Source organism: Pempheris klunzingeri, chromosome 14 (genome assembly GCF_042242105.1).
Source record: "Pempheris klunzingeri isolate RE-2024b chromosome 14, fPemKlu1.hap1, whole genome shotgun sequence".
Taxonomy (NCBI): domain Eukaryota; kingdom Metazoa; phylum Chordata; class Actinopteri; order Acropomatiformes; family Pempheridae; genus Pempheris; species Pempheris klunzingeri.
The window spans coordinates 11,963,252-12,242,369 of record NC_092025.1 but is presented as its reverse complement, the minus strand read 5'-3'; the positions used below and the strand labels follow the sequence as shown (position 1 = coordinate 12,242,369).

At 41.3% G+C, this 279,118-nt stretch overlaps 25 protein-coding genes and 1 non-coding gene across 32 annotated transcripts in view; 17 read left to right on the top strand and 9 right to left on the bottom strand.

Moving 5' to 3' along the window:
• The window catches only part of slc25a1a (solute carrier family 25 member 1a), a 3,642-nt gene extending 1,538 nt beyond the window's left edge, over nucleotides 1-2,104 (bottom strand). Inside the window, exons 1-6 of the mRNA XM_070843801.1 lie at nucleotides 1,867-2,104; nucleotides 1,237-1,344; nucleotides 1,031-1,130; nucleotides 440-578; nucleotides 259-343; nucleotides 67-171 (exon numbers count right to left, since the gene is read on the bottom strand). Coding sequence (XP_070699902.1) covers nucleotides 67-171; nucleotides 259-343; nucleotides 440-578; nucleotides 1,031-1,130; nucleotides 1,237-1,344; nucleotides 1,867-2,104 — 775 coding nt within the window. The remainder of the gene's footprint in view (nucleotides 1-66; nucleotides 172-258; nucleotides 344-439; nucleotides 579-1,030; nucleotides 1,131-1,236; nucleotides 1,345-1,866) is intronic.
• A 51,510-nt stretch (nucleotides 2,105-53,614) lies between these two features.
• LOC139212873 (multidrug and toxin extrusion protein 1-like) lies at nucleotides 53,615-63,555 on the top strand. The gene is made up of 16 exons (XM_070843431.1): nucleotides 53,615-53,800; nucleotides 54,803-54,904; nucleotides 55,067-55,135; nucleotides 55,258-55,406; nucleotides 55,541-55,583; nucleotides 55,717-55,761; nucleotides 55,913-56,010; nucleotides 56,199-56,296; nucleotides 60,475-60,656; nucleotides 60,835-60,943; nucleotides 61,206-61,281; nucleotides 61,549-61,618; nucleotides 61,708-61,840; nucleotides 61,938-62,032; nucleotides 62,240-62,303; nucleotides 62,410-63,555. The coding sequence occupies exons 1-16, from the start codon at nucleotides 53,615-53,617 to the stop codon at nucleotides 62,643-62,645; spliced, it is 1,755 nt and encodes a 584-aa protein (XP_070699532.1). The 3' UTR covers nucleotides 62,646-63,555.
• Nucleotides 63,556-67,048: 3,493 nt separating this feature from the next.
• On the bottom strand, nucleotides 67,049-77,606 carry slc47a1 (solute carrier family 47 member 1). The gene is made up of 17 exons (XM_070843368.1): nucleotides 77,394-77,606; nucleotides 76,876-76,977; nucleotides 75,588-75,656; nucleotides 75,327-75,475; nucleotides 74,735-74,777; nucleotides 74,246-74,290; nucleotides 73,091-73,188; nucleotides 72,342-72,439; nucleotides 72,146-72,259; nucleotides 71,557-71,624; nucleotides 70,829-70,937; nucleotides 70,388-70,463; nucleotides 70,234-70,303; nucleotides 69,967-70,099; nucleotides 68,800-68,894; nucleotides 68,253-68,357; nucleotides 67,049-68,129 (listed from the first exon to the last, which is right to left on the bottom strand). Exons 1-17 carry the CDS (start codon nucleotides 77,604-77,606, stop codon nucleotides 67,755-67,757), a joined length of 1,962 nt encoding a protein of 653 aa, XP_070699469.1. The 3' UTR covers nucleotides 67,049-67,754.
• A 5,783-nt stretch (nucleotides 77,607-83,389) lies between these two features.
• Nucleotides 83,390-86,302, top strand: tmigd1 (transmembrane and immunoglobulin domain containing 1). The gene is made up of 6 exons (XM_070843613.1): nucleotides 83,390-83,493; nucleotides 84,529-84,613; nucleotides 84,758-85,048; nucleotides 85,517-85,804; nucleotides 85,939-86,039; nucleotides 86,131-86,302. Exons 2-6 carry the CDS (start codon nucleotides 84,550-84,552, stop codon nucleotides 86,140-86,142), a joined length of 756 nt encoding a protein of 251 aa, XP_070699714.1. The 5' UTR covers nucleotides 83,390-83,493; nucleotides 84,529-84,549; the 3' UTR covers nucleotides 86,143-86,302.
• A 5,151-nt stretch (nucleotides 86,303-91,453) lies between these two features.
• LOC139213444 (protein PIMREG-like) lies at nucleotides 91,454-95,847 on the top strand. The gene is made up of 5 exons (XM_070844138.1): nucleotides 91,454-91,535; nucleotides 92,466-92,789; nucleotides 92,901-93,208; nucleotides 93,334-93,429; nucleotides 94,850-95,847. The coding sequence occupies exons 2-5, from the start codon at nucleotides 92,481-92,483 to the stop codon at nucleotides 95,007-95,009; spliced, it is 873 nt and encodes a 290-aa protein (XP_070700239.1). The 5' UTR covers nucleotides 91,454-91,535; nucleotides 92,466-92,480; the 3' UTR covers nucleotides 95,010-95,847.
• Nucleotides 95,848-96,942: 1,095 nt separating this feature from the next.
• cct8 (chaperonin containing TCP1, subunit 8 (theta)) lies at nucleotides 96,943-103,595 on the top strand. Of its 3 annotated transcripts, none has more exons than XM_070843664.1 (16): nucleotides 96,943-97,096; nucleotides 97,616-97,706; nucleotides 97,824-97,903; nucleotides 98,006-98,155; nucleotides 98,361-98,541; nucleotides 98,662-98,723; nucleotides 98,802-98,939; nucleotides 99,476-99,654; nucleotides 99,811-99,877; nucleotides 99,959-100,046; nucleotides 100,157-100,272; nucleotides 100,605-100,676; nucleotides 100,817-100,981; nucleotides 101,434-101,553; nucleotides 102,069-102,198; nucleotides 103,309-103,595. In XM_070843664.1, the coding sequence occupies exons 1-15, from the start codon at nucleotides 97,037-97,039 to the stop codon at nucleotides 102,174-102,176; spliced, it is 1,677 nt and encodes a 558-aa protein (XP_070699765.1). In that variant the 5' UTR covers nucleotides 96,943-97,036; the 3' UTR covers nucleotides 102,177-102,198; nucleotides 103,309-103,595. The 3 variants fall into 3 exon arrangements, with proteins under 3 accessions (XP_070699765.1, XP_070699764.1, XP_070699766.1); XM_070843663.1 differs by having other exon boundaries at nucleotides 102,069-102,202; XM_070843665.1 differs by lacking the exon at nucleotides 102,069-102,198.
• A 782-nt stretch (nucleotides 103,596-104,377) lies between these two features.
• rskrb (ribosomal protein S6 kinase related b) lies at nucleotides 104,378-113,060 on the top strand. The gene is made up of 13 exons (XM_070843856.1): nucleotides 104,378-104,452; nucleotides 106,329-106,619; nucleotides 106,754-106,837; nucleotides 107,266-107,334; nucleotides 108,058-108,127; nucleotides 108,888-108,995; nucleotides 109,296-109,336; nucleotides 110,174-110,201; nucleotides 110,459-110,548; nucleotides 110,779-110,867; nucleotides 111,105-111,215; nucleotides 111,356-111,469; nucleotides 111,585-113,060. Exons 1-13 carry the CDS (start codon nucleotides 104,423-104,425, stop codon nucleotides 111,819-111,821), a joined length of 1,362 nt encoding a protein of 453 aa, XP_070699957.1. The 5' UTR covers nucleotides 104,378-104,422; the 3' UTR covers nucleotides 111,822-113,060.
• Nucleotides 113,061-114,476: 1,416 nt separating this feature from the next.
• On the top strand, nucleotides 114,477-124,919 carry aldocb (aldolase C, fructose-bisphosphate, b). The gene is made up of 9 exons (XM_070843280.1): nucleotides 114,477-114,570; nucleotides 120,548-120,664; nucleotides 121,208-121,419; nucleotides 121,959-122,013; nucleotides 122,111-122,271; nucleotides 122,374-122,457; nucleotides 122,580-122,754; nucleotides 123,506-123,705; nucleotides 123,801-124,919. The coding sequence occupies exons 2-9, from the start codon at nucleotides 120,553-120,555 to the stop codon at nucleotides 123,891-123,893; spliced, it is 1,092 nt and encodes a 363-aa protein (XP_070699381.1). The 5' UTR covers nucleotides 114,477-114,570; nucleotides 120,548-120,552; the 3' UTR covers nucleotides 123,894-124,919.
• Nucleotides 124,920-127,038: 2,119 nt separating this feature from the next.
• Nucleotides 127,039-131,999, top strand: pigs (phosphatidylinositol glycan anchor biosynthesis, class S). The gene is made up of 12 exons (XM_070843596.1): nucleotides 127,039-127,069; nucleotides 128,019-128,158; nucleotides 128,279-128,390; nucleotides 128,473-128,562; nucleotides 128,676-128,767; nucleotides 129,131-129,371; nucleotides 129,477-129,619; nucleotides 129,714-129,828; nucleotides 129,915-130,060; nucleotides 130,222-130,322; nucleotides 130,405-130,615; nucleotides 131,414-131,999. Exons 1-12 carry the CDS (start codon nucleotides 127,051-127,053, stop codon nucleotides 131,690-131,692), a joined length of 1,689 nt encoding a protein of 562 aa, XP_070699697.1. The 5' UTR covers nucleotides 127,039-127,050; the 3' UTR covers nucleotides 131,693-131,999.
• Nucleotides 132,000-132,549: 550 nt separating this feature from the next.
• On the top strand, nucleotides 132,550-136,420 carry LOC139212785 (serine/arginine-rich splicing factor 1). Of its 2 annotated transcripts, XR_011585410.1 has the most exons (5): nucleotides 132,550-133,004; nucleotides 133,967-134,169; nucleotides 134,251-134,423; nucleotides 134,854-135,524; nucleotides 135,860-136,420. XR_011585410.1 is itself a non-coding variant. In XM_070843318.1 (4 exons), exons 1-4 carry the CDS (start codon nucleotides 132,811-132,813, stop codon nucleotides 135,052-135,054), a joined length of 771 nt encoding a protein of 256 aa, XP_070699419.1. In that variant the 5' UTR covers nucleotides 132,550-132,810; the 3' UTR covers nucleotides 135,055-136,420. The 2 variants fall into 2 exon arrangements, 1 of the variants encoding a protein (XP_070699419.1); XM_070843318.1 differs by having other exon boundaries at nucleotides 134,854-136,420.
• A 2,208-nt stretch (nucleotides 136,421-138,628) lies between these two features.
• LOC139212787 (dynein light chain 2, cytoplasmic-like) lies at nucleotides 138,629-140,773 on the top strand. The gene is made up of 3 exons (XM_070843319.1): nucleotides 138,629-138,715; nucleotides 139,447-139,597; nucleotides 139,705-140,773. The coding sequence occupies exons 2-3, from the start codon at nucleotides 139,466-139,468 to the stop codon at nucleotides 139,840-139,842; spliced, it is 270 nt and encodes an 89-aa protein (XP_070699420.1). The 5' UTR covers nucleotides 138,629-138,715; nucleotides 139,447-139,465; the 3' UTR covers nucleotides 139,843-140,773.
• A 614-nt stretch (nucleotides 140,774-141,387) lies between these two features.
• On the top strand, nucleotides 141,388-149,592 carry heatr6 (HEAT repeat containing 6). Of its 2 annotated transcripts, XR_011585437.1 has the most exons (21): nucleotides 141,388-141,684; nucleotides 142,006-142,113; nucleotides 142,208-142,348; nucleotides 142,435-142,550; nucleotides 143,539-143,653; nucleotides 143,733-143,834; nucleotides 143,955-144,119; nucleotides 144,231-144,481; nucleotides 144,687-144,861; nucleotides 144,943-145,149; nucleotides 145,282-145,381; nucleotides 145,467-145,855; nucleotides 145,944-146,066; nucleotides 146,212-146,298; nucleotides 146,684-146,818; nucleotides 146,898-147,020; nucleotides 147,126-147,250; nucleotides 147,400-147,496; nucleotides 147,621-147,825; nucleotides 148,315-149,013; nucleotides 149,056-149,592. XR_011585437.1 is itself a non-coding variant. In XM_070844230.1 (20 exons), exons 1-20 carry the CDS (start codon nucleotides 141,388-141,390, stop codon nucleotides 148,887-148,889), a joined length of 3,636 nt encoding a protein of 1,211 aa, XP_070700331.1. In that variant the 3' UTR covers nucleotides 148,890-149,592. The 2 variants fall into 2 exon arrangements, 1 of the variants encoding a protein (XP_070700331.1); XM_070844230.1 differs by having other exon boundaries at nucleotides 148,315-149,592.
• An 853-nt stretch (nucleotides 149,593-150,445) lies between these two features.
• On the top strand, nucleotides 150,446-156,912 carry ddx52 (DEAD (Asp-Glu-Ala-Asp) box polypeptide 52). 2 transcript variants are annotated; one of them, XM_070843509.1, is made up of 15 exons: nucleotides 150,446-150,558; nucleotides 150,775-151,036; nucleotides 151,441-151,553; nucleotides 151,706-151,891; nucleotides 151,996-152,139; nucleotides 152,403-152,514; nucleotides 152,613-152,685; nucleotides 152,814-153,017; nucleotides 153,108-153,198; nucleotides 153,435-153,557; nucleotides 153,659-153,809; nucleotides 154,132-154,207; nucleotides 155,537-155,608; nucleotides 155,739-156,050; nucleotides 156,695-156,912. In XM_070843509.1, the coding sequence occupies exons 1-15, from the start codon at nucleotides 150,472-150,474 to the stop codon at nucleotides 156,729-156,731; spliced, it is 2,043 nt and encodes a 680-aa protein (XP_070699610.1). In that variant the 5' UTR covers nucleotides 150,446-150,471; the 3' UTR covers nucleotides 156,732-156,912. The 2 variants fall into 2 exon arrangements, with proteins under 2 accessions (XP_070699610.1, XP_070699611.1); XM_070843510.1 differs by having other exon boundaries at nucleotides 155,739-156,059.
• A 3,593-nt stretch (nucleotides 156,913-160,505) lies between these two features.
• On the top strand, nucleotides 160,506-162,799 carry rpl23a (ribosomal protein L23a). Its single transcript, XM_070843237.1, has 5 exons — nucleotides 160,506-160,575; nucleotides 161,604-161,784; nucleotides 161,989-162,165; nucleotides 162,445-162,514; nucleotides 162,731-162,799. The coding sequence occupies exons 1-5, from the start codon at nucleotides 160,506-160,508 to the stop codon at nucleotides 162,743-162,745; spliced, it is 513 nt and encodes a 170-aa protein (XP_070699338.1). The 3' UTR covers nucleotides 162,746-162,799.
• Nucleotides 161,834-161,905, top strand: LOC139213573 (small nucleolar RNA Z17). Its single transcript, XR_011585439.1, has one exon. It is a non-coding gene; the product is annotated as a small nucleolar RNA Z17 (small nucleolar RNA).
• A 37-nt stretch (nucleotides 162,800-162,836) lies between the features above and the next one.
• birc2 (baculoviral IAP repeat containing 2) lies at nucleotides 162,837-170,078 on the bottom strand. Its single transcript, XM_070843235.1, has 13 exons — nucleotides 169,972-170,078; nucleotides 167,749-168,668; nucleotides 167,340-167,620; nucleotides 166,864-167,166; nucleotides 166,489-166,777; nucleotides 165,821-165,920; nucleotides 165,649-165,727; nucleotides 165,505-165,553; nucleotides 165,154-165,396; nucleotides 164,925-165,023; nucleotides 164,595-164,750; nucleotides 164,409-164,450; nucleotides 162,837-164,289 (listed from the first exon to the last, which is right to left on the bottom strand). Exons 2-13 carry the CDS (start codon nucleotides 167,840-167,842, stop codon nucleotides 164,096-164,098), a joined length of 1,929 nt encoding a protein of 642 aa, XP_070699336.1. The 5' UTR covers nucleotides 167,843-168,668; nucleotides 169,972-170,078; the 3' UTR covers nucleotides 162,837-164,095.
• Nucleotides 170,079-171,707: 1,629 nt separating this feature from the next.
• Nucleotides 171,708-182,719, bottom strand: LOC139212945 (transcriptional coactivator YAP1-like). Of its 2 annotated transcripts, XM_070843524.1 has the most exons (9): nucleotides 182,429-182,719; nucleotides 181,866-182,097; nucleotides 179,941-180,140; nucleotides 178,990-179,138; nucleotides 176,973-177,074; nucleotides 176,637-176,743; nucleotides 176,341-176,459; nucleotides 175,858-175,958; nucleotides 171,708-175,273 (listed from the first exon to the last, which is right to left on the bottom strand). In XM_070843524.1, the coding sequence occupies exons 2-9, from the start codon at nucleotides 182,067-182,069 to the stop codon at nucleotides 175,095-175,097; spliced, it is 1,161 nt and encodes a 386-aa protein (XP_070699625.1). In that variant the 5' UTR covers nucleotides 182,070-182,097; nucleotides 182,429-182,719; the 3' UTR covers nucleotides 171,708-175,094. The 2 variants fall into 2 exon arrangements, with proteins under 2 accessions (XP_070699625.1, XP_070699626.1); XM_070843525.1 differs by lacking the exon at nucleotides 176,973-177,074.
• Nucleotides 182,720-187,170: 4,451 nt separating this feature from the next.
• Nucleotides 187,171-191,928, top strand: angptl5 (angiopoietin-like 5). The gene is made up of 8 exons (XM_070844161.1): nucleotides 187,171-187,227; nucleotides 188,237-188,408; nucleotides 188,597-188,700; nucleotides 188,791-188,884; nucleotides 190,004-190,107; nucleotides 190,189-190,309; nucleotides 191,247-191,432; nucleotides 191,540-191,928. Exons 1-8 carry the CDS (start codon nucleotides 187,171-187,173, stop codon nucleotides 191,857-191,859), a joined length of 1,158 nt encoding a protein of 385 aa, XP_070700262.1. The 3' UTR covers nucleotides 191,860-191,928.
• A 3,805-nt stretch (nucleotides 191,929-195,733) lies between these two features.
• Nucleotides 195,734-206,204, top strand: trpc6a (transient receptor potential cation channel, subfamily C, member 6a). Its single transcript, XM_070843134.1, has 14 exons — nucleotides 195,734-195,987; nucleotides 197,006-197,334; nucleotides 198,298-198,430; nucleotides 199,429-199,729; nucleotides 200,331-200,516; nucleotides 201,164-201,328; nucleotides 201,421-201,664; nucleotides 201,739-201,966; nucleotides 202,544-202,808; nucleotides 203,873-204,068; nucleotides 205,102-205,302; nucleotides 205,508-205,564; nucleotides 205,730-205,805; nucleotides 205,927-206,204. The coding sequence occupies exons 1-14, from the start codon at nucleotides 195,848-195,850 to the stop codon at nucleotides 206,052-206,054; spliced, it is 2,649 nt and encodes an 882-aa protein (XP_070699235.1). The 5' UTR covers nucleotides 195,734-195,847; the 3' UTR covers nucleotides 206,055-206,204.
• Nucleotides 206,205-206,372: 168 nt separating this feature from the next.
• On the bottom strand, nucleotides 206,373-222,717 carry arhgap42a (Rho GTPase activating protein 42a). Its single transcript, XM_070843133.1, has 24 exons — nucleotides 222,512-222,717; nucleotides 219,569-219,664; nucleotides 219,413-219,474; nucleotides 216,625-216,696; nucleotides 215,170-215,271; nucleotides 214,975-215,085; nucleotides 214,243-214,347; nucleotides 213,855-213,984; nucleotides 213,636-213,736; nucleotides 213,258-213,367; nucleotides 213,091-213,169; nucleotides 212,871-212,910; nucleotides 212,693-212,755; nucleotides 212,512-212,586; nucleotides 212,140-212,224; nucleotides 212,005-212,063; nucleotides 211,752-211,857; nucleotides 210,704-210,863; nucleotides 210,464-210,614; nucleotides 208,521-209,246; nucleotides 208,257-208,419; nucleotides 207,805-207,873; nucleotides 207,619-207,698; nucleotides 206,373-207,179 (listed from the first exon to the last, which is right to left on the bottom strand). The coding sequence occupies exons 1-24, from the start codon at nucleotides 222,663-222,665 to the stop codon at nucleotides 207,091-207,093; spliced, it is 2,988 nt and encodes a 995-aa protein (XP_070699234.1). The 5' UTR covers nucleotides 222,666-222,717; the 3' UTR covers nucleotides 206,373-207,090.
• Nucleotides 222,718-227,366: 4,649 nt separating this feature from the next.
• Nucleotides 227,367-228,759, bottom strand: snrnp35 (small nuclear ribonucleoprotein 35 (U11/U12)). Its single transcript, XM_070843870.1, has one exon. It carries the CDS (start codon nucleotides 228,723-228,725, stop codon nucleotides 227,898-227,900), a length of 828 nt encoding a protein of 275 aa, XP_070699971.1. The 5' UTR covers nucleotides 228,726-228,759; the 3' UTR covers nucleotides 227,367-227,897.
• A 793-nt stretch (nucleotides 228,760-229,552) lies between these two features.
• On the bottom strand, nucleotides 229,553-233,245 carry bud13 (BUD13 homolog). Its single transcript, XM_070843590.1, has 10 exons — nucleotides 233,102-233,245; nucleotides 232,865-232,952; nucleotides 232,459-232,543; nucleotides 232,050-232,376; nucleotides 231,513-231,814; nucleotides 231,304-231,412; nucleotides 230,973-231,111; nucleotides 230,326-230,507; nucleotides 230,166-230,247; nucleotides 229,553-229,962 (listed from the first exon to the last, which is right to left on the bottom strand). The coding sequence occupies exons 1-10, from the start codon at nucleotides 233,242-233,244 to the stop codon at nucleotides 229,869-229,871; spliced, it is 1,551 nt and encodes a 516-aa protein (XP_070699691.1). The 5' UTR covers nucleotide 233,245; the 3' UTR covers nucleotides 229,553-229,868.
• Nucleotides 233,246-235,891: 2,646 nt separating this feature from the next.
• Nucleotides 235,892-237,716, bottom strand: LOC139213517 (uncharacterized). The gene is made up of 4 exons (XM_070844227.1): nucleotides 237,629-237,716; nucleotides 236,923-236,980; nucleotides 236,464-236,793; nucleotides 235,892-236,306 (listed from the first exon to the last, which is right to left on the bottom strand). The coding sequence occupies exons 2-4, from the start codon at nucleotides 236,957-236,959 to the stop codon at nucleotides 236,209-236,211; spliced, it is 465 nt and encodes a 154-aa protein (XP_070700328.1). The 5' UTR covers nucleotides 236,960-236,980; nucleotides 237,629-237,716; the 3' UTR covers nucleotides 235,892-236,208.
• Nucleotides 237,717-241,813: 4,097 nt separating this feature from the next.
• nectin1a (nectin cell adhesion molecule 1a) lies at nucleotides 241,814-259,462 on the top strand. The gene is made up of 10 exons (XM_070844040.1): nucleotides 241,814-241,887; nucleotides 251,194-251,306; nucleotides 252,977-253,235; nucleotides 254,065-254,182; nucleotides 254,326-254,507; nucleotides 254,612-254,729; nucleotides 255,243-255,394; nucleotides 255,509-255,641; nucleotides 255,733-255,796; nucleotides 259,142-259,462. Exons 1-10 carry the CDS (start codon nucleotides 241,836-241,838, stop codon nucleotides 259,460-259,462), a joined length of 1,512 nt encoding a protein of 503 aa, XP_070700141.1. The 5' UTR covers nucleotides 241,814-241,835.
• Nucleotides 259,463-263,392: 3,930 nt separating this feature from the next.
• Nucleotides 263,393-273,011, top strand: LOC139213499 (V-set and immunoglobulin domain-containing protein 10-like 2). Its single transcript, XM_070844209.1, has 12 exons — nucleotides 263,393-263,462; nucleotides 264,367-264,720; nucleotides 265,620-265,895; nucleotides 267,059-267,334; nucleotides 268,292-268,564; nucleotides 268,643-268,900; nucleotides 268,983-269,273; nucleotides 269,602-269,952; nucleotides 271,112-271,234; nucleotides 271,328-271,352; nucleotides 271,468-271,563; nucleotides 272,671-273,011. The coding sequence occupies exons 1-12, from the start codon at nucleotides 263,393-263,395 to the stop codon at nucleotides 272,813-272,815; spliced, it is 2,538 nt and encodes an 845-aa protein (XP_070700310.1). The 3' UTR covers nucleotides 272,816-273,011.
• Nucleotides 273,012-273,169: 158 nt separating this feature from the next.
• chek1 (checkpoint kinase 1) lies at nucleotides 273,170-278,484 on the bottom strand. Its single transcript, XM_070843746.1, has 14 exons — nucleotides 278,384-278,484; nucleotides 278,081-278,146; nucleotides 277,311-277,425; nucleotides 277,074-277,182; nucleotides 276,207-276,271; nucleotides 276,054-276,123; nucleotides 275,771-275,959; nucleotides 275,531-275,635; nucleotides 275,359-275,442; nucleotides 275,188-275,266; nucleotides 274,925-275,093; nucleotides 274,590-274,721; nucleotides 274,318-274,419; nucleotides 273,170-273,628 (listed from the first exon to the last, which is right to left on the bottom strand). Exons 2-14 carry the CDS (start codon nucleotides 278,143-278,145, stop codon nucleotides 273,545-273,547), a joined length of 1,368 nt encoding a protein of 455 aa, XP_070699847.1. The 5' UTR covers nucleotide 278,146; nucleotides 278,384-278,484; the 3' UTR covers nucleotides 273,170-273,544.
• Nucleotides 278,485-279,118: the final 634 nt, after the last annotated feature.

The following is a 279,118-nucleotide window of genomic DNA, read 5'->3' as shown; positions in this document are numbered from 1 at the left end:
AGTCAGTTGGACGTAAAACAGACGGGGACATTGGATTTAGTTTTTGCAGTAAGTAGGCTTTCTCACCTTTGTACCAATTGCGCAGCGAGTTCATCACATAGAATCGGATCGCCTGGTTGGTTCCTTGTTTCAGCACAGTCGCTGTCAGACCTTGATACGTCCCCCTCACTCCTAAATGAGTCGGAGATTAAGCTTCACTATGGAGCACTAAACACATACGCATGCTGGTCCTATCATTGACCCATGCTGCTCTCTTACCCTGTTCTCTGATGATCTCACTGACTCCGTGAAAGAAGCCTCTGTAGCGAGGTCTGAGGGAACACTGGTCATGGATCATCTTCACCTGGAGGACAAATCAAGAGCCATTTCATCAGTCCATTGTTCATTCAGATCACTGCTGATTAAAACAGATGTGGAGGGGGCATGTGGCCCTACAGACCTTCAGTGTCTCCATGGGGCAGACGACCACGATGGCCTCTGCTATACCGGCTCCTAAACCGCACACGAGGCTCCGCGTGTTGTCTAGCCGACCTGTGGCGTCTCGCATTGGGTTGCTGAGCATCTCAAACGTGCCGAACCTGTGAAAGACGTGAAGGTGATACGTTTAAGAATAACCGTGGGGGGATTTCACTGTAATTCAAACAAAATTATCAATCATTTGATGGTTTCAGTATCTCAAATACGAGAATTAGCTGCTTTTTCTTGCCTTAATGTTCTAGTAAATTTACCATCTTTAAGGTTTGGATGGTTGGTTGGACAAAACAATTTATTTGAAAATCATCTCCAGATTCATCCAGAATGAAAATAACCATTAGTTTCAGCCCTGTATATGTGGCTGCCTATAAGCACCAAGAAATGCTGTGACACTGTTTTGACATAACCGCAAAATTAATTTAACAGTTTACAGCCCTGCTGATCTGTGGTGCTGTAAACCAACTGCGCTTCTCTGTCACAGCTCCAATTGGTTTCTTACGCTAAGACATGTGTGTTTACATAAAATCTATGAAGTATATTATGTGTGCATCTTCACCTCACTGCAGACTTGGGTATTGATCCATAGAGCAGGGAGCTGAGACCTCGATACAACCCTCTGAGCCCGTGATCCTGCACAGTCAACTTCACACAGTCACCTGCACACACATATACACACACACAGAGCATCCAGGAGTAACCCAGCAGAAGACCAGCGCACAAACCTGCAGTCAGTCAGCAGTCACACATGTCCCAGTGACCTACCGATCCCTCTGTATCGTGGCGGGTTGGCTCTCTCGTCTAGCTGCAGCTGGGTCTTGACATACTCTGTGGGGAAGGTGATACAAATTTCGATTCCTCCTGCAATGCCACCTGTGAGGAGCAAGAGAGGAGACAGACGCTGCTGTCGGGATTTGTAGGCTCGCTGTGCAGAAATGTTCTTGAATATTCTGAGAGCAAACTGAGAGGAACTTGCCAGCATTTCTACTTCAGTATAAAACAGACGAGATGAATTAACTGCACAGTGGTGATCATTCCTGGCGTAATGTGATTAGATGACACAGCAGTGCCTGCATTGTGCTAGAAAGAACAGCTGAGGGCTATTCAGTGTCCACCTGCCTCTATTCAACGCACAGCGTTACAATTCAGCATCTTCACACATGTTTTTTACAATAATTAATAAAATATGAGCGCTATAAGAAATAAAACACAGAGAAGACACGCAGCTACATCATCCAACTGCTGTAGCATCACTGCTGGCCCAGTGCGTTTTGACCCAGTTCTGCACGGATGGCCTTAATGGGCGACAGATTGAGATTAGGCTGCGCTGTAAGCAATAGGCGACTATGAGGAGAGAGATACACGGGGATGAAAATTTGCGTTGCAAGACTCAACCTGCAAGGATGGCCTTTCCGGGATGCGTGATTTTCCGCCCTCCGACCGCAGCGGCCGCCAGGTTTCTCCTCGCCGCGTACGACCGCTGGTGGGCCGGCAGAGAGCCCAGCCCCGCGGCGGCGGCCAGGCGCCGGGGTGGAGGCTGGTGATGGGGAGCCGAGCTCGGGCATCCTCTCCTGACACCGCAGCTCTCGCACGGCCCCTCGCAGACAGAAAACGGCTTCAGCAGTGAGGACATCTCGGTGGTCTGGGCTGGCGGTGGCGGTCTCCCAGTGGTGGGGATGGTCCCACTCAGACAATGTCACACCACAACAACACGGGCAGGCGCTCCACAGTGACGGCTGAGGGGAGCATCGATATTCAAATAGCGGTCAGGTGATGGGGCAGGCCATTGGCTCACCATGCTGCCTAATGCCATTACTCATGTCACGTGACTGTGCATGACTTTTGTCCACCAATAACGTGGAGGATGCTGTGTTACTGGTGCGCTCAGGCTAATTTCTAGTCTGAATCTGCCAGCTGCTGTGATAATCCACAACATTCAACACCAGTATTATTCAATATTATGTCATTAAAAAAACAAAACAAAACCCAGATAGATAGATAGATAGATAGATAGATAGATAGATAGATAGATAGATAGATAGATAGATAGATAGATAGATAGATGGATAGATAGATAATCAGTATAATAAGTCACATACATAAGAAAAATTATACTTTTTTAAGTAATAAAAGCGACAAACTAAATACAGAGAATGAACTGAAACTAGGATATTATATGATGAATATAATGCTATGAATGCTTAATGTTTGGAATGAAATTGACACCGCCCTTCCCCAGGTGTGATGGTGTGTCTTCTTCAAGCTCTGGTCCTCTACCAGGAGCCTGGGAGTTTGAGGCTTATGCGCAGTATCTTGTACTGTATGCGTATATATATATATATATATATATATATATATATATATATATATATATGCACAGGTGTGTATAATGTGTGTGCAAGCATAAAAGAAAGGGAAATTTATACTAACACTCAGAGCTGTAGACCAATAATAGCAATAATCAGAAGAAAACAAATGAATACAATTAAAACTGTACAACAGACCTCACCTCCCTGTCATTGTGTCATAATGCAATCAAGACTTTAGTATATTGCTGTTGCTCTTGCCTGTTAATCCTTGTTCCCATAAATAGTACTCCCGCCATGCCTGAGCACACACACACACACACACACACACACACACACACACACACACACACTGCCTCCCCGATCACCCTTTACAATGAAACTAGGTCAGTGTTTCTACACATGCCCACCACCCCCCAGAGAAAAGCATAGACTGGAACAGAGTCAGTCAGTGTAAAACTTCAAACTAAAATGACCAATTGTTGTCCATTTGGTTAATTCATTTGTAAAAGAGATGCAGTTCATGCTTTACTCTTGTCTACTGCCACATTTGCATCTCTTCAGTGACCAAACAAAGCGGTAGAGTGCAGCTAAAAATGAATGTATGTGCACATTCAGGCAGTATTGATGTGTTTTCTCACACTGATCTTGTTGAGTAAGCTGCTTTGTGTCAGTCTGACGTTCAGCAGCCTGTCTGTAGTGCTGACCATTAAGAAAGCCCAGATGCTCAGGTCGGACAAGATGAAGGCTTACCTGCAACACACTCACACCGTTTTAATATGTTTGCTGCCGTGTTCTTTGATCCAAACATCATTTTTAATTCAATATAACAACACCTCAAAATGTACTGAATATATAAATGTATCACCTGTCTGCCTATTTACAGTAAAGATAACAAATAGTGATTAAACGCTGTTGTTGAATCCAGTGTATGCAGTGCATCAGTGAGGCAACAATAAACATACTGTCCAAGACTCATAATTGTGGCTAATGTAGAAACGTCTTAAATCACGTCAATCTTAACTCCCGCTCCATTTACTAGCTTTTACCAGAGCTTTCAGCTGTGTCTTAGCTTGTTAGTGAGATGCAGTTGAAACCTCTGGAAAGGGCTACTGTTTCCATGTTCAGGAATTTAATTGAATGATAAAAACATGTTCTATGGATTACTGGTTTGGAGTAATCAAACAGTGATGTGTATCTATTTTAAAGAGTCACAGTCATGATGGCAGTGTTGTGGGGCTGTGACCTCGGCATAGTGGAGCATCAAGCTAAAAGCTCATTTCAGCACGCTAGCATGCTCACAATAACGTGCTGATGTTAAGCATATGTGCAAATATTCAAAGTAGCAGTAAACACAAAGTACAGTTGAGGCTCATGAGATTGTCATTAAGTTTTGGAGGTATTTGGTATTAAACCAAAATAAGACCAGGCGAAATTTTTACCTAGATGAAAAACTGAATCAATTGAATTGATTCTGAAGGGGACATGAATTTGTGTATATCCATCCAATATTTGTTTCACTCAAAACCATAAATGTGAATCTGACAGAGGCAACAGAGGAACAACACGTGATGCCACTTTATCCAATAGAAGTTGAGATATTCCACAGGATAAATGGAAATGTTGAGGAAGGATATCTGAACCAAATCTCGTAACAGTCCACCCAATACGTGTCTTGACTTGTTACTTAAACATGAATGTCAACTAGGCACTAGAGGAAAAGTCAGGAGGACATGAGCATCTGTACCAAATTTCACCTAAATCCATCCTACAGTTGTCAACACATGCCAAGACAAGAGCCAGAAATGACAACCTGCTGGGGGTGTCAGGGGTGTCAAAGCATCCCCAAAGTCTGTAGGATTCATCCTCTGAGGACCAGGCATGTCTGTTTGAAATTCCATGGGAATGCATTCAATAGTTGTTTAGATATTTCAGTCTGAACCAAAGTGGCCTACCAACACTGCCGACCTTACAGCCATGCTGCTTGCTTTACTGAAGCTCAAAGATCGCTATCTCTTCTCAGACATAATCACATGTCTGCTCATGACTACACACACACCTTTTAGCGAATAGCTTCCTGGACAACAGCTTTTAGCTTCTTTTCTCCAAACATTAGCAAATCACACCAAAATGGCCTAAACTGACACATTTCACATCTCTGGGTGAACATTGAGTTTAACACCATCTCGCTACACTTTGCTCTCTGTAATGCTGCCTGCTCAGCACCCCGACATGCAGACTGTGTTTGTACCGAGGCAGCATGTCACTAAGGAGAGATGTTGCGCTCCAGTTTACATCGGGGGACTAGAAGGCGGTCATGGTGTATTTTTTCAGGGGAATCTCAGGCAGCAGTACCCTTGCAAGCCACTTAGCAAGAAAGACTTGGCCCACCGTAAGCTTGACTTTCAGGTCAGGGAAGCTCGATGGCAAAGCTGCCCATGAGCCACCACACACCATCTTGATAGAGAAGATGAAGCAGGGACAGAAATGAACAAAGGAAACCTGAGGGGCTTTCATTTTTACCTGTGGTATTTTATTTTTTCCTCACTTTTTGCTATTTGAGTGTGTGCTCACACTCAGGACTTTTACACTAATCTCAGAGCATCAACACCATTTTATCTCGCCAAGAGCAACATTTCACTTGGTGGAGAATTTGGCAGAATAATTACATGATCTTGACTGTGCAGGTGTGTGCTGACATCTATCAATTTTCACTAGGGATAGTCCACTGTACCAAAGGCTACTATATCCCACTTGGCAGTTCAGCAAGTGATGTTAATCTGTTTATGTCCTGCTTACCTGTCGATGGGGTTCATTCAAAGAGCAGTGCAGTGAAAATGTTTGAGAGGAGTTCTGCCTCCATCCTCGTCCTCTGTGTCTGTGCTGTGGAGCAGCTCATCTGACAGACAGGAGTAACTCTGGGTCAGGTCTGTGAGGCCTTGCAGGTCGCGCATGTTGTGCGGCATGCTGGAGTGAAGGTGGGCTCCAGAAAAGACTCCCTTCAAGACCTAAGAGGAGATAGAGTACCAGGTTTGGACCCTAGGGGAATCAGAAACAGATCAAAGTTGGTTCATGGATGATACAAAATTAAAAAATTCAACTGGCTTCTTTGGACAGTGGCTCTTCTCTGAGCTCTCTCCGGATGTCCAAGCTCCTTTCTCTATCGCTAATCTAGGCCTATACAAACACTTGTTATTAATAAGGTTAATTGGTGAACTTATCTGCAGCAGGGCTGTTGCATCTTGATGGTCGGTGGGTTTGCTGTCTATCAGTAAGCTTTTCTCGATAATGTAACATGCTGTAAATTATAAATGAGCTGTCAATGGCGCTGTCACTCACCAGTGGGGGGACCCCTACGGCAAAAAGCTGATTCAGTCTGTGAAAATGATGGTTCAGCAGTTCATGCTGAGGATTCAGTGTTTCAGATTTCATTCTTTCACATACTGAACACCTCTAATACTGGCTCTCAAATGATCATCTGACTTATCTTTTCATTGCCGCTTTTGTGAAGCACATGTGGCAGGGACACGTGCTGGTACTTGGTCTTTGGACTGGCGTTGTACTCACATGATGCATGTAGTTTCACATCCCTGCCAGAGAAACAGAGGTGAGCTTTGAGTCCCTCCTGCTGAGGAAGAGCATCAGGCAGTTTACTGAGGAGTACACAAGACCAGAAGTAAAGAAGGTCCGGTCGAACTTCAGTCTCATGAGGGAGAAGGACTCTAGCGATGCCTTCACTTTGTGGAGACGAAGTTGTGTTCGAATGGGGCGTTACAGTCTAAGAGTAGGTTACAGTCTAAGGGACAAAAATAAGATCTGGCCTGGGTGGGCCTTCAGGACAGACACTAAACAACAGAAAACAGGAAGTAATAAAACCAAAGAAAGGAGAGGACGAGAGTTGGGGAACCTGGGACAATAATAAATGAAATAAGAAAAACAAATTTAGTCATCATCAAGTAGAAGAGTGACACTATTGAGATGAAGAGCTGTTTTTAAACACTGATTAACTGGTTAACGTTTAAAAATGCAGACATCATGGATTTACTAGTAGATTACCAACATTTATAGCTGCATTTTTACCTCAAACAAAAGAGGAGCACCTGTCAATGGGGTTTTTCTCAGCCTGCCAATACCAAATGTGTTCTTATGGCTCATAATTAATGTATAGAACATTTGTAAATAACTTATCAGCTATTACTAAAGCTATTAGTTACATTTTATAAGGGATCGTTATTAGAAAATGGTATCTAAATGCAATAGATAAGATAGAATACAGTACATGGTGGTATAGAATAAAAGAAAGAAAAAGTTCACAATTTTTATTTTATTTTATTTTATTTTAGACCTACAGTACATCCTTCACGAACAAATAATACTTTTTATACACTTGCACATACTGTTTATTTGTATTCACACATCATTAAAAATATCACAGAACTTAAACATAAACTCAAAATGAAATGAGGAATGAGCGTGGCTAAGCTTTGGTGTAAACAGACTGTTGTTTACTAGCAGAAACAGATGTCGGACGTAACATTTTGGTGCAAAGTATTTCCTGAGAGCATTAATACAGAAAGTAGACAGCAAGCAACATTTTGATGACTCCATTCATTTCTTTGAGTTCCTCAGCCCCTCAAACAGAAGACACTTAGCCTGTGCAGGGAGAAAGAAAACAGTCAGAGACTCTGTAGTAAACAAAGTGACATAAGCTGTCTTATGTTTGGTGGAAACTGTGAGCTTGTGTTTCTATTTCGGTCTGTGTGTGTTTACAAGTGTCTGTGCCAACCTCATGCCAGCGCAGTGTGTCAGGGGGCAGCCCCAGATGGCAGTGGGGACAGGTGTGCGTCTGATCGGGCACTTCCTGGTTTCTTTGCCCCCAGCAGGGCCCCTCGCTGCCCCACAGCGGGCGACACGTGGAGTGGGACGACCAAGCTACTCCAAAGTGAGGCCGAGGGTCTGTCTGGTAGCTCATTTTCTGACCACTAGAGGGAAGTGGTGTCGAAGGATCTGAGTCCTCCTGCAGCACAGCAGCAGGGGAGAGTTGTGTTTGCGTGACGGGAGGATGGGCAGCATATTTTAAAACTCAGTTTTGAGATGTGGTGTGAGTTTTTAACAGCAAAGAGGCAGAATGGTGCGAGGACTAAACCTGCAGCTGCCCCACAGACACTGAATGAATGAACTGATTTTAATGAGATATACTGAACTGAACTAAGTCACTGGAGTATGTCAAGCACATACTCCTCCTATGAACCCACAGTCTCACTACCATAATTTAATCTCAGTGGAGTAACTCCATCATGAATGAGTCAGATTCCTCTTTTTGTACCCACTGATTTTTTTAAATTACTAAACAGCTTGATGAAGAGTAGAAGATGGTTCGGGAAATTAGACGACTTCTATCATATGACCATCAAATGGCATGTTCTAATGGGACAACAACCTTTGATAGATGGTGCCAAAGGAAAGATGATCATGATGAAATTTCATCTGGTCCTCTGTAAAGTCACTCCTTCCATTACAAAAGTCACTGACTATTGAAACAATTCTTGTTGAAGTGTATTCATGGAACTTTTGTTTGCAACAGCTCTGTAAGATGTATGCATAGATACATAAATGTGTGTGTGTGTGTGTGTGTGTGTGTGTGTGTGTGTGTGTGTGTGTGTGTACTGTATATATACATATACACACACACACATATATACATGCAAATGTGGCACATATATATATGTGTGTGTGTGTTTTCTTTTTGTTTTTTAGAGTAAAGAGGTAATCAGTTAAGTTTTTGTTTGTGGAATGAAGTTAGAAAAAAATTAGTCCTCACAAAAAGAAACAGATGTCTAAGAGAAATAATGTGATTAGTCAGAAATGTTGAAACCTGTTTAGGAGTTTCAGGACGATATTCTGAGTCAAGAGACCTCAGGCAGTACCAGCAGGGTCCAGACGGGCGGTCTGTGAAGACACAAACACTGAAGTACTACACCTGCATCAATTGTGGCCCCACAGGTCCCATATGATGGTCTTCTGTCTGTCTTTGTGTGTGTGTGTGTGTGTGTGTGTGCAAGACTCACTCTGTGTGTGAGAGGTGTGAAATGACACTGAAGGGGGGGTCAGCTCTTCCTCTGTTGGCAGGGGGGACAATGGGAGGCAGTCAGCATCATCCTGTGTGTTTGTGGCTATCAGAGTCTCCAGTGGTAAGGTCTCTGCGTCACTGATACATAGATCCTCCACAGCCTTCATCAGTCACACCAACCAAGGCACACACCAAAATCTTGAGCAAAAATTAGTGTGGATGCTCCCCAGTTACTATTTACTTTGAGTCAAACTACCTGTAAACATGCAGTATATATATGATATGAGGTCCTACCTGAGTGGGCTCCACCTCTCCATCACAGGCTCCACTGTCAGTCTGGTGGTCCTTCTCCTCCTCCTCCTCCTCCTCCTCCTCTGGCTCCTGGAGATTTTGGGGCTCGTCACTCGCCTCACTGGAGTTCTGAGTCGGCGTCTCAATCTGGGTAGAAGTCGTCCCACTGAGGTTTGAGAGAGAAGCAGCAGAATTAAAAAACATGCCCTCCTAACCGCCCGACTAGAAGGTTATCAGCCAATCAATCTTCAGCTGATTACACCGACTAGGCCTCTACTGTTACACTCGAGACGAGCACCTGATTCGGCGTAGACATTCAGCCTCTCCTTGCCTTACCTTTGAGTGCTCTCTCCCTGTTCCTCCCTCTCTCCCTCCATCGCTGCTCATGTGTCTCCCTCCCAGGGTGCCTGATGTGTTATTTCCTCCCAATCCCACGGTTCTTTGACTTTTCCCTCTCTTCCTCTGGCCCTGTCTTTCCTCCCCTCTGTCTGCCTCTCTACCCTCTCCCCTCCCTCTCTGTGTGTGAAACGGAAACTCCAGGCTTTCAATATTTGATGTGTCTGAATAGCTCACAAGCAGGTTTCTGTAAAGAGTAATCAGGTGAGGGCTCTGATGTCTCTGTGGTGGAGTCTGTTTTGACACAAGCAGGCCCACTGAGACCGAGTCCATACAGTGTTCCCACAGGATCCAGGGGATATACTGTCTATTAGATGCTATTACTATTACTTCACCCAGCACCTACAAACAGTGTACAGATATTTGTTTTTTCTGTGTGTGTCTGTCTGTCTGTGTGTGTGTGCGTGTGTGTGTGTGTGTTTGTATGTGTGTATGAGGGTGTTTGTATGTATTTGTATATTCACTTTTCTCAGGCATTGCTCTCTGTTGTAATGCTTAGGTATTTTTATGTAATTATTTAAACTATATTATCATTATCATCATTATTATTGCTACTATCATCATTATTATTATTATCAATTAATTAGTTTAATTTCTCCTCTATTTGTGGTGTTTTCAGCAGGTGGCATTATTATTCTGTTCCTTTATGTTTGAAATTCTAAAATCTCACTTAAAATTCACAATGAACGACGTCAATTACCATCTGATCTGTTTTGAATATTTTGTGTGAAGAACGGTTTCTAACCAGTGGCTGGTTTAGAGCTGAACGGGTCGATTAACTGATTTGCTGAAAACTGTTTTGAAAACTGACAAACAATTTCTTTCAGTTTTGTTGCAAAATTTCAAAATGTTCACCAGTTCCATCTTCTCTTTCTGCTTTTCTTTGTCGTAAGGTATCCTAAGATAGATAGATTGATAGATAGATATGGTTTGTGTGTAGTAGTGTGTGTTATTCTGTGCATTGTGTGTATCCAGGACTGCCATCTTGTGCACACCACAGCAACATGACTGACTTGTAAGTGACTCATTTGTCCAGTAGATGGAGGAAGAGCATTTGCTTTGTGCCTCATCAAACTGACGTGGACAAATGACTAAAGCAACCATCACTACTCCAAACAATTTCTCTCTTTCTTTCTGTTCCACTCTCTTTTGTCCATTTTGTCCAGCGATTGTTTCATTTTGTCTCCCCCAGTCCAGGAGCATCTCTTGCATGAGCAGCATCTCTATTTAGCTCTCCGTTCCCATGGGTTAACTTCTCCAGTCACATGAGGTTTTTTTTACAATACAAACTCCACAGATTCCTGTCAGATAAGATAGGCAGCACATTGAATCAATAAATGCTATTTTCAAGCACAATTATCAACTAATTATGTGACTTGGGTTTTAACTTCAGGGTCGTTTTGAATTGCTGTGGAATGTGTGGGCGCGTGTGCACATGTTTTTTTGTGTGTGTGTGTGTGTGTGTGTGTGTGTGTGTGTGTGTGTGTACATGTCTGGTGCGTGTGCACTGTGTGTGTTAGCGCCCTCACCGTTGTGTGTGTCTGTGCACGTCTTCCTGTAACTGCACGGCAGGTAAGGAGTAATTTGAGTGTTTTTCCTGTATATGTGTGCTTTTTGTGGGAGGAGGGAGACAGGAACATAAGTGGCGATGAGTCACCAGTCTTTTGTGACAGTGGTGCAGAGAGAGTGCTTTTCACCCATTTCTCTCCCTTGGGGCTTGCATACAAAACAAGAAATGGAGAGAGGATAAAGAAGAAAAGGAGAGGACGATTTGGTGTTAGGGAGCATTAAGGAGGAGTGGGGGGCATGGATAATTGAAGGGAAAAAGGGAGAAGATGGGAATGATGGCAGAGAGTGGTATAAAGGAAAGGGAAGATGAGATGAAAGGAGAGAGCAAGTAGATAAGGGTTGCAGGGATCATAAACAAAGGATGCGGTTTCAAGGGAGAGGCCTTCGCAGCTGTGCCTCTGTCATCCTAATGGCTGGTGAAAGCATAGTTGATGAGGCATATTATGTGGCTGTGATTATGTTCAACAATGGTAGTTTAACAGACAACAAAATTAACAATCACAGGGAGGAGAAAGGTGCAATGACAAGGTTCAGATTTAATTTGAAAAGCTACTTGAGGTCAGGCAGTGCATCATCTTGGAAAGTTCAAACATCTCGACTCTTCGAGCAGCTTTCATAGTGACGGAGGTGTCTAAAGGAGATGTATGATAATCACCTATAGTCATTTGTGTTTCAGCAACTTACTTACTAAACACATTAGCGTCATGTACAGATCTGTGGCTTTGCTTTGCAGTTTTGATAGCATTAACCCTAATCCTATATTTTGGCCAAGAGGTATCAATTGGTGGGTGTTTTTCTTGGATATGTTCAAAGTTTAGGTTTCTCCTCTCACATCAGCTTTTATATCCTCAGGTCCTGAAAAGCTGACCAGATTTCAAAATAGGAAAACCACAAGTTGCAAGCTGCTCAGTAATGTTAGACAATTCAATCAAATTGGAGAGAGCGACTAAACCTCTGTATCAATTTAGAATGTGGGAATCAAATTTCATACTTAAGCAAATCACAAGATATAAATTGATAAGTGCAACATCCATTGAACTTCCTCTGCAATCAAAAATTGCAAACAAAATTGCTTGTTGTCTGATTTTTTTCACAGATTTTCAGAGACTGACTTGTCAAATAAATGTCGGACAGTTCTCAGACGTGGAAATCAGACTTTTTGAAAGCAGCGTGGCAACATCGGACAAAAACACGTCAAAATCAGGTAAAATCATATAAACGTGCGGCAAACATCAAAAAAGATGTTGAATGAATGGATGCGATGCTGAAACTATCCAACAGGGGTATGATGGCGGTGTGCAGCATGCAGCGTACACACAGTTTTCAACTTTTTATTTAATCTCAGTTTAACTTGAATCATCTCAAAATCTTTTTTTTATTTCTACTTTATTGTATCAACACATATCGCTGATATATTTCCTTACTTATTCTTTATTTAAACATCTTAACATCATTTTTGACCTTTTTTACTTTTTGTTCAACATGTCTTTCTTTTGAGAAAGCCCTGGCCAGAATAGCAGCATAATTATGCGTCACAGCCCACCAGAGCCGACACACACAGAATGAATGAGGATAAAGAAAGAGCAAATCCATCAAACCAGGACCTAAAAATATTGAACAAAAACCATAAACAAGATACTCCTAGTTGCCATGCAACCTAAAATGACCCATTTTTGTATCAGTGTTTTCAATGGTGATTTGGTCTTATTTCTGTGCCATGTGTATACACATCCATTGCACCAACTCTTGCGAAACCAAAACTGTGTAAACATCTGCATTACTACTGAGTAAACTAGTGTGAACTCCCCGCTTTATTTCTGCAGCTGTGAATAGTATATTCTGTTTAGCTAGTTTGCATGTGATCAAATTGTGCTGACATTTTAAGTTACAGTTGCGGTCTTCTCTGAGCTTTGTGGTCATTACTTAATCTGGTATTAATTCAATATTCATATTACTAATGGCTGACATTATTTCCCGCGTTGCTGCTTCTGTAAATGCATGGGCTTCTTGGGGCCATTAATGATGAATTGCTGTGCTGTCAGACTCTTTTGTGCCAGGAGCTGGATGTATACCAAATTTTGTGCCTGTGAGAGTTGGAGCCTTTTGAAAAATTCAAATTGCATTTTAATTACACACCCACCAGGCAAAATATAGACGATTACTATAAGGACGTAATATGATCTAAAGCTTGACACACAATTATCCCATTGTGCCGGAAATTGTTAAATCTCAATGTTTTGGTATATCGCTAAAATATGACTGTGGGAATGTAAATAGGAGAATCTACAATAGATAGATAGATAGTTCACTGCTTAGCAACAAGGTGTAAAAAAGGACATAAGCAACAGTGTGTGAGCATCCTCTGCGTGGACCTCATGTATTAGCTGAGCCGCCCTATAAGAGACGATACACTATATGTAATTTTCATCATAGGTACACTTCAACTATGAGAGACAGAATGGGGGGAAAGAATCCAGGAAATCACATTGTAGGATTTTTAATGAATTAATTGGTAAATTCCTCGGTAAAATAAGTATTTGGTCACCTACAAACAAGCAAGATTTCTGGCTCTCACAGACCTGTAACTTCTTCTTTAAGAGGCTCCTCTGTCCTCCACTCGTTACCTGTATTAATGGCACCTGTTTGAACTCGTTATTAGTATAAAAGACACCTGTCCACAACCTCAAACAGTCACACTCCAAACTCCACTATGGCCAAGACCAAAGAGCTGTCAAAGGACACCAGAAACAAAATTGTAGACCTGCACCAGGCTGGGAAGACTGAATCTGCAATAGGTAAGCAGCTTGGTGTGAAGAAATCAACTGTGGGAGCAATTATTAGAAAATGGAAGACATACAAGACCACTGATAATCTCCCTCGATCTGGGGCGGCACGCAAGATCTCACCCCGTGGGGTCAAAATAATCACAAGAACGGTGAGCAGAAATCCCAGAACCACACAGGGGGACCTAGTGAATGACCTGCAGAGAGCTGGGACCAAAGTAACAAAGGCTACCATCAGTAACACACTACGCCGCCAGGGACTCAAATCCTGCAGTGCCAGACGTGTCCCCCTGCTTAAGCCAGTATATGTCCAGGCCCGTCTGAAGTTTGCTAGAGAGCATTTGGATGATCCAGAAGAGGATTGTGAGAATGTCATATGGTCAGATGAAACCAAAATAGAACTTTTTGGTAAAAACTCAACTTGTCATGTTTGGAGGAGAAAGAATGCTGAGTTCCATCCAAAGAACACCATACCTACTGTGAAGCATGGGGGTGGAAACATCATGCTTGGGGGCTGTTTTTCTGCAAAAGGGCCAGGACGACTGATCCGTGTAAAGGAAAGAATGAATGGGGCCATGTATCGTGAGATTTTGAGTGAAAACCTCCACACCGCCCGGGCAACGAAGGAGCGGCTTCGTAAGAAGCATTTCAAGGTCCTGGAGTGGCCTAGCCAGTCTCCAGATCTCAACCCCATAGAAAATCTTTGGAGGGAGTTGAAAGTCCGTGTTGCCCAGCGACAGCCCCAAAACATCACTGCTCTAGAGGAGATCTGCATGGAGGAATGGGCCAAAATACCAGCAACAGTGTGTGAAAACCTTGTGAAGACTTACAGAAAACATTTGACCTCTGTCCTTGCCAACAAAGGGTATATAACAAAGTATTGAGATGAGCTTTTGTTATTGACCAAATACTTATTTTCCACCATAATTTGCAAATAAATTCTTTAAAAATCAGACAATGCGATTTTCTGGATTTTTTTTTTTTTTTTTTTTTTTTTTTTTTTCTCATTCTGTCTCTGTCTCAGTGTACCTATGATGAAAATTACAGGCCTCTCATCTTTTTAAGTGGGAGAACTTGCACAATTGGTGGCTGACTAAATACTTTTTTGCCCCACTGTACTAATTCACTATATTGTATTGCACAGACTTTACACAGTTTTATCGTGTATTAGCCATTATAGTAATGCAGGCTAAAGTTGTGCATGTAGCACATTACCATCAATAACTCATCAACCCATCGGTTTTGAGACATTATTAGGTTATAAAACAACTGAGAGCAGATGAGAAGATTAGCTGCCTTCATCAGGTTAAATTAAGTTCCTTCTTATTAATATATCTCCCTTTTACACCAAAGTTTACCTGTGTAATTTGATAATATTATGCACTGATGTTTAGAAAATGCCAAAACTGTCTCTTGAATAGCTCATTTTCAGTCTGAATGGAGAGGGACTTTTTTTTTAATAGTCTGTCTCTTCATTATGACAATACAATTCAGTCCCAAAGCCTCCCGTTGGTGTTCGCTATGACAGAAATCATCTGGTGGACAGCCGGGATCATGGGCCGGGGTTGACCCCAGTTGCTATGGATGACATCATGTTTCTGAATTAATTTACTCTCTACTGATGTCCACAGTGGTTGGTTGTCAAAAGTGACCTGCCTGTGTCAGTGAATGTGAAATAAAATATTCATGAATACACAGGTGCGTGAAAAAGAACTAGGCTGAATTAGATTAGTTTAGATCTTAAAAATAAATGTATTAAATTTGGAAAATTAAACTAAGCTGAATTACAGATGTATTCAAATGTGAATTAAAAACTTTTATTTGAAAGATATATTAAAATAACATTGAATACACAATTGATAATAAAAATTAATATTATAAAAATGAAACACGAACTTAACCTTGGATCCTTTGTGAAGATTTGTTGTTAGAGGACTCAGTCACCTCTGAATGAGAGCAGCGGAGTCTCTAGTGTCCAAAAATGCAAAATGATTTTGTCAGCTCAAAGATAGTACAGGTTAGTGATACCTGAGATAAAAGTGAGTTCTGTTGTGATGTTACTGATGGAGGCAACTCAACATCCAGCCAAACCTAGAAATTTATTTTGAATGATACCAAATGTAATCTATAATCAGTATTTTTATATTAACAATAATCACGTGGTTATATGTACGTGAAAAGGCTTGTTCTTTTTTTTTTTTTTTTAATCTACACGTTCCTCTTGCTTGTTAACACTGGTGCCTACATTACCCACAATGCAACTTGACTGCAGACGGTTCAATCAGTCTCAGGTGATTCAGGTGAGTAATGCTAGCTGCAGCTATGGCAGCTTCGTGCTGCTAGCGTCTAAAAGAAATGAGGAGCGAGCTACAGAGGTCTGGTAAGTTCACTTTCTAACTCCGCACTCCAGATGTGTGTTTGTTTTTTGTAGTTCTTGTAGTCTTCAGCCCCAAATGATGCGTGACATCGCTTGAGGAGATTTATAGCTTTATACAAGTTTTTTCACAAATGCTTAAACATGGTGAAGTTCCACTTCAAGAGAAATAAAGTGGGGAAACAAGGAGTTAAATAAATGATTATTTAATCATTTAATCATTATTCTAAACTAGGATAATTACCCACTGACACTATATGAGACTGATTTTGATCTTCTCATCTAACTATCTGCAAACATCCAGACTAATACTTTGGCTATGTTGTCATATTATTACATTACTGGACATATAGGGTCACTTCTTCAGTTGTCAGCGGCTCATGTTGTCACAGTTGACGCTGGTTTGGTCTTCTTTGTCCCAGCAGCACAGCCTGCTGAAGGCCAGCATCCCTGTTTTCACTGTCGCCACAACAAGCACATTCATTCTTACATTGCCAGTCAGTGGAAATATCCAGCTGGGATATCTACAGAAGGTACAAGCTATAATTAAAAATATGAATCCATAACATGGTGTCCAAGAATCACTTAACAAGACAAGATAAAGCCATGAAAGGTACTGGTGAGCAAGCTGGCGAGATAACATGCGATTAGACCATATTGACAGTCTGCTAATCACTGTCAGTGTTTGTACCACTGACGGCATACATAAGGTTTGTTTTGATGCCAAACAAGCAGCAGCCAGAGGCACTTCAAGGAATTATAGCAGAAGGGCATATTGCCCATGTGAAGTGAGAGTGTGGAGGAGGTGTGGAAACAAGATATGGTAAAAACTATCTACCAAACACCTTTCCACCGGCTGATTGGCTGGCTCCAGGCAGGAGCAAACATGACTCAATCTTTATCTTGAATGCCAGCAGCTAAATTACTATACAGCTCAAAGAGAATGTGCAGTAATTGTGTGTGTGTGTGTGTCTGTGTGTTTGGGAGTGTGTGGTCCTGCGCAGTAAAGTGTACAGATTGATGACTCATCCACCAATCATGTGACTCATCAATCACTGCAGTTACCATTTCCCTCCCTCCCCTCTGAATTTTTCTGTTCTTCAGTTATTCCTCCCCTTTTCATTTGCATTCTTGCTGTTTTTCCCATGTTCATTTTGATTTTCTGTGGTCAAAATAAACTCCCTCTATAGGTTTTCTCTATTCATTTCTTGCCATTCTGATTCAACTGTGACATAAACTATGAGTCGTGCTGATGCTAAACTCCTTGTCTTCCTGTTAAGTGTGTTTTGTTTTGTTTCATTACTCAAGAATCAAGTCTTGTTGCTATATTTGTTGCTTTACAAGTACAACATAGCACTCGCCAAAAAGCCATTAAAAAACTGAACTTTAATAAAATAATTGCTTTTATTTTTTATCATATAGCAAAACTAGTAATCATCATGCTGTTATTTACACATTGCACGGGCATATTTATTTCACACTGTACATCTTACAATGCTAAAGGTGACATCAACAACAACACTCTCCTTTTACAAGACAGATGGCTTCACTGTGGACACAGTGGCCCTCTTCCTTTTGAGATTTCTTTTTTTTTTATGTTCACAGTTTATTCAGAGAAAACAACCACCTTGAATTCCCCATACTGTTTTATTTTTTCTCTTTTTTTGTTCTTTTTTTTGTTCATTTTTTAAGATGCAAGTAGAAAGACGTGCATTTAACGGTTTAAGCACAATCCCTGACTCCCCGGCCTGAAACCTTTCAATGAATTTCTTCTGAAAATGAACAAAATGCTTGTAGCCTCTTGGTGGAACTTGGTTTATAAAGGCTGCAGAACAGATAGTGTGATTTCAAGTATTTTTTTTTGGAAAAGAAAAGAAAAATAGAGATAATGGATATTACGCAAGGAAAATGTGTGTGGGTGGGGGGATGAATGAAATTGAATTGGAGATGAACAATGGGGGAAAATATGAAGGACTCCTGTAAGGTCAAGGAGTACTGAGTGGTGATGGTGATTATGGTGGATCTGCCATAAATATGTTGACACAATAACTTCTGGATCCCAAGATGATTGAAAACCCTTCGTCCACCAGGTTGGAAGTGTTTAGTGTTTAAGTTTGTGCTTTTGGAGTCCACAGGGTTTCCACATTGGGACCGGTTGCGATGATAATAGCATGTAATATGTATGTATATTTCCCTTATAGAACCATGGTGCTTGTAAGGCAAAAATCTGAATCTTGAGTTTGAACTGAGTTTGAAACTGAAATGTGTGTATTTGGCACCTTGCAAATTGCAGCTTCTTAAAGTTGATCCAATCGAGAATAAGAAAGGCAACTACACACATCAAATACAACAAAAATATTCTGTCAACATTTGACAATAGCAGTGTCCAGTTTTTTTGTTTTTTTTTTATATATTCATGTAGCTAAGAAGTCATTGAACTACTTTAGTTTTGTAATATGACATACAGAATATAAAACAAAAGATACAAAGTGATGTTGTAAACATGGTTCTCTTACAATGGGCACATCTGCTTGTGAATGTGTCAAACGTGATTATATGTAGGTGTGCTGATGTGTTTGTGTGTGTGTGTGTGTGTGTGTGTGTGTGTGTGTCCTCTAGAAAACTCTGAATAATGCAAGAGCATCAGAGATTGACCTGAATGGAGGCAGACATACACCATGGTATGTCCTGTTTCAAAATGTAAACTGAGCAAGAGGCTGAACATGGTTACAGGGAGCTTAAACTGGGACCCCTTCATCCTCTCCCTGACTGAGAAAATCAACAAAAATACAGTGATTAAAACAACATAAATCTAACTTTTCACTTCTTGACCCTTCAATTTCCATCAGGCTCAAAACACATATCTCCTCTGAGTCTTTTTTTTTTCACCTCTCTTTTAGCTTTACTCCAGCTAATGTATATCTATCCCACCTCTGTCAGTCCTTCTGATCTGACAAATGTTCAAAAAGTCTCTCAATACATTCTGCGTTTCATGTAGATCCTCTCAATAAAGTTTTCCAGCTCCTCCTCACTGTCCAGCTGAGGCACCAGCCCGTCTTCCTCATAGTCATCTCCCGGTGTGAGTTGTTGATAGTAGTATGGGGGTCGCCTGCCTCTCCTGGGCGTGGTTATTGGTTTGGGCGGAGGTAGGGGTTGGTAGGTCCGTGGGTGAGGAAGGATATAGTTAGAGATATAAGGGGCGAGAGGCAGGCGTGGCGGTGGCTGCTGCCTCCAGCCTTGTCCACGGTTCTTACCCCCAGCCCTGTGCCTGCGCCTTGGGGCCTGGAGGTCAAGTTCCTGGGGGCCGAACGGCTGGTCTCTGGAGGGCGGGGGCTTGCCATAATATTGTGCTTTGGGATATGGGAAATAAACAGGGTAGTATGCTCGATATGGCTTCTGGTAGTAAGGATAGGAGGGGAAGGCTAAAAACTGTTTCTGGGGTTTATACCAGTAGTCAAGCTGCTTCTGAGGCTTATACCAATAGTCCTGCTTGTATGACTTGACTTTGTCCTTGTGCCATTTCTTGTTGGACTTGTTGTACCTATAAGGGGCTTTCTTGGGGTTTTTTGAGGCTGTGTAGTGGTAGACCGGCGGAGCAGCCAGAGGAGGAGGTACCAGAGGCCTGAAGCGAGGGGCGACAGGATTGCTGTTGATTGGCAGCTGTTGCAGCTCTTTTCTTTTCTTCTTCTTCTCCTCCACGTCGCTAATGATCTCAATCACATCATCAGCAGGCAGGTGCAGCTTGCTGCTGATCTCAATCAGCCTGTCGATCATTTGCTGGTCCAGGTCGTCTTCATCAGGGATGACCTCCTCCGAGCGTTTGTCCTCGGCGGTGTTGCCGGCAGCCCCCATGCTGCTCTTCTGCCGGGGCTTCATGTACGACTGCTGCTTCCTCCCCATGTACTGCAGCAGCATGTCAGAGGCGATGTCTGCCAGCCTCTGCTCCTCCTCTCTGGCTCGCTCCGCCTCCTCCTGCTGCCGGAGCACCTCCTGTTTCTCTGCACGCGCTCTCGCCTCCTCTTCCATGTGGGAGAGGCTCTCCTCTTCTTCTTCAACCTCCTCCTCCAGCTCCTCTCCCTCATCCTCAAAGTCATCCATGAAATTGCCCCCCTTGACGGGTCGATTGCCCAACTGGTTTTCCTCCCAGTGCAGCTTCTTTCCGGCTCGTGCTAGCTGAGTGTTGTACGCCTTGTAGCCCTTCAGAGGAGGCAGAATTTCATTATCTTGGAGACCCAAGTCAATGTTTTGGAAGTAGCCTCTTATTTTGCGTTGTAGAGAGGAGTCGTCTCCCTGTGAGGTGGAACTTGGACTGGCCTTGTTTAAGAAACTTTCCAAATCATTTCCCTCCTGCCCCTCATCTTCCTCTTTCACTCCCTCCTCACTTGCACGTCCCACATCGTCCACGGACCACGCCTGATCCTGCTCTGACCTTGTGTTTTTATCCTCCTCATCCCTTTCCTTTAAGTCATCACCCTGAGCAGCTGTCAAATGGCCTACAATTAGCTGTTCAATAGCCTTATCAGCCCCTTGCCCCTCCTCCTCCTCCTCCTCCTCCTCCAGCCCCCTTCCTCCCTCTGTCTCCCCTGTTCTCCTTATCTCACCACCCTCCAAGCCTTCAATGGAGGGCAGCTCCTTACTCTGATCCTCTTCCCACTCTCTGTTTCTGCTTGCCTGGATTTCACTCTCCCCCGGGTGGTCCAGGGCCTCCAAAAGAACAGCGAGCACCTGCGCAGGGTCCGTCACTTTATCTGATTGGTTATCTTGACCCGGGCCCCGGCCCCGGTCTAGCGACACGTTGTCAGGGCTGGAGAGGCTCTGGGGTGGGGGTGAGAGAAAGGGGGCGAGGTTGTCCTCTTTAAGGTCTGTCCGGGTGCGCCCCTCCACCCCTCCCTCCCCCCCCTCACCCCACGCAGGGGCGGTGCCAGCCAGCTGTGGAGTGACAATGAGCAGGACCAATAGGATGAGGTGGGCTGTGGAAGGGGCGTGATGACAGGTCATGACCATGCAGAACTGGCAGGAGGGAGGTTAAGCACCTGGAGAAGAAAGGAGGAAGGCAGAGAGAGAAGGACAAAAGACACATGAGAATTGATTCACACATCTTTTTTTTTTTCTAGTTTGTTTTTCCTCTGGACTCATGTTTACATGGAATTTCAATGGCAATATGAGCACATCTGGACCACTTAAATAATATACAGCTGTTTCGTGAAAGGACAGATCTAACATATACATATATACATAACATATATCTGGTATGAAATACTTCACTGGCTTTGGGATTAGAGCACACATACCCAGGCCAAAGCAAAAAAAAAAAGAAATCATTTAGTATTTATTAATATATCTTTGCACCATGGAGCCCCCATACAAAAGCAATTAACACAGTGTGCAGTTTTGAATTGAACAAACGCTTGAGAACAAAGCAGGCAGTCAAACGCAGTCTGCTGAGCCAAATCCGACAAAGAAAGTTGCAGGCTTTCTCATGTCTGACGTTTGGGAAAAAAAAATTATTCTAGATGTTTTTGATGGAAAATCAAATTCTGCGTTATAACATTCCTTATTAGGTCGTTTTATTTTAGCCATGTCTGTGTAACATGTATAAAAAGGTCTGATCTGACGGTATAAACCAGTCGTGATTCCATGGATATTTAACTGCCTGTGTCTTTCAAGAGGAAGGTGGTAATTTGCATACAGAAATTGAACCTAAACGTGAGCCTTTTTTTCCTCTGTAGTCATGCGTAAACCCGGTCATTATCTCTCCGCCGCGCCGCTGAATTGATGTTGGCTCTGAATTTACTGCCTCCTCGTCAGATTTAACCGAGAAAACTGTCACAACGGTGAACAAATGTACATTAACGAATTGAATTTTCAATTGGAATTTCGGATATTTTAGAAAGAAAATGTCTCACCTCTTCCTCCAAGCCGACCCAACCGGAACGCACGCACTTGCCATTTTATGCGCAAAACGTCTGTTTCTTTTTAAAAAATACAGAAAATACACATTGATCCGAGCGCTGTCTGCGTATTGGCTCTGATTTTTGTGTTCCATGCGTCAAAGCGATGTAGCCAGGACACTGGTTTAAGGACGGCACGCACGGGGAAGTCATGCGTAAAGCTGGTGGCTACGGTTGAGTTATTTAACCCTACGGTCCCTGAGTGGTCCATCCAAATTGTGCATGAGCTGGATGATACATTTTAAGGGGGATAAAGCCTTTTTGCACAAGGAACGGGTGGAGCAGTCAGTAGGAAAAGCGGCTTTTGTCCTTGTGTGGTGTGAGCATGTTTCTCCTCAGTGGCAGTGGTGGAATGCAGACGAGCACAAATTTGGGCTGCACGCGGTGTAGAGCAGCCCAAATTTTTAACTGTTTCCATTTTTATAAACCGGATCAACAAGGTGGGAAACGAAACAAATCCACTTCGCACGGTAACTGATCTGTAGGAGATGCGGTTTCGACTCTAATTTAATTAGGGTTTAATAATTGAATTTTTTTTCTTCAAATCTTGCTGTGGCTTTTAAATCCTTAAAAAATGGCCACGATTTTTGTTAAATTCACATTTGAACAATATCCGAAGATTTGCAGGAGCTCTTGAGCAGCAGTTGCACACCAAAATAAATCTGAGACATAAACGTCCTCACATTGTGGTGCCTTATTTCTCCCCTCACCCACCCCCACCCCCAAATGACTGGAAAATAAGAGATTCCATTATTTTTTTGCTATTGCAATTATTGATCATTATTATTATACACAGGCCTATATTCGTTTAAAAAAAATAGGTTTGTTAATAAATGCGCAAATTTCTCAATTTAATAAAAAATAAGTAATATGGTTCTCAAAATAGTGCCTATTTTCCTGAAGTTACAAAATGTATTCAATTTACTTAGGAAAAAAAAAAAAATATATATATATATATATATCCAATAGAAACAGTCGCAGTGCTTCTACTTTACAATTAGAGACCAACAGCTGCAGCACAGAGATGAACTCTTCTGATAAAGTTGGAATTCTTTAAGACACATTTCCCTCTTTTACAAATAAAAATCCCAACAGAATAATGACTTATGTGAATCACAGTAGAATAAAAAAACGTCCTGAGCTATCTGGTTAGTGTGGATGGTGAATGGTACAGAAGGAGATTTCGTTTCACTTACCTGGAGTCCCGCTGGGGGGTGGGGAAGTGGTGAAACTCACAACGCGGGTAAAGCCAAGATTATTTCATGAATAGTGGATCACCTGAGAGAATTTCTGTTGTTTTTCCCCCCGTTTCTCTTCAGCCTGTGACCGACATCAAGAAAAAAAAAACCTCAAACAACCTGGCGGCTCTTTATTTAGTTGCGTGGTGTGTTTGTATGGCAGCAGCACTGGTGCTAATGTACAATTGAGTGAATGTTTTCAGCCCCACGGTCAGCGCAACTTTATTGTATATACCCTCACTAAACCACGTGACACACACCCCGCACCCCCCCTCCCTCACCCCCCCAGCTGCAGGCAGTGCTGACGTCACTCCCATTGATAAGAATGTCGGTGTGGAGATGGCACTGTGAGTCTAGGCTGGCCCCAGCTGATGAATGAACGGAAATGGCATGAATGAAATAGTACTTTTCCTCAATGAAAAGAGAAAATTGTAGAGATAGAGCTGGTATGCAGCCATTTTCCTTCTCACATATTAAAGGTTAGTGTGTTGCTTCTTCCTTCCCTTGTTCCTTCCTTCCTCTGCTCCGGCTTGTTTCAGATTCAGGAGATGGGGAAAAAGACAAAAAAAAAAAAAAAAATAGAGTGACCTCGTTCACAGGCTATCAATTAGGGTCATTTAGTGACACGCTCCAAGGAATCAATGACTTGCATCTGCAGCTTCAGACAACAAAGTGGCGTGCACTCCAGAGGCCGATCTCTCTTGCTGCTTGGTTGTTAGGCTTAACACTGGTAGGTTAGTCTGAGGTGGCCCTGATCCTCTGTGGCTGCACGGCTCACGGGCCCCGGGAGCAGCCGTGCTTTGCTGCTCAATTTCTGCTCAATTTCCAGGGATTGCACAATTTTCCACCCGCTGTCTCATATCATTTCTGGCTGCTCTCCATCTGTCAGCAGAACACTGTGCTCTTAACGTGGCCTCTCGTAACCATTCTTTGTCACATAACAGACACAAGTGAATAACCATTTGTACCCAAATCGGTGACACTTCATAATATAGCTGCAAAACGCATGCTTAAGTAATGCACAATGACTGAAAGCATGAATAAAAGCAGCATGTATCACAAATCCCTGTTGCTCACCATTCAGAAATGATCAAGCCACTATGAGTTTATGTCATTAGTTAATGCTTAATGGATCATTAATCAATGAGTATTCATTTGTATGCTGTTGTATAGCTTCATATTAGCTAGAATCCAGTTGGAAGAGAGAATCTCAGATATGCATTTGATCATCCTCACTAAAAGCAGAGCACTCCCATTTCTCATAAAAACACGAGGCTGTTCTATGGCAGTCAGCTGCAGACATCTACGGTGGTTTGCTGCATGATCCAAAGGTCTTTATCACATTTAGATGTTACAGTAGGGGTGGCACATGAGGCTTTCTTTTTTTTGAAATGATGCTATTTTGTTGAGGTGGAGTAGCACAGAAGGACTGGACTGGAACGAGGCAAATCCGGGGAGAATGGACTGTTTGAGCATACGTGAACAGTTTACAGTGTAATGAGGTGAGAAAGAAAGTGGGTATTAATGTTGTGTCAGGGAACTGACGGTGACTCAACATCACCAGAGGTGTTGACCGGCTACTGAGATTATGGTGCAACATGTAGAAGATTACATATGATTACCAGTTTGATTAAATGGCTTCATATTTCTATGAACGCTGGTACTGTGGCAAGATCAAATGCACAAGTCTGAAATACCATTTTCTGACTTCTGGCTAATTTGTAGGGCACATGTGTGAAGTAACTGTGGGTTAATATTCATTGATTGATGATAATTTAAGTGTTACATAAACTCATAGTAAGTCAATGATTCCTAAAAGTGTCCAACAGGAATTCACGATGCATTCTGCATTAATTCATGAGTCATTAAAACATCAGGACGCACACATTAGTTACGCATTTCTTAAGCACGCCATTCCTACCCTTATCATAAAGTGTTCCCCACAGATCAATGCATGTGCACTCATGCTATACTGGGCTACTGCAAAAACACTTTTCTTAGTGATTAGCTTTATGCTCTCTTACCCTAATTCTGATTATTATCAATACCAAGGCGGGAAAAATTCAGCAGCTTTGCTCAAAAGTAGCGGTGCGGAATTGACATAAGTCTGCCCGAAGGTTTTAAACCTCACTAGTCCTGCTTGAGACAGGATAAGAATCAAAGGCTTGCTGAAGTAAACAACTCTGGGTTGCAGAGGGATGCTTTGATTACATGGCCCACTCATGTGAGTTCGCCTCTGTTCTTTTTTTCGACTTTCTTTCTGCTCTATTCATCATAAAAATAAAAACAACTTTTTGCTTCTACGGTCAACCAGTTATTCCTGAGGTGTGCTGTAATGGAGCATTTTGTACATTATGGTTCAAGGGCAAGTACGTACACAGTTATGCCTGATAGTCAGCTTTCATGCTGTGCTGAAGTTAGAGGAAGACACTGCGCTGTCATTACTGGCATTCGTGCTCTGGATAATGTAGAAACAAGTTGATTCACAATGTTAAAGCCAAGCTCATTTCCATACACTTCATTTGTCAGTGCCAAGCCTCCGCTCTGGCCTTGTGTGCCACTAAATTCAGCTGTCAGTCCTCATACGGGTTAGTTTCTCGCTGCATCGAGGCTTTTATTTCCAGGTGTGCGTGTGTGTGTACACACGTTTATGGATGTGCTTTCTTTGTATGTGTGTGTGCGGCAACGTGTGTTACTGCCTGCACTGTACGTTCAGTTAACCACCGACAGGGATTCTATATTATCACTGATGTTCTAAGGTTAATTGGATATTAGCTGCAGACGTCAGAGTCACATGGGGCCAGCTTTATTAAGCGATTATTGTGTGGCCTGATTGAAAATGTCACGCTCTACTGATGTGAATGTTAGATTTTTGATACCTCTTATCCGATAAGAGAAATATAATGTGCGGACGACGGAAATATCATCTCGAAGTCTTTGATGTTTCATTTTAAAGAGACTTTTAAGCTTATCAAAGACACGGAAATAAACATACAGAAACTCATAGTGACACCGCAGCAATGATCAAGTCCTGTATGGAAGACTGGCAAAGAAACATGCTCAGTCTCTACCTGTAAACAAAAATGGAGCTCTTAAGGTGGCGTTTGACTTGGTCTGTGTGCACGCGAATATGTGTTTTGTGTTAGCAGACAAGATATGACCACATCAAATGAAGTTGTAATTTGTTACGATGGCTTGAGGCACCACATAACCTCTGTTTGATTAGATTTTGTGCAAGGGACTGTTTGCTGCAGAATGCGGAGTGTTTGCAAAGGCAGTCATGTCATTGTGTGTGCGTGTGTGTGTCTTTGTTGAAATGCTTGATGGCAGCAGCAGGCTCGGAGAGGTAAGCATGGAGCCGGAGGGCAGATGCTGATATAACGGTCTGGCATTATCAACTGCCACTCAGCATTAGTTGGCCCCTTACCCTCACTCCATGTCCGCACCCCCGCACTGACTCACACTCTGCCGCCTGCTTGGCCACTCACATAGATTAACACTGGTACACCGTGCTTGCATTTAATGGAATACACACACTGCAGAGCACACACACACACACACACACACACCTCACAGTAATAGTTCCATTTCTCCCTCTGTTGTGCGCTCCGTCTCTCTTTCTCTCTCACACACACATGCGGAGACAAACACCCATCCCCTCTCTCCCCCCCTCTCCCTCTCTTACTTTAATGTACATTACAGACAAATGAACCTTTGGTGGAGGTTGGGGCATGCTGTCACTGATGGTGCACTGTACAAACTGCTAAGACAAGGGGCGATGACTATGTATGGATGGCCATTAGATTAACTTTCTCTTTTTCACTGTATTGTATTGGACTGAGGAGCTGCAGGGTCATCAGGCGGAGCTGAAAAATCGACATGCTTAAAACAAGGGGAGATAGAGAATGATGAATTCCCTGGTTTTTGCTGACATTTTGGCCACAATTATGGTAATGCAGCCTGGGCTTTTGGCGAGTGTGCTTCCCTCACACAGAAAAGGGTCTCTACCTGGAAGTGATAAAATAGGCCGCATGATTAACAGAAGCTTTTGCGCCCACGCCACTTTGTCAGGGGAGGGAAGGACAAGTAATTGCACCGTAAGGTTCCTACAACACAATGCATAGCGGGGACTTGATGATGTGTGGAGGACCCTGGTGCCCACACTATAATGTACAGTTTCATCTGGGTTTTTATTCTTTTCATACATGCTTTTCAAAAGTAAAGAATTTGCCACAAGCTGCGTTAACCTGGATTAATGTCTGACATGCATGCCGTGTGTTTCAAGCCTATTTGTCAGTTTTCAGGTACAGATATTGGAAGAATAGCCGTCAGTTTCAGTGGCAGTTTTGCACAAAAGGCCATTTGCAACACCAGAGCTCAGTCACTCGCTCTCTCTCAGTCTCAGGTCGCTCTGTGTGATTCAAATGTTTGTTCATGTCAGAAGGTGCAACACACTGTTACATGACAACATCTGCTCTACTTAGCGAGACTTGTTTGCCAGTGGTATGTTGTACTGTTACATTGGGGTTTTACAGCTGAACAGCTAGACAGTGGCGCGGTCGAACAGGGTGACAACAGCGAGATTTTTTAAAACTAGCGTCTAACTGACTACCCTCAAAAGCCCTCGGTTTTATTTCATAAAGAAAGGTGATCATTTTGTAACCTCAGCTTACTATGTAAGTGAAAAATTAGCATTAAATCACTCCTATGTCTGGTCTATTCACCGGCATACTGCAGGTGTAATATCACCGTACTAAAACGAATGATACAACATTTAGCCATTATGTGTGTTTAGCCATTATTAACATATATAAGACTGGTATTAAAATGTTCCTCTTTAATATGGTAATTAATCAAGGTGGCATTAGAAACAGCTGAAGATTAAAGCAGGAAAACACAGTATGTGGTGTGGACAGAAACTGTAAAAACTACACAGGCGTTTGACACCAACAATATGCCAGTGTCTCAGTTATGTTTCACCTATGCAGACACAGCAGCCAATATGACACGTTTGGTCTCTTTGTTCAGTGCGGCTTGTAAAATATTAATACATGCTGGAAAAAGACAGTTTCACAGTTAAAACTGGACCAAATGTAAACAGAGTGCAGAATATTTTCAGGAAGTTGCACGTACACCTTGTACGGTGTCACAGTGATGTGAAAATAAAACAGAAACTGAGCCGAAAACGGAATAAATCAATAAAATTCAAAGATTTTGTGGCTTATACATGAATGAGAAAATAAAAGGTGTCAGACGTAGGTGCCTCCATCCTCTCAGCTCCCTTAAATCCTTTTCCAGCGCTGCAAAGAATTATGCCTCTCTGTTCTCGTTGTACTGCGCTGTGAACGAACACCATCCCCTCATAAGTAATCCGTGATGGGTCACACCTCCACGTTGATGAATATGGTGTTAAAAGTAATACTTGAATATATAAGCCAATACAGATGATGTGAGAAAATAAGCTCTGAACAGCCGATGAATGGCAAATGTCTCACACATAAATTAGGCCTATGAGAAGAGTTATGGTGTGACTCGGTGGACCCCTCTGGAAGTGGATTCTGTGTGAATAATGTGTGCGCATTGTGGTGATTGTTGTCCTACTCTCTCATTGTCTGCTACTCAGAAATTATTTACCCCCCCCTAAAATATTAGCGGTAAAATGTGCATTGCAACCTTTGAGAAACTGGTGGCGTCAGTGACGGATGGTGTAGGAGGCCAGAAGCAGGCAATGAATTTGAGGTTGATGAGGCGACTCATATCAGAGCGTGCGACATCAGCGCTCGCCATCAATCTCTTCCCCTCTCCCCTGTAGACATCTGGCACATGCACCAGCAAACACACTATTGAAAGTGAATTGAACCCAACCCTTACAAAAACACACACACATACATACACACACGGTTTCAGAGGCAACGCTGCACATTCAAGGCCTCAAGGCAAGACACTCGGCCTGCAGCCAGCTGCCTCTAATGTACTACAGTAAAACCTAGCATGAGACTTTATTGGAATATTAGCTTGCATCTACATCATTTGTAATCGCTGCACTAGAGAGCGCAGATGGCAAATCCTCGGCCTGAAGATGTAATGGCAGGGAAACCACACTTTTGCAGACCGTCCCTATTATATGTGCCAAAATTTCAAAACACATGCACTACATTTATTACCTGATCAAAAACTTAGATTGTATAACAACTATGTTGAGATATCTTATCTCAAGGGTGCAGAGTAGATGACTTTAAGTGTTTTTTTTTAATATGTAAATATTTTGAAAGTTCATGCTTTTATTGTGATCGCCTGTGGACTGTAGGCATAGCTGCTGATTTTATCACTGTTTAGATACAGTATTTCTTAGTTTTCACACTTTTTTTTTTTCTCCAAGATGTATTGTCCTGACCATAAACTATAACTACTCCTCTACTCTGCATTCATGAGAAATAGGCTGTCTGCTATTCAGCTGGAGAAACGCAAGCAATGGACATGGGTCCAAATTTGTGATTTTTGGTTCCACTCACCATGTCTTTGTAAGACTCGGAAAAGGTGAGCGGATGGTTTCTACATGTGTGGTTCCCACCGTGAAGCATGGAAGAGGAGGTGTGATGGTGTTGGAGGAGCTTTGCTGGTGATTTATTCAAAATTCAAGGCCCACTTAATCAGCATGGCTACTACAGCATTCTGCACAGCATGCCATCCCAGCTGGTTTGTGCTTAGTGGGACTATCATTTGGTTTTCAACAGGACAATGAGCCCAAACACACCTTCAGACTGTGTAAGAGCTATTTGACCAAGATGGAGACTGATGGAGTCTGCGTCAGATGACCTGACCTCCACAATTGCCCAACCTAAACCTAGTTGAGATGGTTTTTGATGGAAAATTAGCCAATAAGTGCTCAGCAACTTTGGGAACTCCTTCAAGCCTGTTGGAAAACTATTCCAGGTGACGACCTGATGAAGTCGCAGAAATGCCAAGAGTGTGCAAAGCTGTCTTCGAAAAAAAAAGGTGGCTGCTCAGAAGAATCTAAAATATAAAACATATTCTGGTTTGGTTTTTTAGTTTTCTACATAATTCCACGTGTTTCTTCATAGTTTTGATGTCTTCAATATTAATCTACAGTGTAGAAATTAATAAAAACCATTGAATGAGAAGGTGTGTCCAAACTTTTGACTGGTATTGTATGTCACACAAGTAAAACATTTATTTTATTTTTTTTTTTTAAATTGACAATGTACCATACATTCATTGTACCCGACATACCTAAACATTCATCTTCATCTAGTATTAACTCATTTCACCAGGCGTCTGTAGTGTTACTGTAATGAAATTAACCGTGGAGGATTTGCATGGAAACCCTCTCTCCATTCCGTCACAAAGCTCCTCTGTAGGTAGGTGATTGGGAAGAGCCTGTATATCTTCAATAATAATTTATCAGGAGAAATGAGCCTTTTTATGAGCAAAGATTTAACAGGCTCACCCTAAAATGTTTTCGCACTAGTCTCTTTAGCAGAGGGTTTCAGCAGCCCCAGGGTCAACAAGTTTGAGGCTGTAAAATAAAGAAAACTGCTCTTTTGTTGATTAATTTCTGACAGGGCGGCAGAAGCATGAGCAGCGACTGGCTCAGCTTTTGATGATGATCTTTGATGATGAACTCTAAGCTTCTCTGCGTGTGTGTTGCCTGACTCCTCGCTGCATGTGCTGTACTGTAGGGCTAATGCAAACAGGAACACGCTACACACAGGCTAAAGCTTGAGGCAGACAAACAGAAGGAAAGATGAGTCCTCCAAAACTCCTTGTTGAAATGAAAATTGTTATCGGTTATCAGCGCTCCACCCGACTGGAAGGGAAGTAATTTGAAAGCTGTTTGAAATGCAGTAATTTGCCGGTGTGACTCATCGCCGATACCTACAGCGACAAAACCTCTGATCCTCCAAAGGAAGAGGGTAGCACAACTCTCCGTGTGTGTATGTGTGTAATACACCAACAAGCTGGTGTTTGAGGTTTATAGATAGAAAGCTATAGGAGGATATGTAGCTTCAATCATATAATTAAGGATGTACATTTAAACATTTTCCGCTTCGCTTCCCGCTCCAAGTTTCATTTACTAACTGTTAATTAGTATAATTAAAATATGTTTAACTAGGTCTTCTTTTAAAATTGATTACACACACGTGAGCTATAGTGGCTGTAGCTGTAAATTGGAACACGACCTCTTTTACTGCTCAGCCAGTCAACAGATGTTTCTATTGATAGATATCATGTGCAGATTTATTGACATCCCATAAAATGGGAAAAGACGTTTGCTGTGGGTTTAATAGGACTCAGCAGGCTCAGATACAAAATAAACTACCTACAGTTTGATTTCAGACAGGAAGCCGGAGTCCAGTTAATACAATTTTGATGACAACCTGATGGTATCGCTGCAAAACAGGACACACTCACTTGAGGTGTCAGGGTGAGGGAAATTATCATGATTAATGCAGGGTTACGACTAGGCAGGAATGTAATCAGTCTCTCACTTGTTAATCATTGTCTTTCCCTGATTAATTTTGGCTCAAGATTTAAAATAAGATATCAAGCTTCATTGTGTTGGGCAAAGACCTTAAAGAAGACTTTCCATCATGAATTCACTTAAAAATCAATCCGTCAAATGTTAAGCTGTAACTCTATGAGGCAGAGATATGACACCCAGAGTTAGCAATTCATACTAAATTGTACAATAATAATACAATAATTGCATTATCTACATTCAAAGGGTCGTTGAAGGTCTTAACAGGGTTAAAATAACAATAAGACAACACAGAAGACAAATAATGGAAATTCTTATTAATTTTGTATATTGTGTTAACTCACAGGACATGTTCTACCTTTCTGCACGACCAAAACATGATATCCCTGATTGGCTTTGTTCAATGTCATTGTCAACTGCAAGTTCAGATGAAAACACTGGACCGTGAAACCATGCCAACTACAGGACAGCCAACCAAAGTTTTGGACATGTTTGGTCGCTAGATTGTTGACTCCTCTCAACTTAATGTCAAACAACAACCACAGAAATTTGAGCTGTGTTAAAGAAGGTACATGGTGCACGGCAGTGTCTGGAAGAATGCTATCTCAAATTTCCAAACATTTGATAATCTGCGAAATTATGACTCGTCTGGCAAGGCTCTTAAAAACGTGCATGACATGTACAGTTCATGAATATTTTAAAAATCATTTTTAAAATTCAATTTCTACCCAATAATAACGAGCTTGTGAAATCCCAAATTTGGCATGAAAAGTCAATAATAATAACGACAATAAACAAGTGTAAATCTTTTGAGCGCAGGTGTATATGTATGTATATTGCTTTTTAATCTGATGTCTTCCCTGACAGTGTTAATCACATTAAATTGTGTAGTAGTCTAATCCTCACATCCTACACATTTGTTTGTTTTTTAATCACAGAATTAAGAAGAGTTGGACACCTTCACTATTAGGAACGTGATCTTGTTCAGCCCCTTGCACTGCGGTATAGCAGGGCTGTTTTTGGTCCGAATCCCCACTTGGAGTTATCTGTACTTTGAATGTGAAGCTGAGGCCAGGAGAACATTAGCTTAGTACAAAGACTTGGCTTCTGGCCACGAAAATAGTCCAGCAGATAACACCCTGTAAAACCACAAGATGCTGATGCTTGATTTTTTTTGTGGGTCAAACAAGTGAAGTTTTAATTTATAGTGTTTAGAGCATTTTCGTGCGTTTGCAGTTGTTTACCCTGTGGCACTAGTCTTTGTGCTGCTGCTGGCAGTCACTTAACAGAATTTGAAGCATTCACTGGTTTTCTTATTCTTTGAATTTTTTCCTAGGTGCAAGTGAAGTTCACGCATGGTCTTGTAGTACGAGCTGGTCTGCCTTTCTCATTAGTAAGAAAAACCTACAAATTTGACCTGAAATTATAGCGCTAATGATGAAATGTAACGAACCATGGATGTACTCATTTCGACTGATTTCATTTTATTTTACTTTTCCAAACCTTAACTGAAGTAATTTTGTTGTCTAATCTTATCCGCAGATCATGTGGGCGTGAACTGTGGACTCCAATTGTCCCTTTCAATAATCCAGGTAACAACGTTATGTTTGTCAGTAAATGCTAATTAGGAAAGCAAATTAGTTGTATACAAATATAATTTCTAGGAGACAGGGTTGCAAGGACACACGCTTTCTAATGTACAGGTAGTATTCACCCAGTGGAAACAAGCTATTTACAACAAATGTGTCTGGTTGCAACAACTTGGAACAGAAAAAAGAGATTTAGGAGAACATGAAAAAGTTCTTGTATGCGGCCCGTTGAGATGGACCTGTCCTATTGAACATAACCTGTGGAGCCTGTGATATTTTTTTCTGTAAACCCTGAGCCTATAAATGCAAAAGGATTCAGGCAGTAAGAGACTGAATAAAAGCTTAAATCCATCCAGCTCTGTATTCACAAAATCCTTTTTCCGGATAGCAGCATACAATGAATTTTCCCATTTCTTTATCTGTCACTTCTGTTAATCCAGACAGTGATCTCCCTGAGACAAAGCTGTGTTTTCTATATGTAACTGAATGTCATAAACACTTCTCTAGTCTCCTCTATCATTTCAACTCATCACCTCCTGTATTACTGCCGCATGCATTGTTTAATTTCTGTTTGCCCTCTTTTCTCTATCTCTCCTCTATATGTTCTGTTTCCAGGCATGAGCATGCTTATCTCTGTGTGTCTGCTGGTGTGCTTGAGAAAGAACAAGAGACAGCATAGACGAAAGAGAAAAGGCAAATAAGAAAAGGAGGACAGCCTAAGCACGAATATATGGGAGAATTTCCAACCCCTATTTAGTACATTATTTTTATTGTTGAATAAAAATGGTGTCTTTTTTTTTTCTCACATGGGTAATTTACCTTTTAAAGTTAACTTTTAATTGTAAGCTCAATGCAAAAACTTGAATGAATCTCCATCTGTTATAAATAAACCAAAGAGCCTCATCACTTGTTACTAAGAGCACCGGCCAAAACCCGGCATAATAGGAAGACTCCATTGTTGTAATGAAGGACAAAACCATTGTTCCGAAATTGTATGTGGACATTGTGTACACATAGATTCCCCTGCCTTTGTTTCTGTAATAGACTGTGGAGAAATAGTTACATAATACTAAAATTGGGCAGACGGGAAACAAAAAAAGAAATTAAATGCATGACTAGTGGGATTCCTGGCCACACTCACAAAGTGCATGATAAAGGTAAAGCAGATGCAGAATCATCACTCAGAAGTTTCCCTTTCTTTGTTTGTTTCTTTTTAAAGTTAAAAAAAAAAGAATACTGGACTTGGTGTGAAAGGTTGATAAGTGTTACGGACTGTACATGTGTTTGGGACTTGGCTTGAAAAGTGTCTTCGGTCAACTGTCTTGGTCACCAACTTGAGGCATTCAAGCACCTCTGTGATGTATTTAGTGCTCTGTTCATACAGAGAGGGAGTCGGATAGTGTAATTGAAACATTTTATCTTGAGCCTGTCCTCATCTGGACGAATGTCTTGCTGATAAACTGGTACACATAAGATTTTTTATTGGCCCCTACGGACAGAACAAGTCTCCTTCGAAGTAAAATCGCTTTCGAATTATCAGTGCGACCAGTAGGCAAAATCTGTTTTTTGAATGTTTGACTTGGTTGCTCTTTATTTTAGAGAACATTTTCTACTAATTTCTTGAATGTTTCTTGAAAAGAACTAATTTCATGCCAAAACTGCAAGTAAAATACATACAGAGTTCTGAGATGGCTAATTGAGTGATTTAAACCCAAGTAAGTATTCATTCATTAATTGCTGACAAGGGGAAACTTTATTCTTCATATATGCTAAATTGTATATTTGTATGTTCAGCTGACTTGTGTCTTAGTTCAGTTTCTAGTTTCAGTTTATGATTTTATTATTTTATTATTTTATTATATTTACTTTTTGTGCTGAGTGCTCTAACACTGCTGTCTATCCATCTACATAAGCGTTGTTAGTCCCTGATTTTTTTTTTTTTTAGTCACCATTGGAGTTATTGTACTTGGCCTCTAAAGTACTGTATAGAGCAGTGTGATCATTCATTAGCTTCAATCATACACTTGTTACCAGAAATACTGATGACTGTGGGGGTTTAGCTTAAGAACAAAAGAGGGAACGGGCTGCGCATTGCTTTTTCATTAATCTTTTTTAAATCCTTTAGGAAGCTACCAGACAGACAGTAGCTGTACTAGCTTGTTAACTGAAATTGCAATAATTATTATAATATCAAACTTTATTTATATAGTATCTTTTGAAACATTAGTCACGTTTCCATCCAGAAGTATTGCATTGCTAAAGGTTGGAAACAACGAAATTCAGATAACTTCCTCAATTCTGGGGAAAAAAAAAAAAAAAGTTTTCACGTCCACTTGTTTATACCTTTTTTGAAAGATGGAAACACCGTTGTTGACTTAGCAAACACTTAACTCGCATGACTGATCGACTGTCTCCGCTGTCAGCGTCTTGGCCCATGCATTGGCATCATAACATTTCTTTGTGTTCACCTCTGGGCAACATGGCCATCTGGGACAAGTCAGTCAGTGGGGACTGTCAAAAAGATTATTGTCTGTCTTTTCACTCTCTGACTGAAGTGAATAGATGGAAAAACAGCTAATGTTACAAAGCACTTAATGTAGTGTGTGTACGCTGTGTGGTTTTAGCCTGAAACAAGAAGCTTAAAAACTGGCTTAAAATTGTAAAATGTTCCTTTAGCAACACAGTGTGGGTTGATTAAATATTAATTCTGACTTATTGACATTAGCAGCATATAAGCTAAAGACAAAATATAGCCTATTTCAAGTAAATGTTAGCATTACATCAACGTTGACAGCTCCAAGATATTACAACGTTAGCTAGAGTAATGCTAAATTATTTGTGAAGGTGCTGGCCTGATTTTGTCCCTTTTCCCACTTCTATTGTAATATTTGTATGGAAAGTTTTGCAAAGCATTTAATAAAGATGTATTCTAGCATGAGTTAAGTAACAAAACAGCAATCAATGCCTCAATATGAGCCAGTGGTAACTTTGTGATGATCTCTTGTAATGATCTATGTGCCTGAGGCTCTCTTTCAGCTTTGTTCTCAACAATCGACAACAATTGTGCAAGATTTGCTATTCAGAGTCTAATTTATTTCAGATCAAGCTGCATGCAGAAAACAAGACCATAATTACTAAAAGTTAGAAAGCCAATTGAAACTGTGGCATATGGTGCGCAGAAATCGGAAACTTAGTGAGGTATTTTTCTGTTATATGAATGAAACCGCAGACGTTACAGTCAGGGCATTTATGTTTCCTCATTTTGTGAATGAAAACTGAATTCAGAAGTGCTCTTTGGGCTATTTTTGGAGACATCAACCACCGCTTGTGTAAAGACTGGTAAGTCTCTTTATTATCTGCTTAATTTATACAGCTTCATAAAGTAAAGCGGTTCTGGGTTCTTTTTTTACATTTACATTGAATGTGTTCAGTTAGTGTTGGTTGGTTGATAGGTTGCTTTTCCTTCAAGTTGTCCCTGTGACGTGGTTGTGTGTGGATTCAGTGTTTGTGGTGATTTAAAGACATGGGGCATTATGTCATGGAAGTGACTTAAACATTTACACAGCGGCAGCTCGAAGGCAATTTCAGAACAATCTTGTTCACGATGTGGGGAAAGATGTGTTGGCCTTTTTCCACAGCAGATATGTTGACGTAAAAGCACAGATGTTGGCATTAATAACAGATCTGTTCAATTCACAGTGCACAGTGTGACTGTGATGCAGCATGCTCAATACCAAGACCCTGAAACTGAAGTAGCTAAATGGAACTCAGCCATCATTAATATTATTATTTTATAAGGACGTTATAATTATTTACACCTGCGCTTTTCCTACAGTGATGTCTCAAAATATCCTCTGTGGAAAAAGGCCCATCTGGGATCTGGACACATTTTCTGGGCCTTATGAGTTTATTATCTTTCTCTAATTTGGCTTTTACAATTAAAAGAAGAAGGTAAAACAGAATCTATACGTCCATGAGGCTCATTGTTTGTCTCAGGAAAGATTGGTTCTTAGTTGGGATTTTAATAGTTTTCTTAAACAAACGTGGATAAGACAAGCTTATTTACTGATTGATTTCTCTTGTTGTTTTTGGACGTTCACCAAATGTTTTTAACGTAAAGATGGAAACAGGCCTTGAGGGACACTAATCAAATTATGCATTACAAAAAGTAGCAACAGTTTAGTTATTTGCTGTAGGAACAGCAAGCAACAAAATTAACCATTTACATGAAGGTTCAGTTTGTATTTCCTGTGTTTACAATTCACAAAAAACTGGAAAACTTGATGCATCAATAAAAGGAAAATGCAACGGAAAGCACGTCGATTTTCTGTTATTTCGGTTAAAATACAGCAACCACTGACTTACAGACATTAATTTATTACATTGTTTGTGTTTTAGTTTCAAATAAAGTACTAAATATAAATGACATTAAATCTTTTTTATTCATTCTGTTTGTTCTAGCTCACTGATGATGGTCAACAGAGGATTGTAAAGCCCATAGAAACATCAGCGGTCACCATGAGCAACAGCTACCACCAGGGGCGAAGAGGCAAGAGGAGTCAAGGACCACAAAGGGCACCGGCCGCTGCTCAGCTGCAGCCATGATCTGGAGTGAAGGGAGGTAGGAGAGGCGTTATTACAATGAACAAACTGGCACACAAGCAAACAAGCTCAATCAAGACGAATGCATACAGTCCAACAAGGTTGAATGAGCTGAATTTCTAAAGTGGCCAAATTTCTAAAGCCAGAATTTGAAGGCATTTGCTGACTTTGCTTCACTAATCCCAGTATGGAGACTACTTCAAAAATATTTAACACAAGGACAATAAGAAAAGGTTGTGCAGGCTGCAGGTTTAATTTTGACCGCAGGTGGATAAGTAGCTTTCATCGTGTGGAACGTAATGAGATCTGCTAACATACCGTCATACCTGCCATGTATTTGGTACCAATGGAAGAACAGGATGCAGAGAGTGGACCTTATCCAGGCCAGTTTTATTGTTTTTAAGAATATGGGAAGCTTGGAAACCGTTTTCTTGGCTTCTCTTATTGTAAATATAGGTTGGACTTACTAATACTAATACTTGCTTTGATGTGTGCACAAAATATGATAACATAACATTTTTCATGGCGTTTTGTGCTCATTTTTGGCCATTTTAGCCTTTATTGACAGGAGGGGGATGGGAACAACATGCAGCAAAGGCCCTCGGCTGGAATCAAGCTGGGGATGTGTCCTTAATCCACAAGGCTTCCCAAACTGCTGTACCTCCCCTTAATCATGACACAAAGGCGACAATAACAGGTTGACAGACAAAACCTGTGTCCACGTAATCCGACAACATACAGCAAAGTGGATGTTTGACTGTATTTAGGAGTAGAAGGTTTAGTTCTTTGTTCGGTTTCACAGCAGTTTAACCAACGCTTCAGTCTGGAAACAGAGCACACTTCAAATAGAGATTGTCTGCTATATTAACAAGGAGAATAAGAGGTTAAAGTGGAGATGACTCAGATCCACGGGATCCTTAACAAAGCCTCAGAGCAAGCAGAATCCTTCCTTTGGGAATGAAAGGCTACATTTCTCAGATAGTCTTTATTATGGAATTCAAATCTACTCATGAGACATTTCATACCTGCAAGTCTTTCTTTTCCACACACATATCCGAAGTACATCACTTTGCTTGTGTTGCTACTCTGACAAGCATAGGCAGAGAGATATATTCAGAAATTAGGCTATGTGTGCTAGAGGCAATCATTTAAATCCCACACTCAGATATTATCACCAACCAACAGTGTTTGCTAGACATAATTCGAGCTCAACTTTCATGGGCGATTAAAAGTCTGTATTCTTCAAAGTCTGCTTCAGGCAACACCCAAATTCAAGCAATGAATATTTGAAATGTTTGAAATAAATGTGGGATACTCCAGTGGAGTACTATCTAGTGCCATAACGTTGAGTCACTCGCCCACTGCAAGGTTTGGGTTTTGAATTGTCAGTGCTGACGTAAGAGTTGTGTTGTGTTCCCTGCATATGTATGCGACTGCTGTCCCTCCTGTTAATCACAAACTTTAAAATCGACACGGAAAAGTTTCAGCTGCAGAGTGAAGAGGTGGCACACAGCTTATTTTGAAGCAGGGCATTGCTGTCATCAAGTGAACTGCTCCGGAGCCACGTTTATACACTGTTCTGTATTAGAGCAGTGGGATATTTTGGATCTTTTTTTTTTCTTTCTTTTTCTTTTTTTTTTTTTACCATAAAGGCTATTCTAAATAAAGATTCTTATGTTAAATCGGAATATGGCTTTATCAGGAACGTCCAGGATGTACACACGATTAATGTGCCCATGTTGGAACGAGATGATGAATAATTTTGAACACTTTGGGAAACCCTTGTACAATCATGTCGTGTTGCTTTGTTAATGAACACACAGCTTACGGCATCTGTGAGCAGAATACCTTGAATTATCACTGTCAGCTCAGAGGATAATAGCGCATGATCCCCTCTGTCAAACCGAAACAACTAACGCCGAATACAAAAACTATTGCACTCAGAATGTAATATTTCATCAGACAGCTTTGCTACATATTCGTGAAGGCTCTCCCAGGGATAAAACATCTATCAGGAACAGAAGCATATTGGCATACATCCGCTTAGCCACATGTTTTGTGTAACTAATTGGATAACCACACCAAGTAAAGCACGAAATTGCCTTTTTTTTTATCCCTCCTGCAGCAGTGGATGCAACCCTCTCTGCAGGGCGTTGGTGGGGCACAGAGGCACACACATTTATGAGTCATACATTTAATATGCTCTCCCTTCCTACTCATATCATAAACACTCAGAGAGATGGAAATGAAACATCCCCTTTTTCCTCCTTAACCACGTTGGAGACTTCGTCAGACAGTCGAGAGAGATCCTCTCCTCTCCGTCCTTTGAGTGTTTCTCATACTTACTCTCCGGTGCCCCCTGACTCCTCGTCTCTTACCCGATCTGACACTCAGAAATGTGGCTTTGACTCCCCTTGTCCTAGTTTTTAAAAAATCTTAGCTGTGTGTGCGCACTGTGTCAGTGTGTATGCTTGTGCGTGTGTTTGGCTGAGAAGATAAGAGATTAGCATGAGTCAGATAATGATTCAGGACGCCAGGTGGCAAATGCCTCAAATCACGCTCTCCCTCTCTCTCTCTTGTTTCCTCTCACTTGTCCAGTGCTGCTCTTTCGCTCCCCGTCCTCTCCCACCGTCCCCACTCTTTTCTCCTCACCATTTGAGCCCGTCTCTCATGTCTCCCCACAACTCCCTGTTTCTCTTTCTCCTCGCGATGTCGCCTTCTGTTCCCCGTCTGCCTGCAACTGTGGCAAACTTAATAACCCACCGGTTCATGGGTGGGCGTGGAGAGGTTAACAGGGGCGATAAAGAGGGGTAAGACAGATCGAGTGAAGAGGGAAGGTGGCGGGGGTGTAGTAGAGAGAGCGATGGCCAGATGTGGCGAGATAAACGGGAGCGTGTCGGATTGAGGTGGAAATTGAGCACGAATCTCAAGGAGTGTATAGGGAAAAAGCGGCTGCTCGCATCGTGCGCGTGATGGTGGGTAATTTAGAAAGAGTGGGACATAGGAATGTGTAGTGAGAGGCAGAGAGGGTTATAGAGAGCTGTGTAGAGGTGGATGGAGGCAGGGATAGAGAGATAGAAGGAGGGGTGGTGATCCTGGGGGTCTGATGACTCATGGCTGTGCTGCGGTTTGTGCGTCACTGGCGCTGGCTGGAGGAGGAGATAGTGGAGAGGTCTACGCATTTAATTACAGCCTTCCAATTTAGACACACTGTACACACACGCACCTACACACACACTCGCACAAAATAATATCACAAATAATAGTCTTACAAGTACACTAATTTGTAACACGCACACAAGTATGCAGACACGCACGGAGGTAGACGCACGGCGTGAGCACCCAGAGATGTTCACAGCATCTTCGGCAGACTTACAAAATGAATGTAAATGTGTTTTTTTTTTTTTTTTGTTTTTTTTTTCTATGTTCCTGTTTTTCATCACGGGTATTGAGCTGAAAGGATTGTGGTCACGAGCGTGTTGAGCATGCACGCTCACCGTGTGCAGCCATCCCATCCCAGACAGACCTTGAGGCACAAAACTTATCAAGCCCCAAAAAATTCCAAAATACCAAATCGTATCCTTTGAGCAATTGCACCACACGGCTTGTGACTGGAATATGAAATAGAGAGACAGACATACAGAGGGACGTGCTTTGATGACGCAGTAAGGCAAACTCTTCTCAGATAGTGCTGCACGCTTGATAGTTTTCAACCATACAATCCGCACTGCGTGATGTTCGAGTCATCCTGCTGGTTAAAGGTCATCCTTGTAAGAGCAGGATTTCTGCATCACCTGTCATGTATTTTGCTGATTATTTATGGCTGTATGGTTTTAAAGACGACATGCGAGGCTTGTGATTTTAAAACACCACATCCGAGTGATCTTCACCGGCTTAGACTGTGGAAATTGTTGCAAAATTATCTTCATAATATCACACGCTTTACATGACACTTGCTGTTTCTCTGCTGCTTTTGCAGTTCTGTTAAGTTTATTTAAAAAGCACTTCTAACGCCTGCACTTACTCAAAGTGCTTGACAGGAAATAAAGGACACTTGCAAAACGAAATAAGAGTCAGGAATAGAATAAACACATCGTGAAGGCCAGGTGGCACAGCTCTTGAAAACAAGCACAAAAGGAAAGTGGGGCGGCTGATGTTGGTTGCATACATTTCCTTTGAATAGATATATTTTAATATATTGTTTATTTACAGCGTGACTCTGGGCTACATGTAAATAAAAAGATATTAGCATTACAGGCATCCAATACAATAGACTTTTATTTTTATTCTAAAGCAAATGAGCTAACTTTCAAATACAATATGTATTTACAATATTTAAAACTGTGTTTGTCTCTGACAGCGATTCAGAAGAATTAAATGTGATTAAATACATATTTTGGCTGATTAGTTATGACTTTTGCATGATCCTTATTATCCAAAAGCATCCAGTTTCGCTTGTGAAGGAAATTTTATCCTGCTTATAACTAATTTTAAAGTTTTATTTGGTGTAAGTGATTATTTTGTGTAACAAATATAAACTTGAATATGAGAAATATTTTTTAAAAATATCAAAACGTGCATCTACACAGACCTGAAAATGCAACAATACACAGGTATTATTTTTGTTTTATCCTATATGCTATTACTTCAGCTATCATTTTCAGGTTTCTATTTACTTGAAGTATATTTGACAGAATAAAAATGCCATTTTATATTGTGTTATAGTTTATTATATAGGGAAATTGCAGGGTAATTTGATTTAGAATAATATAGACATGAAAATAAAAGATCTTCTGAATACAGGACGTACTAAGAACATATATCAAACAAATGAAATACTTGATGTGATCTTACACACATTGGTTTCACTCATTCTCATTTAATCTCAAATATTTAAATTTAAGTGATCCACAGCATTCTCTTCAGAAGCCCTTTCGCCACCTTTCTTTTAATTTCTCTTTGTTTGACTTCCCTTTCCCGTCCAAACACATTACCCTCCTTGTGTGCCAATTATCCCCTAAGAGGCTGCAAGCCTCATTCTTAAACAATAGGAGCAATCAGTTGCCCTCTCTCCCTCTCCCCCTCTGTGCGCCCCTTTACTCCTCTCTCTTTTCCAGCACAGAGTGCAAAGGGAGGATAATTTTTCCAAACAACAGCATTGGGAGGAAAATGGCAGAGGGAGGAGAAAGGAGAGGAGAAGAGATTTAAAAAATGACAGTGGGGCCACTGATTGGCCAGGTCATGTTGGTTCAAAGAGTCTAGAGGCACATCTGACAATACAACACTGCATGCAGATGTTTGCTGTCTTAAGCCGAGACGGGCAAATGCAGAGCTGCTCTATAACCCTTGACTCAGATCCTGTAAACCCTAAAACACACAAAACACAACCACACTGCCTGTGGCACTTGCATCTACTAAAATTATCCTGCAACAAAGAAGCTCACTGAGATCACTGCATTTTTGAAAAAATGTATCACAGACTACATTTACACAATCAAACATGCACATGTATTTCTCTGACAAATACTGAAGCAAAAGCCAAATGTCATTCATAGCTGATATCAAAATGTCTCCATGTCTCCAATAATGTGGTTTTAGTTCAAACGTGGCTCGTTTTGTGTTGCTCAAGAAGAAATTAAAATTGTTTGTTTATTATAGCGTAATTTAATAAACCTTCAAAATAAAATAATCACATTTTTGATTAAAACTTAAGAAAACAAGAATGCATGCATCATTTATGTGGATATGTAAAATAAAAAAGCAATACACATTTATAACACACATAATTTAAGCTAATTTGTGTTTTTTTTTTTTTTTTTAATGAATTCAGGGGTGTTTTTCCGGCAGTTTTCCAGGTCTTTCAATTTAACGCCAATTTCCCCTCTCATTCATGTCTGCTATCATGAGTCGTCAGTGGCTTCGTCCCTGGGGAGGGAAATCCCAGCTGTCACTAAATAACTTTTCAGATCACACCAATAAAGCTAATGTCCACGGACACTAAAGGCTGTGGAGTCCATTTAACAGTTGCTTAACGCTTGAGCACACAAGTGACACACACACCCACACACACACACATGCATGTGCACACACACACAAGCACAGGCTGTTGTGGATTACTCTAACCAGGCTAATGATCTCCTCAATGGGACAACTGGGACTCTTCTGAGATCGTCTTCAGCCTGAGGCCCCACAGGGACCAGGAGAGGGCTCAGGGGTAATTACAATGTAAATACTGTGTGTGTGTGTGTGTGTGTGTGTGTATGTGTGTGCTGCCTGCATGTGCATGTCCAAGATTAGGTTAATCTACAATCTACAATCAAGCAAGGTTTGATTATGTTGAATTTAACACCAACAGAGTATCTAATTATTGGCAGTTGTTTAGACAGAAAATTAGTCATTTGATGTATGTTAACAGATATAACTGTGCTATTTGTGCACATGTGCTTAGACAGTATGCTGTAAATCTGTCCTAAACATGTTGGACACATACATATAATGAAATGAATAACTTAATGTGAAATAATACCGCAATATATTACATTTAAAATATAAATGTTAAAATTAATTATTAATTTCATGCTGTCTTGCTGCAAATTCTTCAAATTAATTTGTCTGGACAACATAGTGTGCATGTTTTGGCAAATCTGAAGTGTCCGATGACATTTAGCAAAGCTTATCGTGTTGTCAGTTTGTTAGCTCTTAAATGATTTTTACAGTTCAAGTTATGGTTCAGCTCTGAGAGAGAATACACATTTGAAATGAAGTTAAACATTAAAAACGCTGACTGTGACACTGGATGCAGATGACAGGAGAGCAGTAGACAAGAAATGGAGGAGAGGCTAATTGAGAGGGAGCGAGGGATGGGGCAAATGGATGTGTGATTGATGTGAGTTTGACGCTGGGAGAAAAAGAGAGGGAGAGAAGGGGGGGGCAGAAAATTAGGTGGCAGGCACAAATTGATCCTCACCTTTTTTTGTGTTTGTCATTCTGCCTTTGTTTCGGCTCATGGCCCCTCATCATCACCCCCATCATCATCATCATCATCATTATTACCCCCCCCCCCATCTCTCCCCCTCTCTTTCTTTCTCGGTCTGTCACCAGCCCCTCTTCCCGCCCCTCTCTGTGACGCTCGCCATGCCAATCAGATCGTAACATGACATTATGGCTCATTATACCTGGGCTGGGTGAACGGTCTGCTGCTGGTGGCCAGCCTTCCCAGGTACAATGCAGCACACAAAACAGAAAGACGGCTATGAAATGTCCTCAAAATGTAAATGTTGTGCTTCTTTGTCTCTTTATTCGTTGCATCTCATTTCCGCGGCGTCCAGACAGAATTGTATGAGACACGGCATTATGTAATCAAGGGATGCGAGCTTGAAACGCCTAAAGAAAGAAACTGATGGAAGGAGATAGAAAGAGAAAAATAGAAGCAAAAGGAGGGAGTGAGAAAATGAGAATCATAGGAGAGGGAAAGGTAGAAAGAGAGCCATGAACGCTCAAGTAGCAGAAAAACATTGTGGTCATCTGCAGTGCGATGAGTCACCTGTAGGCAATACACACACACACACACAGACACACACACACACACACACACACGCACGCACAAACTCAAAAGAGACAGGCTTTGCAATCACAGCCCACAGCTGTGTAGTTACAATGCCATACTGTCTCATAAACTGCATTCACTGAATGTGTCGCATTGTCACATCTGAAACACAATCTTCTGCTGAATGCACAAGTGAAAATATAAAAAAAAAGAAAAAAAAGATGGAATTTAAGAATCAAAAGAAACGACAAAATGATGATTTGACCTTTTAAAGCTTTCCTGGTGAATTCAAGACATCAACCTGATGATTAACATAAACGGTCGAACAAAATGTTAATGAAAGACAGAAATTAGTCTTTAAGATGGTTTGCTGCCAGCGTGATGTTGCTGCTCTCGCAATTAGTTAAAATAAAATCTGTGGATTAAATCGACCATCTGCATCCTGTATACTTATTTCCTTCTGCTACCCTTCTGCTCTGCCTCCGCTAGGTCGGGCTTGACTAAGGCTGCGTCAAATGTGCTGTGATCAACGTGACTAAGTCATTTATTTTTCACACACAACCAAACACACCATAACCATAACACAGACACACCAGATATATACTACAGAACATTATTAAGAATGTAACTAATGGCTATTGTCATTATTAATTAATCTGCTAAATCACTTTCTTGATTAATCATAATTAATTGCTTGGACTGAAAAACATCCAAAAACAGTGAAAAATGTCCACCACCTCATCAAATGTCTTTTTCAAAAATAAGCACTTTACTATAATGTAAAACAAATCCTCACATTTGAGGACCAAGAACCATGAAATATTTGGAATGTTTCAACTCAAATCACATCTGATGTAAATCGCATTAGCAACTGCCTTTTGATGTATAAGGACAAAAGAATGCATAAAAAAAGTAAATGTAATTCACATGGTTCTTCAGGATGAAAATGAAGTGAAATTGCTATGAAAATATGTTTATTCACCACACCATAACTTACCACACTGTAATGCTCAACTAATGTAAATTGTCTTGCGTAACGTTGTAAATCAAAAAATACATGCTTTTGTTTTTGTTACTGGCAAGCTTGTTTACAAGAGAAACCAGAAAGGAAGAAACAGACCTCGCGTCAGATTTTTTTTATCGTCAATAATAGAATTTAATGTGCGTGAATGTGTTGATTTTCTTAATTTCAGCTTCTGACATTCAAGGACAATCTGTATGTTAAGCTGACTCATTATTCAGCGGCTGTCAGACGGCGCAAGGTTACTATAAAACAAAAATAGGCCATTTATACTGCAGCCTGACAGAAAATTAGGTGAGCTTTCAACAGCAACTTTAGCTCCAAAATAGCCCGTCCATCACTGAGAGGTAACATTATGTTGTTATTTGAATGGGAAATACCAGACCATTGATATCTGTAGCAGAGTGAGACCTGATGGCTGAGCGGGTCACACAGAGACCAACATAAGGTTTCTTTTCCCCTCTCAGTCCAACAGTGAGGATGAATAGATGGGAAATAAGAAGCTGATCTTGTCATCATCTATCTATTTTATTGTTCAGTGTTTTATGCTACCTTCCCTCCCCCCACGGTCAGCTTCATCTCTGTTCTGTGTATAGCTTTTGGTTTCCTAACAGCAGTAAAAGCCTAAGATCTCTCTCTGGACACGTTTGTACAAATGATTCTGAAGAGCTCTCTTCATGGAAACGGGCAACTTTTTAAACATTTACACGAAGCATTTTCACCAAGTGACTTATGCAACTTTCAGGAGACTGAAAACAGATTTACAGTGTGGCTATTGGCTTTTTTTTTAACGCTGTTGCCATGGCAACACTGTCAATGAAGAACATATCGATAATTAATATAGTAATATTTTGCAAGTTACTGAGTTTGACACTTTATATTGTTGAGAAAGCAATAGGAGACGAGTGGAAACGGGTCTCTTTGTTGTCAATATTTGACCTGGTCACGACCAGTTTTTTTTTTTTTATACTCTGCGGTTGTGACCTTTAACTGTAGAGTCTGACCACATATTTGGCCAAACTCTGTTCAAACACGATGTGTAACACATGGACAAACAGCTACACTGGACCAAATCCGGCCCTGGCACGAACATCACTTTGTAAATGCTGAAAAGATTCATCACTCTCTCTCATGTTTCACCCAAAACTAAATCAGTAGTTTTTGAAGGAGGTGAAACAGTGTAAAGAAATCACCCTGCTGTATGTCGAACAGCATTCCCCCTCCTGCCAATGTCATTGTGCGGGAACAACAAGATTTAAAGCAATATGAAATATTCTATAGTTTCTTAGAGCGTCTGCTTGTTTTATAAACGATCTGATTACACCTTCAGAGATTTGAAACATCATGCAATCTGCAGAAACGGCTGAAGAAAAGGATCGAAGTGTACGTCCAAAAAAATGATTCACCTTCTTGAATGAATTGCACTGTATGTATGTTTGTGCGTCAACACATCTCACAGGGCTAACTTTCTAAAAAGAACAAGAGGTCTGGATCCCCACAAGCATCTGAAGAATGAATGTGATTGTAAAACCCATCTTACAAACCCTGTTCAACGTAAGAAAAGCATTAGAAGCTCTGAGGAGTAATTGTTTAATTTCTAAAATGTATATTTAAAAAAAAAAAAACATTCTTGAGCACGGAGCTTCGAGAAGGACACACATGGAGCAATGAGGGAGGAAGGGAGCCAGATCACCCTCACATCTCAAATGTGGAAATTAAACATGGCAGCAGCAAAATATGATTCTAGTTGTTAAACCGTATAGGTTGAATGGAGGTAACCATTCATTATGCACCTCTAAAAGCATTCTTATCTTTCCTCATTATCCTCCCAGCCTTTTATTGGTGTAGATGCACGTTTGAGTTGTAAGTGTACATGTTTACAGTTCACATTTTACAAGGTGAGAGGTTGTGCACATGCTATGGTGGCCACGAGGCTGAATCACAGATCACTTTACTATATAGACTGTGTTTAGGTACAAAAACCGCTGGGTTATTTTGAGCCACTTGTCATGGCAAGCAAGGATCAATTTAAAGAGCCGAGGGACACTCAGAGCGTCACAAGCTGCTGGTGTGTTTTAGGCACAATGCGCCGTAGGTGAGGCCAGGTGCCGCTCTCCTCCTGCGACTCTCATGTCAGATAGTACATCTCTCGCTTCACTTCCTCTGACGAGGACAAAAAAAAAAAAAAAAAGCACCAGAGGAGAGAGCTGATAGTGAGAGGAACAGGTTGCCTTCTCTCCAAGGTCAACCGGCTGCCACAGTCAATGAGCCTCTTCAGTCTATGAGTCAACAAAGCACAGGATCACTTCCAAGCATGAATGTGTCATATATAATAAAGCCCTCCGACCTCATCACGTGCAAAAACGACCAGTCATACATAATCACCCCAGGAGCTTAATGGGAGGCTTTTGATTGAGTCATGCAAGATGTCCTCAAAAACCTGTTTACTTCTGATCTCTTCCAGGTTTTTTTCCTGCTCTTGTCTTTGTGAGCGGTACCTAAGACACCCTTTGGCGCTGTCTGTTTGTGTTTACCCCTGCGAACAAACCCGCAGCTTCATCAAGGGTGCTATGGAAAGGACGGTGTGTCATGAGGGACCGAGCAGCACGGTGCCGCATTGTTTTAGAGGCTGGATGAGTCACGGACGACAAATCAGGGTTGGTGGCATTTGAGAAGGCTCGTCCATTGCATGAGGACAGCACTGTTAAATCAACAGTGGAATCATAATGATGCCTGTTTTAGCAGGGCAGACAAGGAATTGATTGAGGTATAATGTAGCCTAAATACCAGAGACACTCGACAGTTACATGTTATGATTGTAGTTCGTTTCTGAAGGAGAAGAAAACCCCGTGCTTTGCGGTTTCTGTCAACCTTTCCTCACGAAAATGAAGTTATAATTCTCAAAACATCAGACCATATTTATAGCACCTCATACACAATGTGAGTGCAGCATCGCTATGACTATTTCAAGTAATTTCTATATGACTCACCAAAGAAATTCAAAAGCTCATACATCATCAAAAGCATCAAAAGAGCAGACAGCAAATTTTCATCTGCTTTAGTCATGGCTGAATTACTTTTCATCTATATCGTCATTTTTCCGTGAGATGAGTCCACGCTTCAATTATTTGTTCCTTTGACAAAGTCTGAAATTCAAATGAAGCGCTTGACATCGTGTAGATTTAAAGTGAAAATGTGGTCCAAAATATGTGAGACAAACCTCTCCCACCCCGCCCCGCCCACCATCTCATTCACGTTTTACCACATTTCAAAATAATGCTTCTCAGTAGGGTTCAGCTTTCTCTGAGTGGCTGCCTTTGATTTTTTTTTTTTTTTTTTCCAGTCTGCACTGATAAAAGCAAAATTACACAAGACTGCTCACACACAATAGGGGAAGCTATAAATGCATTCATTTTGTTTTTGACTTTCAGCACACATCTCCTGCATCTGTCCCGTATGCGAATGTCAAGTGTATGCAGGTGACAGGCTCCGAGCATAATCCGTTTTCCTGCCCGCTCCCCTTTTTCTCTGTTTCCACCTCTGTCTCTCTTTGTGTCTCGCTCGCTCCCTCTGACCACCCTCACACACACTGCCAACGTGAGATAGCCATGTCTGTGTGTCCAGTGCAGTGTGTCATGGGTGATAATGTGTGACGTATGCGTCACGTGCCAGTGGTTTTAGGGTTCCACTAGAAGCTACTTATTACTGTTATCATTTTCAGGCATCATCATTATCAGCTGGAGCAGACGCAACGGGTCCCTCTGCGTCATTGTTCCCTCCAAAACCCCTAAAGCTTTCGCCGCCGAAGCTACCCACAACGTAAGCAACAAAGGAGGGAAGAGAACACGTCGAAAATCACTCTGGCACTCTTTCAACGTCCCTCCCCTCATCCACGGCCTGCAACCCCCCTCCTCTGTATACCCTCTGCACTCTGTCTCCCTTTTTTTTGCCTCTCTATCAAATGTTCACTTCTTTTGTCTCATCCACTCTTTCTTGTTCCATTGCACTCTATCTTTCTGCGTGACACGCTCTGCCCTCATCCGCTCTCTCTGGCCGCCATTATCTAAACCACCCATCTCCTCATCTTTCCTTCAATTCCCATCTCTCGTAGTCAGGAAAAAAATTTCACAAGCTACACACACTGATGATGTACACCCCAACACACACACACACACACATAGTGACATGTGCAAATACTCTTACCCCTCCCAAAACCCTCTTCCATGCATACACTCCCACCCCCCCCACCACCACCTTCTACTCTCTCCAAACCCCTACCCCCCACCCTAATCCTAATCACACCACCACCACCGTCATCAGCCCTTATCTCACTCTACCAAATCTGCTGTGACTCAAAACAATTTCCTCTCATTTGCGATTTTACTGCCCGCCCCCACCTCCTACACCTCCATCAACCCACCTACCCCCTCCAATAAACCCTCTCCACCTCCTCAATACCCCATCGCTAACCATCAGGCGCAAACCCCACCCAAATGCACACAAACACAAACACATATACAAATTCACTCACGTACACACACTCTGACCGGCCGCCATTAAGAATGACGGCTCATCGTGTGTAAGCGGTGACTTGCCACTGTCATCCAGTGGATCCCGAGAAGAACTGCAGTGTGACGTCACGGCGGACGCCAGCCCCGCTGGTTGGTGGAACATATTTACGTGTGTGTGTGTGTGATTCTGTGCGTGTGGTTGGGATGGGAGAGTCGGAGGAATACAATTTGGTGGGTGGGTGGACCCGGTGGGCCTTGCTGCATCACTGAACCAGGAAAATGAATGAGAGCCTACACTAGGTGTCACCCCCTTCCTCTGCCGTCGGCCTCCACTAATTTCCCTTTCTGTTTTCTGTTCTTCTCTCCTTTTGGCCCCCGAGGCACAAAAAGCAGTTGAAATTGCAAAAATTAACTGAGTGTTTGACAATATGTTCGACAACAGGGCAGCTTGACGGTGTTTAATGGCTTGAATCAGCTGAAGGAGAAATAAATGTTTATATCATTTGATTAAATGATTGGAAATCCATTCAAAGTTGAGTGGAGGAGCCTGATGTGCCAGAAATTTTGAGCGCGTGAATTTCAACAAGAGCAAAACAGCACCACCCAATGGGAGGTTCTCACAGCCACAACCAGAGAGAGGTAGTGACACCTCACTGAGAGGTGTTACTATGGGAGGAAGAATATACTACACGATGAGATGACAGGATACAAGCATGCGTGCTCTTTTAAAGTGATAGTTGCTTCAGTGCCTCTAAGGGAGAAACACAACACCAATTCTGTCTGTATCACTGCACTCATGAAAAGGTTTGACAGCTTTATAGCAAGAGAGTTACCTTGTTCTCATTTTTTTTTTATTGCAGATAATGTGTAGTTTGTACTGCTGATGGAAATTCAGATATTTCCTCTGGCTTTTAGTGGTTATTTAAATGAAATCTAAAACTAGGAATATGCTGAAACAGATGTTTCTCCGACACATTATAACGTTGGGCCTATAAGGCAATAAGTGTTCTTAATGAAATACAAAAATTACGTTGTAAGTGTTCACATGATTGCATTAATTAATTGTTTCAGCTCAATGATATGTGATTGAATATGTTATTCAATATTATGTAGAAGCAGGTATCTATGGAGTCATCCAGCTGTGGTGTATTATGATCAAGCTGCATGATCCACATGTAGTAAAGGTGAAGGGTAAAAAATATGAATCTAGTTAAATAAGGGTTCATTGTGTTTATTGTCTTGCCATCAACTCTCAGAAATGCAATCAACTGTTTCCTCCTTTGTTAATTCTTTACTTGCAACCTGCACTAACTGACTTTGTTAGCAGATCGGTGACAGTGGAACTAAGGTGTGAACACCACATTGACATAGCAATAGTTCTAGTAGTTATGCATTTACTATACAGATTAATGTTCACTTTCTTTGAGCTCTGTGTTTGGTCTCTACCAACTGACAAGTGACAAGTATCTGTCTCTTTGGCTGCTAAATACTCCACTAAGTTCACCAGCTGGCAGCTAACTGTGTCTATCTGCTGTTTGATGCGGAGCAGGTAACACACTGCTGGCTTTTAGAGGTTTTTTTGCTCAAAACAGGTGCAGCTGAAAACCACGAGCACAGTGAGAGTGAACTAAAACAGTACATTTATGGGCTGGACTGTTAAACAAAGAGCTGAAACCTATTATAAAGGTCTGCGGGGAGCTGCAGTTCCAGGTGCTAATTCTCTGTACAATGAGTAACCCCTTTCCCTCTGTCACATAGTTTTCACATTGTGGTTTGATACATTTTAATGTTAGCATTCATTTTAACCCTCAGTTCATATCTTGTGGCAAAGCTCATTTGATCATTCACCTTACCATTTAACTTCAAAGCAGTGGGAGATTCTCAAAAGAAGTGTTGCAGAGTAGACTTTCATATCTCAAAATTCAAAAAACCTTAAACAGTAACGTCCCTAAACTCCCCTGCTGTCCCCTAGCAGCCTTGTTGTCCATGTACAGCATGTTAGATTTATGCATGTGTGTTCACACTTTGACCAAAAGTATTAAATTCCTTTAAACTTTGGCAAAAGAGTCAAGATCCATGACTCGACAGCAGCAAAGAGAAAAACAACCAGCTTCATTTTGGCAGCGTTTTAAGTTTCCTGAAGGAGTGCACATCTTGTAGATGGGTCGGGGGTGGAGAGATCTGACTTGTAGCAATGCCCCAGCATACTGTGTATATACCCACTCTCACAGACAGAGATCAAGGTGGGCAGACATTGCCTTGGTTATTGATTAATCCCAGGTAATTGGTTATTGATTATACCCAGCCCTTTTGTCTTTGTCTGAAGGGAATTGTACTGTACGAACATCATTCAGTTTGGGATTGAGTTCTGTTTTCTGCCAAATCTCATTTTCAGTATGGAAGATTTAGCTACAAAAACCGCATGTAGAGGAGTAAATGGACAGTTCAAAACAGTCGAATCACCTCCTGCTGCTCACAGTATTGACTCATGCTGCGGATCCTGCCTGAAAAGCATCACGCGCTGGGTGCCTGTGGACTACAAGATTGAAACAGTTCAGTTTTTAAAACTGGCAGGACCTGTGGTAAGTTTGGATGCAACAACTGAGAAAAAGGCCAATTTGAGTCAAAGATACTAAGTCTGTGACAATATTCAGAATGACTGAGTGTAAATCATTAAATACAAGAACATCTGTAACATCTGTTAGGATTGCATATTGTTAAAAGTTGCTTGTAAGTTGCTTAAATTGCAACATTTTTCACATGAGAATTGTGGTATACCAGCAGTTCTTTTGAATTTGCCACCTGCTTTTATTGTAACAGTAAGATAACTTTGATAACTTCAAACTATTGAGACAAATTAGAAAAATAATTGCCTGATAGTGATAAAAGTATGGCCATGATATGTAGCTTGATACGTAGCATTTTAACTGGCCTAAATAACGGTGTTTTAGGCATCACTAGTTCAAGTACCAGACAAACAGTGTGATATGTTGTAAGTCTTTGTATAGGTGATATGCACGTCCTAGTAAAGCTGTAAAGTTATAGACATGCTGAACAATCTCGAAAATGATCTCAAATTCATAGATATACGTGTGTGTGAGTGTATGTATGTATTTAACAGCAACATTGTCAATATTCAATAGAAATAAGGTGCATTTTCAAGTGTCTCTTTAACATAGAAAAAATAGAAAAACAGAAAAATAGTTTAGCAGTTCAGAGAGCCCGACATGTCCATCCACTTTTCACTGGCTCCTATTCACTGCACAAACCCAGAACTAGATAGACGAGGACATTTAGTTTCCCTTTGTGGAAAACTTTTGATGCCGAAGTCTGTCAAAGACCTACACCGGCAACCACTAGAACTATTTTCTAACGAAGACATTTAGAAACACAAATGAGCTGCAGCTAAACCAAAGCATAACACGTCTGCCAGCTGCCAGAGCAAATAAGAACTTTTCCTTTCCTTGAGGCCCTTAACTCGATAACCTGCTGTATGTGCTGCATGTGGGGTTCAGTATTTCATTAATGTTTTCATTTATGTTTTTATGGTTATGAAAACGAGCAAGCGTGATTTTGTTTTTCAGTTCATTTCACAGTTGATGAGCTTCCTGATCGGCTTCGTCAGCATGGTGTTCTGCGGTCACCTGGGGAAGACGGAGCTGGCAGGGGTGGCATTAGCGATAGCAGTGGGTTTCGTTTCTGTTTTTATTGCCATTCTGCTCTCAGGCATCGCTGCTCATTCTGTTATATCGGTGCTTTTGAATTTAGCCATTCATTTCATTGATTCATGAATCTGTTTTTCTTTTCTTTCTTGGCTGCTGTTTTAATAATATTTAATTTCAATATAGGTTGTAAATGTCACAGGGATTTCCATTGGCTATGGTTTGGCTTCAGCATGTGATACTCTCATATCTCAGGTATTCAATTCAACTTATTTATATTTTCAAATTTGTTTTCCTGTGTTACCCATGTGCCCTTTTCTCTTGCACATGAGCAAGTATTCTTTTATTTTCCTGTTTTTCTGGCCCCTCACTTGCAGACTTATGGGAGTGGTAATCTAAAACGTGTAGGAGTGATACTCCAAAGGGGAATTTTGATTCTGCTGCTAGCCTGTTTCCCCTGTTGGGCCGTCCTCATTAACACCCAGCCCATTCTGCTGGCTCTTAAGCAGGACACAGAGGTCTCCAGGTGATTACACCTGGAATGCATTTGCACAAAATGTTATTGTAGTATGGCGTTATATGACATTAAATACACAATTGTGAATCAAGTTATTCAATATGATTTGTTGTTTACGATATTTCCTTTTTTCTGCGATACAGATTCTCCCAGCTGTATGTGAAGATATTCATGCCAGCTCTGCCTGTGAGTTCAGCTTCCTCCGCGTTTTTGCAAAATGTTTTTTGTATCTCAACCCCTACACGCTGTATTGAATGGTTGTTGTGTTGCATTATTGATCTAATTAACCCCATTCATCGCCTCTTGTTGAATTCTGCAGGCTGCCTTCATGTACCAGCTGCAAGGGAGGTATCTTCAGAATCAGGTGCATTTAATAGCTGAAAGACCACTGGTGTGAAACAGAATAATAACTGAAAGTTTGTCGGTAATGAGATAATTTCATAGGAACTTGTACTGTGAGAAAGTAACAAGCAGCAGGTGCACTGATGCGTTGAAATGTCTGCTTTTGATCACAGGGCATCATGTGGCCCCAGGTGATGTCTGGAGTTGTGGGGAACGTTTTAAATACAATAATCAACTACATTTTCCTCAATATTCTGGATCTGGGGGTCGCGTGAGTACACCCACCATACCCGTAATAGTGTACTCATTAACTGAGTCATAGTCTTTAATATTTTAAATTAATTAAATTGATCACAGTATCACTGGTTAACTGGAGGCTGAGGACTTGAGGACTGGCAATGATTACATGCTTTGTTTTTCTATTTTTTCTGTTGTTTAATCGTCTGGACACCACTAAAGTGGATCTGCAGCTGCCAATGTCATCTCACAGTATTCCCTGGCTGTGTTCTTGTTTGTGTACATGTGCTCCAGGGGACTGCACAAAGCCACATGGGACGGTAAGTTTAGGGGATTAGAATACTGTAGAGAGAGCTTTTCAGTTGACATCTACATCCTGATGATTTCTTGAAAGATTTCTGAAAATAACTTTGTAATTTGGTGCAAACTATCAGTAAAACAGAAATGTATAAAGTTCTGAGACTGTTATTTTAGTTGGCTTAGTCAAATAAATATATGTACCATAGTAAGAAAGTAAATATATATTCATAAAATGTTGTTTTTGTATTATTATATATTGTGTTATTCTACATATATTGAATTGTTCACTTGCCTGATGATAAATTTCACATTTTTATATTTTCAGCTTTTTAGGCTCAGATGACCTGTGCACTTACAAAAAGACTCTAGATTATGCTTTCTTAGAAATGTATTGTATTAATTGAACATTATCTCTAGTTTATCTTTAATTAGTGTTAAATTACATAGTTCGATCAAGATAACTTTGTAGAAAGTAATTAAGAATTACAGAACTGTAAAACAAAGCATTACTGTTTTGGCATAATTTAACCATGACGCTAATAGAACATTTTCTGTTCTCTGAGTTCACTCTTACGTTGATAATCTGTCACACAGTTTTAACATCACACTACTGGATGACAATTTTAGTGTTGCATTGTACGGATGACACTATAGAAGTCTCAGTGAAATGGCACTGTACCATGGCTGTGTGCGGTCTTAATGAACGGACTGTGTGGGGGTGATACCACCTTATCATGGACAACAGTGGACAAGAGAACACCAACACATGGCTAACTAACACCAACAAGAATACTATGAAACATGTGGGCCATGAAGATCACCAGCTGCCTCCTTCCTTCCCTGGAGGAACTCTACAGTTTTCATTGCCTCAGGAGGGCACAGCACATCCTCAGGGATCCAACCCATCCTGGCAATTAATTTTTTCAACTGTTACCCTTTGACAGATGTTTCAGGACATTAAAGACCAGAACAAACAGACTAGACTTTCTATGCAAGAGCCATAATTGCACTAAATACTGTATGACTGGAATCTTGTGCAATGACGTGTTGTTTGGTCGTGGATGATTTTTCTGTTTTACATTGCACTTTAGTGTACTTAGACACTTTTTATTCTGCACTCTGTTTTTTAGCTATTTATTACACTACATTCGAGTGTGCTTCTTTTATACTTTTTATGGCACCTAAGGAGGAATGCACATTTCAATTTCGTTGTACCTGTTACAATGACAATAAAGACATTCAGTCATTCATTCATCTGTTTGGAAGTGGAGCTCCCGGCACAAAGCCTGAGAATAGATATTTTCCCTGAGAAAGTGGAGGACAAGTGATTGACAATAGATTTGCAACGCAATTGGCTGGCCGGCGTGACCATCCAGACAGAGCATCTAATCAACCCCTGCGCTTAGCAGGACACAGCCATGGAGAGCTGCAAAAGGAAGAGATAGCGACAAACCTGCCCAGCAACAAAGTTTCCGACTTGAGAACAGATTTGCACCACTGCTTCAAGGACTTGGATAACCTCTCACCCTCACACAGCAGGGTATGGACTGAGCACCATTGTGAAACACCAACCAAAAGTGCTTTACTCATCTCTTGAACACACATTCCTTGAATACTGAGGTGTTTGCCAGGCTTCTACCACTGGCCAGAGGAGCTGAGACATCGTGTCCAACATTCAATGCACTTTATTGACAATTTTATCTTTTTCAGGGAACAGAGCCATCTTTTTGTGGACAGATGGAATTGACCTCAATAAGTCACAAATAATAAAAAAAAAAAAAAGTATTTTATTTTACCATCATTTGTCTGATCCCTCTGCCAGGGACAGGAGACAAGAGGAATCACAACAACAACAACAACAACAAGACATAACAGAACATCCAGTAACCTTGAAAGAGATCTACCTCAGCCCAGCCTGAAGACAGTTTACAGTGAAGAATTAGGGACATCAGAGCCAAGAGAGTGTCCACCCTCCCATCTACCACCTATGAGGATTCAACGTACTGAACTCCATCCTGCTTTCCCTCCACTCTGGTCACCCTCTCTACTTCCTCCGTCCTCCTGGAGTTTACTAATCAGATATAAAGGGCTGGTCATTGCTAGGACCTAACTTACACCCCTGCCCCTTCCTCCACCAAACTCCTATTTTTTTCTCCCCTACAGGTAACTCCCTCTCAGCCACCTCCACTATTGGCTTTAAATCCATAAACAGCTTTGACACATGTCTCAGTAACCATGCCAACCTAATCCTTTTATTCTTTCAACTGGACTCGATAATAACAGCAGTGCACAAGTTCTCATTGACTCAGCCACACCGAACTTTAATTTTAAGAACACTTCTTGACCTGAAAGGAAACACAGTGGTGTTGCTGTTATATTTAAATACTTTCAATCTCAATGCCAACAGTTATCATGTGGTGATTTTGCCTCCTTTGAATATATCTGAGCTCTGCTGAAAGGCGCACCAAAAATCCTGCTTTTTACAATTTACAGACCTCCAAGGTCCTCTGCATATTTTGTTGACAACTTCACTGAAGTGCCTTCTGTATTCTCAATGGATTTTGACTGATTTTATTATTCACATTGATAACCCCACAAAAAAAAAAGGAATTCTGTGGTCTATTTGAACTTTTGATTAGTTGAAGTACGTCAAAGGGCCTACACACAGTCAAGGACACTCACTGGTTTCGGTGATGGTGTTGATGTTTCTATCGTTGTTGTCATGGGCTCAGGCTTTTCTGAGTATTTGTTTTTTCTATGATATGTCAGTTTCTTCTGATACCCGAACCTTTGAATGGAAACTTCTTCCATGACAATCAGCTTAACATCAGACCCTGTTGATTCGCTCTTTGATCATTTTGATTGTAAAACTAAATGTTTTTGACACCATTGCACCTGAAAAGGTAAAGCTGTCTATGCCAAACAGAAAGCACTGTGGAAAACGCCCCAGGTGAGAATGCAGGAACGCTGAGTGAAAATGGAGAAAAGTAATCTTTGGGTTCACAACAACACCTTTAAAGCGAGGCTTCATATAGACAATTCTGAGATGACGCTAGGCCTTGTTCATCACTGTCGAGAAGCCAACTAATTCCCGAACATGTTAAGCACCTAATTTCCAATTATTATTTGGAAACTAGGAGGAAATAATAAACATTATTGCTCAGCTTGATTCCACAGCTTTTAACATTAAAACCCAAAGTAGAAATCCTGTTTTTTAATAGATTCAGACCTGAGCTTCAGCAGCCACATCAAGGCAATAACTAAATTAGTATTTTATCATCTCAAACAAATAGCAGAATATAGAGAGTGCAGACCTCTACCAAGGCCAATTGTACAGGTCCACTAGTTATTGTTTATTTGTGAGTTGGACCCGGATCCACTCCAAAGTTTAAGAGTTGTTCCTTGTTCAAGTTTCGTGCCTGTAGTTTTCCGTAATCCTGCTGACGGTCAAATGAACAAACAGATAAAAAACACTGAAAACATAAACTCCTTGGAGGAGGTAATTAGAGGTCTAATGTCCAGACAAGATTTACAGAACAGTCATGTCTTCATTTCCAGCAGAGCACTCCATTGTAACGCTCTCTTGTCTGGTCTTCCCAAAAGACCCTTAGAAAACTTCAGCTCATTCAGGATGCTGCAGCCAGAAAACTGAGCACATTACTCCTGTTCTTAAGTCTTTACACTGGCTTCCACTTACTTATAGAATTGATTATAGAATAAAGTGCTACTGCTAGTTTATTCTGTAAATCACTCCGTAATCTCAGGCCAAAATACATTTTTGATCTCCTGGAAAAATATAAACACCCTTAGATTCTCAGAAAGCAGTCATCTGGGATACGGGGAAGCTGCTTTTCGTTACTGTGCTGCATACAGATGGAACCAACGTCCTGGTGATCCAAACTTTAACCACTTAATTAATATCTCTTATGTTGTCCCGTGACTTTGATTTATTGGTCTCTTTACGGCACTTTTACATCCTCTGTTGTAAATTTAATTTTATTCTATTTGATCTCTGCTTTTATCGGTTCTTATTGTTAATTGATTTGAATGTCGTTGTAATGCTCTAATTGCCTATGTGTAAAGCACATTGAATTGCCTTTGTGTTTGAAACGTGTCATATAAATAAAGCCGCCTTGCCTTAATGGGTATAATTACATTAAACTAAATCCATCGTGCCTCCTGTTATCTCCTACTGTAGGTTGGTCAACCGAGTGCCTGCAGGAATGGGGTCCTTTCCTCCACCTGGCCGTCCCCAGCATGCTGATGCATTGCCTGGAGTGGTGGCTGTACGAGATTGCTGCGTTCCTGGCAGGCATCATCAGTGAGGTTGAACTGGGAGCTCAGTCTATAGTTTATGAACTGGCTTCTATTGTTTACATGGTAACTCCTTTTCATTGCTTTTTTCTCGTAGTTAGGATTTCTCCTCTGCTCTAAATAACTTGGGCCTTTCTGTGGTACATTTTGGATTGATGGGATAATATACCACAGTTTATATTAATTGTATTTGTCTGGATACATGTATGGTTTTATGGCAATACCTAAGAAACCTTTCCCACAGTTTCCGATGGGTTTCTCGGTCGCTGCCTGCGTTCGGGTTGGAAATGCTCTTGGTGCTGGAAACACAGATCAAGCCAAGCTGTCCAGCAAGGTCTCCCTCATCTGGACAGGTATGACTTCAATATGTAGCCTGATAAATATCCACCACAGTGTGTCAAGTTATGTTGCACAGGAGCTCCTCTGATCTCTGAAAGTTTTTTCACCGTCAAGTGCCATGTTTGTCCATTTAAACTTGCCGCCAAAAACCATTTTTGTGAGCCCTCTGTTCTCCCTGTTACTTGTAAATTTAAAACATATGCTAATCCATGTTAGGTTTGTATATATTTACCACTTTTACTGAATAACCTGCTGTGTTTCTTATGCCCAATCTAGTGTGTGCCTCGTGTTTCACTGGAGCTTTTCTTGGTGTTTCTAAGGATGTGATTGGTTACATTTTCACCACAGAGAAGTGAGCACAAATTGACACCAGATTTAACATACATTGGTTTGTTTTCTTACCTCAGACACAATAGCTAACAGGCAGACCCTGGTACAGAAAGCTCACATTCATTATGTATTAACCATAGAGATCTCTGACCCTTGACAGCAAAGTAAGCTCAGGTTTTTGCTTTTTGCAGTTGCTTCATCTAAACAATTACACAGTATAATCAACTGTGCTCTCAACTGTATTTATTAGAATTTCATTTTCAGATCTGTATTTGCTTTTTGCTTTTAGAGACATTGTTCAGAGGGTGGCTGATGTCTTGAAGCTGTATGCTTTTACACATATTGCTGACTCCCTTGCGGTGAGAAGTCTTTTTATCCTTCCTGCAGAGCAAAATAAACCTGACTTGACAGCACCGATTTGAGATTTCTACTTGTTTTACCTCTACAGGGTGTGATGGGAGGTATTGTCAGGGGCACAGGGAAGCAAAAGATTGGGGCTGTTTGTAACTTGGTGGGTTTCTACTTCATCGGGTTCCCAATTGGAGTGTCTTTGATGTTTCCTGTCAAAATGGGCATTGTAGGTGCGGACAAATGCAATATATTTACAGTAAGTGACAATCTAACCATATTGCCACTCACTCAAACTAATAAACTACTGTCCTTCCATCTCTGTTGCAGGGTTGTGGTCTGGGTTTTTAATCTGTGTTTTGATACAGTCCACATTTTTTGTAGTTTTCCTGTGTAAACTAAACTGGAAGAAAGCCACTGAAGAGGTGAGTAACTACTTGTGTTGTAACAGAAATATTAACTGCAATTCAGTTAATACTGTGCCATTGCTACTTTAGGTAAAACTATGATAAACTTAATCAGTATTAATTCAACAATGTGACTGCATGTGATGCTATCATTGTAGTGTGTTTTCCTGGCGCTTTTAAACGTGAACAAAATGTGATTTAGTTGTTTTAAATACTGCTAAACAGGCGCTGGCAAGAGCAGGAGTCAGTGTTACAGAGAGTACCAAGGCCTTTGGGATAGAAAACAAGGGTAAACACAAGTTATTTTACCTTCAGCAGCATACGGACATCTTCTATTCTGGGAACTATTGCTAAACTAATGCTCACCATGTAGTAAAAAACTCTCTCCCTCACAGCCCTGGACTCTGATGAGAAACTGGCCCACATGAAAAGCAGTCGGTCCAGTTCTTTGAGTCCAGCAGAGGGGAAGCTGGAAGCACTCGGCGCAGGTCAGCAGACATCAGATGACGCCGCCCTGTCAGTCAGGCAGCTGGTGTTACGACGCGGCCTCAGTGTGCTGCTCATGTTCGTCATCCTAGCTGCTGGAGTCTTCATCAGTGAGATGCTCACCAGAATGCTCGAAATAGACTAGTGACCATTATTAGACCATGTGTGCAGCACGAAACGAAGATGAAAAACGAAGTCTGCTTTTGGTGCATCTTCATGTTTGGCAGTAAAACATGTCACATAGACACAATATGTCCACACACAATGAGTAGACACCTACAGTTAACAGAAAAATGTTAAGTGATTAGGACGACAGAGAAGAAGTAGCTTCCATCTCACATCAGTCCATAAATTGACAAATTTTCATTTCATACTCCTAACCACACTAATACCTCACCATTTTGTTGCACACTGATGGTGGAGAAATAGTTGCATTTTACTGACAATACTGTCAGTTACTGTTCTGAAATTGCATTTAATAAGTTGACTTTTTACACCAAAACTAGAGCTCAGATCCACTTTGATTATGACTGTATTTCCTGTCATTACTGCATACGGAATTGTCTTTTTTCTAATGCTTCGTGTCTTTCATCTATTTAATAGATCAAACACTGTCACTTTTGGAGATGCTACGTTAAGTATGTACTGTCTCCTTTATATAGAAACATACTATTTAAGATGAACTCCAGTCAAGACACTGACGAAATATATGTTCTCATTACGAAATATATAATCTGAATGGATGCCACAAATAGAAATAGCATTATTAAATGCTATATTTATGCAACAGCGCATCCGTGGATGTGTGCTTTCATCATCAAAGACAGAAAAGCTGCTCTTTTTCTTTGGTTTATTTTTCAGCCCTTTGATCTGTCTTGCCAAATTTGATGATAATGAAAGGTCTGTACACTCACACTGCAACATGCGGGCTGGATGAAGACATGTCAAACTGAGCAAATCAACCACCTGTTCAGTCTGTGCAGCAGCAGATTACTAGCTAGCTCGGGCTTCACAGTAATAGCCTGCTCACAAATAAAGAAACAGCAAACAATTAACCATGTGCAATTTTCTGAAATACATACATGCGTGGTGCTTCTCTGCAGATCTCTTTAAAACAATGCATCAACCTTTTGGGAAATACACCTATTTTCTGTCTGGCGTACACGATTGATACACTCATGTCTGTCTGAAAGGTTACAGAAGCAACAGCCTTGCTCTGTACTTAGATAACAAAATCCACGTGTCAGCACTTCTAGAGCTCACTAAGTAACACATTATGTCTCATTTCTTTGATCTGTATTGGTAGACAGGTTTCACTAATGTTTGACAGAGTGAGGCTAGCTGTTTCCCTCCAGTTCCAGTCTTTGTGCTAAGCTAAGTTAACTGGACTTGAGACTGGAATCGATCTTCTCATCTATTTTTATGCTAGAAAGCAAATAAGTGTATTTCCCAAAACATCCAACAATGTCTGTTTCTGTTTAAGTTAAGTTGCAGGGTACAGACTAACCACTGCATATTCTGGTTTATTAATTTCAGTGGGTGATAACTTCAAAACTACAGCTATCCTTGATTCTCTGCTCTGGCCAGTGACCCACGAGCCGCTGCACTCTCCAAAACTGACATCAGCACTGGTTTGCAACAGATTGATGTTTGCGACATTCACTTAAAAACTTGCATATTAATTAATCGTTATTCAACATGTAAATCAGGCTTGATTCATACATGGTTACATCGTTGTCTGAGCTTCAGTCTTGCTCATCAGTGGAGACATTGTCACAGGCTCCTCACAGAGACTGTAATCTTGGCCCGCTCACCTCCAGAGACTGCAATCAGTAACATGCTGTGGCATCATTAACAAGTGAACATTTGCCATCAGTATTGTCAGACCAGAACTTGTGATACAGTAGCTTAAGGAATCTCATATTAACTTCTTGGTTGTGTCACCATGAAGCACAATGATGTTCCTGGGATTCACTTACATGAAGTCAGTAATACTGCATAATATTATCAGTGCAGTCCAGAGCTAATAATTGCTGCATATGCACAAATACTAATATACATTATGTGAGGCATTATGTGCTTTGCAGTCTTAAGAATTATAATAGATTATGTTGAGGAACAACAGCTTTGATTTTTGACAGTGTGTACCTTTTTGTGTCTTTTTACCATTTTGACGGTCTTTTGGTGGCAACTTTGTCTCAGGTTTGCACTACTATATATTACTACTCTTAGTACAGTATATGTATAGTAGTATATGTTATGTAACAGAAATTGATGATTGCTTCTTCCTCTGCCTTTCACCAAACACTGAAGTACAGAGTATGATTCTATTACGGCCAAGTGCTGTGCTAAAGGGCAGAGGCCATGTTTGCCCATAAACAAGAGTGGCTAAATCATTGTTTTACCATGAATCAATTGTTAAACAAGGCCAGTTTTTGTTGCATGTGATAACTAAACTTAACCTCTCTTGAGAGAATTTTAACATCATAAGTAGCCTATTTGTCCCAACTCATTGAACCACATCCTCTTTAAAAGATCCAAATACCGTTTCTCAAAGTATCTACGGTTAGCATCTAAAAAATAAAAGCCACAATTTATGATGTAACACCTCAAAAATTGATGGTTTCATTTCCGATTCAGATTTCAGAGAGGTCAATCTACAGACTAAGATATTTTGTAACCTGGCATCTCCCAATGGTTAAAACAGATGTTGTCTAGCTAACCTTTGGAAAGAATAACATATATACATAAATCAAGGCAACAAGAATTCGAAAAGATTTGGGGACCCTTTATTGACTTTACTAAGGACTTTGATGTTTCTGATGACTTGACTAATTTTTGAATCCCTTGCAACCATGTACTGTATCTAGAGATGACCATCTCCTAAATCCAAAAAGAGAAGCTATGTTCTTGAAAGGCCCTGTTTTATGTGTTGTCTCGGTTTATTCTACTTCTGTATTGCTTTTCTTTTTCTATTTGTTTTCTATGTTTGTGTAAAACGTGATACTAAACTGCTTCGTAAGAACGAGTATAATTGAAAAATTGTATCACTTTGAAAGAAAAAAATTAGAAAATTAAAGAAAAATAATAAAATGTTTATGGAAAAAAAAAAAGGATATTTTGTACATCAGGTCTGGGCAGCTTCAGCTTCCCCTATCATCGGTGGTCGAGGAGTTCAAGGTGGCAAAGTGCAGGGCAGTGACTCCAGAGATGACAAAGTCAGTGGCGCAGGGATAACAACGAGGTCAGGACGGAAGTGGGCAGCCGACACATCTGTGTCTCTGACACAGAGTATCCTGGATCTAAAGGACATTATCGGCAATCCCTGTACAGGCAGACAGGGACTTGGAACCACCCATTTTCAACAGTGGGGGAAGGCAAACCCAAAGCAGAGGAGAGAGTTGATCCAAGCTGAGGTCCGGAACTTGGAGGAGGAACAGCGCTGGTCCAGAGCTGTGGAACTTGGAGTTCAAGGTGCCTGGACAAAATGGAACCTACCTCAACGGAAGATCACGTGGCATGAATTGTGGAGACTGGAGCCCTTCCGCATCTCTTTCCTGCTCCGATCAGTGTACGATACTCTGCCAACACCGACCAATTTGCACAGGTGGGGCTTGAGGGAGGAGCCTCTGTGCAAATTATGTGGAGAGAGAGGCACACTGGCGCATACACTGGCGGGATGCAAGACAGCCCTCAGCCAGGGGCACTACAGGTGGCGCCACGACAAGGTCCTTAGAGTGCTCGCTGATATATTGGAGCAGGAGAGAACAAAAAAGCAGAAGATCCATGTAAGACTAGGTCCATCGATCCAGTTCGTCAGGGCAGGGGAGAAGCCATCCTCCTCTGAGAGGACAAAAAAGAGCCTCCTACAAACAGCACCATCATGGGAGATGAGGGTGGACTTGGGGAGAAAGCTGATTTTCCCCGCGGTCATCCAAACATCCTTAAGGCCAGATGTGGTCATATTGTCCCAGGAGAAGAAGAAGATCATCTTGATTGAGCTGACGGTCCCGTGGGAGGACGGATATGAGGAGGCCTATGAGAGGAAAGCCACCAAGTACCAGGACTTGGTCAACCAGTGCCGGGACAAAGGTTGGCAGGCCTGGTTATTCCCAGTGGAGGTAGGCTGCAGAGGTTTCCCAGCACAGTCCATGTGGAAGATGCTCACAGCACTGGGAATGGCAGGAGGAGAGCGAAAGAGAGCTGTACGCAGGTTGGGGGAAGCAGCAGAGAGAGCCTCTTGTTGGCTTTGGAATAGACAGGAGGAGTTGAGCTGGAGGCCAGGAGAAGATGGGTAGTGACTGGCCATCACTGCCGACCCGCCGACCAGAAGGCGTTGTGGTTCAGATTCCAAGCGCCTAATGAAAGTCGGTCGCCACCTGACGACATCTTCTTCTGGCTGAAAGCCACAGTCATGGTAGCATGACTGAAGAGGAGCGCATCCTAGTGATGTATGCAAATAGTTATCTTTTGGAGCCCATTATACATGAGCTTTGGTTAGTTTCATTGTTATACACTTTAAAAGTATTTTTTATTGATGTGCTGTCATATGGCAGTACATTATATCATTGGCCATAGATCTACAGTACAAAGCAGCTAGCTTGTTATTTAAGAGTCACCTCTGTCTTGAGGAATACCAGGGCAGAGTGGCAGTGAAACAGGATGACAACGCCGTAATGTAAAGCTTGCTCATATAGTTATACTGTGTATTACATATTTACATGTATACATGCAAATTTAGATATTTACAGTCAAGCGTAAAAGTTAAAACACAAAAAATTATTCAAGGTAGGTATGATAGAAAATATATGTCACAGTGCAATATGTAAATCAACACAAGAATAAAAAATTGGTAAAATCAAAAGCGATCTGTGGAAGAACATCTGCTCCTTGATGCCTACGTGGTCTTTTAGTGAGGGATTTATAATGTGTCTTGTAGTCCCAGTTGAGCATCTCAGGCAGAACAGGTTAAAACACAATCTTTGTAATAAGACCTTTGTTCATCCCACCAGCCTCATCTGATATTGGCTTCCAGCGTTCAGTGGATTTGCTCAGCAGTGCAGTGAGACATTTTTTACACTAAACAAGACAGAACCGGTATCTGATTTCACTCTGTAGTTTTACAAAATAACATCACAGGCCTATGAGTAGGCCGTGAAACCTAAGACAGGAATTCAACACTTTTCTCTCTCGTAAATCTAAATTGTCAATTTGTGAGAAGTGGGTTCAGCCACATGGAGAGGCCAGAGAAAGCTTAGAGGTTTGGGGTCAGGTCCAGTGGAGCCAGTGGTGTAGGAGTGGAGTCATTAGACCAGTGCAGGGTAAAGTTGGCCATACCCTTGACAGAGGGCTCCGGTATGGGGAACGCAATGTGAAAAACGACACCTATGGCCAAAATGAGACCTGAACCCAAGAAGACCAGTCCCCGACGCAAAATCAGCTGAGTGACAGAAAGCAACGCATGAGGTTTGGTTTTCGAAGTATTTTTCCTCTGCTCAGCCTCCACCTCGGTCCCTCCTGCATTTGTGTTGCTACCCTCAGCCTCATGAACCGCTTTCAGCTCCTGATCCTGTGTGTTTACAGGACTGTAGCCATCTTCTTCAGGGACCACTTCACCATCCAGCGGGGCCTTCAGGGAGCAAAGATGCTGCTGTTAATCAGTTTGTGAGTAGCTCAAGTATGTCTGACACAAGCAAAGAAGTGAGAACGCCCTGCTTACCTGCACACCAGCATAATGTACACATGCACTTACTGTGTTAGGACAGCCAGAGATGTCAGGCACCATCGCTTCATTCAGCATGGTACTAGTGCGACGCTTTGGTAATAATACCACTTTCTTTCCAGCTCGCAGTTGAGCCTGAAAACATCAAAATAAATATTTTTATTCCCTCAAAATTTCCCACAATTACAAAACATATATATATTTCTACTTTCTTGCAAAGTCATTTTATTAAAATGTAATTTTTTGTGGAATGTCTGAATGTGCACATGTGTGTACGACGTTCAGCTCTAACATTTATGCTTTTCTGTGTTTTGTGAATGAGTTTAGAGAGATGCAGCTATGCAAAAGAAAAAGAGCCATGACACAACAAAATTTAAGAGGCTGCCAAAATTCAATCGGTTGCTGGGATGCCAGAATTTACAATGAAACTGCCAACAGATGGAGCTCCGTTACAACAAAATATGTCCCTAATAGCAAGTTTCTTTTGATAATCCCAATTACATTCCCGTCCTCAATCCTCTTTGGACAGGTTTGAATGCTGCCTTGCATCATTTAAAGAAAGATAAGAGCATCCTACCTTCTGTGTGGCTTTCTTCCAGTTGAGTTTGAAGATTAAGAAAAGGAAGAAAACCGTCTCTAAGACAACACATATAAAGAGACCCAGCCAAAAGCCTAATGAGAGAGACACAAATACACACATAGATTACAGTGTGCTCACTTCATACATGCTAGGAAAAAAATGAGGTGACAAGAAAAACAAATGATATACAGTGCCTAATATTTAGGACAAAAAGATTACGGTAAAGGTGTGTTGTGCGCTGAGCTACATGCTAACATATTCACAACATGCCTTAGCAGGTAATGTTTGCATGTTCACCATGTTAATTTAGTGTGTTAGCATGCTGGCATGTTGCTAATCAGTATTGACCACAAAGTTCACCTGAGGCTGATGGGAATGCCATTTGTTTATTTCATAAACCAAAGTACTGGACAAGTTGAAAAATTGACCTGAGGAGATGGGGGTAAGATGAAAAGTCAGGGTATCACCAAAGTTATTAATGGTAAATGGTAAATGGTCTGTATTTGTATAGCGCCTTTCTAGTTATTTCAACTACTCAAAGCGCTTTCCATGACATCCTCATTCACCCATTCACACATCAATCATACAGGAGAAATGTAATTTGGAGGAGACTATTCTTTCATACTCATTCACACTCTGAAGCCATGCTTCAGGAGCAAGTTGGGGTTCAGTGTCTTGCTCAAGGACACTTCGACATGTTGACCCATAGGAGCTGGGGATCGAACCCCCGACCTTCTGATTGAGGGACGACCCACTCTACCACTGAGCCACAGCCGCAGAAAAAAAAAAAAAAACATTAAGTTCCTCATGATTAACCAGTGGAAATGTAGATACAAGCAAGAAGATGCACACCTCACAAGGTGTGTAAACTTGTGTGTGTATGTGTGTGCACATTTATCAGTGCACACACACTTTGAGTGGACCACAACTATTCACTCTGGCAGGGGGTTCACATGCACATCCATGGCTTTAGGGGTAGTACTGTGGTGGTTTAGCAGAGGAGTTTTCTTTCATTCATTAAAATCACTGTAATCAAAGGTATCGGAAGTATCTGATAACAATGAACTGTCTTGAACTTGTCTACAGAAATCAGAGGCTCGTTGGAATTATTTCTTTTTGTGTTTGCAGAAGCGTACAGAGATAAAAATGGGAAGAGAGCTCTACCTAATAATCTGAGCTGGGCAGCAAACATCAGTGCTATCCCCACTGGCAGACCGATGCAGTAGTAACACACCAGGTTGGACAAGGCGGCAATTTTCTGCATCCCAGATCCTATAAGAATCCCTGAGCAGACACACTGACAACACACACAGATTGAAACAAGGGGAAAAAAAGGCTGATTCAAGAAGCAAACAGCTTTATGCACTATTCAACACAAGAGCTCAGTGTAAAACAAGACAAGAACATTTGTTCTGTTCTGTTGTAACGTACCAGAATTGCGTCAAAGAATTGTAGAAATACGTAGACATTGAAGTTCTCTGAGACAAGCGCCACAATTTTACTGCAGACAGTAGAAGAAGAATCATTAAAAACACAGTTGCTTTTACATGGTGCAAGAATGAACGTGTGTGGGTCTGAAACTCACTCATCAGAGGTAAATATGTAGCCAATGACGGACTTAGAGCCAGCAATGACAATACCCTGGAGCACAGCAAGCGTTCCTATCACAAAGACAAGGTTGACAGGTTGTATGTTCTACGACTGTAATGCAAGCCGTTCACTGAGATTCATGCAAATATCAAAATCACTGGAAATTAAAAGCTGCACGACTCTAACATGAGCAAAATACAAAACAAACACCAAGCGCTTTAAGTAAGCTGTGGTGCTCCTATCCTTACCCAGAGATTAATTTATTGATCACACCTACGTCTAATGTGTCCATTTATACTGTATTAGTAGAAATTAATACACCTGCCAACCACTCAGAATCAGTCATTTTTAGTGGGCATGGTTTATATTATTATTATTATGTTAATAACGCATGTTTGTGTTTACAAATTCATGCCTATGTGACCTCATATAGTACCTGATAGAATCAGCGATACTTTGCAGGTGACCATGGCCCTGGCAGTGTTCCCGGCCCCCAGAGCATTCCCAACACGCACACAGGCAGCTGCATGGACACCCAGATGGAACTGCAAGGACCCCATATGACTTTTTACTGTCAGTTACAAACAGTTACATGGCTGACTTAAAGGAATAGTTTGGGAAATGTGCTTATTCACTATCTAGAGTTAGTAACAATAACAATGCAGTGCTGGAGGAGGGAGGCGGTTATAGCCTATCTTAGCATAAAGACTTGAAGTAGGAGGAAATAGTTAGACCAGCACCTCTAACACCCACAGATTAGTTATCTCATTTATAAAATCTGTACACTAACAGAAATGTAAAAACACATTTTCTGCAGCTAAGTGAAAACAAGACAAGTCAGTGGCCACCCATAAAACTGCAAATTGTCTTTTTTTCATTTTTAAATGCAAGAAATGAGATTCATGTTCATTTGTGAGCTCTATGGAGATGTTGGCGGTCATAGTTTTGAACCTTGGAGAGACTTAGATGACCTGTTTCCACCTGTTTCCAGTCTTACTGCTAAACTAAGCTAATCTCCTCCTGGATCTAGGTCCTTACTTAACAAACAGACCTAAAGGTGATATCGATTTTCTTCTCTGAAATGACTATTTCTCATTTCTCAACTGTTGAATTATTGTTATTTAATACATAATGGTTCAAAATGAACACATGGATGATCCATACCATATATGTTATGGCTCCTATTTCCAACAACACATGCTGGGCAGCAAGATCCAGCTCGCCAAGCACACCTGATATGAAAAAGGTTAGATTCAGACTTTTAGAAAGACTTTCTCATCATGTCTAGAAGGGACATTAAGAAACTTTGCACAAATGTTTGACCAAACACAGAAAGTAAACAGACTGAGGCACAAGAATGAGGCCAGATTGTTTACATGGCCCACATATGGCACTATTAGATTTTTCTTGTATTTTTTTATTAATTCGTTCACTGATGGTGGAGAAGTATCCACATCCAATAACAGAATTTAATGGCAAAATAAGGTGAATCTATGATGTCAAGTTACTGTGGATGGAGGATGCCGTGTGTTACAGCCTTACAAAGAAAACTAATTTTTACTTTGTGTACTTTGTTTTAAATGGCTTGGTTTGTGATTTGAGTTCTTCAATTTTAATTAACTTTAATTTTTTACCAACACACAAAATTTTGGGACTATCATTCTTTGATGCTTTTTCCCCAAGATTCCCTCGAATGCTGCTTTAAAGAAAGGAGCAAAAGAACAACAAAACGACCAAAGCAAACGACACTGACCGCCAAGGAAACCCCCAACCTCCCAGATCCACCACTCAAAGTAGACCATGAAAGCGCTGGGAACAGCCAGCTTCATATAGGAGCCCCATTCCTGTAGACAGTCAGTGGACCAGCCTGCAGAAAGTGGACAACAGTTTCCAGAAATGCTGTTATGGTCATTTAGTGATTAATATTCACATTTGTGTGTACAACTCACCTCCCCACGTCTGCTGATGGAGCTTCTTCCATCTGATGTAGCCATACAACAGCAGGCAAATGGTGATCTGAGAGAGGCTGTTAGCAACTGCTGATCCACTGTAAACACACATGATAGAACAACTTTTATATTGGGGGGGATGTATAGTGACCGTCCACATTTAGTGTGACTCCATCCCGCTCTAGGCAAGGCTGCACACTGAGGAGTCATAGGAGGTCAGCACTGAGACAGTTTACATTGTGGTCTGAACGCACTTGATGTCTAAGAGTCTGACAATAAACCTTGGAAATTTGCAGGAGTCCATGCTTGATATGGGATTAAGTCAACTGCCTGTTGAATCAAATGTTTATCCAGCTGGACCAGGATCAACTGCTCTCTCTTCTTTCTCTGCCCTATACTGCCTCCCTCTCTAAATACAAGTACAAAAACAATAAACATCAGTGTACTGCTCACTGTGTTTTAACAAAAAACATGTCATTCTTCTTAGAAAGATTAAAATGCATAATGAGTTTTCTGACCTCCTGTCCTCTTCTTTCCAAACTCCTGGCTATGCATCAGCCCCCAGCCCTCTCCTATTTGGACAACAGTGAAGTGATCAGAAGAGCGAAAGAGAGTTTCTCTGCTTTAAATTCTAGAGGCTTAACTGGTATATTTTACTGGTCATGGTCGCTTGAAGCCTGATGCCACGTCAAGCAGCACTAAGTCCATCAAACATTAAAAGGAAATTAGAAGCAGCGTGAAAGACTTACACGACCCCCAACTCGAGGCTGAAGATCAAGACATAGTTGGTGCCCAAATTTATAATGTTTGCCACTGCTGCTGTATACATCTGAGGCAGAATGATCCCCTGACAGACAAAAAAAAGGACACAATCAGCGATCCAATCTATAGAGCTAATATTCAGACTGCAGGAGTATATTTTATGCAGGTTTAAAACAAATTCAGGAACAACACAGCACTTCATTGATAACAACACTAAGAGTCAGGAGCCATGCTAGCAGCTTGGTGCTATTGTACTTGGCACTGCAGTGCTTTGAGCTAAACATCTGCATGCTAACAAGCAATGCTAATACGCTGATGTTAAACAGGTATAAATCTTACCATGTCACTGTCTTAGTTTAGCATGTCAGCAAGTACAGCCGAGGCTGATGGGCTGTCTTTAGTTTTGCAGGTATTTGGTCATAAACCAAAGTCTTGGATGAACTGACATTTTGAGCTGATGGCTGATTTAGACTGAGGAAGGCATGGATGTCTAAACCATCAACATCGAAAGGTCATTTTTTCGGGACCTTTGCCCGAAACGTTTTGGTGTAGCTCTAAAAATATATTTTGAATGTGACCATATGTGATGCTCAACAGAAACATATCGTGTGTGAATGTGTGTGTGTGTGTGTGTTTGTGTGTGATGACGTGATGGTCTGATGGTCAGCGCTGAGTGACTCCACTTGCAGCGGGAAGAGATAAGAAGAAATGGCTGAGCATACAAAAGAACAACTCAAACTTTTTGGATTTTTCAAAAGTGAAGGAAAGGTAAGAAGTTAGCCTTTGTAGTAACTTTTCAATAGTTGGTTGAAACTACCTGTTTATAAGTACAGAGACAGCAGCAGCAGAGGTGAACAGTGTATGCGCTGCACTGCATGAATTGTATCTGAAAATTAATATTCCAATAAACTAATTTTAACATAAGTACATTTAACTTTTTCCAGTTCACATCAATAAATGTTTAAAGTCCTCTGCTTCTGCTGAATAATGATAATACAAATTTCTAACAACTACTAATATTTTTAATACGATACTTAATAATTAACCTGATAAGTAAAAACAGTTTTTGAGGCTCATTTGAGACAAGACACCCACTGAAAATAAGTGCAGGAGATGGCACACGTTTCTTCTCATAAACTTACTTGGTTTTGTAGGTAGGCAACTTGCAGCTGGTGCAGGAACATGGCCTGTAACAGGGAGAGAAAAAGTGGATTTTCTAAAGAGTAACACTGGTAGACCTCATTTTGTGCACTGAAAATGGATGGAACATTGCGAGTACTGTCGGAACAATTGATTAAAGCGAATTCATGAAACAGAAAAGTAATTAAGTTTCATTAATAGTCTGCTATTATTTTGTGTGTCTGCATTTTATTTTATTTTTTTATTTTACTGTTCTCAAGATATTTCCTGTTGGCTGCCTCACATCCCTCAAGCATCATTAAAAAAGCTGATACTTATACTTAATTTGCATTTCTTGGTTTATACAGAGTCTACAGTATGTCTTAATGTGCCAATGCTGTAGCTCAAGTAGTTGCAGAATATTGCATGATACGCCATGTACTGAATTAGGCAGTAACATTTTTATTTCCCCTATTTTTTCTCTGGGGAGTGTTTCAGTTCAGCACACTCACTGGAACAGCTGGTAGAAAAGCCATCGCATAGAGGTGGGCAATTCTGAAAGGGAGGCAAACAGAGTAATATTCATTTAACAGAACAAACACCCACAATAATGCAGTTTCTAAGCAGATATGCCTCTTTTTCTTGCCTCTCTTTTTGCCTATAGAAGCAATATCCAAAACATGTGTCTGTTCACATAAAATTTCTGCTTTGTTGCTTAAGTTCCTAAATTCCTAAATAAAATAACAGGAATCTAATTATAATATTCTGCATTTAGGTGGAGTCACATGTCCAGGTGCATAAAGCTGCATGCATGACATTCACATAGCATGCACTTTATTTTTTGGGATTACACAAATATCTACAAAAATGTGCATACAAAGCTGAACTTACCTAGCCTATATAAGATACATGTATACACACTAACCTGAAATGATACATGGATAATAAAGGCAACAGTATTGCTGATAAGAATAACAACCATGGCACTAAAGATTAAGATATGGGTCTTGTTTTTTTCCTTAAACAACATTTTAACAGTACAGTGCATCAATGCAGAACAAACACAAGGTATTAATGCATCCTTGTCATAAACTATGAATTTACCTCGCCACCTCATCTTCTTGTCGCAAAAGGAGCAGTATGTTGTACGAGTTGATGAGAAGACCCCAACAGGGCAAACACAACAGCAGCAGGATCAAGGAACTCCTTTGGAGAATGACTCCAACACGTTTCATGTTCTTACTGCCGAATGTCTGCAAAACACAAGCGAGAAAAAAAGTGAGCGGAATGTGATGTTAAAGACTGAACATTTAAATCTTTTTTTTTGTAGACAACAATAGGACATAGGTAATGTGGTCTGCTCACCTGAGAAATGAGTGTGTCACAAGCCACAGCAACGCCATAGCCTGTTGAAGTTATGCCCACGTTAATGGTCTGAGAAGTGGAACAAAAACTGCAGGTTAGACTTTAATTATAAAATGCTTTTTCCTTATTCCCCTTTTTTGTTTATGTCTATAACTATAGTATTGAGTATGTACTCTGGACACCCAGCATCCCTACACCTGAGCAACAAACTGCAGTTCAATAGTTCCTGGAAACTCCTCGGTAGAAAATGATTGATTCCAGGAAAAGCAGTCCAGCAGGCACTGTGTGCTCACACATATGAATACTGTAGGCCAGGTGGAGGAAAGGTGGCCATGGCTGAGCTACAGGTACTCCATTAAAGATGTGTGTGGAGAAAACACTTCAGAGGGAGAAAACAGTAAAGCCTGCTGTGTCTCAAGCAAAGTAAGACAGTATCCTGGCAGGAGGAAGTTTCACAATAGGGAAACATGATCAGACGGTAAAATCTATGGTGCGCTGCTATTTACATAAAATCTAACCTAAGAAGCAGGAAGGGACCCTTCCCTGTAAGATTTTACCCACTCTGAGATGTAATGATGGCAAATGGCAGAGATTTGTCTGATCAAAGTGTTATGTTAATTACTTCTTGGCTGTAACTATATTTGGTATTTTAACACAAACTTGACGGCATAAAACAGATTAGGTGCACAGGGCACTTCAAGTGGCTTATTCAATCTAGTGCCACTGTTTCCTGCCTCAGTTCATTATGATCTCACAAGTGTGTGTGGACGCCCTGCACCAGGCTTTCTTTGTAATCTCTCCAAAATGAAGATAGAGGGATGTACTCTGAGTATTATCCTGTACCCACATAAACTGGAGATATGAAACTGAAGATAGTTCAGTTGGATGCATTCACCCAAGAAATTAATCATTTGTAGCCCAGTTTGTATATTGTGGCTTGCTATGTGAAAAGTTGAGCTAGCCACACAGGATTTGCCCAACTGATTGTCCAACAGCTCTTTACAGTTTCAGCAGTGTTTTCCATGTTGGTTCTTTAGGTGACATGATAGGTGTTGATGTGGATTTGTTTTTCTTTGCCCTTTTGTAATGTAATGTCAGAATATTGATAAATCCCTTTGGTATTTGCAAGTACACAATTACTTAAATACTCGAATTGTTTGTAGTAGAGAAAATTACTGTTGTAGTAAAAGCAGTAGGAGCAGTAGTAGGACAGTAAACTCGTAGTAGTTGTACTACTTAAGTCGCACGAAGTAAAATTAATTAGTCTATAAAGTAGTACAGGTCGTACCGCTGAAGCCAACGCGTATCCAGCCAGTTCTGAGTTGCCAATGTGACCACAGAATATAGTGATAACAAACGGCATGAGGAAGTACAGTATCCGAGACAGCAGCTGTAGAAACAAACAAAGAGATTTGACTAATTTCCAAACAGGCCACCATTAATCAGGTGAAACTGATGCAGTAAATCAAATCAATGCTGTTAACTGGGTTCAGAAAGCTTAGAGGGCAGTGTTTTGAAATCAGGTTTGGTCTAACATACAGTATAGGCACCATTTTATGTAATCTTTTACTGGATATATATATATATACATATGTGTGTGTATGTATATATATATATATATATATATATATATATATATATATATATATATATATATATATATCAGAGCTAGTAACTAATTGCACTGTTTGATTGTAATTCAACAGTAACTCTGCAACAAAGGAATACAGTAACCAAATGTATTACAGCACTTTATGAATAGCATACCAATCCCCCCACCCACCACTTCAACTTTCCCCTACTCACCAGTGGGCCTGTGAGCCGTAAGACGTGGTAAAGTTCTTCTCTGTAGACCAGTGGTAGCCAGTGTCTAATGCATGCACAGCGAAACAGTTTGGAGCTGACCACCGCCACTGATTCATCGCCCTCAACCCCTGACTCCTTGGCAACAGAAATCCCAGCAACTGGCCCTGCACCCGGCGATGGGTGTGCAGGTTCTGGGGAACCCAGCTTCTCCATTCAAAGACAGAAAAATAAGAGAGAAGGGAAAGAGAAGGGAGAAAAGCTAAGGGGTGAAGGAGGGAGGGAGGGAGGGAAGGAGGGAGTGGAGGGAGGGAGGGAGTGGAGAAAGAGAGAGCAAGGGTAAGAGGGGCAGGTTTTAGAAACAAGTTAGTCAGGTTCTTCATTAACTTTTGCTGTTTGGAGATGAGAGAATAAATGAAGGAGAGAGGCAAAAGACAGAGGAACGGACAATGACAGTGTAAAAGAACAAAAAGACTTTTGATAAGTGTTTCTGGCTGGAAGGAGGGAGGAAATACAGTGTGTATGAGTGTTTGTACTGTACTGAGTGAATGATGTTTGATTAACATATTTAGGTGTGTACATGTGTGTGTGTGTGTGTGTGTGTGTGTGTGTGTGTGTTTGTGTGGTCTTACAGGGCTCAGTAGTAATCTGATGAGGAATTCCTGTTTGAACGGTGTACACAGAGAGCTCTGATGGCAAAAGCTCTGCAGCCTTTGATTAATTACTTACAGGGCATCCATGCTGTTTGTGTTTACGCATGTGCGTGTGTGTCCACATGTATTGGCCAGTGATCTTATCTGCCTCTGAGTGTACTTCGACCATTGACTTTATCCTTGGGGTTGCACTCCTCGTGCAGTTATCACATAAACAAACATGGTCACCCATGCACACAAAGCTGCACTCGTCCATGTTTTCCTCACAGAGCTCTTTAACTTCAACATTCATTCACCAGCATCTGCAGACACAGCGTGCAGTGAGAAAGAGGAGATCTTTGCATGTGCCTATCAAGTATATAGGCCACTAGCTCATCAGTTGTACAATGTCACATTAAGAGCACATTCTGTTGTAATTGCTGCTAGCCTTTGATCTTTTGATCTGACTTTACATTTAAGAGCCGCTATAAGAAGCTGTAACTGAATATTACGTGCAGATTATAAAAGGTCCAAAGCTTATAATGCATGAAATTCACTTGGGAGGTGTTACTAATACAGTTGGCACTTTCTATGCTCAGTCAAAATCACAGGAGGAAGTACAAGAAGACTGAAAAAAGAGTGAGCAGATACAGGCCGGCCATTTTAAGAAGCTTATGTGAGCTGACAGGACAGAGGGAAATCAAAATCTTCTACAAAAGTAGTGGCGGCACTAATGATAACAAGGTGCGATATATCTACTGCTCTGTAATCCTTCTCACCTTTATTGAAATGTAGAGTTACAAAAACCATCCAATCTTTACTTTGTATTTAAATCCATTTTACTGCAAATGCACCAGTGAATAAATTAGAGATCTCATATGAGGAGAGATCCACCATATTAACATTTGTTCATAAATTACTCTTTTGAATGTGGTGCATTGAAATTCTGCTGGCAACATTTCTTGCAAAAATATCAGATAAAAAAAAACAAAACATCATACAACTTTGTCGCACAAACACAAACAACACAAGAAGATAACAAACAACTCTAATCTAAGAAAGGAAGGATTTCACAGAAATACACTGAAAGCCTCAAACATGAATGACATTGTGTGTTAAAATGGTAATCTGTATGTCTCATGTAAGCCTGCAGCTGAAGAGACCTTTTTCAGTTGGTTAGTGCCTCACTCTAGTGGGGAAGAGAGGCCTATGAAATCATGCACACACACACACACACACACATATAAATATGCACATTTGTCCACATCCTTAAGAGCATAGTCTCCTGGTCGCTGTGTTCCCCCTTCGAGTGTGTCTGTAGTGTTCTGCTTGTTTGTTTTTTAAATCTGATCTGACTCCGTCTTGTCTCACCTTGACAGTTGAATGATTGACAGTTCGATACGAGATGATTTATTTGGTTTAATCATTCTCAAATACTGCCTTTCAAACGCAGAGAGTCATAACTGCAGAAGTTGTAAATGTGAGGAAAAGTGGATTATAGGTTTAAGGGCGGTTATCAGATATACAAGTTGTAAAATCTTAATTTCATGTCCTTTTAGACTGATTTTTAATTACCTTCACATAAAACCGAAAAAGACGTTTGGATAATGCACTTCATGTTTGAAAAATGGAAAAATGTTTGAAAATGTTTTATTTATTTATTTATTTATCTATTGTATCTCTATTATGATTCATTTTTTCACTATTGGGTCATAGTTCATGTAAAACAAATACAAATACAAACATTTTTTTAACTGGATCAGGAAAAAGTGAGTAAATAAGCCAGACCAGCCCCTAGTTATGCTGCTATAGGCTCAGACTGCCGGGGGACTCCTATGGTGCACTGAGCTCCTCTATTCTCTATCCTCCTCTTCCTCTCCATCATTGTGTCTCATGTCAGCCAAATGTCTGCCTCTAACTTGCTATCTTCCCCGGAGCCTTTCTGTGCTTTCTCATCTCTCAGGTTCCTGTGGATCCTGGTCCTGGTCCTGCTGATGTGGTTCTCTGGTTCATGAATCACTGCTGCGGATCGTCAGCCACTCGTCATGTTTTTCAATAATATCATACTGCTAATCTGTTAGTCACATTCCTATTGTTAGTGCTATAGTCACTGCTAGTACGTTGGTTGCTGTTTGTGTTGTCTCTCTCTCTCTCTCTCTCTGTCCAACCTGCACCCAACGCGGACCCCTACAGAAGCCGCCCACATTGAGCCTGGGTCAGTTCGAGGTTTCTTCCCGTTAAAGGGGAGTTTTTCCTGCCACTGTTGCTCAATATAATATAATATCTGATGCTGCTCATGTGGGAATTCTTGAATCCTTAATTTTGAATTCATGAATCGTTGGGTCTCTCTCTAATTAAAGAGTTTGGTCTAGACCTGCTCTTCATGTAAAGCGTCTTGACATAACGCTGTTGTGAATTGGCGCTATATAAATAAAGATTGATTGATTGATTGATTGATTGATTGATTGACACTCAAAGACATAACGGCCAGCATGCCACTGGTCTTGCAAAAAGGGCACTAATCAAATCAGAGGCTGAAATGGCAGACGCTGGCGCACCACATGGGGTCTGTGCTCATACTTGGTCTTATATAATAAAGTGTAACTGTGAATTTATTTGTGTCATTTTGGCATCATTAGTTCATAACGGACAACAGTTCAAATCTTGCGCATTGAATTGTCATTAACTATCAATGTCAGACTTATTCTGGGGCTTTTACTTTGTAAATTTAGCCTGTTGCCCCATTGATTTGGACTTTGTACATTTTGTTTGGTTTAAGATGGTCTAAATAGATAATTACATCCTAAAGAACGCTGAAATGGCTGCATACTACTTTTTCTTGTTGTCTTTCAGGAAAACAAGTGTTAGCTCAAGGTAACCTGTACAGTTTGAAAATATATCTATTTATCTACACATCCGCCAAAGCTGCAGAATCAGGCAACTTATGGAGTAAACCTAGATTTGATAGCGCAATCCAAAGTACCATTTTTTAAATTAAATACAATATGTAATATTTACCAAGGGCTTTGCTTCTGTGAATTACTGCCTGAAATTCTATTATTAATATTATTGCTGATAAAATACCACTTAAACTGACATATGACAAAGCAAGAGTGGAACAATAGTGGTATAGACATTGAATCTACTTAAACAGAGGTGATAAGTAGTTTATAAACCAAATGCAGCATCAGTGTATCATAATCAGCAGGTGCTTACCTCTAAGAAGCGACATGTGCCACTAGTGCAACAAGCAATTTCTCCATGATATCAGCAAGACAAGACAAAAACAGCAAAACAGAACATAGGACTTACATTCATCGGGTGGCTGGAAGCTAGAGTCCAAACAAACAATACAGTTGCTCCATGGCTGCTGGGTATGTAAAAAAAACCAACTGTTTGCAAACCAGTCAGGTATGTAAATCAGTTACTGCAGGTGGAGTGCAGTCACTACAGTTTGGTTTTTACCTGCAGTTTGTAGTTAGTGTGCAACAATATATACATTTCTGTGACTGAATTTATTAGTATTGTAAAACAGTCCATTTTGACTTACTGTGTTGTTATTGCATTTTGGCTTTGTAGAGCAGAGCATCATCATGATTGTCTATATGCTTCACAATGGAAATTAAATGAAATAGATCTTTGAATTGAAGCTGATGAATGGGTCAATTTTGTTTTCTGTATTTAGAAGACACTACTGTTACCACAACTGATCTAAATAGTTCTTCCACCACTGATACCACCACCTCACTGCATTGAATAAATATGGAAGTGGAGTCCTATATTAAAAGTACAAAATTATCATCAGGAAAATGTACCTAAAGTTGTAGCACAGGGCTTCTGCATATAAATGAGCATCCATTCCATCGAAATCTCGCCAAACAAGTTCATGCAATGCTGATGAAGCCTATCAACACCAGGTAAATCTCTCTGTACTCGCAGTATATTGGAGTTTTTCAAATCTGGCATCTGTGCCAACATGCCCGCTCTGTCTGACCAGCAGTGATGCATTTTTCTTCTTCCAGCAATCATTTGTTTCCCAGAGCTAAAGGCCGCACAACTGCAACTGTAGCAACAGACTACAGCACAACACCGCAGGGTATGGCAGGACAACTTAAGAGCCATCTAAGAAAAGTTTCTGATGCTCCAGATAAGAAAGAAACTCAAAATAAATGAAATAAATCAAAATAAAAGCATGCGTCACGTTTGTGTAATTACATACTCACGGTCACAGGGGGGAGACACAAGTTTTTTTTCGCTGGAGTTTTGATCTAGGCTTTAAGTAAAAGTACTCACTTTGTCTTTCCCGATGAGGAATCATTGCATATCTTTATTAATTTTTATTAATGCATGATGCTATTGCAACATAAAAGTAACATTTTATTGTTGTAACTAATTTCAACTTTGTACTCTATAACAACCCCTCATATCTTATAAGATGATCTTGTGGTGAAGGCCTAATATTCAGAGGGACTACAGATAAATGTTGTGGTGTAAAAGCATAAATCAATATATTTTGATGAGTTCTGCTCTGGAGTAAATGTAGGTGACACATCACATCACTGGTGTCACAGTCTGTGCAGTAGAGAATTTGTCAAAGAAGAGACAGATGGATGCTCACTGGTGATTAAAGTGCAAACTGGTATTTACCAGCTTTATTATCGGCTTATGACAAAGACATGGTTTACTACCTGTTTTTATATGTATACACACATTACTTTCCCCCCTCGTTGCTGTCAATCATCTGACATTAACAAGAAGACAGGGATGAGTGTACAAGGAAATAGCTCCCCTAAACCTCACTGCCACACCCATGTCTTCCTCAGCCAGGGACATCAACATAGCCTCTCAGATTAGGAAATTAAGAAAATAAGAAAAAATAAAAGAAAATAATGTAAGAAATATAGATAATGTTCTTATGATGTTTATTATGAAGTACCATGACATAAAAATGCAATAGGATAAGGCTTTTATACAAAAGGTAACAGGCAGAGAAACAAAGTTATTTTCCATTTTGTTGTGACTATTATGGGTTTTAGAACTAACTGCTGGCTTCCACAGTCACTTACTTGTTTCATTGTATGCATTAGCGAATTGCATTTTCAATGTGTAAAAACAATTAACTATTAAAAGCAAATATGAAAAGAACCTGTAAAATGTGCATTTTGATCCTTACACCCACACCCAAGACATTTTAGTGCCATTGCAATGACTGTAGCCAATAAAACATTTCCTTGTGATTGCACATTGTGAGTATGCAACAATAAAAATGGGGGTGGGAGGACTGAAAGGGTGGTCACAGGGACAGGACTGATGAGAAACTCATTTAGAGACAGTGAAGGGAGTCATAAAAAGTGTCTTCATCTGAACGTGAAGCATTTAAGAGCCTCTGACGAGTTGATCAGACCTCCACATCCTCATGTTCAAACAAAAGGGACACACAGAGGGAAGAAAGAGGAAATAATCACTGTCAAGTAAGTACCTCTCAGTCATCTCAGGATGCAAAACTTTTTACGTTTGAGTACACAACTTTACAACCGATCATGGATTTCATTGAGTACAGTTTTTAGTGTATTTCATGAGTGGAGTTTATTCTACAAGTATAGATCCGTATGTGCGCAGGCTTTTATGGAAGAACTCAAATTAGGAAATTAAAACTGAAGTAAACGATGATTTTTCTTTCATGCTCTGACACACACAGTCACCGAGTAGAACAGCACCAAAATGCTTGAGTGTAATTTTCGAAAGCATGTAAATGATCTACACTCTCCTCTGCTAAAATCAATGAGATGGCAGCTTTTTTATGTTTTACAACAAATGTCTGTCACACAGCATTTTACATTCTTAAACTGATGCCTAAAACATTTATCACTTGTGCGCAAAATTTGAGACGAGACGAATATTTTGATACCTCATGTGACGTTATTTATCCACTGCTTAATCATCTTGGCCTACATAATGTCAAACGTTGCATATTCTTTATACAGCAGAGGACTAATATCCATTTTTTTGTTTGTGTGTTACATTTCTAAACCTGTTAAATAATTTTAATTGTTTCAGGTCTATTAGAAGGACACAGGGGAGGAAACTTTGAATGACTGAAAGAGAGAAAGGAAATTGTAAATGAGTACTGAGGGTAAAAACACAAATGATCAACGTGTTAGGAACTATTTCTTTGTACTACGGATGATTGGTAGCCTAACAAGGTCGAGGAAAACCAAGACCAAGTCCAGTTTATTTGTATAGCTCATTTCAACAACAAGGCAATTCTTTATATAAAACATAAAATGCGTTTAGAAGCAAAAAAGCGGCAACATAAAAGCACAATGTAAAAGACATACAAACAGGATTTAACGAATGCAAACCAGTTTCAGAGTCTGTCACTGCAACACATCTGGAGCAACAGCTTTACATTTCTGTGTTTTGAAAAGTGCAAAAGTTTTGATGAATTTAGATTAAATGAGAGTTTTAAGTAAACTCTGTATGAATGCTCTTTCCTTTACCTTCAGGTTTATCTAACGACGAGTAAAATGAAGTTAATGACTGCATCGCCTCTTTTCCATTTGTTCTTGTGCTGTGCAACACAGACATTAGGTAAGTGAGTGTGGTCACCAGCAATTTAACTGATTTGTCTCTTTCAGTTGAATTATTTGAATATATGTTTCTCACAATAAGCTTTCACTGCCTCGCGCTGCCATCCCTCAAAGTTTCAACTTTCTCCCCCTTTCCTTTCCTAAGGTGTCCAAATCCAGTCCGTCCCAGACATCAACGGTGAAGGTGTTATACACACAGAGCTGACGAAGATTGTGTCTTTGGTTTGTCAGTCTGATGGCGGCTCTGAGGCTGAGGCTGAGGAAGAGTTGGTCTGGCTGAGGAATGACGCGGCTGTCAGTCTGAAGGAAGGAAATAAGAACGGTCGCAGCACAGTGTGCGTTACACCCATCATCCATGAAGACAACGGTGCTAATTTCACCTGCCACCTGCGCAAAAATGCCACAGCTAGTGCCTCGGTAACTCTGAATGTCACATGTGAGTCCCTTCAAATAAATGTCAGGATGATGTTTATAATTATAGCCTACGAGTAGGTTGGCAATGTCGGTCAGTCTGTCAGTCCACCGCTTTAGTCCACTCTGTAATTTCTGTTAGATGGACTGCCATCAAATTTTGCACATTCATGGTCTCCAGAGGATGAACCCTAATGACTTTGGTGATCCCCTGACTTTTCCTATACAGCACCATGATGTTAACATTTGTGGTTTTGAGTACAATATCTTGACAATTATTGGATGGATTGTCAGAAATGTTGTACAGACATTCAAGTTTCCCACCGGAAGAATTGTAATTCATAATCCGATAATGATTAATCACTTAACTGTTATCACTTTGGTGCACTCAAATATCTGCTTTCATCGAAATTTGTGCAGCTATTTGAAAAAACAAAAATTTGAATTTGTTAGAATTGAGCATTAATATTTCCCCTGTGATGTTGCTCTACAGATCCCCCACAGCTCACTGGGTCAGAGAACGTTACAGTAGAAGAGGAGGCTGTGCTAGTCCTGCGGTGTGATATCTGGGCCAATCCACCAGTCTCATCCCTGACTTGGACACTAAACGGAAGTAAAGTGGATCTGTTAGCAGGGGCCTTCACTGTGACAAATGACGGCTTCACTAGCCAGCTGTCCGCCGAGCGCGTGGAGAAAAGCTTGCATGAAGGGACGTATCAGTGCTCAGCTGACTCTCCCATCTATGGAGGACACAGGAAGCTCTTCCATGTCACAGTGACAGGCAAGTTTATACAACATTTCATTATTGAATAATTAAATAGTCTTACTTGATATGTTTTTGCTCTTGTTTCACCAGCACATGAAATGGTGAAAGTAAAAAAGTGGTTTGATCATTTTCCTCCCCCTCATCTGTAGCGAAGACCATGAAGTTGATGATGCCCATCATAGCTGGGCTGGTGGTGGTGGTCCTTACTGCACTTCTTGCCGTTGCTTCACGGTGGAAAAAAATTGCAACGGTAACACACGATACTCATTTAAATACAGCACGAAGACTAACCTTACTCACTGCAAACTGAACCTCCTAATGCTTAATTTCTCTTCTGACAGTGCTGCAAGTAGGATGTTCCCAAAACAACCGAGCTTCTCTACTTTCACTGAATGAGAGAAGCCATGAAGACATCAAGACTTTTGTGCTCAGGATTACCATTACCCATTTACATAGCGTAGTTCATAATTTTATCATATTGTCCTTTCTTTAAGGAACAGTTCGACGTTTTTGGAGATCGATGACCAATGCTGATCTCATATTTCTCTGTTAAATATAAAAGTACAGCACAATCAGCAGCTAGTTAGCTTAGCTTAGCACAAAGACTGGAATCAAAGGGAAACAGGTAGCCTGGCTATGTCCAAAGGTAACCACAATGTCCGGATTTTTATGTCACCAACATATAACATGTTAGTTAGTGAGCTTAGGAGGTGCTATTAGGTGGATTTTGTTACCTTTTCTCCCTGTTTCCAGACTTTATGCTGCTGGCTGCAGCTTCATATTTACATGACAGACAGAAATATGTGAGAATGGTATTAATCCTCTCATCTTACTCCCATGCACATCTTTCCCCTAATGCACTTTAAAATCTGACAAAATGTAGTACGCTATGTACCGTTTTAGCTGTTTATCATTTATTTAGCCGCTGATTATGACAGGAAGATCTGAGATGTTTGCAACATGACCCTGAGATCATCCTTCTTACCTTTCATAGTGTGATGTCCTCTGACCCTGTGATGAAACACATGCTTTTAAGACTGCATTGCCTTTATTCTTGTTGATATCTTTGCAATAAAAGAGCCTGTGTTTCCTCACCAAACCTGAAAGCTCACCAACATTTTGGGGACACCAGTTTTCTGGGAAATGAAAAACTGGATGCCTCAAGTTCAGCTGTATGTATGTTTGGTTTGATGTTTAGATTAGGTTTATACAGTCAATAGAGCTCCTTTTTCCGACATATGGCATATTGCAATTGTTAGCAAATACAATTTTCATTTGAAACATCCAGGGTTTTTATGATTAAATGTTAAATCATGTTAAAATATGATTTGTAATACATGTTTTATACAGTGGCAATTTTACAGACATATTTGACACTATTTTTCTTATTGCTACTTCAATATAAATGCATATAGTATGCCCAGTTATGTGGCCACTTAGCTGGCTAAAACAATGTAGTGTTGTTTGAAGTTAAAAGAAAAATACTGTTATAATGCAAAAGTACATTTTTGCTTTTAGACCTCCCAGGTTCCAGAAACGTATGTCAAACTGTTAAAACAACAGAATAAACTAAAGTGTGTTAAAAATAAAGTGTGTCTAGAAATTTTTTTATCAAAGGACTGATTCAAAACTAGCATTTCAACATTTGCACTGAACTTTAACTCTTGACCCAACAAAACAATCAAAGCTAGTTAAAATCTTGTTACACATTTACTCACACATTGCCTGTTCATGAGGGTCAAGGTCTAGGTCTCTGTGTTCTTACCAATAAAAAGACTTCACATAAAATGAGGATGGAAGCATGTTTGACAAAATTGCGCAAGTGTGAGATCAGCAAAGTCAAGTGGTTATTAAATATAAAGTACAGGAACATGCACATATAAACTCCAGGTGGAGTGCCGTGCCGTGATGCTGATGCTCACGTTGCCAAGGAAAAATCTCCATCTGGGTGGTGGGTGGTGCCCTTACTTCAGGTTAGAGCAACAAAATGTGTGTGTGCACTGTCAAATTGTCAATTGACTTATTAGGTCCTGATTTGGTTTTGAGTCTAAAAATGAAATAATTAATATTAAATAAATTACATTTTTAATATTCTCAGAGTTCACATATTTCTTTAAAAAGCGTTAAAAAGATTAACCTCTCTTAACTACAAAGGAGCCTTTCATATGCACTAATTACATGCCAAAATGAGAATGTGAATGTTGCATGTGATTTATGCTTTTTGCCAAACACGCCATATCAAGAAATAAACTCAACAATCAAGACAAATTGTACTTTTTATCACTTCTTATTGACTCAATTCAGTGTGCAGACACGGTGAGGCTGTACTGTTTTGTCTGAATGAAATGTCAAAAAATACATTTATCATGACAAAGATCTCAAAGCAGTGGCACACGGAAGCATTTGACTTGTAGGTCTGCAGGGACATCTGCTGGTCAGTGAACACAACCACCTGACCAAACACATCAATAACAACAGAGGGGTCCACGTTTATAATGTAATGTTGTATGTATGTAATATGTATTTAATGTAATATCTAAAACCTAAATTAGAAAGTTTAGAAAGACTTAATGACGTGTAAAATTAAGAAGAAATATTTAAGGTTCTGCACTTTCTCCGGTAATCACATTAAAGTAAATTGGCTTAGATAATTGAACTTAACTACTTTGTACACAAAAGGGGATGAAGATGGAAGGAGGTGTAAGTGAGAATGTTATTTTGAATGTGATCTTTTGGGCCCCACTGTATGTTAATCTAATGTGGTGATATTTTGTGGTTAACTAATGGTACTTATGATCCCACATAGCATTATATGATTCAATAAACTACTGGTAGCGTGACATGAAGGCTTTGTTTATTGGCCTGCATTAAACTGGCATATATTATTCATTGCATCTCTTCCTTATCTGTGAAAGTGGGGTGGACAATAATTTAAAAACGCCTCTCAATATACAATTATGAAATACAGCACCACTTAAAGTGGACTGTACTAGAGAAGACTATGTATGGTGGAGAGATATTTCAGAAAGGCTGTGACCTGATAATGATGATGATGATGAGTGATGATGCTCTGCAGAGATCTGTATCTGTTTTGTTATAGAAATATATATACGATGAATCTTTGAAAGTTTTTCAACTTTCACAAGAGTATAGAAGCAAATAAGGGTGACATATTAATAATAAAGGTAATATATTTAACCTTTTACATTGTGAGGGGTCTTACACCACAATATTATGATCACCCACAATTAATTTTACTTACAGTATAGTCACAAAGTCATAGGAAATGAAACATAAACAAGAAGGCTAAACAAGAAAAGGGGACTATATAGAGCCATGTAGTGCTTTAAAACAAACTTGCATTTGTCTCATATATATCTAATATGAACTGATACAGTGAGGCAAAAAAGTATTTAGTCAGCCACCAATTGTGCAAGTTCCCCCACTTAAAAAGATGAGAGAGGCCTGTAATTTTCATCATAGGTACATTTCAACTATGAGAGACAGAATGGGGGGAAAGAATCCAGGAAATCACATTGTAGGATTTTTAATGAATTAATTGATAAATTCCTCGGTAAAATAAGTATTTGGTCATCTACAAACAAGCAAGATTTCTGACTCTCACAGACCTGTAACTTCTTCTTTAAGAGGCTCCTCTGTCCTCCACTCGTTACCTGTATTAATGGCACCTGTTTGAACTCGTTATCAGTATAAAAGACACCTGTCCACAACCTCAAACAGTCACACTCCAAACTCCACTATGGCCAAGACCAAAGAGCTGTCAAAGGACACCAGAAACAAAATTGTAGACCTGCACCAGGCTGGGAAGACTGAATCTGCAATAGGTAAGCAGCTTGGTGTGAAGAAATCAACTGTGGGAGCAATTATTAGAAAATGGAAGACATACAAGACCACTGATAATCTCCCTCCATCTGGGGCTGCACGCAAGATCTCACCCCGTGGGGTCAAAATGATCACAAGAACGGTGAGCAAAAATCCCAGAATCACACGGGGGGACCTAGTGAATGACCTGCAGAGAGCTGGGACCAAAGTAACAAAGGCTACCATCAGTAACACACTACGCCACCAGGGACTCAAATCCTGCAGTGCCAGACGTGTCCCCCTGCTTAAGCCAGTACATGTCCAGGCCCGTCTGAAGTTTGCTAGAGAGCATTTGGATGATCCAGAAGAGGATTGTAAAAATGTCATCTGGTCAGATGAAACCAAAATAGAACTTTTTGGTAAAAACTCAACTTGTTGTGTTTGGAAGAGAAAGAATGCTGAGTTGCATCCAAAGAACACCATACCTACTGTGAAGCATGGGGGTGGAAACTTCATGCTTTGGGGCTGTTTTTCTGCAAAGGGACCAGGACGACTGATCCGTGTAAAGGAAAGAATGAATGGGGCCATGTATCGTGAGAATTTGAGTGAAAACCTCCTTCCATCAGCAGTGCAAGGGCACTGAAGATGAAACGTGGCTGGGTCTTTCAGCATGACAATGATCCCAAACACACCGCCCGGGCAACGAAGGAGTGGCTTCGTAAGAAGCAGTTCAAGGTCCTGGAGTGGCCTAGCCAGTCTCCAGATCTCAACCCCATAGAAAATCTTTGGAGGGAGTTGAAAGTCCGTGTTGCCCAGCGACAGCCCCAAAACATCACTGCTCTAGAGGAGATCTGCATGGAGGAATGGGCCAAAATACCAGCAACAGTGTGTGAAAACCTTGTGAAGACTTACAGAAAACGTTTGACCTCTGTCATTGCCAACAAAGGGTATAGTATTGAGATGAACTTTTGTTATTGACCAAATACTTATTTTCCACCATAATTTGCAAATAAATTCTTTAAAAATCAGACAATGTGATTTTCTGGATTTTTTTTTTTTTTTTTTTTTTTTTTTTTTTCTCATTTTGTCTCTCATAGTTGAAGTGTACCTATGATGAAAATTACAGGCCTCTCATCTTTTTAAGTGGGAGAACTTGCACAATTGGTGGCTGACTAAATACTTTTTTGCCCCACTGTAGGCCTATATCTTGGTTTTCTTTGTGACCATTTACATTTATGAATATAAAACTTGAAATTCATCCACACAGCACGTTTAATATCAAGCGTCACACATAAAATGATACATTCATCTAATAAATCCATTGTCTTTTCGCAGAAGGCATATTTTCCTCATTTTACTGTAGCAAACACGGGGTGTAAAATATTAAAATTAATACTGGCTGAAGTCCACTTTGCTGGTTCAGTTTCAGTGTCCCGGTATTGTTCGTGCTCCCTCACTAGTTCATGGTTTTTCTGGACACACTTATACAACGTACCATTGTTGATGTTATTAGTAAAACTCTGCTTTCCTGAAAAAGGCCTGTTTCACAAGAGTCCATATAATCCAGAAGTGGCATTGTGGTTTGTTGGATAAACTAGGTGTATGATTTAAATGATTCTGGTTTGGCAGGTCAAATCTATATTATCAAAGTACCAAATTAATTTCCAATTTACATTTCCAAAAGCATACATTTTCAGCATCTCAATACGTCGCGCTGGGGATGCAAGCTGCTATTAAATCATCGTAGAAGAAGAAGTCCTCCACCCCGCGGCGTAACGTCTGACGTTACTGCGTGAGGGGCGTGGTGGTGAAGTGCAGGCTGCTGTCCACCGCCAAATTCAAACATCGGAAGAAAGAAAGCACAGCAACAGGCAGCGGAGACACAGAGGACCGACTTAATCTCACAACTGGTACTTTATTTCAGGTAAGGCGGCGGGACTTTACGAGTGGAAAGCTGGTATAATTCTCCAAGGTGTTTATTTGAGATTTAATTTAGCGTAAACTACATTTTTACTTTAGCTAACGTTAGCTAACGGTATTACTGCGGACAAGCTAACGGTGCCTTTGTGTTTGTGAATGATAATCACGGGCCTTTTATAGGTAATGGTGTTACTTAAAGACCTTTTATTGCCACGGGTGTGATGCCGTAGCTTCATTATCGGTCCCATTTAACGCTTGTGTGATAAATCTCAGTTATTTGCTGTGGCAGCGTGTTTTCGGCGGAGCCATAACGTTACGTGAAGTTGAACAAGGCAGGTCAAACAATAGCTGGGGAACTTTCACTAACACGATTAAATGCTGCGTTGTTTTCGCCTTAATTTCCCTCCTTGTGTTCATCAACATATTCCACATGTTTGGTCAGTAATTGATTAATCTGAGGTAACTTGTCAAAATACCAATTAAACCGATTATAAAGGGTTTGTCTTGTCTTTAATGTCTTTTTACTTTTACACGACCTTATGTGAGATGTTACATTATTATTACCTTTCATTTGAATTATGACCTTTAAAGGAGTGTTTTCAGATTTCCGCTTGTTTGGTCTAACCAACAGCTCAAAGCTTAAAGACATTCAATGTACAATCACATGGAAAAGAGAAAAGCAGCAAATCCTGACATTTGAGAAGCTGAAACCAGAGAAAACCGTTTTTGCTTGATAAATGATTAATTGATTATCAAAATTGTTGCTGACTACATACCTGCTGTAACAGAAAATTTACGGCATCACTGTTTTTGTTTTCTGTACCTGTATGAAGCACTTGAAACATTTATTTTAAATCTGCTATGAAAAATACATTGTGCTTTTGTTTCAACCCACTCTCTGCTGTTCTGTTACCTCTCCACTCCCCTCTTGCAGGTAAGCTCGGTCAGCATGTCGTCTTCAGTGATGGATGGAGTTGGTAGAGCTGTGGTGGGAGTCTGGCGGGCACATACAGTCCTGGATGAGTCTGACGGGGCAGAGAGCTCCCCAGAAGCCCCCGACCGTTTCCGCAAGCTTCGCTCCTCATCCTCACTTAATTCTCTACGAATGTCTTTGCGCAAGCGGCTCCCTCTGCGTTCTGTCCAGACCAACTCACTCCCAGAGAATCCGACTTGGGAAACTCTGAAGGAGCAACCAAAACCCAACCCAGTCCGCAAACTTACTCGCAGTGCTCGGAACTCCATAAGTGGAGTGTATCAGGTAGGTGGACATGAATTTATTTTGGCGTGACCAGGGTGCCAAGTCATGAGTCCAAAACCTTCACGTACATTCCTTTTAATTCAGTTCATGATATAAATGTATAATACCCAGAGGCTGCAGAGGACCAGAGAGTTCACACGCGAGGAGTGTTTGGTAGCGACCCCAGGTCGGACATGTGATGGGGAAGAAGCTGTTGCTTCAACTTCTCGCACCCCGAGACGTACACCTGGCAGAGCTGCAACACCCAGACGCACCCCCAGATCAACAGCCACACCCGGGCGTACCCCAGGCTCTAGAGGACGAAGGACTCCTGAGGCCGGCGTACGGGGGGTGAAAACAGGAGGAGGCAGGAGGCAGCTGGTTCGCATGGCTGCATTAAGAAGTCCCTTTGCCTCCCCCAACACAGAGAACCAGAGGCTGTGAGTCTGCTGTTATTCAGATCCGTTGCATTCATATGTGATTAAGCTGATTTGTCTGTGGCTTCATTTGTTGGTTTTGTTCATTTGATGTTTTGCTTTAATTTATGTGCTTTTCTCTGTTGCAGAAAGTTTGATCAAGATTTAGAGTCGGTGTCCAGTGGACTCAAGAGGCTCAAACGCCTGTCAAAGGCCTTTGATGATATAATTGGCAGAGACGACAGGTACAGCATCTTCATTTTTGAATTAATTTTGCTGATCTTCAGCCATGTGGTAAATTCTAATACCACTGCGTTTTCATTTTCACTATAAGTCAAAAGTGTTGTTTGCATTTTGAGTGTTTGGTTTTTTCTCGTTCTGGTTAATAAATGGTGGGTTGGTGGGTGAAATACTGAATGAAAGCATGTGTGTGCTGTACATGAATGAGAGTGTTGTGTGTATTTGAGGAACCCATCGGTCCATTTGCTGTATTCATACATATGCTGCATAGAGGAGTCAACAGAGGCACATGACTGCCCTCCCCACCCCACCCAAAGAATCCCCCGGTCTGTGGTGCAGCATGAGGGGCCACAGATTTCCTTCCCTTCCCCCCACACACATTCTTCCCGACTCAGTTTGAAACTGGGCCTGTGTTTCTGGTATTCGGATGAGGAGGGAGTGAGGGGTAGTGGGTGTGGGAATCAGCCAGATGAAATGACAAAAATGTGCTTGAGAGAGCTTGGAGTACATTTGCATCACTTCCTGTGTTGACATTCAAAATTTTGAGTCATAGTGTGGACCAGCCCATAAGGCACACTGACCGTGACCTTGATCCGTTATCGGTGTACATTACATGCAGCCAGCTGCTTTTCTCACTGAGAAGCTCGTCCCTTGGGAAGTTAAACAAGTTTTGTTTTCCTCCTACAACAGGCAATTCAACTATTCCCTTATTGTGGAGTAGGGAAGAAGGTAAATACAAATGTGTAAAAAAAACAAAGTACTTCTAAAGCTGTATAAGTCGTGGAAACATGCGTTCTAAGTGTGACTAATTATGTGACTTGAAAGTGCATGGCAGAGCTCGTTCTACCAGGATGCATGGACTGTTGTGCGAATGAAATGCTGCTCCTTTTATAAATAACTCGCATTGTTCCTGAAAGGGATGCTTTCCTCTCTATCGGACTCACACTGGCTTCTTCCTTTACTACCTTTTCCTTTACATATTGACTTGTTCTCTACCATCTTATCAGTTCTTTACTATTTCTACTTACCTTAAACATAACATAACATCATAATGATGTTCTCCAAATTCAAGCTCATAAATGGACTTAAATACTGATAAATGTTGCACTGTTTTAAAGTTCTTAAAAATCTTGTTTATAAATGCACTGTTGAGAAACATTGTAATAATATAAATAACCAAAGTGTCCAAATTGTCCTTAACATTAAAAGTAACAAACAAAACCAAAAAGGTTTTTTTTAGCTGTACCCATAAAGAGGAGGGAAGTAAATTAATGATTACTTCAGTCCTGTTTTCTTACATTTCTCACTGGCACTAATGTGGTCTTAAAGTCTTAAACCTGAGTGCCTGCAGACACTTTCATTATTTACTCTCTCTCTCTGTGTGTTTATACTTTCTGCAGTAATTGTTGTTCTCTGTCTCTGCAGAACTCGTACAAAGGAGCGTCCAGGAGGAGCGGTGATGAGAAAGTTGGACCCCAGCGGTAAACTCAGTCGCTCAAACCTCACACGTCGAGCCACGCACCTCTCAAACACAGTGGGAGGCTGGGCCCACACAGCTGTGAACACTATCCGCAAACCCAACTGAACTACATGTACGTGTGCATGTAACATGGGACCTTTTGTAGCCATGTTTGACACTAGTCATTACTGAGGTATTATTCTTGCATTTAAATGTAGTGTTGCCATTATACTGGGATAGTGTCACATGGCAGTTTTTTATCTAGCCTATACTATATGTAATTGGCAACGTCCAAGTATTTTTTTTGTGTGTGTTTACATGTCTCAGGTTAGCTGGTTGTGGGTAAAATATCCTCATTGTAGCTACCAAAGGGATTTCTGTATGTGGTGTATGTTCTTGTTATAGCTGCTACAACCAAATGTCTTAGTTACATTTTTTCTTTTTAAACACTAACATTGTAGTTTTTATTCTCATTTTCTGCATAGAAACTTCTTGTTAGTTTCTGAAATTTATTTCAAAAGACTCTACACAAGACCAAAATTGTACCTGCAGAACAAACACTAAATTTACTGACTGGGGAGATGTGTTTTCCTCTATTTTACATGTATGCAATAATGTTACTAACATTTGTTATTTGTTTTTTTTAAATATCATTTGATTATACCAAATCGTAAAGTGTATTTTCTATGAAAGGGGACTTTTTTTTTTATACATAGTTTTGGCAGTATTTTTTCATATCTTTCCTTGTAGGTGACGTAGGCACTTTTAATGGCCTGTGGATGATTCATGCGCCAACACTGTACACATAGATCATTTCATAATGTGATGGGGGACGATGTAATGACTCATTACCTGATGATAATGATGTTATAAAGCCATATCCAGCAGGTTATTAGAATAATGAAAACACTCCTATCGACCATTTCAATGTATTTGTACCTGCTTTTCTGCTGTAATGAGAGAAAAGGAGCTATTGTGCCTAAATGTGAAAAGAAAACCCCACAATAAAACCTGTAAGCTTCAACAACACAAGTGTCTCTTGTTATTATTGCAACAAATGGCAACTGTAATTCGGGCTGTTTATGACACGATATATTGTGTTAGCATTGTTTGGATTTCAGTGGAAACATTTATAACACAACTTAACTGAGCAACAACTGAAAGTGTTATTTGCATGTTTTAATTGTGAGATACTTGGATGTGCTTTATCGATCCCAGACTGGGAAATTGAAGTATTACAGTAGCATCAAAAACAAATATAGCACAGGAGAAAATAGATACACAGTGCATAAAAAATAACTCTAGAAGAGATAATATATACATTCAGGAATTATAACACAATAATTGATAACCTCAACCATAGTAAATCTAAAATATATCTGAAAAGTACCTACTTAGATGATCTAGATTAAAAACTAAAATGTAAACTACAGGGAGGTAGAGGCGTCAGTTTACATTTGCTTTTAACTACACTAGGTTTAGTTGACAGCAATCATTACATTTTAGATTTATGCATACTGTATATACGTGTAAAGCTTATTTAAAGCACACGACCATGAAAATAGCTTCACAGTGACTAGCTACAAGACTGAAGTGCCTCTAAATCTTAATGACTAATAATAATCGATTAGATAATCTATTTACTTGTAAAATAAGTAAGGTAAACAAATGTACTTGTCATGTTATTTACATGCATGTTGTACTCTGTAGATTAGTAGTGATGCTAATGCAGTAAGATTTTTTTTTGGAGCTGATATTGGTATGGTGGTCTGCCATGTTTTTTTTGTATGCCAAAGACACTAATGGTTGCATTAGCTCAATGTCCCCTGTCCTCTCCTCTGTGCCACAGGTGATTGAGGGCTATGAGAAAGCCTGTAAAAATACATAAATTATAGCAGTGTAACACATCTGTTGACTCTTTTGGACATCACCATAAACCCAACAGGGGCAACAGCTCCTCCAAGCGGTGAGTGATGGTTACAGCACTGTGCAGGGGAAACGACAGCCGCTCAGTTTGTCCCTTGTTGTTTCCCGTCTTCAGCAGCACGCCTCGCTGAAGTCGCTCCTCCTCCGTCTCTCCGGCTTTGTACCCAGAGCTGAACCCACGCCGCGGCTACCTTCTCCACGACACAGGGGCTGCTACACGTCCGAAAATGGCTCTCCACGTTCCCAAAGCCCCGGGCTTTGCCCAAATGTTGAAGGATGGCGCCAAGGTGAGGTTAAATGAGTGTTTTGGAGTAGTTTGTTGGCTTTGAGTGAGTGGTTGTGAGCTAGCATGCTAGCTAGCTTTAGCCACTGAGCTAACACGCTCATTCAGCGTCATGTGGGAGAGTTCCAGAAGACAGACAGGCCGCTGGTGCTGCTGCTGCACCCCGGGGCTGCCTTCATGGACAAAATGCTAGTTTTTCGCTGCCCTGCCTGGTACTTAAACATACTGTATAAGTCTGCAATAATGTAGCTGAAGTGATAACCGACTGTCAGACAGCAGTCACACCCAGTTGGCGTTAAGCTAACGGTGCCTGTCAGAGCTGAGGCTTTGATGGGCACTGCTCAGAGATACTTCCTGATATGAGTTGATGATTACAGGTCATATTTCCTGGATGTTCCAAAATCTTTTGGGATTTGGTTCATATTACCAGTAAGCATTTGTCTGATATGGTCACTGATTAAATCTAATGCACCTCTGTCCAAAAGTCACAGCAGTTGTGTTTTAATGTGTTTCTCTGATGCAGCACTATTCAGGGCTTGAGGAGGCAGTCTTTCGTAACATCAGAGCCTGTAAGGAGCTTTCTCAGACCACACGCACCGCTTATGGGCCTAATGGTAAGCACTCACCTCCAACAGTAAGATATTCGTATTAAAACTTTGTTTGGACATTGACCTAGTAAAATGGATATTGGCAAGACGACAAAACCAGTGATGGCTAAACTGTCTTTTCAGGTATGAACAAAATGGTCATCAACCACTTGGAGAAGCTGTTTGTCACCAATGATGCTGCAACAATTCTCAGAGAGCTCGAGGTGAGGAAACCTAGCATGCTTCCACACAGGAATCATGTATAAATACAGCAATATAAATCGATTTCATGCTGTCTTTTTTTTTTTTTTTTTTTTTTTAAATAGGTGCAGCACCCAGCAGCCAAAATGATTGTGATGGCATCCTACATGCAAGAGCAGGAGGTTGGAGACGGCACAAACTTTGTCCTGGTGTTTGCTGGAGCCCTGCTGGAGCTGGCTGAAGAGCTGCTCAGGATGGGCCTCTCTGTGTCAGAGGTAAACAAATGTAGTTGTCATGTTATTTACACGCATGTTGTACTCTGTAGATTAGTAGTGATGCTGATGCAGTAAGATTTGTTTTTTTTTGGAGCTGATATTGGTATGGTGGTCTGCAAAAAAAAAAAAGTTGTTTTCTTTGTATGCCAAAGACACGAATGGTTGCATGAGCTCAGTGTCCCCTGTCCTCTCCTCTGTGCCACAGGTGATTGAGGGCTATGAGAAAGCCTGTAAAAAGACCCTGGAGATCCTGCCAGACTGCGTATGTTCCTCTGCCAAGAACCTCCATGATGTTAAAGAGGCGACATCTCTCATCCGTACAGCAGTCATCAGTAAACAGTACGGCAACGAAGATTTCCTCGCTAACCTCATTGCACAGGCCTGTGGTGAGTCAGCAGTCCAGGCCACCTAAAACGAAACGAGGGCTGTCAGCTGTCAAAGATGATTAACTTAATGGTTGTGTTGATTTTGTATTTCTCTGACTTTCTTTTCTTTACTGGTTACAGTGTCCATCTTCCCCGAATCCGGCAATTTCAATGTTGATAACGTCAGAGTGTGCAAGATTTTGGTAAGCAGCATTATCCGTTGATTATATTTTCTGTGTGCGTGTTGTATTGTTCTAAGTTTTATTATCTGGTGTTTTCAGGGTTGTGGAGTGACATCGTCCTCCATGCTACATGGCATGGTGTTTAAGAAGGAGGCAGAGGGAGACATCACATCAGTAAAAGATGCCAAGATCGCTGTCTTCTCCTGCCCCTTCGACTGTATGGTGACAGAGACCAAGGTAATGAATACTTCAGTCTCACTTTGGCGCTTCTAGAGAAATCTATTTGATCTTAATGTTTCTCACCTCTCCAGAGAGAAAAGTGTTATGCTTTTTAAAACTAACTGCTAGAAACTAACTGAAGAGATTTTGTCATGTCACAGCACAGGTCACAGGTGTAAATAATAACATTAACTATGGCTGAATTTCATTTAGCAGTTTCGGGATCCTGCTGTTGTGCATGCTGCCTGTCAGTTATGAAAAACTGAATACTTCATGTGACTTTTCATCTCCTATTAAAATGTTACCTTTTTATAAGCACCTGGTAGTGCACCCGTTGAAAATAGAAGCTCGATCTGTATGTTGAGGTGAAGATGTGGGCATAAACTGTCTCTGACAATACTTGAAAGATCTTCAAGTTCTTCACAGTGACTATTAAATAGTATTTTTTTCTAAAGTGCTCACCCCTGTGCTTTCTCTTCTATGACATTTTAAAATGTCTGCCCTATGAAGGTGTACTGATGTGGGTGCTAACAATAGTCTTGCCTACCTCACAGGGCACAGTGCTGATAAATAATGCACAGGAGCTGATGGACTTCAGTAAGGGAGAGGAGGACATGATGGAGGCTCAGGTGAAGGCCATCAAGGACGCCGGTGCCAACGTGGTGGTAACTGGTGGGAAAGTGGCTGACATGGCGCTGCACTACGCCAACAAGTACCAGCTCATGGTGGTCAGGTAAGACCAAGACGACCTCTGATCGTTTCAGGATTCGGGGAAAACAAATCTACGTAATTGCTGATGATATTGTGGTGTTGTTACGAAGACTATATGGCAGTATACGTCTGTATCCATGTACATCCCCGGCCCTAATTCTTTCTTTTTTCCAATCAGGCTGAACTCCAAGTGGGACCTCAGGAGGTTATGTAAGACAGTGGGAGCTGTGGCGCTGCCCAGGCTGGTGAGTGTCATCATGATCAGATCAGGTATTGGAAGCATGGTAAAACAGGCCGTTACATCATGTATAATTATGCTTTCTTAGACGGCTCCAACTCCAGAGGAGATGGGTCACTGTGACAACGTGTACCTGACGGAGGTTGGGGACACTCAGGTGGTCGTCTTCAAACACGGTAAATCACCTGTACTTTTTTCCAGGCTAGTGTGCCTGGAAAAAACTCGATCTTTTCTGTATATGAGCTTTAGACTTAACACATTGTTCGGTCTCGATTGTTTTAAACAGAGAAAGAGGACGGTGCCATCTCAACGGTGGTGATCAGAGGCTCCACTGACAACCTGATGGATGACATTGAGAGGGCCATAGATGATGGAGTCAACACCTTCAAGGTTCTGGTCAGGGTAAGTCAACCCAATGAACCACTGTAGGAGTTTTTGCTACTTTGGTAATAAGAAATAAAGAATCTGTCGATTTAGTAAGAAAAGATGGCATCAAAAAGTATCTCTGTATTCCATTTTATTTCTTTCAAGTTGTATATTGTTTGACTGTTAAGATGTGTTGATTAAGTCACTGTAAAACAATTAATATATTGAAAAGGCAAAGTTGATTTTTTTTTTTTAACTTATTTCATGCCTGCAGAGTCCTGGTGTTCAAGATGAACCTCTGAGTTGTTTTTTATTTCCTGTTTGGCCAGCGCAGTAGCTACAGTTTCTGTGTCTTTCACTGTCTGTAGGAAAAGCGCCTGATACCTGGAGCAGGAGCCACTGAGATCGAGCTGGCCAAACAGATCACCTCATACGGAGAGGTACGCAGATTTGTTTACATTAACTGGGGTGCACCAGGTTCAGACTAATGACTCTCCTCTTGGTTTTGCCCCTTTTGTCTTTACTGCATCACCGGCTGATAAATTGCAGAAACATGACCCCTTTTATTCCTTCTCTGTAGTCCTGCCCGGGTCTGGAGCAATACGCCATTAAGAAGTTCGCTGAAGCGTTCGAGGCTTTGCCGCGTGCGCTGGCTGAGAACTCTGGTGTCAAGGGGAGTGAGCTCATCTCTAAAATGTACTCTGCTCATCATGAGGGAAACAAAAACATGGGCTTCGACATTGAGGTGTGTAGGTGTTCACGAGAATACCATTATGATTTACAGTTAAGAGCCAAACATTACTTAAGGGAAAACAATGTGGCTTTCATGACTGTCAAGATAGACATGCTCATAAACAAACTCTGTGTGGTTCATAGGCTTTAATTCACACGTTGAAGCCATAGCTTAAGGAAAAATGTACTTGTTTTCACACATACTGACTGGAATCATTATTACAAAATAGGTGTGCCTCTGTGTAAGGCCTGATTCTTAAGGTCTTCCGTGGCACTGATTGGAAAAACAAATACAACAACAGTTTTTATAGCATGTCCTCATACCTGATCTCATGATATTACTCCATGAATTTCCATAATGGCATTTTCAGAAATGAACTCTCTGTATTCATGTTTGGGTGTGTTGAGCTGCATGCTTCAGTTTGGCTGTGAATACCGATGGTGTGAATATGATGTTGTCTTCAGGGAGACGGCCCCACTGTGAAGGACATGCTTGAAGCAGGCATTGTGGAGCCTTACCTGGTCAAACACTGGGGCATCAAACTGGCCACCAATGCTGCCATCACAGTACTGAGGGTTGACCAGGTGCGTACACGAACACTCACAACACACAGAAGCAGACATCAAATGTTCTGAAGGGACAAGACAGGCTTAATTTTAATGGAGGGCTGTAGCTCTGAGGAATAAATATTACCTCGTCCTTTAATCAACGTGCAGACATAGTGTTTTTTGCTGTTGTTAAGGTGAATACTTTAATATCACAAGATTTTAATTTACCCTGAGGGTGGTCATACAACGCTGCAAAACATGCCGTGCCCTATCTTAATCTACAGGTGCAACACTAATGAGGTCTTGTCTTTACATTCAAAAGTTATTTGCAGTTCTTTGCCAAGGCTCCGGCTGTAACATGTTCCCGTCTCACCAGATTTATATTACACGCAAGGCAGATAACATATAAACCGATGATAATCTGTTTTGAGTTATTTCATGATTTGATGTAAAGTAAAATCGACAGGTGAATGTTATTAGGCGAGCCAGTGTGAATGAATGGTCTCCAGGAAGTTAATGTGAGCGTGTGTGTGTATATGTGCGATGTGCAGATCATCATGGCTAAGGCTGCAGGGGGACCCAGGGCTCCCAAGCAGAGAGGCCATTGGGACAAGGATGGTTGGGATGAAGAGCCTGATAAATTTGAATCTCACCATTAGAGGGCACACACACACCCCCTCTGTCAGTAGGTCATGGAATGAGTGTGTGCTTTTGACTCAGGAAAACTCACCTAGATGTACTCACTCGCTCACGGGACACTGAAATGTTTGTCGATTTGCCTGTCACTACTAACACTGGGTGTGATACAGAACTCACTGCGGAGAAGTGTTGTATAGCTGCCACATATTGAGCCACTTCTCAGGTGTTTTTTGGATAATACCAGGTGTGCCACTGACAGTGGATGGACTCACTGAAAGAAGTCTTAACTTGCACCAAATATACACAGGACGGTTTGATAGCATGCTGCATGCACTCATGAGCTCTTTTGATTGCAGTGGTCTTCCTCAGGCAAGTGCCGGATTTAAAAATGTTGCATGCATCGTGGTTTTAATATAATTTTAATGTAAGATGAGATGCAGGGCTCCGGAGGCTGAAGCAGTTCTGAAGGTCATTTTTCCCATTAAGATGTACTGACATCACTGTGAAGCTGCTCCTCTCCAATACAACCTGAGATTATTTACGCCAACTTCAAGAAAATCCCACAAGTCAATGTTTCTTGCAAATTGTTTCATCGCAGAGCTTCCACTTCCTGTCCCCTTGATTATTATAAAGGGCTTATTTTTTAAATTATTTTTAGACTGACAGTTTTGTGCTCTGTATCTCAATTTGAATAGATTTTGTTAAATGTGAGTGTGTTTAGTGAAACCATCTGGATGGAGTTTGATTTATTTTGTTAGGGCCATTTTGTTTTTTTCTGTCTTAAAAGCATTTTCCTTTTTGTAGCACGTTTTCTCTTACAGCATTCATATCCCCATATGAGCTCATAAATATTTAAGCACCATAAATGGCCTACTTCGGTAACTGTAAGGATGTAAATCGCCACTTTTACTCTGAAAATATAGTCCAGTGTCATTATTTGAGTATTTAAGTATTTAAGCAAGTCTTGCCATTATTTGGATCTTTATGTTCTGTGATGAACATATTTGAGGTTTTTCCTTACATAACTACTGTTTAGCAGGTATGTTTTAGTGTCAAAGTTGATAAGCTTCCCTCCTGCCTCCGAGCCCACAGCCTGCTGCGTGGATCTCTAGCCAGAAAGGACTGACTTCTTGCTGTCTTTTCTCCGTTTAGATCATCATGGCTAAACCGGCAGGGGGACCCAAACCTCCCCAGGGAAAGAAGGACTTCGACGAGGATGACTGAATGTAACGCTGTCCAGCTGATGCTCCTTTAACCCCAAATGTTCCCACATTAATTCACAAAACCTTTTCTACTTGTTTATTTAAAGCTCAACAGTTTGGTTTATTTTGTAGAGACAGCCACACATTGGTTTAAGTCATATGTCAAAGTTAAATGTACGGATGGCACTGTTTGCTTTTTATGTTCTTTCTCCCAAATAAAAGGCACTTGCGCTGTCATGTCTTGGTTTGGATTTTGTTTTTACTTTTATTGTGTCACTCTGACATCTTCTGTGATTGCCATGCTTTGTGTGTTGGCAGTCTGTTGGGTCAAGGAAATGTTTGAATTCTTAATCCTGTCTTGATTTGAGTTTTTTAGGAATTCAATCAGGAAAAATAAGTTGGTTTTTGTACATTTGCCCATGTCACTTGACTACAGCCTTCATAAATGAGCACTATGCAGGGCTCCCTGCTTATGCTGCAAACATGCATGGATTTACATTTGATGCGTCCCAGTGGGTTTGCTCTTAACATCGTGTTGAGGCGTCAGAAATTATGCATGCACTGTTTTATTTTTAGAACAAGCGAATGGAAGTGTTATCTCCCGGAGATGGATCAGCAGGTGCCACTGAATGCGTTCATGGCTTCATCGATGCATGCATTTGTTTTGCTCTCTGCAAACTAAGAATAACGCTTTGAGATCTGCCGTGAAAATGATGATGGAAATTGTCACTTGTGTGCCAGATTGACGTCTGCGGCTGTGGTTGCAGAGAGCAGCAGGGGGAGCTGAACTCCACCAGGTTGCAGGATCTCATTGGATGGCAAAGCTGTGGGCGGATTTGCGCTGACGTTGCCCATACGCGGGATTAACTTGTTTTTATGTCGCCATATCTATCACATTTTGCACCGGATAGCCTGATCATCTGCAGTTTTCTTGATAACAGGGATTTCCTGGGCTTCCTCAAACCTTGAATGAGTGTGTGTGTGTTGTGCATGAAAGTGTGGACGGGCTGCCGTGAAGTGCCTGGATGAGGAGCAGGTTACAGTGCTGATGTCCTGTCACGCTGATGGGGGCCGACGGCAGTAAAAACAGGAAGGTGAGTGGACTCCAGGTCCTTGTTGCTAAGGTGTGACGCACGTAGGGGGGATCCCTGTTTCCATGGCGATGATTTGGTTCCCGAAGTCACCAGAGCAACCGCGATGCTGCTCCTGGATGTCAGTGTTTTCACCTGTCCCGTAGCAGCACGTTGAGCTAAATTAGGATATAATTTTGTTGTTAATGATCAATTAGTAGCTCATCAATCTTGCAGTTAATTTGTATCCCTAGAAATATTTTCTGTTGCTCTTCCAAAGTACTTGTGATGTTTTACTTTGAAATCGCCACACTTCCTGTATTGGCATCAAAAATCTATTGGCAAGTGAACGCCTCATAACACACTACAATCAAATCTCAAGTAAGTCTTAACATTGCTCAGCCTCTGGTCGGATGTGGCGTTGATTTCAGTCACTTCTGCTGAGTGACTATAGATGTGTCCCTTCATTTGGCCCAGATGATAATAACATCCTGCATGGTTGATTACACACATCTTGCAGCACAGAGGGGGAGAGAGGCTGTGTGACCAAGTGACTGCAGGCTGGATGCAGACCAAGCCCCCTCTTCTCTTGTCAAATCATAAATGACTGCAGGAATGGTTCAGTGACACATATCTGTTGTCCACTGAGCTCCACGGATGTATTTTAGGAGGGCTGCACGAGGTCACAAAGTCACCTTGATGGTACAACAAGTGAAAATATCATCTATTAGGACTACAAAGCCAGACTATCCTGACTGCCGATTATCTTGTTTTATACCACCCAGCTACAGGCAATTTTGACATGTGAAGGAAATCAGGGAGTGAAGTTGATTTGGACAAAAGAGGTTGATGTTAGATTAGTAAACCAGAAAGTCTATATCATAAACAGAATATGTCCAAATGCCTAATTGGAGCTACAGTGTTGGAAACTGGAGCTGTGTTTGCACTGAGCAGTTCAGTGTATATGAAGCAATGGTTAGGCAACGTTCCATGGTTAAATAGTGAATACACACGTGTTTAAAAAGCCTCCCTTCATCCTGCATGGCTCATACCAGCGCTGTTTGCTCATCAGTTTTTGGGCTATGAACTCCCAAAAGGTCAAGTAAAAGTAGAACATTGCTTTTAGCAGTGCACGCCTGCCTTGATAAGTGTTGATACTTGTTCTTGTGTAAAGGAGCACCAACACCGTGTCCAGTGAACAGTCCCTGTTAACAGTGTTTGTTAATTTGAGACTCTTGGAGTTGGCTAACGTAGAAACACTGATGAGGTTAAGATTTGGTAGGAAACTCACTGTTAGGAAATAGAAAATATGCAGACACGTTTATGTTAATACATTTATGCTTTATTATCATGAAGTTTTAGTCTGATGCAGGACTGTGTGATAGTTGCTGTGACATTTACACAGACCAAAGAGATGTGTGTTGGTGTAGGATGTATCAGACTGTGCTTGCATTCTTGAGATAAAGAAGAGTTCGAGAAGGCCTTGAACAGTGAGAAGTCAGCGTACCTGCGCTTCCCACCAACCGCCCCTGCAAGGAGGAGAGGGAGCAGGGTGCGGTGGAGGACTGCTGAGAGGAGGAACTTTGCATATACATGTTGCATATATGCTTGAAAGACACTGAGACTGCTCAGTGCAGATGCAAATCCTTGCCTGTACTCCTTGCTTGCTGCAAGTAAAACTTTGAACTGAGATCTCTGTCTCTGGGAGTTTATCCTTGTGTGTTGGGAAATTAATGGTACGAACTAACAGCGAAAATACAGTTCTTGTCTTACAGAAATAATTTCCTGACACTCACAAAAAAGCATTTTTTTCTTCCCAGAGAGCATGTTTACTGGCATGATCCATAATCATTCATAATCAATAAATCAATCTAACCCATGTCATAACTCTGTCCAACAGAGGTCCTCTGAAGGAAAGGAGGATGAGGACTTCTCATCTGGATGGCGTGGCTTCCTCTCCAGCATGGGTCTGTCTATCCCAGCAGGCCTCTGTCGCCTGGCCCCACCTGCGCTGCGTCTGGGCCAGCGGCGAATGATCCAAGGCAAGGCCCCTGACATCCCAGAGCATGTGCTGAGGCTGGCCGGTGTCGGCCCAGACAAGCTGAGAGCAGAGTGGAGCCTGCCGGGGTTCATTGCCATGTTCCTGCCTGAATTCCCCCACAGAACTGTGCCTGGGCACGAACACTTTCAGGTAGGACTCAAGGCCAGCACAGACAGTACTGACGGCTTCATATGATTGGATAATGCATTACTTGTTGTATTTTACATTTTCACCTGGCCTAGCTTTGTGTCTTTCTCTCCATCACTGTGCTTTTGCTCCATCAGGTGTTGAGTTACATCGCCAAAGGTTCATTTGGACCCATTCTGAAAGTAAAGGATAAGACCAAACAAAAAACATATGCTGTCAAAGTAAGTGTCCTGCCTGAATCTCACATTTTCAATGAGTTAATTAGATCAAAGTTGAAAGACAAACAGTCTGAGATGGGTTGGTTTTGACTAAGTACTATTTTACTTGGTGTGCAAAGTGACTATTTGTATGCATGTAAATTTGAAAGTAAAAGAAATACAGAACATTTTATGCAGGCAAAACATTTTCAAACACTACAACATCCTTGAAATTCACTAAAAATTACTTTTTAATGGCCAAAATCAGTCAGGACTTGTCATTTAAACTATATTAATTGAAGCTTAGATACACAAGATGCACACCAATAAGACTGTTGTAGTAAACTACATTTGTATAATAAATATCTTTGTGCAGTCAAAATACTGTCAGTCTTATATGACACCTTGTCATACAGTCTTGTTTCACCTCAGTGTTTTTTCTCGGCCAACAGGTTATACCTAAAGCAGAGATTCTAAGACTCGGGGTCTTGGACCAGTCAAAGGAAGAAGTTATAGTCCAGGTGGGTCTAAATAACAAGTTGTGAAAATCATTGTTAATATGTAGATTTTAGAAAAACAAAGCCATAAAATTTTAGACAGTAATAAATGCCTTTGAAAGGACTTGGAAATAATAAATACAGCACCCAAGTTCATCAGTCATCAGTAGCTTATACCTGAGCCTCCTGAGTCAGTTTTCATTCAATATTTTCAATATTTTAGATACTTACAAAAATCTGACAAAAGCTATGTATGTATTTATTTATTGACTTTATTAACAGTATCTTAAATAAAAGCAAAGTAAGGATTGAAATACTTACTCTAAGCTGTCGAAAAGGAAAGAGGTCCCTCAAACATTAATTGCATAAAATTGTGAAAAAGAACATACATATCTCTGTATGCAGATGATGTGTTATTTTACATCAATGATTTATTAAATGTACAGTATAAATTAAATGTTGGTGAGACTGAAGCTTATGCTATGAATGGATTCAGACCTTATCTGATTTGTTGTGGGACACACTTTAATCGGTCTGGCGAGTTGATAAACTATTTAGGCGTTTTTATTCGGTCTTCCCTCAAAAATAATTGTAATTTTAACCCTAATTCCAAATATTCTAATTTTGAGCCAGTTTCACTAACATTATAAAACTAGTTTGGCCCAGTATAGAAAAAAGTATGGACCTCTCTTTGATCAGTAGCAAAAGCTGAGATTTTTCAGGTTGATCTTGGACCTTTGCCCACAGCGTCAGGTTCGCCATCCATTTGTCCATGACCTCCAGGACTGCTGGCAGACTCAGCGCCACCTCTACATTAGTGAGTCAGCCAGAGACCAGTGACCCAATCCAACCCAGATCCACCATCCAAAACCCCTCACACCACCTTTTCTCACCTCAGCACCAGTAGTCTTATCCAGAATGTACCCACAATCCCCCCGACCCAACACCTGGAAAACGAACGAAAGACAAAGAGATTCAAACTTTTACCCCTACCACCCAGCAACCACAGTCTACCACTGCCTGTGCATCCTGTATCTGTATTGCCCCCTTCCCCTCTACTCCAGAGCAGTTGCCCTTTTTATCCAAATCAGCCATTGACTCAGAAAGTGTGACCCAGTTTGTTTGCTCCCCCCCCCCCACCCCCTGTGAAAAGAGAGCGTGTTAGCCCGGGGACCAGATGTTGAACGCTGCTGCAGCTCAACAAGAGCATGTGTCACATTCAAAAGAGAGGACGCCCCTGCTCTACGTAAACAGTGAATCATCACTGAATCATGAAGCCATAGATGTAGATATGGGGCATATTTGGAGCAAATCAAAACTATATAAAGCCATCCTCCTGTATTACACTCCTTGAGACTTTCATCTACTTTAAAGGTGGCAGAGAATCATTGCTGGCTTGTTCTCAATGGGTCAAAACTTTACACAATGCTTTGACGGACCGTCCTCACTTCCAGATTACCCTCCTCTCTCCTAATTTCTTTCACCAGTGTGTGTTCCACATCCCGCTGACCTTCACTACCCCTCACACCCTCATTACATGACGGACGCATGTTTTAATGCTGTCTCTACCCCCACAGTGTGCGACTACTGCAGCACAGGAGACCTGTACACCTACTGGCAGATGATTGGGCAGTTCAATGAAGACACGATACGAGTGTTTGCAGCAGAGCTGGGATGTGCACTCGGTGAGTATGCTACACAGTACTAAGGATATTAACAGAAATGGTCCAACCCTCTTGTATGTTATACATTTTCTCCTCAAATATCCTAATTATATCAGAGATGTCTACAGGTATTTAATCATAAGTAATTATGAAAAGAGATCTAATTAAAATGAGATGAACTCTCAAAGAATCTCCCACAGCAGCAAAGCTGTCTCATGTTTTTTTTAATATGCCAGCAGGAGGTCAAAGTGATGCCTCTGACATATTTTTGTTCTCCGGTTGACTTTTGTATTTTTGTTCTCCTTTGTTGGTTTTTCACAGGCTTTCTGCATGACTTTGGGATCATCCACAGAGATGTGAAGGTAATTCACGAGTTTTGGAGCAAAATTGCAAAATGTTTCAATGCAAACTAATGTTTTTTATTCTTAACTAAGATTGTAAATAACATCAGTCCATACTTATCAAGTAATAAGTTAAACACCAGTAACATAGATACAAACCCAAATGGAAAACATCAGTCATAAAGTATAATGTGTAAACATCTATACAATGTCAGCTAACGCATGTTTATGAGCACAATTTCAGACAAATTGTTTAGGGGACAGAAAATAAATGCTGTAGACCGTAAGTTTATCCTGCTAAAGGGCTTTTTTCCTCGTCTTCCAGACTTTCTCCAACTAAATGTAACTGCCTCATTTAGAACATGTTTCATATGTAAGCAGCCAACAATCTTTTTGCATCGTCCACGTCTATTTTTGTTTTTATCCTAGTGTCCAGAAAATAACCTTTACAGACTGAATGGTTTATAATTTAGAGATATGAGTTCAGACTACATCTAATCATTAACATAAAATCTGGCAACACACAATAGCTTTTATAAAATTGTTTTGTTAGTCAGTCTATTAATGTACTCTTGCCTTAAACCCATTAAATTGAAATGTTTCCTTTTGTACATTAATATTTTGCTAACATGGTATTCCACTGAAATAAATCAATGCAGTTACAATACAGCGTTTAATGTTTAATGCGTTTAATGTACTGTAATCAAAACTTGTGTGTAGAATACAAATTAATTAGCCATTTAAAAAGGAGACTAAGAAACCCAAGGCTAAGGAAAGTCTCCTTCTAAATCCAGTTACATTAATACATTGGTGAACATGGATGGTCTTATTCAGTCTTTTTGTTTCATTTATTTGTAGATGGAGAATATCCTGCTGACGGACAATGGTGAGTAAAAACTTATGTCCAGCAGAGAGCAGCACAGCTCTGGTATGCAGGAGACTCCAAGGGAACATGGTGACCCTTCTGCAGCTGTCAGTCAATACACATTAATGCACACAGTACATCTGCTGGAGGGAGCGGCCTTTGAATCCAATTACATTCACTAATGAGATTAGATTATGATTGCAATATTTAAATATTTTACACCTGTTGTATCTGCATTAGTGAGACTGGCATTGTGAAGAGAAAATGGTCTGTTCTAGGACACCTCCGCTTAGCTGACTTTGGTTTGTCCCGTCGCCTGGAGAGAGGAGGAAGAGCTTTTACCATCTGTGGAACCATCCAGTACATGGGTGAGAAATAATCCATCACATCGTGCTCCTGGGGCGAATTAACAGAGAAACAATTTGTGCATCATTTAGATCTATTATATTATATTATATTATATTATATTATATTATATTATATTATATTATATTATATTATATTATATTATATTATATTATATTATATTATATTATATTATGAGTGTACAAATATATAGTACATCCAGTGCTGTGAGCATGCTCTGTGTGCTCTGCAGCCCCGGAGGTGTTGAGTGGCGGACCCTACAATCATGCAGCTGATTGGTGGTCGCTGGGAATTCTGCTTTTCTCATTGGTTACTGGGAAGGTGAGCGCTTGTTGCCAGTAGGCGCAGTACGTCCAGCATGATAAACAGATATTACTCACCAGTGATTCTTTCAGTGACGTAGCTGAGCTTGAATCTTGCTGCAAAAGGATGTGAAGGAAGGATGTTTAAGGATGTGTGTAGGTTGTGGGAAAATTTTAAACTCAAATTTCTAAATTTGAGGGACTCTGAAAATTGAAACGCCTTGAATTTTCTTCATTTACCTCAAACCCTCGTCAGTTCCCCGTGCCTCCAGAGTCAGACCACTGCAGCATGCTGAGGAAAGTGAGGAGTTTTCCCTATGAAATTCCCCTCAGTTTCAGCTCCCCTCTGGCCTTGCTAATAACCGAGGTAATTACACAAAGTGTCATCATATTGCCACAAAGCATTCAAATCTACATTTCTGCCTATTTGACCACATGCACATGGATCTACTAACTGCTTAGTTTGGCTAGTTTGATGTCATACCATGACTTGCACTCTCTTTCCAGCTTTTGTGCAAGAACCCCTCCCGCCGCCTGAGGACCCTGGACCGTTTCAAACGCCAAACCTTCTTCCATGGAACAACTTTTGACCTCGCCCTACTGCAGCGCCAGCCTGTGGAGGTAATTCACCAGTGTCTGGATGTAGCCGCTTTGGCTGTTCAAGCATGAGTCCGATTTTTGAAGAAATGCTCAGTGTGCAGACAAAGTGAAGTAGTTTTTCCTCGTCATTGTCCAGGTGATTCTGGAGCTGAGAGAGAGACCAGACCGCGCCGCCAAAGCTCGGCGAGGCCTCACTTTGTCTCTGCAGCCTCTCAAGGGGTTCGACTACGACTTGTTCCTCAGCCCTCCCGTCACGCCAGACACACAGCTGGATGCCAGCACACAGACTCACACAGCTGTACCTCTACCCGGCCCGGCATTTCCACTGCGGCCTCCTCAGGAAAAAGGCCTGCGCAGAGAAGTGTTTGTGTGACGGACTTTGAGGTGACAGTATGGTTGCTAACACACTAAATGAAAAGGCCTACATGTATGTGTTTCTGCACACTTATTCACCCTAACACAGAGGTGTGGTGCGCCTTCTTAATGTCTTATTTAGTAAAAGCCAAAATAGCTGATTATGATTTAATTGGATTTATAGTTTAGAAGGGATTTATACATTTGAGTGAAGAACATCACTTCCCCACTTGTATTGGCAAGTTTTTAATTTTTCTTATTCTATGTAGCCTACTGGACACTATTTTTTCTTTTTTTTACTTGTTTGCCTTTCTCCAATGAGCACCTTTTCAAGCCTACTGTATTTGCATAACAGTTGTGCAAGAAAGATAGCGCTATTGTCCATCTTTTTTCAGTTTCCCAGTGATCAGTCATGGCTGCCCTTTCAATACACACCGTAATGTACGAATGCTATCAAATTCACCTCACATAGAAAGGTCATGCTGGTTCGAGATAATGCTCCAAATTTCCTTTTTTTTTTTTTTTACATAAAGTTATATGTTGTTAAGTAGAAATCCAACCTACCCACACCAACAAAATGAGTGTATTTCTGAGCTTCTGCCTTTATTTTCATGTTGCATGATTATAAAAGCGTTGTGGCAGAAGTGGATGAAAGAAACTCCTTGCCTCATTTTCTGAGTGATCATGCTGTGATCTTTACCTATTCTGTAGCTTTATTAATGCAGTGACAAAACCTTTCCCAAAACTTGCCTAAATTCTGTGGTAGCAGAAACGTACACCTCTCCTCCTGTGCTACGTAAAAGTCATGCAAGCATCACAACATCAGATTAAGTTGTGTACGCCTTCAACGTCTGCTTTCGTTTGAATCGGTTATTACCTGCGACTCAGGGGAGCACTGGCTGGTTTTCCCAAGTCAGCCTTTGATTTTGACTCTGAGATGGCGCCCAGCTGTACAGACCAGAACCCGGACTGTAAGGGTTGAATGAACAACAGCATTGTTTACCTCCAGTTAACATTTGAATAAATACAGGGCTTTTTCTATTGTCCAAGGCTGCCGTAACCCTAGCCAGTAACTGCACCCTTATGCACTTACCTGATCGTCATATTATATTATGATTTTGTAAATGCCCTGATGTGTACCCAGAATGCCTCACGTGTCACCCTGAGCTTGCTTTTTTGCCACAAATATGCTTATTTATAAATTCCTCTTTATAACATTTATATGAATATGATGGATTCTATTTGATGTTATATGTTATGTTACAATGTATTTTTGTAATTACCATGTAGCACAGATGAAAAATTAAACTCTGATTTGGATGTTTTGCCTGTGTGAGGTGTGAAATGTGCTAAAACAGTTTTCATCGTATCAGTCGGTGAACAGAAAGTCATCATTGCTTCACTTTTGCTATCAGATTTGTCACATTGTTTCTGCAGGAACATAGCATGTCTATGTTTGCTCAAGAAACTTGAGTATTCAGCAGTGGGCATTAACTTGTGTGTTTGTATTTGTACTTTACTGGAATGTTTCCATTTTGTCATGATATATACTTCTACTTTGCTACATTACAGAGGGAATATTGCACTTTTACTGTTTTATCTGCATTTTACTCCACTACATTTATTTGACAGCTATAGTTACCAGATTCATATTTTAGAAACCTTATATTCAGCATATAAAATATGATGCCTTGTTTTATAGTACATGAAACTACCCAACAGTATATAAAATAGTTAAAATCCTCCAGCTTTAACATTAGAGTGCCCCTTTGGTTAATGCATCAGTGGTCCAATATTATAAGTTATAATTATTGAACACTAGCTGTCACCATTTTTAAACTTTTGAATGCGGGACTTATGGTATTGCTACTTAATTAAAAACCAAAGACGATCTGTCAAAAAGAAATGAAATTGCAGTCTGTTAAATCAATACATAGAAGTTTTATCATTACAATTTTAACAGACAATTTGGGATGCAGAACAAAGATCATCAGCTGAATGTTTGCTTAGTACTGAAAAGAAAAAGAAGAAATAAGGAAAAATGTTTAGAGGAAAGTGTTTTATTGAGAATACCATTTCATCCACAAACCCAAGATGGTTGACAGTGTCCATTAAAAGATCTATAAGCATATGTCCAAAGTACAGAGAGACAAACACCAACACTAACACACAGTATCCTTTACACTGGACCCCATTCCCTAAAATAATGTGAATTTATAGGTTTATTTATATATAAAAAGAAACATCATCTCTCCACCTCCCCGGTAATCTCTTTTTCCCAGTGTGACCTGATATGATCAGAGTTTTTATCCATTGATCGGATACCCTTGTGCATGTCTTATTCCCCATTTCACCATTATAAGCATCTATAAATATCTGTGTGTTTTTTATGGATTCTCCGGATGGGAACCAATAAAGTTTATCACATATTTTGAGTTTTAATTAGAGGCCTGCCACTGTATGATCGTCGATTAAACTTCAGGATGAGAAAACACAAACTAGATTAAAAACTTCCCCACATCTTCCCTTGTTTTGCACAATCATGCTGCATCCCCTCTGCTCTGGGCCACCCGGCGCATGCGCGGTAGCGCTCATGCGTCGTTGCGTCATCGGCTGACGCAGCGGCGACAGCTCCGCCCCCGGGCTCGAGGGCTTTTGTAAAGAGTCACGTTGCGCTGCAGCAGTGAAACAGGAGACTCGAGCCCATCCTGCACATCCTCAGCACCAGACTCACCTGCCCTCTCTCTACGCCTGGACACCTTCTGCAGGTAAGAGGCCCCCCTGGTCTGATCAGTAACACAGCTCCCAGAGCGGTATTGATCACTGATAGATGATAATAACATTAATAATATTACTAATAATATTAATGATGATGGGGATGTGATGCTGCTCTACTCAACCTACAGCCAACTTTATCCTCCCGGTTATTTAGCTACGTATTAATGTAACATATAACCGCTGGTACCTGTGGCTCGTTCGCCGTCGTGCAGTTTAACAGGAAGCCTTTAAAGCTTCCTCGTTTTTTCAGGAATTTACATTTAAAGTCGCGCATTTCAGCCTGCCATCGAAATACGTAACAGGAAGGGCGTGAAAATGGTGACCTTCAGGGGTCAGAGTGGACGGAGAGGAGCCTGTCGTGTCCGACAGACCAAACATGGGACACACCTTGTTATTTAACGTGTTAAATTGGTGTGAGCAGCGGAGAGGAGTCCTGAAGGCAGGAGTGGTTTCCTGTCGGTGTGTATCTGTGCCTGAGCACGTAGACCTCCTCTGATGTGGGGGGAGGCGGGGCGGACCGACCAGCAGTGCACTAATTCATTTATTATTTAAAAAAAGAAATCATATATGGTTTCATTTGTCAATGCGTCTGTATAGTTAGACTTTGAGCTTAATGGGGTGCAGAACATATTTTAAAATTAGATTCACTGTAGAGCTGAAATGATTTATTAGTCAGATGGCAGATTAAAATGTCATTTTTAAGCAAATAAGCCTTAAAAAAAAAATCTACTTTAAATATGTGGCTTGGGCTTTTATTAAATATGAGGGACATTTTAAACTATTTGATATTACAGCAATTATTTTGATTTTCAGTTTATCTTCTTGTTAATGTCTCGATTAATCGTTTGAGGTACAAAATGCCAGAAAATATGTGAAAAGCCAATCATATTCAGTTTAGAAAATATACACATCTGACAGACAGGAAGCAGTGATTTTTTTTTTTTTACTGTTTTTAACATTTAATCAATGGTCATAGTGGTTGCTATTTAATTTTCCTTCAATCGCCCAGTTGATCAATAAACTAATCATTTCAGCTCCAGAGTATAAAATGAAAATAAATATTTTGATTTGGTTTTACCTATTAACAGATTGTGTTGTAAAAAATGGTTTTATTTCCGCTCCTTTAACCTTAATCCTCTGTTCTCCTTCTGTAAGTGCAATAACAACACAATTTATTCATGCGTATTGAAGATTTTAAGATTTAAAAGAAGTGAGTGTGAGCAGTGTTTAAGAGGCAAATGTCACCTACTGTAATGTGCACATTTTCACCAGTGTCAACCTCTCTCTGAACTGCAATGCGTGCAGCCTTGACGTCTGCCATAGGTTCTTGTATCAGAGAGCTGCATGGGAAACAGTGCTCCTGCAAGCACTGCTGGATCAAGGCCTGAGGACACAAACAGCCCAAACACAGGGACGTGCATCAGTGCCAAGGCCAGCAGCCCGTCTGGTAACAAAACGCAGCACCCCAAGCAGGCTTTTTACTTCTGACTAGTGTTACGCAGCTGGAGCCATTTCACCTCCTTAACGCTCATGCAGCTTGCAATGTAGAGAAAATAACAAGGTGGGTAAAACCTGCAGCTGGTCATAATGACACAGACAAAGACCAACAAGAAAAATATCCTGTTTTGTCTTCAAACGCCCCATCTCCTCCTCCCTCACATGCTTATCAGTATGGCATTAACTATCAATAAATGGTAGAGGTGCCCGCCTGAGTTCTAGGTAGATACACTGAGTTTACCCCCCACAGGTACCCGCCTAGAGCCTCATATATACTACGCAATATAGTTTGCAAGCTTCAAAAGTATTGTAGTGTAATGCTTGCAGCAATGCTTCGAAAAAAGCAGCAGCATGATTGCTGTAGATGTAGATTTTCATTCTGAATTTAGTTTGATATTCATGTATTTGTGATCTTTAACTGCATCCTGGGTGGGTAAGTGCAGCATCAGTGAGTGTCTAAATAAACCTCAATGAAATAATTGTATCATAATGTTAAATATCAGTGCTGTAAATGTGAATTATAATGTGAATTGGAGTTTTTTCCATTCAATGCATGTCCGCATGGCTGCCTGCTGTATTATTGCAGTGCACTGTGTTTGACTGATTGATGACAGTGTTATTTGACATACAGTGATCAGAGCTTTGAGTGGATCTGCATGACGCCACAATAGGGAGTTGGCTGTTCAATCTTGATGTCGCAGTGCAGAAATGGTGTTTGTCTTGTTGAGGGCCACCACTGTGCAACAGGCTGGAATGAAAATCAGAGATTTTAATCTCAACATCTCACCACATCTGGATCTTAAATGTTATCCTGTTAAAACGGCCTGATTTTAATGGAAATTATTCCAAACTAGCTTTTTTAAATGCCCATTAATGCCCACTCCCAAGAGCATTATTAAAGTTGTCAAGTCATGTAGCGATTTCCTTCATCAGACACTGTTTGGAAGATGAACCTTGTCACCAATGGTAGTCTGTGATAATGTCATTGACATTGCTGTAGCAGGGTGCATGTCCACTGATAAAGAAGATGATTCTCCAAATAAGCATTTCAGTTTTTGCCCTGCTGAAGGGCCCTTGGGCATTTATCTTAGGAGATTAATAAGGCTACCAGAAATAAATGTATGTATCATATATCTCATTGATAATGATAATAATAATGATGATAGTAATACAGCCTAGGTTAGTGGTTGATTTCCAGGATGTGTAAGCAGCAGAGATTCAATCAAGAAGTGATGACTCATGTATTTCACCTAAAAACACCAACCAATCAGCTACAGTTATTATAAGATGGACAATAGTTAAACATTTTAACAATGATGCTTCTTCTCATGTTCAATGCTTCTTATGGTTTTTGCATTAAGGGTCACAGTCGCTTCATTATCTTTGTGGCGATGTCGCCCCGCTGCTTTATTTCCGCAAAGCTTAATATTATATTTCATAGAAAAGTAATCATTTTTTTGAGGGAAACCCAACTAAACTCATCATCGTCACATCATCCAGCAGTGTGTTGTTTATATTTCATTTTTTGAATTTCATTTTATTGCAACAGTTATATAACATCCACTCCCACCAGGCCCTTCAAAGATGAGACATGAAGCTTGGTCTTTGTGGACCACTTTAGGAAATGAAGTCTGAAGCAGGATGTGTCAATCAATCAATCAATCAATCAATCAATCAATCAATCAATCAATCAATCAATCGTTGAATAAAGCTTACCAGTTTAAAGAGAAAAAAACCCCTGCAAACTGGAGCTCCATGTTGTTTTTGTTCCTAAGCTCCCTATGGATGCAGAGCGTTTCCAGGAGACACAAACATCTGATACTAAAATAGAAAACACTAATATCAGTGTCCCCTGGGTTTGAGAAGAGAAGTCGTGACCAGTGACTCGATCACAGACACTGAGTTGTCTTTATTTGTTTTATCATTTCCTTTTGCAGTAATCAGGTTGTCGCTTTGTTTACAACTGAGGTGCAGTATGAATGTGAGCCAGGCCAGACAGCGCACACGGTCACCTGACAGTCAGTGTTGCTGCCACAATAACACCAGTAGTGACAAATCCAAAACGACAAAACCATGGGTGTTCAACTTTGGTTCGCAGTAGTGAGTCAGGAAAGAAGCTGTTGTTCTATGAATCTGAGACATCACTTCCTTTTGCTGGGTGACAACCAGGACAGGAGGCCTCATGCTCCTCAACAGTAGTCCACCACAAGCTCACTGGTTTTGTCGATATTGAACTTGTGGTGAGTGTTGTTGCGTCATGTGACGAAGCTCTCTGCGCGCTCTGATCTCTCTCTAAGTGAAGACGGTGTGTTTCAAATACATGGGTCTGGACATGGATGTAAACTGCAACTTGCGAAGCCATAATTCTAATTTGTTCTTAATGTTTGGTTATATCATCTTGTTTGGCGATACATCTTCTGGATTGGTTTGACAGAGTGTGTTGAGAAGTAAAAAGGTGCATATACATTTTTTTTTAACAGTGTACGTGTAAAACAGTGTGTTGCTACCAAACCTGGTCCAGACTGATCATGTGGCAGGTCACACACACACATGCAGCAGGGCATTGTCCTTCAAGGTCCTTTTTTGCCATGAGGCAATATAAATGATATATGATTAGAAAGCATTTCCAGGCGTCATTGTGTTGTTCGTCATACTTCCAATCGGAAACAGAATGTCTTTTGGTGTATTTGACTGAATATTGCACAACATTTATATTTCACATTGCCTAACAAATTATTTTGCAACATTTTCTCACAATCTGCACTCAAAGTCAATGAAAATGTATTGTTGAAGTATGCGAGTGCTTTACAAAAGATAGCAGGTATTTGCTGAGCCTGAGTTTTGTGTGGCTAACAATGGAGCAGGACGGCGCGCACACAAACATACTGAAATCCCACACATCATACCTGTGCCTTTGGCTTGGCCTTTGTTAAGTATAAATACCCTCTCTTATGCACTGGAGAGGTGTGCATGCAGGTTAAACTCCTGGCCTTGCCTCTTTAATTTTACCTGCATGTAGAACTTTACGGTTAACAGTGAGCCGTGCTTGACACTTGTGTTGTGGTAACTGCACACTGTTTTCTGTTAGAGGCCTGTGCGTGTGCACTAAAGGTTGTTACCTCATAGCTTTAAGCTGAGGATTAACACAGAGGATCTAGCGTATGTCCTACCACAGCACACCAGCCTCAGATGAGAATTTATTCTGGAGCTATGCTAAACTCATCTTTTAGTTTATTTTTGTGATACGTGAAATATAATCCAGTGTCCTTACATTGAGACTTCTCTCTCTATTGCTATGAAATTAAATACTATTTATCTCTAGTTTATACATAGGAAATGTAGCTGTTCTGTCCAACTTGTCCCTGTTCATACACAGCTGGCTGGAGCTAACCTCTATATTTGTCAATAAAGGAGTACTTTCCACCCATCCAACAGATTCATCTATAGCAGATCCAATACTGTGGTACATCGGTGTGCTTGTGATGCTGAACAAAGCCATAGCTAGTGGCATTCAGTGGGAGAGGCTTGGCAGCTGATGCAGTCGACCAGAAAGAGAAGTCACAGTTTGTTCCCTGCAATTAGTGGGAGTGATGCATTTTGGAGACGTGTGAAAGTGGGAATTTACAAATCCTATGCGAGTTCATCTTGTATGCACTGGCAATTTTTTTTTCACGCGGTAGCATGCCTCAGTGAGCACAGCAGGAAAATCGCTGGAAACTAGACTGGGTGATAAAAATGTGGAAACCAGAAATATATTAATCAAGGCGAAGAAATAAAAGGCATTTATACATGCAGTGCACAAAGAGGGATGCAGTGGGGGAAACAGGTTGCTGAGGAGAGGGAAACGAGTCGTGATGCATCCAGTGCTGCGGCTGAAATAGGGACTGGCAGCAGAGTGTATTGGAGCCCTGTTACATAATCGCTCCCTCTCTGTGTTCTGTGGCTCGAATGGGGAGGGGAGGCGAGGGGTTGCGTAACTGCTTACTTACGGCAGAGTGAGGAAGGGAATAGGGAACAAAATAATCTTGTCTGCAGCATGTGCGTGCACGTTAGGACACTGCTGTCACCGATATAATCAGGCAACCTGTCTAACAGAAGTATTTCCTTTCAGTTAAATAACAGTCATATTCAACCCCAGGTGATAAGAGTGTCTGTTACTGTCGATTTCTATTTGGCTCTTTTTTTTTTCTCTGGAAACATATCCTTGGCTCACAGCCATTGGTTCATTCACATCTCCCATACACGCTGGGCCTTGGATTGTGTGACTTCAAGTGTCATCTTGTGGGAGTTTTGTCATTGTCACCCATCCTCCAGCCTTCACTGAGACGAGCTTAGTGCTGCAGCGAGGTAGCCATGTTGTAGACAACATAGGGACAAAAAATGGGGCCGGTGCTGGGCAGTCAGCCAGGTCCGACACACCGTGGAATAATGTGACTTCACCATGGCTCTCTCTGTCTTTCTTTCTTTCAGCCACCATGACTCACCAGTATCCCTCACTGACTCCTGAGCAGAAGAAGGAGCTGCAGGACATCGCTCAGAGGATAGTAGCTCCAGGAAAAGGCATCCTGGCAGCCGATGAGTCCACCGGTATGTGTGTGTGTGTGTGGTTGTTGAATGATAACATCAGTAATATCTTTTTTGTGAAGTGCTACATACTAAAGAAACAATATTATACAGGACAACATCAACCTTGCTGAACACCAGCTATTTATATATGACAGACACAAACACAAAATCATCAGTACTAGATTGCCTGTCATTCGGATGAAAAGTGGTCCTCACAGCCTTTAAGATCACTTTGTACAGAATCTTCTGTACTCTCATACGCACATTTATAGACAAAGATATGTCAGTGTTAAGCAAAATCAGATTAGTCAAACCGTTTTGTAACTCACGCAGTAGCTTCATATGGATTTTTGGGTCACAGAGTCACTATAAAACTGCGAGCAGAACTCTATTGAGGCCACTTTAATTTTCTGCTGAATTGTAGTAAAGACACCTGGATGTTTTATAACTGAATTTTATGCTGTCATGCACTAGAAAGTTGTTAACTTCTGCTTCATTGCAACTAAACTCCATTGTGACTAAATAGCCCTGTGTGTGTTTGTCGTGTTCGTGTGTTGTTTACAGGCAGCATGGCGAAACGTTTGAATCCCATCGGGGTTGAGAACACAGAGGAGAACAGGCGTCGCTACCGCCAGCTGCTCTTCACAGCTGACCAGCGCATCGACAACTGTATCGGAGGGGTCATCTTCTTCCATGAAACCCTCTACCAGAACACAGACGATGGCACTTCCTTCGCCAAGCTCATCAAAGACCGCGGCATTGTTGTCGGCATCAAGGTACACAGTGCTCAGTGCTGTAGTTAACCCCTTCAGCCATATTTATACCTCTTTAACCGTCTTCAGTAGGGAAATAGTGGCTCTCATGTGGCCTTACAGTCAATTTGAATGCTCATCAGTTTGTCACACTCACACTCTAAAACACAAGCATTTGAGTCTGTGAATCTCAGCCTTATTTGGTGTCTGTCTGAGTGTTTCCACTGCAGTAGTGTTGATATTAGAGTTAGTATTTCAGTTTGGCTGACCAAAGCACAGTCATCATTTGTCTCCTACACTGTATATGGAAACACAGAGCCATTGTCAGCATGTTATGATACACACAGACCCACCCACAACAGCAGATCAGGTTCAGAGGACAAACTGGGTGAAAGAGCTTTCGAGACATATGTTCAGGATACAGGAAAGTGAAAATCAATCTAATCAAACAATACAGAAAACCAAGTATATCCCTGTTAGATAACAAAAAAATGGCATTGATACTCAAGTGTTGTATCACATATTCAACGTTGTTTTTAACTGTTTCTGTTTCCTCTTCACAGGTGGACAAAGGTGTTGTGCCCCTTGCTGGAACAAATGGAGAGACCACCACTCAGGGTAGGAGACGTACATACACACTCTCAAAACCTCACAGACGTCACAAAACCCCTGCTGTATTTCTGAAGGGTGCTTCTGTTTGTGTGTCGGACTGCAGGTCTGGACGGGCTGTCTGAGCGCTGTGCGCAGTACAAGAAGGACGGTGCAGACTTCGCCAAGTGGCGCTGCGTGCTGAAGATCAGCGACACCACGCCATCTGAGCTGGCTATCTTTGAGAATGCTAATGTTCTGGCACGATATGCAAGCATCTGCCAGCAGGTTGGTGTGAGATCACTAAGGACACTGTCGGGCATTGTAACAAACTCCTGTCGTGTGTCTTTAAGAAGATGAGAGTTTTTTACACTTTGTAATGTCTCCTAGAATGGTATTGTTCCTATTGTGGAGCCTGAGATCCTTCCCGATGGAGACCACGACCTGAAGCGCTGCCAGTACGTCTCTGAGAAGGTGAATTTACTGAAAAGTACATACAGCACAAACTGCCATATACATCTTTTAAGGTTTATCTTTTGCTGCATGTTTGTAATGATGCTCTGTGTAACTCACACATGTCTCTCTCCTGCTGTTAGGTCCTTGCCGCCGTGTACAAGGCTCTGTCAGACCACCACGTGTACCTGGAAGGGACACTGCTCAAACCCAACATGGTCACAGCCGGACACTCCTGCCCCACCAAGTACAGCAGTGAGGAAATCGCCATGGCAACCGTCACCGCTCTACGCCGCACTGTGCCTCCTGCGGTCACAGGTCAGAGACGGATAGATATAAGGAACAAAAGTTAATGGGATGGGATCCTTACAAAGTACTGCTGTATAAGGAATATACAGTAAACCCCTATGATGGTAGCATTTTCAAAAACTGACATTTGAGATAAAAGTGTGGAATAAAGTTAAAGTTTTAACCTTTTTATACAAAAACGGCATCTTCTATTTGTGTACCACATAAGTGAAGGTTACACTTATGACTACATCTATATGCTAAGTCTACAATCTGAGTAAATAGATGTTGACACAAGTAAGTTCTAAGTCAAATATAGACAAAGTGTTATATTTGTCAGGAATTGAGACAATTCCTCCATTTCAGTACCATCCTAGTAAATATTTATTCATCATTACTTTACTGCAGGGAATGATTGTGTATGAGTTGAATTTCATGCTTTCCCGCATACAAATTCCCCATTTTTGTATGTTTAGCTGACCTGCTGTGCTCTGACTCGACTGTATTTTAGCGTGTAATTGGAATTAGATTGGATCACATGGAAGGGTACCAAGTGAATGCTGCCTTTATTTCATGAATAATTGGTGTCAAATTACACAGTACTTTCCAGAAGATTACATAAGAATTATTATGACCTCATTAGAGATTTACAGACCTGTAAAAGAAAGCTTTGCCATGTAACGTATTGCAAGAGGATTGTTATATGTTGGCAGATTAGTTATTTGTTTGTCCAACAATAATGCGTGCATTTGCTTGTTTCTGTTTTGTTTTTTTTTCTCAGGAGTGACATTCTTGTCAGGTGGCCAGTCTGAAGAGGAGGCCAGCGTGAACCTTAATGCCATTAACAACTGTCCGCTCGCCAAGCCCTGGGCCCTGACTTTCTCCTACGGCCGTGCCCTGCAGGCCTCTGCCCTGAACGCATGGAGAGGAGAGCTGAACAACGAGAAGGCCGCCACCGAGGAGTTCATCAAACGCGCAGAGGTCAGACAAAACCGTGGCCGGATACATCCACGCAGATTGCAGTGACGCTTCCTTCGAGCAGTATTGTTAATTAGACTTTTTTTTTTCTTCTTCAGGCAAACGGATTGGCTGCTCTCGGCAAGTACGAGTCCGCTGGAACTGGTGGCTCCGCTGGAAAATCCCTCTACGTGGCTAACCACGCCTATTAAACATCAAAGGACCACATCCACCTGTGGCCTAGTTGTAGTCTTATATCTGCTCTGCTATTCCCCCGTCACTCCTCCATCAGTCACAGGCCTGCGCTGTCTCCAGTACTTTAGAGTTGTCAGTTATTAAAATGACATTATTAGATATGTGTATTTAAAAAAAGAATAATGTGAATCTATAATACTAAAGGGAACAGGCTTGTCTTTTTCCTATTTAATCAAACAAATCAAAACTATTTTGAGACAATTTATGACTGAAGTGAAAAACTATTTTATGTCATGTCTAATAGTTACTGGGCTCAGAAATAGGAAATTAGAGGCTGCAAAATTTTAACAGTAGACCAAGATAATCAGTCAATTCTTCGTAACTACACCTGTCTCCACACCCGGTGCTTTGTGTCGGTGTTTCGCTTCCGTCAGAACACAGTATTGCCTCGTCCTTAAAACGCCATTCTAACATCCTCCCTGACAGTGGGACCAAGAGATTATAATAAGTGGCATCGGTACATCCATTAAGGGACAAGACGACAAGACTTTTCAGTTGAGTTGAGCTTTTGAGCGGCTTTCCAGAAGCGTGGAGCGCTCGTTGTACTTTCAGACAGCCGTGGCTTCAGCAGAGGTCAGTAGACACTCCGCCAGGATTCACCCTACTGACCCACCCTAACCTTTCTGTTGACACGCCTCTAATCACCACTAATCAGAGAAACATCTTGTGTGTCTAACTCTCAGTATAACATTAGCTTTAAATTACATACAGTAATTATTGTATTCAGTTGTGTGAAGGTGTCGATATTATGTGATGCTTGTGTGTCACCCCCCCTCCTGATTCCCCCCCTAGCATACCCCACAGGACGAGGAGATGGTTTCTATAACGTACCTATAATGTGGACCAATACGTGGGGTTAGCGGCGGGGAAACAGTCACTGCTGTGTTGGAATACTGTGATGTTTGTGATGTTAATATTGTTCTTGAAGCACTTGGTGTGTCAAATAGTGGAGAAAAAAAAACTAAAATAAACATTAAAAACTAGCAGAGATCTCATTGTGTGATGTTATTGCTGCATGTGGTGTCTACCTTAGTTGTTTCCTTAGCCAGTTTGTTTCTAGTAAGATAAATATCACCTTTACAACCAGAACTGCTGTGAATACAAGCTATCTAACATGAGAGTTGGATTAATTAACCACAGTTTGAAGGGGATACAATTTCTCCAGTCACTTGGTGTATGAAAACTATTCTAAATAAGAGTTATTTCTGACTAGTATATGTTGTAAAATACAGTTTCATCAACAAATCAGTATAGTAGAAAGGTACTTACTATAATCGCATTCAAATGTATTTGAAGGCCTTCATTTGCAGTAACACAAAGAGGCTTAAGACGATTTATTCGTTATTGGGCATTATTCTGTCCATTTTGCTTATGATGAAGCAAATTTTATTACAGGACTATAATGTATGATAGTACAGAAGTTTGTTTTTATCGGTGCAGTATAGGATACAAGTATATTTTCATGTATAATTGAAGAGATTGAGAAATGATTATTATACCTTTTTGTTTCTCAGATTATCAAAATGCAAACATGGCCTATTTTACTGACAAAATAGTGTAATAATATCCAAGATACTGAATCAATTTATAAATAGATGAAACTATATTTATTCAGAGAGGCTTTATGGAGAGCAAAGCAGAGACACATCAGTGCAACCACAGTGCTCCGTGCTGACTGGGAGGCAGCTAGGAGTTCATGTCCTCTGTCACTTTACTTTCATTAAGCTCATCTCAGGATCATTCTGGTGACTTACTGGTCTAACCTTTAACAAACAATACTTTTTTTTTAAGTAAGGTGACATTTAGCTTTTACAGAAGTTTACTATGTGTTTGTAAAATAATGTACCAACTTTTTAATTTCTCTGGTCATTTATTGTATTCATGGTCAAATATGAGTGGACAGATACAAATGATTATTTGGCCATTTAATGAAATGGTGTGATTTTTGTCGGCCAAGATTTCAAACAGCTCAAGGAGGCGTTGGTTGTCATAATTTGTCACATGTTGTTTGTGCGTTTGATATATTCACCGGGCCGGCCGACGGTCAATGTACCCACCTGCGTCTCAAACCAACTCACCGTCTCCGCGGGTCACCTGTTTCTTACAACGTTTGGTTTAATATGATCAAATTGTACTGATGTATCGGAGCTGATTGTTGTTTTTACAGCCACGTGCACCGCCTGTCATGTGATGTGTGACTGGATGTGTTGTTAGGAAAACAAACTCACCCCATTACGTCACACAGAGTGGCTCTCATCATTACGTCACCTTTCGAAAAAATCAATCACTTACATATTGATGGTAACAGGGGCCACACCTACGACAAGCCAAGTTAAATCGATAACGCTATACCAAAGAGAGGCTGTGGAGTGGGTTGCAGCAGGATTTAATGCCACATCTCTGATCTCTGATTAGTTCCCCCGTCATGTCCTGAAAAAGATCCTGATCGAAGGATCTTATGGCTCCAAGCTACATGCTAACGCTGTATGCTAATGTGTTAGCCTGTATCAAGAAGACCTCTTATTGTCGGGTTGTTTGTGTAATGTCTGTGTGATGCAGCACTGATCTCACACCTGTCAGTGCTCACAATAAAAAGTGCTTGGTGCCAGATAAAGAGGTCTCCCTAAGAAGAAAAGTTAATGGGATATTTTTGGATTACAGCTCTAAATGCAAAGTTTAGCTGAAATGCAAAGTTTAGCTGAAGACTTATCTCTTGTCTTCGTCCAGACTGTAAATCAATGAACACGATAGATGGAGTGTGAATTCTAGATTAATGTTTCAAAAAGCATCACTTATTGTACGTGTAAAACATTAACAAACACACAATAGTGTGTACAAACTACAATAATTTAGTGCAGAGAAAATAGTTGATGTTATTGTGTGTTTCCCTGATCAAATGTTGTTTGTATTCCCCTTTTTTTTTTAGCTTGTCAGAAGCCCTCAGCATTCATAGTCAGTTTCCATTCATGTACTAAATAAAGACAGTGAAACTTTGAATTGTCTCAGGAGTTTTAATGTAGAAACCCCATGAGAGCTTCTTTCTACCCCAGGGAGGGGCGGGGACATGTCGTAAACTGAAGTTCCCGGATGTTCCGGTCTACTCTATTGACAGAAATGGCTACTACGGAAGTGGGTGAGTGGACCCATAACTGAATCCTGTCTGAATTGTTTCCTCACCATAAATGATATTTTGTGTTTACATCATTCTACAGCCGCTTGTTAGAACATGTTTGATGTGTAAAACAGCTGTAGTGAGGTTCGCACAGAGCCGCTGTCGTCTCCAGGTTAAGAGCCCTTGAAGCTAGCAGCTAGCAGCTAGCAGCACCATCAGCTGCTCCAGTGATGCTCTCACTGGCTTATTACTGACGACACTGCTGATTGTCGCCACCTTTCTTTTACCCATTTGTTATTTTACTCCACCATTAACTACAACACTGCTTAAATATAGCGATCTTATTTACCTATATATTCTATTTTTCTAGCATTAAAACTAAACGAGGTCTTGCAGCCATTTACTGTATGTTGACAACATAAGCCTATAGATGTTTGCATGCTACTTTAATAACATCAGAAGTAGCTAGCTCAGTCATTTAGCATCCAGCTCAGCCTTTTATGGAGTGAGCAGATTTGTGTAAAAGCTTCATTTAGTCAATAGTGTCCAGTGGGGTGTCGTGGAGGGCACATAGGGGAAAACAATTCTTCATTGTGATATCAATATATACAGGTACTTCTCTGAAATTAATAACTTAATAGGCAGACTGTCATTGTGTCTTGTTAGACAGGAATGTCTGTTCTTGGTGTACATAGTGTCAAATCAAGATATGTGTCACATTGACGCAAAAATGTATAAAAATCCATTATTCCCTTAACACAGTCCTGTGCATTGATTTGCAAAATTGCCCTTGATGACCTAACACCAGAGAAAATACGGGAACAGCAGCCACAGTATAAACGTCATGACAAAATCTCATAAATCAAAATGATTTATGACATTAATATTCACTCCACACATATATATGTGCGTGTCTATGTATATGATGTCCTGAGGCTTTTCTGTCTTACTGTCTCTTTATGTCTGTCAGAGCGTCGACGTGGCCAGCTCGCTGCTCTGTCCATAGCAGTGGTGGTCATCCTCGTGGGAGTCCCTCTGTGGTGGCGAACAACAGAAACGTATCGTGCCTGGTTACCTGTCAATCAGATAAAAGAGTTGGCCAACCTGCAGGTTTGTTTGTGTTTCTTGCTAAACTTACATGTCCCCATCCTGTAGTCTATTTTCATCTTATATTTCTAACACTTACGCATACCCTGCAAAAATGCCTCTCTTTATTTCTGTTCCTTGCAGCTGCAGTTGAGTGCTGATGTGGAGGTTGTGTTTGCACGTGGAACCGTGACACCAGAACAGCAGAAGAAGGTCCCCCTGATGCAGACGCAGGAGGAAGAACACACAGTAGATGGTGACTTATTAATGCTACCTTTCATGTTATGGTTACAAAACATGAAGACTACGAGGTAACATTCAAATTCTCTTGTTTCCAGAGGACACAGCTTTGAGGTACAAGTATGAAACAAAGTACCGCACAGCTACAATCATGGAGGAGGACGCCCTGAACCAACTGACTGCTGCAGGTGAGATGTTGTCTGACTGTTAAATCCAGCTTTCAGCTCTTCAGATGCTACGGTATGTTCTCTCACTGAGACCACTGGTAGTAATTTCCCTCTGTCTCTTGGTCTTCTTTCAGAGGCAGATCTTTCTCTGCACACGCTCAGTGAGAGTCCGTGTGGCTCTTTGGTTGTGTATGTGATCCCAGAGTCATCGTCACTGCTGCCTCAGGTTCTCAATTGTTTTTTCTTTTTCATATTCAATTTGAAAGAGTCTTGTTTGGCTACTATGAACCCTTTCCCTATCTTTAGTGTGTATGTGTTCATATGTTAAAAGGGTTAATTAAAGTCAGTGTTAGTTTTATGCGTTGATGAATTGTGAAATTAGCTTTGTTTTGAGCCAAGTTTGTTCTCTGTGGAGTCAAGTAGCATTTCCACTGAAAAGAACATTAATTAAGATAATTTATCTAAATATTACTATCAGCACAAATGCAGTACCTACTGCAAAGTTTTTAAACAGAACTACGAGTCATTTCAGTCACTCAAGATAAGTCAAAGGCAATAAAATACCGACGTATGCTTTCATGGCTGTCAGGATGTGGATGTGTACATCGGTCAGCGGCGCACAGCCCTGCTGCGTATTGGTGCCCAGATGAGGGTGGGCAGGACACTAGAGCAATTGCTGTCTCACTTGGAGCCTCGGATCAAGCAGGTGCTGCAGGTGATGTCTTTTAGCCACACTGACATCACTGCAGCCCTGAGCGACAGAGTCCGCCTCAGCCCTGGCAACAAAGAGAGCATCGCTGACAGTATGAGAGCCTTTAAATCCAGCCCAGGTTGGTCTTTGTTTCAGCGCAGGCATGAAGTGTGGCAACATAATTTCTCTTCCAGTCAGTATATATACTTCAACCCTGTTAACACGTTTCTTCTGTTCTCTGCAGGTTATGAAATAACATTCAGTCTGTTGAACCCAGACCCAAAGTCACATCGCCTACACTGGGACATCGAGGGTGCCGTGCAGACTTACATCCAACCTTTGCTTACAAAACTGGCCCCTTTGGCCAACTTTAGCATTGACTCTCAGGTACTGTGCGAGCAAGTGTGTGGATGTACAGCACCCGCGTCACCATGTCAAGAGGCTCAGTTACTGTATGTTAATGAACATATTCTCCCCATAGACCTTGTACTACGCCATGCTCGGTGTCAACCCGCGTTTTGACAGCAGCCGCAGCGCCTACACACTAAACTCTGACAGCCTCGCTCATGTCATTAACCCTGTGGAGGCTAGACTGGGTAAAAGGAAACACAAAATGAATAGAAACCAGGGGTAGTTTGTGATGTTTGATGATGATAATGATTTTTTTGCATTTGATTTCCAGGCTCAAATGCTGCATCTTCCAACCCCGTGTTGAATTTTCTCCTGTACGTCCCGGATGCCCACCACTCACCCCTTTACATTCATGACCGAAAGAAACGGGAAGTGCCTTCTAATGCATTTCACTCTCCACGGTGGGGTGGGATTATGGTAAGATAACAGAAAAGGACACCACTGGGTGACAGTAGTCTAAATAATATAAATGGTTATAGCTTATTACAAGTGAATATGTTGTACATTTATAATAAATTGTTAGCTATGCAGTGATTTTGCTGTTTCAACAAAAACTGACTATATCCGTGTTTTTATAGGTCTATAATGTTAATGATTTCTATGGCCCAGAGGCTGTGTTCCCTGTTGACATCAACATCAACATGGCCAAGGTCATGGGAGTCTTCCTTGCACAGCTTCGGTAAGTAGAAGCCTACAGAGCAACAAGTATTGCTTTTTCTTGTAAACACAAGTAAGCTCCCTGTACCCTCCTCCTGTACCAGGCTGTTGCTGGGTGTGCAGTCGTCTGCCCCTCCCCCTGGCTTCCTTGTGGCACCGTGCGGCAGTACAGGACTGGCTGATTGGGAGCTGGACCGTCTCATGTGGAGTCGGACTGTGGAAAATGTTGCAACAGCAACCACCACCATCACCTCACTGGCACAGCTGCTGGACCAGATAGGCAATATTGTTATCAATGACAACATTGCCCAACAGGTGAGATGCACACATACCTGCGCTCATCACTAGGTTTCTGTGTTGAACTGGGACTGTGTAGAAGAAGTGGACACGAATGCGGAAGTGCCTTAAATCTGCATTCTTATTAATCCTCAACAGTCAGACGCAGGGGTATTCAAGGACTGAACATTGGTTCTGATTGTGAAACAAAGATGGTGACACTCAAAAAAAGTCCAGGCTTCAAAATGGCAGTCCAGAAACCAATATGCATAAATGCACACTTACAAAAGATTGTGACCCCTGTCCACATCTTTTGGTTTTCTTCTAAGGTGGATGTACATATCTGGCACCGTAGGACTTCTTCAGGGGCATCTGATCACTAAAATACTATTTTACTAGAATACTATACTACTACAAATTTAAATTGACTTACAGTAATAACAATTCAGTATTCAAGTATTTTTGGGGCTCTTTATGTCTTTTTAAAAGAATATTATAGGGACATGGTTAGCACCTTAAACCCCCAATATATTTCTTTGGTCAGAGTGAAAAATATTTACTGAACTGCCAATAGAACGTGCTACTGTAGCTTCCATGTTAATTGCAGAGGTTAATGATGTTGGTGAAGGAAAACCAATAAAATGACTCCCTATCTAAACAAGAAATTATCTAACATGAACACAGCATCTGGCTGAATTAATGAAAAGCTGTGATCAGTGCAATAATTACAGTGCCTAAATTGGTATTTAGTTAAACTCCAAAGGAAGTTGTTCATCATATGACTGTCTTTCCTGCATCAGTTGTATCCAACCTGTGATTGTTGTTGCTGTCATTCAGGTGTCCAGTGCCGTCACGTCGCTGCAGCTGGCTGTGGCTGAGCTGGAGGCCGGGAACCTCGGCTTTGCTCTCCAATACAGTAAAGAGGCCATCTTGGCATCAGAGAGAGCCTTCTTTGATCCATCACTCCTGCACCTCCTCTACTTTCCTGATGACCAGAAGTTTGCTATCTACATACCGCTCTTTCTGCCCATGTGTGTGCCTATTCTGCTGTCGCTGCTCAAAATGGTGTCTGAGGCCAGACAGAAGCGCAGGGATAAGCAAGCCAAGAAGGACTGAGAGACACTTGAAGAGGAAATGAAATGAAGAAAAAAACACTGAATGAACAAACTGTTTTGTCCATGACCTTGACATTTAGGTACAAGTATAGAGAAAGATTCATTTGCAGCATTGAGATGTATGTATGATTTTTATTTTTAATGTAAAGAATTGTGTTTATTGTAAGACTGCAATGAGTGACTGATGTGGTTGTCTGACACTACATACTGGAAAGCTTGAACTGTTGTAAATGTGTACAAGTTTTATAATTGAATTCTGCTTTCTATTCTAAGTTATTATAACAAATAAAGACTTAAGTTGTAGCTCATGTTTTTGCGCTTGGGTTTGCAAGGAAAAAAAATACCTGATTGTATATAATTATTACATTGATTTTTAATTAATTTTGTCTTGCGAGACAAACTAGAACACTAGCTATGTTGTCTTTTGATGTGATGGGATGCATTTGTATTTAAATTACATGTGGGTCTCCTGAAGATATTACTTTATTTATCCAGAGGGAAATTATTGTAATGCATCTTCACACTTGTATTTATGTTAAATAGGAAATTAACCAAAAAAGATGATGTCAATGTAATATACATACATAATAACATATCACTCAAGCTCCATTTGGTAGCTATTTGGGAAGGTTTGATTATAGCACAAAATGTTTAAATTAACAGATGGAATAGAAGATTATTCAATATGACGGAAAGCTCCAGAACAGCCCCTAAATTAACCTTGAGGGGAGACTGTCTAATCAGCAGCTATTTCAAGGCTGAAGATGAACTTTTCAGCCCATCATACAAACACGTGGTGCTGCTGATAGTGTAGGATGTGACTCGGTCCAGTAGGGGGCGGTGTGTGCAGCCTTAAGTCACACCACAGAAGAAGAACAGCGCGTTGATCGTGGAGGGATTTGAGTCGCAGTTTGCAACTTACAGCTGCTGCTGACTTGCTTGTCGTTGAATCCACTCTGAGAGATATCAGCTTTAGCTAAATAACACCCTGCGATAACACCTTATATCCAGTGAGCTACCTGAGTTTGTTTTTGTATCGCTTGTTCGGCAGGTGGAGGATAGCTGCTAGCTAGCGTGCTAACTTCCGTAACTGTTCACGTTAGCTAGTTTCGAGCTAACATGTCTGGCGACGGTGTCGTTCGTGGTCCGGCGGGAAGTAACGACTGTCGGATATACGTGGGAAATCTCCCTCCTGACATCCGCTCAAAGGACGTCGAAGACCTTTTCTACAAATATGGAGCCATTCGCGATATTGATTTGAAGAACCGAAGAGGAGGACCGCCGTTCGCCTTTGTGCAGTTCGAGGACCCGAGGTGAGCCGCGCTCCTCCGCCACGTCTCGACCCCCAAGTTACACCCAAAGCTGTTAACAAAAGACAAACACACTGTTATAAACAGGCACTTAAACTCAATCTGCACGACATTCATTATGGTTATAATGCTCAGTTGTTTAACAAGTTGTTTTGATTGATTTCCTTTATCATTTTGGCGGTAGTAGTGTGAATAGTGTTGCATTGTACTGAGAGGTCTGTTGTAGGCTGCGTTAGATCTATCTTAGTGGGATGTTTCCAATAATCTGATATCTGTATATTGTGTTTACTGCAACCAGACAAACCAATCTGCAGGTAAACCACAGGTGGAGCACTCAGAGCTACAATGGTTGATCATGATTCAGATAGTCGATTAGTCATTCTTGAAGGCTCTTAGTGGACCAAGGCCCTAAATAGGATGATCCCCACACAACAGGCTAAAACACGTGTTTTGGATTGGAAAGTAGTACCCGATTATATCAATTTAAAATATTAAATGGATAAGTAAATCTGAACGAAACCGTGGGGTGAAAAAGGCATCTCATATGGGGGAGGCAAGTCCAATTTTACCATTTTATAAAGGCCTGCCCAAAATCAGTTTGCCTCAGAGGGCTATAACATCCTCTAACCTTGTGCCTTTGGGAGGAAAACTCCCCCAAGAAACTGTTTAAACACACAAAAAGCAAAGGAACGGAGCCGTTGATTTCAGGAAAATTAGCAAGTTTAATAAGCGAATTTAAAAACATTTTAAAATACATTTATATGATGGATTCTGAAGAGCTTCTGATTAAAGAGTCACTTAAATTACCATTTTCATGTTTTCCCAACTTCATGTTTTCCCAACCACCCCAGATCATTGGGGCATTGACTAATTCACCAAAATTGATTTTTTTTTTTTTAAATCTGGGATCTTTAACTAGAAAAGCTGAGTGTGTGTTTGATGATTGGTATTGTTGGATTTCACAGGGATTCTGAGGATGCTGTATATGGGCGAGATGGTTATGACTACGATGGCTACCGCCTGCGTGTTGAGTTTCCTAGAAGTGGAAGAGGAGGTGGCGGTGGAGGTGGCGGTGGCGGTGGTGGTGGAGGAGGTGCATCAATGGGACCCCCGAGGGGTCGGTACGGTCCCCCTTCCCGACGCTCTGAGTACAGGGTTGTTGTGTCAGGTGAGTGACGTATTCCTCCCTCATTTCATTACCTAAGTGTATAGATGCATGAATGAATCTTACACTGGCTTTTCCTCTCAGGCCTACCTCCCAGTGGAAGCTGGCAGGACTTGAAGGATCACATGCGAGAGGCAGGTGATGTATGTTATGCTGATGTGTACCGTGATGGCACCGGGGTAGTGGAGTTTGTACGCAAAGAAGACATGAGCTACGCTGTCCGTAAATTGGATAACACCAAGTTTCGCTCTCATGAGGTACGTAAAAGGTCACAGCCTCAGGCTAACTTTATAAGGAATGGCTCTGGGACTACATTTTGGAATTGAAAGGTTTTCTCAAGTGAAGAAAGCAGGAGTGAGGGTGGAAGTGACTGACTAGTAAGTAAAAGCCAGTGTTTTAATTGTTGCTGTACCTATCAGTCATTGGGTAATGATCTCAATGATGGTAGCGTGTTAAGGATAAGCATCAGTCATTGGCTTATTTAACAGAATATTTTTGGCTAAATATACACTGAGGGTTTTCTAATGTTCAAACATGATTTAAAGACAAACATAGCAACAAATGCAGTTCTTAGCACTGATTTGTTCCCTGAAACATTTATTGTGCCTGCAGGTATTTCCTCCTCCTCTCTGCGGAGTCTCATGAAGTAACGGATGCTTAGTTATGTGTGTGCATGTGTGTGTTTAGGGAGAGACGGCGTACATCCGCGTGAAGATGGACGGCCCTCGCAGCCCCAGCTATGGTCGCTCTCGCTCCCGAAGCCGAAGCCGCAGCCGGAGCCGCAGCCGAAGCAAGAGCGGGTCGCGCAGCTACTCACCACGCCGCAGCAGAGGGTCTCCGCGTTACTCTCCCCGGCGCTCTCGCTCCCGCTCCCGCTCTCGCACCTAGATTCATCGTCATGAAAGCATCGGTGTGCCTCAGAGCCGGAGAGGAAATCTTCACATCACTTAACAAATCCTGCATACTCGCCACGGATCATCTCACATGTTTACACTGTCTCGTCTGCTCTCTATTCCCCCTCTTTTTGTTGCAGTTTTTGTTTTTAGTTTTTCATTTTTGCCCTGTTTCACTCTCATTCTTTTTTTTCTCCCCTCTCATCAACTTTATTTTTCTACTAACACACCCCCCCCACACACACACATACACTTCTACTGATTGTCCTCGTATGCTTTATGTTTTGTTGCATTTGGAAAGATTTACTTCTTATAAGAGTATACTGTTGTCCTTTGACCTTCTTGTGTCTTTCTGTAGAGTTCAGAGGAACAGGATAGGATGGGAAGAGAGGAAACAGTTCATATTAAGATAAACAGGAGGAGGAGGAGGAGGAGGAGGAGGAGGAGTCATATATGGCACCAATGGTATGATGGCTGTGCCTTGTCAACTGTGAAATCTGCATTATAAGGCTGTTCAGTTATTTACACACACTTGACAAATAGAGTGCCGCTGTTGAATGTTTTCAGTTGTAACAAACTCTGTAAGCCTGTTTGAGTTTGAAGACCCAAAGCTTGTGTTTTTTGCTTTTTCTCATCTTTTAGTATCTAAGTAAATCTTTTTTGGGATTGACTATAGATGGTGTCCCTTATTTTTCTCAAAGTAGACTCCCTCATAGATGCATTTACTGACATTTATTCAGTATTTTCCGAAGGTGTGTTTCTAACTTGCCTCCTTCTCTTTGGTTTTGCTGGTATTGAAGGTTTGGACTGGGCTCATTGTCCCCCCATTCCGGAGCTGGATCAGGATTCAGGATCAGATCAGGATTAGGATTAGGCTTCAGGATGGATACATGGAGCAGGACCCCCGGCCCTGTCCACATAACCCCATCAGACCGGAAACGTTGTAGTGAAATATTTAAACTTAATTGGCTTTCAAATAATCCAAATTAAGTTTATTTTTCTATTTTCTGTTGGACCTCAGAGACGCAATTTCTGGCACCTGCAACAAGCGATTTGTTTTTCAGTTTTTTTTTTTAAAAAGAAATTTATAAAAAAAAAAAAAAAAAAGAAGAGCAAAGCACGGCTCAAAACCAGGAGGAGGGCTGGGAGGTGCAGGATGGATCCACACGCGTAAGGAGAGTGGTAAATAGTGGGCAACCATTGACGAGGGAGGAGGGAGGGCTGGGAGGCGACATGGGAATGTGACCTCAATCTGGTTTGTATCCTTCTCTTAGGTCAGTCTTTTCCTGAGATTTTTCTTGAGTATAGTATTCACCATCTTAAAGCATTATTCTCTTTTAATAAAACTTTCAATAACATAAGTCAAATGTTTGTGTTTTTCTTTTCAAACACCACAGTGGTTTGGGTACATAAGCATACAAAACCTGCACACACGCAGTAGCCCGTATATGATACTAGTTGTTTCAGTTTGCTGTCATTGTTTAAAGGTCACATATTCTGCTTATTATAAAGTTCATACTTTTATTTGGAGGTCCTACTAGAGCAGGTCTATCATTAATATTTTTCGGGGGTTAAGGAAAAACCATCTTTTGTGAATTTGCCCACCATAAAAATCAAAAGGAAATTTAGACCAGTAAAATACACGCAAAGAGGTGACACAGCTTTAAAATGCACACATGATGTAGGACTGTATTTGTTGAAAACCTGTTAGTCCAGTTCAGTTTTATTTTGGTATTTATTTAAATCACTGCAGCATATTACAGAATTTTCTTTGTTAAAATTAAGTCAACCAGAAACATATTGAGGCTTCGGTGGGACTAAGAAAATCTGAATTTCTCTGAGTGTGTTCAAATCACAGAACTGGACAGAGGATAACTGTGCTTTTTGCTAGTTTATATTATCAAACTGTTGACTCCAAAAAGGGGGAAATCTTGTCATAGTTTTAAAGCTTTTTCCCGATGTGCTTGTTTGTACATTTATGTGTGTTGATTTTATCCCACCAACTCGAGATGCTACGGGCAAAAATATGGTTTTTCATGTACTAGTCAATTTTGAGGCTATTTTGCTTCAATAACATGTTTAATTTCAGATTAGTGGAAAGAAAATGTCCAAAATACATATTTAGGTGTTTATTTCATTACACTTTATCTATTCGTGTCTGTAGATTTCTCCTAAATTCATGCTTTTAAAGGCTGTTTTCTTGAAGTCAAAGCTTTTTCTGACACTGAGCCAGATATCTCCACTTCAACACACACCAAACAGTACAATTTTTTTCTTCTCCATATTCTGATGGTTTGTTAATATAGTTATCATGGCCTGATTTATATCACATTTTATTGTGAAAAACATAGTAAATATAGTTTTTTTGAGGCTGCTAACAGTACTTTCTGGTTGATGCAGTGATAAAAACAAATATACAAAATTCCCTCCTTAAAAACCCTTGGCTTTAATTTGTTAACCAAATGAAACAAGAAAGTTGAACCAGGATCATTTCATTGGTCAACAGTACACCTGCCTCCCAGTGGTTGGGGAGCTTTGACTGGGTCATTGCACAGAAAATCTGAGCAGATGAGGAATCCCAGAGCAGACATTTGAAGAGGGCACAGCAGCAGTCTGAGTGTGGGAAGAAGGGCTGAAGCCTGAGCACAATAAATCTGAGCGCAAACATAAAATTTGAGCACAAGCAGACCAAATATGTGTGCAAGCTGGGGATATTTGAGTGCAAGTGCAACAGGAAAACATCACAAAATATGAACTCACTGAAATCACTGAGTCATGCTCTCAGATTTAAAGACCACACTTTTGAACAAAAACAGGATAGAAAGTCCATATTTGACATATTAAGTCATTATTCGGAGATACTAAGTCATTATTTTTTGATAAAGTTTCTCTTTTTTCTCATCACAGTGGCAGAAATGGGCCTCCACAGTAACAGCAGTATCACCATTTTTCTCAATTATATCCTTATGTGGTGAACAGATGTGAACGTAACACAATATTCAGGAGAAGAAAACCTGCTGATACAGAAAATCAGTGTAGTTACACCCCATTAGATACCTTAAACCAAGTGATTTGAATCTGACTGATAATGAATCTGGGAATTTTTAACATGCAGCTGTCATAGATTTTTTCTCCCCTGGCTGAAGTCCGACATGCTGCAATAGGAAAGTGAAAAGTTTGGGCTTAAAAGTCACAATTTTTTATTTTACTTTATCTTATTTTATTTTATTTAAATGCAGTCGTGTTTCTCTCGGGGCTCCTCTGATATAAAATCACAGTGCTCATTGATCCCGCGCCCTGCCTCCCCTGTTCGGGTCTCATCTGGGTCTTACTGCGTGTCAGCCTCTCTTGAGTTATGCAGATCAATACCACCGATCGCCACGATCACCTGGATCGATCTCTCCCTCCGAAGGAATGAAGGGGCGGGGGGGTGGGGTGAAAACGGTGCATTCTGGGTAGAAATAAGATGCAGGCACATGTCCGCAAGTGAAAAACGCCGTGGTCAGGGTGGAGGCTTCCCGCCAGCCAATCAGAGAGCGGAGGTGATGCGGGGGGCGGGGCTTCGGCGCACGCTTTCCTGCCATAAATGAACGAAAACTGTGCTGCTGGACGACCGTAACGCACGCTGCGAAACACTAAAACTCCGCAGAGAGACGGTAAGAGTGGACTGCATGAGTGACAGAGGGCATAACTGTCCGTGTGTGTGTGTAGGTGTGTGTAGATGTGTGTGTGATAAACCTGCGCACCGTCCGCAGGTGACAGCGGGCTACGTTACTGCTGCTGCTGCTGCTGCTGCTGTCATGCTAATCTCGCCTGAGCCTCATGTGTTTGTCCTGAGAAGCTGCAGGAGTGTTTTCCTCACTTTCTCCTGCATTGTTGCTGGCAAACCAGACAACTTGAGCTGAATTACAAGAGCAGCCTGTTATTGAACGTGTGCAGAGATGCTGAGGTGTCACTTCAGGAGCAGCAGCAAACCAAAGTTGGCAGCTTCACAGTTGCAAGTGCATCTTTTTCAGTGTTGGTGCTGAATTATGGGTCACTTTTCTTTCACTTGCTCACTGTGGTGTTTGTGTCCATCTCACAGAGGCACGTCACTGAGTTGTCTGTGTAAGTGCAGTCAGTATGATCAGGAGTAAACCTGCATCAGGAGGCCTCCTGTCCAGTGCAGTGGTTTGGATGAAGGTGTCAGCCTCATTTAGCTCACTGGAAAATGATGTAAAGCGTCAATTTTAAAATTTAAATAAGTCTCTCATAACCACAGCTGGTTTTTATAAGCTGTGTTGTAGTCGTGGGAATGGGTCGACTGAGTTTTTGCTCGAGCGGGCGATGGGCGTAAAAATATGTGGGAAATGTCTCTGAGTGTTACTTTCTTTTACCTCCCATGCAGTCAAACAAAAGCCGACAACATGTCTGACAAAAAGGCAGTGATCAAGAATGCTGACATGTCCGATGAGATGCAGCAGGATGCAGTGGACTGTGCCATGCAGGCAATGGAAAAGTACAACATTGAGAAGGATATCGCCGCCTATGTCAAAAAGGTACATTGGATCAACATGAAATGAGTACAGACATTTTGCATCAATATAAACTTGTTAATGTTTTTTATTTTTTTAATCTGAGATGTTAATAATTGTCTCCCCTGCAGGAGTTTGACAAGAAGTACAACCCCACGTGGCACTGCATCGTTGGGAGGAACTTTGGCAGCTACGTGACACACGAGACGAAGCATTTCATCTACTTCTACCTGGGTCAAGTGGCCATCCTACTGTTCAAGTCAGGCTGAAATCCAAACACGCCCTCCTTAAACTACTTTTAATTCAGCCCTTAATGCTTTAGTGCCACGCTGTACATTTGCTGCCACCTCTGCAGACATGCTTTCCTCCTGGTTTCCTGTTTTCTTCAGTCCGTTATCGTTTGCCCCATCGGTAGGTGGCGCGTTAATCATGCCTGGACTGGTGATGTGCCCTTCATAGAAAATGCCAATGTAAACAATGTAAAACTGCTCCTCATGCCAGCTGCCAGTCAGCGTCTGCACGTCTGACAGATGCATAATTTCCGGATATTATTTTTCGCTGTGCGCTGATGCGCAGACCTTGTACATTGTTTCATACGAATATGTTGTATAATAACTTATTTTTCATTGAATTAAAATGAGCAACAGAGTTTTTGTTGAAATGCCTTTAATTTTCTGTGTGGACTGAGATTGAATGAAAAGACCAAGACTGTTGCTTACACTTAATAAAGGAAAAAAAAATGGCCCGCTGAGAGATTTAAGGTTTTGTACATGTTTGAACATTCCTGTTTCCACTTCAGTTCTGAATATTTACAAGGTTTCTGTTGCGTATGTGTCTGGAGTGTAATCAGTTTGGTGTTGTGATCTTTCCAACATGTTGAGCACAAAAGTTTGAGAGTAAATTGGTTCCAAATGTCTTCAGTGTGTACGTGTGCATTCAATTTGCTTTACATATATATCTACTATAATCAGAAGCGTTGGTCTGGGTAGTTGTGTCCTGTGTACTCTGGTCATGATATTGTGAACGCCGATCCACACTTTAGTTCTGTGAGGCTACAAACTAGTCAGTTTTTCTACACAATGGTTTCTTACAGGCTCCAGATGCAGAGGAGTTATTGCTCTACCAGGCAGACAGACGTGGGAAGTTGGAAAGATGTCGTCTGCTTGTGTCCACAGAATAATAAAAGCTTGGAGACTTGAATATTCAACACTGACAGATGTTTTTTTTTAAGTTAATTGTAGTTTCTAAAAATTGCTGTATTGATCAGCATTAGGGGATGTTTTAAGGCAATCGGTCTGGGAACACCGGCTGCAACATTAAAATACTACTTACACATTAATGCATCCACAATCTATTATATCAGACTCTAAGTATATAGCATGCATCAGTGCCACAGCTAGTTTACAATATCCATCCAAATATGCCTTTAAACAAATACACAGAACACAAGATGACATAAACAAAATAATTGAATATTACAATAATATGTAAAAGGGGCAGTTGAAAATTATTCAATCTTTTGATACTCAATATAAACCTTCCTACTTTTTTTAAAAATCAAAAACTTGATAAAAAATTTAATGTAGGTTTTTTTTTCCTCAAATGATTTACCTATACATTGTGATACATCTGTTTTAAGTGTAATTTATGATCATTTATATATCTGTGTCTGAGGAGGACTGGGTAATAAATGGAGTCTGGATGTTTCCGCTTTAGACTGTAGGGGGCAGCAATGAGCCTCACATTTAGATGTCAAGCCTCAAATAAAGCTCAAGAACCGTCGAACAAGTGAAATACTTCCTGGGTCCAAAAATATGGCGGCTCAGACCGGGCTGTCAACCACTGCCTCTATGAGCCGCACTGATGTCCCTGTTTTCCGCCCGGTGGCTCTGTCCGCGGAGGCCGCTCCGTTCACCCCGCTGCGGTCGGACGGCTGGCCGTTCGGCCCTCCGTCGGACGCCGAGAAACAGTTCTCCCGCTGCGCCGCGAAGCTCCGCGCCCTGCGGGCAGACTGTGGCCAGCTCAGGGAGGAGCTCAACCTGCTGTTCGACCAGCTCCTGTCCGAAAACTACAACAAAACCTTCGACCCCAGCATCAACATCAGACCGGAGGTAAAGCAAACACTGCCAGTAGCCCAGTGCCAGAAGACTGTGGGCTTGTGAAAGCTAAAAAACTAAACTAAACCAGACTGAACTCAGGTTGTAGTTTTTAATTATCTTAAAGCGAATTCATTGTAATCCCCTAGCAACCACTTAACAGCCACCTACTACCCTAGCAACTGTAGAGAACACCATAGCAACCACTTGGAAACCATCTTCCATAACACCCAGCAGTAACACTCCAGCTAACACAGCTTAACTCTGTCTTTTGTTTCCTGTTGTTGCTGTTAAAGTTGTTATTGGTTGTGCTGAGCCTCGTATTTTCCACTTCAGGATGTGTGCAGCCTGCTGAAACACATCAGCAGTCTTGTGCCGCTGAGTCAAGAGCATCTAGTCATCAAACTCTGCCAGCTGGTACATCATCTACTCAATCAGCTGAAGGTAACAGCTCGTGCACTGACTACGGCTGTGTGTGAAATAATCACCTGAAATCTGCTGGACTTTTTCTCACTGTGCGTTCTCACTGTTTCGTAAGGTCATAATGGACGAGCAGACTCTGGATGTATTGGTGAACTATACTGCCAATGCGTTGAAAGTGTGCAGCACGTGGACACACTCGGATGTCCTCCTGGCACTCTCTACAATAGTGTATGGGAACGGACCTCAGTGCCACCAGGTAGGTATTTGTCTGAGCTTTGTGGAAGTGTATTGTTATCTGTGAGGACTGTTGTGTGTTTACATTGAGCTTTTTCTTCTTCATAGCACCTCAGCGACCTGCTGGGTGAAGATGGAGTCCTCCTGTTGTATAGCTCTCCTTCTCAGCCAAATATAGAGTTACGCCGTGTTGCTCTTACCTGTATGGCCAACGTCTGCCTCAGGTAGGCATTAGAGTGCTTCTAAATGTAATCAGTAGTCATGTTGTGTACTGTGGGCCCAGTTTGTAGATGATACAAAAACATGGACGTGGTGTCTGATCTGATTATTGAAGGGGTGTTTTTAACTTGGATTTTGGGACTGCCATCCCTAATCTCTGACGTAAATCACAAGAAGTGAAATTAACTCATTGTATTGTAAATTGTATTTACTTTGCATGTCAGGAAGCCATTTGCAGCTTTGTTATATTCTCTGTCAAAACCTTAACTTCAGACACCACTAGGCTTGAAATGAGACTCTATTAAGGTTGTAGCTTTGCAGAGGTCGGCAGCTATTATTCAGCTTGGATTCACAACTCACAGTTACAGTGACTCTAGTGAGGCCACAGAGTCATGGCAAAAGATGTCAAAACCTCCAGATAGAAATCTGCAATCTGCTGCTGCAACATAAACCACGACCCGCTGTGTGTGTTCAAGATACCCAAATACTTACATTTTCACACTGTCCTTTAAAGCACTACAGTCCCGACCTCAACATTAGTGGTTTCTGCTTGGCCCAGCTTAAAAAATTATATTCAGAATTTATTCATTAAAGATGTTTATTTGTGTTCTAGGTCACAAAATGGCATCGGTAATGTTTTTCCACTACAATGCTACAACAGTGTTTTAAATAAGTGTTAAGGGCTGCTCGTAGTGATGAACCTACACAGAATCCTCTGCTTTGCTAAGCTGTCTGCTCATTGTTTAGCTGTCCAGCAGCAACTTTATTATTCTGGCTCACTCTCACTGCTCTCATAGTGTTTTATTAGGATGCACCGGGCAGCAACAAAATAGCTCTAAAAATCAGATGTAAATGACCTGCTCAGCACCAAACAGCAGGCAGGTTAACTATGATATGTCAGTGTTGTGTTCACAGTAGGTTTCCGCTGTCTACAAGTGGCAAAACAATCAATCGTTGTGGTTGTCTGTGGTTGGCTGGATTGTCTCTCTCTAGGATCCCTGGTCAGCCACCTCTGGATGACAAATACAGAAATGTCTGCTTCAGCGTCTTCCTGAAAACACTACAGTCGCCCAAACCTCCCAACACTGACGAGCTCTTCTACTGCATGGTATGGATAGTCAGTGTGTTGAAATGAAAACTTGAAAGGCAAAAAAACCCCATAGTTCATAGTTGTGTCTTCCGTGCAGGTGATCCAGGCGGCGCTGAAGGGACTTCAGTGTTGTCTCTCAGGTGGGAAGTGGAAATTCGGCGGAGCAGAGGAGCTTGGCTCTGTTCTGGCCTCACTTAAGGTGCCACACTTAAACACTATTGCAGATTTTTCTATTGTTATTTTATTGTCCCATTTCCTGCACAAACACTACAGTTTGTTTTGTAGTAATAATTTTGATAGCTCTACGTGTTTTCTGCAGAGGCTCATGTTTCAGGGAACTCCAGGTGTGAGTGTTGAGTGGCCGGCTGTGCTTTACCCAGCGCCTCTTCCTCAGTACGAGGGTCTTTCAGCACCGAAACCCGCTGAAGCACCAAAACCCTCTGAATCACCAAAGGACACTGCCATTCCAGGCAAAACCTCAGGGGTAAGACAAGCCTTCATTTTGTTTTTTTTCATATAAGAGTAGTAAGGGCAGCTTTAAAAATCAGCAATGAAGCACACCTTTTGGTTGAAATGTTTGAATGTTTCTCCTCAGAATAAAAAGAGGAAATCCAGAGGAAAGGGGAAGAAGACGAGCACAGAGGAGAGCAGAGGGGATGATGGAGAGGATGATGATAGAGAGGCAGTGCCTGCACTTCAGAAAGGAGGGGGGAGAGAGGGAGGCAGAGGTGACGGAGAGTCCTTGTCCAAAGCTTCCCTAACCCCGTCTCTCTACCCCTCCTGGAAAAGAGCCAGTTCTGACTCCGAGTTTTCCGACCCAGAGGGCAATGCACAGAGCAAATTAAGGTACAGAAATCCTCTCTCCTCATCCATCAACCTCACCACTATCTCCCTTTTTTTGGTACAAGCCTGCATGTTATTTAAGATTTGTTCTCCTAATGCTGATTAGCAGCAGGAGAAGACACAGTTTGTTATACTCCAACACTTCCTGTATCAATGAGCGAGAAATCTTTTTCTGAGCCGTATATCTTGTGGTATTTTTCCCTTTCAGACTTTACCACGGTCGTGTACGTCAGGGAGCACTGCACTGTCTGCTGGCGGTGGTGAAAGGTGTAGAGAAGAGGACGCTGTACGGGTACTGGTCCTCCTTCATCCCTGAGTCTCCTATTGGGGGCCCGCCGCCTCTCACTCTCCTCACAATCATACTGAAAGACCCCTCGCCAAAGGTACAGCACACCCTCAGACTCATTTTTGAGTTCTTCTCTGCATTTGTGGCCCTAGCATCTATGTCCTGTCTCGCCCTCCAGGTGCGTACTTGTGCGCTTCAGGTGTTGTCGGCCATGTTGGATGGCTCCCGTCAGTTCCTGGCTGTGGCTGAGGACACAGCTTCTCCTCGTACATCTTACACCCCTTTCTCCTTCTCGCTTGCCACTGCTGTCAGAGAGCTGCACCGCGCTCTCAGTCTGGCTCTGCTGGCTGAGACCTCTCCTCAGACGCTCACACAGGTCATAAAGGTACGTTAACATGCGCCTCGTGTTGGTTTTGTGATGAGAGTTTTCTCCCCTGGTTTATTGCTGCTGCGTTAGACTAATAGATGGATTGGCAAAAAATTCTGACAGCTTATCTCCACCTTTCCTGTCTGTCAGTGTCTGGCCTACCTGGTGGCGAACGCTCCCTACCACCGTCTCAGACCTGGTCTGCTCAGCCCCCTCTGGAAGCAGATGCGTCCCTATGTGCGCCACAGAGGTCTATAGTTTGCCCATACACTCAAATAACTGCACACAAGGATCTAAGAGAACTCATTTGAACACAAACTGCTCTCTGTCTTTAGACGTGAATGTCCGCGTGTCAGTCCTGACACTTTACGGGGCTCTGGTGACGACTCAGGCTCCCCTCCCCGAGGTGCAGCTCCTCCTCCAACAGCCGGAGGGCAGCGGCGCTGGCTCGTTCACGCCGCAGGACTCTGCTCTCAGCTGGAGGCAAAGAGACGGAGTGTCCTCGCCCTCTCGCACACCGGTCAAACCCTCCCAGCGGGGCTCAAGCACACACTCCCCCCGCCCTCCTCGCACACCGGGGGAGGAGGACAGCGCCCCGCCGTGGCTGCTGCAGCTGTGTGTGTCGCTGGTGACTCAGCCCAGAGAGGACCAATCAGACAGCGAGGGAGCGGGAACAGGAGGTGTTGTTTTGGAGCCCTCGCCTGTCCGACTAGAAGCTCTACAGGTGAGGGATGATGGGTGAGACAGAAAGACCCAAACAGACTTTTTTTTCAAATCTGAATGTGTTTTTGTTTTTTTAATGTATGTTTCAGGTTATGTCCCACCTGGTGCGTGGCTACTTTTCTCTCGCCCAAGCATGTCTGTGTGAGATTGGGCAGGTGAGTGCTCGCTGCCTTGGGGAGACGGACCCCTCCATACAGCTGCACGGAGCAAAGGTAACCCCTTCTAGTCTCTCTTACTCCATCTGTAGGTGACTTCACTGCACCAAATGTTAAGTTAACAAATTAACAAATGTGTAGAAGTGACAAAAGCATTGCTCTTAATCAAAATCTGTGCGCTGTGTCATTGTCTTTTATTTAGTTACTAGAGGAGTTAGGAACAGGAATAATCCAGCAGTACAGAGCAGAGAACAATGTGCCAGAGAGCTCGAGGGTCCCCATGAGTCAAGTAAGTACAAACTTTCTTTACACTGTATCAGGAAAGACCTGTTTTAATCTGCTAAAACATTGTCTTACTTCCTATTGCTGTTTGTTTCCTTTTTATTGGCTTAGATTATTTCTTCCATTTTCCCCTCTCATTTGGATGATATACCTAATATCCAAAGGCATTAATGAGGCAGACTAAGGACTTGGGCTAAGCAAAGTTTATATCTGCACAAAACTATATACACCTGTACTTTTATTTGATGCCATCATTGGTCGGTTTTGTTCTTTTTTTTTTTTAATTTTTGGTTAATTTCAATCTTTTAACTGTGTGATTTTGAAGTTTCAGGTTCAACAAGCTGTGATATATTAACGTGCTTTCATTGTATACACATGCGGACATGTTATAGGTGGTGCTGTTTTGGTCAGAGGTCTTAAGTGGTCCGCTGAACGGAGCGCTGCAGAACGAGCAACATCCCACACTGCAGACGAGCGCTTGCGACACGCTCTCCTCCATCCTGCCGCAGGCCTTCGCACAGCTGCCCGTGAGTTCCCCTTTGACTCTTCTCTGCTAATGCCGATCTTCATGGAGCTGCGCCTGTAACGTGGAATGTTGTTTTTAAGGACAAGACCCAGCTGATGTGCATCACCGTGCTGCTGGGGCTGACCTACAGTGACAACTATCTGGTGAAGACTGCAGCCGTCAGGGCTTTGGGAGTCTACATACTGTTCCCCTGTCTGAGAGAGGTCGGGACATGGACCAGCGACTATGAGAGTGCTGAGCACCTTTCAATGCGTTTCTGACAGACAAATATCTTTTAAACAGCCTGTGACTTTTTTCTCTCTTTTCAGGACGTGATGTTTGTGGCAGATACAGCAAACACCATCCTCTCTGCCCTGGATGATCGATCTCCAAATGTCCGTGCCAAGGCTGCCTGGTCCCTAGGAAACCTCACAGACACCCTTATTGTAAATATGTAAGACTGGCTAACATTCAACTTTATTATTTAGTATTTTTGTTTAGTTTTCAAAACAAATTTGGATTAAACCACCATAATATAGTATTCACTTCGTATAGTCTGTTAGTAGAGATTTTATTTTTGTAATCTGTCCGTCTCTTTATCAGGGAGAGTGTGGGTGTGGACTTCCAAGAAGAGTTATCAGACATGCTGCTGCTCAAGATGTTGCAGGCAGCCACCCGAGCATCGGCCGACAAAGACAGGGTGAGAGCAAAGCACAGATGTTCGTATTTGTTGCCTCTTGCTGCGTTTTGTTCTGCCATGTGATTTTGTTGCCTTCTCTCTAAGTGGCTCTCACCTCTCTGCACTTCCCTTCAACCCCCTCCAGGTGAAGTCTAACGCAGTGCGGGCGCTTGGGAATCTGCTTCATTTCCTGCGTCAGAGCCAGCTGACCCGGTCTGCGTTCCAACGCCCGCTGGAAGACGCCGTCCGTGCTCTGGTTAAAACTGTCCAATCAGAGGCCATTATGAAGGTCAGATGGAACGCCTGCTACGCGTTGGGAAACGCTTTCAGAAACCCCGCCCTCCCACTCGGTAAGTGTTTATTCAAATGGTCCCTAGGAAACGTCACAGACACCCTTATTGTAAATATGTAAGACTGGCTAACATTCATCTTTATTATTTAGTGTTTTTGTTTAGTGTAAGCTATTGGTATGAATTGGTTGACACTGTTCATCGACCTGGCTCTGTGTGGGTGTTTCCAAGCAGTATTTAAAGGAATAGTTCCATATTTTGGAAGAATATGATTATTTGCTTTCTTGCTAAATGTTAGAGAAGAAGATGAGCAGCACTCTCATATCTGTTATTAAAATATAACGCTATAGCCAGGGGACTGGAACAAAGTGTATTTAAAAAAAAATATTGAACTATTTCTTTACCAAAGGACTAATGCTGTTTCGGCTGTTAAAGAAAGGGAATCATTTGAAAACAACACAATTGCAGTGGACCTTTTGTGATCTGAGTTTTAGCTTTTATGTTGCTCACGTCAAACTCAACAGTTTGTGTGTCTTTTCCTTCTGTCAGACTCCGCCCCGTGGTCTCATGACGCGTTCTCCGCCCTCTGCCATGTTGTCACTTCCTGTAAGAACTTCAAGGTGCGGATCAAGTCAGCCGCTGCCCTGGCAGTTCCCACCCACCGCGGCTGCTACGGGGACACGCTGCGGTTCAGCTGTGTGTGGCATTCCCTGGCCACAGCACTGGAGAACAGCGAAGACACAAACGACTTCTTAGAGTACCGCTACAGCGCCAGCCTGCGGCACACGCTCTCGCAAGCTCTCCTGCACCTGCTCAGCGTCAGCCGATCCCAAGACATGCCCGCCCTTGGGGCATCGCTGGCCGGGGAGGAGGCGTTGGGCATCAAAGAGCATTTGGTCAAATATCTCAGAGCGGAGGACGGAGGTGGAGAAGGGCCACAGGGAGAGAAAGATGCAGGGGGGGACGGCTTCACCCCTCAGCAGAGAATCGGAGGTCTGCAGGAGACACTGATCAGAGTGAAGGGGTTGAAGGCTGAAGGGGAGGGACAGGGAGAGGAAGAGAGAGGTAAAGAGGTGGTGGTTCATTTCGTGGAGGATTTGCTAAAGACCTGCGAAGAGCAGTGAAGAGTCCGGCTGTAGCACTGGGTGTCAGAAAACTATCTGGGGTCATTGAGACTGAACTGTGTGGTTGGAAAAGATCAGAGAAAACGTCCAACCACAAACCAGCTGGTGACTGAAGGCAAAGATTGTGCAACCAGCTGCGTCATAACGTGATCTGAGGACGTCACAGGAAACCACAAGACTGTCTGGATCTTTTTTCTTCCTTATGTACATTTCAAGACTAGTTCAAAGTGCCTTTTTGTATCCTCTTATTTAACTAATCGCTCTTGCACTTGTTTATAGATTAACATCTGACGTGTAGTGAAATCACAGGAACAAATCACTGGACAAATCTTAACATTAGGACTGTGTGATGATTTATTATAAACTTTGAGTGAAATCACATTGTGTGCACATGAACATATTGTGCTACTGTATAACAAAGTGCAGGTTAATTAAGGTTAGAAAATGTATTTATTGTTTTACATGTGTGGAGAGTTTTTTTGTTTTATTGTCTTTTTTGCATACCTCTCCCATATCAAGGCGATAATATTTGAAAAATATTCCTAATACGGTCATATTGGTTCTAATACTATTACCCAGCCATAATTCAGAATATGAGATACACTACGTCGTCTGTGTGAACACAGTGGTTATGACGGCTCGGACTGGACATCTGTGCTGCACATTTGATGTTCAAAACAATAAACACAGCGATTTTGTCACAGTCCAGTTTCAGAGTTACTCAACACAGGAGTTTACATTCAGTAGGTGTTGATGTCTGAGAAATCTTTTGTCCTGTCATGTTTTTCCTGTAATTGACCTTAAATTTAAAACGGTAACAAATTGTACTCATATCTAACCAGGTCCTCTTCCTGTATCACAGAATTCACAAAATAAGATGCAGTTCTTTTATGGGTCGTCTCATATGAATAGAAATGTATTAGAGTCATGGTTCCCTTAATGGAAAAATACTCCCAGAGTCCAAAAAAGAAAAAGGGGAAACAACAGTAAAATCGCTGCTTTCAAAGGCTTGAAGCATTAATGTGTTAATATCTAAGAACCACTTTGATATTTCAGATGAATCTACACAACCTATTTATGTTGCTCTTTAAACTCTTTTCATGGCATCACAGATCATGAGCTTAATATTTCTGTTTTACTTGTAGACCTTATTCAGGTACCAGTAACAATATCAGTCAGATAAATCTTCTGGAATCAAAAGTACAAAACTATAAACAGACATCAATGACTGAAAATATTAACTTAAGAGTTTAACACAAATGTGATTTTATCAGCAGTGATCACAGTTAATTTATATGATTCAGTTTGCTGATAAAAGGTGAAAGACAGATGGTAGCTGTATTCACACAAATCTTCCTGCTCTGTCAGTTTTAACAAAACTAATTTAAGTTTTTAATTTGCTCACATTATAAACGTCTGATTATCTGTGCACATGCGTGCTCTCCACGCACACTTGAGTGTAACCTCGGGGTGCAGCCAGCAGGGGGCGCCAGTGTTCAGAGGGGAGGGGCAGAGCTGCCGATGGATGATCCGGATGTTGATGAGTGATGCCTGGATCCGGACAGACCACGCTGCTGCTGAGATGGACGCCTTCGAGTTGTTTCGGAAACTCGGAGCAGGAGCTAAGTTTGACCTGAAGAGGTTTGGCCAAGACGCCGCTCGGTTTAAGGTAAAGTAAACACGTGAAGCCGATGATATAATGACGGGAAATGGTGATTAATAACAGCAGCACGAGCTACGGTTCAATATATTTTGGCTAACCTCGACTTGTGCTTGCCTGAAGTGAGCTTCAGTGTTTGTTTTTCAGATTTTTTAAAATATGTGGAGGTCGGGTGCTTAAATTAGCTGCGTGTGATATGAACTGCGCTCTTGTCTCATTTTACAGGTTGTCAGATGTCCGGGAGGGGAAGCGTCATTAGATCTCTCTGCGATCGATTACTTCGGCACAGGCCCAACCAATGGAGCCCAGAGCAGCTCCAAGAGGCAGGACGAGGAGGAGGAGGAGGATGATAATGATGGAGAGGAATGTGAGGTGGGAAGTGAAAGTGGAGATTCTGGTGCTGGAAGTAAAAGGAAGCGAAAGGATGAAGAGAGAGACGTGAGGAAGAAAAAGAAAAAGACGAAGCGCAACCAGGTGGAAGTGGAAGGTAAAGGCAGGGTGACTGTGGGTCAGTATATAGTCTTAAAAGGTGTTAGACTCACAAGGTGGGGTTCAGTGTCTTGCCCAAGGGCACTTCAACATGTGGACTTGGAGGAGCCGGGGATTGAGCCCCCGATCTGCCAATTGATGGACGACCTCTGAGCCAAATGGCTCAGGGGTAGAGCAGGTCAAATGCCTGTCCAGAATTATCCTGTAAGGCAGCTGTAACATCTCTTTGTATTAGACGTGCTATGTCAAAATATATAATGTAGTAGTTATACAAAATGACATATACTGTGATTTCTCTTTGCAGTGTGTTTTAAAGGGGAAATTTCACATCACAAGTGTTTGTTTAAAATGAATGTGGTGCAGCTGTCCATGTCTCTTTGCTTTCTTCTTGACTGCTGATAGACTCTGAAGGAATCACCTGGACCTCCTCACAGGGCAGAAAGATCCCAAACCTGCCGAGTGACGGGAAGGAGAAATCCTCACTGAAGAGGCTGAAGCATCTTCATCAGGAAAAGGTCCTTATAGAGACACAAGCACAGCACAAAAAAAGATGAGATTTTAATGTGGTTCTGACAAATGTAAAAAAAAAAAAAATTATATTTCCAGCTGTAATGTTTGTCCACCCGATTATCCTCTATAAGACCCTTTTCTCTTTATTTGACTTCAGGTGAATCGTATTCGCTCTCAGCACCGTATCAATGTGCACGGCTGCGACGTACCAGACCCTCTGTGCACATTTGAGGAGCTGCAGTCTGAGTATCGTCTCAACTCGCGCGTCATTCAGAACCTCAAAGACGCAGGGCTGAGCTCGCCAACGCCGATACAGATGCAGGCGATACCACTGATGATGCATGTGAGTACACACACACACACACACACACACACATTCAGCTGTTGGTAAATGGTGCACAGACGGTGGTCTTGTGAGGATTTCCATGTGTCTGATCTCTCGCTCAGGGTCGGGAGCTCCTGGCCTGCGCTCCCACAGGATCAGGAAAGACTTTGGCTTTCTGTCTGCCGCTGCTCGCTCAGCTGCAGCAGCCGGCCAACTTGGGCTTCAGAGCTGTGGTCATCTCCCCGACCAGAGAGCTGGCCAACCAGGTAAACCACACACACGCCGGTTTGTTTGCTATTATGGCCGTTCTCATAAGGAGATATTTACAGAGAAAGTTCTGGGTTTTTAAAGCTTCATTAATGACTTTTTTTGGCCACTTGGGGGCAACAGAAAGAGCTGTACACACATCATTGATATATTATCACATTTAAAGTTTGAGCTACTGCTTAAGTTGTTTCTTGTTAAATGATCACGCTCATTTCTGTGTATTTTGACCACATTTCATTCCGTTTTGTTGTGTTGTGTTTAGACCTACAGAGAGCTGCTGCGTCTGTCAGAGGGAGTAGGATTCAGAGTTCACATCATAGACAAAGCCTCTCTGGCAGCCAAGAAATATGGACCACAGTCAAACAAAAAATATGGTGCGAAACTGAAAATGTTTTCATAGAATATATAAAATCTGAATAATAATGTGAATTTCCTTTACATCACCGTTTACCTCCAACGTTTCTCTGCGCAGATATACTGGTCAGCACACCAAACAGACTCGTCTACCTTCTCAAGCTGGATCCTCCGGCTCTCGACCTCAGCAGGTAACACTTGATCTATTTGACGCTCTGTTTTACAACCTCAGAGGACCTACGGACAGCCTGGAACAGCCAAGTCATTCTACCCGCCTATAAAAAAGATTGAGTAATTATTGTCTTCTCTGTGTGTTCAGTGTGGAGTGGCTGGTTGTCGATGAGTCAGATAAGCTGTTTGAGGATGGAAAGACGGGCTTCAGGGAGCAGCTCGCCACAATTTTTCTGGCGTGTTCTGGTTCAAAGGTGCGCAGGGCTTTCTTCAGCGCCACCTGCACGTCCGATGTGGAGCAGTGGTGCCGTCTGAACCTTGACAACCTGGTGTCTGTCAACATTGGACACAGGTAACAATCCACTCCCCGCTTTGATAGATTTATATTCTGAATTGATTTATTTTCTAAGTGAAAGTCAAAATGGATCGATCATCTCCTCAGAAATACGGCGGTTGAGACGGTGGAACAGGAGCTGCTGTTTGTTGGGACGGAGAACGGCAAACTGGTGGCCATTAGGGACATCATTAAAAAAGTAAGGACACTCCGAACAGGTCAATTTTTAAAGCTTGTGTGAATTTTTACTGAAATAACAAAATCTGACAACATTCAGTGTGAACATTAGGAAAGGCAGCCCCTCAGTGGCTTAATTCTTAAATACAATTACAAATACAATTTAATGGGGGCATGTTAGAGACATTTTAAAAAAGAGAGTTCTCCTTTTTTACGGCCAAATATCAAATAAAAGAATGTCCTCTTTGCCATTTTCAGGGTTTCCTGCCTCCCATGCTGGTGTTTGTGCAGTCTATAGAGCGAGCACGGGAGCTTTTCCATGAGCTCGTGTACGAAGGCATCAACGTGGATGTGATTCACGCAGACCGCACGCAGCAGCAGGTACAACCAGACACTTAATACACTGTATTATGGCTCCACTCTGTGTTACTGCAGCGCAGCCTATTTATCTACCAGCCTCCTCGGTGGCTTCTCTGTTTCAGAGGGACAACGTAGTGAGCAGTTTTCGCTCGGGTAAGATTTGGGTATTGATCTGCACGGCCCTGCTCGCCAGAGGAATCGACTTCAAAGGAGTCAACCTCGTGCTGAACTACGACTTCCCCACCAGCTCTGTGGAGTACATCCACCGAATTGGTTAGTTTTTATGCGTAAGCGACCATTTCACAATAAGGCCGTCCATTAACTAATTGGTCAATTGGCAAAAAACACATCAATGATTATTGCTTCAATGATAAATAGCTATTTATTATGTAAAAAGACCAAAGATTTGCAGGTCACGGCTTCATTAACCTGAACATTTGCCTGTTTTGTTCATTTTATATCATTGTGCAATAAATATCTTTGGGTTGTTGACAAAGTCTTTACATTTGACAATTTACAAGCTAAATGATTAATTGAATAATAATAACAACAAAAATCGGTTCTCTCATGCATGGTTCTGTTTGCTGCTCCCCAGGTCGTACTGGTAGAGCTGGACATCAGGGGAAGGCCATCACCTTCTTCACAGAAAATGACAAGCCTCTGCTGCGCAGGTACATGAACATATGAAACATATGAAACCTACGAAACGATCAAACCAACATAATTTGCAGATAAACATGTAAAGCTTGTTTGTGTGTGAGTGTGACTCTGGAAAATGAGTCTGTCTCATGTATGAAGGTCCAACTGTGGTCATCAAACAACAAACTGCAGATAATAATTAATAATTAGCACCAGAGCGAACATGACATTAACTGCTCTGAGACATGTTTAACCTTCAGGGCCTTGTAACCGAATGGAGAATCAGGTCTGGACATCTAGAGTCACCCTTTTATACACGTAGCCACACAGCCTATAACAGTCTGACACAACAGGAGACTGTCTGTGTCAGACTGTTATCACCTACTGAAATACTGTGTTTGGTTCAGCCGAGGGCTGCAGGAGGAATGATGTGATGCAAAAGTGCGCTGAGGTTGTAATTGGCGTTTTTTTTTTTTTACCAGAAACAAGACGGCTTTTATAAAAGAAATTTCCTTCACAGCAGAGGGTTCAAGCCCAGTCAGAACTAACAGCGACACCACTGTTAGGCTAACTAACTAACTTACTAACGTAAGATGTGCTAACTACGTTACTGTGCCTTGAATATCTGTGTGGTTGGTTTTCAATCAGTGAGCATGAAGAAGTTTAAGCTTCAGGGATTTCTGCTAGAAAGACTTCAGGAAGTCAGCCGACGCAGTTTAAACTCTGACAAAGTGATTAATTGAGATGAGTCCCTGGTGGGTGAATGGGTCAAAGCTGAACTTTTACTTGGTATATTGGGATTTGAGTCCTGGGTTGATGTAATGAAGCAATATTGATTCTTCATTCCTACACAGACACACACACCGTGTGTGTGAGGGGTTATGATTTAGCTAGTATTCTTTAGGTTTTAGTTTTTTAGTGGTTTAGGGTCAAGAGTCAAAATATGTCCAATATTTCCAATTTGTCTTGAAAAACTATGAAATATATGCATTACGTACACTTTAAGGCAACATTTAATCAGCCGCTCACTGCTGACACTTGTACAGAACACAATGAAAAACAAATATGTTATGGTACGGTATAAATTGACCTTAATACTGAAAAAGCAACTTTATTGGACATTATTGAAGACGCTGTATTGTAGAAAATGACATTTTCAGGTGTTGATTAAATGAAAAGTTTCTTGCTATACCTCCCCTTGCCAGTCACTAATCATACACCCCCACTTTTGGCTTTAACTGGGCGACCATGGCTACATGCATTTTAAACAAGACATCACGTTGTCCACGTTTTTCTGTGAGCTGTTTTGTAATTTAGACTTTTCCTCTGAACATATTTCTCTTTGCATGTCTCTCTAACAGCATCGCTAACGTCATAAAACAAGCCGGCTGTCCTGTACCCGACTACATGATCGGCATCAAGAAGATACACAGGTAAAGAAGATGGATGATTCTGATGAGGTTTCTCTTAACTGGCACATTTATAGACAATTTTACTCCACTGTTTCTTCATAAATTGATCAGTTACGGCTGTGATAGTCAATTTGTATTTGTTTGTGTTTAGCAAAGTGAAGCGGCGACTTGAGAAGAGACCTCCCAAGAGAAGCACCATTTGCACGACCCCTCGCTTCTTAATGAAGAAAAAAGGGCAAAAAGGGCCAAATACGGGGCAGAAAGGAGAGAAGCAGGCGGCAGGTGGAGAGCAGAAGGGAGAAAGTGTGTCTCAAACAGCAGTGCAGCAGCAGAAAGGAGAAAAGAAGGAAAAGGGACAGGGGCTAAGGAAGAAGAAGAAAACACAGAGAGAAGGAGGAACAGAAGAGCACAAGGAGGAGTCACAGAAGACGGGATCAAACTCCTCCGGAACAAAGTTAAAAAAGTAAGCAAGGTGTGGTGAGATGGTGTCCTCATGATGGGTTGACTCTCCTGGATGGGTTTTACAGTTCAGTTCCAAAATGAAACAGTTTGTATATTAGAACCAAACAAATGTTTGGTTTGTAAATGTCTAACTTGGCCTGTTTTATGCCACAAGAGTTGACTTTTTATCTGACAGTGTGCTTCAGAATAAAATGGTTAAGTGAATTTCCCACTGATGTTTTTTTATCAGTAGACAACAAATTGTCAGTGTTTCGTCTTGTTTCTGTGAGTTTTACATGCAGGATGAAACGTTAGGAGGCGGCTTACGGCTGTACACGCTCACATCTTTGAGGAGTTACCACACTGATAAATGAATAAAGTTGTCGGCAAGAACAAATGAGGAATCATCCCAAAGTGAAATCCCTACACTAAAAAAACTGCCCCAGAAATGCTGCCACCCTTTTAATAGCTGATGATAAATTGCTGAAAAATTCTGAATTATTCTAACCCCACTATGTAGAAAGTGTTACTGAAAAGTTGGCGCACTGGATTAGACTGATGGTAGAACGAAATAGATCTTCATTTGTAAAACCATAATAATTCGAAATGTTTCAAGTAGCCAGTACTTTTGATTTAGATTTTCTTTTTTTCTTTCCTCTCCACCAGGAAAAAGGGGAAGAAGAATAAGCCGCAAGAGCAATAGAAGAGAGTGGTACGAGCAAACTGATAAGAAGATGGATGTGGATTTATTATTATTATTATTTTAAATCTTGGTTTACTTCTAATTTTCACATTTTTGCTTTGTATTATCAGCATATAAAATTAACAGTTTTATGTATATTTGTGCCATTTTGTTTCTGTTTCATTTGCTCACCTGTAACCGATGCCAGTGACGGAACAATACAGCAGCAGGACTTCAGCTTAAGGTGTTTTAATAGAAATGAAACCAGAATTAAAGGCAGTTGAGAGATGGGGGTGGGATTGGGGCGACAAGTTCCACTCAGATTTTCATACTTTCATACGTCCTGAGTTTTCAAACTGCAATTCCCATCATGCTTTGGGTGAAGTAAACAGAAATTTGCTGCCATGAAGATAAAGGGGGAAAAAAACAACTGTCAACTTGAAAAGCAACAGAATGATTCAATGATACAGGATTCTAAAATGCTTTTTTGATACATCACAAGTATATAAGCCTCAGGACAAAGCCACCACAGCTCCATTAACTTCATGTAAGTGTTGTTTTGCTCAGTCAAGGATCTACTACAGAGACCATCTCCGTACAACTAGTCTACCGCAAAGAAATACAGTCTACCACAGACCACTACCGTCTACCACAGACCACTACCGTCTTCAGCAGACCACTACCGTCTACCACAGACCACTACCGTCTTCAGCAGACCACTAATGTCTACCACAGACCACTACCATCTTCAGCAGACCACTACCGTCTACCACAGACCACTACCATCTTCAGCAGACCACTACCGTCTACCACAGATAGTCCAATGGAACAAAGAAGCTACTCAGCTCCTCAGAGGCAAAAGAAAAGGGTCAGGTTTGCAGACGATGTCTCTAAGGGCCGTCCTACACGTCCCTCTGACAACCATCATCTTAAAACTGCCCTTGATAACACTTTCCAGGAAAACCTGCACCTGAAAGGGCAGCTGGACAGCATCACGCTCCAGAGGGACAGTCTACTGGCTGATGGAGAGTATTCTACGGTCGAAATAAGCCGGCTGTCGACCCTTCTACTCACCGCGGAAAATGAGTTTAAGGCTGAAAACAAAAAGAAAAAGGAGGCCATTGCAAACCTGAAGACGCAGGTCTGCACACTAAAGGACGATGTCCAATGCCAGATTGAACAGATGGAGATCATCCAGCACACGGGCGGCTGTGGTAGAGTGGGTCGTCCCTCACTCAGAAGGTCGGGGGTTTGATCCCCAGCTCCTATGGTTCAACATGTGAAGTGTCCTTGGGCAAGACACTGAACCCCAACTTGCTCCTGAAGCCTGGCTTCAGTGTGTGAAGGAGTAGGAAAGTCTCCTCCAAATTACATTCCTCCTGTATGAATGATGTGTGAATGGGTGAATGAGGATGTCATGTAAAAGCGTTTTGAGTAGTTGAAATAACTAGAAAGGAGCTATATACATTACCATTCACACGTGCAACTTGGAGTGCAGTGACTTAGAGATGAGATTGGAGAGAGAGAAACTAATGCTCTCCAAGCAAAACGCCAAGGCGATGTCAGAGATCCAGAGCGGCCTTACTCTGCAGGATGAACTGCGGAAGAAACTGGAACAGGCAGAACAGCAGCTCCACCAGATAGACAAAGAAATCCTGGATCTCAGGAAGGAGAAGGACGATTTTTCTCAGACGCTCACAGAGACCACAAACCATCTGTTGAGCAGCAGGGCTGAATGTTTTGGTGTTTTTGGGAGACAAAAATGCAAAAGCTCTGCTGGCGAAGTTAAAAGACTGCCAGGCTGAGAGAGAGCAAATGCTGACCCATCTGGAGGAGCGCTGTCTGGAAGCCACGAAGAGGAGAGGCCTCTCGTTTTTCAGGCACAACATGAAAACGAAAGAAAAGCCAGAGGTGAATTAAATAAAAATAAATAAATCTTCATCATATTTTTGCATGTCTCTGACTTTTTGTATACATTTGCATAAAAGTATAAGTATGATTGTATGCTGTCAAACTTCAGTGTCTCGCCATGAAACAGGAAGTTGTTAATAAATAGACTCTACATGATCTAATCATCACCAAACTTGTCATGTTTGATAAAAGTCCCACAGAGATAAAAGTGTCACAGGAAATGCTGTGTTTTACACTATGATGTCTCAAGCCAGCCAGTTGATCAGATCCACTTCAAATTTGGTCATGAAAGCCTCAAGACGTTGATGTTGGTCTGTGGTGAAAACTGTGAGTTTTCATCAAAAGGCGTCGGCATGGCGACGCAGCAAATTTCGATCGAAATTAAAAGTGCTGTAACTCCACTCTACAAGATCCTATCTTCACCACATTTATACTGTTTGATGACTGTCCGGCTCTGAAGACATGTACATGCTAATTTAGAACCATAATCATAGCGCCACCTAGAGAGGAAGTGCATGTTTTGTTCACAGACGTCTCTCTCTCAGCAGGTTAACCACAGCCACCTCAAATTTGGTCCAAACATTCCCAAGACGTGGATGATACAAAGTTATGAAGCTCTTGAGGTTTTGTCAAACGTTGTCACCGTGGCGACGCCGTGTTTGCCATGAAACAGGAAATTGCTGTATCTTCAGTGTACATTATCCAATCTGTTCCAAACTTGTCTTGATTAATAACAGTCCCGGCCTGAAGACATCTAGATGCCAATTAGCGACCACAGTCATTGCGCCACCTAGTGACAACAGGAAGTAAGACTTTTGTGCCAATCATCATTTGATTTGCATGAAATTTTCACGGTGTAGTCAACACTTCATACACTGAAATATAGGATGCAATTAATGGCTGTTCTCTAGCGCCACATAGGGGACACAGGAAGTGACGTGTAACTCCTTCATGCACTGTCCGAAATACATGAAAATTCTGAGCCGCATGGAAGGGTCGGTGTCCGGCAACAGGACGAAGCCGCCACACACCCCGACATGCACAAAGGTGCGAGGGCCCTCCAACGCTGCTTGCAGCTTTAATTGGACTTGGACTTGTTGAAGGTACTTGAAGATGTTTCGCCTCCCATCCAAGAGGCTTCTTCAGTGGATGGGAGGCGAAACGTCTTCACATACCTTCAACAAGTCCAGTTGACTTTTGCTCAACTCCTAAGGAATAACTATGACCTGGATGAATCTTCACAGACATATTCCTACATCACTTTTCTAAACATTGATTCACTGGTTTATCCAAACCTGCAAGTTGCTCTTTAAACAACAATTCAAAATTTTAGTGCTTTTTCCAGAAAAGGGAGGATCTATTGTTTTCGTTTTTTCTTGTTGTACAATGTTATATTGGTATGTCATTATGACTAGTTTTGGTGTTTTGGTGTAAAAAACTAAAAGATGTTCAGAACCTAAAAAGAAAGCTAACTTGCGAAGCTGTTTTGAATGAAACAAGCAAAAAAAAAATTACATCCATATACAGTACCATATCTAACTAATAATTATATGCTTTCACAGCCTTCTTGTTTAAATATTACTAAATATGGTGCTGTACTCTAACAGTTCTTGGATAGTTAGTGTGTTCAAAGCAATTTCCAACTAAAAGTGTTTCTTAATTCTGTAACTCATTGAAAGTATATTTTCATGTTGCTGTCTTTAAAATAAAGGAAAGTAGTCTAATGCGTGGTAACAAAACCATGAACAGAAAAGATCATCACAACAAAAAACGAGTCTTATACTGATAACAAATAGTTTATATGTGAATCTAATTTAAATACACAGGGGCTCATTTAGTCAGTGGGGAAACTTCTATCGCGATATCTCCGCTAAAATCTCGCCCATGCATTATACTGCAGGAAACCCCGTTCAGCCTTCCTTTCTCAACATGGCACCGAAGGTGAAGAAGGAAGGTTCGTCAATCTAGTAATTTTGAATGAATAATTCGTGTTGTTTTTTAATACAACGCATCGAAAGTTCGGCCGATGTACCCGAAATGTACAGATCAACAGGCCGTGGTTTAAATAATCTCGGGATATTGTTGTCAACTGTCTAAATACGTAGATAACGCTCAGTGTGTCTCCGGCATGTATGCTGGAACGTGATGCTAGGCTAATATTAGCATGTTAGCTGCTGACCAAAACGCTGTTTATTTGTTATAAGTCTTTATCTGTGTAGGGTTCTTCCTACACTGTGTATTGGAGACATGTGTTAGCTAGTTAAGAGTAAAGGCCCCTAGTAGGTCTAACTATAATGTAATTTGTAGATTAGCAGTTTTGTGTGAACGTTAGCACTTGCTGAACCTTGGTGGCGGCGTTTGAAGCGTTTCATTAGATACACGTGAAAGTTAGCAGCTCAAATCACAAGTATTGTAAGAAAACTGGCTCAGTGTCTAAAACTGAATTCTGATCGTTGTCGATAACTGTTTTTATAACAAGCTCTTGAGGGGTGTTTAGCTCCTCTGTGCTCGTCGTGTCAGTTTTATTCTGCTCAGTCATATGTTGGGTAGCAAATGCAGTCATGCAGAAGTACTGACACTGTTTGTATAATGTATAATACGAGGTGCAGTCTCCAAGTGGCCAAGTTCATTTTAAGACCTTTTGTCAGCTGTCCTGGAAAATGTGCTTCAGTGGGACGATTACACCGTTTATTTCTTTAGAGGTAGACAGAAACTGTAGCATCAGGCAGATTCGACTTATTTCAATGTGATTGCTTGTCAATTAAATGTGGTTTCTCCTGATGACACTTATTAGAGTGGCTAACTTTATTTAGCTTTTAACATAATGGGGAGCACATTTTAGAGGATTCAATTTATGGTCAACATGTACTGTGTTTGAAATGGGGTCTTGATTGTGCTGTTTTGATCATTTCCCCAATTGTTACAAACTGGAAGACATGATCAGCTGACAAACTGTCTTGTGATTTATTTTTTTTGGTTAAGCTGTCCCTGCCAAGACTGAGGCCAAGTCAAAGGCTCTGAAGGCCAAGAAGGCTGTGCTCAAGGGCGTACACAGCCAGAGGAAGAAGAAAATGAGGACTTCTCCCACCTTCCGTCGCCCTAAAACCCTTCGTCTCCGCAGGCAGCCCAAGTATCCTCGCAAGAGTGCTCCTCGCAGGAACAAGTGAGTTACAGTGACGGCATACTGCTTAAAAAATGCAGGGACCAAACCTGGTGCATATGATGGTAATAGCGATCAAAGTATGAAAAAACATGATTCCAGCATTTTGAACTACTGATGCACCCAACTAGAATAGTTTTTATGGAGAACAAGCAAAGACATATGACCAGATGAGTGTGTACTTATGGGTTTTTTTCGTTCTCGCAGGTTGGATCACTATGCCATCATCAAGTTCCCCTTGACAACAGAGTCCGCCATGAAGAAGATTGAGGACAACAACACACTCGTGTTCATCGTGGACGTCAAGGCAAACAAACACCAGATCAAACACGCAGTCAAGAAGCTGTATGACATCGACGTCGCCAAAGTCAACACACTCATCAGGTAGAAGTCTTAACATGGGCTGAGCCTCACGTTAGTTTCATGTTATGTTTTCTGGACTGATGACACTCCTCTATGCACACCCATTGATACTTGTAGTTTATAATACAAGCCAGTGATTATTGGTATATTGGCTCACTGCAATTCTCATCTAGGTTTTTGTTCAGAAGTGAACGTCTCAGTTGTTAAGCAGGGTCTGGTTTTCCAGCTTGCCATTTATTTAATCTCCACCTTCCTTTCATTGCTTCATCTTGCACCTGTGTTGTTCTGACCCGTATTCAGGCCTGACGGTGAGAAGAAGGCGTACGTTCGTCTCGCACCAGATTATGATGCGCTTGATGTTGCAAACAAGGTGAGTTGTAAGTCATTCAACAGGGTTTTTAAGGCTAGTTCAGTTCATGGCCATATTGGCGCTCTGAAGTCATCAATCCTGTGCACGTGATGTAAACTTTTATTTTGTCTGAATGTCTGTGATGCATTCAAAGGAACCACTGATGCCAGGCGGTGCTGGTACAGATGTTTTCACTCTGCCGACCAACAGTGTAACTCGTGTCCTTTTCCTTCACAGATTGGCATCATCTAAACTGTGGCAGAAGAGACTTGTGGAAGAATAAATATTTGTATAAACCAAAACTGATTCAGTGTCCTGTGTTTTGTGAGTCATCTCCACACATTCAGCAAGGAGAGGATTTTAATGCTTTTACTACCACTGCTGGAGTTATTTACAAATGACAGTTTTCAGGACAGGGTTTGGTGGTTTGCACTGTTGCCTCACAGCAAGAAGGTTCTGGGTTTGAAACTTTGTGTGGAGTTCGCATGTTCTCCCAGTGCTTGCATGGGTTCTCTTGCACTCTTGCTTCCTCCCGCAGTCCAAAGACATGCAGGTTAGGTTAATTGGTGACTGTCAGCATGCTTGGAGTGGTATAGTGCACATGTATCTACAGAGTTTATTAAAATTACTATTAGTAGAACATCAATTGCTTTTGACAAGTGTTGCCAGCTTCTGGACTGGTATTGGATGTCACTGACCAGAGTGAGACAAGTTTGCAGTGTTTTACCAACTTAAAGAAGAAGAGGGTTTATTCATTTTTAATGTTAAAAAAATACACTGCGTGCAAGGTATACAGTAATTCACAAGTCAGTTCAATTTGAGCGTTGGGTTGTGACATTTGTCACAGAAATTGAGCAAATTCCTCACATTTCCAGATCAGTACTTGTTAAAGTGATTAGAATAGGCCTATTTTTAATCAGTTTATGCTCTGAGATCTTCCCTCACCATATTGATGGCTGTAGTATTACAGACATGAATTGACACCTCAGGCCACAATCAGACCTGCTGTGTTGACAAACTAAAGGGTTAAGTACAAGATCAGTAATACCTGACTAATCAAACTGATAACATACTGCAGGGCTGCTGTGATTGACATTCATTCAGTGTCACTGAAATGAATTAATAATGTACTAGAGTTTGTTTTAAATGCACAGAGTTGATGGTGAATAACAGTGGAACACACTCAATTGAATGTTAATTTGCTATTTTTCATATATTTACCACTTTGTGATTTACTGATACCATGAATAATATATGCATTAATAGTATGATACTGATCCCAAACATGTCACCCAGCAAATTAAAACCATAAATAATCAGATTAATGCAATTAAGCCTTGTGTTAACATTACAACTTAATGCGTTGTTACATTCCTATCAGATAAGATTATGTCTGTGAGATCTAATTTAAATAAATGGAGACTTGTCTGCATCTTAAATGTGTCTTATATAGGATTAACGCAAACAAGTCACAATAGTGGAAAAAAAGATGCACAACAACCTTCCTGCTCTTTCCAATAAATACGGATTCCTATATTGTTTACATTCAATCACATCATAGTGAAACTTGAAGCTGAGTGCACGCGGCTCACAGCCTCCTGGTTATGAGAGGAAAGTCCGGACTGTGCCTTTAACCAGGCCTCTACAGATGGGGCACTTTCGCAGTGACGGTGCGCACTCTTTGCACACCACCAGGTGGCCACATGGGATGAAGACTATGTTGACTTCTTTATCCATACACACCTTGCAGGTACGCTCCTCCTGCAGGCGCCGCAGCTGCTCCTCCATGGGGAGGTCTGCAAAAGAAAGGCATTTTTTTTTAAATGTCTTTTTTAGAATACAAGATTCAAAGTGCTTCACAGCTAAAGAAAACATTAACCCGGCAGGACGGTAAGTCTCAGGTGTGTCTTTTTACCTGAAAGGTCTTGGCTTGGTGATGCGGCTTCATTTGATTGGGCTGAAATAGTAAAAGAGAACATGTAGTTAGCTCAGACACAAGAGAAACAACTCTAATGGCCAAATATACCAAATATTTTTAGTCTAATATATGCAGTTTGAGCACATTAATGTTCTTTCTTTGGCATTAGTGGGAAAGACGTACCCATGAGATCTCTGAGCAGGTGGACATCGTTTTTCTGGATCCAGTTGCGGAAGACCTCGGCTGCAGCGTTTCCCTTGGTGAGGACGAGCTCTATCAGCCGAGCAGTCTGCTGCTGGGCTGACGTCTGAGCCTTCAGACCGCTGTACTCCTCGGTAGCTGCAGGTTAATGAGAACTAGTTACTTACAATTGAGAGATGCAGCAGCACGACAAAGTCTAAAATCATCACTCCAATCATTCTTTTGGATATCATTCATAAAAATATGGTTTTGCTGATTTGGCAACTGTTGTCCAAATGTCGGATTAACAAACATAGAAAAAGTGAAACATACACAACACATTTTGCTCTCTTAAATGCTCCAACACTGGCTCCACACTCTTCAGCCGCTGGATCAACGCTGCCTGGTGTCTCTTCACAAAGGTGAAACCATCTGCAACAAAAAATAATTTATTGTTCAAAGTCTTGAAATGTTCACTGGCCTGAGAGCACAACTAATACTGGAATTCATGGTTGTTTATAACCCAACACAAAGACCTCCATATTTTCACCGTCAGCTGTACCTGATGCCATCGCCTCCGCCAGCATCTCTCGCTCCTCTTCCCTCTTCTGGTCCTCGGCACTCAGCAGGTCTGAAACCAGTTCCTGGACTGTTCTGTAGTTCTCTCCACTGGTCAGGATCTTGCTCTGAACGGTTTGCTTGACCAGACTGCGCTCAAAGCCCATCTCTAAGGCGGACTTGATCACAGGGGTGTTCATCATGACGGCGTCCTCTGACCGCTCCTCTCCTGGACCGAGGTGAACCACTGAGAGGACCAGAGAGCAAAGACATCAGGCCTCCAAACGTTTCAGCCTATTTGGAAAAGTCTGAATAAACAGATGAAGACTAAACAAGAGTTTTGTTTCAAGCTCACCAGGTGGGTCCACAAACTCCCTTGAGGTGCTGTCTCCATTTGTTAAAAGCTTTTGAGGGAGAAAACAGAAAAATAAGCATTTTTAATTTGTTCTGCGTCAAATGTTTGAGCCAAGAACTGATTTTTATCCTGCTCTCCATTTACCTGCTCAAACAGTCGAGGGAAGCGAGCCTGGATCTGGTGAACAAACTCTTGTCCCTTCTCTTGGAGCAAATACTCACACCTGCAATGTGTAAACAGACAGATCAGAACATTTCAAAGTGTTCTAGATGAAGCATTCGGACACAAAAATCAAACAATCAATAACAATAATTACCGAGGAAACCATTTTGCATGTTCCACCCACGGATCATCTCCAGACTCCCAGCATCGCAGGCCTCCATCGCAGCAGAAACACTTGACGTCATCGTTACGACCTTGAGAGCGAACAAAAGGGCTTTATGTGACACAAATGGCTTTGAGAGGTTTCAGGGAAAGAAAAAGAAAAACATCCTGATCCCGATGAGGACGACTTAAACCACTCTGAGCACATGTTTGTGTCTCATCTCTCATTTCCTCCTTTGCTTGAAACCTTCAGTAGTGAACTGGTCAGGTTTCAGTGCCAGATTTAGTGTCAACATGAGATCACAAAAATTGCGTTTATAACCAGGAAGGAAGAAAAAAAGATTTCTTTGAGGACTTTCCCCCCCTAAACAGGGCAAATACCAGTCTGCCGTGGACTCCCCCAAACAGGGGAAAAACTCTTAGTGGTATTAAAACTGTTTCATGGAAGGGAAAACAAATGAGTTGCTTAATCACAACAATGAGTTGCTTATTCACACATTCAGCAGACATGGAGCAACATTAGATTTGTGTTTTTCAGAGTTGTGTTTTTGGCCGCCTGATTAATGTACGTCCAATATTCACTCTGAGCTGACTTCTAGCTGCTTAGCGCTTCTCCTCATCTGTCACTGAATGAACGTGCCTCCTCCATATTGTCCGTACCTACATAGTAGAAGCCAGCTTTAGCCAGCTGGTCAGGCCGGACTGGGATACGAGACGGCCAGTTGACAAATGTGAGCAGCCTCTCTTCGCTCTGCTGCATGGCGGGGTTAGACACATTACTGAGGGCTGGGGCTCCTGCAGACAGCTGGGACGTCACTCCTCCAGACGCAGCTGCTGCAGCTCCAGCCAGTGACACGTTGTCGGCTCTGTCCCCCCGCACAAAACGACAGTTCGGATAATGTCTCTGGTGTTCAGACACGGCTCTGTCACCTGGCTCCCAGTTACTCAACTGCAAATATGAACAAAGGTAAAAGGTTACAGCCCTCGAATCCTCACACTGCACCCTGTGTACTAAAACATGTAAACACTCCTCACCTGTCCTCCACAGCTGAAGCAGGCCACTCGGTCGCCCTGGCCCAGGTAGTAGAAGCCCGCCTTGGCGAGCTCAGCGGGGGTTATGATGGAAAGCGTCCAGGGGTGGAAGGAGTCCAGGCGGTCCTGCTCTCTGCGCATGCTGGGGTTGTGGCATGTCGGTCTCTGGTGGGACATGTCCTCTACACCACGAGAGCTCAGTGGGCTGGAGGGCGGTGGAGCGGAGAAGCCCATATTTAGGTAGCCGACTGGCTCCTCACCTTGGCTTACTGTCGGGTTAGGAGCAGCTGGGCCTGGACCAGACAGCTAGAAGGAAAAAGAAGCAAATTTCTTTTTAATTCAGGTTAAAACAGATTCTGTCCTCAGGAAAAAAAAACATTTCATTAACTATTCTTCAGCTATGATTTTCCATCATGTGATCTTTATTCCAGGAAGTGAATCTTTTTTTTTTTTTTTTAACAAACTTCCTTTGATCTTACTGGTATGGCTGGGGCAATTCGGAGAGGGGAGAAGGCGGAGTGAGAGGAGGAGAGCAGGTTGGCTGTAGACGGCAGGCTTTGGATGAAGGAGCAGGAAGGAGAGAGCTGCCTGTGCTTCTCTGTTGGACAGTCTCCGGCCTGCCAGCCCTCTGCTGTCACGTGACACCTGAAACACTGCACGCGGTCGCCCACGCCGGTGTAGAACCAGCCTGCCCTCGCCAGACTTCTCTCTGTGACTCCCGAAGCTGGGAATCGAGCAAAAGTAGAGATGCGGAAGAGCTCTGGGGAGGAAAGCGACACCATATTGACACATTTCCTTGGGATCAGAACATAACAAGTGGTTGGATACAAAAATAAATGCAAAGACATCTTATATCTGATAAAGGGAAAGAATGAAAGAGATTGGTACCTGAGGAGTTATCATACTGTAGGTCAGGCGGAGGCCCGTTGCGACACAATCCCATTAGAAACGGGTTGGTTTTGAGTTGAACAAGAGTCTCCATTTTTGGATATAAGCAGAGCTATATAAAGGCAAAAGAGATGTCCTTCAAAGGGAGAGGGGTTTGAGAAAACCCAAGGTCTTGCTGTCTCACACAGACACACTCACTCCAAAACAGAAAATACTCAAATAGACCGTAAGTCAGGGGAGGTGAGGGGGTTTAACTCAAGTCAAAAGACAGAAACAGAAAGTGAGGATTGTGATACAAAACTACCAGTCCAGCAACCACTATTGTACTATACAGACTGTGTGAGGTGTCCTGGGACACCGTTGTCTTTTAATCTCCTTAAACATCCCATTTCCTGCACATAACCTACACGTTACACCTGGATCCATTTCACCTGTACCACCTCCAAACATTTACCTACTGAAACTTCAATATTTCTAATTCAGTTATGGCCCCCAGTGGATGTATGTCCAACAAAACTCACCCGGTGCAGTACAAAAGGATGAACTACTCTGAAATTAAATTACATCCTCAAATCAATAATCCTAACATTTCACTGCAGTCAGCTCACCCAGGATCAGTGTACATGTTATTATCTTGTTTGTTTCGCACAGACATGTCTGATACATTGTCCGACCACTCCAAGGTAAACACACGGTATGTGAGCACGTGCACGAACATTATAAATTAAACAAATATCTCAAGCACACACACGCACACAGACCAAGGGATATGTGCTCTCAAACCCCTCCCCCCATCTCGAACATCCCTTTTGTAGGAGTCTAACCCTCCATAATTGAAGAGTAAAAACCCTATAAGAAAATTGTAATCCTCCTTTGGTAAGGATAATGGACCTCTGTGTTTAGTTTAATGATAGAAGGACCTGTAAAAAGACAGAAAAACAAAATGTTTAATTAAACGTTTAATTGGGATCAAGTCAAAATTCTTCATGGTGGATTTTAACCTCTTGAAGACATTTTCTGTATATGTTTCACACACTTGTCACTTTCACTTGTCCTCAAAATCATCAAAAGTATAGAACTCAGATGCAACAAAGTAAAATATTGGGAACAAATATCGAGAAGACAGATCAATCATTCGCTGCTGAATAATTACAAAGTGCGTAGGATTTTAATAACAATAATAATTTAATAATTCCCTATCGATAAACCTGCTAATTAACGTTTTGGGATAATTATTTCTTTACTCTGAAAAATAGCATAAAATAGTAAAAACAAAAAAATATGTATGTTTCATAGTTTCCTAGAGTCCAAGGTGACAAGGTTGCTTGTTTGTCTTACCAACAGTTCAAAAGCTTTAGATACTCAATTTATAATTATCTAAAAACAGAGAAAAATAGCAAATTCTCACAATTTATAACCATTAACATATGACTACATGGCAGTTTTTGCTTTATAAATGATGTAAATGATAAATCAATAACAGGAGAACTCCAGTGATGTAATAATAAGGCATTTCCATAAAGCTGGGGAAATAACACCATCACGGTTATTTTCTTAGACTTACTGAAGCTTTTCCACAGCGACACTTAACATCTATTTTGGCGGCCTAGATTCTCCCCATGACAGGTAAACTGACCTTTATGTAGAAAGTCGCTGGAATGCCCCTTTAACAAAGCAGCCAATCAATTTCCTGTTGATCTACCTTCGATTATTCAGCTAAAGTGAAACCTTTGTGAACGGAGGGAGACAAACCTGTAGCCAGCTGGTGACACTGGTGAATTAAACACTCTAATAAAGAGGTATAAATAAATGTCAGTTGTTATACATCTGAGGTGTTTTCCTGTCAGGGCTGTAGGTACTTCCCCCGAACACTTCCTGTGGCTCCTAGCTAATCTTAGCTACGTGCTTTGATATTCACGAAGGAAATTGTTTGATTTGAAATCGGTGTCGGCCGTCAAACGAGAATTAAAACACACATGTATCTGACTGGTAGCTGCCTAAAATTAAACTAAAGCTGATGTGACATTAAACGCCGCACAGAAACCAGTCTGACAGGATCGGCGGACATTAGCTTGCTAACGCTAGCGGCTGCTAATGCTACTAGCTAACTTTACCCTGCGGCAGAAACAACATAAAAACGTCCTGCACAGGTGACTCAGACATACGTGGCAGTGCATTAGCACCTCGTGTATCAAGTCATTCCCTCCTCGGGGTCACACTCACTGTTTCTGTCCGTCTGGAAAGTCCCAGGATCCGGGAAGCTCTCGTCACGGACACACCGCCCCTCTCGATGCTTCCGGTTGTCTGTAAAACGAAACCAGACATAACAAAATACACAAATTAGGTCATAAACTCCTCAGGTAAGTCCCTCCAGTAATGTCAGCCCCTGTGAAGAAGTCCCAGAGCCCTGCTGGTCTCTGGCAGTGACCCAGACCCAGAGGTGAACCAGTCTCATAATTAGACCACATAATACTCACAAATAAATGAGCATGGAAGGTGGCATGAATCTAAAAAACTGGGAACTTAAACACTGTAAGCACACTAAAGAAGAAATCTTACAAATGAAAAACGCTGCATCAGACATTTAGAAAATGTTGGCACTGAAACTATCTAAATATCACAAACATGGCAATTTTATTCAGCAGCGTCTTATATTGTATATAAAGATGTGTTTGCATCTGTGATCATCAAAAAAATATTTTATGTTTGGTAAAATAAATGAAAACCTCCACTTGTGTCAGATCGCATTAAATTTCAGCAACCTGCAGAAAGCCTTAAAGCTGTATTTTGTGTTTTAAAACTTTTCAGTCTGTGTGAATATCTACATACATGAACAGATCATAAATTCAGGCAAATATCACACGCCTGCATATGTTTATTCCTACTATGTATTTAAAGGCACATTTTCAATGAGCGTAGAGATATTTTGATACATTACAAACAGAGATAACACTGACAATATCCTTATAAACTACAGATGAAACAATACTCAAGTCAAAGCTCAAAAACCTGTCACTTAAAGATTATTTATCAGACATAAGATTATTAAAGTTAAAGTAATGGTAAAAAGGAATATTCTCATAAGACAACATACTCACAGTTTTGGAGAGAAGTCATATGGTAAGAGAGTCATGTGCGTCATTTAAATGGGTTAGTTTAGTCTGGTATTTCCCTTGACTTCCTCTGCAATAACCACTCCCTCCAGCTACTATCATGTGTCAGCCAGGCCTCACAGTGCTGAATGCATCGTACCGACCTTCACCACCTTTCAAAAAATGGGTGGCATAAATCGTCAAGTATCCCATCCCTCTTTCATCCTGTAAAGTCCCTGTAATTCTTTGTAAAAAGTTTTCTATCCCCGTCCTCTGAAGGGAGAAATTCAGAAACTCAGCTTTTAAGATTTTAGTTGATTATGAAAACCAGTTTTACTGTTTCAGACAGACACTCCACATCTCCTGATACTCTCTACAGCCTAAAATGTTGCGTTCAAGAGCAGGTCTACAAAGGAAGGGATATACAAGCTTTCAGACGTATGATGAATTTTGTTTATTTTAATCTCTGTGCTAAATCCTTTAAAAAGCTGCACTGGCACTGGCTGAATAATAATAATAATCATTATTATAATAATGATAATACTAGAGCACTGTTGACAGTACAGTTTATCATTATTATAGTACTTGCATCCAAAAAACTGTTTTAATATCAGTGTTTTTAAAAGTTCGGATGACATTGTGCTTGGATGCAGGATGCCCTAATGTCTGGATTTCATACATTTACGCAGCAACTAATCTGGACTCAGTTAAGCTAAGTGCCGCACCCAGCTGAAGAGAATTAACATGCTGTGTTTCAGGAATACGAACACAGGAGAATCCAGTCAATCCCACATGAAGATACCTCGGTGTCCTTTTACAACCATATAAGAGACAACCCACACAAGGCACATCACTAGAAACTGCTACTTTTCAGGTGTATTTAAAAGTTTATTAAACAGAAACTCATTTAAAATGATTACAGTGAGAGTAAGAAGAAATATATTTATATAAAGCACATGCATAAAAAGGTACAAAACAAGTCTGATTGCCTCTCTGTAAATAGGATAATAAACATCATTATATGTAACATACATAGCATGCATGCTAAGATAAATAAGAAGGCTAGGTAGTGTGTTGCATTATGTGTATCAGGAGTGATTCGCTCCAGGCCCATGGTGCTTTATTTTAGAAAATATTTTGTGACTTGGCTCTTGATTGGGGGATGTTGTGAATCAAGTCTTTACCTTGATATACTGTATATATGTACTGTATATATAAAAAGGAAGCTGGTTAGAAGAAACGCTCTCACCAATAATTAACGGCTTCAGATTCAGATAAAATATAAAACACACTGCAGAAACAACCCAGCAGATAAAAAAAAAAAAACTGATTATATATTTATTATATAGTTAAACTAAACAAGGAGAATTAAAGAGCCCCCCTTTTTGACGATTGCCTTCTGTATCAGAGCACCAGATAGCACTTGTAGTTAGAGTAAAATACATCAAGAGCACTGCATCGGCAATTAGTACTCTGCAGTAAATGCATTTCTTAATAATGGCCCAGACAAGGTTCTTTTTAAAGGACTATACCACTGATTTTGCATGTTCTACTCTATTTACAACAAACCACTTGTGTTTTTTTTTTTACATCACTGGTAAATATTTACCATGCAACAATGCTGCTCTGCTTTAGAAATTCGAATGCGTTTCTTTCCCCGTTTCAGGCATCTGATCCAAAAAATATGAAAATCTATTGGTAGGATCTTAAAACTTGCTTCTGTTGTGAAATTCATAACCATGAACTGACTTTAGTTTAGGGCTATTCATAAATATCCAGATATAGGAGGGATTCAAGATGACTGTAACGTCTTTTGCCAAAATACAGAACTAGTTGCCTTGGATTGAAACCTTTTTACCCATTAATGGGTTAAATGGGTGTATTTTCTAGAGAATATTCTCAAAAGATGGTTCTAATATTGGACTGTCTTTACGATCATTCATATTTCTGTTGCACTTATTGTTTCAACTACGAGTGATGATAGTGAAGTTGATAATGTGGTTTCGTATGCATGGTATCCATGGTGATTTAATTCAGTGAATAGGTATATAAAGTGGAAACAGCCTCAGACACCACCCCGATGAAGCGTAGATAGTTGAAAATGTTTGGTGTATAAAGCATTGTGTATTCAGACTGGTCTGTCCTTCAATTAATAAACACTTCATTACAGACATCATTTTTTCAGTGTTATATTATCAGTGTGTGGTAATGTGGTGTAGACTCTTCACAACACCATGAAAATGCAAGGCTGAAAAAATAATTACATGGTTTTCAGCAAGTGTTTCCATAACTTGAGCAAGTTTCAAGAATTTGGAAATGAATGGAAAACAATGGACGCCTGAAATGTCAAGAAAAGCGCATCTAAAAATCTAAATCTGCAGTGAATGCATTCGAGAACGGCCTGTCAAAGTGTCAAGTGTAGACGATTTGTAGTTAAAAATTTAAAAAAAACTTAGCTGAGACTGTCATTGGTTGTATGTCCTGTGATGCCACTGATTGAATAGTCGCTTAAAAAAAAAAAAAAAAAAAGGGATGTGTCAAGCCAATAGTGGGAAAAGAAAATTTCAAAGTTTCTGGCTGATTAATTGAATATTCTTTCATTTATTTTTCAGAAGAGTAGAAGGCGCTAAAATCTCCGCTGCACTCTAACGGGAGAAAACGCCCTGATGGCAACTATGTGGCATCGTTCCTTAAAACAAAGGAGTGGACATGATAACACAATAACAACTGTACAATATAATGCAATCCATTAAAACAAATCTCCAATAAATACTAACTTTGTGAAGCTTATATTCAATGCTGGGGTGAACAAAATGACTGGAACACATTACAATAAAATGCAATCCAATATCCAACACTAAAAACACAGCACTAACAAAACCTGAATCACAGTAACTGCAAAAGGGTGATTTTATAGCAAGACTGTTGTAGTGTTTTATAGCGGAGGAGTGTTAATATTCCAGAGAAAAAAAACACACTTTTGTAAAAATAAAACTTTAACCTCAAGGGAAAAAGAGCAGAGATGCCATTTCACACAGCAAACACCATAAACGTAGTGTGGCTATAGTTAAGGTCGTTGTCCACTAACTATGTTGATCAGAAGACCAGATGCGTCAGGATTACAGTTTCCTGAGTTGGACTGCATTATACTGAACGCGTGTTCATTCACTGTAGACATCCTCTGTATATTCCAGCACTCCTATGTCCTGTAAAAACACTTTATATTGTAGTTATGTTGGCGCTAACCTGTCGTCTCTGTCTCTCTAAATTTGATTTGTTTGGTTTTCACTGTAACCAAAGATAAAGCTTGTCCTCCTTAACTTGATATTATAAAAAAAAAAAAATAAACACCTCACAGATATTGCAATCTTGGTTTTGAGCAGCCCGGCTGTCTTCCACACAGACCGGGTTTAATACTGTGTTTTGGCTTGTGAGTGTTTTAAACGACTGCCTTTAAAGTCTAACAGTGAACGGGACCCTCATTAGTGTTCTTGATCTCCTACTGGCTCGCCACAAGGGCACGTCCTCGACCCCCTCGTGTTTCTGGGAGTCAGAGCTGTGCTGAGTCTTTTTTTTAGAGCAGATTTTTGGTTTTATGGAACCATTGTAGTGTCATTACGGATAAATTCTTTGATTCATCTCTTCCTGTCTGTCCTGACACGTTTTGGACGACTGTGAGCATTAAAATTACAATTACAGAGTACAGGCTGCATAGAGGTAGTAGCACTAGATATTGCTCCCAAAAGCTATATGAAGTAAAGTGAATATGATATTTTCTGTTACTGATAAATATCTTTAGAGCAAAGTTTATGTTATTTTAACATGTCTTTTTTGCATTCATGTAACTGCTGTATGCAGACTTCATTGACTTGGCTGCTAACAGCATTACCCAAGTGGGGATAATAAAATAAATCTTAAGTTTGCTTCGACGCACTTTACCAGATACATGGGAAGCATCATCTGAGGTGAATGACTTAAGAAAGGAGAGGAAAGGAGTGTCGTAAAAATATGGATGCTCCAACATGCTTCTGTGTAAAACCAAAGGCCAAAAAGAGGAGAATACCAGCAGCTTACCGCCCTCTGTGAGAATCTGGCTTTTTTCATTCCTCAGGGTGCGCGTTGTGTTAGGTATCCGTCACACAACAGTAGCATATTCTCTCAGTAATGTTGTTCTGTACCACTTGTGATTCACAACTCTCAGTCACGTAATGAAGATTTGATGTCAAACCATATTTGGGCGGTGGCTGGGCGTGTCTATAGCCAGGTGAGCAGGCTGTCTCTGTCCATGTGCGACCCAGAGAGAACGGTCTCCATGTCCATCAGGAGGTCTGAACTCAGACCCTCGGGGATGCAGGGCATTAGCTCCTCGCCCTCAGACATCGGCAGCACAGGCATCGACTCCTGTAAGGCCATCGAGGTCTCACCAGAGTCACCTGAAGAAGTCACAAAGGAGGGCAAAAATGACTAAGCTGGGTGGGGAATTTAAATATTAACAGTGAGCTAGAAGAAATCTGGGAATATGGATCGGCTGTTGGGAGTTTTCAGTGTTTTTTCTTTCATACAGTCGCACCTGGATCATATGAGTTTTTCTGGCAGGACGTGTGTGTGTGTGTGTCTGTGTATCCAAATAAAATTTACTTCCTGCCTCAGTTTAATATTCAAAACAACATTAACACAAATAAATACAGAAGGGAGCCGCTTTAGCATGAGCATATTACATGTCCTTACTATTCCCTTCTCCTTCCTTTGTATTATTACTGATTTGTTTGAAAAGCTTTTTTAAATACAAATAACACGTCTTTGGGAGAGTTATGGTTACTGAAACAATTTGTTTCCCTTTGAGTTATACCAGTAATTACTTGAGGGCCAGTGCAAACTCAAGAGTTTACAACTAATTTCTAGCGCATACCATAGTTGTTGGTTTTAAAATGAATAATTAAAAAAGGTATTGCGGCTAAATAAGCCATTAATGTGCCCTGGGCGATCTTTCTGACTTCATTGTGTGCATGTATGTTACCAGTGTCCATGTGATCCACAGAGCTCAACATGTGGTCCGATGTTCGGGGTAAGCTGCTGACGCTCAGGCCGCTGTCAGTGCTCTCATTGCGAGAGTGAGCGCTGCACAAGAACACACATATACATAAACGTTATATTACAATACTTCCTCCTGGAACTAGTTTTCACTGGAACTACTTTCTAACAGATAAATATTTTGCAGGAAAACGGCTGGCGATGAGATTGATTGATTGCTCAAGGTAACTGGGACATTTTTCCTGGAAAGACACACTGCTGCTGAAATGTTATTTTTCAGTGCTTTGAGCTGCACAAAAGGAATTCCACGAATCCCCACTGTGAGCTATCAGTACTTAAGAGAAACTGCTTTTCATTGATGATTTCTGCACTGTTACTGCTTTTACTTATGTAAAGCTTACAAATACTCTTCCCTCCTTTGTCCCTTAACGATATACAGAACAAACAATAATAATTCACACAAACTCACCCATTTAGTGTGGGTTCGTGGTTTGAGGCTCTGATCCTGACATCCAGAGATGGGGCAAGCGTCTGTGCGTTCCTGTCATGGTCCATCCCACCGGGCATCTGGTTCCTGCCTCCTGCCTCCTACAACCCACACACACACACACACACACACATAAGCAAAGACACACACGCTTGCTTGTACACAGTAATGTAGAAATTCAGTTATTGTTAAATCTGAACTAAGTATACAGCATAAAATAACCAGATGACACAAGAAAGAAGAAATTCATCCAAGCAGTATTTCATTAAATCTCTGACCTGTGGTGTGATTTGCCCAGTGAGGCCTTGTTGTTTGCATCTGAGCCTTTCCTTTTCCTGCCTTTGCTGCATTGCCAAGCCAAGGATGCCGGGGTTCATCTTCTGGACTAGAACATAAAGTTTATTGGAAAATAACTTTTTGACAATTAAGTTAATATTTGCATGGAGGTTAAACATTTCAGCAATGACATATGAGGAAAACTTGTCAAAACGTTGCGATCTTTCTTATTTTCATTGCCAAACAGCAACGTGTGATGGTGGACATTGGAATAAAATGTTTCTCATTGACAAGCAAGAATTGTCAATTCAGGAGACACAGATTTGATAGTGTGCTACCTAGACACGGGTCGACCCATGAGGTGGTCTTATTTATGTGATCGATGTAGTACACCTCTCCATCTGCAGTCACAGCCTGCTCCCAGCCTTCAGGCAGTGGACCTGAACAGCAGTGAAAGTACACAGTGAGAAGGCACATGGTGGATGGAGCGCATGGAGTGTTGAGAGAAAAAAGTAGAATCTGGCCCTCGTCCCTCAAAGTCTGTGCAGCTTTTAGTTTGTTGAGATTTTATGAAAAGAAGTGAAGGTTAGTATGGTATAGTATATTCTGTAGAGTAAAACTGTAAAATCTCTTTACAGAAACAGTCCCAATTATTCTGGAAAATCCACAGAAAAATATTGTGGAGGGTTTTCATTGGGACATTAGTTCCAATGAAGACTGATTGTTCAGAGTAACCAGGAAATTGTTTCTGTTACTATTTAAACCTGCATTAATGATTTGAATAATGAATTAATTTTGGCTGCTTGGCCAAAACACATACAGTTATGGTGAATTTCTTATCACATATTCAGAACAACCTTATCATTCATTTGGAGTGAGTCCAATAGTCACTCTCTTTTAGCTCCGTTTTTGGTCTCTACCAACTCCTGGACGAAATATCTGGCTCTTAAGCTGCTAAATGCTCCACTCTGTTCACCAGCTGGTTGGTAATTGAGTCTGTCTGATGTGTTCAGTGGCTTTTTAGAGATGTTTTGGTGGCCAAAAGCAGTCGATAATAGCAATAAGAGTGAGCCAAAACAATTTGCAGACTTGATAACCAAAACAATGAGCTCAAAGATCCTAAATGGGAAGAGCAAAGCTGGACAGTATCTTTCTGTGGTATCACCATTACAAGTGACCTCTTTCACATACAAGTAGCCGTATTATCCATTGTTAACATAAAAATACTGATTATAGCTGCCTTATTGTTATTTCTACTTTTCGACGCAAAGAGCACCGCAAATGAAATTTTATTCAAGCCCACTGTTTAGGATTCACAGCAGAAAACTATCTCTCTAATCCCTTGTGGCCCACAGGTGTAAAGCAGAGGTTCACAACTTTCAAAGTCTGTCTTCATAGCCAGGTGCCCATATGAATGTAGAAACAGGTTTTTCTTTCTTTTATTGTTCCTCCTGTTCATACTGGCCATAAAAAGATCCTTTCCTAAAAGCACTTTCAGTGGAAGTGAAGGGAGGCGAAATCCACAGTTATCTGGAGTTAATTTGAGGATTCAGAAATCTCCATTAGTCAAATCAAGTGGAAATTAACAAGTATTTTTTAGTGTATTCAGTAATGTTTCTGTGTTGAGCTGCAGTGGATCTTTGTAAGATATCCTGTAAATTTGTCTAATCTGAACAACTAAAGCCTCATATTAAATAAACTTTAGTTCCCCATTACTTAAAATGGAAAGTTATTAACAAGGTCTATGAATGTTCAGTATAAACAAGAGAAAAGATCACAGCAGGGAAAACCTGTTTCTCTGTTCATATGGGCGCCTGACTGTTGTTTTAAGACAGACCTGAAAAAAGATGTGGACCATGTGACTGCATCATTGCATGCCCCAGTTCAAGCTAAGGACTTTTGTTTCATATCATCCTCCATCTCTCATTTCTTGTCCGCTCTCTATATAAACTACTGAAGAGTTTTAGTGAGAAAATGTTTTGTTTGTTTTTTTTGTAATTTGGGTGAACCGACCCTTTAAATTTCTCTGAGAATTAAGATTTCAGTCAGTTTAGTCGGGTGCTCTCACTAATATTATATCTGGTGTGAGAGTCCCACCTCTCTCTTAAATGGCCGTCATCAGGGTGACATCATTTAAGGTCAGTTTAATTCATGAGTGTGAAACTTCCTGCTAAAGTCACCAGAGCAACCGAGAGACCAAAAGAGAATCCCGAAGAAATCACACCCAGCAAAGACCTGTCCCGCTGGCGATGGAGCTGAACTATGAAAGGCAGGTCTGAGCTTCAAACAAAGCTGGATGGTGAAACGTCGAAGGGACGGGGGACAGGCGGGAGGCGGGAAGGGGGGGAGCAATACCTGTATCTGGACTGATGTTTTGCGTAGTGGGTGCTGGGTTGCTGAGGGAGTGGGCGTGGACCGGGGTGCCAGAGATAGGATGCTGAGCTGCAGCCGACTGAAGCTGCGAAAGTCGGGGGTCGTGCCAAGTGGTTGTCTTCTCCAGGTGACTGCGAACACACAACAAGTCTCAACGCATCTGTATCTGTTCAACCACTGCAACCTGATGGATAAGAAGCACGAGGCACGCTTCGGCCTGGACTTGCTCTACCTGTACTACCAGATGTGCACGTACATCTACACTCACGCAGAGGAACGTCAGACTACAGTACGGCAGCCTTTGACAGGAGCGTGAGCTGTCAGGCCATGTGCTCTCATGAATGATGCTGGCTGAAACCACCGTGGTTGCAAAACTAGTTGGATCATTTTCTGTTTTCAAGCAACTGATTAGTTTGAGTCCTGGTTGCGTCTGCACTGTGTGTCTCTATACTGTTTCAATCCAATTACTTATATCCTCTCTCTGGCCAAATATTCAAGAAGGATAGAAGGAACCATTTTCTAAAGTAGGTTTAGTGCTTGAATGATTGGTTGATTAATCAGTTTCATAATCAAATGATTCGACAGCTGTTTACCTAATTTGAATAACCCTTTAAAGGTATTTATCAAGTAAAAATGTAGAAAATTGGCTTCTCTTATATGAGGATGCTTTTCTGTGTTATGTGATGAGTGTTAACTGATCTTCTTTTCATTACTGAACAATCACTCAGACAAAACAAGTAATTTGAAACCATCAGTGTGTGTTTTGGGAAATTCTGGGTGGTACATTTTATTGATTAAAATAACACAATGGTTTGGTTGCAGCTATAAACAGGATGCATGTAGAAATCTAGGCTTTAGAACAAGGTAGGGCCAATCACAATGACTTGCAGCGCCACAGATCAAACACACTGATTGACTGGAGTTCAATCTTACTTGAGGAAGTAACGCTGGCCAGTAGGCGTTTTGGCCATTTCCCAGCCGTGGGGGAGCGGCACGTCGTCAGGTATGATCGGCGTCGCTGCTACATCTGCCGCTTGAGTGGAGAGGGAGTTGACTGGGAGGGAGGCAGGGGAGGAATGGGCGCGGACATGATGAGGGGTGAGGGAGCCGCACACGCCTCCATCCGAACTGGCCTGACGGGAAACAAGCAGGGTTATCAACTGCCACAAGGAGCCACGAGCAGCAAACCAGAAACATAAACCAGCAGGAAGAAAAAGGTCTGGATGGATACCAGAGACAGCCAAGGAGCAAACACAAACACTCAGAGGAGGAACAGAGAAACTGGTCCTCCTCATTATTTTAAAAGACAGTTTTACTTCTTCTCTCAAGATGTTTTTACTGCTGGAAGTTAAATATTATTGGCAGAATTAGAATCTACCTTTTACTGCAGCTTAAAACTTGTATCTACACCTCGACTGCATCTAGTAACATTCAAGTTTAAGCTAAAACTCTTACACAGCAGAACGTGTTGACTGCATACAGGAGATACATGAAATATCAGAAACATCTTAAAATACAATAACTCCTGGAGTTCAGTATTTGATGGGACTTACAGATCTGAGCTCAGTTTGTAATGAGTTTAATATCACATGAAGGGGTTCAGTCAGAGTTGGTGAGGCCCTATTTATGACCACTGCTCCTCTTCATCACCATTTAGAGGTTTTTCCACAACATCCCACCATAAGTAATTTTGCAATATAGCTAAAGCGGCTACACAAATGCCCCACCAGAGATTTCAGCTGCTGGACATGTTGGATAATTGCTGTCTGAACTGCTGTCTTTCCGTCAATAACACAATAAAATGTAGCAAAACTAAAATTTTGGGAGTATGAAGCAACCCAACGTCCAGCACAAGAGATCTGTATCTGAATATACAACCAGTGGTCCAAAACAAACCCTCATGAAAAAATCCACCTCCATCTTTTATGGTCTCAACAAATAAATAGAGCTGGTAGAAACTCAGACAGAGAAATATAAAACTACCAAAGCAAGCAGCCACCAATAAATAAATACTACCTTTGGACAGGCAAATTAAGGCTTTGAGTGTTTAGATAATAATTTTCATTATCCATTGCTTTCTCAATTCTTATTGGCTGTAAAATGTCTTCAAAGTGCTCTTTTTTTCTGACCAACAGTCAAAACCCAAAGAAATTCAGTCCACAATGATGTAAAGCAACAAATCCTGACATTTACTAAGCTTGAACCAGAAACTCTCTAATCTGCAGCTTCTGTGATATTTGGATAATCATTTTTCAAGCAAAAATACAAAACATTTACTGGTTTCAACTGCTCAAATATCAAGATTTGATGCTTTTCTCTGGGATTAAAGTGAGAAATATTTGTAAGCATGAAAGGTGATGAAGGAGGAAGAGTGTACGGTGTATGGTGAATTAGCTATTATGTGAAATAAAACCGCTTTAAGCCTGAAGTCAGGCAAAGTGCCACAGAACTTTAAACCCTGTTTTCATTATCACACGTTATAGTGAACTGAATATCTTTGGGTTTTGGACTGCAAACAGACCAAACAATTAATCTATTAATGAAGAAAATAATCAGCAGTAATGACAATTACCATTACTTTAACTATTGTCTGCTAATCATCTCTCAATTAACAGATTTATTGATTGTTTAAGGACTTTAATGAAGTGACTGTTTCTGATATTTTGTCCCTCATTAGACAAATTAATGATGAGAAGTAACCAGTGCATTACTGGACTACACCACACAGGATTTATATCACTGTGGTGAGTCAGTGAGCTGCAGGGCTGCAGTGCATCATGTAGCTGGTGTGGTCTGACATGAATGGTGGCTCTGTGGGGCAGCATGGTGCAGAGAGCGGCACGTTATCAGATCAGTACTTGTCTGGAGTGGCCGCGGGAGTCCGGCTGCCTGAAGAAGGAGTCCGGCAGCTTCCTCATCCTCATGGGCAGCGAGGCCGGCTGCCGGGCCGCCTTGGTGGGGTTCATCACGGCGCTGAAGAGGGCCTCCAGCTCCGTCTGCGAGTCCCCGCGGACGTGCACGATCTGCTGCCCGGCCGGAGGCGCGCCGCAGTGCGCGTCCATGTCGCCAAAGTTTGGTGTCGCAACAAATCTGTCGAAAAGTTCAATCACACACAACAAAGACTGAGAATAAACGTCAGGCGCGTCAACAGCAGCCGCGCTGCAGTTATGATCGCATTTGTTTACACTTTTTTTCCCCCCTAACCCCCCTTACACACGACCCCTCCTCCCCCCCCCACACCCCATTTGAACTTTTGTGTCCTTGCGCGTCTGTTTGAAGCCGAAACATCTCGGAAGTTGATCAGCTGTGCGGAGAAAACCTCCCCTCGGGTAAATGAGTCGAAGGAGCGCAGCTTAAAGCGACGATCGCAGACAAAAATCAATGTGAGCAGCGCACAACACGTTACATGCCTCCCACATACCTTCAAGCAGCCAGACCGTTTCCCCCCTCTCTCTCTCTCTCTCTCTCTCTCCCTCTCCCTCTCTCCCCTCTCTCTCTCCCTGTGTGCTCCTGCAGGGGAAAAATAAATCACAGCCGGGGGAAAAAAAAAAAAAACACTCAGACAGACACCGATTTCCGATGCAAACTTCCAACTAAATTCCTCCTCAAGTGGAATAAAATAAATGAAAAAAAGCCCCAGCTCCACATGTGTGTAGACGCAGTGGAAGAAAAGTGATTGCAGCGAGACCTCCAAACTTTTTTCACATCCACTGCTGAGTCCAGATTCATGTGATAGTGCTGAGGGGCGGGGTTGCAGGGTTTAAAGCCGCCGCAGTTGCAGGGGGAAATATTTCAGTCTGCGCACAGACAGAAACCATCAGCGCAAGACTGAGAAAACAAGTCATACAGGCACTTAAGACACTTCCAGTTGTGGACACAGGCAGAAAAACAGTGATATTATGGTGGACTGATAATCTTTAGATGCTTTTGTGTGGTGTTGTTTCTGCAGCTGAAGGGGGGGGGGGGGGGGGATACAGCTGAAGATGGAGAAGAAATGAGGCTGAGCTGATGTGGTTGGAGCTTTTTTGGAGTCTGATTTTCTTTTTTCTTTTTTTTTTTTTTTTTTGTTGAGGGGGGTGGTGGTGGGGTAGGAGAGGTTGGGAAGTTGCACTGAGAAAACATCCGCCCCTGATGAGGCCAACCCAGCCTGCCCTCTGGTGGAAAACATGCGCACAGCCAGCTGCAGCTCAGCTGGCCCACTGATTGAATTCAAGGAAAAAAAAAGAAAATGTCTGGCTGGACTGGTGTTATTATAAACTGTGCGTTCACTAAGTCATTCAATTATTTAGTCAGTATAATCCTCCAGAGTTAATACAGGCTGTAGAGCTCATGGAGAGTCTTACGAATTGTTATTAAAAAAAAAAAAAAAAGAATTAATGGATATTTAACTGGACAGTAAGACTCAAATATTTTACAAATGAATATGTTTTACTCAGTGGATACAGAGATTGATTCAAGAAGGAAACAAACATATGATTTACGTCATTTATTAGTCTAAATATCTAGTGGAGTCATTCTTAAAAATGGAATTACAATTCAGGAGTGTGCTTAAATGTAATCATTCAAATAAAATCTTCAGCAAGCAGCTGATGGTTGCTGTGCACCATTGTGAGCTCGTGTGCAGCCAGACGTTATTCACATCCAAAGAAGTTCATTTTAGCTTGTAGCGGAGATCCCAAAGTTTCCAAAGGTACCAAATGTGTCGGCTAATGTGAGGCGCTGAATGAATGGGGCAGCCATAAATATCATGCAGTCTTGGATTTAAATGTTTCACTCAGTATAAACATCATACAGCTTCAGACAACCTGATACAGAACATATATACAAATGTATATATTCAAAATGTTCATTCATACTACACATTTTGTATATTGTTTAGTTTATTATATGTCACAGTTACACCGTATGTATGCTTGTTTACTGTACAGGCTCTGTGTATCTGTATATGTGGCACTGCTGGATAAAGTGCATTTAGTTGTCCTGATGCCTACTGTGTGCAGTGACATTCAGCTGAATCTATTCTAATCTAATCTAATCTAAAATGCTGTGTGGAACATGATTAACATGATTTTAACAAACTAGAAGCTGCTCCAGAGGTAATATAAAAGGAATACTGGATGTTAAGGAGTTAAAACAAGGTTGTCATGATTTACATGCCTATCTGAGGTGTTGCGTCAAAGCCTTTTTTTAACCTGAGTGGTGTGCAACAAGAGCTCTCCTCTGCTTTTGCTGTAAACTCTACGCTGCGCCAATAATCCTGTTTCATTCGAAGCATTTTTAGACACTGTTTAGTTTTCCCTCAGTGTCGTCCACTGCCTCGGATGTTTTCAGCACGTGTATTTACCAGAGTGTGACTGATGCAGCTCTGAGATGACTTCCTATCCGTATCCATGACGGAGTTGTAGAAATTGAGGGGCGGAGAGAAGGACAGCAGAGATTTCCAGCAGCCCGCCCACTCTGAAAGCAGCAGCCTCACAGATGTTAAACCTATGTGACATGGTACTGCTGCAAACAAAGAGAAAAGAAAAAAAGCTCGAACTTTCATAAAGCACATTTTCTGTTACTCTGTTACCACCAAGCTGTCTATTATTATTATTGAAGCAAAATTCATTCAATCTTGGTGATACTTAGATTGTCTGTCCACACTTTCCCCTAAAGACCCTCAATTATGTGACATTTTAAAGCCCATTTTAAAGACTTAATCTCTTGTTTTCCTCATGATGAATATTCAGCATGCAGCATGTGTCCATCTGTGTGTCTTTTTCTCCTCCTTTTTAGCACATTCAGATTCCAATTCACTTACTGTATGAGAGGAAAATAAACTCTGTATGTATGAGATATTTGTTTTATTCTGTATAATGAAATGCATTGGACAGTGACACTAGACTCATTACAACTATGAGTAACTAAATAAGTGAATGATAAGTTGAAAAAACAGATACAGCCTGCATTTTTAATACTTTTTTTCTCATTTTATATCTGATACATAATATACCAAGACAAAACCCTTGTAATGTGAAAACATACCTGGCAATAAACCTGATTCTGATTCTAAACTTCTTACACTGTCAGACATTGTTTTTAATATGTAAAGTCCAGTTATCATCGATGTGACAATGTGTACTATTTGTTTCCTGTGTGTGGAGGATTCGGTGCCACTCAGCGTGGCAACAGCACCACTGCAGTTGTAATGTAGTACAAACTAAAGTGCAGTAGATGGCACTGTCACACCTTAACACCTGTAACATATGTGGTATTTCTTTCACCTGCAGGATTACCTCTGCTAATCTTCTGAACAAAATAATCTCGACAGACAGCAGACTTATTCATCAGGTGTCCGTTCACAGCACAAACAGAGAATGAGCCATAAGTCAAATTTGCTCAGACAAATCATCTCATACTTCATTTATGAACTCTATACAGTACTTAAGAGACAAAAGTCAGAAACAAACAGACTGAGTGATTTAGCTAACGTAAAGTAAGAGAATAACATTGTGCTCAGGAGGCTGCTGTTGGTGTGTTTTTGATTATTAAAGGAACAGTTTGACATTTTGGGTAACGTGCTTATTTGCAGACTTTATCTTAACACCGTCCTCTTACATCTTACATTACACATTACACACAAACACCCAATGCAGTTTGAGGTTGCTTGCTTTCTGTGCGTGCATGTTTATTCTATTATTTTGTTAGCACTTTAGTTCTGATCTGGGGAACGTCTGTTTTTTTTTTTTTGTTTTTTTTTAGAGTTTAGTTCTGTTTAGTTCTTTTGGGGTCCAATTTAATCAAAATTGCTTTGCCTTTTCTCATTTTTTGTGCGAATAAAAAACCCACCTATTTGAGACCCAAAACCTGCGTCCTGTGTCTCACTGCTTGATTCTGAGCACTTAAAGTCTTAAAGTCACAAAAAAACATAAAAAAGACAAGTTGTGGTTCAGTGGGGTTCAATTTATTTAGCTCAGGACAGAGCCAGGCTAGCTGTTTCTCCCTGCTTCTAGTCTCAATGCTAAGCTAAGCTAACACCTACCTCTAGCGTCATATTAAGTGAGAGTGGTATCAGTCCTCTCAGAGGAAAGTGAACAAGCAATGTTCTGAAAATGTTAACCTCTTCCTTCTACCCACAGACTGTCTATATTTTTATGCATGTGTCTTTATATACAGTTTTTATACAGTAATCCTTTTGATGTGTAATACCTTTACAAGAGGAGTGCTTGATGAAGAGATTTTTGTCTACATGTTCTCATTATCTCGCCTGGCACATATAATGCGTCATTCACATGCTTTACAACGGTGTATAACATGGGACAGATGTGGGGGCCCCGAGGCTGCAGCACCAGGCCTTTCACATTCCTCTCACTGACCACGTCTGTAAACACACACACAGATTCAGGACAACAGCAAATCTTTTTTTCTTTGGCCCTCACAGCAAAGTTTTCCAGGGAAGTGCCCGGCCGCCCGGCTCCAGCTGGACCCCAACTGGAATGTGCTGTTGCCCTTTATCGCTTTTCACTTTCTCTGCTTGAGTGCCCAGTTAACAGGAGTAATTGGTCTGACCCTGTGGGAGGCTGTTTTCAGATGTATGAGTCAGTGGTCAGAGAGAGACGGAGGAGAGAGGCGTAACGGGGGGGGGGGGGCATATGAGCACAACACTGCACCCTACCTTCAGCTGCAGCTCCCATGCAAGGACACAAGCAGAGAGAACATTTTCCTACATTAAAACAAGCTGCCCATTTCCCTTTCCACATCTGTTTCTCATGCTGGCGGCAGGATATAACCTGTAAAATCACAATGCCTGGTTATAGACATGCTGAGGAGGGAGGTAATCACTCCTTCCCACAAACCTGGAATCAGCACATTCAGCTACTTGTCAGAATCAAACACCCAGACTTTTATAACCAGCCCATTTACAAATTTGACCTCCTCTTGGGATGTTGTCATGGGAGTTTACAGGATAAAGTGGGAGTGACTGATGGAGGGGGAGTGAGGCCAGAGAGGAATAAAGGAGAAAGTTTGACAACTGAGAGGAGGGAGCAGATGCAGGAGTAGGATGGACATGTGAGGGGAAAAGAGCAGACTCAGAAGAAAAATCAAGCATAAATGAGGGAGTGGCTGGCGGCGACAGAGTGGACAGAGTTCAGTAAATAATCACACTCAGACGACACTGACATGACGTGGATCACAGCTGTCCTCCTGCTGCTTTTGCCTCATCGGCTTTCCTCCACAGTATGTATGATATGCATGTCACAAGTGTGTTCAACCTCATCCGTCTGTCACTCAAAGTCCTGTCAGGAATATTTGTCTGGAGTTATAAAAACATGAGATTTGGGTTAGGACAGTTTGTCAGGGAGCTGCTAGGCAAAAACCAAACAGCTGCATCATTCATTACTTTGCAGATAACTATAAAGTGCTTTAAGTAATGTCGATACAATCAAGAGATCTAAAAGTTTAGTGTCATGCGTTTTTCTTTTCTATTCATCATTAGATGTATTCAGATCCTCTACTTTTGTAAATGTACTAGTAGTAAATAGTAAGTAATGTATAATTCAAGTAAAAGTAGTCAAGAATTATCAGCACAATGTATTTAAAGTAACAAAAGTGAGAGTACTTGTTAAACCAAACAGCCCCTTTCACAGCATTTCATAAATTATAGGACTGGTGTGTTATGCACCAGTGCACTGGAGCAGCACTGTTGTTGTGGCTGGTTGAGGTGAAGCGGATCTATAAAGTGTTTGGCTGTTTGATCTGGAAAAAAACTCAAATGTACAAAGACATTTCAGTCTATTCTGTCCTGATTTAAGACAACTTGTATAAAAAAAAAAATTCAAGTAATGGAGTGTCTGTATCTTGAAAACAGAGTGAAATGCTGCTGAACTTACAAAAAGTTTACTTCAGAATATTCTTGAAATAAGAATTTTTTCGTTGAAAATGGGGCTGAAATATTCCCATGTTCTAATATTCCCCAACATGTCAGGAGGCGCTGTGAGGCAACAGTGCTAACCACCGCACCACCAGTGTTTTTGCAGATTAAAAGACAAGATATTGCAAGTACACTGTCTGCAGTCAACTGACCTAAAACTTTGTTGATCCGCAGATGAGATTTAATTTTTTATTCACCAGTGTTTGAGGGGTCAGACTCAGGTAAACAAGCTGGGGCCTGAAGTCAGATGATGACATAAATACAGATTTAAATCTGCTGGTTAAACCATCACTGTGCTTCTCTTTCGACTCCGAGGACTCAGGAACCAACAGTCATTTCAGCCAATCAGAAAAGGCCAGTGAGGAATTCTCCGATGCTCCCATCAGAGGCCAGAAACCTTTGGGAGAGGTCAAAGGTCGGGACACATGCTCCATCCCGTGTGACCTCACCTTCAAGCTGCTACGAGATGAGAAGCATTCAGTCTGTGGTAACATTTCTCTTTCTTTTCCTGGTGTTATTGTTAAAACCATCATCATCATCATCATCATCTGTTGTTCAGTGTGTGTGTGTGTGTGTGTGTGTGTGTGTGTGTGTGTGTGTGTTGTGTGTGTGTGTGTGTGTGTGTGTGTGTGTGTGTGTGTGTGTGTGTGTGTGTGTGTGTGTGTGTGTGTATAGGCCAGTTACAGCTGTCTCTGTTGGCGTTCGGACGCAGCACCCGAGTGCTGATCAGGGATGTGATGGAGGAGCAGCAGAGAGCCCTGGACATCCTCAGCACTCAGGTAAAGCGGGGTCCTCTTCGTCTCTCTCGCCAGCAGAGTTTCTGAGCGTCTGATTGGCCGGCTGTCTGTACAGTTGTGTCACATTTCCAGGTCACGGAGCTGATGAACAAAGTGCAGACGCTCAGCTCCGAGGTTCAGAGGAGCAACACTGAGATGTACTCCGTCAAACCTGTGCAATCCCACGGTAGTGCACCCACCAACACGTACAACAACAACATAACTACTAATACTACTACTACTACTAATGAAAAAATAGATATAGATAATAATGATAATGATAATAATGTTTATACAGTTCTCTTCATACAATATAACCCCACAACAGCAACAACAATAACAGATAATATATAATATTAAACAGCAAAGATGCCAAAATAATATAAGATCAGCAACAGCAAAATAGCAATTAAAGGTGATATAAGAGGTAAAACAGGTACAACTATTAGCACATAAAGTAACAGAGAAACAATTTGCATGTCACTGATCACAGGAGAATAAAATTTTTAGAAGGGATTTAAAAGATGGAACTGATTTCATACATAAACATGGGTTAACTATTGATAGCTGTTGCCTTCTGTCCCTCTGGAGCAGCTTTCTAATAATAACCCTGACAACGTTATTCAGAGTATCTGTGATTTTTTTTATCTGTGATTGAGAAAATCCTGCCTGGTTAACGTGGGCGTTAACCCAGGAAGAGCTTTTGGTGCTTGACTCCCACTAAAGATTAAAGCTATCTCCACTTCTGCCGCATCAGTTCTGTCCTCTGGGGATGGATTATCTTATCTTTTTACAAAACAGATACTCTCACAATCTGGTGTTTCAGCTCCATAAAATTGTGGCACTTGCTGGTAAACAGTCACACCTCCAGTTTGTAAGACAGACTTTTCTGTAACGTTTGAGTCTCCAGACTGAGATAACTGAGATTGAGATAACACTAATGACATAACCAGGAAGGCATCAAACAGCTGTTGTCACAGGATGAGCAGGACTCCTCATGATGTGTAAAATTGTGTCTTTGAACTTTAATTTGCCGCCTGTTCATATCTCCAAAATGTCAACAGTCTAATTTTAAAGGGTTTTATAAGCCTCAGAAGGAGAAAATTCTCAACCTATAAAGAAGCATTTCAGACTTCAGATTTAGATCACTATATATCTGGAGATACATGGTTTCCACTGGGAAACAATGGGAAACAAATCCAAAGCTTATTACCCAGTAACTTATGTAATTAAAGGGGTTTGAGCTCATCATAGACATATTAGTATAGTGTGCTGATGACAAAGGGAGTATGTTTGCTTTCTTTAGGACGAGACTGTAGCGACATCAAGGACAGTCTCCTGTCAGTCGTCCCCAAGATCCCCAGTGGGATTTACATCATCCACCCAGACAACACTGACTCCTCATTTGAGGTACGTTAATAATTCTGTCTATTCACCGTCTGTCGCTCCGTCATCAGTAACCATATAAAACAACAACAACAAATGCTGCAGGTGTTCTGTGAGATGGACTACATGGGAGGCGGATGGACGGTGATGCAGCGGAGGACTGACGGGTTGACCGACTTCAAACGACCCTGGGCGGCTCATGCTGATGGCTTTGGGCATCTTGCAGGTTGTATGAAGTTACTTTGAACAGTAGCAGTGGCACATTCACTGTTTAAAGCTCTGAAACCAACGTAAAGAGGAGGCTGAGGTGTGAGGAACAGCAGCTGATGTGCACCAGGTGTTAAAGCTCAGTGACTTTGACAAGATTCAAGAAGCTGCAGGGATTTGTTCCCACTCAGCCACACAAGCATTAGAGAGGTCCGACACTGATGGTGGGTGTTCCACAGCAAACTGGGACAGTCATCTGTTTGTGCATGAGCGAGTGGTCATGTTAAAACAGGAAAGGGCCTTCAACAATCTGTAGTACATAATTGCCTAAAATATTACTGTACCATTTCCAGTTTCCATTAGTATGGTGCTTTGATCAGTATTGTTATGTATATTTAGTGTAAATTATTTTTCTTTATAGTGCCAGTTACATTGCAACTGTAAAGTGTCCGGCTCAGTCACAGTTAAAAATAAATCAATGAATCAATTAATTAAAGAAGATATTCAAATCAGAATCAGAAATAAGAAACAGAGAAAGAGCTGCAAGTCATAAAACATAAATATGAAACGAAATACAAATGTTTACAATTGGCCACAGAATATGAAAAATACAGTGAAATAAAATAAAACAGATATGCAAAATATCTGTTTTTAAAATAAATAAGAAATCTGGTTGTTGTGCAGGAATGTGCAACATAAAATATCATCATAAAATATTTGCTCACATTATGTGCTACTGTAAAAATGAATTGAATTATATCATCAGGTTTTTTAATTCCAAAATGTACCTAAAAAATTTCCATCGTCAGACTCTTTGAATGTTTTAGAGCATTTTCCTAACTTAAGAAAATATTTTCAGAAGCACTATAGATTACTGCCAGTGGTTACAGTAACTGCACAATCTGTGTGTGTGTGTGTGTGTGTGTGTGTGTGTGTGTGTGTGTGTATGCTTGCAGGAGAGCATTGGTTGGGTCTGAAGAAGGTCTATCATATAATAAACCAGAAAGATACTCGGTTTCAACTTCACATCGCTCTGGTCTCCAGTGATGACGTCACCTCTTATGCATCATATGATGATTTCCGCCTGGACAGTGAAACCCAGTTCTTCAGCATACACCTGGGCAGATATGCAGGCAGCGCAGGTCAGACTTGATAAATCAAGACTTCAAACTACAAATGTACCCGTGCATGTGTTCAGACTATCGCACATCACATCCACATCAACATTTCTTTGTGCGTTTTTGTCCAGGTGATGCATTTCGCGGCTACGACCAGGATCAGAACCAGGACACGGCTCCATTCAGCGCCTCGGATGTGGACAACGACGGCTGTAATCCTTTCTGCTCCATCAACAACCACACGGTGGAGAGCTGCAGCACTCAGCACAACCAGACAGGGTGGTGGTTCAACCAGTGCGGCCTGGCAAACCTCAACGGCTCTCCGGACGATGCTGAGCGGAACCAGGGGCAGAGGATGCACATCCTGTGGGACACCTGGAGACACAACGGGGTCCCTCACAACATCAAGTCTGTCACGATGAAGATCAGGAGGATTGCAACCAATAATTGACAGAGAGGAGGAGGAGAGGGAGAAAGGAGGAAGCACATATTGTAGAAGTTGCACTGCATCTTTGTACAACCTGAAGTTTTAATAAAACAATGATAGAAGGGTGAAAGGATGTCTCAGTTTCAACGTGTCACCTCATCGTAACCGATCACCTGTTCTACCAACAGTCTTCACTTTGACTCTTGAGGAGAATAATACCTGAAATTCTACTTATATCTATCTATCTATCACAGAGGCACAACAACAACACAAAATTATCAGAAAAGTAGCGCAAAATGAACACTTAGTCACACTGCATGTGCTGTTGTTCACAAGTCACTTTTACATGAGAAGGAATTTGCTTTGATTTGTTTCAGTGTGCACAATAAACATAAAGATAAATGAGGAGGTAGAAGTAACAAAGAAAACACAGAAAGTCTTGAAACATAATGTGTCATGATAAAAGACAAGACAAAAACATAATAAGATGAAATTCAGATATTTACAATAGGCTACAGAATATGAAAAAATATTGTAAAATAAAATAAAACACATTTGCAAAATGTTTTTAATGCAAAAAAAGCAGTTGTGCAGAAATGTGCGACATTTGAGGTAGAGAATATGAGGTATAGAGATTAATACATAGTATAGTATTAGTATAAAGATTTACAATAATGTAACACATTGAGCCTGACCAGGAGATTGTATGTCAATAACACAGTGCTTGTGTGCCTGGAAACCAGACATTTCATACAAGGAAATTCTTTTTACCGGTGCTCGGAGCGGCCAAATGAAAGATTCGTATTTCAGTAATAATTTCTCACGTTTGATCCGCCATGTGAGCTGACATTACTCACATAGTTATAATATTTATAGGCCTATTGGACTTTAAATCTAAAGGGTTACACTAGAGTGGGCACATCAGCTTGTTTGATCATATCAAATACTCACCATTTCCGTAGTATATTCTTCTGAGGGAACTTATGAATGTGTGTGTGTGTTTAGAGACAGACAATAACAGAGGCTTAACCCTTCGGAGTCTAGGACCACCACACGGCGTCAGTCACATGTCGCACGTTTGAAAACGTAAAGCTGTGACACAAGCACGCAGGTGCTCAATTCAAAGACTGTTGGAAAGCGGACACTTCAAACTTTTTACAAGTGTTTGAATTTTGTCGATCGGCCTATTAAGACTAAATTTATGAAGAGCCGAAGTCGCACACTACAGCAGCTCTTCTACGAGTTAGAAGATGCTGAATCTGATTGTGAGGAAGACTCCTTTCAGAGGATGAAGTGGATGCTGCGGAAGAGGAACGAGAGGAGGTGTCCGCGCAGACCTCCGCTCCTCCAAAGATCCAACTAGTTCCTACTCGGATTTTGTGTTTCTTTTGCACTTTTACATACAGTGTGTCCATATATTATGTCAAAATAAATAAATACTTGTAGAATCACATAGGTGAGGTTGTGCTGAAAAGAAAGACACAAAGAAAGGCAAGCTAAGCAGTTTTAATGGGAAACACAAAGGTAAAATGAAAAGTAGTAAAAAACGCCGTTTTACCTCAGACTCTGAAGGGTTAAGCTCCAATTGTTAAATCAACAAGCTAGAAGATAGTGTTACCAGTAGAATTATTCAATCAACACATGCTGTTACACAGACAAAGATGAAATATCAATGAAACCTGAACGCATTACCTGAGTGGTACTTTGAGCGAAAGAAGTGGTGATGTTCAAATGTGTCACAGACACTGTCACAGCATGATGTCCTCTTTGTACCCTAAAATGATCAGAATTGGCCTGATATGTCCTGATTCCCTTCCTGCTCTCTGTGGGGTGAAACCTTTAGATTTTATTGACCTTTCCTCTGGCGCCACCCTCTGGATAGACATTATATGTTTAGCTCTTTCATGTGGCTGCAATGATCACTGCAGCCTCTAGGAGACACTAGAGGGACCCTGCTCAAATAATCAGTTTATACCCCTCTCTCTGTTTCTACCTTAAAGAAGCTTATTTTTGCAATGCAGTCTGGTTTTCTTCATGTAAACCTTTTTCTTAATATAAATGTTTAAAAAGGTTCAAGAAATGACTGTCGGCATCTAAACAAGACAGAACTGAACAAGTTTCCACATTAGAATTTGATAATAATTTTTTTTCTAATTGCTTGAAATGTTCCTGCAAGATCTTTTTCATTTTATAGGAAAATAAAAACTTAAATCCAGATCTACATGACTTCATGTAATGCATTAAAAAAAAAGAAAGTTTTTTCCTTTAACAGTGCATCTTGTTTTAAAAGCAGAAAGTTCTGTATGAAAATAGAATATGCAAAGTAATCTGAATCTACAGCTGTCAGAAAATGTGGAAATACTCCAGTAAAGTACCTTCAGACTTCAGTACATTACTTGAATAAATATCCATCAGTGTGTGGCTGACCTGCAGAGTGTCTCATTACTGACAGTCCCCCACCTCCTTATTTATGTGTGTTCCTACACATCAAACAGAACAGTGTGTGTGTGCACGTGTGTGCGTGTGCGTGTGTGTGTGTGTTTTAATACCACTGATTCTGTGATAACTCTGTAGGAGCTCTGGCTCTTTGTGTGGTCCGGTATGTGTATATTGGCAGGGTTAATAAATCCACACACACACACACACACGCACACACACACACACACACACACACACACACACACACACACAGGACTATCCAGGTGCTTGCCCATTCGGTGCCCCCCAATAGGAGTGTGTATGTTTGAGTTGACAGTATTTACATCCAGATCTGGGATTTGTTCTGTTCTGAGGAGGAAGTCTTAACAAAAACTCATGCCGGTGACATTTGTCAGAGTTTACCCGCTTTCACCCTACAATCCTCCCTAATATGTGACGCTGTTACGTCATGAAACATCCAAAGTGACTAATCTTCAGCAATCAGAGCCTTAAAAGGCTGTTTTCACTGCTACAACAGCACATCAGAGACTGTGCTTTATCAGATTTTTGAACGTTGACAGTTTCGTTTGATGTAGTGGGTGGATTACATGTGAAAATCAGCTTGAAAACCTAAATGAGGACAGTGAAGAAGAACAAAGACAGAAAGCTAAAAATAATGCAATCAAGTGTGTGTGTGTGTGTGTGTGTGTGTGTGTGTGTGTGTGTGTGTCAGTACAAGAGATAAACACTGGGTGCTGTGACCTGTGACCTGCTAGTGAAGAAATACTTGTTTGCATAGTTTAAACCCCAGACAAGCATAAAACACACTACACACATATATCTACTGTATATACCATGTGTGTGTGTGTGTGTGTGTGTGTGTGTGCAGAGTGGTAAGTCTTTTTTCCCACACTGAGCGGGGGTCAGTGGAGAATGGGAGCACACAGGAAACAAAGTCTACTGGGAATTTAAACCCTGAGGAATCTCATCTGCTGTTCATCAGTTACTCCTGCATGCATGTACTCTCTCTCACACACACACACACACACACACACACACACACACACACACACACACACACACACACACATGGAGACAGACAAAACTCAACATCTACTCCAAACACTGAGGTTTAAAATAGCTCTTTACAGCCTGAGCATTAAAATTGTGGGCAAAGCACAATGTTTTGAGAATATTCTGCTTTTGTTTAACTTGTTACTTTCTGTGAATGAGTTGGCGCTCTCAAAACTAAAATAGTAATGAAAACAGAGAATAGCTTTAGAGGAGGAGTGTGTACATTCAGCTGGAACAACTGAGTCAAAAATGGCCATATATCAGCAGTAACCCTCAGTAGTGTGTGTGCTCAGTCACGACACTGAGCTGCCCTCCACATCTGTAAAGTCCAATGAGTCGTCGTGTAAATAAAAGTATAAAAGACAAGTGTGGGACCCAGAAGGATGCATTCTTTCTCAAGGACACAGTAAAACAGAGAGGGGGAGGGAGACGGAGTGGGGAGAGAGAGTCCTGCATCGGGCACTTGGTATCTCCTTCATATGAACCTGGAACAGACCCTCTATTGTCGACCACCTCCGGGATGAACCACAGACCGCCAGCGGCTCACCACAACAGCCGACCTGTGGGCTACACCGACAGCCCCAGGGCTCGGAGCCGAGATAACCTGCTGATGTACGACGATTTCGGAGAGGAGAACTGTTGCACTGGACGATGCTTCTGGTAAGTCTCTCATTCACATCCTCCTACTCAGCCAGATGTGCCTGAAGTGGACAGGTGTGTTTCTGTGCTCATCATCTGCAGGTTTTATTCAAATAAGTAGAATTCTACGTGACATTTTGTATTGTTACAGTATTTATTTTAACACAGCAGCTTTGATAATCACAAGTGATGTATATATACATATATGTGGTTGATATAGACATAAATGCATCACAGAGAAGAATTAATATTGATACAAGACTGTTATAGTGACATCAGTCATGTTGAAAGTCCCTGACAAAGAAGTTGGTAGAGGTCAAGCACACATTTTAACATTTGTATCCTTTAAATATCCTTCAGATTCTTCAAGGATTTATACAGCATGTTTACTATGTATTCATTGTATGAGACAGCAGCTTTCATTCTGACCTCTGAACACTAAAATGAGCCACTAGAAGACAATACATTATATGAAAAACATGTTATTTTGATTAACTTGGTGCAATACTTTACATTACTATAGTTTCCAATGTTGTAGTTACCTGATAAAAGAGACATTAGTTTGTCAATCAATAAATCCAACAGCATGATGTCATACAGATCTTCCCAAAAATTACTAAAAATATTTCCATTTACAGTGTGTTTTATACACTTTATCTCCATTGGTAACTTTATATCCAAATATGGTTTACGATAGGGATTAAACACCAAACACCAAAGAAATTAGTATCTAATACTGGTCCTGCACCTTTAAAGCATTGTTTGGTTTTGACCAATGATGTGATTGACTGCAGTGGCACTTCGTGTAACGTTATATTTTCTGTAGTCAAATCATTTTGAATGTCTTTCTTCCATTAATCAGAGTATTTATATCATTCTTATGTCTTTTTAGAAGGTTTTCACACTGGGTGTTAAATATTCTCAATCTATATGAAATAAAAGCTTGCAGCAGATCACTTTGGATGCTCTTGAGGGAAGTGAAAACAACATCTTTAGTATAAGTTATACACTGTGTGTTTGTGTCCCCTGACTCTGGCAGCCACAGCGGCTCCGAGAGACAACTCATGGCTCCTCTCAGTGCCGTTAAACGTCGCCAGGCTCTTCGTGGTCCTGCCTACATGTTCTCTGCTCCTTCAATCAGCCCCTCAGAGGTTGAGCAGCGGTTTCTGGAGGCCGCTGAATACGGCAACATACCAGAGGTGCGGCGCATGCTGCTCCATGTGCCCAACTTGAACGTTAACGCTGTGGACTACATGGGCCAGAACGCATTGCAGCTGGCTGTAGCCAACGAACATCTGGAGGTGACGGAGCTGCTGCTGGGGAGGACGGATTTGTCCAGAGTGGGTGACGCCCTCCTGTTAGCAATCAGTAAGATGTTAATGTGTGTGTGTACATTTATGATACAAGGGCCAAAAACACATTTAAAGGGTTAATCCGTGCTTTCTGGGGATCAAATATACTTTTATTATTTCAAATATAATGTCAGGTAAAACCTACTGTGACATTACTGATTATCCTTTAATGGGGTCTTAAACAAATCTCATAAAGCCTTCAGAGGCTTTAACATATCAACCTGGAGCATCATGGGAGCTACAGTGTAACTCACATGTGCCTGTCATGGACTGTGTAAAAAAAGTGGATTTAGCCTCCATGTCGCCACTTTGAAGCCTCAACTTTGGTATTTTCAAAATCGCCATCTTGATTTTGGAGCCAGAAATGAAGCGTGAGTTTTTTCTCCACCTCTGATTAGCTAGGTTTAGGCATGACCCGCCTCTGATTAGCTCATTACAAGGTGGTCCTAAAGCATCGCCTGCTTTAACAACTGTTTTACTTTAAAGGCATTAGAACATTTTCATGATGTAGCTGCACCACCTTCATGCTTAAGAAGAGGGTAGTTTTAATATAATTTATACAAGGCTGAATAAATCCCACAAAAATGACATTATGAGATCTTACTTTTAACCGTGTTTTCAATATTAACAAACTACACATACACCAATACTATACAGACACAAAACAGGAACAGTCATCATCAGTGAGAAATGAACACTGAATATATTATTTCACTGTTGAGCCACTTAAGTCAAACCACATAAGAAGAAACATAAACCACCAATCTATTTGTGAGATTGGATGAAGGCACTGCTTTTTTTTCCAAGGGTGTTACTTAATGTGTGTGTAGAGTCGTCAAAATAAAACACTGCAACTAAATACCTTGAAATGTAAAGACCACTGGGAGATTTTCACAGGTGGTTCACGGTCCAGCTATCAAACCACACCGACAGCTTTGCTCTGTGTTTGTGTCTGTGTGTGTGTGTGTTTGTCCTGTAGGTAAAGGTTATGTTCGTATCACTGAGGCCTTGTTGTGTCACCCGGCGTTCAGAGATGCCCATCGTCTGACAGCGAGCCCTGCTCAGGCGGACATGCTGGACGACTTCTACGCTTATGATGAAGACGGGACGAGGTCAGAAAAAATACAAATAAAATTAAAAAAACTATGTACAGAAAAAAAAATCAACAATTCCAGAGAAAATCCTGACTTAAAAACAAGTTTGTCCATTTAGAAATGATTTTATTGCTTCTGATGTCTTCTTATACTAACGGTCACACCAGCGGTCTGCTGCACAGAAATGACATAATGATGACCAGTCAGAGTCGAGTATTCATCAAAGCTGTGTAATAACTTCCGGTAACTGCCTGTAGTCTTCACTGTTTGCTTGGCAACAGGTCTTAAATTGAAGTTTTTTACACTGTGGTTAAGAATTATTATAATTATCATGATTATTAATTGAATAGTGAGCGTCAGACGTGCTTTTTGGCAGGTTTTGTTATCTTGGGACAGAGTCAGGCTGGTTGTTCCCCATTTTTCAAGCTAGCTAAGTTAAGTTGGCTGCTGTTGGTAGCTTCATAAATACCAAACAGACATGAGAGTGGTATCCACCTCTCAACAAGTACTCATATTTCCGAAAAATGCCAAACTTTTTCCTATCTAACACACACAAGAATATCTAAGCTTAGTAAAGTGACCAATATCGAACAGTAAGGAGCAGGCTGAGGTGGTGGAGGGAGCTGCAGCATGAGCGCACACTGATGACAGGACTTTGGTGGTCAGCTGGTGGCCAAACAGCTGGATGAATAAACAGCTGATGCTAATCAGCTGATGCATCAACAGTTTGTTGATGTCTAACATCAACAAACTGTTGATGCATCAGCTGGTCGGTTATTTGGAGAAGTCAGGAGCGGATGAATGTTGTTAAAGATGTCCTCATTTACCTTTTTAATACTTTTTATCAGATCGCTGTGAGAAATGAGGAAACAGAGAGTTAAACACTGTGATGCTGTTTATGTAGAACCATGAATAAAACGTTTCTGTTTAGTTAATACCTTTGATTTATCTTTGTTTTTGTTGCTATCTAAATATTCAGTACATTGGGTTATGTTTCTCTGTGTACATTCCCGCAGGTTCTCTCATGACATTACTCCAGTGATCCTTGCAGCGCACTGCCAGGAATACGAGATAGTTCACACACTGCTGAGCAAAGGGGCTCGCATCGATCCTCCTCACGATTACTTCTGCGGCTGCGACTCCTGCAACTACCAGCAGCAGTTTGACTCCTTCAGCCACTCGCGATCAAGGATCAATGCTTATAGAGGACTCGCCAGCCCGGCTTACCTGTCCCTGTCCAGTGAGGACCCAGTGCTGGCTGCCCTGGAGCTCAGCAATGAGCTGGCCATGCTGGCTAATATCGAGAAAGAGTTCAAGGTACAGATGTCATTGAGGACAAGTCCAGCTAGACGGTTTGCACACTCACTTGTCACATCCTGTTTGTGTTACTGTCCATGTGCCCTGAACGCCAGCTCATTGTCAAGCACACAAAAACTACATTTGCCATGTCGCTGCCAGCCAGATGCCAGTAAAAGCTGCCATTAAACACAAGAACATTTTATGAGCCTTCAGAGTGAAAGCAGAGACAGATGAAGCTCCAGATCTTGGGGTCACTGTTGACGTTGTTGGTTTGACACACATTAAATAACAATAATTATCTTTAAGCTCATAGTGGAACAGTTTACTTCAGCTACTGTACAATACAGGATGTCACAATCCAAATGCAGTGCTCACACTTATGTTCACTATTCTTGATATGTTAGTAATTCTACGTCTCACTGTAAGAACTTTAATACACGTTATTACATCAGTGCTACATCACTGTCAATGTGAATATGAAATCTGGGTATATTTATTAAGTGATCAGAGCCTCCATCTTACATCAGTGCTGCTGCTACTGCTTCTTAAAATGATGATGATGATGATGACATATGATGTGTAACTCAGTGGTGCACGTTCTTCCTCGTTGTGTTCGCAGAACGATTACTGCTGTCTGTCGACCCAGTGTAAGGACTATGTGGTGGGCCTTCTGGACCTGTGTCGCAGCACGGAGGAGGTGGAGGCCATACTGAGCGGAGAGACTGACTCCGAAGACAGCTACGATCCACCAGGTCGCCCCTCCCTCACACGGCTCAAATTAGCCATCAAGTACGAGCTCAAAAAGGCGAGTACGCCCACAAGCAGGTGGGCGTTTTTGGTCGTATAAGAACTAATAACAGGGGGAAAAAAAGGTTGATTTTCAACCTTCCTGCCAGATGCTTGTTTTACACTCACTTTAGTTTTGGGAATATAGATGTGAGTCAGCTGTCAGGAAGCAGCTGACTCATTGTGGTCTTAGAAAATCTAGAAATGTTAAAAAAAAAAACCTGATATAAAACATATATCATATAAAAAGCTGTCAATAAAAATAGTGACATGAAGAAAAAAAAAGAGGATAGTCAGTGAAAAACACTGCAGAAAGCAGAATAAATACATAAACAAACAAAATAACAAAAATCCAAAATTTTAAATCTTGTATTTTATTTTTCAGTGAAACTAGTTTCATTATTCAGTTTTTCACACTTTTTCAGTTCAGTTCACAGTTTGATTTAAATGCTACATTTTACCCTTGACGCCAAAGTTTAAAGACACCGTCCTTGCTGCAAAGTTCCACCTCTTCCTGTTTGTGTCATGATGATTCTGTCTGATCAAACTATATTTGGGCAGCACATTCACACTTCACAGAAGCAATGAACATTTCGGCTTCAAACTACTGTCTTGTTCTGCCTCGCTGTCCTTGATGTGCCTGTCTGTGGTGTCTGTGTCCTTCAGTTTGTGGCTCATCCTAACTGCCAGCAGCAGCTGCTGAGTATCTGGTACGAGAATCTGCCCGGCCTGAGACAACAAACCACTGCCATCAAAATGCTGGTGGTGCTGGCGGTGGCTATAGGGCTGCCTGGACTGGCTCTGGCTTACTGGATCGCTCCGTGCAGCAGAGTGTGTAACGTTCATGCTCACAAACGTCACTCGCACGACTTCCCAAAAGCATTGAAATAGATGTCTCATCCTCTCGTCTCATCTCTCATCAGGTGGGGAAAGTGATGCGGAGCCCCTTCATGAAGTTCGTGGCCCATGCCTCGTCCTTCACAATTTTCCTGGGTCTTCTGATCCTGAATGCTGCTGATCGGTTCGCAGGCACCACCCTGTTACCAAACATGACCCACCATCAGCACCCAGGAGGACCCCCGCTCAACTCTGACCCGCTGCTGCTCTACCGCATGACCACCACACCCTTCACATGGATGGAGATCCTCATCATTTCATGGGTCATGGGTGAGTGTTAGATGACAACGATGGAGGAAAGTCCTCACTGAAGACATCACGTCACCCGATTTGTGTCTCTGCAGGTATGATCTGGGCCGAGGTGAAGGAGATCTGGAGTCAGGGGCCGGGGGAGTACCTGGTCGAACCGTGGAACTTCCTGGACTTTGGGATGCTGGCGATCTTCCTCGCCTCCTTCAGCTGCCGCTTCTCCACTCTGAGACACGCTGATTTAGCCCAGACCTACGTGCACGCACACTACACGACTCTGATCAATGCCACACTGCCTCCAGAGATACATTACTTTACACTGGGTGAGCACGCACACACACCTGCACACACTGACAGACAGACCACCACACTTCATGAGTGAACAGTTGCAGTAGGTCAGCATGAGGTGAAACATACCTCGTTATTATAATGAACTAGAACTAAACTAAAAACTAAATCTAGGTGTGAAAAAACATTTGATTTTAATCTGAAATAAACAAAAACTAACTGAAACTGGACCTGATATTATCAAACAGATGAAAATAAGATAAAAAATATACAGGAAATGCCTTTAGTTTTAGTTTTTGTCATTTGGTCAAACTTGTCAACATAACCAGCCTGAGGAGGCGTTGGTCAATATGTTTACTGAGACTGATATGAGTGTGAGTCACTGCCCTGTGAAGTGTTCTTCTTAAATCTGCCCCTGACAAATATCCCCATGTTATAATGAAAAAAAAAAACTAAAATTAACACTGAAAAGAATAAAAAATAAACTAAAACAAAACATTTTTAAACAATGAAAACTTAACTGAAATGAACAAACTTCAGAAAAATACTTTACTGTACAAAAACAGAAAATCTGCTTGAGTCAGTTTCCTGATGGATTCACACTCTTCGCAGCGCGGATCTACTGGCTGCCGTCAGACCCCCAGCTGGTGTCAGAGGGCCTGTACGCAGTGGCAGTGGTGCTGAGCTTCTCTCGGATTGCTTACATCCTCCCAGCCAACGAGAGTTTCGGCCCCTTGCAGATCTCTTTAGGGCGGACTGTCAAGGACATCTTCAAGTTCATGGTCATCTTCATCTTGGTCTTCCTGGCGTTCATGATCGGGATGTTCAACCTTTACTCTTATTACCTGGGGGCCAAGCAGAACGACGCCTTCACCACGTGAGACAGTTATTGTTATTATTATGATTATTATTATTTAACTAACCAGAAAGACATAATGAATCATAAATGAAAATATGGAAAGAAAAAGTTGTTCTTTGGTAGACTAACTCAAATCTTAGAAATGAAGGCAGACGCTATTTGCACCCGAGTGTAAATAGCTACATTAGCTATTCACACCCAGGTGTATGTTGGAAAGAAGATATTTTGTGTTTAATGCACGCTGCCTTTCATATTTGTATTTACCTTATCATTTTTAGACAAACTAACAAAATGATCTTTTGTAAATCTAACCAAGTAGTTTTGGTGTCTAAACCTAACCAGACCGCTACTGAAACCGAAAAGTAAAGAAAATTGAAATATATAAATTAACAAATAAATTAATATAATTTACTGCTGGGATTTTCCCACAGTAAAACAGGGTTCAAACCCTGTTTTACTGTGGGAAAATCCTATAAGTGAACCACTTAAGGAACCACGCTTGCAAAGATACTTCAGAAAAGTGCTTGCCAACATTTTCTGGCTTGTCACCGTTTAAAATGCAGCAAAGTTTACGTGGGACTCCTTATCACAGGTTTTAGCTTCAGTAGTTGTCAGCAGTGCAACCATGAAGTTAATTTTACATCTCAGATTATCCTTCTTTTGTAGATCAAGGTGAAAATGTCCCGTGTTTCAGCCAGCAACATCCAGCCAGAAAAAATTAAATTAAATAGTCGCTTGTTAGATTTTCTTCTTTTTTATCCCTCTTATGGTGTTTTGACCCCTCAGATTAACCTTAAAACCTGTTGCTGGGCTCCTGACCCCCTGGTTGGAGCTTTATAAATGCTTGCAGCTGCATTTTCACATTATTATAATGTGTGAAAATCAATGGTGATGTGGTGGATTAGTCTTTGCCAGCTGATTTTCATACTGTAGTAAAATGAATGGAGATTCTACAAATGTTCTGATCTGCTCTGATGTTGGTGAGCTGTGATATTAACACTGTAAGAAAATGGCCATAAAACCTTATTTCTAATTAACTTTTCTCTCGTCTCCCTCCGTTTCCTCCTGGTGCGTCCGTCCAGCCTGGAGGAGAGTTTCAAGACGCTGTTCTGGGCTATATTTGGCCTGTCTGAGGTCAGGTCCGTCGTGATCAATAACGGACACAAATTCATCGAGAACATTGGTTACGTCCTGTATGGGGTCTACAACGTTACCATGGTGATAGTGCTCCTCAACATGCTCATCGCCATGATCAACAGCTCCTTCCAGGAGATCGAGGTTCGTCACCAAATCCTGAGTCATCATGTGCTTCAGATACAAGCGAGAGTTTATTTCCTACCTTCACATGTAGCTCACGCTCCTGTGCAGCTAAAAGTTTTTTATTCAGCTTTTGATGGAGGAGGGGTAAAGTAATTTAAACTAGGAATAAATCACAATACTCTGGTTTATTTGTCACTTTAGTTTCATTCAGTACATTCAGACTTAAGACTTTTTAAATATTTTTTTCAATAGCTTTCATATAATGTGATGCAAAGACTGGAAGAAGAGTGGAGTGGTCTGTTGAATATCCCCTCAAAAAACTAAACTAAAACTAACCTCATAACAATACTTCTTTGTCTCTTTTCTAATGTTTAGGTGACAAAATAAATGACCCCCCAGTAACCCCTCAAACAGCAAGAAGAGTAAAACAGCACTGTAATTATTTTTACATTTACATTTTAACAATTGCTTCTGCGTAAATACCAAATCTCATTCTGAAGAGTGAAAATCTAACTAAACTGATATAAAGGGTGATGTATTAACACCAGTGTCTGTACCGTCAGGATTCATTTTAGCTATAATTTGGATCTATAAAAAAAACCCCCTTACATCCACATTTGAATTAGTTTTTTTATTTCCACTGGCTATACCAGTAAAAGCTTTTTTAAATGTTTGTCTAGCAGATCAGTGTGCACAGTGTTAATGAGTCAAAGCAGAGCAGTGACTTCACTGTAAAACCACAACTTCTTGTGTCATACTTTGGTTTTTCTAAGAAGTGAACAAATGAGATAATATTTAATGAGCTTTAGAGGTGCTTGCAGGTGGATTTTGTTACCTTTGGACAGAGCCATACTAGCTGTTCCCAGTTTTTGTGCTAAGCTAAGCTAACTGGCTCCTGTTACTACACAGACATGAGAGTGGTGTCCATCTTCTCATCTAACTCTCTGCAAGGAAGCTAAAAAGGCCATTTTTTTCTGTAAATCTGGTTCTTTTGATTGCGACTGTGTATCAAGGTGAGTTCTAATCCGTGTGTTTCCCTTCTTTTCTTTAGGATGATGCTGACGTTGAGTGGAAGTTTGCTCGGGCCAAACTCTGGTTTTCCTACTTTGAGGAGGGCAGGACGCTCCCCGTGCCCTTTAACCTGGTGCCCAGTCCGAAAACTATGCTGGGACTGGCTACAGCCGTCAAGTCCCTGCTCCCGCAGTACGTGGTAGGACAGACCGAGGAGAAAACTGAGACACAACTCAACCAGGTACCACACAATATGGACCTTCACATGCAGCATTAATCCTTTCATGACTAATCATAAAACCATGATACTCAGTGGAACTGTAAAGCCGAAGCCTGAGCACCACCCAGTGGTGTTACTGCTGCACCACAGGCTCCACCTACGACCTGAAGACAATTTTAACCTGAAAAATGTCACTAAATGTTATAATTTCACTTTAATCTTCCAGCTTAGAGTGGACAAAAATTCAGGATTTGGTACATCTATCACCTCGTCCAGATACCAGGTACGTGAGTTTAAAATATTATTACACTATAACCACACTGCAGTAAACTTCTCTGGTACATTTGCAAAACTTCAGCATTTCTCTCATTAATGTGACAAATATTAACAATTATTAGTACCTTTGCCCTTTTTTTAAATAACTAATCTTTTCCATCACTGGTTGTAGAAGATCATGAAGCGGCTGATAAAGCGTTACATCATCAAAGCCCAAGCTGACAGAGACAGTGACGAGATCACTGAGGGTAAAATCCACACAATGATAGTGAAACGCAACTGGACCTGTTTCAGTTTTAGTCACTAGGTCCATTTTTGAAGTAACTTTTTTTTTAAAAATGTTATGCCTTCCTGTCTGTTTTCCCTCAGGTGAGCTGAAAGAGATCAAGCAGGACATCTCCAGCCTGCGCTACGAGCTGCTGGAGGAGAAATCACAGAACATGGAGACGCTGGACGGGCTGCTGAGGAGGCTCGGAGGGATCAGTGTGCCTTCGTAGCAGCAGCGCCGGTCACCCTGACTTGTACATAAAACTGTACAGCTCAAATTGTTTGTCGTACCTGTTTGTCATCACTCAATGTAGATACAGTACGATAGCGACAAAACACTGATATGATAAAACAAGAATGTACGAATGTGAATGTGAAATTAAAATGTAGCTTCTTGATTGCATGATTATGTGTCACTTGTATGTTTATAATATGCTCACAAAGGACATTTGAGGAAATCGTTAAAAATAAAAACAAAGAACCAGTGTAAGTAGAATGGATTTCCTCTAATAGGGAAGGATATTTTAATACATGCACATGTTAAAATATTTAGAAATATGAGTACATGTAATTCCCAGATTGCTTTTCTTTCTCCTGTAAGTTCAAGTACCAAAAAGCCTGACTTTGCCAACACTAACACCCAGTTCTTACGCTCATATCTGGACTATAAAGAATGATTACATAAGTAGACTAGATAATAATGTAATAACAAACATAAACAGAATCTACATATACAAACTGGTGTTTTAATGGAAAGTATTTATTTAGAGAGCGAGAAAAGACAGTAGAAGGAAGCGTTACGGTGGGATTCAGTCCACCAGTTCATACTGTCGAAGGCACAGATCTATAACATTAATATATATGATCATTTACAAACACATAAATTACCAAGATTGATAAAAAAAAAAAAATACTGTTTCCGTGGATTTTACAGACACATTTCATGTTACTTAAGAGCAAGTGGCAAAACCGCTGCACATAAAAGAGGAGAGAATGGAAGAAAAGTCAGAGTTTAACATCTACTGTATTATAAGCTGGTTAATAACACATAACATGGTTCACATATAGTTGTCAGATATACATACAGTACGTACATGATTCACCTCCGGCCCCAGTAGTACAGTAAAAGGTCACAGTTACATGATAAATATATTATATCTTTGATCAGCAGCACAGAGTATATTACTGTATGCACTGTGGATCCCCTAAAGTCTATGTTAGAGCTTCGTGTTATTCAGTGACATGGTGATGACATCGTCGGGTCCGTCACACGTATGTGATGTAGTTCTCAGGTATGAGGCCCGTCTTGCCGTTGTACGTGGCCTGAAGCCAACCGGGCTCCACAGACGGGTACACTGTGGACAAAAAAACAGCTCAACTCACGCGTGAAACACTTTTCTTCTTATAAAGTGACTGACACAGACAGCCACAGTGAGTCACAGTGAACAGTACGCTCCCTAAATGAACGACTGTCCCACTACCACTAATGTAAAGACATGGTGAGCAGCCAAACATTGTTCAGACCCACAGACCTTTATTTAAGTTCTACAGCAGGCCATGAGGTCTCCACACACAAAAAATATTTCACAATGAATAAAGGGAAATGTGTAAAAATAAAGCCATAAGAAATGAACACAAAACCAATTTGTATTCTTCAGAGAATCCTTGAAACAAGTCGATCTGTTTTGTTATTAAGTGGGTAAAAATGTTAATTGACTTCAAAATCACTTAACATTTTAAGGGGAAACACTGAAAGGAAAACCCACTTATTACAAATGTGAGTGGTTTTCTTACCATTTGAGAACAGCGCCCCCTGTGGAAAACTGAGCTCATGGCTGTGCTCTGCCTCACAGGAGTAAAGAGCTTTTGCTTCCCTAGAAGGAAAAACAAAATCACAGAAATCACAGTAAAACAAGTGTTTTAGATTAGATTATTGAGTTAAGGTCGATCGTGCCGCAGACAAACTCAAAATCTACGTACCTTCCTGGACATATGTCTAGTGCTGAGGAGAACACTGAGCTCTCACGCTGCTGTAGTCTGACTGATAATCTGTAACACACAAACACAAAATAGGCTGTGGAAACATGTCACTAACGTCTAGAAGCAAAATGGACACACTGTTAATAACGCAGGCAGGTCTTCAGCCAATCAGAAACAAGTAATCAGATCAAAGCAATGGCTGAGATGTCCCAGTTAAAAATATGTTAAAAAAATAGTCAAAATTTAATTTTAAATGATCCCTTTGATGTCAAACCAACCAGGACAATTCACAAGGATGAGCTATGTTTCAATTGTCAAGTCAAGTCTCAAGAAAACTGTATTTCATCCATTCAGGAGTCGGCTGAGTGCTTGATTTCTTCTGGGCTAAACTAATCATTCTAAATATTATTTATACCATATCTGGATGTAAAATCAGCTCTACGGACACTCACACTGATCCAGGCTTCTGGTAACCGTTGCTGGATGCTGCGGCTGCAGAGTGTTTCGTGGTCAGATCGGAGCCGCAGCGGATGTGTGAAGTTTTACGTGCGTGTTTTGCCTCTTGTGGGTCCAGCGACATGAGGCTCTGTACCGACCCGTGGCAGCTTTTATAATCTGCAACAGAACATGAGAAGTCAGAACCGAACATGAACGGGGGGGGCGATGGATACTTTCACGCTGTCATCACACTCATACTCCTACAGAGATGTACGCACCCTCAGAGATGTGTAGGGAGGTGAGGGAGGAAGATGTGGAAAGCGGGTAGGGAAATAATGAAGAGGAGGAGGAAGAGGAGGTGGATGCTGTCCTGTATGTTTTCCTGCGCTGCCGAGAGGGAGAGGTAGAGTCCGTCACTTTGGTTTCTGTGACAGTGGAGGTGGAACTGGACACGTTTTTTTGATCCACCGAGTGAGTGCTCTGCAGAGAGGAGACAGACGACACTCTCTGAACGGGTCGGGCCTCTCTGAGAGAGGAGGCCCGCTCTACTGAAGACTGCTGGTTGGAGGTGGTGGACAACGAGGCTATGGAGGGAGATCTCGACTCTTTCACAGATGACAAGGAGGCAGTCGAGTTTCCTTGGACTGACGGGGTCCTCTCTGCAGAGAGTAAAGAGGACATGGAGGAGGACACAGAGGATGTCTGCTGGGCCGGAGAGAGGTGGGAGGAGGTCCAGGAAGAGGAAGGCGTGAGGTGAGGGGGTGCGGCGCTGTCTGTTGGGTGGTTCTGATCCTTCCCATTTGAGGAGTTGCGGGACGGGGAGCAGGGGGAGGCTGCAGGAGGAGACACCTGTGGCGGTGAGGAAGAGGTGGGCTCGGCAGCGGGGGGAGAGGACGGGGGAGAGGTCGGGGGAGAGGTCAGTCCGTTCTTTTCAGAGGAGTGTGACGACAGAGACTCCTGGCTGCCCATCGGAGTCGTGCTGGGGCTGCTGCTGAATGTGTCGCCTGGAGGGAGAAATGGAAACACAATAAACAGACTGAATGACAATGGCAGCATCAAGGTCAGTGCTCATGGACTGCTGAATGGTTTGAGAACTGTCCCACTGCTACTGTAGAAGTCCATTAACTCATTGGTGTATATACTACAGTACTAGTATATACTACAGTACCAGTATATACTTTAGTAATAATAACTTTATACAGCACTTTTCCAAACAGTAATTTGATTACAGTTGTTTAGAGTGAATTTTCAGCCTGTCTGGGGATGGTGGCCTCGATCAGTTGGTTGCTCCACCAATTTTGTGATAATGTCACCACCTGTATTGGATAGATTGCCATAAAATTTGGGACACACACTCAAGTTGTCAAGAGGATGAATTGTGATAAATCTAATGATCCACTGATCTCCTGGTCCAAATTTCAGAGTATTCAATCCTTATATCCTTACTAAGCTTATTCCCATCAGCTTTACAGTTCTCTGTGCTTGGTGCTAATTAGCAAATTTTAGCATACTAACATGCAAACCAAGGTGGTGACCATGGTAAACATTACCTGCTGCAAGTTAGCATTTAGCTCAAAGCAGCTCTCTGTAGCAGATCTGTATGCATGACTGTAGACTCAAAGGTTCAGAGTTCAGCTGCAGTAATGAGCAGAAGGGAAATGTCCAAAATGTAAATGTTGCCTCAGTGTAAATATTTCTCTATCTGTCTGTGACCCTCTGTGGTTACACTTCCTGTATTAACACACTGATTACTAGGAGGGAGCGTGGGGATGTATTTCTCTGGGGTGTTAAATCACTAAGAAGCAGTGGTAGAAGAAGTACTCACATCCTTTACTTCAGTAAAAAGAACCAAAATCACAACAATCAATAAATCAAAAATACTCAATATGCATCACAACTCAAATTGACCAATCAAACCTCAGCTAACTACAGACAAATCTTTAATAATGGGCTGCATTTCATAAACCCATCATTTGTTGTTTAATGTAAAATCTAAATTTGAAAAATAACCAGTAGCTAAAGCTGTCCAATAAATGTTGGGGAGTAAAAAGAATAAGGAGCAGAAGTATAAAGCAGCATAACATGGAGATAACATGGAGTACCTTAAAAAACTATACAGTACTTGAGTAAATGCACTTAGTTAGTGTCCACCACTGCTGGTAAGATGTATTATTCATATGCGTGATGAGATAAAGCAGCTGTAAGCAGCAGACAGACTCACTGTCATTGTCTGCCAGGCAGAGAGCAGGAGGGTAGAGACGGGCCTTCCTCTTCCCAGACGACAGACAGATGGCCTTGTTCCTCCGAGGAGTCGACCGAGAGGACGGAGGCTGAGGTAACGGCACTGACAGGTCTGGGGCCTCGCCAAAAATCTGACAGGGACACACAGTGTACACGTCTGTTAGGAGTGTGTGTCTTCATATATATGTGTGTGTGTGTGATTGTGTATTTGTCGGTGTACCTTGTGGTGGTTTTCAATGATGATCTCCACAACGATGTTCTGAAACTTGATGTTCATCATGGCGGCCACCGTCTCCTCCTGTGACCTCATCAACGTGGGGCCGAAGATCATCCCCAGGTTGGACACAGTCATCAGGTTCTGGTCACTGTGAGAGGACACCCTGACACACACACACACACACACACACACACACACACACACGATGAGCATGTACTTTAAATATCAGTAAAATGCAACAGAAATATGAAGATGTTTCAGGGCATGTACTGTTTCAGTGTTGATATAGGAGGCAATTTTATCTGTAAAAGTAAAAGTAAAGCAAAGGTTTTATTTTTCATTGCTTTTATTCTTTTATTGTATACATTTATATTTGCATTTTTTTATTGTTTTTATTGTCTTTCATATTGATATTATATTTATATTGTCTCTTCTATCGTCCTCGTCTTTAAACATCCTTCTGTCATCTTCTGTGTTTTGCCTCTTTTGTCTTCTTGCTTTAACTTTATCTTAACTTCTCCATAATTCTGCCTTACTTTTGTTTGCCTCTCTGTTGCTATATTACTCCCACCCTGCATCACCTTGTCTGTCAAAGCATTTTGCAAACTCTGTGCTATACAAACAAAGATAATTTGATTTATTATTAATATTAATGATCTTGCTGACAATCATTACATGTTGGGATTTTACTCATTTACTCATTTCATAGTATGTTTTCACCCATCAGTGTTTCAAAATGTGCCTTCCTTGCAGACAAATCAACTGTCAGACGTCTGTAATGAAGCCAAAAAGGGTTTTATGGTGTGCGGTTGACGTTCCTGGCTAATTGTCTGAAAGAAAATTGCAAACAGGAAGATCATACTGTGAACGCCCTCCGGCTACAAGAGTGATTTGCATAAATCTAGAAAAACCGCTTTGAAAAAAATGCTTTATCTCTTGTTAAAACCCTTTCAAATTAATTTTCAGGAAAATCAGATGCTCTCTAAAAGCCGAAGGGACATTTTTGCGGACCTGAACAATAGAGGCTCAGTGTGTGTTAATATGTCCGTACTTTAGGAGGTGGTTGGTTAAGAGGTCCAACATTGCTCTGTTTTTTTCTGGTAGTTTGTGCACCAGAGCATGAATGGCTCTCACTCTGTGCTTCTGGTCGTCGTACTCTGGTGGAATAAGGAAAGATAAAGAAGAGATTCAGCGATAAGAAGGTGACATAATGTGCTTATGTTTGAACATGCAGTATATGAGATAGTAAATTCAATCCAAACACTGTTGAAATAACCACAGATAACTCCATCTTGTTATCTTACTTGCAGCTCTGATGAATTCTTTATGCAGTCTGTAGGTGAGTAGCGGCTCTGCCAGACACCTGCATGCACAGAAACCATGAATTCACAATGCATGAGAGGTGTTATCAAAAAGACTGCTTTGCCTTGTATGTTTACCTGAAATAATTCTTGAGGCCGCTGGTGATGGTCTTGTTGTCCCAGGCGTCGGCGTCCAGCTGCAGGTCAGGAGGAGCTGTGGATGCTACAGAAAAGTAGATAAGGACTGATTTAACTGCAGTGATGCAGGTGCGATTCACTGTGCATCTTCAATAAAAAACAGTGAGTCACGCACATACCAGTGTCCAACAGGATGGGTGCTACATCTAGCAGAATTGAGATAGAAAGATCCACACACCAAATAGGTACTGTAAATATGAATTTCTATTTGTTGAAATGCCACAGCAAATAAAAATGATCTTATACTTTCTATCTCAATTCTGTTGGATCAACTCTTCGTCATGCAGGGAAAAAAAGCAGGGCGTTTCTTACCAAACACACTCGTCATCAACCGCTGCACTTTGGAGTTGACTCCTCCAGTCCTGTAAAGTCCCAGAGTGGTAATGCCTACACACATACAGACGTGTTTTAACATACCTAATAAATCAACAATGCCTTCAACAAACTGTCAACATTATTTCTTTCATATTAACATTTTAAGGAGGAGGAATACCTCTGGTTTCAACCAGCTCAATACACTTCTTAACAAAGTTGAGGCCCGCCTCATTGAGAAATGCTGGAAAACAACAAACAAGACATTTTACCTAAATTTCTGACACATTCAGACACATATTAGTATCAATAGATTTTAACAAATAGAAATCAACATCAACATAATTTAGGATACTTACTCTCCTCCTTTTTACTGAGCAAAGAGGGCAGAGTGTAAATCTGTAGAAAGAAAGAAAAATGTTGGCATATGTTTTAGCGTGGCAATTCAGAGAATACTTTTGAATCCAAGTATAATACATATAATAATGTTGAATATGGTATAACGATGTGCAGGTTGGCTACTCTTGATTTCTAGTTACTCGATGGGATTTTTTTATTCAATGGTGAACGTATTCATACAGGTTCTTTTCCATCCATTGCCTCCATCCACAGTCGCCTGTTGGCCTCAGAGAGCGCTTGCAGGGTGATGACGCCGTGTCTGTAGAGAAAGGGAGATCATTTTACCCGAGCATTACCAAGCCATTCATTAATTCATTCACAGCCTCTCAGTCATCGTTCCCTCTCACCTCTCCACCACCTCGATGTCAAAGCAGAAGCGTTTGTCGATTGAATCCGTCTTCCTTCTGACGCACGAACGCAGCCTGAAAATATCCGGTGTGCCATTCACCACGCCGTTCTGTCAGCAGAGAGATATCGGTGTTAGGGTTGGATTAGGATTCTCACAAACTCTGAGCTTTTGATATCGTAGCAGTGCTCAACTCAACTTCAAAACTAAGTCTCTGCTTAAAACTACATGAACACACGGCAATAATGTAACTCAGGTCTGTATAAGCTGATTTTCATGGTGGATTTTAATGCTAGAACAGAAACAAATGGAAAGCAGGAAACACAGAAACAATGGTACGGTTTGGTGAATGGTTAGCAGTGATGTGCTACGAACTCACCTGTCTGCTGGCAGGTCTGGCCTCTGTGTTGCTCATGGTGAACATCTTGGAGCTTTTTTCATAAGTACAATAGTATCTGGTCCACACACTGCCCAGTGGGCCTGTAAAACATGACACACATTTCCATGCAGGTGTGATTGTGTATAAGTGTATGAGTTTCAACAAATCTGAGAGAGAGAGAGAGAGAGAGAGGAGAAAACATGATGCTGTATATCTCACGTTTCTCCTGTATGTACAGATATCCCTCCATGGTAAAGCAACTGGGGGCTTTGAAGTCTTCCTCTGCAGACCGGATCCTCTTCATCAGCCTCTCAACCTCAGCACGCGTACTTTCGAAGTTATTGCGAGCCTTATCAAAGAGGAAAAGAGGTTTACAAACACGGTTATATGAAATATATATCATTATCCTTACAGGTACCGTTTTTGTAATGATGCTCATCTGGGCTCTTATTTGTTAATCCCTGCAGTACACTGATTTCTTATTTGCATTTAAAAAAATTGCCTGCTTTTATCAAATTTATAATATTGATTTCTTAAAAAAACAGGTAGACCAGACAGATCAAACCATTTACAAAGTTAAAGTTTTGTTGTAAACATACACACTTACATTCTGGAGGTTGAACTGGAGCTGCTGCTTGTAGGGTTCAAACTCACTGGCCAGCTCGTAGCCCTCGTGGTAGAATGTAAACAAACCCTGCAGGAAGGCTAATAACTGAGGAGCAGAGGGAGAGATCCGCAGGAAAAATGTTAGTTGGGAGCTTGAGAGTGTAGAGAATAATGAGAAGGTTATAAAAGAATGAATGTCAGTCAACTGCTCAATCAATTCTGCTTCTGTAGGAGAAAAAACATGAACTCTGCCTGTTGTTTGGTTTGCTGCCCTTTGTTTACTTTACAACAAAGATTTTCCCTCTCTGTCAGGCGGAAGAGATCTCCATGCAGGAAGTGCTGCTACAGCAACAGGAAGTGGACTCTGCTGATATCTATCATTAAAACATTTTTATCACCGGCCCAAACAGTGTGTGTAATGCATGTTTGTCAGAGCATGGCTTAAATGTCTTTCCATGATCATGTCTGAATGCACACACAATCATTACAGGCTTGGCTGCAAACATGACTCGATGTTTACTTCATTGTTTACAAAATAGACTCATGCGTCATATCTTCCTGTGATGAAACGTTGTGTATTGGTCATTGTGTTCTCTCTCGACCGGTCAGGCTGCAAAGGCTGATAAAACCTCCTGTACTTTAAATGAAATGTGTATCCCGGCATTAAAATACACGGGTGAACTGTGCTAAAGTTGCATATAAACATGATCATCATGTATGTGTGTGAACTCACAGGCTCCACAAATTCAAACTTCTTTCTCTCCTGCACTTCTTGGATCTTGAAGACATACTGCAGCGATGCATCATAAAAAACCTGCCGGTCCTTGCTCATCTGTGAATCAGCCTGCACCAGAACGACACACATACAGTACTTTATGTTACCAAACACAAGTGGGAGGAAATCTGTGTGTATTTTTAGGATAGTTACCTCGTGTAGCTGTGATTCCTTCTTTTTGGAGGACAGGCTGAGGTGTTTCTCCAGGACAGAGTAGTACCTTTCTGTCTCCTTGTCAAACTGCTTCTTTCCTTCCTGAGGAAGACAGTGATGTGATGTGGAGTGGAGGATATTAGCCGTAAATAAAATCAAACTAATGAATTTCTATTTCTGCTAATAAAAGTCTTAAAAATAATAATAAAAATCACCATGTATCTGATGAAAAAAATAGGCAAATAACAAGAATTTGAGAGGGAGACCCATTAGTTTTGCAGGTATTTGGTCATATGCCGAAGTGTTGGGATCTTAAATAGCTGTAGCAAGTTTCACAGAAATACATCCGATAAATGTCAAGATAAATATCAAATTCATGATGGTGCAAGAGGAAAAGTTCAGGAATCACCAAAGTCAGTAAGATTTATCCTGTCGGGACCATGAATGTCTGTGCCAAATTTTATGGAAATTCATCCAGAAGGTGTGAAGATAGTCTGGACCAAAGTGGTGGTCCGACCATCAGACTGTGAAGCTGCCACCGTTGCCCCCAGAGCTAGCGTGGCTGAAAATACCAAAATGCCACAAATGTGCAGTGAGGTCGCTACAGCCTTGCAAATACCTGCACAGCATCTCAGTATCTGATCTTTTAAGTCACACGAGTTCAGAGGGTTTTTGGGATGAGCTCACCAGAAAACTATGACGAAGCACAGTGGGACCATTAATAATCTAAATGAGAAGAGACTTCCAAAATATTTAGGACAACAGCTATTTTCCATAACAGCTGTAGCTCCAAGCACCACATGACCAACCACTCTCAACAACGTCGGCGTGAGGATGTGCTGCTCACACACTCCTGCTACATTCTACAGGTTTCAGGAGTTGCTTCCTTCGACACTGAGAAATGAGCTGTGATTTCACTTTCAGGGTTAGTCATAGCTGTGCCCAGTTCTACTTTTTTTTTTAACCTTGCCAGCTCTGTTGTCATTTGGGTCTGAGAGTTAAGAGGAAAAATACAAGATAAACCGAATTATAAGACTTGAGACAGCTGCTGAAACCAGACACCAGACTCACTTTGTGTTTATATTGCCTCACTGAGTTCGACTATCTCTCTGTCTCTGACGCGCTCCTTGTCCTCCCTCCCAGCGTCCGTTCCCATGACCTTGTTACTGACACTGGACTATGATCCATCGCTTATCTGAACAATTCTCTGACCACGGACTAAGGGACCGTTTGGGACCAGACCAGAGCAGGGTGATCTGTCGGATCACCACCCACAGTGTTAGATAACTAATGAACGCCACACGCTTAATGAAGTGAACTCCAGCGAGTGGTCTTGTTAAAACCTCAGAGACTGTTCGAGGTTTGGAAAATGACCATTGTCTTTTATGTAAACAAGTCAAAGTAACAGTTTACTTCTTCAGTTACATTGTGTTATCTACTCAGCTGTAGATGTACCTTGACAGCTCCAATCTGCTCCTTACGAAACCTCTCGAGTGGTGAGATCAATACGTCATCTGCATTCTGTATCTGCAGGAGGGGAAAAAAATCAGCTCAGTGTCATGACAGTAAATATCAGGACCAGCAACAGGTTTTGTCAAATCTAATCACTCAACCAATGCTTGTCTTTTATTTTGTCAAGACAGTTTTGTCTTAAAGAGACACATTTCTTGACATTTCTGTTTCATCTGAAAGTAGATTTTGACTTTTAACTCTGAGAAAATGGTCAAATTCAATTCTACAACCATAATCTCTCTGTGCAGCACTCAAGGGATTCAAACATATTTCAAATCATGAAATGAATATGATGTTAATCTATTGTCAACTCCTCCAAATACTGTATAACAACGAATCTAAGGCTGAGATTTACTCATTGTTTAGCATTTTGTTTGAGTGGAAGTCTATAGTAGTTATTGATTAGATCAGAGGTGTCACAATATGTAAATATTTGTGAAAGGGTCAAACTGAAGCAGCCTATCTCAGAATAAAATATTTTTCAATGATTTATCAATATATCAGAGATTTATTCACATACCAAAACTATTCAAATAAATCTAAACATCATAATAACACCCAGAGAAAAACCTCAGTCATCATCTGTTTATGAATCTTTGCTTATTATCCAACATTATGAGTGTAATCATTGAACATTTTATGGACTTTGCTCACTGTTGCGCATGCTGTGAGCTAAATGCTAACTTTAGCATGCTAAAATTTTAAGTGCTGACATGGTGATGCAAAGCAGGTGTCTGCTTACCAACTAGATAATTAACTCACAAGCCAAAGCATTGGACCAATTAAAATCCTGATTTGATGATAGCAACAGATGAAAAGTGACTGGATCACCAAAATTAGTACAATTAATTTGTTGAGATCAGTCTGGACCGACCCACCGACTGACATTGCCATCCCTAGAGCCATGCTGCTAAAAACCTAGATATTGACAAAGAAAAATAGAACATGGACAAAACAGCAGCTTTTCTGCCAGTATTAGTAGCAACACTGCAAAAGCATTTCTGGGGCATGTGCCAAGTCTAGAAGTGGCTCTTGAAGTTGAGCTACAGCATCAGTGGCTGATAGTTTCATCTGGTCGGCCATGCAAATTTCACCTGAAAACCTCCAAGCCCACAATAATTATGTCACAGACCTGGTAATATTTTTGCAGCTGGCTGTACAGAATGAATGAGTAACTTGTTGATGCTGAGACCTGACTCAAGCAGTAGTGAAAGCTCTAGAGCTGTTATCAGAGCTCTGGTGTTTATGTTGGGTCCCGTTCCTCTTTAGTCATGAGTTGAAATATTGTAAGTCACAGTCAGGTCCTGCTTTGTTCTGTCTAGTTGATTTAAGCATTAAACTCTAAATAGCTTCCCAGCCCTGAATCATGACTTTACTTTCACTCCACTCAAGTTTAGTACCACGCCAGTACCCGAGGAAAGGTCTGCTTTCTTTGTACGCTCTTTTGAAACTTAACACTCAGAGACCGAAGGGCATTGTCAGATTGTAATAATAGTCCTTTCAGGTTAAACAGGTAGGTATTTCCCATTTGCTTGAATTGCCCTTCAACTCAATAATGATGCTATTATTAGAGGTTCAGACCTATTAACAGCATTGCAGTGGAAAAGAATACAATTAAAACACACACACACACACACACACACAGAGAAAAAAGGAGGAATGAAAGAAATAAAGAGCCGATACACACACACACACAGGACCCTTTTATGGACTTTCCCAGGCAGTCCGGGCTCTGCTCACAGTCTCACGGGGGAATTGGCAGAATAGGTTCCACATGGTTCCTCTGTAACCAGACCATGCACACAGCCACAAAGCTACACACACACACACACACACACACACACACACACACACACAGAGGGCTATGCATAAGGTAGCACACTATGCACATACATTACACATGCGCAGAGGTTTGCCTACATGCAGACTGTGCCAGACTCCACTCACTCCCACACAAAGGCCTCGGGTTGATGGAGGGTCTTTAAGTCAAAGATGTTTTTTCCGAAACCAACCGTGGACTGACTCACTGACTCAGAATCAGACTTGTGGGAAAACCAGATTAGGAGGCTTAACTTTAAAATTGAAACTGAAAACTGGCGACAAAGTGCAACATGACAAAAAAGGACAAAGGGAACTATGGGTCCAGACTTTGCTGATAACAGTTTGGTTTTGCTTTTCGTCTATCTGTGTGCTCAGATCAGCATTGACATGTCGTGAAGAAGGAGACTCCTTCTTTCTAAAACCCATCAAAAATCTGTGATTTAAATTCCTTCTGAATAAATATACACGCATCACAACCGTTTTATTAATATCAATTATGCAGACAGGGGTGGTGTTCAGAGAAAAAGAAACATCTGAAAATGTCACAAATTCAGAGAATAAGTAGAAAAACAATCTTTTGATGATAACCATTCAAAGTTGTTGCTTTTAAAATAGAAATGCAGAAAATCTTTACACTCACTCACAGACACTGAATCTTATTTATTAGTAAGTACACAGCTTTAATACCTACCTTGTGTAAATCACAATGTAACTCATTGCCCTTAATTTTGACTTGACTTTTGAAATTGAAATTTTCTTCTTTTTAAAGTCTCAGCCAACAAAATGTCCACAAATTTTGAAATTGTCCTTGCTTCGTTATTTATAAACTCTCAGCATATTGACCTTCGTCTTTGTTTTCTTTTATGTCTCTCTCTCTCACACACACACACACACACACATGTTTTCTTACCAGTCGTTTTCTCTCCTCTTCCATGGTGCTCAGCAGCTGAGAGAACTCCTTCAAGGACTGAGCTGCAAAAGAAAAAACACACCTCAGATGTGAAAAGACTGATCAGATTTTTACAACTCCTAGTTCTCTAGATCATCTGGGACGTTTTCATCTCACCTATATTGACCTCGTCATCAGTCTCAGCATCTCCAATACATTCAAACTGGAACTCCTGCAGAGACTGAGAGAACCGCTGAACTGCAAGAGAAAGACCTGAGAAAAACAAAGAGGTAGGTCTAGTCACGTAAAGCAGGCACAATAATTTAATTATTGACACCACTTATTCATTATTTTTACATTATTCACAAGAATGCTCTTGGCATGAGTTTGCCTGTTGCTATTATTGGTCAAAGAGTGTAACGCTCCAGTTCCCCTATAGACTACAAGCATCATCGCTTATACCCTCCTGTAATAGGCTGCAAATTTATTTTCTTACCAGACTCCTGCATATCATTCGCTGCCAAGACATGAGGTGTCAAAGTCTGATGTCAACAAACAGCCCCACCCAGGCAACAAACTCCACTTGACAGCCTGGAAAACTCTGTTTACGTGTCCAAACAACACTCCAATAATAGCGTTTACTACCACCTTTTATTCTCTAAGGTGCTCGAATACTTGGCACCGCAAGACTGCATATTCTCATTTATACACCTATAACACTGCAAGGCTCTACTTCAATCACACCACTGCATTATACACTAATAGTAAAACCGTTAAAATGTCCATTTGTGGCAGTTTATACCAGATTACGGGCTCAAGAGTGAACAGAGAGAATTGTGGCCAGGTTCAGTGCATGAAAGACAAAGGCAGCGTAAACAACAGAGGAAAACTGAAATTAGGCTGTATTCATATTGTTATTTAAAAGAACAAGATGTGGTGTGATTGACAGGACTTTTATTGGAAGTATTAACACTTGAGAACAACTTAATCAGTCTTTTTTTTTAATGATTTCTGAAGCTGTAAAAGGTCTGAAGACATAGAGGGAAAGCATGGCAATACATCTGTCATTTCTAGGGTAAAAAAAGTTGGGCCTTTAATTCTCAATATCTAAAATGTGCATTGAATTGTGTTCAAATACATTCTGTTTCTGTGAAGCGGTCTACACACTGCACTCTGCAAACAGTTTGTGGTCAGATGCCTACAAAACTTTAATGTGTTCCACTTATTTTTATGGCAGTGTTCAGTCTGAGAATCCATTTGCTGCACCAAAACCACTGATGTCAGACGAGCTCACTGAAAACTCTTCTGTAAAGGCTGACACTTTCCAGTCAGTCAAGATAATAATCATAAACATATAAAGGACATATAAAGCAACAGCATTGTGTCGTGCTAATGTCAAATCGTGGTGACTCAGAGCACACACTCTGCATCGTCTGTGTCTACAGCAGCAGCGGCAGCGTTCACATCAATGACCTCAAACAGCAGGTGAGCCAAACGAACCACAGGCAGCCATAAAGTGTGCGCGTGTCTGAGCTTAAACCAGAGGTGAGCTAAAGAAACTCTTTGGAAGTCTTAATCAGCTGGTAGTATGTGGATATGTTAGACACGTTAATCTGCGCTGCAGGTAAATGTACGACAAAAATCCACTCATGTTAAGATAAATTATGTGTCAACCACTATTGTGGTATGAAACAAACTCCCCCGTCATGATCAGTTATCAAATGTCTTATTATGCAATGATTACAACACACAGACATTTTAAAACAGAGAGAAAATGTAAAACAACCCTGTTTAACATTGCTACCTGTCATTTAACCCAGTGTTGTTAGTGAACTCTTGTATTAACCTGCTAAAAATGACCTGCTGAGCCCCCAGAAGCCCCCAGAAGCCCCCAGAAGCCCCCAGAAGCCCTTCACTCTCAGAGCGGTTAGTTTCCTAAATAACCAGGCCCCACATTTGCTGTGTGATAGTTTAACTAAGCACATTAATTAAGGAATATGAAACAGTAAAAGAGGAAACACACATTTGAACTGTTTTAAAACTACATTTTGACATAGCAGCCCTCCGGAAGGCAGGGACTCAAGATCAGGTAATAAAGGTGCCTTGTTATGTCAGTTCACACACTCGAAAGTGATTCAAATTAAAGGACTAGCTGCTTTTCAGAAAATTAATCGACAACTTTGATGAGTGATGATTCCTTTAAGTCATTTATAAAGCAATAACGTTGAACATTCACTATGTTATGCCTCTGAAAATTGTGAGGATCTGCTACTTCTGTTTATCTTACATAACAGTTGATCATCTTTAATACATATATATAATCTTTGCCTATGGCATGCTACAGTAAACTATGGTATTCTATGGTAAGTTAAGGTTTTGTTTGGTACGATAATCTATGGCATTCTGCGGTATTTGGTATTTGTAATGAGGCAATGTTGATCATTCATTTTTACACACACACACACACTGTGTTTATGAGGAGTTAGGAGTGGGCTAGTATTCTTCAGGATTTTCTTTTTTAGGGTTTAGAGTTGCTTTTTTTTATGGTTTAGGGTGACTTTCCAAGTTTTGAATCCAGACCAGTCCAGATGAGTTAAGTAGCTTTGCACTTTGAAAACTATGAAAAAAAAAAAAAAAAAAAAAAAAAAAAATATATATATATATATATATATATATATATATATATATATATATATATATATATATATATATACACACACACATCGAAAGAGCAGCTTTATTGGTCATTATTGAAGGCTCTGTATTATAGGAAATGGCATTTTCAGGTGTTAATTAAACGAAAATTTTCCTGCTTTACCTCCCATCTCCCAGTCACTAATCATACACCCCCACCTTTAACTATAACTGGGCGACCATGCATTTCAGGTCTAACCTATCATGGTAATACAATCCAAATTCATCCTAAACATAGTAACCACTGTGCTGCTCATGCCACCAAAACACGGTACAGATAAGTTACTAACTAAGTCTGACTGAGGCCATCACTTCTCTGTGTGAACTGATGGCCTTGCAGCAGACCGTGCAGCCGGCTGAATAACTTACTACAACTCGCACGTTTACCCCCAAAATAAGCCATTAATCAGGGAGCAGGTTACTCACTTCTGAGGGCAGATACGAGCATGTTTCCATCTTTGATGAGGTCTTTAATAAACCTGTTGGTGCGCTCCAGCTCTATCTCATGGCACTGCAGCCTCTCTCTGAAGTCCGGACTGTCCAGGAAAGAGTCACTGAACTCCAGCGTCGGCAGACCCATCGCTGAATGAACGCACTAGACAAGTAAAACACAGCTAAAGCACGACGCGGTGTCTGTCCCCGAAGTGAGACTGACGGGGGGGGGAACAGTGTTTCACTGTGTTCGGAGAAAGCTGGTCGGAGGTGTCTTCCAGCTCCCTTTTTTCATGCCTTTCTCACTTTTTTCCCCCACAACTTCCGGACAGAGAAACACAGCAGAGCCTCTGACAGACAAGAGTTTGGCTAGGCTACACGACGAGCTCCACGCTGCTCCTGACGCCTTCTTACAAACAACTTCTCAAAATAAAACGTCGCTCTGACTCCTAAGCGGCTTTCTAGTTAATGCAGAAAACTCTACCAGTCGCGGAAAAAAAGCGGTAGAGGTAAATTTCGGAGGCAGGGAGGCTGTCGCCCAGACTGCGGAGCTAACCCAGTCTACGTACGGCTCTGAATGAAGGCTTGTTACTATGGGAACGGGAGACTCCTGCTGGCGCGTGCTGAAATCAGTGCAAAGTTTACCACAATAATAATAATAATAATAATAATAATAATAATAATAATAATAATAATAATAATAATAATAATAATGAAAGAGTTTGAAGTGCCAATATTGAAAGACATATTCAGGTACTTAAGAAAAAGTACTAATACCATATTGTAAAAAAACTCAACTTTAAGTAAATAGAATAAGTGAAATGCGCTTGGAGCATTAAAAGTAAAAGTACTCATGCATCATAATTGCGCCTGTTATACTATTATATGTCATTAGATCATTGCTACTCATGCATTAATGTAAAAGCATGATTTCACTGTTGCTTGAGGTGGAGCTGATTTGTAACTATGGTGTGTTGAACTGCAACTGATCATTTCCATTAAGGGTTAATTTGCAATTGATTTATGGATTGATTGTTTGGTTCACCTGTGTTGTTTATCCTTCATAATTACCCAGAGCCCCATGTGACACCCATCTCATAGCAAAAGTGTATAATTTTACATAAATCTGTTAACATCTAGCTATCAAATACAAGTTTAGATTGCTAAGTGTTAAGGGTTTGGTTTGTTTTTTCATCTTGAGAGGTGGTGAAACCTGAATCCTGAATGAAAGTTGAGCTGCTGCGGCACACTTTAGGGTATAATTAAGAAATACTCTCACATACCCTGGTGAAAATATGCACTTACCTTCCTGAAAGAAAGCGACAGCTAATAGTAAAATGTCTTACCTCTTTCATCCCATAACATCCATGCATTACAGTCGACTAGATTATGAATGACAGCGACTTGCAAGTAAGCAGGAACCTTTTCATGACAGAATACCATGAAATGTATGAGGTGAAATGATTTATGTACAAGTGTAATTCTCCCTGCTGAAACATTACAGGCCAAAACAGGCCCTCTAATGTGAAAGAAATATATTTGGGAGGTATGCCAGCTGAACACTGGGAGGCACAGTGCATTGCTGAGAGCAAGCCAAATGCTCCAGGGCAACCACTGAAAAGACAAGGTTTTTTTTTTTTTCCTCTGAAAGCGTGGTGTGTGTAGCTCCAATGTATTCTATCATCATTATTATTGCCACTGTACGGCCAACTTCATGCAAGTCAGGACATTTTAAACCTCAGCTCAGCACTTGTTGCCCGCTGAGAAGTGTCACTTTTCTGTTTTATTCCATGTTCCCCTTTAAAGCCGAGCCGCCATGCGAAGCTTCAGCTCTCTGTTGGTGGTCCAGCTGCTTTTATTGTGTCAGTTGGTAACTACTGTATGTGTCACTCTCTGGAGAAGAATAGACCGCCATGACTACTGCAGTAAACAAGCTTTAAGTAGCTCTGCCTTACACAGAGAAATGTGCACAGTATAGGGAAACACTGCAGAATTACCACATCTACACACAAGGTAAGCATTATAGAAATAAGTCTCTTTGGAGCAGTGTTAAGGCTTCATACTGGCTGTTATTTGAAATGCATACAAACTGTGATTTTTTTAAGGCTTGCAACAACTGTTTCTACAAATAAACTAAAGCTGTGGTCATTTCTACAGTATTTGTTGAACCAGACACCAAAAATTCAGAGGTGCCGGTGACGCCAGCAAGCAGACGAAATGTTCATCAAAAATGCTAACCTACGGCACGCCAGACGTCACCATGAATTACTTCTGCCAAGCCGACCTTACAGGGGGGAGCCGCCGACAGTGGCAGGTAAGGGTTCACCCAGCTTTACGCACCCAAACTATTCTGTTTTCATGAGACATATTGTGGTTCAGGTAGGAAAAGTGCTTGTTATAGTATTTTGAGAATAAAAGTGCAAAGACAAAAATAGAACATTGTATTAAAATCACAGATGTGTTTAGAGTAAATGGTCCTAAGTGAGCCATGACTCCCACTACCAATTCTTATGATTTACACAAGGATAGCCTATTGGCTTGGGGGTTTTCCAGCTCAAACACAGAAATAAAAGTGCCTGATTGGAAGGATTTCAGTGAAGTTAGTCCAGCTGTGATGTGTTAACTGGAAATCCTCCCAATGAAGTTGTTAAAAAGAAAACAATAATTCCATCTAACTCCTCAAAACTGCCTTATTTTACTCATGAATACTTTGATTACACATCATAGACATCCAAAACCTGAAAGCTTTGTTTTCCTATAATCAGGCACTTTTAAAGCCCACTTTCTGTGTCACAGGTTTTCTCCTCTACCCGGACACTCCTGCTAAGATGGAGACCACGTCACGAGAAGCTTTCTGCTTCAGACCCGCCCCACGACATGACAGAGGCAAAGGTCTGAGGTCTTATCTCAACCAAGAGGGTAAACTCATCTGTTTGAAGATAAGCCCTGAGCTGTGTTTGTGTGGACATGCAGGTTTTTCAGTGTTGGCATACAAGGGTGTGTGTGTGTGTGTGTGTGTGTGAGTGTGTGTGTGTGTGTGGGCAGAGAAGAATAAAGTGGTTTATGAGTTTTTTTCTTTCATTTAAAGGTTTAATCAGTCATACTGTATTACAATGTGAGATTAACATAAAAATGTTGTTACTATAATTTGGAGTTTACTGACAAATACATTAATTGTATTGTATTGTATTAATTGTTAATAATTGCTAAATATTGACAGCAAAGTATTGACTGAACTAATGAGCCTTTAGTCTTATGATGTAGAAGTACTATTAAGACGTTACACTACAGGTTCATAACATAACATTGTGGGAATGATAATACTTAACCGTTAAGTGACAATAAGAGTTTTAACTGATTAATATAATTAGTTAAGCCTGGATTTAAAAAGTAGAAGAAGATGTTTCATCTTCAAGGAGGAAAAGCCACTGAAACTTTTGGGAGATGTCAACAGTTAAAATTAGTGTTTGACCAAACTTTCATTTTTCTAGATTCTGCATCTATAAAAAGAATGAAAGTGTCATGGGATATTTCATTACTGCGTGAAATCAATCGCTTACCAAAGTTATGATTACCCTTCAGGAGACCAGATGAGCACACAGCAGGAGGCCCACCGCTCTCTCCCCACATCCTGCAGACAAACAGGGGGAGGACACGGCAGCAGGGACGGGGAACCTGCGGAGGACGAACAAGAGGGCAACCACAGTCAGACGACACAGACGCAAGTGAAACACGAGCAAGACACAACAGAGATGAAGTCTCAGTATCAGAAGGATTTCCCTCCTCAGTCCTCCTGCCGCAGGAGGCGAACACCTGCTCTCCCACAGCCAGACAACATCGGCATCAACCCCGTCTTCAGGTGGGAGAACGTCTGTCAGCGTCACAGTCTGCTGTAGCTCCATGTAGATAGCAGCTCATCAGCATCTGTGTGTTTTGGTTCACAGGATCGACTTCAGCACAGTCCAGAGAGAGACTTTCCCTGGTTGGCCCATCCTGAATCCCAGGGGTGCCTGCAGGCTGAGAGCGGCCTCGTCCCAACAACAGAACATGACTTCTCACAGATAGGCTGCAACATACATGAGAAATCAGCTTGTATGTGACTCTAGCGACACGTCAGCCCACATTCGGCTGTAAAACACAACAAATGCTTTACATTATAAATAAAAACTCAAAACAGTGGTCAGTAAGTGTCCATATTTTTTGTGCAGCAAATGTTTCATTCTACTGTATGTGATGTATCGGTCGACCCCACCTTGTTGAAATCATCTACAGTGCACAGTAATAAACCTGATTTTATAAACCGGAGAAAAACATGCCACTTTTATGGACCTTCATGGGTTATATGATTCTCTTTACGTCAATCCTCCAGTCTTATCTTATAAATACCATAATGACACAAGTGTTATCACATTATTTAGTTGCTTTTGTTTACATCAGTGTTCCTAAAGAATCAGATCTTTTCAGCACAAAGTCTTTTCTCCAGGTTTGGCCTGTTGATGGATTTCCCAGCAGCAGGTCAGAGTGTGATGAGCTAATGGACCAATTATTTGTTACACACACCAGACTGTAAGTGCATAGAGTGACGTATGCGGATAAGACTTAGAGGACTGATGCTAACACCAGGCCTTTGCAGTTTCTTCTTGATGACTTCAGACATACTTGCGGTCAGCTTGTGAGACAATCCACCCAGTGAGTCACAGCGGAAACGTGATCTGCCTCCCTGGGCAGCACCAGGGATCGACGTTTTGACTAATGAAGCTGCACCTCTTAGCGATCGAATAAGTAACCTTTACATTTGGTTAAAGCTTTATTTTTGCATTACACCTGTAGGTTTGACATTTCATGGCCTCTATCACAGATTTAAATGCTACTAATAATAACAATGGAGGAAAACCCTCGAAACATTTGGTCTAGGAAGAAGAAAGTCACACCATTATATTTACTTTTTTTTGTTTATTTGGCTTCCTTCCCTCAGTTTGAGAGCCAATGCTGCACAAACCCTCATCAGTGGCATTGTACCCTAAAAACAAACAACTTTTGTTATTTACTGCTTGTGAGGCTTCATTTGTTAGAACACTAAGTGTAAAAAAAAAAAAAAAAAAGTCGATCATTGTAATGCACAGTGCAATTTCTTTTATATTTACAATACAAAAAGGTGTACCAAGTTAGATTTCCCTGAGAAATACTAAGAGAGCCATTAGAAAAGGGCTGATCCATTTGTCATGACACACCCAAACTGATGTCATGACACCATCTGTAAATGAAATGCTTATTCTTTCCACGGCCCAGTCCCCTGACAGGCACCTCACTGCCCACTTTGCTGTCCTCCATGTGAGGCAGGCAGCTGGACTGTGTATAAAAGCTTTAGTAAATCTGGTCTTCATCTCCTGTCCCGGTGCCTGCTCCTGTCTCCGTGTCTGCGCTCGTCCCTCTCTCTGCCTCTGTCCCGGTCATCTCTCCTCCCTCTGCTGCCCCACTCGGCCTCTCTGTGTCGGTCCCGGTCCTCCCGGTCTCTCCCCCCTAGTCTGTCCCACTCCCTCCCTCCACCTCCACCTCCACCTCCACCTCCTCCTCCTCGCTCCTGCACCTGCACCTGACCGACCCCGAGGTTGATGGGTTTCCGGAAGGGCCTGTCCCTGCCGCCGAAGCGCAGCTGTCCGGACTCTTTCTTCCCTCCCTGCCCGCCTCCGAGCCGCCGGGGGACCCATCCTTTAAGGGTCCTCTCCTGTTCAAAGTCCACAAATACTTCGTGCTGGTCCACCACCAGCTTGTTGGCGTCCCGGCGGGCCCGGACAACAGCCCGCTCCTCCTTATACTCGATGAAGGCGTACCCCTTGGAGAAGCCAGTGACGATGTCCCGGACCAGCCGGAGCCGCTGGATGTCTCCGTACTTGGAGAACACTTGGTGCAGCTTGTCCTCTGTTGTCTGCGGGTTCAGCCGGGCCACAAACAGGCTGAGCAGTGGGTCTCCCACGACACCTTTGTTGGGCTTATAGCGGGCGCCCATCGCCCTCCACACCGCCCGGTCATGGGGCTCCACGTCCGTACCGTCGATGCTGCCAGCTTTCAGCGGGTCGTAGGCCTTCGCTATCGGACTCCAGTCGACCATTTTCACCCTAAACGCAGCTATAGTGGTCTCCTTCTTTGGCACACGAGTTTCAGCAGGGTATTTTGTTACATTAATCTGCAATTTGCTACAGAACCACATGTGTTGCGTTGCTGTTTGTACTCCATCTAACTAAAGTCTTGTGTGCATCAGCAAAAACATTCCGTCAAGAAACGAATTCCGGCCCGTCAGATTTTAAAGGTTCCTGCTTACTCGGTCTCTTTTTAACTAGTCAATGCCATACCATACATCACTGTACCTTACCATACATCACTGTACCTTACCATACGTCACTGCACATTACTATACGTACCAAACTTACTAAATTGTTTGAAAATAGCAAAATTTTCTGATCAAAAAGTGAAGGTGCAAAACCTTGCTCCCTAAGTCTAATAGTGGGAGTACAGCTGCTCCACCAGCTCCATTGCACAGGCGCCCATGCTCACCATAATTTCTCTATTTTAAAACATACCTTGACCTCATGAAAAAACATTAATATTTACAAATCTATAGAATGAAAAAATAATTAATAAAAATGGACATAGGCTCATTACTTCAAATACAAAGTTATAATTTCACTTAACAATCCCAACTCAGGGCCAATTACTTTTTTTTCTTCTTCTAAATCTTGTACTCATTCAACTGTGATCTTCATTAGCAGATGGAGTTTGCTCAGTTATCTGCTGAGATGTGAGCTCAGTATCTGTCATGATTGCATTCCTCAATTGCACTTTTATGACATCTCGCCTGTTGTCGTGTTGACTTAAAAGTATGAAAGTTAATGCATGCCTTTTGGAAAAAGTACTCTTACAAAGCGCTCTCCACTTACTATGTAAACTTTTGTATGAATGTCCTCAGTGTTTGCTAAGTAATCCTATCTAATTTACAGCAGCTGGGTGTTTCATGACACAGGGACAATGGACCAACACTTTACAAAAACATTTTTAATAAAACAGTGGAAAACTCATCTGTTTTGGCTCCACATTGAATCAATCATTACAAAATCATAAAGACTCTCACTTCACTGCTATGTACAGTTACGCTTGTAGTTTAATCAGTTTGTTATAACCTGATGACCAATGTACAGTATTAAACCGCTATGAAAAGACTTAATCTTTCTCAGTCCATCTAATCTGCAGTCTTTTCAACAGCACAGATCAGATATTCAACATTTATGCCAAACTAATTCTATAAAGGACGAGCTGGCCCGCTCTTCAGCTCCGCTCCCGATCCATCAGTTTATAACTACATGTCCTCCACGCTCCATTTGTAGGCTGCCTCCTGGACTGCTTTTTTATCCGACATCCGCATGTAGCGTTTCTTTTCAAAACCATTTGACCTGCGAGAGACACACAAATTAAATTCCCGTCAATCGACCCTCAACTTCATCTTTGATTTGATGCAACACAGAAAACGTCCAGTAAAGCTCCCAGTCAGATTCACTTCGATGTAGAAGCCGCAATTATGATCATGATTAATGTACTCGTACACTATTGTTGTGTGTTAACAAGGAGCACACATGATCACATTCACAAACTGTACCTGTTAACTCCATCCCAGCGATAGCCTGGTAGGATATTGAAGCGGTTTGGAGGTGGTGCAGGCCCTTTATATCGAGGTTTATCTGCAAAACAAAATCAAAGATGGTTTACAATATACAGTACAGGTGATAAACAAGGTGCAAATTTGTAACCGTTAAAACCTTGTGTCTTTTTATTGCGGTCCTTTTTCCGTCTGAGCATCGCAGCCATCGGATCTCCCTCCCTTTCCTGCTCTCTCAACATGCGGTCAAGATCCTCGTCGTCGCAGTGCCGTGCCAGCGGCTTCTGGGCTTCATGCAGCGCATCCTCAAGTCTCTGCTGCTGCATCTGGCCCTGGGCCAACCTATGAACACATGCTGGCTTTTATCATCACGGTTCATTCAGCTTTTTGAGAGAAAAATTCAAGCACTTTTTGAGCACTTTCAAGGTGTCCAGGCCAAAAATGTCCAGAGTGTGGGAGCCTTTAACATCACACACTGTTACTATAAAGGCAACTGTGGAAAATAAAGTTTTTTTGATTAAGCTTTGATTAAAAGTTTTGAACATGATTAGTATCTGGTGTGAGATGCCAGGAGACAAAAAACATCCATGATGTCGGGATTGTTTCATTTCAGATTTTTGGTTTAAATGAGTGATTGTGTACATGAAACACCAGATTATTTTGAAAATCAAGCATTTTTTCCAAGGACTACATTTGTATTGAAGCATATTCCTACCACTGAAAACATAATAACCAAAATTGAGCATTTACCAAACTTTCAGCCTTCTGTAGCCTTCTCTAATGTGTGTGCATTTTATGCAGACTTACCCTTTACCCCACTGAGCATATTTCTCATCCTTTGCTGCTTTTTCTCCAGCTTTTCTCTTCTGTTCTTCTCTCTCTGAATCTAAATCCCTCCTTTTACCGCTCTTGTCTCGGAACACCGTCTGGGCATTGCGAGAGTCCTCTAATAATAGCAAAAACAAAAAAAATATGTACAAAATGTCATGTGAATGAAGAATGCATCATTCAGCTTAACAAGAATTCATCATGACTATGACCAAAGGTCTCTGTCAGCAGTATGCATGGGTCACATAAATGATGAGAGATGGAAAGTCCTGAAAAGGAAAAGCATTTTAAAAGAGAAAAGTGGTCCAACCTTCTAGAGGCTTGTTGTTTCTTTCTCTGCGTCGGTTTTCCTCCTGCTCTTTCCTCAACACATCTACAGAAACCAGACCTGCCTTCCCACCAGAGAGCATCCTTGGACCCTGAAAAGAAAAGGAAACGGTAAAGATGGCATTGCACACACACAGCAATTTGAGGCAAATCAGATTTCCTATTACTTTTCTATGAACAAAATTTGCTAACCTGTGACTGGCCAGGCCTATGAGGTGGTGACAGGTCTTCATCTGAGTCCTTTCCACCGCGCGGCCGCCTTCTGGGTGGTGACTGGTCAGAATCTGAGCCTCGTCTTGCTTTTGAGTGCCTCCTTGGAGGTGATTGGTCAGAGTCTGAAGCTTCTTGCTTTAGTGGCTTTTTCCGTGGCGGTGACTGGTCAGAGTCTGAATCGTGTCTGTTCTGAGCCTTTTTTGCCAGTGATGACCGCTGAGGGTCAGGTGAATGTTTTTTACTTGACAATGAGCTGGGCTTTCTTCTGGTGGGGGACGAATCTGACAAAGAAATAATCAATAGTTTAGTGAAATGTGAACACTTGAACCGAAAATACACTTTAAGTCTTTAGGTCAGTTGGAAGGGGTAAGGCTGTCCAGTATATGCACATACAGTACAGTTAACTGATTTCCATAACAAATTATGATGTCGGAAGGTCCTCTGGTTGTTAATTTATCTGTGCCCTATGCAGAAAGGGACCAGGTTCAGCCTCACAAATGACTTTCCACCACTCACCTTTACTTTGCAATTTCCCTGATTTCCCTGACAGTTGCCTTGGAGGTGACAAGTCTGGGGAGTCGTGGCGACCTCTTCTCGGAGGGGATGCGTCTGGGGAGTCATGGCGACCCCTTCTGGGAGGGGATGCGTCTGGGGAGTCATGGCGACCCCTTCTGGGAGGGGATGCGTCTGGGGAGTCATGGCGGGTCTTTCTGACCGGAGAATCATGTCTCCCTCTCTTTGATGACAGCTCAGGCGAATCATGGCGAATCCTGCTTGAAGCCGCAGGCCCCGGATGTTGATGCCCTCTTTCCTGCCCCTCTTCTGTGTCTTCATTTTCATCAGCTTTTGAAAGCAGACTTGGAGTAAATAAACATGTTCAACGCACAGGCAAACACTCTTTACTTTGTTAACAAATACCATTTACCTCCAATCACTTTCCATCTATTGGTTGTTCTGAAGGCTTCCAGCTGTTTAACTTCCTCCGGCCTGTCGTCGATCACCTCAGCAATCTTAGCAGACAAGCACAAGAGATGAAGTTTCAACAGAGGGTTGGATAATATGACTAAATATTTGGTAATCATCATAGATTTTGCTATGCCACCTCTATCATAGTAACCATCTCTTTACTGCTACTTTTATTAAGTGGGCCTACATTTTTCGAAAATTGTGCATCTTCTATATAACATTTTTCTGCACTTAAAACAAGACTAACCAACCAAACCACTGCTTTATGTTGCTCTTAATTACAAACTATATGATAACGTGTATGAAATAGGACATGCATCCTCACACGCAGGTTAGCCAGCTAGCTAGTTAGCGTTAGTGCTTACCACTGGAGCTTCATCTTCGTCCTCTTCAATCTCCTCCTCCTGATTCACCATCTGTTTCCAGTCTATGTCATCGTCTACTATTTTAAGTCTTAAACAACAGGAGTAAAAATTAGTTAAATAACGACACAAACACGTATTTCACTCAAAAACAAGGCAGCGACCTCAGCTAGCTTAACGGCTAACAAACACACACATCCTGACCGGTCACAGCTTCATTAAAACGCTTCACCGACTCACCCTTTCTCGGGGCCTTTACGCCGTTTCTTCCTGAGCGTCCCCTTTGACTTCTTGACATCTCCATCACCGGATAAGTAACGTTTTAAGTACTCAGCTTTCGATAGTTCGGGTCCTTTATTGCTACCAATCGAAGCGGCCATCATGTTGTCGGGAACTACGGGTGGCACCGAGGCTCAAGAACGCCCATTTCGAAAAACTCCAGGTGAAAAACCATTCTCAAGGCTAATAATCCACTTCAAGGGGACGACTTTATAAAGTTAGGCTATGGGCATGGCCTGTCCATGACAAAATAGTTTGTATAAGAGGGAATATCCATGAGGTCTCAAATTTAGAGTTTTAGCCTCTTTTGAGTGTGTAAATGTGAATAGCAAATGTGTGTTTATGTGTGTGCCAGGGTTGATGGAATATTTTAGCCTGGTTTATGTATAATAAAGGTTGTGTTGACTAGTGACAGCTCCACTGTCATGAAAAATGAGATTATGAAAAAAAAATGTAATTGGGAAAAATGCTATAATGAAATATAAACAGACTTTTGAAAACGAACAACCTGAAATAAGTAAATCTACAATGAAAAAAATCCACTTAAAGATAAAACTGTTGAATGAAACAGTAATGAAAGTACTCTAATTATCCAGAGGGTTATTAATTAAATAATGTCTTATCTATATCTCATATTGAACATGAGGCTCCATCAGGGGCGCCCCCAGAAATTTTTCACAGGGGGGGGCCAGATAGGGCCAGAGAAAATCCTGGGGTGGCACACCAAAACCAAAAACAATAACAGAATTTCAAGAAGAAAAGCTGTTGTAAGTATTGAGGCTAGTCAAAATATTTTACAGTTAATGTTACTTAGATGTACATGGACTAATACAGTACAAGCCTGTTTTATTAAGTGTTGGTTTATTTATGATTTAGGAAACTCATTGTTCTAATAGGGTAGTTGTATTATACAGCTTTACTATTAGGAAATACATTCATGTAATGAACTAAACAGTTACAGGGACCAAGTCTACTCAAGTTTAAAAGCACCACACAGAGGCCTTTGATTGTTTTCAATACAGCTTTATTCTGCTGTAAACATGTAACAGACTATGTCCACAAAAGCATTGTCTTTGACAGTAGACATTTGACCATAGCTCTGAGAGTATTCCAGCCATGCGTACGCACTGTACCAGTCTTTCTTGAAGCCTCGTCTTCTGTCCCCTTGAAGAGTACGAGGGAAAAACTTGAGATGCTGCTGTTTGGGCCCTCTGATGTTGACTGGGAAATATCTGTGATGAAACATGAGGAAAATAAATTATTCTGAATTTAAAATAGCAGCAGCAAAAACAACAATAATAACATGAGTAGCCGTCCATAGTAATCAGATTACAGTTGTATTATGGACCCACAGTCAGTTCTGTTCTGACTATTCAACTCATCTACCAGTAAACATGAATAAGAAGCTTTCTGTTGTTGCACCAGGATTCATAACTCAGTGTTGACACCTTGTTACCACACGTTTATCCAGGTGAAGTTACTCTCTTGCCATTCATTTCTTCATGAGGGACCCTGTTCTCAGCTCACCTGTTGGTCCAGCAGTAGGATGAACAGCTGTGTCCTGTTACTTCTTCCCTGTTCTCTGGACCTGTCGCTGCCTGACCCTGCTCCTCTGCACTGCCCTGCTCTGTCTCTGTCCCTGTCTGTTCATGGGTTTGCTCGGCGGTGTTATCTTGGCCTGCATCATCACACATATGGAAGAGATGTCCGTAGACTTTCTCTTCATTATCTGCAAATTGCCGTAGCATCACGGCACAGGTAGACCTACTGGTGATCCGACGCTAGCGGCCCTTCACACAAGCTAATGAGATGCTCAGTAACGGAGAGCACGGGGGCCAAGCATTTTTCAGGGGTGGCTGCGGACCCCCCTGCCCCCTCTCCTTGGCGGCGCCTCTGGGCTCCATAAGGTCCAACATTGATCTTGCAAACTGGTTATATTACAGATTAATCAATTCTTAGTGCAGAGACAATTAATTAATGTCTGTATGGACTTTATCCTGGACTGGACTGATACTTGATCAAATTGAAAGCAGGACCTTTCAAATAGTCTTGTTGTATTTTTCCTCCAAGGGATGTTCAGTGACCTGGAAATGTTCTCATGCTTTTCAACCACCTTTTCACTGCGTGGCTTGTAAAGTGTATTAGTCTTCATGGAGCAGCTGCACCACAATACTAACCCACAGATGCAGGTGTATTTATACTACTGCATACACACAGGTGATCTTGCATTCAACCAATTATGTGATCTCTAAAACCAGTTGTGCTACACCAGTGAGGGTGTAGGTGTATCCCATTTAAAGTGGGTAATACATTTGCAAATATATAACATTTTCAATTCATTCAGATCACTTTATGAAGACCTGTTTTGATTTTTTCAGTTTATCCGTAGCCAAAAAGCAACTTTAAATCTAGTTTGATTCAATGTTGCTAAACAGAAACAAAACTTTATAAGTGTGTACACTTTGTTACATGCTCTGCAGATTAACTGGAGACTCGCTGTACATGAAAAAATCCAATAAATATGTTGTATTTCTAATGATGTCATCATGAACATTATCATCACTTTTCCCCAACATGATGGAGCAACATGACGCAGCTCTAAAAAGACCTCATCATCTCCATCTGTATCCCACATCAGTCCCACGATTATCAACATTGAATTCACAACAAGTTTGACGTCTGACTTTAAATCACATCCCTTTATTTGAAACAAATACTGCAGTTTCCAAAGTAATATTTACATGGCAAGTTACTCACTGTATTTATGCACTTACAGCTGTGTGTGTGCCTCTGCAGCAAAAAGCACATTTATAAACATTCCTGTTGCACCATCTGAGTCATCTACTTTCTTTCTTGTCAAAGTTATGAAAAGATTTGAATACTATTTCCGTGCATTTGGGAGGAGAACAAGAGAGGGAGAGACAGTTGCAAGCTACTGACAACATCTTTTCAACATGTGGGTGTTATCGATGCGTATGCGTGGTTAGATGTGTGTGTGTGTGTGTGTGTGCCAGCACAAGCCTGCGTGTTGGGTTTTTTCGTTTTTTGTGTGTTTGTGTTTTTTTTCTTTAGCTGTGTGTGTGATAGAAGAAAAGCAGCAGACAAACGATCCAGGAGGAGGAGCTCTTCAGAAAGACGCTCACAGCTGAACATGGTAAAAGTTGCTCTGCAGAGGAAGAAAAGTGGGATTGAAACAGTTGACAAAATCCTCTGGAATGTGTTTCCCACTCATTTTCTTTCCTGCTCACTCCCTCACGCACACACACACACACACACACACACACACACACACACACACACACACACAGAATCAATCCACCCACCTTGCTCCACATTGATTCTAGCGGGCACCCCGGATATTTTGCACATGTAGGTGGTGTTGTGTGGGAGTTTGTCCCTGAAGTCTCTCAGGGTCATTCGGAAGCCGTGAGGTTCCAGCTCCTCCACAGAGCTTTTATCTCTGAACTGGCTCTCTGCGGCTGAACCGGACACATTGGTGTTAATGAGGGACTCTTTGGATCCAGAGGACCAAGAGAACTCGTAGCTGCTGATCTTGTCCGGCTTTGGCTCGACCTGACAGTCCACTCTCAGGTCGTTGTCATCTTCAACACACACGGAGATCCGATCATCGCACTTCGCTGGGATCAGCAGCACTGGGGCGAAAGACAGAAGGACACATGAGAAACTCAGAAGGGACGAGGCCATATGCAGACATGTATTTAATTTGAAACTGAAGTAAAAGTCTTCAGATAGCAGGATAGAAATACCTAAATAATACTCACCTCCAAGCACTCCATACACAAACAGAGACTTGAGCATGATGGAAAAGCACCCATCAAACTTTGAAAACAAAGAGAGGAAAGCAATTTACAAAGAGCATCCAAGCGGCTCTGTAGTGACACACCAAACTGAATTATGATCCATTTAACTCAGTGCTTCTCGACCATTTTGTGGTGCCCTCAGCTGTGAGGTCATTTTGGGTGAGGTCATGCACGAAGACAAAAAAAAAAGATACCAAAAGAAACAAACAAAAAAAAGACAAAATCATTTTGGTACGGAAAACATGATTGCTGATTGTTGTTTGGATCACAAGCCGGCGAGGATGAGATGCTCAAATCTAAACGTCCTCTAGTCGCCTCCAGAACTTGATCAGAACCCACCTGTGGCCAAATCTAATGACTAGACATAATTCAGAGCGAAAGATGACACAGATGTTTCCTCTTTTCTGTTTCACTGTTTGCTTGCTTATACTATTCCTAACATTTCTCCAATGCCCTTGACATGTTTTTGTAATCATTAGCATTCAAAAACTAACAATACACAAGCTATACAAGTTATAGACTAATGTTTACATCTCTGCACATTGGCGTTTTCTGTCTTCATGCCCTCCGTTGCTGCATTTTCTAGCACGTTCCACGACTCCCTGATATGACCCTAGTCCTCACATCTCTTCCTCGAGCTGCAGCTGACACCTTTGAGAAATCTTACCTCCTCTCAGGGCTGGATGGAGGAGCAGCTCCTTGCCTACGTGCTCTTGTCTGGCTGGGAAATAAACAGCAGCAGGCAGTTGTCTCAGTGTGCAGCACTGCAGAGCATTCCACTTCTGAGATGAGGTGGGAGTGATACAGGGAGGTGTAGATGGAGTGGGAGGGAGGACGGTGGACCAGAGAGCGCTGATTCGTCTCTCTCCTCTGCAGTGCCTGACGGAGGACACAGGGCGGGCGGGCAGGCAGGGCTGAAGCAAAACTCGGTCAACATCATCATTTTTATCAGCAGGGTGTTATGACCTTGTCTCCTTTCCTTTCTAGTCCTCTCCTCACCTTTGTCGCCTGTCCTCATTTGCCCTTCATGTGGTATGTGGTAGTATCCATCTGATTTCCACATCAAAAGCTGCTCTTATACATTATATATGACTTCCACAGAGTTTAGGGTGGATCTTGTAATGTGCTCTGAATAAAAAGCAGATCACTGTGCACTTTATGTGGCAAAAAGATTGACAACCTTAAGAGGATTTAAAAAGAAGTGTAATTTTATTGACATCCTGTTTGTGCAGTATAAATGGATACGACCACAGGCTGAATTTGTGACCCCCTGGAAATTTCTAGCACTGTCATACCAAATGACTCATGTACACTGGCTCAGTGTCTCCACCTAATGGTCAATAGCAGGAATTTCACAAAGTAAAGGGGTTGCAGACTCATAGCTTGCATCATAAAGTGCCAGTGATAGGCAGTTTAGTGGTTGCTGTATAAAAGGAGGATTTATCATCATTGTACAACACAGTTCAGTCCCATTTATGCTGCTTAAGAGGAGTATTCGTTTTCTGTGGTGAAGAGTGGAGGAAGAATTCGGGAGTCTTGCAGCTTGTGGAAAAAAAGCTGCACTGTGGTCTGGTTGTACGACAGTGTCTGAATCAGACGACTCCAGTGTGAAAAGGCTGTGGCTAGGGTGGGAATGATCATCAATATCCTTTGGGGTCACCCCACCTCACTGCTATCACTGACGCCAGGTAGATGGGTACCGATGATGATCTGTTTTAATCACCCACTGCTGAGCCCTCCTGTCCCGGGCCGTGCACATCATGCCAATTCATGATGTTTCCAGGCTATTGCTTCTCTGTAATAGCTGACAAGAACTTGGGAATTTTGCCTTCTTAAGTTTCCCCCAAGAAATACATCAGTTTCTGTTGTTTCCTAACCAGAGTGACATGTGTGGTGACCATGACAGGCTCTCTGAGATGTTTCCAGGACCCTATATCTGTTCACCTGCTCCACCTCAGCTCCACTGATGTAGACCAGGATGTGTGTCTTTGCCTCCTTTTTTGAATAATAATGATCAGCACCTTGGTTTTGCTGACACTGAGCTGTAGGTTGTTCTTCTTACATCACTGCAAGGTTATTGATTTCCTCCTGATATAAATTCTCATTGTTGTTTGTAATCCAGCCGATGATGATAATGGTGTCGTCCAAAAAATTCAGACCAGAGCTCTCTCTATGTCGTCCCGACACACAGCCCTGAGGAGCTCCGGTGTTCTGGTGCTCCGGTGCACCAGACTGGAAGAGCTGTGACTGCCAGTCCGGACTGTCTGGGGTCTGTTTGTCAAATATTAATACTATTAATATATATTGATAGTTGTAGAGTGTAGTAATCAAGCCCAGAGTGCTAAGTTTGCCTCTGAAAACAGAATTCTGACGTTGTCATTATTTTCAAGGTTTGTGAAGTCTGAGTGGAGGCAGTGGAGGTGTCGTCCTCTGTGGATCTGTTGGTCCTGACTGCAAACTGATGAGGCTCCAGGCTGGGATATTGTTCTTTGTGTACTTTCTCAAACCACTTAATCAGAATGAGGGTGAGTGCCACAGGGACGCAGGTTTCTGCAGATTTAGGTAAAAACTGCCGATGTTTTAGGTAAAGGGACGATAGTGGCTGTCTCGAAGCAGGTAGGAATACTCTCCTGTGGCACTGAAAGGTTAATACAGCAACTAGCTGGTTGGCACATGTTCCCAGTACACTGCTGGGGATGTTATCAGACCTGTGTCGCCTGTGATGTTCTTGATCTCTTGCCACAGGCCTTTTTTGTTGTATTGTTTAGGTCTCTCTCCGATCTCCCCCGATGCCTCCGTGTTGCCTCCATGTTGCCAGCTTTCAGTCTCACTCTGGCAATGTTGTGTGCATCCTCATGGATGGATAGGACTAAAACTACGGGAAGTACAGTGAGAGCAGTTTCACAACATGAGAACCACCTGCTTCATTCAGAGTCCGCTTTTTAGAGCGCGAGGGAGCTAAATGCAACATTTTATAGGAAAATATCCTTTCACTTCTTTCACCCACGTTCCCAGCATGCTCTGTGCGTAGTCTAGACTCATTACTCGAAGAAGTAGATTGCTCACATTTATACCTCCAGTCTGCCTGATTTACACGTATTTCAGCCTGAAGGAGTGACACGGTAACCCAGAGAAAACCTACACAGAAAGTGAGAACATGTAAACTCCACACAGAAACAAACTTGAGCATTTTTTGTGTAAATATTAACTATTACATAGTAACATCTGTATTACTATACTTCATATGTATTATGTTCAGTGGAAAATGAATGCAACCTGAAACACATTTCTTTTTAGCCTCAAAGACAGAGGTTTCGTCAAGCCTCCTTCATCATCTTTTAGTCTTCAGACACATTCAGACTCAGACGCTTTACTCCTCTCTGCAATTTTCCAGTCTGTCATTTTTCGCAGTGGTTGCCTCTCCTGAACCTCCCTCTCACATCTTGCAATTACATGTCCTTTCACCTGTAGTATCCAGCGCATGAGACATCAAACTGCACTTAAGTGCACTTATAGTAATGTTGCCATTGAATGCGCTGTGTTCAGCGCATGTCAGTTTGTGAGTGACAGATCTGGATGTTTCAGTATGTTCGAGCCAGCCTCACTGTACAACATGTTGTTACAAGTGTATTTATTTTTTATTTATCAAACATGCATTAATCTATTAATTATCGACAGAGCCCTGCAGGTAGTCTTAAATTATTAATCAGCAGAATTTAGCACAACTTATCATCTCTATGCCATTAGCCTCACCTTACATGTGTCCTTCACGTTGCATCGCTTGGATTCAGTATCATTTCATTTTGATTTTAGCCTGAGATGTGTGGATTTTGGCTGTTAGAAACAACATTGCGTTACCTTTGACATCCCTTAAACATATTTTACAGGGTTGCCTCATGGACTGTTCTGCTGTAAAAAATTTGATGACACTGTGCACGTCATCCAGTTAATTAAAAACCCCGTTTTAGGGGGGCTGCTTTATTAAGATATTTGCTGCAATCTACAACAGAGGAGGAGGCAAAGCACATAATATCATATTAAATCAAGAGCACTAATTGGTCATTTGCAGGCACAAATTACTGTTTTTGTGTGTGTGTGCACATATTATTTAATCAAAGGCAAAGCTTGATCGAGAAAGTGAAAGTGATCGAGGCGATGAAGGAGTGAATTTTGTATGCAAATTCATATTTTTTCTCCTTAACACTTCATCCTCTCTGAAATGATTCATTCCTTTATTCATCATTTAAAAGTCAACCAGCAGATTAGATCAGGCCAGGGCTCAAATCTTAACCCCAATTAGTAGGCAGTGGCTTTAACAGCACAGTGTGTGAGTGTGTATGTGGGGGGCAACAGCCCTGAGGAGCTAATTCCTGTAGCTACGCCCCTGTCTGGGCCCCTAATTGCGTCCATTGAGTCTGCTGATTTAAAATAGCCTGACTGCGCCTTTTTTTTTTTTTTCTAAACGTGCACACCAGCCGGCTGGCTCAGCTCAGCCTTTACACAGTGACAGATAGTTGTCGGTCGGGACTGGGGGTAGGCTATCTCGGAAATAATCTGCCCACGCGTTAAGCTGCTTTATCCCCGCCAAGCCTCAGCCGGACAGAGACTGCTGCAGCACCGTTACCAGTCAGAGGGAGGTCGGCATTAGGGTGGGAGAAAGAAAAAGTGGCACAGGGCGCAAGGGGACAAGTTTGGGAAATCTTCTGCAAGGTGACAGAATTAGAGGAGTGCAGTGCTCCGACCTGACTGGACCCCGACAGGCAGACCTGCAGCTGAACCCGCTGGCTTGCGCTCAGTCCGGGAGGCAGGAGGCATAAAACAAGTACACCCTGGGAATTTAACCACAGCGAGAAGCTGGCACCGGTGGTTTGGGCATGGACGGCACCGGACTGTGGATATTCCTGTTGACAGCTTGTGTTATTCCAGGTAGGCTGCTCTGCCTTTCTCAGCACCTGGCCAGTAATGGTGATGATTGATTCCTCCGGATCAAATCTGTACCAGCCACATAGAAAGAGATTCAGGCAAAGCCAAGAGGCAGAAAAGTAGACTAGTGAGCAAAAGAATAATTTATAATATCAGTACATTAAAAAAAAAAGCTGCTCATTCAGTGCGCAGTGAAGGGTAAGCCTATTTAGTCAGAAAATAATGAATTAATGAATGAATTACTTTTGATCAACTAATCACCTTTTTAAATTCACCAACTACTTCCCTGTTCATTGCCCTCTGTATCATTCATTGTTAGGAGCATGGCAGTTTAAACATGTTTTAAGTTTTAGGCTTTTATTTTGGTAAATCATTTTGTATTTATGAATAAGTGGTTTACACTTTCTGACAAGTCACCATTAATCAAGGGGTTATATGCTGTAATTGATTAAGTAATTATAGTAATTAAATAATTTACTTTTAGAATTAAGCTAATTCTCAATAACCTGTAGGCATTAGGGTTCGTTAATTCAGCGCAGCTTTGACAGTTTAGGAGCATCAGACTCCTCTCATCTTCATATCCAAGTGGCTTAATCTCTGAAACTACGTGACTTTACTCCTGATCAGTGCAGAAGTCAAATCAGACTGTTTCAGTGACAAACTCTACTGTTTTCAGCAGGTGCACTGGTGTAATCTCAGTATGGCCGCTCCTGCAGATGGCATCCCCACATCTTACAGTGTGTTTGTGTGTTTGAATGAATCAACTCTTGCCTCACTGTAACAGGTGCAGCTGTGTGATCACACTAAGCTGGGGCCAAACATACAGCTGTCATCAGAGCTGTGGCTGTGTAATAAAAAGTGGGGGTGGTGTTATAGCCTACATATTACGTAATGACAAAAGCGATTGTGGTGGCATACGGATGTGTTGAGCTGCTGTGACATCTGCTGTGATTGCTTTTTTCACTCAGTCTGTGATAACCCCCCCCCCTCCCTCCCTCTCCCTGTGCAAGTTGAGCAGTAATTTGCTGGTGTGCATATGTGTGTATGTGTTATTACTGAGTGTTAGGCAGCACCATGTGTGTGGGATTGTCATGTTGAAGGACAGAGCAGTGGATTAGAGCTGCACAGGGAGCAGGAAGGGTGTAACAACATGATCGCTGCCAAGTCCCAGCCTGCTGACTGTTGCTGCAGTGTATCTGTCTTCTCCTGGCTGGTGCAGACTCAGAGCACCTCCACAGGTCTGTCAGCCTCCGTAGGGTGCCCCAGCAGGTTGATGTGAGTGCTGTCACAGGCAATAACTGGTGTGTTTTCCACTTTTGCACTCGCACAACGACACAGAAAAGGCTCACTGAGACTGACTGACATCCTAATGAATTTTTGCATAATCCACCGTCCACAGCTGGAACACACAGACGCTACCCCACAGAAATAATCCAGCACAAACACACAGCCCTTCTGTCCTCTTCCGCTTTTGTTTGTCTCGTCTCTCTGAAGCTCCCTCACCAGAGTCGGCCCGTTTGAAGTCTTCTTTTTTTTCCCCATGTCATTGTCTCCAGATCAACTGATCTTCCTCCGCAGACATTTTCTTCATCTGCTCTATCTCCGTCTGGGTGTTTATTCTCCTCTCATGTCCCAAAACACAGATGCAGCAGCAACAGTCATTATAATCCTGTGAGCTGCCTGCTGAACACCGGCCAAGTGCACACTCCACGTTCCTACAGTGCCACAGAGATTACACTCCCACACAAACACTGACATGCACACATACACACAGATCTCAGGAACAATGAGAGATTATAACTGATTCAGGGAAAATTGAGAGAAGAAGTGTGTCAATCGGCTCCGTTTCAATCAGTCAAAAATGGAGAGGGCCATGTATAATTTGGCAAAGTGGATGTCCAAAAGTCAGTTTCTATTGTTGGTGAAGTTCCTCCTGTGCAAACGTCTGCTTCAGAGCATTATAGACATAACAGAGTAAAAATAATGGCCTAGCCACGCGACTGACACAATCGTATCAGAAAACAGCTCCGCGTCTGTCACTTTCAGGCTAATTGTAGTTATGCATGTGCAACGTTTTAGTTTGAGCGTTAAGTGTGTTTTTTTTTTGCTCTTGTGTTGGTCTTCATTCTGCTTCAGGATTTCCTGCATTGTAAGTCACAAGGCCAAAGACACAAACACAGTGTGTAATCCCCGATCAATCACAGATTTGTTGGCCTAAAGATTAAACTGTTAATCTGTCCTCTTTCTCTCTCTCTGATTTTCATTTTCTCGTCTGTCGCATGAGGCCAGTTTTTTAGTGTCTGGGGCAGAGTCAGCGAGGCTGAAGGTAAATGCAGTTTGTCCAGCTTTGAAACACTGCTGTTTAAAGTGATGATCTTTGCTAACTGCAGCGCTGTAGATAGTGATGTCAGTCTCATATTTGTAGTCCTGAACATTTAGTGTAAATACCTGCAATACTGATTTAGTGCCAACATGACAAAACAGTTTGTTGGCCAAAGTGGCAAAACACTGGACTGTATAAATAACTGATTTAGCTTTATCATGTCCATTTTAAAATGTATGGCTTATCTATCACTGAAATAACAGCAATTAAACGTCATTCGTATTCCTTTTTTTTAATCTATTTTACGTGTACAAAAGATTTAGATTCTCCTGCTTTTTTTAAAATCAATTGTGAATTGAAAAAAAACTTAATTCTGCCCAAATACCTGGTCTTGTTTTTAGCCACGCTAGCGGCATGGCTGCATGGATGGCCATACCTGTTGTGTGCTAGTGCTAATTAGCAAATGTTAATGCTAAACAAAGATAGTGTACATGTTTAACCTTTACCTTATAACACCAGCATGACATTTTTAGCATTTAGCACTGTGCCTGTTGTAGACTGTTATCATTTACGCAGCTTTTATGTTGTTTTAAGGTGCCATTTACTCTAGGTTTATTTATCTAGGATGAAATCATTTATATGGCTGAGTTAGAGTGGCCAATACATAAGCTTTAAGGCACCCTTTCCCCTCTTTTTTTCCCAAACAACCTTCAGCAAAACCCGCCACTGTCTCACACACACAAGCAAAGGTTAAAAATGGCTTTACGCACAATGGGAATGACGAACAAAGATGGAGGATATCCACTCAGGATATGAACAAAAAGCCCAGCACCACGCTGTGATGCTCTTGCTGTTCTTGTATGTTGCACATTCAAGTGTGAAACAATATTGGCATTGTTTTGCTAAGGTCCCATGGTCGTCTCTGGTCTGTGTGCTGCTGTTTATGGGTTATTGTCATGAGGACCGGTGAGGTCATTTCCCAGAGTCTGAACAACAGAAGAATGTGAGCGGACACATGGTGGGAGAGAGGTGGGGCGCACGAGATATGAGTGTGCGTGTGTGTGTGTGTGTTTGTAGCAGAGAGGACTGTCTGTCTGTAAAGCCCCTAATCAGCTCAGCAACAGAACTCAGTAGGGGGGGGGGCTCCCAGAGGGATACGTGTGTGAGTGTGTGTGTGTGTGTGTGTGTAAAGGATAGTGTTCAGACAACGAAATCACACACAGATGACACAAGCGAGAAGCATCTAATATGGAGCACGCCCGATAGAAATTATAAATGACTTGTTAATGCATATTTTCTGTATTTCCATACATTACAATGAGCATATTTTTATGTATATATATGTATATTAAGATATATAAATTAGATGATAAGATAATACCACTCAAATATGAAGTTTTACAGAGGTTCATTTACTATTTCAGAGGGAGTCGCTATCTGCTGAGAAATAGTCCAACACACTCTCACCTATAAAAACACAACTTGTTTTAACACTTCTAATTACAAGGTGCAAATTAGAGGTGCTGGTATAAGCTAAGCTAAGGGCTGATAACTGTCCCTTCATATTTAGCATTAGTGTTTCCCAAAATGTCAAACTATTCCTTTAATAGATGTCATAATCATAGATTTGATCATTCAGAGACACAGTAAATTATTATCTTAATCAAATTCTTGGCATCGGTTCAACAGTAAATCAAAGAAATACTCCATTGCTGTTTTAGCACCAAGAGTGTTATATTTATGTGGAAATTAAGTTTCAAACACTCTCCAGTGAACGTCCTACTGTAGAGCATACACACATATGTACACATATGATTTCAATGAATAGTTGAAATGAATTTTTTTTTTATTACTCCAAGTAGATCATAAACCTTCGAATATGGCCTCAAAACAACTCACTGACAGTGAGCCGGAAAATGTACAATATGATGCAATATGGTGGCAACATGGACGTCCAATCCAGTGGTCATTGAGGCGTGTATTTATATATGTCTGTGTGCTTCACTCTACAGTTCTAATTTTTACCCCCATCTTCTATAAATTATACTAACATAGATTTTCTATGGTGAATTATCTAATATGTTAGCCAGGCTAGATTTATTGGAAACATTTTGTTGAAACTGATTAAACACAAGTCAATCATTACAGGGAGTACTTTACATGAAATTTGGTATTTTATAGGATTATAGGGTTGAATTCACACAGATATGATACATTTAAGAAAGGGTTTGTTTGTCATATTAGATGTTTGAGGAGATATTTTAAATAATTGTCTTGACAACATTGATACTGATGAAAAAGATAAACTACTATAGGCCTTTCTTATAGGTTTGGAGGCTTAAAAACACAAATTCACGAACAAACATGTACGGTCTGAATCCACAATATTTCAGAAAAGCATTTTGTAATTGTGAGCAGAAAATGGACTATAAATGATCTGATACACATGCACTTTATTATCCTAAATGCTGTAATCTACTCCCACTGCTACTCCCCACACAAACACACACAATGGTTTATAAATGTGGGCACGCAAGGCACAGCAAACTGCTGCTCTGATACAAAACTATTACATTTATGAATAGAACTGATGTCAATAGGGCACAAATGTCAGGGGACGTCTAGCTGTATTCCCAGGCTTTCTGCATGTTTGCATGAGTAGACCATGCACGAATGTGCCGTATATCAAACACATGTTTGCATATTAAATTAATTTATATTAAAAGACAAGAACATTCTAATTTATTAAAGTAGGGAATTAATACGCTGTTTGTCATAATCTAATCGAGGCTTTGTGTTTTGATCTTTTAGCTGAGGGGAAACTAGGTGAGCTAACCTGTTGTGCCTTTTCTCTGTTTATATACACATTCTGTTTCTCATAAATCAATTAAAACTAGATCTCAAGATTTAGTCTGCCATCAGCTAAATTTAAATGTTTGACATTTAGAATGAGATACTGATTCCATAGCTCAATATAACCCGTGAAATCTTCACCATATTCTTTCTAAGCAAACTTATTGCAGTTTTAAGAGGTTGACTTCCAGGCTCAATAGTTTTATCTGTAACTTTCTGATTACTGTAGTCAGAATTAAACTGTAATACAGCTTTGAGTAATGGAGTAAAAACACCTTTAATTCATTGTATTTTATAATTACAAAGAAAAACTATGATTTCTGCTGGTGATTGACCCTCCTGGTTTATGGGATGTTGAACCGTATGAATCCATCTGCTTGCTCGTGTCCTGAGAGAGATTAGAGAATTTGCAAAGACCTCAACTCTTCGCTGTATTTCACAGCTTTCTGTTCCTGCACAGGCCGAGCCTCTGGCTGACTTTTATTCACTCATTGTTGAAGGATTTTTGTCTGTCCTTCAGGAATATGATGCCATTTTTAACATAAGATCCCAAGACTCCTTCTGCAATCCCTAACAGATCATGTTCTACAGATCAGTGTCTTAATGAATGTTTTGCTATTTCCAACGTTAAGAATTGCTTAAAACTACAGAAAATTAGACTGTTGTAACTCTAATGTTGGTCTGCTGTCTTGCTGCCCAGCTTTTTTTTGCAGACTTCCCCTGATTTGTGTCTTTTTAGGGTCAAAATTTTATTTCGTATACTTATTGCTGTAGGAGGATGTCCATGAAAACAAATACAGTTTGAGACAAGAATCAGAATATAAGGAAGTATTTTAAGTACAGAAAGGTCTGGTATTGTAATGCCTTCCTTACAAGTCAAGACTAAAATCATTCCTAATGCTGATGAATAGCCAGTTGAAAGAATCGAGACAATGTGTTATATACATCTAAGTCTTGCTGCAGAGTTGTGGACTAGTTGGATTCGACCCAGCAGGTGAATCAGCAGTTACAGTACTTGGGCTGTGATATGATAAACATGTGGATGTTTTATTTCAAAGCTTTAGGCTGAAGGAGAAGTCTAGTAATGTTGCATTGCTGAAAAGTTGCAGGACTGAAGTCGTTATTTGCCATGATGGTCAAAATTCAGTCTATTTCATAGTTACACAATGAAACTGTGCGCACAATAAGAGCTTTTTGATATTCATGCTGGAGAGTCTATTCTTTTATTGAACTAAGGTAGTATTCAACTGTGTGTCATTTCATAGAATCATTATGAAATGACATCATGACATCATTACATCATTACATCGGATTAAGAGAGAGATATAGCTGTATGTCATCAGCATAACAATGATCAGTGGTAAAGGGGTTGTAGGTACACAGAGAATTGGATTAGATCCAGAATTGACCCCTGGGGCACACCGCACATTAAGCTTTGTCTAAGCCTAACGGTGGATCAACTGTAGGATGTACAGACAGTTCTCATGGGGAAACAAAGGTTGATTTTACCACAAGGTGTATCATTTTTAATTGTCCCCAGAACAAGAGATGTAACCCTTATTTTATCTGGTGCCCCTGTTGGCTGCATGTCATCTTTCACTCCTTTGAAATTTGTGAAATTTAAAAAAAAAGAGAGAGAAAAAAGGTCTTTGTCTTAAACAGTGCTCCACCAATTACCGATCAAAACTGACGCAGCAGAACCAGAGATAGTCTTTTTATTTCATGTATTCTTCCTCCTTGTCAAAATCTGGTGCCTACATTACCCACAATGCAACTTGACCATTGACAGTCTGATCGGAGATTCACATGGATACATATTATAAGATCTGGTACCTGGACCTGAAGATGATGCCTATTCAGTCCACTGATAATTGCTCGTCTGGCACATACAACAAAAAGGTTTCTGTCCTGCGGGTTACAGGGTTGACGGCCCACTCAATATGCACAGTAATGATTATCAGCCTGATGGAGTGAGCATGGCTTGTTGCACAGCAGTGATGTTATTCAGATTAAAATATACTTTTTTGGGCTTTGTCGACTGTTGGTAAGAAACAGGAAATGATCATTGACATCGTCTGATATTTTATTGACCCAGGATACATACTTCTGCTTTGTCGCTTAAACATGAACATACGTTGTTTTGGGGTATTTTGTCAGGAGTGTTTCCTCATGCATGAGGAGAAATCTACATGTAGCTTCCAACTTACTTTAAATACTCCTGCAACACCCAGATGGAAAAAGAACAAGAAAAGGAACTGACAAAAAATTATGCTTAACTACTGTACAACATGAGAAATTTAAAATGTCAGAAGAAAAGGAGCACTGACCCCACTGATGCATCTGGAAAATTACCATAGAAAAATCATCATTATGTAAAAGCCAGCATTCATATGTTTTATAAATGTGTTATTTATTTGCTACGGGTGTACTTTATGATAATAAATCATAAGAGAATTCATCATTATAATGTGCCAGTGTATCCATGATACATCACAAGAGAACATATCTTAATACACGGTAGTATTTATTATATATCCTCCCCTAATAATCACTGTTTTGTCAAACCTTTTCAAAAGAACAAAAGCCTGTTCTTCTATTGTGTGTTGCGACCCTGCAGGAAATTACATGCATGCACTTTCCTCTGATGGGAATATTAGGATGCCAGTGTACTGTTTGTGGGTCAAACCATTATTTTGTGGTTAAGAAGGAGGACGTTGTCAGAAGGATGCACAACTTTAGTTTTGATGTCTACATTGTCAGCCTGGGGTGTTTTTGATTGATTTTCTTGTGTGATAGAGTCTAGACTACAACACTAATGGACTGATCAATATTCCTCCATTTATAACATGGAAATATTGGACTATGGCAACTCATATCCGTGTGTTTTTAAAAAAATACAATATGTCAAACACCCCCCCTGGATATGGGTTACATTCACTCTGTCTAATTCAGCATCCTATTCATAGAATGAAATTTCCACTCATCACGAACTATGGTATTAAAAACAGGAAAGTGACCAGCTGAAATAAAAGTTTGAAGAGGTAAATGATATCTTATAATATTTTGTATGAATGGATAATGACTGTTATTGGGAAGGTTTTTCTAATTAAAGTGACCAGTGATTTGGTTGCTTTGTCACAAACACACACACACACACACACATATTACTCTATATTTGCAGCTGCGTCTTTCATTTCCTGTTGGTAGACTCTAATAATATGTCTTGTGGGGAGCTCTTTATTGGCGACTTTATTGTCTTATCAAAAAGAAACCGAAGCCATGTAGATCTTGGGAGGAAGAAACATGACCATGTTTGTTTGTGAGCTTAATGTGTAAAATTGGTTACATGTTGCAAAGCTTTTTGCCGTCAGTATTTACAGGAAGTAAAAGCTTTAATGTGATTACCAATAAAATAATCAAAACTAAGTACATTTCATTTTCATCTAGTGGGAATAGTGAGGAAGAGGATATTTTAAAAGGATTGAATATAAAGATAAAAGGATTTCTTCAAAACGTTAGTAATGATAAAGAAATATTGATGCTCAGACTGTTAATAATTCAGTCAAAAATGGGTTGGGAGTTACTGACTGAGGGACAATGAGGGATATTTAGGATGAAAGGTTTCTGTGTGTGTGTGTGTGTGCTGTATGACGATGTGTGTATGAGAATGAGGGCAGCAGTTGTTCTGAGCTGTTTTCTTCGTCTTGCCTCATGAATAATGGTAATTTTATCATTAAATGTGATGTTACTTCCAGTATGTCTGACAAACTCAAGTAAACACACGTGACTCCGTGTGCGTTCGGGAAGCTGGTGTGGCTCTGCTCTGGATTTGTTAAAAGGGATCAGTAAGTCAGTGGGAACAGTAACCAAACAAATCACGTTTATTTATACCTCACTCTAATCCACGACCTTTGACCTCAGCTCACCTCTCACGCTGCTGAAATGTATCACCTTTGACAGCTCAGCTCGCTTTATCAGCTCCACATGCTGTGCTGACTGTGAAGAGCTTAGAGTATGCCAGTCTGATGCTGCCAGCATGTCCATACATGTGTGTGTGTGTGTGTGTGTGTGTGTGTGTGTCCAGCATAGGTAAAAGTATTTTTGTGTCTTTAACTCTTGTGTTTCTTCTGCAGAAATAAATGGTCAGACTGTAGAAATGGATGATGGGAAGTCGGGGTATGTCGGCTCAAAGGTGGATCTCCGTTGTCGGTTCATCAACAGCTCCCCGCCTGTTAAAATCTCCCAGGTATTCGGCCGTCCACCTGAGCACGTGAATTACGCCCATGCATGCATAATAAAACAAGACATAAATAAAAAGCCAGTGGTGGAAAGTGACCAAGTACATTTATTCAATTATAGTTCTTACTGTAAGCACAGATTTGAGGTACATGAGTATTCCTCTTTCTGCTAATTTATACTTCTATTCCACAACATGTCAGAGGCAAATATTGTACTTTTAATTTAAACTTAGTCACTTGTTACTGTATGGATTCAGATTAATTATACAAAATATAATCAACAAATAAATTATGATGTAACATTATAGAGTAAGATAAAACTTTATTGGTGGAATTAGGTGAGTTTCACAAAATACCCAGGAGGTATATACAGTAATTCATATATTAGCTCCACCTTTGCCAGCTTCAACATTAAACTGGTGATCACATTAATGCATAAATAATCATAATCCCATAATATAATATACATTTTTCTGAAATGGGCCAGTATTTGTAATGAGTGCTTTTATTTTTGGTTCTTTCCGTATATTTTCATGCCAGTAGTGTTATAAGGGTAGGCAGCTGCCCGGTGCACAGCTGTGAGACTCATCCAGGGTGCAGCTGGAGCAAGAACACAACATTCACGATCAAAGTAATCCAAGGAGAGTTCAAAACGAGTTTTTTTCTTTAATTCATGTAAAATATTGGAGCGACCAACGCTTTTCTCTCTGTGGCTTCCTCAGGTTCACCTGATTGGCATCAGGTGTGGGTTTACTTCAGTAATCTGGTTACTTTGATCTTGGCTGTTGTACTTTCGCTTAAGTGCTTCTTACTTCATACTTTTACTTAAGAACAAGATCTGCGTACTTCTTCCATCTCTGTAAAAATCACTCAAGCAAATAATATCATTACTACTGAGAATGCACCTTCCAAACTCTAGATAACTCTAGATAAACTGCAGATAAATCAGCATCAGCAAGTCCTCTGATGAACCCAGTTTTACTTAAAGCAGCTATAATCGATTTTTCCCATCAAATAACAATGTGAAATCAGCGTAGCACTGTAAAAGGAGTTCCTCCTGATGAACCTACAGAGAATTATCACCCAATTGTGCTGCAAAAAAGCTGTAAAAACCCATTGTACACAATCTGCTCTGCAGAAAACAGCAGACGGACACAGTTAGTGGTGAACATAGCAGAACATTTAGCAGCGAAAGGAGTTAGCAGAAATCAAAATAGTGAAATAAAAGACATTGAAAAAAGATGTTTAAATAAGCACCAAGTTCACATCAAAGATGATGATATGTCAGTGTTGTTTTGTTTCTGCTGCTCTCAAGTGGCCAAAGAATCCATTCAGGCTACAGCGTCATTATTAATGCAGTTAAAATAAGTCAGCTTTGGTTCCAACATGTGAAAAATTTCATTTAATGTTTTTACAGTCACCAAGTTATTTCAGTGCATGTAAACGAGCTCTGCCTTAAGCTGGTATCTACAAAACCTCATCATTAGAAAAGTATCAGCCAGTCTCTGTAAACTGAGGCACATTCAGACGCATCAGTCGTGTCACAGGAGAGAAAATCAGTGGCTACATTCTTTCTTGCTATTTAAAAGGCCTATACAAACAAAATGTCCAAATTATGAACCCTGACTGCACAAATATTCTAAAACCAGTGCTTTACATTTCATCCCTCTTTCTCAAGGTAACATGGCAGAAACTGGTGAATGGCACTAAGCAGAACGTAGCGATTGCCAACCCCTCCCTGGGTGTGTCCGTGGCCCCGCCCTACAGGGACCGCGTCACCTTCAAGAACGCAGCAGTAAGGCGACGAACTCCGAATCTGGAAGACACCACCATCATCTTCTCCCCGCTCCGCCTTTCGGATGAGGCCACCTACATCTGCGAATACACGACATTCCCTGCAGGGAATAGAGAAAACACTGTAAACCTCACTGCCTACGGTAAGACAGATGTGTGATGAGCTCTAGTTTAGTTGGATTTTCACTCGCACGTCGTCCATCAGGGACTCCAGGAAGTCATTGCTCTTGGTCAAGAAATGCTGCAGCAGCATAAGCAGTATGTCAAGTCAAACCACAACTTTACATTTTTACATTCTTGTCAGTTTTTGTACAAATGAAACAAAGAAGATAAAATGAGCTATAGAGTTACTTGTAGGTGGATTTTGTTACCTTTGGGCAAAGTCAGGCTTGCTGTTTCTCCAGGTTAAGCCAAGCTTACGGTCTCCTGACTTAAGCTTCATGTTTAGTGTTCAGACCTGAGAGCTGCATCAATCCTCTCATCCAACGCTCTGCATAAAAAAATAAGCTTATTTCCCAAAATGACAAACTATTCCTCTCAGGTGTCATATAAGAGTTCATATTTGATGTTTCTGTTCTGTTATTCTGGAGTCCAAGTTAAAGTTTTTACCTGTCAGAACCTTGAATATCATAAGTTAAACATTACAATATTATTACACTGCTTTGCTAAATACTCCATTCAATCTATGGTTTGTTATTTCTGTGTAACGGACCTTTGCTATGGACACAGTTCTGTTATTCTGTTAAGCAATAAAATCATTTATAAATCAGTAAAGTCAGTATTTTGTTCTTTAGTACGAGGCCATGTAATGAGTGGTGTAATGTATAGCAAGTGGCGGTCGTTACCACAAAACGATAGGATGGTCGAAGTCTGACATCATCAGCGTCAGCGTTCCTTTTTGCAATAATGACTGCTGCTCGCTGTACTTTATCCCGTATTTAGAAACATTGCTTTTTATTTTCGTTCCCCCAGTTCGCCCAACGACTCAGATGAGCCTGTCCACACCGACGCTGGTGGCTCGTTCATCCAATCTGAAAACACCAGTGGCCACCTGCGTCTCTGCCAATGGAAAACCACCCGGCACCATCAGGTGTGTGCGTGTTGTTGTGTGTTTTTAGTATTATCTCTCTTGAATTCACCCTCCCTATTTAGAAGCTGAGACTTGCTGCAGCGTGTGTTGTGGACTGTTCGAATCCCACTCATCTTGTGTCTCTGTGTCGGTGACGTGAGCAGGTGGGAGACGAGGGTGCCGGGAGAAGTGACCACCCGAGAGTACAGAAACTCAGACGGGACGTTCACCATTCAGAGTGACTACATTTTGGTGCCCAGCAGAGAGACACACAGAGAGACGCTCACCTGTGTCACCACCTACAACGAGGAGGTTTTCACCGACAGCGTCACGCTCGATATTCAGTGTAGGTCTCACACACAACAATAAGCACATGACTATGCAGACAAAATGAACTAAACAAGCTAAATTACAAGCCAAATTTCTGTTATTTCTGTGTGTTTGCACCAGATGAGCCAGATGTTACGGTGGATGGGTTTGATGGAAACTGGTACCTGAACCGAGAGAACGTCCAGCTGAGCTGCCAAGCTGATGCCAACCCAGCCGTCTCTCTGTATCAGTGGAGACTGTGAGTTCACAGAAATGTACCTCATTGCACTGGATCAAACAGGCTGAGACGTGTTTAAAAAAAATTTTTTTTAACAAAACCCCCTCTTTCTTCATTATTTTTGTGGAGAGTCTGTCGCTCCGAGACACACATGAACAAATCTGTATTTGTTTTTTGGTCTCTATCATTGATTTTTTTGCAATAAACTCTTTGATCTGTGTATTTGTGACGTAGGCGGCCTACGTCAAATATGACTGGCTCATTGAATATGTTTCAATGGAGAGGCTATCTGCTCCATTTTGTAGAACTATCTTGCTGAACAGAATAAATGTAGCCTGTAACTGAAGTGCTCAAAAAGCAGATCCCTCTCAGAAAGGGAAACTTACAGAATATCCCCCAAAAAACTCTTTAAATGGAAACTGTGCTTCTCACCTTTAAATGAAAATTATTCACATGGACAAACATGTCAACTAAAGAGATTGTTAGTTTCACAACTTACTTACTTACTTGTTTTATTTCCTTTATACTCTGCAGGGTTAATGGCACCCTGCCAAGCAATGCTGAGATCCGAGATAATGTCCTCACATTCAAAGGGCCGGTCACTTATGACGTGCAAGGCACATATGTGTGTGACGCAACCAACAGCATCGGGACACGATCAGCCTCTGTGGAGGTCAGCATCATCGGTATGTTTACCTGCAGTCTGGGGTCAAAGATATGCTACTAATAATGTTTTAGAATTATAAAAAAGATTTTCTCTTAAATCGGTCAATTTTGTTTTGTGTGTGTTTCCTCTGTAGAAAAGCCACTACCGCAGATCGCAACAGGTGATGTCATCAGCGTAATCGCCTTATTATTGGCAGCTGGAGTGCTCATGGGCATTACTATCACAGTCCTGGTGCTCAAAATAAGAAGTAGAAAAGACGACTCCTCGTACGTAAACAGCCCGTTTTCCCAACATGCATTGTGTGCTCTGTTACCATCCTCATCCTCCACCATTTCTTCTCTGTTTGTCTTCGATCAGAAATGACTCTCCGTCCAGAAAACTGTCCCAGCCGATAAGGAAAAGACCGGGGGATGATATTCAGGTATCCTTTGTGTTGTGTTTGTGATTTACATTTCACATGTTCAAAGAGGAGCCAGTTTGCTCAAGAAAGTTTGTTTTCCAAAGCTTTTCCAAAACTAGTGGCTGGCTGAGGTCGTCTGAGATGTACAGTCATTAAAGGCTGATAAAAAGTAATAAATAAAAGAACAGTCCTACTACTTAACAATATTTATTTTGATTCATGTATGGAATCTGTGAGGCAATTTATGATTATAGATTATTAATGATAATCTATTGATAAATGTTTGTTTCACATTCACTGACTGGTGACCTGTAAAACATCATTAGAGTCTAATAGTAATTTGTCTCACAGTATTATGTTTGGTAATATTTAGGGCCCAAGCACCAAGAGGTGTGAGGACCCCATGGGGTCTGAGCCCCAAGGGGTCGAAAACATAATTGGAATGCAAGGAATTATTATTATTATTATTCTCCGAAATGAATTGCATTTTTGGGGGCCTGAACATGCACGAAAACTCGCAGTCAAACAGGAAGTTGTTAATAATTTGACTGTACATGATCCAATCAGCACCAAACTTGACTTGTTTGATAAAAGTCCCGCCCTGAAGACGTCTACATGTCTACATGTTTTACACTATGGTGGCTCAAGACCAGCCAGTTGATCAGATCCACTTCAAATTTGGTTAGGAAAGACTCATGACGTTGATGTTGGTCTGTAGTGAAAACTGTGAGTCTCCATCAAAAGCTGTTGCCATGTCACGGCGAATTTCGATAATACATTTTCCTTCACCATCAGAATTAAAAGTGCTATAACTCCACTGTACAAGGTCCTATCTTCACCAAATGTATACCATTTGATGACTGTCCGGCTCTGAACACATGTATATGCCAATTTTGAACCATAGTCATAGCGCCACCTAGTGGCTAGAGGAAGTGCATGTTTTATTCTCGGACACGTACATGTAGTTTGAGGTCTCTAACTTGTGAAATGAGAAAACTGGAGCAGGTTAGAAAAGTCTTAGATTCTGTCTCCCTCCTCAACTTTGAGCTCTCAGTTAACATGGCAGTCAATGAGGCAGTCGGTCGGCACTCCCGTCGCTCCGAGGCTCGTAGCGGGAGCTGCATATGTTTCTGTGTGTTTTGAGTCACATCACTGCATCCGCAAGGATTTTCCTACGTTTTGATGTATAAATTGCGACTGTGGGTGAAATGGTGCGGCCGCAAGAGCGAGTTAAAGGCAAAAGTTTCCGGCGATTTTTCCGCTCATCTCCACTCTAGCGATGACATCACCCACTTTAGCCCTGAACATTCCACCACATACACATTCATGTAAAATGTGAAAAAGGAGGGAAAAACTTTTAATTTTCGAAAGGTGACCGTGATGAAAGGGTGAATGGCACGAAGGAGGTTGAATGATGTACTGAAAGAGGACAAGATGGTGAACGTTTTAAAGCTTCAATGGGGTTTCTAGCTAAAAGTATGAAGGAGCTATAAGGGCTTGAAGTTGGTTGAAGAAATGGAAATGTGTGCTGTAACTTGACAGCCTGAACACAGTCCCAGTCTGAAGACGTCTACACACTCATTCTGAACTACACTCATTGCGCCACCTGGTGGCAACAGGAAGTCAGACCTCCGTGCCAATAATCATTTGATTTGCATAAAGTTTTCACGGTGTAGTCAACACTTCATATACTGGAATATAGGACGTGATTAGTGGCTGTACTCTAACGCCACATCGGTGACACAGGAAGTGACATGTAACTCCTTCAAGTACTGTCCAAAATACATGAAAATTCGGAGCCGCATGGAAGGGTCGGAGTCCGGCAACAGGACGAAGCCGCCGCACACCACGACGTGCACGTGGGTGCGAGGGCCCTCCAACGCTGCTTGCAGCTTTAATTTAGTATTGTATTTAACTACTTATTCTTATATTAACTTTATATGAAGTTAAACCCCTGTTTGGTATTGGTTAACATTCTTATTCTAACACTTGTAAATATTTTTTGCAAAGGTTGCATAGTTACACATAAAACATGTAAAATGCTCTTGAATGCTTCAAGATGCAGAATTCATATTAAACGCTCTGCACACCAACACAGATGTTTTAAATCTGATTAGACCTCTGCGCAGGCTGAAGTCGGGCAGAACCATGCTGCAAACAAACAGTCTTTTTGACTTGTCACAGCAGGAAATAACACAGGGGCGTAAATAATAAAATCAGTGATGTCTTAATTCCATTTAGCAGCTTCAGTTTCAGGGTCGTGGCGCTGTGTGTGCTGGCTCCCTGTCACACTCTCATGATTTACTGGGGCACTTGAGTAGAACACAGCCATTGTTAACGTTATTATCTGTGCCAGCCCTACTGTGCCAAGTTAAAATGTGTGCTGTGTGGCCTGTTATGTGCAAACGATAAAAGGCGTAATCCTATCAGGCATCGCTCATTAAACTGAACAAAACAAAAACAGCCAAAGCACAAACAGAACCAGAACATTATACAACAGTATAAACAGCATATTTACGTGAGTTTAGCCTCTTTTTAAAGGGCCTACACACCTACACAGGTGCTTTCAGTTTTTCTGTCTGATTACACCTTGGCTGAGCTTGAAGTCTGTCTAATAATGATTAAGGTGTCATTTGTCCTAACACAAGGCTGAGGACTGTTCACACCCACATAGTCCTGAGAAGAGGTCTAATCAGGCTAAATACATGACCTAATTAACATCTGTATGGGTTTGCTAGTGCTTGAATTAACTGGCTTGTTAAATTACTCATTAGCATAATTTCACCAGTATAACTTTTCACAGCATTTGCAGTGAGACTGGAGATCAGCCATGATTTATGTAGATGCTTTATGTAGACACTCTCTGGCTATCATCACACCTCATATAGAGGCTCAGTACTTCCACTTCTGGATGGTTTTCTTTTAAATAAGCAAAGTTTCTGTTTAGCTCTGTCACTGTTACTCACCAAATTACACCATGTGTTTCCTTGAGGTAAAAGTGTGTTGAATGCACTTCTTTCCTCATGACACACTTTCAAAAATTTGAAACCTGCATTGGTTTACATCCACGTTTACTTCTCCTCATCTTGTGTTGATGCAATACAAGATTTTTTGAGACGTTATTACCGCCGGTAGATTAGTGAAATAGTGTGAAACCACCATGTGTATGTGCATTCTCATGCGTGTACACAAAGAACAAACAAAAGGGGAGATACTCTGCTCCATAGCGCCACCCATAGGTCAGAAACCTCACGGTACATGCACACTATTGGTACATACTATATGTTCTGTATACATACAGTACAGTATATCCAATACAGACAGCATTTTGAGAGTCTATAATGCATGTTTCTCATTTCTCCACAGCATTCAGGACGGTTTTATGAGGAGCTTCCAAACACAGCGGACTATGTGAGCTACAGACTGGCCTGTAACAAGGAGGACTACCCAGAGCCCTACTCGCCTCCCATCAACCCTCCTCTCTCATTTCTGCCCCAGCACCCCTACCACTCCTCACAGCCAATCACTGCAACCAGCAGCAGCAGCAGCACCACCACGTCCAAAAACACCTTCTCTCCTCCGTCGCAGACGCACACGGCCATCTTTAAATACCCCTCGGTACCGGGCCTGTCTTCTCCTCCCCCGGGAGTGGCGGCGTACACTTTTCCCAAAGAGCAGTACGTCTGAACCGACACACGGTCATAAACTCAAACCTCCCCGCTGAGCTCAGATGAAACGACCCGATTTAAACCTGAACCTTTCCTGAGAGGAGGTTGTTGTTTAACCCCAGACTATCAGGCGGTCTCTCTGCACTGTCTGCACCACTGTGGACGACTCTGGAAGTCAAAGGACAATGCAGCTTTGGGTTCCGGACATGGAATTAAGTCCAATTTTGACACATGTTCTCTTTTCATCCTGTCTTTTACTGTGTTATATATTCTTTGAAAAGGGAACATTGTTGAATCAATGTTTGCCAGCAAGTTTTAGGATAGACGAAGGTCAAGTTAAAGATGATTTGACTGTCAGAGTAAATGTTTATATTGCATGGATGTATTACATTTGATTGGAAAAAAATGAATGCATAGGATAATCTCCTGATGTCTCTGGGGTTGACCCCTTATTTTATCCTCTATTGTATCATTTTGTAAAAAAAGAAAACAAAAAAATATGATTATTTCCTACTTAATCTCTAATGCCCACCGTCTTTATCCTGCGTCGTACACACTGACAATCCCTTTACCGAGGGACAGCTGACCTCACCTTTTGGTTTTACCTCGTGTTCTGATGTAATACTTTTACCGTGCTCGTATTTTGTATCATTGATGTTTGTTTTCTTTGCAGAGAAAACAAAAGATTTTTATTAACTGAAGACCTGTTGATATATGAGATTGATGTTTTTATTTGTGGTATCTGTGCGTTTTAGTATTCATTGACACTGGTTGTTGGATGAGCCTTGAATTTTTAGCATTTAAATAAAAATAATCATGTGAACTTGTATGAACGGTGATTGAAAACCACAAAAACAGACAAAGTCTTCAGCTCTTTCTTTTTCACTGAACAGTCTTTTAAGTCAGGGCCGGCACTGAGATGTTCACCATGAAACAGTCATCAAAAATTAAAAGCCTGCTCTACATTATTTCCTCAAAGATGTTTTATTAATTCCGTTGGTATTTTCATCAGAGGTATCTCTTATTTGATGAGAGTGTTTTTATCCATGTTAGCAGCTTGGCTCCATGGATGCTACAGAAGATCTGTTGGCCACTCCACCATGATGATCTAAAATACCATAAATATAATTGTATCCCGTGCCAATTAGCAAATTTTAGTATGCTAAAATGCTAAACTAAGATGTTGAGCGTGGTAACCATTATATCTGCTAAAGCTCAGCGTGTTAGCATCGTCTCATGTCAACATTAGCATTTAGCTCAAAGAACAGCCTCATAGAGCCACCAGCATGTCTGTAGACTCTTTTTGTGCTTATTATTCAGGATTATAATTACCGCTCTTTATGTTTAGAAAACTGTAGTCTTATTAAATATAATGTTTCTGCCTGTTTCTATTAGTTGTGGGACCATAGTTCACAACAGTGATTTTTCATGGGTTTTTATTTCTCAAAGGGTAAATGCCAAAATGGAGCTTCGGAGAACTTTAAATGGGCTGTAATCAATATTTTTGCATTAACAATGGATCACATGACTTGTATGTGAAAGACAGACCAGTAGACTGCATAAAATGTGATCATCAGCTGGCTCCCCTCAGTTTAATGGAGCATTTTACCTTTAACATTTAGCAGCTAAAGAGCCTGATATTACCCTCAGGAATGGGTGGAGACCAAAACCAATGAGAGTCTATACTTTATATAAACACGACTTCAAACAATGCTGCCCCATTTCTCTCCATGATGTGTAAATAGGAAACTGTTCGCTGACAAGATCGAGGTTATTAGAAGACAGTATGTCAGTATTGAATTAGCTGGCAGAGATGATATTTCCATCACTCCCACGTTGATGCTTTCACACCCATTTAGTGCAAAACAACCCAAAGCACGCTCACATCTAAATATAGAAATATACCATGGTATATTTCATTTCTATCCAAGCCCCAGGATCCCTTTGTGAGCTGATGAAATTCTTCACAATAAATTTGTTTAATAATTTTAATAATTCCCCAAGCAGACTAGTAACTACAGACCCACTGCATCCAGCTTGTTCGTGGACTTAATACTTTAGCTTTAGGTGGCAGCTCAGCCTGCCTCAGCCTACTTTTTCTACATCATTTATCCTTCAGCTCAATCTTTGAATCTTTTTCATCTTTATATATAATCCTTTCTTCAAGTGATATTCCTATCAAATACTGTCAGTACATTGATGTCTATGTAAAATACTGGTTCTAGTTTGAAGTGAATCAAATCAGAATAAAAATGACCTCATGCTGCATTCCAGTGTGATAAACCACTGGAGAGAAATACTTTTGACTACATCTTCCTATTTCCTATATCTACTTTTATGTTTGTCTTTATGTAAATTCACTTGATTGCTTGATTGTTGTGTTATTTCTGGATTAGATTCAACTTGTCATTGCACAACGCACAAGTACTGAGACAATGAAATGCGTGGAAGCATCTAACCAGAACTGCAAAAAAGCAGTAAGAAGCACAGTATAAGAAAGCAAGAAATAAATAGTCATGTATAAACTAATGCAATAGATGCAGCATTAACAGCAGTTACAGTAGGAGAGTGTATAATGAATACGCTAAGATGTATACACAATATGAAGGGTATGAGCATGTGCAGTAATAGCAATAGTGCAGATAAGAATGTAAGTATAAAATATGCAGTGCAGGTGTAAGTACAAGTAATGTTAGCAGTATTTTATTCGGAAATGGTCTCCCTCAGTGTCTATTTACTTTCTGCTGCATCTCAGTTCTTGTGTCTGCCAGTGAAGAAAACTGATCTCTGTCCTGCATTCATTCATGACACTCGTCTCACATTACATACTCCACTTAACAGTGTGTCCTCCTCTGTCTCTCTCTTATGAACACATGAAGTCACATCGGGATTCTTCACATCTTTACGCATCTTTAAACGGCGGCCCGCAGGGTGCCGAGGTCGCAAGACGTTGTTATGAGGAAACTCAGACCACTGCTGCGAGACGTCCCAGAGATTTCTAAATCTATTTTAATCCTAATCCCATCAGTAGAGTTTACTCTGCTCTCTGGTCCTCATGTGACCTCTGACATTAAAATGTCATGCCTTTAATTTTCAGAATTTTTCAGAAAATGACAGCAGGTAAATAAAGTTTGACTTTACTGTAACTAATTATTTGGATGTTTTTGTTGAGCTCATCACTTCTAAATCAATTCAAAGATGAGAAATAAAACTTCTGTTGTCCGTGTAGCCTATAAGATCTTTTAGCCGTTAAGCTTGTCCTGATGAAAAGGGAAAAGAAAAGATATAAACCCTTTTGTAATTCCTTGTTTTTCATCTCTCTTTTTGTGTGCAACTGCAAGGCTGGCTTTCTCTCTGCATGATGCTGATCTGATGAATGCAGCACTCCCACTGCTGTCATCACAGTTTGAAAAAGACTCGGAGCAAAATTATTTTCATTATCGACTGCTGAATTGTTAAAGAAGATTAACATGAAAGGCCTGTGTGCCTGTGTGTAGGAATGTTAATGTTAAGACCCTGGATGTCAGCTGTGAGTTAATGTGCAGGTGTGTGTGTGTGTGTGTGTGTGTGTGTGTAAAGCTAACCTGTCCACCCATGCGTCTGTCTTGTATAATAGATGAGCTCAGTATCACCGTGTTATTCTAACCCTGCAGGACAAAAAAAGAGGGATGGAGGGATAGAGAGAAAGGAAAAACACATGAATAATTGAGCCCAAATCAGTTTAGTGACCCTCCGTCCCTTCCCCACTCTCAGTCTAATGAAGTCAGTGCCTGCAACTGGATTCTCCAAGAAACTTCTAGACTGGAGAGAGGAAAAGACGGGACCTCAGGCATCTGAGGGAAACCGGTAACAGGCAGTTTTTGCGGTCCAAACATTTTACCTGTTGATCATCTCTACTGTATTTTTTTTGGAGTAAAGAGGTTGTTGGACTCAAGATCATCATGATACCATGGTGGCCCAACTGCTAGGGCTGGCCTTTCTATTTCTGCCTACCAGCCTGAGCAGCTTTACACCATATGGTAAGTCTAGTGTCTTTGGGTTCATTTACTCTTGTCTGAGCTGCGATTTAAATTTTTTTTATACAACATGACTTGAATGAATATATTAAATGCTAGACTGGACAAAAAATCTTTACCATTTATCAACTTTCAGCAGAATTTGTTGTAGGTGATTTGAAGTATAGCACAAGAGATAGTCTGATACTGTAGTTTCAGATCAGTATATCAGCCATTTTCCTTTTATACATGGTGTATAAAAACATACAGCAAACAACGCTAAATGAGGATCACTTGAATTTGTGTTTCGGCTTCTGTTTGTACAGTTGAAATCTAAAACCTGCCAGAGGTACTACACTGTTCCTAAATTTCCTAAAAACATACATTTGAGCATTTCTGTACTTCAGTTGTTTGTCATCTACTGGCAAACACTTATTCTGATGAATACACCTGCAATGAGCTAATATCGACAGATACATCAGCCTGGACCATTAGTCGGTCCGCTCTAATGTCAAGCAAATTGTTAATTAAGACTAAAGAATAGAAAAAAATAGAATCGTTTTTTCACGTGTTGGAAGTTTAGTCTGATTTCGCCATACTAGAATATAATTATAGATACTGGAAAATATTTATACTAATATTGGACATTATTTCAAAAATACTGTCAAGCCTTAATAAATTAACAAGCAAAAGACAGTTAATAAACTGACTGTAGCTGGAAAAACACTTTGACTAATCCGGCTATCTGTTGTGGAATTGCTTATTAAACTATTACAGTGTATCTGAAACTTACAGTGTAATCAATCCTGTAACAGAACACTGGCAGGGCATGCGACACCACCATCTCCTCTTCTTTCACACACACACACACACACACACACACACACACAGTTTACATGCATGTCTGTGTGTCCCCTGCCTCCTCCAGCGGTGAAAATCAACCACAACTGGGAGGTGGTGTACCAGGACACCAATGTGTATGGGGTGGTGGGCAAAGCGGTGCTCCTGGAGTGCGGTGCCACCTTGCCTGACATGTACATATGGAGTTTCACCAAGCCCGGCACTGAAGCTATAAAAGCTGTGGTGTATGATTTGGGGAAAGGAACGAGGATCCAGAAGCTGGCCCAGTCTCTCGGACAGCTGACGGTCATCTCAAACAGTGCAGCTGTGACCATTGAGAAGCTGCCTCTGGCTGCACACGGCCTGTTCACCTGCCAGGCCTTCTACAACATAGAACAGGAGCCCAGAGTCTACTATTACTATGTGCACCTCACTGTCCGAGGTAAGACTCCCTGCTCTCTGAAACATTTACCCTCCTTTCCATCTTTGATAAACATCTGTATACCTCAACACTGGAGCTCAACTGATACTTGAGATTCAAAGGGATACCTTGCACATTTTCAACTGGCTTTGTATCATTACAGTGAGAGGAGTCCTCCTCCTGGGGCTCCCAGCTCTCAAAGTCTGCTGTGTAACGTGAAATGCATGTTTGTGATTGATTCAACAGTAAAATAACAGTAATATTTTTGTTATTAAGTCACAGACTCAATCGAACAGCCCAAAAGCAAATTTGCACTGACGTTGGGAGTGGGGAGCTCTTGGGAGAACTTGCTGTGGGCGACATGGATCAAAGTGAAACACTGTTAATTTGCATATAATGCCCACATAGTAATGATACACATACCAGGAACTAACACTGTTGACAAAGATCCAAATAGATAGATACCACTCTCATATGTGTGCACAGAATATGAAGCTACACAGAGGAGACAGTTGGCTTAGCTTAGCATTAGAGCTGGAAAAAGGCAGAAGCAGCTGGCAAGGCTCTGTTTGAAGATTTAAAAAAAAAACTGACAACCAGCATCTGTAAAGCTCACTAATGAAAAAATGATAACTTGTTTGCTTAATCTGTAAAGTGTCTGCACAGAATGAAAAACTTGCTAGATTTTCTTGATGCAAATTACGCACAAACCAGCTTCTCTACAACCCTGTTTGAAAACCAAAGCACAAATGAAAGTGTTAAATAGTCTTAGGGCCTTGGGTTGTAAATACCTTTACAGGCTACCAGTGAAAAGGTAATAACATAATATAGATACACAAATCTACTGATCAGCGTTCTTCATCTGCTTCAGAGACAGTAAACATACTGTACCTACATGTGGGGCTTTGTCTTGAACACAGTTCCCGTCAGTAAGCCTTACCTCCTGATGAGTGATGCGTCTCCAGTGGAAGGCTCCACGATGTGGATGCGCTGCAATCTCGACAATGGGACTGGACCTATCCAGTACTTGTGGCAACATGAAACCCGCAATGGCAACGTCTCAACCTTTGCAGAGGGCAACAGCAGCACCATCAACGTGACGGATGTCAACCGCAACCACACCGGCTGGTACCGCTGTGTGGCCAGCAACTCCGTCAACAGGCAGAGCTCAAACCGGCTGTGGCTGGACACCATCTGTGAGTGTGTTCTGGGGTGTGGAGATTATTATATTTATTTCTTCATCTACTCATTTATTTTTCATTTTGTGTGATGTTTCAAAGATTTTGCTGAATTCAAAAATAAAAGCCTGACTAACGCCTGAGTCCACGATGGCTCAGTAAACACCCGCTGACTGCCAGCCTCTCTTAACTTTCCAGACTAACAGATAATGGCAGTTATAAATGCCACGACGACATAATCACAAGTAAAATAGTCATCACGAGTGTAAACAGATAAACAACTCTCTCGTTCTTCAGCTGAGTTCATGGGCCGATTGCGGAGGTAGACAGGTACGACAGGTCGACTGTAGAAGTCTTTTTATTCGGGCCAAATTAAATAATTGGACATCAATAATTGCATCTATCGACTGCTGCTGGGCTGTTACAACATTTTCTACAAATATGACAAAAAAATGCTTCTAAAATAACTTGCATACCCTGCCTTTAAAACCACGGCAATGATTTAAGGTTAACCATCCTCAAATCACAGGAGTAGGAGATGAGCATGCATCACATTCTTTCTTTTCTTTGGCATTTGATGTGTGAGAAACCAATAAAGTGTGAGAACATACATCTTCAGCATTTGTCATACTCAGAGAAAATGTCACCATTTAACATGTCTTGAAAGATGAGTTTGATAAATCATTACTCACTGTTTCATGTTGTAGGTCGCAGGTCAGCTTTTGTGAACAACTCTATACTTCAAATTTCCATTTATTTCAATGACTTTTCTTCTGTTGTCTTGGCATTTGAAAAACATGTTGTAATGTTTCTGCTTTGTTATTACTTGAACTCCAGTGGTCTGAATTAGAGGCACAGAGACAGTGTAGCTACCATTAAGTAGTTACACAGTCACTCAGGCTTTGCACAGGGATTTAATTGTCTGAAGGAGGCAATAATGATGTTGAGGACTTACTGACAATAAGCTGAGAGTCTTTTTGTGGGTTTGACAATCTGGACTGTTGTGACAGATTGTAGTAATAATGTGGGAATACATTCAGTCGTAGCAGTGCAGAAATGGAGCAGGTCTCTCACTTTAAATTCTAGTTCTCAACAGACTGACAGGAGGTTGCTCAGCTGTGTGTGTTACAAATGTAATCTGCCCTTCACAACCTGACTGTGTTCATGTCCTTTCTCCTCAGTCGGCCCGGACGTTCCTCAGATAGAAGTGACTCCGTACAGTGTGACAGAGCGTGGGTACTCAGCCCTGGAGAGAGAGACTGTCTCTTTACTGTGTCAAGCCCAGTCCAACCCGGCCAGTCAGTACGTCTGGTTCCACAACAACACCCACGTCTCATCCAGCCCGCAGTACATCATCACCAAGATCCTCCGCATGCACACTGGCAACTACGCCTGCTTGGCACAGAACTCCTACCTCAACACCCGCTCGAAAAAAACCATCAGCCTGACTGTCTACTGTGAGTGTGACCTCTGACCTTTGACCTTGGACCATGCCATCAGCTCTCCTACTCCTCTGTGAACCCTTCTACTCCGTCCTCACCTGTGTTCCTCTGTCTTGGTGCTACAAATGGCGAGGAGTGTAAAAGTCTGAGATGTGACATTTATAGCACAAGACGAAGAAAACACAAATCCAGGATCTTTACCACCCTTCATTTTCACCTGTATTAACCACTCCACCTTAAATACAACTCCCTTCCAATCAAACCTCTCCTGTTTTCAGTGGTACGCAGAAACCTCCTGCACTTCCTCTCTTTTAAACATTCCTGCTCCATTCAGTACATCACCTCATATTTCAAGCTCCCTGTACTGACTGAGACCAAACAGACCCAAAAGCTTGTAAATGCACAAACACTTACATGGCAACACACACACACACACACACACACACACACACACACACACACACAGCAGAGTGTGGAAGTGCTGCAGACCTATTCTCCTGTTCGGGCCATCTGGGAAGTTGATGGGACTCTCTGGCAGGTACCTCGCTGTGATGTCACAGCCATGGCAAGTGTTGGTTGGCTAGAAGGCCGATGCCTGTCATTCTGCTCTCCTGTTTGGTTTTGTTAAGTTTATGCATTTTTGCAAGTCACTCCGATCCCGTGTCTGATATAAAACAATGTATCATCCAAGAGGGACAGAGGGCACTTCCTTTTTATCTTTCACATTAGGAAAGACGAACACTTGTTGTACTGTCTTGGCATTTTGTTACCCAGTTCTATCACAAGAAAAGATGGCAGATAAAATATATATCCAATGAAAAGCATAGTTCTTCCTCTATAATTTGGTTAGATGGTTCAAGCCCAACATGCTGAATATCTAAGCCCCACAGGCACTTTCTCTGACTGTGGTGACCTCATGTAACCACCACTTTGCACATCACTGCCTCGTTACGCTGTATCCTATCCCCACAGACCCTCCTGATGGCTCCCCCTCCTGTTCTATGGAGTCGGCACTGAATCACACCTCTCTCAGACTGCTCTGCTCCTGGCCCGGTGGACTCCCCTCCCCCTCCCTCCACTGGACCGGACGGGTGGGTCAAGCTGGCACATGGCAGCAAACAAATCCACTGAACAACACTGCCATCTTGCTGTCAACTGAGGGCCTGACCTCCAACAACAGCTTATTTACATGCATGGGATCCCACACGGCACTAAAACAATCGAGGACATGCAGCACTCGCGCTTGTAAGAAAACGCTAAAAGATAAAGTTTTATATCTTAACTGCTGTAAACGTCTCACTTAAACCTCCTCTCTTCCACCAGATGTTCCCCCTGCAGAGCCAGTGTGTTTTGCTTATGTGACCAACAACAAGCAGTATCTGATGCTGTCCTGTTCCTGGGATGGAGGGGCCCCGAAGGCCTTGGTGTGGTGGGAGGGCCCGGGCGGCCAGGGCAAAAGTGGTGAAGAAACCTCCAACATACTGATTCTCCACTATGGCACCGCCCGCAGTGGGAAACCCTACATCTGCCACGCAAAGCATCCACTTCTGGTCCAAACCAGGACCTGCAGGCTCACACTGGGTCAGTGCACATAGTCAGACACATCTCACAACAAGTAACAGATGATTTCTTAATTAATTCATGTGTACATTGTCACCTGTAGAGGCTCCTGTATTGCTGACGCAGCGCAGAGTTGTGTCTGTATACGAGGGGAGTGATGTCCAGCTCACCTGCAACCTGAGAGCCAACTATCTTCCCGTCAGTGACATCACCTGGTTTAACAATCAGGGTGTGGATGTCCAAGGCACCTCAAAGTACACACTGCTGCGAACATCTGTGTGGGCCAATCTGACTGTGAGAGACACGCATGAGGTTCAAGACAGCGGCGAGTACAGGTGCACCACTTCCAACGCAGTGGGAGGAACTGAAATCAATGTCACTTTAGTGGTCAAGAGTAAGAAATTGTTTTATGTATTTTTTTTTTTTAAACCAATTTCTGTGGCCTTCCTGTCAGAGCTTTTTAAAGCAATGCTTCAATATTCTGGGAAATCCCTGTTTCCTAGCTAAACTAAACTAACCCTCTACAAGCTTCAGCTTCAAATTTACTGCACAAACATGAGTGGTATCAGTCTTCCTCAGTCATAGGATTCTTCCTATTTGGACCACAAATATCTGTACAAAATTTCATGGCAATCCATCCTATAGCTGTTGAGATATTTCAGTGTAGACCAAAGTGATTTAGACACATATTTCCATTTGGTTGTGTTTTGTCTCTTTATCAGAGCACCCTATGCCGCCCAACGCGACCCTGGTCAGCGTGATGTACAACAGCCGACTGCGTAACGAGGTGGAGCTGGAGTGGCAGGTAGACAGCGAAGAAGAAAGAGGTTGGACAGGTTTCATCTTGGAGCACAGATGGGTGTCAGAGGGACCAGGAAGGAGGAGCAGCACCAACGATTCAAAGGAGATGGAGGAAAAGATTGGTCCACCAGTCTGGTACCGTAGCATCATCGAGGACCCAGAAGGCAGGAGTCATACAGTAGCGAGACTGACACCAACCGCTACCTACCTGTTCCGCATCATACCTGTCAACCACCGGACCATTGGACACCCTTCTGCAGCAAAGACTCCAGGTATAATAAGTGAGCAGAGTCAGGAAAGTGTGGTCAGACACGTGACTTTTGGCAAAGAACTGGGCAAAGACAGGGGCTGGAGTTAGGGATGTCTTATCAAACAGATGATAAAATAATGGGCAAAGGCAGGAGAAACAAATAATGTGAAATTTTTAGGAGACAGGCGAGTTAGGCGACCATTCAAAGATTGTTGATGCTGCTTGTCTTGCTGTGATTGCTGTTTTGATGACAGTCTAACATTTTTTTTTCTTTTTTGTTACCCACTTAGGTGAAAGACTCATACACAATCTAAAAACAAATACAAACACACACACGCACGCACACACACACCTCACGGCTTCAAACCTTCCACTCACTTCCTCTTTACCTCTTTCCCTTCCCTACCCCTTCCCTTTCCTCTAACTGACCCTGTGTGCTTCCTTTTGTAAATTATTTGTGTTAATTGTACTTTGTATAGTAGGATTTGACTCCACGTGATTGTTTAGGTGTAGAAAGGCTCGTAGGTCAGGTGTCAGGTCGCGTTTGGTCAGTGGTTTTCAACCCTTGTACTGTCAATGCATCAACTAATTCAAACCTATGCTCAGTGCAACAGGGTTTACTTTAAAGCAAGTCTATGTAACTTTTGCTGAACCTTTGCATCTACAGTGGCCAGAAGCAACAATTACAGGATAATACTAAATGCTAAAGCCAAATGTAACAGGATCCTGAGTAAACACAAGTCATCACTCAGTAATTTCCATTACACAGCTATACCTACCTAAGTTTAAAGCTCACATTAGCCACCATAAAGAACTGGTCATACCAGACCAAGTAAGACTGCAGTCGGAAAACTAGTGAGTCTGTGTTAAACTGTGCAATGGTCAGTTTTACTAGTTATAAATTTAACTTTTTGTTTCTAAGAGGAAGAAAGTGTTTTTTTCCCCTCTTTCAAAAGTTGCTGACTTGACAAAATTATTTTGACAACCGAACTAATGAAAAAATACTTCTTTAAATACAGTTCCTTCTCTGTGGCGTTAACAGTTAAGCTACTGTAACATGAGGGGACATGGGTTGAGAACCACTGGAAAGAAGTGAAACATGATGACATGACATTTATTAAGTGTCCTGTGTTATGCCAGAGGTGTACTATTTTGCAATGTGTAACTGTGATGTGTTGCAGCGGAACCACGCTCCAATATGTACCCTGCTGTGATTGGAGCAGCTATAGGCGGGATGCTTTTTGCAGCCATCCTCACAATGTTGCTGCTCGTATTCATAATCCGCAACCGCAACAACAATCCCCGTGAGTCCCATACACGAGCACCAACATCCAAGTGGCTTGAATATGAAGATATATGTTTATGTTACATTAAATGTTCTGTGTTTCCTCTCCCAGGACTACATGACATGCTGTTTGGTTTGTGAGTATCGTAATTATTGTCTATGTAATGTAAACATGAAAACATTTTTTAAATTATGTTGACAGCCAATTTTGTGTACAGACCTTTAAAGCCATTTTTCTTTCGGTGTGTCCAGGCAGCACAGCCAGTCGAGAGAAAACATCAACTTCCCAGAGGATGAAGTGGTGGGAGCGTCAGAGGGAGGAATAGAGGAGATTGGTGGATCATCAGGCAAGATGAACAAACATCAAACTCATATTCCTGCAAACCTAAAGATGAACTTGACCACTCTGATTTGGACTTTTTGGTGACTTTAAATGTGCTCCCATTTTGTGAAACTTGCAGTCCAACTCACATTTAAAAGCATGTTTCTTTAAGAAATCAGAAACTAAAAGGGAGAAGCTTTTATCTGATGTTTTGTGGTTCCATAATGTTCTCCCCGATCTTTTGATGAATCTGTTGGAGTACTGTTAGTTCTCCGTCAGTGCAGATGAAGAACAGCCAAACATCTTTTGTATAAACCAGTATTGTAAGCATAGACAAAGGATACGTTTCATACTGATTAAGACAAAAGAACAATTATGTTTGCTTATTAATTTTTACTCAGAGGAAAATAGCTCCGTTAATGTCAGTCTGCACACTAGATAGCAGCACATTACACAGCATGTAAAAATATCTGCACACGTCAATCTGGCCTGTTTAGATGTCGGTGTGGTCTTTACTCTTCAGTAACATTAACACTAGGCTGTCTGCACGTGACTTTTACGCTACAATTTGTTTGTTTCGTTTTAGTCTTGTCAAAAAGGGGTGACTAAACCTATGACTCGATTGGGACTTTAAAAACTCAAACTTTTTTTTAAAACTTAATTTGGGAACTAAATTCTCAGTTGAAAATTCACAATTTCTTTTTTTGTGTGCAGGATTTGAAATATTAGATGATGTCTGGGTTTTTTTTTTAGAAATACAAACAGCTAACTCCGTGTGTTAAATTGAAATGCTCTGCACACCAACCGAGTTGTTTCTACTTCTGGCTGATTAGACTTCTGCTCAAGTTGAAGTTGGGCAGAGCGATGATGGTAATATGTCGCCAGACATCACCAAACTTCAAGTGCCTTACACTTAAAAATGTGTTTTGCTCCTTGTTACTTAAATTGGACACATTCACATTTCCACATTCATCTGCTGCAAGTGTAAAGTTTCTCTGTGCCGACCTTTTATCCGAGTTTAAAACATTTACTGTCATCTCATTAGACTTAATGATTAATCTGTTTCAACCATCATCAGAGCTGAAAATCTTTTTTGCTTGTGTACCTGACACTGAACCTTTACACTGGTCTTTTCCAGGTCCAACCATGGCTTTGCCCCGGGCAGCTTCACCCCTCACCACCTCACCCCCGAGTGCCACTACCAGCCAAGCCCCGCCCCATGGAGATGGTGATGAGCCTGTCAACGTCACCATCACCGTCAAGGCCACAGGCTCATAGTCATAGAGAGAACTCCTAATTTAACCTGGAATTAATGTTTTTGTAGACAATAGACAGTTTTCAATCATTACAGTATGTGTAGCCGTTGACTCAAGTCAACTACAAGTTACAAACTCTCCTTATTAATCTGTCTCCACAAAGCATTGTCAGCCACAATTGTCTTGACGTGTGGACAATAGATGATGATTGATTTCTACATTAAATGATATGCATGTTTACTGCTCAGCCAACAGGAGTATTTTTTTGTTTTAGCAGTCTACCAACAGGGCACTTTCACACATACTTAAACTGGATACTGACAAAAATCATCGTCATTAAATGCATAATTTATCGCAGAACACTTCGCTTTCAATGTTGGTCTTTTAATAATTTATTCAAGGCTTTGGACTGTCCATCATCAAACAAACAATCAGAGCAAATCTGTCTTCTCAAAGGCAGAACATGGACACACACACACACGCCTCTATGCCCTTTGTGTACCTACCTTAGACAATAGTCACATAATAACACTAAACTAGACCTGATGCTTAAACCTTTAAAAAAGTAAGAACTAGACCCAAGTTAAAAATGTCTGCCCCCCGACATCTAACACTTAATTGGTTCTCACAAGGACAGAAGCAAAGGAAAACAAACACACTTGAATAGAACGGCAGAATACATTTAAAAAACCAACAGAACAGCTAAATATTTACAGGTCCTTAGTACTGTAGATTTGTTCGTCCAGACTGCTCATGAGATCTTCTGAGTGCTGATGATGTCTCCGAGCTTCTGTTTTATTTTCACAAAGAGACGCTTAAACTCCAGACCGTCACCCTGGAAACACAAAGACACGCATCAACGTCTCGCAGAAGAAAATGCGCACTCACACAATGACGTAATACCCATTACGTAATTAGGTCTAGCTCTTTCCTGCTTTTTAGCCCTTTAACTTTTTACATATGAGTCAAGAGGTGTAAACGTGAAGTCATGAGGAGAGAGAGAGAGTTTTGGTGACGGTCATCCAGCATCTTCAGCGCTACATGTTCTCAGAGGGGAAAATAAAGTACATCATAAAGTATATTTCTGCTACCTGACAAAAAGCTGGCGTCCATTCAAATTGGTTGCCATTTTATCATCTCGCAATGCTAAGCCAATTCTGAAATTGCCTTATTTAAAGTTGTTTTGCATTGCAGCATATCATGTTGATTCATCTTAATTTCATAATTTAATCTACATTTAGTTAATTTAAGAGTGAGGGTTAAGACCGTTAAGACATAACTGAGACCACCTCCTCATCCCAAGCAATCTGGCACAAAGTACCTCACTTGTATAGAACAAGTTCTCCACCTAGATTTGCACAATGGTTATAAGGAAAAATGCACAGGACATCAGATGATGAGAGGGTGAGGGTGTACTGGATTTTAGCATAGAGAAAACATACTGTTACATCCCTGCCCTCAATGTCGTGATAAATTATTCATCTTAGAAACAATATATATACTTTTTTCAATGCCAAAACCCACCTTAGACAGTCTGAAGTCCAGCAGCACTCTGTGATTCATCTCTAGCAAATGGACTTTGAAGATGAGTTTGTTGTTGCGTTTGTCCAGAGTGCTCACCGTCACCTAAAAGGCAGAGAGATGTTAAACTAACGTGTGTTATGGTCTGTAGCAGCTAGAAGAGGCTTCTGTGTTAATCTTGGTCTGTATGTGTTCCAGTCATGTAGCCTGGCAGGAGGTGTTTTCTTTACACATCAGTGTCAGATTTTTTTTAAACGTGTATAAAACAGATGTACCTGTTTAGTGCAGGTGAGTTTGAAGCCAAGTGCCAGGCCGTCACAGGCCTCTTTCAGGGCAGATAAGGAGGCGTCAGCGTTCACAGTGGTGAAGAAACGCGTCAGTCTGCGTACTAATCGCTGCCATGGCGACTACACACAAGACAGAAGTAAAATAATAACAGCATTAATGCATCACTGCAGCATTTTAAGAATTCAAATCATAAATCGTGAAGGACAAACATAAAAAAATGGCCGCTCAAGTCTGCTGAAAATTCACACACATTGATTGTTTGTATTAAAAAACAAAACAACAAAAAAAGACTAATGGATGTAGCATCGAGTGTGTGAATTACCTGACTGGCTCCTGGTGTGCCGAGCAGCTGACTACCAAGCAACATGTGCTCAGGCTTGGTCGGCTGAGAGAAGCTGACTTGACCTTCAGTTTGGCCGATTAGCAACATGGCTTCCCAGCCACCTGCTGTGAGATCAGGCTGAGAGCTGGAAAACTGCATCCTGTCATCACTGCAGAGGGAGGAGTGTGTGAGGTCACAGACACAAAAAGAGATACACCTTTGAGTTGAACTAAAAAAAAAAAAAAAAGACACAAAGCTCTGACCTGTTGGCCCTGGGTATGAGTCCCACATCTGATCGCAGAAGTTTGTTTCCTCCTGAGCCTGGAGGTGGTTGTTTTACGCCTGCAGTGATATACACACACACACGGACATCAGTCCAGTGAACATTAGACTTAAAGTTGAGTTGATTCTACTGTACAAATACTGAGACTTGCCTTGTGCAAACCAGCGGTCTTTCTTTATGTCTGTGATGCTGATTCGTGCATCTGGACTCGCCAGCAGTAATTTGGACAACAAACCTGAAGACAGAAGTTGGATGTGAATGAAATAAAGCTCAGAGACTATTTAGACAAGTTAGTATTTAAACTTCTATAACATGTGACATACTAAGAGGCATTGGTTGTATTTTCTTCCAAGGAGGTAGGTACGTATTCTTTTGGAGCCAATCTGAATATTCTTGACAGCTCTCAGTGGGCTGGTCCCACGGCAGCTCTGAAAAGGAAGCAACGCAGTGAAGGTGGCAAAATGTCTCAGCACATCTGCAGCATAAAATTGAAGCTGCTGGAGGCGCACGGAAGAAATGGTGCAAGACGGCTGGATTGGCATGTGTTGTATACACAGACTCACCTCCAGCCAGCATGGCAGTGAGGACAATCCCACAAGCCCAGATATCTGCAGGCTGAGCTTTGTACTCTGCTTGGCTGAGAAGCTCCGGAGCCACGTAAGGAAGAGTCCCGCAAAGTCGACTCAGAAGACGCTCTCGTCCTTTGAAACGAAACATGGTGGCCAGGCCAAAATCTGTCAGCTTCAGGTTATCTAAAGGCGAAGGACAACAGCAGATGATGGTTACAATAACATGCAAAACAAAGTTATTTATTCATTACCTTCATACACATTATATAATCCTCACCTTTGTCATCCAGCAAAATGTTCTCTGGCTTTATGTCTCTGTGGGTGATGCCAGTACTGTGGAGATACTCCTGCAAAAGTGTGACTGAGGATTTAGTAACAGCAGAAACGGGTGCAGAAAGGTCACACCAACTCACAGATTTGCTTCACTCACCACAGCCGCTATTAGCTGCTGGAAAAATCTATGTGCATCTTTCTCCGCCATCCCAACATCAGGCTCTAAGATAAAAATAAGCCAGCATTTTAATGACCACAATCCAAACGAAGAGCAATAAACATGGGAAACAAAAGTCAGTGTAAGTAAGCATGAACTTTTTTTGTGCTTAATACTAAAGCTCTTTCCGACCTTTTCTAATCCTACATTCTGTAATGAATACAAATGTTAGGTAATAGTGTAGATACTCTGCTATTCCTGCACTGCAAAAACTAGTTAGTGTAAAAGTCTAGTATGATTTCATTAATTTTAAACCTGGGCCATGTCCTCACACATTTAACACAAACGAACTAACTGATGGAGGCAGTGGTAGACCGGCAACTCCTGTGTTCTGTGAGGCAAAATGTTTTCGTCAATGGAGTTTGGTGGCTTTGAACTGAGCAATGTAGCAGCTGTTTCTGGTGAAATAAAAATTATCTTACAGGTCTGTCTCTGTAGGGATCCTTTTCATAATGTTGTCAGACACTTAAGATAAAAACAGGGAGGTACTTTGGTGGGTGCGGTTTTCCCAAAGGATAATTTCACGGCTGCTGGCATTGGCGATTTACTGGACTAACTCCAAAACCATTTGTACAACAACAAAACCAAAATATGTAAAAATCCTCAAGGAACCCTATAAGTTTCATTTGATGGTCTGAAACTGAATACATGTGGTTCCTGGCTAAAGAGAAGAATGAATGATGAAGTCATATTTTGAGGTTTCAATCTAACATTTTAACTGACCCAGACTGTTAAAACCATTACTGGTCAGGTCACACCCTCCATGAGACCAGTCCTACGTTTGCCATCTGCTGTCATGCGTCTCACCGATTCGGTCGAACAGCTCTCCTCCGGTGCAGTACTCCAGGAAGAGGTACATAGTGGAACCTTCCTTCCGATGGCCAAAAAAACGCACAATGTTGGGGTGATTGAGCATCTGTCAAAAGAAACAGAACATTTTCCATGGTGCAGATTTGATCATTTCTAGTTTACGGTTATAAAGAATATGTATACGTAACCTTTAACTTTAGGTCATATTAACAGTACTGAAGGTGACTGACCCACCTTATGGACGCAGATCTCCTTCTTGACATTTTCAGCACACTCTTTAGCCTGAGAGGTATCGATCACCTTCACTGCTACCGCCTCCTCCGTCTGTCTGTTCACTAACAGCCTCACTCTGCAGCCAAACAATAAACATGGATGGGTATCAAGGCTGCGATAACACTGGTCTGTCAAACATGGGAGGGTCGCCAAATATTCGGATTTCTGCATTACATCATATCAAAGATTATTCTATCGCTATTGTAAATACATATTTCTCTATGGCAAAACCAAAGCGGAAGGGGAAGAGCCCCACTGACAAACTAAACTATATAATTGCAATCACCACATTTTCTAGAGTTTCTTGACTTGTTTGTAAAACATTTGTGCAATAGGTGTACGGACATGACACCGATTTCACGTACGCCAAGGAAAATAAAGTACGTTGTGGTAAAAACACTGCAGATAAAGAGGAGCTCTGATGTTTTTAATGTGCATATGTATCTCATTGACCTCTGAGGTTAGCAAGTGGCACCTTTTCTTAAAAAGTAAAAGATTGCTGTGCTGGTTTTCCAACTTGAAAACTCTCCATGAAGGTCCTGTGAGGAGCATGTTGTAGGAATACGCTCCTCTTGTGTCTTGTGATTGATGTTTAGCTCACCAGATGAGCATTTTTGTGGCACAGAAGATGTCCACAGGATACTCAGGTGAAACATTGTCTGTGTGTGTGAAAGCACCTCGATGCACGGTTATAAAAAATGTTGTAAATCACAATAACAAAGGATTCATACTCTCCATAGGCTCCTTCTCCCAGTGTCTGAACGAGGTCCCAGTCTTGCACAAAAGGCACAGCCATGCTAGAAACAGAAACACACAGTCACACTCAACACACACCTACATTTTCCAGGCAAATATTTCCTCATATCTCTTATTTTACAACAGGTAGATACTGTTACTCTTACACCGTGTCTTTGTCAAACTGTTTAAGGATATTCTGTGATCCTGATGGGGATGAAACTGTTAAATGTCCTTCACCTACGTGACGCACGGAAGCTAAACGCTGTTGTTGACTCGTAATTAAACAAATATCTTACCTGGACAGCCTCTCTCAGCCAGCAAGCGTTTTAAAAAAGTTTTCGCAAAGATTACACAGACTTTTCCATGTGACTGCGTTGAATTTGGCACAAATTTGGCGCGTTGTTGTTTTACTGGCGATAACTTCCGCCTCAGACGTCACTTCCGTCTTTTTCTTCTTCGTGTGTTTCTGCTCCCCATTAGCGCCTCCTGTTTACAAAAATATTCATGATTTACACTGCTCATCAGATTATAATCCCGATTCACCATATAACACATGATGCAGCTTTGACTCACAATGTCATGAAAATGTAATAAATATTCATTGATGCTAATAAATGTAAAAGGACTTTCTCTCTATAGGCCTACCTACATTTATAGGTTCCATATTATGCAAAATACACTTTTTGTGTTTTATCACCATAAATATGTCACCAGTCTGCCTAAAGACTGCCAAACTATGAGAAAAGGCCGTGCTCTCTATTTCCCACCTGCTCCATTTTTCAGTAGATGCGTGTGAAAACACAAGTTTAGATTTTGCACCCCTAATGAGAGGATAATAAGGGGATCTGTAGACCATGTGACCTCCTGCAGACCTTCAGCAGGGCGACTGTCTTCACCCACTGAAGCCCTCCTCAGTCCACCATGCTGTCATCCATTGTTTTTCCTCACCAACACCAGCTCCCAGCAACTTGAAAATGAAGCTGAAAATAGCTGCAGCGACATCGAACCATGTAAGACTATTCTAGTAGGAT

Excerpts from the sequence above, each read along its gene's own strand:
- LOC139212873 (XM_070843431.1), top strand. The coding sequence starts at position 53,615 with ATGGAAGATTTAGCTACAAAAACCGCATGTAGAGGAGTAAATGGACAG. Across the intron at positions 56,297-60,474 it reads GCACAAAGCCACATGGGACG|GTTGGTCAACCGAGTGCCTG; the intron begins GTAAGTTTAGGG and ends CTCCTACTGTAG. Across the intron at positions 61,282-61,548 it reads TACATTTTCACCACAGAGAA|AGACATTGTTCAGAGGGTGG; the intron begins GTGAGCACAAAT and ends TTTTGCTTTTAG.
- slc47a1 (XM_070843368.1), bottom strand. The coding sequence starts at position 77,606 with ATGGAGAAGCTGGGTTCCCCAGAACCTGCACACCCATCGCCGGGTGCA. Across the intron at positions 72,260-72,341 it reads CCATCAGCAGACGTGGGGAG|GCTGGTCCACTGACTGTCTA; the intron begins GTGAGTTGTACA and ends CACTTTCTGCAG. Across the intron at positions 70,304-70,387 it reads TACATATTTACCTCTGATGA|TAAAATTGTGGCGCTTGTCT; the intron begins GTGAGTTTCAGA and ends TACTGTCTGCAG.
- tmigd1 (XM_070843613.1), top strand. The coding sequence starts at position 84,550 with ATGAAGTTAATGACTGCATCGCCTCTTTTCCATTTGTTCTTGTGCTGT. Across the intron at positions 85,049-85,516 it reads GGTAACTCTGAATGTCACAT|ATCCCCCACAGCTCACTGGG; the intron begins GTGAGTCCCTTC and ends GTTGCTCTACAG. Across the intron at positions 85,805-85,938 it reads CTTCCATGTCACAGTGACAG|CGAAGACCATGAAGTTGATG; the intron begins GCAAGTTTATAC and ends CCTCATCTGTAG.
- LOC139213444 (XM_070844138.1), top strand. The coding sequence starts at position 92,481 with ATGTCGTCTTCAGTGATGGATGGAGTTGGTAGAGCTGTGGTGGGAGTC. Across the intron at positions 92,790-92,900 it reads CCATAAGTGGAGTGTATCAG|AGGCTGCAGAGGACCAGAGA; the intron begins GTAGGTGGACAT and ends TATAATACCCAG. Across the intron at positions 93,209-93,333 it reads AACACAGAGAACCAGAGGCT|AAAGTTTGATCAAGATTTAG; the intron begins GTGAGTCTGCTG and ends TCTCTGTTGCAG.
- cct8 (XM_070843664.1), top strand. The coding sequence starts at position 97,037 with ATGGCTCTCCACGTTCCCAAAGCCCCGGGCTTTGCCCAAATGTTGAAG. Across the intron at positions 99,878-99,958 it reads CTGTGGCGCTGCCCAGGCTG|ACGGCTCCAACTCCAGAGGA; the intron begins GTGAGTGTCATC and ends ATGCTTTCTTAG. Across the intron at positions 100,273-100,604 it reads CCTTCAAGGTTCTGGTCAGG|GAAAAGCGCCTGATACCTGG; the intron begins GTAAGTCAACCC and ends CACTGTCTGTAG.
- rskrb (XM_070843856.1), top strand. The coding sequence starts at position 104,423 with ATGGGGGCCGACGGCAGTAAAAACAGGAAG. Across the intron at positions 106,620-106,753 it reads CTGGGCACGAACACTTTCAG|GTGTTGAGTTACATCGCCAA; the intron begins GTAGGACTCAAG and ends TTGCTCCATCAG. Across the intron at positions 110,549-110,778 it reads TGGAACCATCCAGTACATGG|CCCCGGAGGTGTTGAGTGGC; the intron begins GTGAGAAATAAT and ends TGTGCTCTGCAG.
- aldocb (XM_070843280.1), top strand. The coding sequence starts at position 120,553 with ATGACTCACCAGTATCCCTCACTGACTCCTGAGCAGAAGAAGGAGCTG. Across the intron at positions 120,665-121,207 it reads GGCAGCCGATGAGTCCACCG|GCAGCATGGCGAAACGTTTG; the intron begins GTATGTGTGTGT and ends TGTTGTTTACAG. Across the intron at positions 121,420-121,958 it reads GCATTGTTGTCGGCATCAAG|GTGGACAAAGGTGTTGTGCC; the intron begins GTACACAGTGCT and ends TCCTCTTCACAG.
- pigs (XM_070843596.1), top strand. Across the intron at positions 128,768-129,130 it reads CATCGTCACTGCTGCCTCAG|GATGTGGATGTGTACATCGG; the intron begins GTTCTCAATTGT and ends CATGGCTGTCAG. Across the intron at positions 129,620-129,713 it reads ACTTTAGCATTGACTCTCAG|ACCTTGTACTACGCCATGCT; the intron begins GTACTGTGCGAG and ends TTCTCCCCATAG.
- LOC139212785 (XM_070843318.1), top strand. The coding sequence starts at position 132,811 with ATGTCTGGCGACGGTGTCGTTCGTGGTCCGGCGGGAAGTAACGACTGT. Across the intron at positions 133,005-133,966 it reads GTGCAGTTCGAGGACCCGAG|GGATTCTGAGGATGCTGTAT; the intron begins GTGAGCCGCGCT and ends TGGATTTCACAG. Across the intron at positions 134,424-134,853 it reads CCAAGTTTCGCTCTCATGAG|GGAGAGACGGCGTACATCCG; the intron begins GTACGTAAAAGG and ends GTGTGTGTTTAG.
- LOC139212787 (XM_070843319.1), top strand. The coding sequence starts at position 139,466 with ATGTCTGACAAAAAGGCAGTGATCAAGAATGCTGACATGTCCGATGAG. Across the intron at positions 139,598-139,704 it reads TCGCCGCCTATGTCAAAAAG|GAGTTTGACAAGAAGTACAA; the intron begins GTACATTGGATC and ends TCTCCCCTGCAG.
- heatr6 (XM_070844230.1), top strand. The coding sequence starts at position 141,388 with ATGGCGGCTCAGACCGGGCTGTCAACCACTGCCTCTATGAGCCGCACT. Across the intron at positions 141,685-142,005 it reads GCATCAACATCAGACCGGAG|GATGTGTGCAGCCTGCTGAA; the intron begins GTAAAGCAAACA and ends TTTCCACTTCAG. Across the intron at positions 146,067-146,211 it reads TACAGCTGCACGGAGCAAAG|TTACTAGAGGAGTTAGGAAC; the intron begins GTAACCCCTTCT and ends TCTTTTATTTAG.
- ddx52 (XM_070843509.1), top strand. The coding sequence starts at position 150,472 with ATGGACGCCTTCGAGTTGTTTCGGAAACTCGGAGCAGGAGCTAAGTTT. Across the intron at positions 151,892-151,995 it reads CGATACCACTGATGATGCAT|GGTCGGGAGCTCCTGGCCTG; the intron begins GTGAGTACACAC and ends TCTCTCGCTCAG. Across the intron at positions 154,208-155,536 it reads GACAAGCCTCTGCTGCGCAG|CATCGCTAACGTCATAAAAC; the intron begins GTACATGAACAT and ends TCTCTCTAACAG.
- rpl23a (XM_070843237.1), top strand. The coding sequence starts at position 160,506 with ATGCATTATACTGCAGGAAACCCCGTTCAGCCTTCCTTTCTCAACATG. Across the intron at positions 160,576-161,603 it reads ACCGAAGGTGAAGAAGGAAG|CTGTCCCTGCCAAGACTGAG; the intron begins GTTCGTCAATCT and ends TTTTTGGTTAAG. Across the intron at positions 161,785-161,988 it reads AGTGCTCCTCGCAGGAACAA|GTTGGATCACTATGCCATCA; the intron begins GTGAGTTACAGT and ends TCGTTCTCGCAG.
- birc2 (XM_070843235.1), bottom strand. The coding sequence starts at position 167,842 with ATGGAGACTCTTGTTCAACTCAAAACCAACCCGTTTCTAATGGGATTG. Across the intron at positions 166,778-166,863 it reads GCTTCAGCTGTGGAGGACAG|TTGAGTAACTGGGAGCCAGG; the intron begins GTGAGGAGTGTT and ends TCATATTTGCAG. Across the intron at positions 165,921-166,488 it reads AGCTGGCTTCTACTATGTAG|GTCGTAACGATGACGTCAAG; the intron begins GTACGGACAATA and ends TTCGCTCTCAAG.
- LOC139212945 (XM_070843524.1), bottom strand. The coding sequence starts at position 182,069 with ATGGACGCGCACTGCGGCGCGCCTCCGGCCGGGCAGCAGATCGTGCAC. Across the intron at positions 176,460-176,636 it reads CTGGGCAAATCACACCACAG|GAGGCAGGAGGCAGGAACCA; the intron begins GTCAGAGATTTA and ends TGTGGGTTGTAG. Across the intron at positions 175,959-176,340 it reads CACGAACCCACACTAAATGG|CGCTCACTCTCGCAATGAGA; the intron begins GTGAGTTTGTGT and ends GTTCTTGTGCAG.
- angptl5 (XM_070844161.1), top strand. The coding sequence starts at position 187,171 with ATGACGTGGATCACAGCTGTCCTCCTGCTGCTTTTGCCTCATCGGCTT. Across the intron at positions 187,228-188,236 it reads CTCATCGGCTTTCCTCCACA|GACTCAGGAACCAACAGTCA; the intron begins GTATGTATGATA and ends TTCGACTCCGAG. Across the intron at positions 188,409-188,596 it reads TGAGAAGCATTCAGTCTGTG|GCCAGTTACAGCTGTCTCTG; the intron begins GTAACATTTCTC and ends GTGTGTGTATAG.
- trpc6a (XM_070843134.1), top strand. The coding sequence starts at position 195,848 with ATGAACCACAGACCGCCAGCGGCTCACCACAACAGCCGACCTGTGGGC. Across the intron at positions 200,517-201,163 it reads TCAAGTACGAGCTCAAAAAG|TTTGTGGCTCATCCTAACTG; the intron begins GCGAGTACGCCC and ends TGTGTCCTTCAG. Across the intron at positions 205,565-205,729 it reads TCACCTCGTCCAGATACCAG|AAGATCATGAAGCGGCTGAT; the intron begins GTACGTGAGTTT and ends CACTGGTTGTAG.
- arhgap42a (XM_070843133.1), bottom strand. The coding sequence starts at position 222,665 with ATGGGTCTGCCGACGCTGGAGTTCAGTGACTCTTTCCTGGACAGTCCG. Across the intron at positions 215,086-215,169 it reads AGGAATCACAGCTACACGAG|GCTGATTCACAGATGAGCAA; the intron begins GTAACTATCCTA and ends GTTCTGGTGCAG. Across the intron at positions 207,699-207,804 it reads CTAGACATATGTCCAGGAAG|GGAAGCAAAAGCTCTTTACT; the intron begins GTACGTAGATTT and ends TTTTCCTTCTAG.
- snrnp35 (XM_070843870.1), bottom strand. The coding sequence starts at position 228,725 with ATGTGGTTCTGTAGCAAATTGCAGATTAATGTAACAAAATACCCTGCT.
- bud13 (XM_070843590.1), bottom strand. The coding sequence starts at position 233,244 with ATGATGGCCGCTTCGATTGGTAGCAATAAAGGACCCGAACTATCGAAA. Across the intron at positions 231,413-231,512 it reads ATAGGCCTGGCCAGTCACAG|GGTCCAAGGATGCTCTCTGG; the intron begins GTTAGCAAATTT and ends TTTTCTTTTCAG. Across the intron at positions 230,508-230,972 it reads TATGCTCAGTGGGGTAAAGG|GTTGGCCCAGGGCCAGATGC; the intron begins GTAAGTCTGCAT and ends ATGTGTTCATAG.
- LOC139213517 (XM_070844227.1), bottom strand. The coding sequence starts at position 236,959 with ATGCTCAAGTCTCTGTTTGTGTATGGAGTGCTTGGAG. Across the intron at positions 236,794-236,922 it reads TGTGTATGGAGTGCTTGGAG|TGCTGCTGATCCCAGCGAAG; the intron begins GTGAGTATTATT and ends CTTTCGCCCCAG. Across the intron at positions 236,307-236,463 it reads TAGAATCAATGTGGAGCAAG|AGCAACTTTTACCATGTTCA; the intron begins GTGGGTGGATTG and ends CTTCCTCTGCAG.
- nectin1a (XM_070844040.1), top strand. The coding sequence starts at position 241,836 with ATGGACGGCACCGGACTGTGGATATTCCTGTTGACAGCTTGTGTTATT. Across the intron at positions 254,183-254,325 it reads AAACCACCCGGCACCATCAG|GTGGGAGACGAGGGTGCCGG; the intron begins GTGTGTGCGTGT and ends TGACGTGAGCAG. Across the intron at positions 254,508-254,611 it reads CGTCACGCTCGATATTCAGT|ATGAGCCAGATGTTACGGTG; the intron begins GTAGGTCTCACA and ends TGTTTGCACCAG.
- LOC139213499 (XM_070844209.1), top strand. The coding sequence starts at position 263,393 with ATGGTGGCCCAACTGCTAGGGCTGGCCTTTCTATTTCTGCCTACCAGC. Across the intron at positions 268,565-268,642 it reads GACATGCAGCACTCGCGCTT|ATGTTCCCCCTGCAGAGCCA; the intron begins GTAAGAAAACGC and ends CTCTTCCACCAG. Across the intron at positions 271,564-272,670 it reads GAGATTGGTGGATCATCAGG|TCCAGGTCCAACCATGGCTT; the intron begins CAAGATGAACAA and ends ACACTGGTCTTT.
- chek1 (XM_070843746.1), bottom strand. The coding sequence starts at position 278,145 with ATGGCTGTGCCTTTTGTGCAAGACTGGGACCTCGTTCAGACACTGGGA. Across the intron at positions 275,443-275,530 it reads AATACAACCAATGCCTCTTA|GTTTGTTGTCCAAATTACTG; the intron begins GTATGTCACATG and ends TTCTGTCTTCAG. Across the intron at positions 275,094-275,187 it reads CTCATACCCAGGGCCAACAG|TGATGACAGGATGCAGTTTT; the intron begins GTCAGAGCTTTG and ends CTCCCTCTGCAG.